This window comes from Triticum aestivum, chromosome 7A, assembly GCF_018294505.1.
Source record: "Triticum aestivum cultivar Chinese Spring chromosome 7A, IWGSC CS RefSeq v2.1, whole genome shotgun sequence".
Classification (NCBI taxonomy): Eukaryota; Viridiplantae; Streptophyta; class Magnoliopsida; order Poales; family Poaceae; genus Triticum; species Triticum aestivum.
The window spans coordinates 374640389-374928746 of NC_057812.1; positions in this window are offsets into that span (position 1 = coordinate 374640389).

The following is a 288358-nucleotide window of genomic DNA, read 5'->3' on the forward strand; positions in this document are numbered from 1 at the left end:
TTGATGTGCTATGAATGTGTACATGGAGATGAACGTAGGATGCTCCGCATCATCTCCCCTCCCTTGGGAAAGATCCGACCTCGGATCGTGATCCTCATCACCATGGAAACGGTTGTCGTGGACGGACTTGAAGTTGGACGAAGTTGAAGACATGCCGCAATCCAAGTACTCCAAGGTGTCTCCGAAGTGGTATACATGCAAAAAGAGCAAACACAAGCGACACTCGGAAATACAATGGTTAGCACACACAAGGTGTCCATCATGTAATAATGAGTCCGTGCGACAAGAGTGAGCATGACAAGGTGCATGAAGCTTATCCAAAAGATATGGAATGGTATGCAAAGCATTCATGGGAGCAAAAACATTCATTAGGCACACAAATGTGTTGTGAATATGATGAATGCAACCACGGTGCAAAATGATGTCATAGTGAGACAGTTTATCAGTAACATGAATATGGTAATGGATGCTCAATATGAATGAGTTATCATGCAAGTGATGGCAGGCAATATGATCATGATGTATGAATATGCGATCAAGAAAGATCACAACAAATTTGCTAAGGAAATGCACAAGCTCATATATCATGGATGGAATGGAAATAGGTGCAACAAGGCAATCATAATGTGAGACAATCCATGCATAAGATGCAAATTTGTCATGTGTATGATATGTCCATCGAGCATGACATGGGTGAGCACAATCAACAAGTATAGAGGTGTCGGCGTACCAATGCTCGATGTCGTTGCATGAGTGGAGGTTCGAAGGTGCCTCCAATAAGTCTGAGTGCTCCTCAATGTGAAGGTCCATAGAGTCAATCTTCAATGTCGCTCCTCCGTTCGTGAGATGTACCATGTAGACAACAAGAAGGAAACAACAATGAAAGAGTGACCCATCCAATATGCATATTTTAGGATGGCTCAAAGGGAAGGAGTTCACCCTTAGGAGATTCTCGCAAATGTTGGTGTTGCATATCGTGTACGCCTTCACATGACCAAATTGTGTCATGACGGTATCGCCTTGTGAATCCTTCAACATGAAAGTACATGACAAACACTTGGAAAAACAAATGAGGTTATCGGAGATGGAAAACCTATCATTCGTGTGGTAAAATACCCAACAAGTGGATGCATCATGCTCATCATAAGAAAGGACAAGGGAGCATTTCATAGTATGGAGGCATATGATGATGCGAGGACAACCCAATACAATAGGCTCAATCAAGCAAGCATGCATCACAAGTAAAGTTTCCAAGACTCCACGATCAATAAGCATAGATGCAACAATTGGAGGCAAGCGACAATGAACAAAATATATCATGTGAGAGGCATGAACATATACGTCATCAACCCAAGAAAGCAAGGAAAAATGGAACATGGGTGATGCGACAAAGCAAGCAATCATGTGAATCAAGGCAAGCAAGCTAGTATTGCGAAGATGCAACATACTAGAAAGAATCATGTCAAGTATGGCATGTGTGCAAATGGTGGGCATGAATAATGCATAAGACATTTCACAAGCATGAAAGGAGGATATGAGCAAAATAGCATCAAGAGCATGAGGCACATGATAAACATGGCAATAGCAACAAGGATCTCCACCAAGCATGCAAATACACATAGGAGTAACATAATTGTGAATCATGGGTAGATGCAAGCAAGGGTAACAATTGCATGGCAAAGGCATAGAAGCAAGCATAGCATGCAAAGTGAACACGGTAAAAGGAGCAAGAAGCGATGAACGGTATATAGCCCATAGCCGTGTGAGAGCCAAGTGAAAGAGATGCGCGTAGTCGTTACGCGAAGAGAGTGGTGGAAAGGATAGTTCACGGGATCCCAAGTCATCTTTGCTCTCAAGAGCTCATTTCGTCAACTCTTGGGATTGAGAGGTTGACGAGTATACGTGAGTACCGACACAAAACAAATACAAAGGGAAAAATGTGTGTGCGTGGTAGATGTACACATCATCCATCATGATGCGCACGTGCTTGTGTTGGTTAGCACAAAATAGCCAATGCTCAAATAAATGAGATGCGTGATATAGAAACATGCCATCCATCATGATAGGTTTGTTGTTATGTATAGCATAATGGATATTTAAATTGTGCAATGCATCATGATATATATGGAGAGCATTGTTATTCATGGAATGCATATGGTGCAAGCAATTATGAGAATCATGCAAAGTATGGAATGTATAAAAATCTCCTAATATGTATGAGGAAACTATGGGGGTCTCCTCATGAGCATTAATGGAAACATCACATGGAGAATATTGACAACATTCAAAACAATGCATATTTGGAGCAATGTGATCATGGCATGGCATAGTAGATGAATTGCGCAAATCATGTAAAGGAAGCATGGCAATATCATCACATGAAACACAAAAGCCAATGACCATCATCTCGTCATCTATGCCATAAGTACAAATGGGATTGATTTTAATGGGGCATGCATAGTTACTATGTTGAGATTGAAAAGATGCAATATGGGATATCTCACTCATAGCATATGACAAGGTTAATGGATTGTCAAACATGATGTGACCAAAAGAATTTTCACATGATATCCTATGAAGCATAGCATCACAACTAGGCAACTCAACATGCTCATCATCATATTTATCATAAAGAGGTAAGTCATGACATGAAGAAGTCGCACTAGCATGAAGGATGGGTATAGGTGTGTCAACATCATGCAAGCAATCATTCGTGAAATAGTCCACTAGTGGGGCAAGAGAAGCACTATCACCTATGTTACCTTTGGAGTATCGCTCATGTGTTGTAGGTGAGGTGTCGAAGACCAAGTCGTGGTCATCTTCATCTTGATGGAACCATGTGGGGGGTGCATCATCGTCCACCATGGCCATCGTCGTCTCCATTGGAGGTATGGACTCGTCGAGGGTAGGCATGTCGTCATGTAGGAGACCTAGCACCAAAGAAGAAAACACACTAGGAGTAGAGGTTAAGTCGTTAGAAATCAAAGTGGCCTCACATGCCATGTCAACAACCTCATTCACTAAGTGTTGTGGCTCACTCACTCCCTCTCGGATGCTCTCACTGATATGGTTGGTGGAGTCACTCAAATGGCGCTCAACCTCACATAGGATGTGTGGCATGCTCTCAAGTGTGGGGCTAGTGGTGGTCACACTCATCCTCTCATAGGAAATGCTCTCAATGTCATGTATGGTGGAGTTACTCATGTCACTCATGTGGTGGTGGCTCTCCTCACATGGCAATTGGGGCATCTCGTCACATGTCGTTGTCGGAGAGATGTTGGTGCAAATGTCTCCATGCTCAATCATGTCATGGTTGTAGCCGTGGATGAAGGCCGAAGTTGGCACATCATCACTCTCCTCGAAGACCAAAGATAAGGTCTTATGAGCGGTCTCGTAGCTTGACTCGGAGTATGAGTCCAATATGGGTGCCGTCTTCATGTTGTTGAAGAGGTTCATGCTTGTTGCCGTGGTCGAAGGGGATGGCCCTTGCTCGACCTTCTTGTCGTCGTCTTGTTGTTGGAGGCCCAAAAGATGTGGCACCTCATAGCTCGTCTCCATGACCGAGGGGAAATTCCCATGCTCGGCCATCTTCCTTGAGGGGCTTCCGAAGATGGAAGTGTCTTCCTTGCTCGTAGTTGGTCGCCTTGTAGTTGAAGATGTTGATGTAGGCGAACACATGGGAAGTAGGCGAAGATGCCCTACGAAGATGCCTTGATAGCACTTGGCGAAGATGCCAAAGAGGTTGTTGTAGCCGTAGCATGCTCTTGGTGGTGCTTGTCTCACGGTCTTCTCTTGTGGTCATGAAGTTTGGACTTGGCGTGAAGTAGGGTTTGTTCGGGCTTGTACGTTTACGCGTGTTGAGCATCTTCTTGTTGATGATGTCGTTGTCGTGCTTGAGCTTGTAGTAGATGTTGTTCGTCGTCGTTGTGCACATGTTGCTTGGAGGTGACATGCCCTTCATGACAATATGGATCACGAACGTGATGGTGGTCGCCATGGAGATGTGGACGTGGACGACTTGCGCTTGTGTCACTTGGGCGCTCCGAAGAGGATCGATGTGCTTGCCGATGCCTTGAAGATGACGAAGGGGAAGTAGACTTGATCAAGGCCCGAATCTCCTCCATCCTTGCGTCTTGCTCCTCCTTTTGTGTGGAAAGCTTGTTGTCGATGTAGTCCCTTTTCCTTGCTTCGGAGTGGCGAATGTCTATGGAGAGGTTCTCGATGCGCTCTCGCAAGGTAGATTGTGCGCCTTGCATTTGTCGTTGTAGATCGAAGATGGACGCTTTGGTGATGTAGTTGTTCACGCCATCGTTGTTGTCGAAGACCGGAGATGAAATGCCTTGCCTATCCATCACAAGACTCGAGCAAATATGAGTGGAAGAAGGGAAAGAACTAGACCAATGTACCTTATCCAATGTTGAAGATGGATCAATGATCACTCAATAATGTATCAAGGAAATAGCACAATTGGTACCGGATCTTGTCAATTCTCACACCTACACAAATAAGGCTTATGGTGGAGCTCGGTGAGGATAGTGGCACAAAAATTTGATGCAAATTGTTAGCAAGAGTCAATAATGTTGGAAAAGATTCACAAATTCGCAAGTGAAACAAGTAGACCAATAGCAATATGTGGCACACGGAAACACACACACGGATAGATAAATGGGGTTGTGCAACAAAGGAATGAGCACAAAATGTGGAAACCATGGAAAACGCTCGTGTTGCACAACTCAAGAGAGACGCTAGCACGATTGCTCAATAGGCAGATACGACACTTGTGCACAACCTATAAGATGCAAGATGTTGAGCTTTCTATCCCAAGTATGCTATGTGTATGTGTATGATGTTTCGGTGTTTCGCATATGATGATCCAAGATGATCAATATGGTAGTATGGTATGCAATGTGGCGATGCTATGGCTATTGCTTACAAGCTCTTTGCTTTCTTTTCTTTTGCTTAAAAGCTTATTCTCTTTCTTTTTGATGTATATGGCCACTTTGCGAAATGCACAAACCAAGATAGCGATTGTGTATATGCGGGAACAAACTTGAGGCACAAGGGATGATATGATACTGATATGATATGATATGTATGCAATGGGAGGTGTAGATCACTAATGTGCACAAGGAACGTTGCCGGCAATACTCAAATGGCTAGTCTCGATAGGCAAGTGACGCAAAATGGGCTAGGGGTTATCAATGCAATTGCAAGGGTGATTGTACAATGGTGTCGTCGAGGTTACCGTCCTTGGAGATGGTGAGTGGCGGTGTTCTTGATGTAGATACCAAGATGATAGAGACTCATCCCAAAGTAGCCGAAACACCTTAGGAAAGGTAAAAACCGCGAACTCAAAATCTCAAGGGCAAAAGTCAAATGATGGTAGCGGGATGCGGTGGTGGTGTTGCGGAAGCTCAATGGGAATTGCGAAATGCAATGATGGGTTATGCGAGTAGGCAATGCAGAAGAGGAGGGTAAGGTGGTGGACTATACACGGATTCGGAGTTGGAAGCTCGGTCCCTAAGTAGCCGAAACACCTTAGGAGACACAACTCACAACACAAACAAAATTGGGTTAAGTTGGGGTGGAAGAAGTGTATGGTGTAAGCCTATGCGGGAGTTATGGTGGTGGTGGTGGTTGGTCAAGAAACAATCGTCCCTAAGTAGCCGAAACACCTTAGGAGACTCGAATCGCTACTCAAGCAACCACAAATGCTATAAGGAACAAAATTGGTTAGGTTGCGGAAGTTTGTGGTGGTTATGCGGAGGTTGTGGTGGACGCCCTAGGCAAAGATGCCAAAGTTCCAAAAATTTGATGGAGTCAAATGGTAATGGTACCTATCTAGATGGATGGGGGATGTCAATGGCTACTCAACAAGCTAAAGAACGCGAAAATCGGACTCCGGATGTGGAAGTTATGGCCGAAACGGTGAAGCACTCGCGGCTATCCTGGGGGGTCGTGTGCATGGGGGTAGGGGCCCGTGGGCACGGGGTCCCGTGCGCACGGTACAGGTCCGTGGGCACGGGGTGTCCAGAGTGTTTTCGGGGGCCCGTGCGCACGGGGTCTGGGGTCCGTGGGCACGGGGTGGGCGGCAAATTCGCGATTTCGTGGCGGAAAATGGAGACTTGTTGGGCAAAATTGGGGAGATTTTGGGGATGGATGGTGGGGAAAAGATGGGGGAAAGCTAGATCCACTTGAAACCAAGCAAATCTATGGATCAAATCCAATAAAACATCATCAAAACCAAGAAATCACAAAAAAAATTGGGGCTATTTTTGGTGGGGAATTTTCGAATTTAGGACGAAATCAACAAACTAGGCTAGAAAACAAAGAGGGGGGCTCCAATTTCGTGAGAAACCTTGGCTCATGATACCAAAATGATATAGGGTGGAACCCTAAGTGGAGATCTTTCACGAATTGGAGGGGGAATCCCCAAGAACAAGATGAACACATGAGGGAAAACACTCAATTGACTAGATCCAATCACACATATGCTAGATCCAATCACACAAAGAGAGATACAATGATTCAAAGACAACAAAGGAAAGATACAAGGTACTAGTTCATCCCAATCCTATGAGGAATGAGGTCTTGGTGATCCTATGATGGGGATCTATCCACTAGGGATCTTCTCCCTTAGGAGGTCTTGAGGTTGGTCACTCCAAGAGGAGGTCTTGATCTCCCAGTGGAGTGGATCCATGGAGCAAAGCTCTCATATGTCTATAATATCCTTTGCTAACCCTCACAAATGGTCTAGGTACAGAATATATAGGTGGCTGGAGGTGAGGGACGAAGTGGATGAAGAGGAGGCCCAAACAGCAATCACAGCCGTCCATCCTGTAGGGCCCGTGCGCACGGGGTAAGTTAGGCCCGTGCACACGGGGGTCCCGTGGGCACGGTACAAGCCCGTCCGCACGGGGTGCTCCAGCGCCAGCTCTCTGTGTAGCCCGTGCGCACAGGGTCTGCGAGGCCCGTGGGCACGGGGTCGCCTGGGAGGTGCAGAGTTGGTCTTCGTGCACTCCTTCTTCTTCCTTGTGACCTTGGGGTCCTTCTCCTTGGCCTCCGTGAAGCTCCTTAGCTGCTTGGCGGCGGTCGCCCTCGTACCTAATGATGCACAACGTTCCGTGGTTAGGTAGCGACAAAGTCCCATAGATATTCATGTAAGTCTTGAAGAGGAGCGGGTTCACCTTATGTCCGGTAGGTCCACTTGGGGCTTGATGTGCTATGAAGGTGTACATGGAGATGAACGTAGGATGCTCCACATCAGTTTATGTGTGATAGAGCATATCGTATCACGGGGTTCGGATGCACCGGCAAAGTTTGCACCAACTCTCAAGGTGAGAAAGGGCAATGCACAGTACCGAAGGGGCTAGCAATGATGGAAGGGTGAGAGTGCATATAATCCATGGAGTCAACATTAGTCATAAAGTACTCACATACTTATTGCAAAAATCTACAAGTAATCAAAAACCAAGTATTACGCACATGCTCCTAGGGGGATAGATTGGTAGGAAAAGACCAGCGCTCGTCCCCGACCGCCACTCATAAGGAAGACAATCAAATAACACCTCATGTTTCAAATTTGTTACACAATGATTACCATACGTGCATGCTACGGGACTTGCAAACTTTAACACAAGTATTCCTCAAATTCACAACTACTCAACTAGCACAACTTTGATATCACTATCTCCATATCTCAAAACAATCATCAAGTATCAAACTTCTCTTAGTATTCAATGCACTTAGATGAAAGTTTTTATTATGCCTAAAAGCAAATTGCCATGTTGTTCTAAAGGACTCTCAAAATAATATAAGTGAAGCATGAGAGATCAATTATTTCTATAAAATAAACCACCACCGTGCTCTAAAAGATATAAGTGAAGTACTAGAGCAAAAACTATATAGCTCAAAAGATATAAGTGAAGCACATAGAGTATTCAAATAAATTCCAATTCATGTGTGTCTCTTGCAAAAGGTGTGTGCAGAAAGGATGATTGTGGTAAACTAAAAAGAAAAGACTCAAATCATACAAGACACTCCAAGCAAAACACATATCATGTGGCAAATAAAAATATAGCTCCAAGTAAAGTTACCGATAGACGAAGACGAAAGAGGGGATGCCTTCCGGGGCATCCCCAAGCTTAGGCTTTTTGGTGTCCTTGTATTTTACCTTGGGGTGCCATGGGCATCCCCAATCTTAGGCTCTTGCCACTCCTTCTTCCATAATCCATCAAATCTTTACCCAAAACTTGAAAACTTGACAACACAAAACTTCAAAAAAAAATCTTCGTGAGCTCCGTTAGTAAAAGAAAACAAACCACCACTTCAAGGTATTGTAATGAACTAATTATTTATTTATATTGGTGTTAAACCTATTGTATTCAAACTTCTCTATGGTTTATAAACTCTTTTACTAGCCATAGATTCATCAAAATAAGCAAACAACACACGAAAAACAGAATCTGTCAAAAACAGAACAGTCTGTAGTAATCTGTAACTAACGCAAACTTCTGGAACACCAAAAATTCTAAAATAAATTCCTGGACGTGAGTAATTTATCTATTAATCATCTGAAAAAATAATTAACTAAATATCCCTCTCCAATAAAACATGGCAGCAATTCTCGTGAGCGCTAAAGTTTCTGTTTTTTACAGCAAGATTAAAAAGACTTTCCCCAAGTCTTCCCAACGGTTCTACTTGGCACAAACACTAATTAAACACAAAAAGACAACCAAAACAGAGGCTAGATAAATTATTTATTTAATAACAGCAAGGAAAAAATATTGGGTTATCTCCCAACAAGCGCTTTTCATTAAAGCCTTATAGCTAGGCATAAGATTTCAACGATGCTCACATGAAAGACAAGAATTGAAGCACAAAGAGAGCATCATAAAACACGTGACAAACACATCTAAGTATAACATACTTCCTATGCATAGGCATCTTATAGGCAAACAAATTATCAAGGCAAGCAAAAACTAGCATATGCAAGGAAGCAGAAAGAAACAATAGCAATCTCAACATAACGAGGGGTAATTTAGTAACATGAAAATTTATACAATCATATTTTCCTCTCTCATAATAATTACATGTAGGATCATAATCAAATCCAACAATATAGGTATCACAAAACATATTCTTAACACGATCCACATGTATGCAAAGTTGACACTCTTCCAAAATAGTGGGATTAACATTAACTAAAGTCATGACCTCTCCAAACCCACTTTTATCAAAAACTTCATAAGATTGAACATGATCCAAATATGTGGGATCTAAAGTTGACACTCTTCCAAACACACTTTCAATAATATTGCAAACACTATTATCAATCTCATATTCATCATGGGGTTTAAATTAATTTTCAAGATCAAAAGAAGAATCACCCCAATCATGATCATTGCAAAACATAGTGGTCATAGCAAAACTAGCATCCCCAAGCTTGAGTTTTTGCATATCATTTAACACTATTCTCATTAAGAGAATTTATGATAACATCATTGCAATCATGCTTTTTATCGAAGGAGCTATCAAGTATGGGTTCAATAGCAGCGATCTCATGTTTAACATAAGGAACTATAGCAAATTCATCTTCATAAATATTGGCATCATGGCCACAAGAATAGCAAGCATCATGTTCATCAAGAGAGATTTCAATCAAATCATCGGAATCATAATTATCTATAGATTCATGCATATCATTATTTTCTTCCGAAGCAAGGGTCATTCTTTCAATAAATTCTTTAACATACACATTATGAGCATAGTTTTTATAGCAATATTTAAGTACTCCCTCCGTAAACTAATATAAGAGCGTTTAGATCACTAAAATAGTTATCTAAACGCTCTTATATTAGTTTACAGAGGGAGTATGTCCAAATTTTCAGATTCGTAGAGAGTAATATCAAACTTTTCAAATAAAGAAGCAACTTCATAAGCACCCTTAAAAGCAACAAATTCTTCAATTTGTTTGATATCATAGTAACTATAACACCCTTTGCATAAGAAGATAAGATTTCATTATCATTAAACTCACATAGGTAGGGGAGGTGCTTTTTAGGATCTTAGATCAACAAGTAAAAATCAATAATTTCACAAAGATTCTAAGCATAACATAGCAATCTGTTTATTTGATCCCATAAGAGTCTCCCTTTTTCAGATAAACGGTGACGCACAAAATGAGCATGCTCATCTAAAGATTTCCCATCAACTAGGCTAGTTGGGGTTTTAGCACGAGCGCGTAAGGATCGAAGATGATCCAAGTAGAACACTTTAAGTGGATCCATATCAATAGATTTTTAGCAAGCAAAGATGCAAGCAAATAGAAGGAACATGGAAACACAAAGAAAGATACATACAGGAAGAAGATGAACGAAAAAGGGCGAATAAAATGGCAAGAGTGAAGTGGGGGAGAGGAAAACAAGAGGCAAATGACAAATAATGTAATGCGAAGGATAAGAGTTGTGATGGGTACTTGGTATGTGATAGAGGCGAGGGGCCAGATCTTTCGATGAGATAGTGGCTATCGTTTTGGTGGAAGTCGACTTTGACGATCCGACTACGAACGTGTGAGGATGTCGCGCCTTAGCAATCGCTAAACCAACTCCGAGAGGTTATTGACCACGCCGAAGCACGATCAACCTGACCACGAGGGTCTATTTCCTGCAAGCAACGAAGAACAAGCAAGAAATTGAAATTGCAATCTTGATATTGCGAATATAAGAGGAAAGCTTTATTGATGAAGGTGGGGTTCTGTGATATCTTGGTCTGGTCGTTGGACACAAACGATGTACACGAAGTTGCAGCTATGGCGAACTTTTCATCTAAACAAAACCCAAAGTCTAAACGACGCCCAAAGGGCTGTATATATGGAGGAAGAGAGGGGAATTTCGTGGCCCTTGGAGGAGGGGTTCGAATCCAACCCTAACTCTTGTTTCCCCACACATACAGACTCTAAAAACAGCCTACACTTCAGTATTTCAAAAATACATGGGCCTGACCCAATAATAAGGTGACGCAGCACCTAGAACAGCCTCTGGACGAAATTTATGAAGTGACGTCTTGTATATTTGGTCCAAGGCTTCATGCACTCCTTATGGTGGCTTCAAAGTCCTGAAATCATCACTTGTAACTCCGTTCTTGATCCCCTTGCGCATGCCATCATCTCCATGCTTGGTCTTGCTCCAGTGTTCATCCCTCTTATCCATGCCAGGCCCTTCATTTGTAAGCAAAACAAATGTATCCAATTTAGGCAGCATCATATTCTCATGAACATTTGAATCATTACCAAGAAACAAAAGTACCTGATAATTTAATTGGCGTGCGCGAGCTCTAGTAATTGGTCCAGTATGTATAGCAGCAGGGGCTATGGGTGTAACAATGGTATTGATGTCCTTATCATCCTCCCCTTCTTGAAATGAAGCCGTCCTCGACGGATGCTCATCTTCCTCACCCAAATAAGGCTTCAAATCTGCAATGTTAAAAGCGGGACTAACCCCAAAATCTGTAGGCAACTCAAGTTTATATGTATTATCATTTATTTTCTCTAACACCTTAAAAGGACTAGTAGCACATGGCATTAGCTTTGATTTGCGCAAATTAGGAAATCTATCCTTATGCAAATGTAACCAAACAAGATCTCCAGGTGCAAACACAACATGTTTTCTACCCTTATCTCCAGCAAGTTTATATTTAGCATTCATACGCTCAATGTTTTCCTTAGTTAACTCATGCATTTTTAAAATCAATTCAGCATGTTTGTTAGCATCAAAATTAACCTTCTCCAAAGATGGAAGAGACAACAAATCAATAGGTGCACGAGGTAGGAAACCATACACAATTTCAAAAGGGCACATCTTAGTAGTAGAATGCAATGAACGATTATAAGAAAATTCAATATGAGGCAAGCATTCTTCCCAAATTTTCTTATTATTCTTCAAAACAGCCCTAAGCATAGTAGAAATGTTCGATTGACTACTTCAGTTTGTCCATCAGTTTTGGGGTGACAAGTAGTACTAAAAAGCAGTTTAGTCCCCAACTTAGCCCATAAACATCTCCAAAAGTGGCTAAGAAATTTAGTATCACGATCTGAAACAATAGTATTTGGCACACCATGCAAGCGAATAATTTCACGAAAGAACAAATCAGCAACATTAACAACATCATCACTTTTATGACATGGTATAAAGTGTGCCATTTTCGAGAATCAATCCACGACAACAAATATGCTATCCCTCCCCTTCTTTGTTCAAGGTAAACCTAAAACAAATTCCATGGATATGTCCTCCCAAGGAACACTAGGTACAGGCAAAGGCATATATAAACCATAAGGATTGAGTCGTGACTTAGCTTTTTGACATGTAGTGCAGTGAGGAACAAAACGCTCAGCATCCCGTTTCATCTTTGGCCAAAAAAATGTGTAGCAAGTATGTCCTCCGTCTTCTTCACGCCAAAGTGTCCCACTAATCCTCCTCCATGCGCCTCCTGCAACAACAAAAGACGAACGGAGCTAGCTGGGATGCATAGCTTGTTAGCACGAAACACAAATCCATCGTTAAGAACGAACTTGTTCCAAGTTCTCCCTTCCTTACAATTCTGCAATACATCTTTAAATTCAGCATCATGCACATATTGATCTTTGATGGTCTCCAAACCAAATATTTTAAAGTTAAGTTGTGAAAGCATAGTATAACGACGAGACAATGCATCAACAATAACATTTTCTTTACCCTTCTTGTGTTTAATGACATAAGGGAAAGTCTCAATGAATTCAACCCATTTAGCATGTCTATGGTTCAGTTTTGCTTGACTTTTAATGTGTTTTAAAGATTCATAATCACAATGTATAACAAATTCCTTGGGCCATAAATAATGTTGCCATGTTTCTAAGGTCCGAACAAGAGCATATAATTCTTTATCATAAGTAGAATAGTTCAGACTAAGCCCACACAATTTTTCAGAAAAGTATGCAACAGGTTTTCCATCTTGTAATAACACACCTCCTAATCCAATACCACTAGCATCACATTCAAGCTCAAAAGTCTTATTAAAATCAGGATGTTGGAGTAAAGGAGCATGTGTCAACTTATCTTTCAATATCCTTCCTGTGCGGTACCCCAAACAAAAGGCACATCCTTCTTTGTAAGCTCGTTGAGAGGTGCAGCAATGGTGCTGAAATCTCTCACAAAACGCCTATAAAAACCAGCGAGGCCAAGGAAACTCCTCACTTGTGTGACCGTTTTGGGCTGCGGCCAACTCTCAATAGCTTCAATCTTGGCTCTATCATCTTCAATTCCCTATGGAGTAACAACATAGCCAAGAAAAGAAACTCGGTCGGTGCAAAAGGTGCACTTCCCAAGGTTACTAAACAAACATACATCACGTAGAGGAATAAAAACAGCACGTAAATGTTCCAAATGTTCCTCCAAAGATTTGCTATAAATCAATATGTCATCGAAGTAAACTACCACAAATCATCCAATGAAATCATGTAAAACTTCGTTCATTAATCTCATGAAAGTACTAGGTGCATTAGTTAACCCAAAAGGCATGACTAACCACTCATATAATCCAAACTTAGTTTTAAATGCTGTTTTCCATTCATCTCCGAATTTCATACGAATTTGATGGTATCCACTATGCAAATCAAGTTTGGAGAATATTGTAGAGCCACTCAATTCATCGAGCATATCATCTAGCCTAGGAATAGGATGACGATAACGAATAGTAATATTATTAATGCCTCTACAATCAACGCACATACATGATGTACCATCCTTTTTCGGTACTAAAATAATAGGAATAACACAAGGACTAAGGGATACGCGTATAACCTTCATCGAGCAGCTCTTGTACTTGACACATAATCTCCTTCGTCTCCTCTGGATTGGTACGGTATGCTGCACGGTTGGGTAATGATGCACCAGGAATTAAGTCCATTTGATGCTCAATCCCTCGAATAGGTGGTAATCCCGGTGGCACGTCTTGTGGAAAGACGTCAGCGAACTCCTGCAAAATATTAGTGACAGCGGGAGGCAAAGAGGAAGGCACGTCCTCGAATGAAAATAATGCCTCTTTCCACACAAAAGCATAGCAAACTGATTTGCTAAAATCTAGATCATCAATATCAGATTTGGTGGCAAGTAAACATGCACTTTTCAATTTAATTTCAGAAGCAACAGCAGATGGTTTATTATTAGGCTTCATTTGTTGCTCAAATTCTTTTGCCACAATCTGATTTTCACTCTTATTTTTCTCCTGTTTTGCTTTATTAGCTCTATTAATATCATCTTTCAAAATGGAATCAGGAGTCATAGGAAGCAAAGTAATATTTTTGTCCTTATGAACAAGAGTATACTAATTGTTTCTACCATGGTGTACATAGTTTTTATCAAATTGCCATGGTCTACCAAGTAATAAGGAACATGCTTGCATAGGTACCACATCACAATCAACATAATCAGCATATGTAGAGATAGTAAAATGCACACAAACAGTACGTGTTACCTTAACATTGCCGCTGTTGTTGAACCATTGGATGTAGTAAGATGTGGATGTGGTCTTGTGGTGAGAGATAGCTTCTCCACCATATCCATGCTAGCCAAGTTGTTGCAGCTCCCTCCATCTATGATGACGCGAACAGAATGTTTCTTCACAACTCCCTTTGTATGGAACAAATTATGCCACTGATTTTGCTCAGCTTGTGTAACGTGTACACTCAAAACACGTTGAGCAACTAAACATTCATACATGTCAGCATCTTCAGGAGCCATGTATTGCGTCTCATGATCAGAATCATCTGCACCGTGTTCTTCATGTGTAATAAGAGCCAAAGTCTCCTCATCCTAGTCACTAGCGGACTCATACCCACCATCCTCAGTATTTAACAATCATCACACGCTGAGATTTGCATTCTCTTGCAAAATGTCCTCTTCCCTTACAACGACGACAAATAATATCACTTGTGTGCCCTGTTGATGCCATGGAAGAAGAGCTCTGTGCAGGCCCGACAGGTGTGCTCTTGGCAGATAGTGGTGGTTGTGTCTGCTTTCTTGTATCACGGCTTGAGGTGGCACCTGATGGAGGTGTTGGTCTGGTGGAAGTAGAGGATGCACATGGTGTCCATGATGAAGATCGACCTGCAGAAAAGTTAGTTCGCGCCAATGCCTGTCGATCCTGCACTTCACGTCCAGCTTTACAAGCAAGATGGAATAAACGAGTGATATTAGTATAGTCCTTATACTCTAGAATGGTCTGAATCTCTCTATTTAATCCACCCATAAAACGTGCAAGCATAGCCTCATTCTCCTCGACAATACCACATCTAGTCATGCCAGTTTGTAATTCCTGATAATATTCTTCTACAAAAAAATTCCTTGTCTTAAGCACTGCAATTTTTGAAGTAATTCACGTTGATAATAAGGTGGAACCCAACGAGTATGCATAGCAGCTTTCAAAGCAGCCCAAGTAGCTGGAATGGGATATAATCTACAATGTTCGGACCACCAAACACATGCAAAAGTAGTGAAAGCACAAACAGCAGCAGGAACACGTCTCTCCTCAGGATATTGTAAACATGTAAAACGTTGTTCAGTTTCTAACTCCCAAGTATGATATATATCAGGAACGTATCTATCCTCAAATGGTGGAATATTCAATTTCAGTTTAGGAAGATGGTCATGATCCCGTACCTCAAGTGGTGGTGCAGCCCTACCGTTGCGATGATATGCATGAGGACGACCTGGTGGTGGTGGTGCTGGTGGTTGCATGTAGTTTTGATTTTGATCAACCTCATCCTCGTAATGGTCCTCCACCTCTGCAGTAGCAGCAGGAGCGATAGAAGCACCAACAATAGGTACAGCAGCACCAAAAGTTTGACCAGGCTCAATGGGAACGCGTTGTGCTCGTCCCACTTGATTTGGAAGACGATGTTGTTATTGTTGTAGAGGTGCGACAGGTGCAGCGGGTGGTGGAAGACGTGTGAGCAATTCATTAAAGTTGTTATCGAGCTTTGTTTCGAACGCCTTCTCAATGCCATCTATCTTCTCCATGGCCTCTTCAAATCTATTTAGCACATCTTCCACCTGTCTACTCATCATTTGCTGAAACTTATCATGTAACTTTTTGTTTGTCATGTTCCCCCAGTCAGTCTCATCGGCTTGTGATCCTGCCATGGTTATCAGTAATAGAAACACACAAGAATATGACCCTACAGACTACTAGTAAGTGGTGGAAAATGTCAGGACCCCGACTCAATGCCACATCGATCTAGCATGTAACACCTCATATCACTTTGCGGCCTCACGCACGGTATTCCCACGGGTGTCGTCTTACCTTTGCCCGGGACTGTTTGCGCCTTTTGGCACACGTATATGACAGTGTCGCTAGCATCCATGTGATAAGGAGCCCGGGCTGACATGGCTAGTCGTAAACCCAAAGTGGCACAAACTTACAGGGACAGGCATCCATGACCCAGCATCGAACGTGTCGGTCATCAGCGAGTGAATCCAGGCTGTAGCACTGGGCTAGCAGGACTCCGGTGAACCGGGCTGTAGCGGGCTAACAGGACTCCGGTATTCATCGCGTGACATTTCCCCGAAGGGACAGACACAGGAACGAAGAAGGACACATGCCGGCCAGCCTAAGTGTCCCGGAGCAGTAGCAAGCTACCATGGCTCGGTGGAAACACTAGGAGACATTTCCCGGTAAGAGAGGCTACCAAGGATAAACAACTAGGTTGTCAGATCCCACACATACCAAGCATTTCAATAACATACACACAATATGCTCGATATGTGCAAATACAACATGGCATCACAACATGACTCTACAACTCAAGTATTTTAATCAATAGGCTCCGAGGAGCGAGATATTACAAACATGGGTCTCATGACCCAGCACTCAGAGCATACAAGTCAAAGCACAAGCGGAAGCTATCATGTCTGAGTACAGACATCTATAAATGAAAAAGGCTGAGAAGCCTGACTATCTATCAGATCCTGCCGAGGGCACAAGATCGTAGCTGAGGTAACAAGCTAAACGTCGAAGTCCACGCGGTACTACTAGCGAGACTGAAGTCTCTCTGCAAAAACATAAATAGGCAAACGTGAGTACAAATGTACCCAGCAAGACTTACATCAGATCTATCTACATATGCATCATTATCAACAAGGGGTTGGAGGGGTTTGACTACAGCAAGCCAGCTTTGACTCGGTGGCTATCCTGAACTACGACTGCAAGTAACTCTTTTGAGGTGGCGCACACGAGTCCACATATTCACCAACCAATACCCCACTATGGATCCGCTCCCGTCTCCCTACGAGAACGCCATCCATAGCACTCACGCTTATCTTGCGTGTTTTAGAGTATCCACTTTCACTTGTCTATGAACTATGCAAGGGGTCCAAGTTTCCATATCCGAGGAATCCGGCTATTCGAATAGATGATGTTAACCCTGCAGGGGTGTACTTCTTCACACACGCTCTCGCCACTTACTGCCCTGTACACGTCATGTACCTCGGCAACCTTCAAGCGGAAGCCGGGCGAGGGAGTCGGCCACGACCTGACTAACCGAACAAGTCTCTAGTCCAGGTTTATCGCCTATTCGGGTTCCATCCGCAAGGAGATCCGGCCGGGGTGTCGCTTACGGCCCCAAACGATGTGTGCAGGGTTCCCAAGCCCACCAACCGGGTGCCACTTGGTACACCGGGCCACTGTGCCTAGTCTGTCCCAAGCCCACCTGTACCGGGTGCCACTTGGTAGACTACTAACACTACCTACAAACACCAGAAACTAGTTGCAACTCCTGGACAGAGATCATGTTGATTAATAAGTCGAGAGGGGCACTTAAGCATTCCAATGTGTGGTAGTAGCTGGTCATGGATCACAAACACAGAACTCAGTTCCTGAGGACGGCTGCAATGAGACAACCCACCATGTACTCCTACATGGCCTCTCACCGCTACCTTTACCAAATCGTGTTCACACACTTAGCTCACACCCAGTAGGACATGTTCACCGCCTCTGATTCATCCCCGATGGATCAGACCTGACTCAACTCTAAGCAATAGCAGGCATGACAACAAGCATGAATGAGTAGGCACATCAGGGCTCAAACAACTCCTACTCATGCTAGTGGGTTTCATCTATTTACTGTGGCAATGACAGGTCATGCAAAGGATAAAGGGGTTCAGCTACCGCAGCAAGTATCAAATATGTCGTTGTTGTTCTAATGCAGTAAAAGAGAGCAGGAGCGAGAGAGTGGGATTTTATCGGAATGAACAAGGGGGTTTGCTTGCCTGGCACTTCTGAAGATAACATAGCTCTTCATCGGTGTCATCGATCACATTGTCGGTACACGTCTATCGAGAGGGGACAATTACCGGCAACACAGAAGAAACACAATCAATGCAATGCACAATATGATGCATGCTATGACATGGCAATATGAATGTGTTTTGGGCTAATGCACCTAAAACCAGATTAAATGAAGTTGGTTTGAATCCAAGATTCAAATTCAAACTCCATATGTGGTTATTTAAATGTCATTCACTTCATTTGTCCTAAACAGTAGTGATAAGTTGTTCTAACATGCATGAAAATGGTACAGATGGATTCCTTGAATTTTTCTGATAATTTTTCATATATAAAACATTTAATTTGGAGTTACGGTTGAATTTCTATGAATTTTAGAAGTTTATACAATTTTCTGGAATTATTAAATCATTTAAAATTTATTTAAATTCCAGAAAGGAATTATTGCGTCAGCACTAGGTCATGCTGACCTCAGCAGAGTCAACAGGGGCTGGACCGGGTCAAACCTGACCAGTGGGGCCCACTGGTCAGTGACACACCGCTGGCATGAGTCACTAACGTGTGGGGCCGGTCAAAAGCCATGTCAGCAAGTCAAACTGACATCGAGGCCCACATGTCAGTGAGATAGAGAGCTAACAGGGGGTTATTTAACTTAACCTGTGCTTTTAACAGTGGCGGTCCCACATGTCATGCACAAGGGTTGGTTTGGCTGGGTCATTAGTGGCTAATGACGTGCCACGTCACCAAGTGACGCCGGCGACCACGGCGACGGCGGGACCTCGCCGGAGTTGCTCGGGACGGTGCTACAGACGGTGGTTTGCGACGGGGTTTGGCTCTACGGGGAGCTGGAGGAGTGGCGCATCTAACGGGGCAAGCGGAAGCAGCTGGGGTGGACCGAGCTCGTCGGAAGCGAGCTCGCGGCGGCGGCCGGAGTTCGGGCGAGACGCGAGCGAGAGCTAGGGGGCACAGGAAGGCGAGCTGGGGCGTGCTACGGGCTTGTGGTGAGGCACTGAATGCCGCGGTGTGATCTACTGCGAGCTTCAGCAGCCGTAGCCACGGTGGCGACATGGCCGGTGGCGAAGGGCTCTCGGGCTCGGCGGAAACAGCGGCTAGAGAGGCCAAACGGCATGGAAGGAAGAGGGGAACAGGTCAGCGGCTCACCGCGAGTCCAACGAGCGCGAAGGTGAGGCCGGGGACGCTCTGTGGGCGGCGAATCGAACAACGGCGGCCGTCGGTGCAGAGGATGAAGATGGCGTCGAGGACGGCGTTGCAGGGCTTCCGGTAGGGCGTGGGTCGGTGGGGAGGAAGAGGGGGTCGAGGCGGAGCCTCTGGTCCGGTCAGAGAAGCGAGGGGAGGGCGGTGGCTGCAGCTACGGCGAACGGCGTCGGCGGCTGCGCTCTGCTTCGGGAGAGGGGGCGAGGGAGGCGAGGCAGGGAGAGAGGGAAGAGGTGCACGGGAGAGTGAGGGGGGGTCAGGGGGATCGGGACGGCCTGCGGAAGTCGTCCACGCGGCCAGGAGCTCGTCGGCAAGCAGGAGGTGGCCGCGCGGCCGTGCGCGTGCGAGCACGCAGCTGCTTCGGGGCGAGGGGAGGAAGACGACGGAGGGCTGCAGTGGTGGGCTGGGCCGGCTTCTGCTGGGCTGCACAGTGTTGGGCCTCACGTAAGCGTTCTGCTCTGTTTTATTTTTTTCTTTCTGTTTTGTTTTTTATTTAATCTTTTGCCACTGTTTTGAAATAAAACAAATTCAAAGACAGTGACAAAATTCCCCTGAACATTTTATTTAGCACAATGGAATTATACCAAAGCACATAAAAATGTTTCAGTTATTTGAACATATATTCAGTAATATTTGGATAGAAGTTCAAATTCAAAATAGTATTGATTTAAATTCAAAGTCTCAAAATAAATCCTTTTAAAATGTTCATTATTTTTGGTTTGGATCAAAACCCTTGCCAAAATATTAAACATCTAAGAAGAACATTTTGGAACAATGAATGAGATTTTAGGGTTTTTTTTGCCCTTCTTTTATTTAGGGTTTTGAGGCTTCCAATATTCCCTCAGTTCAAATTTCAGAATTTAAACATGATGCACACATGAAGCTAACCTAGAGCATTACCAGAAGCTAGGGATGTGACAACTCACCCGCACTAAACAAGAATCTCGTCTCGAGATTCAAGCGTAGGGTAAGGTGAAGGGTAACGCAGACTAGTATAATCTTCACGATCCAGGGTGCACTTCAAATGAACGTTGATTTGAACACCATCTTTGTCTTGTCATCTTGCTCTGAGAACTCCAGCTAATCATGACAAGAAGAGGAAAGGAAAACTCTAGAAGGATCGGTCTTCTCGAAGGTCGAACAACTCAGGATTAACTCACGGAATGAGACATAGAACCATCTCTCGGGTTGAGACACGAGATACACATCAAGAGGGGTGGAAAGAACGGATGACGAGGGTTCACTAGGTAGACAACAATTCCAGACTTAAGAATGTGGCGATCGGTTGTCAACGTAGCGAGGAGTTGAATTGCCATGACACCACAGCGAGGCACCTTAGGGATGGTGACTCGTAGAAATATCTCCTTAAGTGGCAAAAAGAATTACCTTTGATTCAGAGATCATCGAAAATCTTTTATACCAACCTACGGCAATTCTCGAGCGATCATTTGGAGGGGGTCGGTAGAATGGCATTCTCCGACTTGGATGATGTGGATTACCTTGTTAAAGACAACGTAATGGATGAATTTGCTTATCACCGGAGATGGAAGAGACCCATGGTAGAATGGCACATTGGCAGTGCAAGCTAGGAACAAAATGCAAATGCTGGGAATGATTCTGGTAACTGGGGAGGAACCCAACAACAGAGAGGGAATTCACTGTTTGAATAGGTCATAGCATTTCCAAGGAAACTGAGAGGATCCCCAGTTAGTGCCGAAGATAACACCTAGCGCTTGTGCGTGCTCTCAAGAACTTGAGCATTTCCATATTCATCAAGGTTTACCAACATCCGTGTCAAGAATCCTGGCAACACAACATACCACCATGATGAACAACGATGGACGATGCAGATGCATAGGAAGATAACATCAACTCAGATTTCACCCTAGCGAGGCCAAGGAAACAAAATCTGGATGATCGACCGAGAGACATTTAGCACTCCGCTTCTAATGTTCTCCTTGATGTGCTAGTGTAACCCATTCATAGATATGGTTTGATAACTAGAACATCAAGTAAAGGTCGGACTTCGGAAGCAATAGAATCCATAAGGAATAGTTACGGAGGTAAATCCTACGAAATCCTTATGGGGAGGTGGCCAACTTCCTCAAACAAGATACTACAATAATAGGTCTTCCGGCTGGGTGTGTTGGCCACGACATCCACCTTACCGGTTTTCGAGGGACCGATATTATAGTTCTTGGGAAATGTTCCAACCATCATATCTGCGTGAGACTCAGATCTGGTTGGTGTCAGGATATTCCAGACTCATCGAGTCTAGGAAGAAAAATGAAAGTTTGCAACACAAATCGACGAGACGACGTTGCGAGATTCTCAGGAAATGAGCTACGATAGCAAGCTCCAAAACATGAGCTGGTTCTGCTACAAACATGTGAACACGTTGTTCCAGACAAGCATGCCCACATGGTAGTCTTACAATAAAATACTACCGAGTTCTGGTTGGGAACCATAATCGAGGATATTGAAGTCTTGTGCATGACCTAGGATTAGCACATCAACTCCTTTTCCGTGAACAAATCAATCAGTGGCTTGGTGTGCTAGGTATACATATGGAATGGAGGTTGCAAGTCTCCGAACCACCGAATACTTCGCACGTATGCATGACTGATTTGGGATGATTCCAAAGGAAACAACATTGACTTTCTCGAGTCCACGGCGGCAGCTTGCATCCAATGCACATGAACTGGAGGAAGTCACTTTTTACATCCAAACATATACTTCATGAGCTAGTATGAAGAAATGCTTTCAAAAGTTTCCAACACTAACTTAATGTTCAACAACATCATGGAGGAGATAAGAATGTTGTCAATGGGCTCAACAACAACTCATCGGAATTTCCATATCACTGGACTTCCACCATCGTGTGAACACGGTGATAGCATTGGTCAGAACCAAAAGATATAATGGTGTATGCTTGAGGGATCAACCACGAGTAAGACAACATTACGAACATCGTTGGTTCTGACTTGATTTGATGATAGCCCACACTCAAATCAAAGGATTGATAAGACAGTAGGTGCAGCAACTGATCACAGGGACCAATCGATGAAGATATCATCTTTCTTCAACACACACTACACAAGAATATCCCTTTGGAACGAACTAAGTCAGGCAAGCTTTTATCTTCCAACCCTCCAAGTTGTCGTTTAGCTTAACCAACTAGCTCAGGGATATCTAACACCGATTCTTGGAGAGAAGGTGGTTCACAAGAAACCAACTTGATCACGAGCTCAACATAGCGGTCAGGTGACAACCTGGTAATACTTCCGAGAAGATCTTCGGAAATCACGAACCACCGATATGTTACTAAGCTCGAGAACAATCTTGCTTTTCAGGGCAAGACGATATGATCAAATGGGTGAGGACTTGACAAGATCCTAACTCATCAATCGAAGGGTGCACCAAAATAAGGACTGGGTAACACGATCAGTCTTAGAAGGATGATTCAAAAACCAACACGCTAAGAATAAGATTATTGTCCATTAACTACCAAGCAATGGGGTTGCTAGGAGTATTGAGTTCACACATCATGATCCACTTGTCGGCACTCCGGCTGCAACAACACGGAACCGAGGAATGAAAAAGGATGGCGAGAAGTATCACTATGTCAAGAATTCACAAAAGGTGATGCAATTCTCATGAAATTCCTGTCATAAAGAAGGTAATACTTCAGGGTAGAGCAGACCAGAAGCTGGATTGTAACTTGATCTGCGGAACACACTACTTTGACCCAATCCTAAATATGGATGAGGTACTGGAGTTTGTTTCTCCAAGTCATTCGGGACAGGATGGCTTGACGGACCACAAGAGTAATAGGCGTCGATAAACGAACGCACGCATACTCTTGACTATCAATTGACAGACGAGGGTCAGAAGACAACTAAAGAGGGACAACCCAAAGGAACATATGTTTTTCTGAGTTGTGGATGCATAGATTAGCATGTCGATCGAGTTCAACATATTTCTTCCGGACAATCCATGCGGAAAGGTAGAACTGGCAGAGTCACAATTATGAATGGAGAACCCATAGAGAGCACTCCTGTTGTGATCTTTTGATCCAACAATCTTTTGCCGTAAGTGGTTCATGGTATTTGGAAGAAGGATATACCACGGACCTCGAGGACTAATGCAAGGGTTACTAATATCCTAAGGGAACTAGCAACACTATCAACATGAAGTAAGTAGAGTGAATCTCGGGTTCAAGAACCCAGGAATGGAATACCTGCTACTAAGTAGCATCACGGGATGCTTTCGAGAATGATGGCCAGAATCATCACACTGGGAACACAAATCATGGCTAAATTACTAGATGATCCCCTAAGACACCTAGGGTCATAATACTAGCTCCAACATATATGTCAAGGCAATAAAGTACCTCAACTCACTGATTTGTGTGATTAATCTGACCAAAAGGGACATCGGAGACGGAAGGAAAGGATTTGCAAACGCATCAGACTGTTTAGAGACCTGGGATGACTCGGACAGCATAACGGCTGTAAATGCTCAGAAAAGATTTGAGACATTCACAAAAATGGTGGCATAACCACTCAGAAGCACAATATCAAGGTTTCGAGATCATCAGTTAACATACAGAAGTAGTAGGAACTGGACTCAAGCTTAAATCGAACAATCTTATAAGTCTACGGGCTAGTAATACGTGATCCTAATAGAAAGAAGAGATAGCCTAGTTCTTAATCCCCGTAGAAGAGAAGATGATGACTCAGATCAGAAGGCCATGAGGTATAAGGAGTAAAAAGAGCCTTACGTTCCATCCTACAATCAATTCCCTTACATAACTAAAGCATTTCTAGACTCAACTTCGACCAGTTTGGCTTGGTAATCCTACAGGTAGTCAAGCTCTGATACCAGCGCTGTCAGGACCCCGACTCAATGCCACATCGATCTAGCATGTAACACCTCATATCACTTTGCGGCCTCACGCACGGTATTCCCACGGGTGTCGTCTTACCTTTGCCCGGGACTGTTTGCGCCTTTTGGCACACGTATATGACAGTGTCGCTAGCATCCATGTGATAAGGAGCCCGGGCTAACATGGCTAGTCGTAAACCCAAAGTGGCACAAACTTACAGGGACAGGCATCCATGACCCAGCATCGAACGTGTCGGTCATCAGCGAGTGAATCCAGGCTGTAGCACTGGGCTAGCAGGACTCCGGTGAACCGGGCTGTAGCGGGCTAACAGGACTCCGGTATTCATCGCGTGACATTTCCCCGAAGGGACAGACACAGGAACGAAGAAGGACACATGCCGGCCAGCCTAAGTGTTCCGGAGCAGTAGCAAGCTACCATGGCTCGGTGGAAACACTAGGAGACATTTCCCGGTAAGAGAGGCTACTAAGGATAAACAACTAGATTGTCAGATCCCACACATACCAAGCATTTCAATAACATACACACAATATGCTCGATATGTGCAATACAACATGGCATCACAACATGACTCTACGACTCAAGTATTTAATCAATAGGCTCCGAGGAGCGAGATATTACAAACATGGGTCTCATGACCCAACACTCAGAGCATACAAGTCAAAGCACAAGCGGAAGCTATCATGTCTGAGTACAGACATCTATAAATGAAAAAGGCTGAGAAGCCTGACTATCTACCAGATCCTGCCGAGGGCACAAGATCGTAGCTGAGGTAACAAGCTAAACGTCGAAGTCCACGCGGAACTACTAGCGAGACTGAAGTCTCTCTGCAAAAACATAAATAGGCAAACGTGAGTACAAATGTACCCAGCAAGACTTACATCAGATCTATCTACATATGCATCATTATCAACAAGGGGTGGTGGGGTTTGACTGCAGCAAGCCAGCTTTGACTCGGTGGCTATCCTGAACTACGACTGCAAGTAACTCTTTTGAGGTGGCGCACACGAGTCCACATATTCACCATATCAATACACCACTATGGATCCGCTCCCGTCTCCCTACGAGAACGCCATCCATAGCACTCACGCTTATCTTGCGTATTTTAGAGTATCCACTTTCACTTGTCTATGAACTATGCAAGGGGTCCAAGTTTCCATATCCGAGGAATCCGGCTATTCGAATAGATGATGTTAACCCTGCAGGGGTGTACTTCTTCACACACGCTCTCGCCACTTACTGCCCTGTACACGTCATGTACCTCGGCAACCTTCAAGCGGAAGCCGGGCGAGGGAGTCGGCCACGACCTGACTAACCAAGCAAGTCTCTAGTCCAGGTTTATCGCCTATTCGGGTTCCATCCGCAAGGAGATCCGGCCGGGGTGTCGCTTACGGCCCCAAACGATGTGTGCAGGGTTCCCAAGCCCACCAACCGGGTGCCACTTGGTACACCGGGCCACTATGCCTAGTCTGTCCCAAGCCCACCTGTACCGGGTGCCACTTGGTAGACTACTAACACTACCTACAAACACCAGAAACTAGTTGCAACTCCTGGACAGAGATCATGTTGATTAATAAGTCGAGAGGGGCACTTAAGCATTCCAATGTGTGGTAGTAGCTGGTCATGGATCACAAACACAGAACTCAGTTCCTGAGGACGGCTGCAATGAGACAACCCACCATGTACTCCTACATGGCCTCTCACCGCTACCTTTACCAAATCGTGTTCACACACTTAGCTCACACACAGTAGGACATGTTCACACGCCTCTGATTCATCCCCGATGAATCAGACCTGACTCAACTCTAAGCAGTAGCAGGCATGACAAACAAGCATGAATGAGTAGGCACATCAGGGCTCAAACAACTCCTACTCATGCTAGTGGGTTTCATCTATTTACTGTGGCAATGACAGGTCATGCAAAGGATAAAGGGGTTCAGCTACCGCAGCAAGTATCAAATATGTCGTTGTTGTCCTAATGCAGTAAAAGAGAGCAGGAGCGAGAGAGTGGGATTTTATCGGAATGAACAAGGGGGTTTTGCTTGCCTGGCACTTCTGAAGATAACATAGCTCTTCATCAGTGTCATCGATCACATCGTCGGTACACGTCTATCGAGAGGGGACAAATACCGGCAACATAGAAGGAACACAATCAATGCAATGCACAATATGATGCATGATCATGACATGGCAAAATGAATGTGTTTTGAGCTAATGCAACTAGCAAACCAGATTAAATGAAGTTGGTTTGAATACAAGATTCAAATTCAAACTCCCATATGTGATTATTCAAATGTCATTCACTTCATTTGTCCTAAACAGTAGTGATAAGTTGTTCTAACATGCATGAAAATGGTACATATGGATTCCTTGAATTTTTCTGCATAATTTTTCATATATAAATTATTTAATTTGGAGTTACGGTTGAATTTCTATGATTTATTGAAGTTTTAGCTATTTTCTGGAATTTTCTGAATAAAATAAATCCAGAAAACATTACTGCGTCAGCCTGACATCATCATGACGTCAGCTGGTCAACTGGGTCGCCCAGAGTCAAACCTGACGTGTGGGGGCCAACACGTCAGTGACACAGGGCTGGTTTAGGTGTTTGACAGGTGGGGCCGGTCAAAGCCACGTCACTAAGTCAAACTGACATCGAGGCCCACATGTCAGTGAGATAGAGAGCTAAACAGGGGATATTAACTTAACCGTGCTTTAAAGGCTCGGGGCCCACATGTCATGGCACAAGGGTTGGTTTGGCTGGGTCATTAGTGGCTAATGACGTGCCACGTCACCAAGTGACGCCGGCGACCACGGCGACGGCGGGACCTCGCCGGAGTTGCTCGGGACGGTGCTACAGACGGTGGTTTGCGACGGGGTTTGGCTCTACGGGGAGCTGGAGGAGTGGCGCATCTAACGGGGCAAGCGGAAGCAGCTGGGGTGGACCGAGCTCGTCGGAAGCGAGCTCGCGGCGGCGGCCGGAGTTCGGGCGAGATGCGAGCGAGAGCTAGGGGGCACAGGAAGGCGAGCTGGGGCGTGCTATGGGCTTGTGGTGAGGCACTGAATGCCGCGGTGTGATCTACTGCGAGCTTCAGCAGCCGTAGCCACGGTGGCGACATGGCCGGTGGCGAAGGGCTCTCGGGCTCGGCGGAAACAGCGGCTAGAGAGGCCAAACGGCATGGAAGGAAGAGGGGAACAGGTCAGCGGCTCACCGCGAGTCCAACGAGCGCGAAGGTGAGGCCGGGGACGCTCTGTGGGCGGCGAATCGAACAACGGCGGCCGTCGGTGCAGAGGATGAAGATGGCGTCGAGGACGGCGTTGCAGGGCTTCCGGTAGGGCGTGGGTCGGTGGGGAGGAAGAGGGGGTCGAGGCGGAGCCTCTGGTCCGGTCAGAGAAGCGAGGGGAGGGCGGTGGCTGCAGCTACGGCGAACGGCGTCGGCGGCTGCGCTCTGCTTCGGGAGAGGGGGCGAGGGAGGCGAGGCAGGGAGAGAGGGAAGAGGTGCACGGGAGAGTGAGGGGGGGTCAGGGGGATCGGGACGGCCTGCGGAAGTCGTCCACGCGGCCAGGAGCTCGTCGACAAGCAGGAGGTGGCCGCGCGGCCGTGCGCATGCGAGCACGCAGCTGCTTCGGGGCGAGGGGAGGAAGACGACGGAGGGCTGCAGTGGTGGGCTGGGCCGGCTTCTGCTGGGCTGCACAGTGTTGGGCCTCAGGTAAGCGTTCTGCTCTGTTTTATTTTTTTCTCTCTGTTTTGTTTTTTATTTAATCTTTTGCCACTGTTTTGAAATAAAACAAATTCAAAGACAGTGACAAAATTCCCCTGAACATTTTATTTAGCACAATGGAATTATACCAAAGCACATAAAAATGTTTCAGTTATTTGAACATATATTCAGTAATATTTGGATATAAGTTCAAATTCAAAATAGTATTGATTTAAATTCAAAGTCTCAAAATAAATCCTTTTAAAATGTTCATTATTTTTGGTTTGGATCAAAACCCTTGCCAAAATATTAAACATCTAAGAAGAACATTTTGGAACAATGAATGAGATTTTAGGGTTTTTTTTTGCCCTTCTTTTATTTAGGGTTTTGAGGCTTCCAATATTCCCTCAGTTCAAATTTTAGAATTTAAACATGATGCACACATGAAGCTAACCTAGAGCATTACCAGAAGCTAGGGATGTGACAGAAAATCACAAATCCATCAAGCAAATCTCAAATTCTTACCAGTTCTTACCCAGCAGCAGGCGGTGATTGACAACCGTCGTAGTCAAAACTCTCAAAGCTTGGATATGGCGATTACCAGGGAGAGTCAAACACACGACATAGATGTATGTGGAGCTAGGAAGTCTTATAATATGGTAGCAAAAAGGGTCAGCAATAATCAATTCGAAGATGCAAAGTTGAATAAACGCTCAACGATGGTACCGTGCTGGTCCTAGGCTAGACCGTGCTAGAGACGCGAGCCTAGAACACTAACAAAATCACGACGCTGCACATAAACAAGGGAGGAGCATGCTCTGATTTTTTTTATTTTTTCACTTTTTCCCTCTATTTTTTTTGCTCCGCAACAATTTTTTCGAAAAACTCTACAAATGGTCTAAAAACTGCCTAGCCAGAATTTTCTAGACTTAGTTTTTTTTAGTTTGGAACTATTTTTCTTCTGCGGATGGCTCGAAAGTTGGGGAGTCCTACTCTATCACGACTCGGAGTATCGCGTGATCTGAAAATCGAAAATAAAGCAACAATTACTGGACTCGGACTAGAACTGGTGGCGGAGATGAATCTGGTGGAATCTCGGACTGGTGGCGGCGATAAATCTGGTGGAAATCGGGCTGGTGGCGGATATATGTTGCAGGTGGACTCGAATTGGCGTGATGGCGGCGGATATGTGGTGGCGTATATCGACTCAGATTGGTGGTGAATATGGCAGCGACAATGAAGTTGGTGTGGTGGTGGTATATGGCAACAACGATGATAATGCCGCGGTGGTGATATATGGCAGCGGCAACATGACAACCTGTGAACAGAACTCGAAACTCTAAAGGACTAGACGCTAAGACCAGCAACTTGACACGATGATGCAACCACAAATTCAACAAAGCAAATACAGAAAATATTATGCAAAAGCTCAGATTGGTTCGGATAGGATGAACTAACCCTATTTTTTTTTGGCTTTTTCGTGGACTATAGGTATGAAGAACAGACTCGATCTAAACTACGAAAAACTGTAAAATCTCACTGAGCAACCTGGAAATTGGATACCACTTAATAGAGGCGACGGGCCCGATCTTTCAATGAGATGGTGGCTATCATTTTGGTGGAAGTTGACTTTGACGATCCGACTACGAACGTGTGAGGACGTCGCGCCTTAGCAATCGCTAAACCAACTCCGAGAGGATATTGACCACGCCGGAGTACGATCAACCTGACCACGAGGGTCTATTTCCGGCAAGCAAAGAAGAACAAGAAAGAAATTGAAATTGCAATCTGGATGTTGCGAATATAAGAGGAAAGCTTTATTGATGAAGGTGGCATTCTGTGACGTCTTGGTCTGGTCGTTGGACGCAAAACAAGAACGCGAAGTTGCAGCTATGGCGAACTTCTAATCTAAAAAAACCCGAAGTCTAAACGACACCCTAAGGGATGTATATATGGAGGAAGAGGGGGGAATTTCGTGGCCCTTGGAGGAGGGGTTCGAAACCAACCCTAACTCTTGTTTCCCCACACATACGGACTCTAAAATGACATCTAGAATAGCCTCTGAACGAAATTTGTGAAATGACATCTTGTATATTTCGTCCAAGGCTTCATGCACTCCTTATGGTGGCTTCAAAGTCCTGAAATCATGACTTGTAACTCCATTCTTGATCCCCTTGCGCATGCCATCATCTCCATGCTTGGTCTTCCTCCAGTGTTCATCCCTCTTATCCATGCCAGGCCCTTCATTTGTAAGCAAAACAAATGTATCCAATTAAGGCAGCATCATATTCTCATGAACATTAGAATCATTACCAAGAAACGAAAGTACCTGATAATTTAATTGGCGTGCGCGAGCTCTAGTAATTGGTCCAGTATGTATAGCAGCAGGGGCCGTGGGTGTAACAATGGTATTGATGTCCTCATCAGTATGGCTTGACTTGGTGTAGATCTCCCCGGCAATGGCGCCAGAAATCCTTCTTGCTACCTCTTGAGCACTGCGTCGGTTTTCCCTTGAAGAGGAAAGGGTGGTGCAATAAAGCAGCGTAAGTATTTCCCTCAGTTTTTGAGAACCAAGGTATCAATCCAGTAGGAGACCACGCGCGAGTCACCTCGTACCTACACAAACAAACAAGAACCTCGCAACCAACACGATAAAGGGGTTGTTAATCCCTTCACATCCACTTGCAAGAGTGAGATCTGATAGAGATGATAATAATAAGATAAATATTTTTGGTATTTTTATGATATAGATTGAAAGTAAAGATTGCAAAATAAAATAGATTGGAAACTTGTATGATGGAAAACAGACCCAGGGCCATAGGTTTCACTACTGGCTTCTCTCAAGATAGCATAAGTATTACCGTGGGTGAACAAATTACTGTCGAGCAATTGATAGAAAAGCGAATAATTATTAGAATATCTAGGCATGATCATGTATAGAGGCATCACGTCCGTGACAAGTATGCCGAAACGATTCTGCATCTACACTATTACTCCACACATCGACCGCTATCCAGCATGCATCTAGATTATTAAGTTCATAAGAAGAGAGTAACACCTTAAGCAAGATGACATGATGTAGAGGGATAAACTCATGCAATATGATCTAAAACCCATCTTTTTATCCTCGATGGAAACAATACAATACGTGTCGTTCGGTTTCTGTCACTGGGATCGAGCACCGCAAGATTGAATGATGAGGACGTGACTACCTTGGATACGACCAAAAATATTTTATACATGCATATTTGTCAGGTGATTTCTAGTGCAAACTATTCAATAATCTATTTATGTTATCCAGAACAAAAATACTTCACAAACTTTTGTGTTTTGTCTAATTGCAGGTGTATGGGACATTTGTACAATCCACATATGAAGATAAGGGAGAAAGAGATGTTTACTTGCTTTTCAAAAAGTTCTCTCACGTCCCTTTTGGCCCAAGAGAAGATAGAGTCCAAGTCTCTCACATTCTGGATTCAGATTCGGACTGCACAGACATACTAACTCAAAACGCCAACAACTTTATTATACAGACTCCTAATTGGGTGCTTATTTTTTTGTTGGAAACTAGATTTCGTGCTCTTTCCATCCCAATTTGATTGACCTTCAAATTTGTCCGGAGCATTGAGATATGGACGAAACAATCTGACGCTGTAGCAGAATCCGAGTCAAACAATAAGTCCAAAGGTGTTGCACCACCTCCACTTGGGCTCAAGAGCCTTGTACGACCTAGGGTTAGTTTTAGGATGCCTTGGGACATCCTCCCACCTCCTTGGCCGCCACCCCTTGCTCCTATATAAGTAGATCCATCTAGTAGCTTTTTCCTTGGGATTTGTTTAGTTAAAAGTTAGCCATTGCAACTTTGTGTACTTCGTTTGTGTCCAACGACCAGACCAAGACCACTTTTGGATCCCACCTTTATCAATACTTCATCTATATTCACAATATTCAGATTGCATTATCATATTCTTGGTTGTTCTTCGATTGCTTGCAGGAATAGACCATCGTGGTCACGCTGACCGTGCTTCCGGCATCGTCAATAACCTCAGGAGATTGGTTTAGCGATTGCTAAGGCGCAACATCATGCAAGTTTGTAGTCGGATCATCAAAGTTGTCTCCACCAAATCGATAGTTATCATCTCATCGAAAGATCGGGACACCCTCGCCTCTATCAAGTGGTATCAGTTTTCAGGTTACTCGGTGAGAATTTCCAGTTTTTCCTAGATTAGATTTATTTTCTTACCTATTGTCCAAGAAAAAGCCACAAAAAAAGTTAGATCTATTCATCCTTTGTCCAAGCTAGCCTGAGCCTTCGCAATTTCCTTTTCATTGCTTGCATAGTTGAATTATTGGTTGCATCCTCGTGTCGAGTTGCTGGTCTTAGTGTCTAGTTCGTTTAGAGTTTCAAGTTCTGTTCACATTAGTCACGTTGCCGCTGCATCGTTATCCCTTCCACTGTCCACCATTCATCCCTCAATTTCCACCATGTGCTACCCATCATTCTTTGTCACAATCATAGTTGAGGTCGTTCACATCTTCGCTAGATCCAATCTGCATCTTATCTAGTTTGTATTGGAAAGAGGGAAAGAGAAAAAAGAAAGAAAAAGAAAAAAGTGTGAGGAAAAAAAGAGAAGAAAAAAAAACAAAATTCGGATCTATCTAGACTCAATCTCGTAGTTGAATTAGGATTGGAATCTATTTTGTGCACTATTTAGTAAAACAGGCATAACTTCCTTATACGAAGTCCGTTTTGTCTCCGCGAGTACTCAAATGAAAGCTAGCGACGAGCCGCATCTAAATAGTTGCAAAAGCTAGTTCAATATTTGGCACCTCAAAATAGGCTTCTAAATAGGTCTTTTTGCCCTCCGAAGTTCACAAACACAGTTTATTCCAGTTTTTCAGGCCAGTTTTAGAATTTTTTGACTCCTCATATCAACTCGGAATTGAGTGATTCCTTTTGCGTTTGAAAGCTTGAGTCAATACCATTCTTGAAAAATTATCGAAAAATTGTCACAAACTTTTCCAGAGGAAAGTTGGAGAGAAATGCCACGTGCTGATGGTCCTTTTAAGGTGTTAGAGAAAATAAATGATAATGCATATAAACTTGAGCTGCCTGCAGATTTTGGGGTTAGTCCCACTTTTAACATTGCAGATTTGAAGCCTTATTTGGGTAAGGAAGATGAGCTTCCGTCAAGGACAACTTCATTTCAAGAAGGGGAGGATGATGAGGACATCAATACCATTGTTACACCCACATCCCCTGCTGCTATACATACTGGACCAATTACTAGAGCTCGCGCACGTCAATTAAATTATCAGGTACTTTTGTTTCTTGGTAATGATTCTAATGTTCATGAGAATATGATGCTGTCTAAATTGGATACATTTTTTTGCTTACAAATGAAGGTCTTGGCATGGATAAGAGGGATGAACACTAGAGCAAGACCAAGCATGGAGATGATGGCATGCGCAAGGGGATCAAGAACGGAGTTACAAGTGATGACTTCAGGATTTTGGAGCCACTATAAGGAGTGCATAAAGCCTTGGACGAAATATACAAGATGCCACTTCATAAATTTCTCCAGAGGCTATTCTAGGTGCCGCATCACCTTATTTTTGGGCCAGGCCCATGTAATTTCGAAATACTTGATTATAGGCTGTTTTTAGAGTCTGTATGTGTGGGGAAACAAGAGTTAGGGTTGGTTTCGGACCCCTCCTCCAGGGGCCACGAAATTACCCCTCTCTCCTCTATATATACAGCCCTTAGGGCATCGTTTAGACTTTGGGTTTTGTTTAGATCAAAGTTCGCCATAGCTGCAACTTCGCGTACTTCGTTTGTGTTCAACAACCAGACAAAGGCGTCACAGAACCCCACCTTGATCAATAAAGCTTTCATCTTATATTCGCAATATCCAGATTGCAATCTCAGTTTCTTGCTTGTTCTTCGTTTGCTCGCAAGAAACAGACCCTCGTGGTCAGGTTGATCGTGCTCTGGCATGGTCAATAACCCCTCGGAAGTTGGTTTAGAGATTGCTAAGGTGCGACATCTCGCACGTTCGTAGTTGGGTCATCAAGGTCGACTCCCAAAGGAAATGATAGCCACCATCTCATCGAAACATCGGGACACCCTCGCCTCTATCACACCCCCACCGGGAACTGTTCATCCAAACCCCCAGCAACGCTCACTGCTCATCCAGAGGCAGCATCGACCGGCTTCAGTTAGTAGCAGTAGCGAAGGAATCACTTGGGTTCAGTAACGTAGCTAGTGCAATCGCTCGGGTTTAGTTAGAGCCCAACGCCTCACTCAGGTTCAGTTAGACCCCAACGTCTCACACACACGCGCGTACATGTATGAGAGAAACGTGCATTGCTCGGCCCCTGACCACCCACTGTAACCGGGAACTCCCAGAAATTTTCCTCGCCCTCGCTTCTACCACAGGTTTTTCCGTGATGGATGACCCAAAGAATGTCATGCACCTGCATCTTCGGCCCGCCTAGGACGAAAAGCCCATTTTTCTATCATGACTTTTTGTCATAGAAGTAGGAGCCCACCACATCTATGATGATACCGGGTTTTTTCACAATTATCATCATAGAAGTGTCATAAGTATGACAGAAAAAATTTCGTTCGGCCCAAAATGTCACGGATGTGTCTTTTTTTGTAGTGCCACCGCCCAAGGGGGGGCATGGCCGTCACTGCAAGCATGCTCCGACCCCTACCGCGGCCCCCGGGGGTGCGGGCGTACTCCCTTGGGAACCGGCGGCGTTGTCCCTGGCGGCCGCGGTGGTGCCTCCTCCCGTGGCAGGGGCCGTTCCAGGCGGAGCAGCCCTTGTGTCGAGGGGAGGCACGCCGTGGTCGCCCGGCCCCCTCGGCCATGCTTCCATTCGGCGGAGGTGTTCCCGGAGTTTGTGGTGTGGTCGGCGCAGTCGGCCGGCACCTGGCTCCAGCTCCCATGCTCCTTCGCTGGCGAGCTACCGGCGTAGGTCTCGACAGCTTCTGGCTGCAGGCTGACAGCTGCTGCGGCAAGGCCTCATGGGTTGCGGTGGAGGTTTCCGCCGCAGGCAATGCAGTCCTGGCCCGCGGTTGGTAGACGTTTGCTCATGCACACGGCCTGGGCAGGAGGTGCACCCTCCACTTCAAGTATGATGGCGTCGCGACCCTCTACGTGAGTGTTTTTGGCAAGGACGGCCGCCGTGCAGGGTGCTGCCCCAAGGACAATGGCAGCGACGATGAGCTGGTCTTGACAATGGCCGTGACGACGCCGAGGGCAGGCACGGCCTTGGCGACGGCAGCTCCTCCTCCAGTGAAAGCTCCAGCAACGGTGGATATGACCAACCGACACGTTGCCGGGCTCGCTACGAGGACGATGGCGGGTCGTCCTGCCGCCGCGCCCAAGTGAAGGGCGAAGAGGACTATGGCTGAGTCTAGGGGGAGGTGCTGGGGGCCAGCCCTCGTGAGCTGTTGCGGGTGTGGGCGCCCCTTTTTCTTGTCCTTCCCATTTCTTCCTGCATTCCAAGAAACAAGTATGGGGCCCTGCGAGGGCGTGTAATGAACCGTAATTCTTGTCCTACTCGTGTTATGTATATCATTTCTACATTGTGTTGCAGCATCTGTGTTTTATGTAGGCGTAGAGCGATGACTTATCTTGACATATCCGAGGTAGTTTCCACCTCGCGAGGGCGCGTGCCTCCTGGCATCTGGTGAGGCTTCCCAACTGCCAACTCAGGAGCTGTTGACCTCGGGAGACACACGAAGTTGCAAAAATTTGTTAGGAAATCCTTACCTTTCCTTGCGCGAGGCCTTAAGCATAGGCTGATCATGGCCAAGCGCACCGCGTCGTGGTACCCGTGGGGCACAATCTTAGAAGGGTGCACCGATCACGATCTCAATTGAGGGCACCTCACGAAGATTAGGGGAGCCGAAGATCTGGAGTGACAGGGATTTGGTGAGGTGTGCCCGTGACCGGGTTAGCCCAGCGCACGTGCACACCTGCATAGCCCCCGCGCAAGGTGCGCGAGGGAGAGCGTCGGGCAACTGCCTTTCTCCCTGGCGCAAAGCAAGAACTGAGCGAAGAAACAGAGAGAAGAAGGGACTTAACCAAGCGAATTGAGAAATGCCAGAACTTCAAATTCCATTAAAAAGGTTGCAAGCCAACTACAGAAAGCAAATGAACAGCCACGTCTGGCACCTAGTCTAGTCTTCTCAGCATCGCGAAGCTAAGTGCTGCCACTAGGATGTGGGAGGGAGCCCCCGAGGCCCGAGGGCGATACTCCAGAGACTCCGAGCGTGTACAGCCCCACTCATTATTACATGAGAGTGTCACGAGCGGAGACCTTCACAGGCACTGGGCCATGCTTCATGGGTAGAACTTCCGGAGGTGCTAGATGTTCCAGGCATTCTGGATGGGGATCCTGTCCTACATCTCCAGGCGCGCGGAGCCAGGCCTGGAGACGCGGGCAATCCTAAACGGGCCCTCCCACATGGGTGAGAGCTTATGCAGCCCTTCCCTGGAGAGCACACGCCTCAGGACGAGATCGCCCACCTCGAGCGTCTAGGGGCGGACGCTGCGGCAGTGATACCGCCGCAGCGCCTGCTGGTATCTTGCCGCCCAGAGCGAGGCTTGGCAGCGGCGTTCCTCCCCCAGCACGAGGTCCATCCCCCGCATGGCGTCCTGATGTGCCTCGTCGAATGCCAAGACCCGCGTGGAGCGATGACTGACCTCGTGAGGGAGAACCGCTTCGGCTCCGTAAACGAGGAAGAACGGGGTCTCGCCTATTGGCTTGGTGGCGGTGGTGTGGATGGACCACAACACGGACTGGAGCTTGTCGTGCCAGCCCCTACCACAAGCCTCAAGCTTCTTCTTGAAGGTCCTAGTCTTGAGGCCTCTCAAGACCTCCGCATTGGCGCACCCCGCTTGGCCATTGCTCCTGGGGTGTGCCACTGAAGCATAGCATATTTGTGTTCCAAGGTTAGCCCAATATGTCTTGAAAAGATTGCTAGTGAACTGCGAGCCATCGTCGGTGATGATGCGGTTAGGGACCCCAAGCCGACTCACGAGGCCCTTGATGAACTTGACTGTGGAGCCTGCTGGGATGGTGCAGACGGCTCACCTCTGCCCACTTGGTGAACTTGTCGATGGTGACGTAGAGGTAGCGATAACCCCCGGGCACTCGAGGGAAAGGGCCCAGGATATCCAGCCCCGAAAGCGCGAACGGCCACGAGAGTGGGATAGTCTGGAGGCCCTGGGCAGGCTGGTGGATTTTCTTGGCATGGAACTAGCAGGCCTTGCAGGATCTCACCAGCTCGGTTGCATCATTGAGTGTTGTAGGCCAGTAGAATCTGCTGCGAAATGCCTTGCCCACCAGGGTCCACGACGATGAGTGATGCCCACAATCTCCGTCGTGTATGTCAGCTAGTAGCTCGCACCCCTGCTTCCTAGAGATGCATCGCAAGGAAACATCATTTGGTCGCTTTATGTATAGCTCACCATCTTGGATGTATTACGCCGTAGCCTGCCGGGCCACACGCTCCGCGTCTTCCTCCTTCTTCGGCAGTGTTCCTTGCCCGAGGTATGCCTTGAACTCGCCAGTGCAATACCCCTCCTGAGGCTCGAGCACAAGGAGCAGACGCGCTCCTGAGGTCGGGCCACAGGCAGGGGCTCCTGAGGCTGGTGGCAGGGGAAGCTCCTCTCGGGGTGGTGTCGGCTCCGTGGCCGGAGGGGCCACGGAAGGCTTGAAGAGCCACTCCTCGAAGACGCCTAGTTCCTGTGGCATACGCTTTGACGCCCTTTTAGCGATGTCGTCGGCTTCCCTGTTCGTGTTGCAGGGCACATGCTGGAGTTCCAAGACCAAGAACCGCTTCTCCATCCTGCGTACCTCCAGGAGGTATGCTCCATGCTCGTCCTTCGGCTTTTACACCTTGTTAGAGAAGTTGACGATTAGCTAAGAGTTGCCCTTGATGATGAGACGCGTCACCCCCAAGGCTCCATCAGCCTTAAGGCCGGTGATTAACATCTCATATTCCGCGATGTTGTTGGAGACCTTCTTGCCCTGCTGGAAGCAGAGCTGCATGGCGTAGTACAACCTGTCTTTAGTGGGCGAGATGAGCACGGCTCCAGCCCCCGCGCCCTGACGTGAGAAAGCGTCATCGAAGTACCTGAGCCAGCCATCTGGCGCTTCACTTCTTGGCGAGAGGGATCGGTTCTCGCCTGCTTCGGGTTCCGGGGCGTCGATCCATTCTGCCACGAAGTTGGCGAGGGTAGCTCCCTTGATGACCCTGGTTGTGCTGAACTCCAACTGAAACGCCTGCAGCTTGATGTTCCACTCGGCGACTCTTCCCGCAGCGTTGTGGCTCTGGAGCACCTTCTCCAGTGGGTAGGCTGAGACAACCTTAATTGGGTGGCCTTGGAAATAATGACGCAGCTTGCGTGAGGCCACTAGGAGCGTGAGAAGGTGGTTCTGTGGCATGGGGTATCATGCCCTTGCATCCCGTAGCACCATGCTGACGAATTACACCGGATGCTCGACGAGGGCGAGAGCATCAACGGAGCCCGAGGGCTCCGGAGGTTGGGGCGCCTCCTGAGCTGGAGGGACCTAAGGAGTTTGGTCACACGCCAGGGCTTCCGCTGGTCCAGGACCGCCGTCTTGTAGGGCCTGATCATCGGCTGGCGTTTTTACGGCCCTAGTGGCATCGTACCGGTGCCACTTTGCCCCTGGTGAAGCTGCAATGCCGCGAGGTGGGCTCTTGACCTGGTGCTCCTCCCGGACAGCCACCAGTGCCGCGCTGGCGGAGTGAGGCATGGCGACCAGGTAGAGCACCAGAGGCTCGAGGGGACGGGGCTCCACCATCACCGGTGGGCTAGTGAGGTATCTCTTGAGGTCTTGAAATCCTAGGCCGGCCTCTGGGGTCCACTCGAATGGGCCCTTCTTCCTCATCAGCTTGAAGAACGGCAGGGCGCGCTCTCCCAGCTTGGAGATAAAGTGCCCCAGCATGGTCACGCACCCCGCGAGCTTTTGCATCTCCTTGAGGGTTTGCGGCGGGCTCATCTCTTCTATCGCCTTGACCTTCTCCGGATTCGCCTCAATCCTCCTGTGTGATACGAGGAAACCCAGCAGCTTGCCAGAGGGGACGCCGAATACGCACTTCTTCGGATTGAGACACAGGTCCACCTGGCGCAGGCTGGTGAAAGTCTCCTCCAGGTCTTGAATGAGGGTCCTCGCCTCCTGAGACTTTACCACGATGTCATCGACATAGGCCTCAGCGTTCCTCCCGAGCTACTGGCCTTGGGCGATGTGCATCAGTCGCTGAAAAGTCGCCCCAGCGTTGCCAGTCCGAACAGCATGTAGGTGTAGTAGTATACCCCACGCGGGGTCACGAAGGCCGTCTTCTCCACGTCCTCCACCGCCGTCTTGATCTGGTGATAACCCGAGAAAGCATCTAGAAAGCACAACAGGCCGCACTCGGCGGTGGAGTCGACGATCTCGTCGATGCGCTGAAGCGGGAACGGGTCTTGACGGCAGGCTTTGTTGAGGTTGGTAAAGTCGACGCACATGCGTTCCTTCCCGCCTTTCTTGGGCGCGATGACGGGGTTCACCAGCCACTCTGGGTACCGAACCTCACGGATGACACCCGCCGCTTGTAGCTTGTGGGTTTCCTGCATGATGAAGGACTGCTTCTTCATGGACTGTCGTCGCGCCTTCTGCTTCACAGGGCGTATATTGGGGCACACCCTCAAGTGGTGCTCGATTACCCCCCTTGGGACCCTCACCATCTACTTGGGTACCCAGGCGAATACCTCCTTGTTCACATGCAGGAACTTCACCAGTGCCTCTTCTTGGTCAGGGTCGAGGTTGGCGCCTATGGTGAAGGTGGCTCCCGAGGCCCCGTCCTCCTCGACCGACACTTACTTTGTTTCGGCCCGATCTAGAGTGAACAACTGCTTCTTTTTTGTTGGTGGAACTCCCTTAGGCTCCGGGGTGCCTCCGTCAGCCGGGCACGCTGCCGTGGCTACCCTGAAGGTGAGCTTTATAGCTGCCAGGGCTTCCTTCGTGTCCCCGTCCACGGTGAGAACGCCGCTGCTCCCTGGCATCTTCATGAGATTGTAGGTCGGGTGAGTCGCTGCCATGAACTGAGCCAGGGCAGGGTACCGGAGGATGGTGTTATACGGGAGGCCGATCCAGGCGATGTCGAAGTCGACCAGCTCGGTACGGTAGTTGTCGCGGGAACCAAAGGTGACCGGGAGGTGTATTTGCCCTAGGGGGCTGGTGGAGCCTATAGGCGTCCTGGGAACGGGGGTCCCCAGACTTGCCTGCCTGCGGCCCTGTACGGCCCATCCTCATCAGAGAACATTCAAGACCCTCGCGAGGGGCCAAGCCTCGCGAGGCAGATGGCACAGGACCTCCTCGCGGGCGGCCTCACCATGCTGGCTCGCGAGGGGCGGAGAGATCAAGGTGAGGGGCACCTCGCGAGGTCCCTCTGATGCAAGCCATGACGACCGAGGCCAGGCGGGCGCCAGTGCGCGCCGTGTACTCGTTTCCTCTTTGGTGCTAAAGTGGTAAGCGCGGGCGAGGAGTCCCGAGGCATCAGGCAAAGGTTTCCATATCGGTGTAACAAGACCAACACCAGCAGGACGGCATGACGGAGGTCACCGTGGAGCCCCGGACGGCGTCACCACCAGAGCCTTTGCCAGGTGAGGACCACTTTTTGTCAGGTTAACTTGTACTGCTCCCTCCTTTCGGAATTACTTCTCTCGGAAATGGATGTATCTAGAACTAAAATACGTCTAGATACATCCATTTCGGCGACAAGTAATTCCGAACGGAGGGAGTAGTTGTCTCCCTTCAAATTTGGGCGTTGGTGGATCACTTCCCGCCAACATTTGGGAAGAGGACCATGGCCTCTATAAATAGGACTAGCCAACACAGTAGAACGGGGGAGGGATCTTGGATCGGATCCATTTCATTCTCAACCACACAAGCTCACCGAGCTTAAGGACACCTCTTCTCAGGAGGCTGTTCTACCCTTGTACTCGTTCATCCTCAGCCCAAGAGGCAATCCACCACACCACATTGGTGGCCTGAACCAGTATAAACCCTGTCTCCTTTGTTCTGCGAGTTCGGCGTGCTGAGCTTTGAGATTGTGCTGAGAGCGTGAGCTAGGGGGGAGGAGAGATCTTCGTGCGCACCCCAGAGTTCGAACCTCAAGGGTTTTGCCGGAACCCGAAATCCAACATTTGGCGCGCCAGGTAGGGGTGCGCTGAAGCTTTTCTAACATTGATCCCCGTTCCACCGCCCCACCGCATCCATGGTAGACGCGCGTCGAGCCTGCGCCGAGCACCGGGCCACCCTCGCTGCCCGTGTGGCTCAGACGGGACCTGTCGGCGGGCCTCGCCGTCATTCTCCATCACCTGTTGCCAACGCCGCTACCGGCCCGGCAGAAAACGAGCAGTTAGAATCCTCACTACACCGCTCCGTGCAGCGGGACAGCCGCACCGCCACCCCGTCGCTAACTCCGGCTGGCTCATCGTCCCACGCCCGTCACGCGCCCGCCGATGCGCAGGCCGCGTTGCTCATGGCGCACGAGCTCCTATGCTACCGCCCGATCGATGACCTCTACGAGGACTGGCTGGACCGCATTGCTGAGCTCGTTAGCGCCGCTGGGGGCTCTTCTACACCATCCCACTTGCTGCCTCACCCGCCTCTGGCTGCGGGAGATGTAGCACACGGAGCGCCTCCGTCGCCTCTGCATCAAGACGGCGCCCTCGCGCCGAGACGCGTAGCTCACGGAGGGCCACCGCCTCCTCTGCATCAAGACGGTGTCCTCGCCCCAAGACGCGCGGTCCCACGGCGTGATCTGCCACACCGTGTGCACGCGCACGAAGAAGGAAGTTGCCAGGAGGTCCCTCAACCGTGAGAAAATGCTGCAGCGCTCCCAGCACTACCACGACAAGACCGCGTGCCGCCTACGGCGTCGGTGCGCGGACATCAAGGGCAGGCTCCGCCCCTGCACTGGGCCCTGGTGGCCAATGCAGGCTGCCGCGCCTTCACTCCCAAGCTGCGCACCGTCGTTTGGCTAGGCAAGTTCAAGACGGACCTTCCTCCGTGCTACGATGGCACCCCCGACCCCGCGGAATTCCTGCAGCTCTACGAGCTGAGCATCGAGGCGGCCAACGGTGACGAAAAAGTCATGGCGAACTAGTTTCCATGGCTCTCAAGGATGGCGCTCGCTCGTGGCTCCTGAACCTGCCTACAGGATCAATATGCTGCTGGGGTGAGATGATCGACTGCTTCATCGCCAACTTCCAGGGCACTCGCGACCACCCTCCGGCCGCGGGTGACCTGCGCCGCATCAAGCAACAGCCGGGAGAGACCCTGCAGAAGTACATCCAGCACTTCAACAGTGTTCGCCCCAAGATCCCCAAGGTGACGGACGAGGCTATCATCTCAGCATTTTCCGATGGCGTTCGTGACGTCAAGATGAAGGAGGAGCTCGCCATCCACGAGGAGCTATGCACGACTCTGGAGCTGCTCAACATGGCGATCAAGTCCTGGAGCTCCTAGCTGCCGACCCAGAAGAAAAGAAAGCCAAGGTCAAGGACGTGAAGCACAAGGGAGTAGACATGCTCGCGGCGGAGCCAGACACGAAGCGCGGTCGGGACCACCCCGAGTCATCCAAGAGCAGCCGTCCATTCTGCGCCTTCCACAATGTACACAACCACAACACCAACGACTCTCAAGAGCTCAGGGCCATCCGAGATGGGCCTTTCGATCGACGCCCCGAGCGCAACGACTAGGGCTACGACTGAGGAGGAGGACAGTGGGACGACCGTGGCCCCCGCCAGGAGTGGCGCGACCGGCCTCATGAGGTCCACTGGTAGGAGCAACCTCGTGAGGGTGCCTGGCGCGACTAGCCTCGCGAGGACCGTGCTCAGGGCAATCCTGGCCTCCCTCCGCTGCCTCCACCACCAAGAAGGAACGACGACCACCACCAGGACGAGGGGGCTAGTGGCTTCTAGGAGCCACACACCATCTCTTGCATCTTGGGAGGTGCTCAGGCCTCAGCTTCCCAGCGCATCTTCAAGCAGTTCTCACGCGAGGTGAATGCCGCCCTCCCCCGGCTCGAGGCCACGGGCCCGCTCAGGTGGTCTAGGTTCGCCATCACCTTCAGCTCAGCGGACCAGATCAAATGCGCGGCGGCCGCCGGCGTCCTCCCGATGCTCTGTTCACCCGTCATCAGCAATGTCCAAGTCACCAAGACCCTCATCGATGGCGGTGCGGGGCTCAGCGTCCTGTCCGTCGAGACGTTCGACGGCCTTCAAGTGCCCTATGTGTCGGATCACGGGTTCCGGCAAAACCCTTATGGTTCAAACTTTTGGGTGCGCGCGAAGATCTCCCCCGCCTATCGATCCGCGTCCTAACTTAGCCTAGATCTGACGAACTAACTTAACGGACTCGCAACACAAAGAACACGAGATTTATACTGGTTCGGGCCACAGTTGTGGTGTAATAACCTACTCTAGTGTGGTGGTGGTGGATTGACTCTTGGGCTGAGGATGAACAATACAAAGTGAAGAACAGCCTCCTCAGGTTGAGGTGTTCTTGTGCTTGGTGCCCTTGTGTGGCTAAGGATGATCTTGGATTCTCCCCCCGCCTATGGTGGTGGCTAGTCCTATTTATAGAGGCCCCGGTCCTCTCCCCAAATATTCAGCGGGAAGGGAGCCAACAACGGCCAATTTGAAAGGGGACAGCTAGTAAAAGCTATCCTGACAAAAGGTGGTCTTCGCCTGCCAAAGGTTCTGGCGGTGACGCCGTCCTGGGCTCCATGGTGACCTCTGCCTTGCCGTCCTTCTGGTCTTGGTCTCATTGCACCAATATGGAAACCTTTGCTTGATGCCTCAGTACTCCACGCCTGCGCTTGCCCCCTTAGCACCAAAGAGGAAACAAGGATGCTGTGTGCACTGGCGTCCGCCTCGCGCCCGCCTGGTCTCGATCGTCATGGCTTACCTCACGGGAACCTCGCGAGGTTTGCCCGACCTTGAACTCTCCGCCCCTCATGAGCCGGCCTGAGGAGGCTGCTCCTGAGGAGGTCTTGTGTCGTCCACCTCGCGAGGCCTGGCCCCTCGAGAGGGTCTTGATTCCTTGTCGACGAAGATGGGCCGTACAGGCCTGCCAGCAAAGCCACACCATGGGCCGCAAGCAGGCAAGTCTACGGACCCCCATTCCCAGAACGCCGACAGTAGCCCCCGGGCCCAAGGCGCGCTCGGGCTTGGCTTCGAGGCGAAGCCAAGGGTCAAGTGCGGAGCGCCGCGGGGCCCAATAGCCCGTGGCCTCGGTCGACGCATGGCGGTTGATTGGACGTGGGCGTCTTCGCTTCCCCATGCTGCCTCGGCAACTGCCCGACGTGACAAGTCCCTGCGACATGCGAGGAAAACCATCATTACTTGTGATCGTCGGGGGTGCCGGTTGGCCTTCTCCTGCTATAAATAGGAGGGGGGCGGAGCCCCCGTCGCCCATCTTTCCCGATCCTCTTCTGCTTCTTCTCCTTCCTTGCTCCTCTCCTGCCACCAATGGCGCCGTTAAGGAGGTTCACCGCCGCGGAGAAGGGGAAGGCCCCTCGCGAGGGGCCCGGCTCTCCGGTGCCCAAGTGTGGACGCGGCCGTCCCCGCAAGCACACCGCAACCCTCTCCGTGGCTCCACACGGCCGTGGTGGTGCCGCTTCACGGGGCAGGGGTCTCTCCGGTTCTGGTGGTCCCGTCGATGAGGGGAGGCGCGCCATGGTCGCGCGGCCTCCCCGGCTATGCTTCCACTCGGCGGAGATGCTATTGGAGTTCGTCGTCTGGTCGGAGAACCCGGTGGGCACTTGGCTTCAGCTCCCGCGCTTCCTTGCCAACGAGCTACCGGCCTCAGCTCCTGCGGGCTTTGGCTGCACGTGGACGGCTGCTGCAGCAGGGCTTCCTGGGTTGCGGTCGAGGTCTCCACCGCTGGCAACGTAGCTCTGGCCCGCGGTTGGCAGACGTTCGCCAGCGCACGCGGTCTGGACAGGCGGTGCACCCTTCACTTCAAGCATGATGGCAACGTGACCCTCTATGTGAGGGTTTTCGGGGAAGATGGTCGCCGCGTCGGGTGCTGCCCCAAGGTGAACGACGGTGAGGAGGTGCTTGGCCTTGGCGACGGCCGCAACGAGGATGGGGGCGAACTTGCCCTTTGCACCGACCGCGTCTCGTCCGGCTATGGCAGCTCTTCCCCCAGCGACAACTCTAGCAGCGGCGGCTACGACCAGCCGCCACGCCACCGTGTCCACTTCGAAGACGGTGGCATGTCGTCTCATCGCCGCGCCTCTGTGAAGCGCGAGGAGGGGTCCGCCTGAGCTCAGGTGGGCGCTGGGGCCTGCGCCCGTGGACCGCAGTAGGCGCCGCTTATTTTGTTCTTCCTTTCCTTCCCGCATTAAAATGAAACCAGAATGGGCCCCGGAGGGGCGTGTATCGAACTATGGTCCCAATCGCTATGTTATGTTTGCCGTTCATGTGTCGTGTCGTAACATTATCGTTTTATGTAGGGATAACTTAGCTCGACTTGTTTTGAGTGACCTCCTCCTCACAAGGCGCTCACTTCCTAGTGCTTGTCGAGGCCTCGTTGACCTGATATGCGCTTAGGAACTGCAACAAATTCGTAAGAGGTTTATCGCTCACCCGGAGTTTGGTTATAGGCGCCGCTGGCCTTGACTCAGCGCTTCGCGTCGCGATGCCCGTGGGGCACGGACTAGGAGAGGTGCGCCAGCTTGTGGGCTCGGACGAGGGTGCCTCGCGAAAAGACAGAAGGAGGAAGCTCACGAAGGTACTCGTCCAGCCCCCTCGCGAGGGACGCGAGGGAGAGTTTAGGTCGACCAAAGAGGCGAAGGCAGAAGCAGAGGCAGAAAGCGATAAAACAGAACCAGCGATAGACACCAGAAAGCAAACTTCGATTAAAAGAGGGGCGAGCCAACTTCGGAAAGCAAATGAAAAGCCGCGTCCGGCACCTAGTCTAGTCTTCGACGTCCTCTCACCAGCACGGAGCTAAGTGCTGCCACTCGGCGTGGGAGGGAGCCCCCGAGGCCCAAGGGCGGCTCTCCTGAGGCTCGGGGGCGTGTATAGCCCCACTCATTATTACGTGAGAATGTCACGGGCGGCGATTCTTCATAAGAACGGGGCCTTCCTTCACATGCACTGGGCCTTTCTTCACAGGCACCATGCCTTCTTCACAGGCACTGGGGCTTTCTTCGTGGGTAGAAATTCTGGAGGTGTTGGATGTTCCAGGGGTTCTGGATGGGTACCCCATCCCGTGTCTCCAGGCGCGCGACACCAAGCCTGGAGACGTGTATGACCTTGAACGGGCCCTCCCACATAGTCAAGAGCTTATGCAGCCCCTCCATGGAGAGCACCCGCCTCAGGACAAGGTCACCCACCTCGAGAGTCCTGGAGCGGACGCTGCGGCAGTGGTACCGCCGCAGCGCCTGCTCATATCTTGCCGCCCATAGTGCAGCTTCACGGCGTCGCTCCTCCCCCAGCATGAGGTCCATTCCCCGCATGGTGTCCTACTGCATCTCATCAAATGCCAGGACCTGTGCGGAGCGATACTCGACCTCGTGAGGGAGGACTGCTTCAGCTCCATAGACGAGGAAGAACGGGGTTTCGCCCATTGGCTTGGTGGCGGTGGTGCGGATCGACCACATCATAGACTGGAGCTCATCATGCCAGCCCCTGCCGCAGGCCTTGAGCTTTTTCTTGAAGGTCCTGGTCTTGAGGCCCTTCAGGACCTCCGCGGTTGGCGCGTTTGGCCTGGCTGTTGCTCTTGGGGTGTGCTACTGAGGCGTAGCAGATCTGCATTCCAAGGTTAGCACAATATGACTTGAAGAGATTACTAGTGAACTGCGAGCCGTTATGGGTGATGATGCGGTTGGGGACCCCAAAGCAGCTCACGAGGCCCTTGATGAACTTGACTGTAGAGCCAGCTGGGATGGCGCGGACGGCTTCAACCTTCGGCCACTTGGTGAACTTGTCGATGGCGACGTAGAGATATCGATAGCCCCCAGGCGCTCGAGGGAACGGGCCCAGAATATCCAGCCCCGAGACCGCGAACGGCCATGAGAGTGGGATGGTCTGGAGGCCCTGAGCTGGCTGATGGATCTGCTTGGCGTGGAATTGGCAGGCCTCGCAGGACTTCACCAGCTCGGCCGCGTCGTTGAGTGTCGTAGGACAGTAGAATCCACTTTGGAATGCCTTGCCGATGAGGGTTCTCGACGACGAGTGGTGCTCACAGTCTCCGCCGTGTATGTCAGCTATCAGCTCTTTCCCCTGTTCCCTGGAGATGCAACACAATGTAACGTCATTTGGTCGCTTTTTGTATAACGCACCGTCCTGGATGCAGTATGCCTTGGCCTGACGGGCCACGCGCTCCGCGTCCTCTTCCTTATCTAGCAGCACCCCTCGTATAAGGTATTCCTAGAATTCCTTGGTCCAACATCCCTCCTGGGGCTCGAGCGCCAGGAGTAAGCATGCTCCCGAGGTCGTGTCGCGGGCTGGAGCTCCTGAGGCTGGCGGCTGTGGGAGTTCCTCCCGAGGCTGAGTTGCTCTCGAAAGCGGCGGTGTTGCTGATTGCTTGAAGAGCCGCTCCTCGAAGACGCCAGGCTCCTGGGGCTATCGCTTGGATGCTCTTCTGGCAATGTCATCTGCTTCCTTGTTGGTGCCTCGGAGCACGTGCTGCAATTCCAGGCCCGAAAATTGCTTCTCCATCTTGCGCACCTCTGTGAGGTATGCCTCCATGTGGTCGTCCTTCGGCTCGTACACCTTGTTGGAGAAGTTGACGAGGAGCTGTGAGTCGCCCCTGATGGTGAGTCGCTTCACCCCCAGCGCCGCTGCAGCCTTCAGGCCGGCTTTGAGTCCCTCGTGTTCTGCAAAGTTGTTGGAGACCTTCTTGCCCTGCTGGAAGCAGAGCTGTACGACATAGTAGAGCTTGTCCTGAGTGGGCGAGATGAGTACAGCTCCAGCCCCCGCGCCCTGACACGCGAAGGCGCCATCGAAATATATGACCCAGCCGTCAGGCGCCTCGCTTCCCGGCGAGAGGGACCGGTCCTCGCCTTCTTCAAACGCTGGGGCATCTGTCCACTCTTCCACGAAATCAGTGAGTGCGCCCCCCTTGATGACACTGGTGGTACTGAACTCCAACTGGAATGCTTGCAACTCGATGTTCCATTCTGCGACTCTACGGGCAGAGTTGGGGCTCCTGAGGACTCTCTCCAATGGGTAAGCTGAGATGACCTTGATGGGGTGGCCCTAGAAGTAGTGCCGCAGCTTTCGCGAGGCGACTAGGAGTGCGAGTAGGAGCTTCTGAGGCATGGGGTATCGCTCTCTTGCATCCCTCAACACCGTGCTGACAAAGTATACCGGGTGCTCGACGAGGGTTGGTGTGCTGACGAGGTTTGCGTCCCCTAGGAGCTGAGGAACCTCCTAAGGGTGTAGAGCCCCAGATGCTTGGTCGCTTGCCGAAGTCTTCGCGGCTTCGGGGGTGTTGTCCTGCCAAGCCTGACCCTCTGCCGCTGCTGCTTCGGCCCTTGCGGCGCCCTTATGGTCCTTCGTCGTCTCTGCTAGAGGCGTGGCACGGTGCAATGCGCCCTTGGCTTGGTGTTCTTCCCGAACCGCCACCAGGGCCACACTGGCTGAGTATGAAGTGGCAGCCAGGTAGAGAACTAGTGGCTCGCGAGGTCGTGGCGCCATCATTACTGGTGGGCTGGTCAGGTATCTCTTGAGGTCTTGGAAAGCTTGGTCGGCCTCCGGGGTCCACTCGAACGGGCCCTTCTTTTTCATCAGCTTGAAGAAGGGCAGGGCGCGCTCTCCCAGCTTGGAGATGAAGCGCCCCAATGCAGTCACCCGACCAGCCAGCTTCTGCATTTCCTTGAGGGTCTGTGGTGGACTCATGTCTTCAATGGCCTTCACCTTTTCTGCGTTGGCCTCGATCCCCCTGTGGGACACTAGGAAACCCAGTAGCTTGCCGAAAGGGACACCAAACACGCATTTCTCTGGATTGAGCCGCAAGTCCACCTGGCTAAGGCTTTCAAAGGTCTCCTCTAGGTCTCGGATCAAGGTCTCCGCCTCCCGAGACTTCACCACGATGTCATCGACGTAGTCTTCAGCGTTTCTCTCGAGCTGCTGCCCTAAGGTGATGTGCATGAGTCGCTGGAAGGTTGCGCCCGCGTTGCGCAGTCCGAACGACATGCAGGTGTAGCAGTACACCCCACACGGGGTCAGGAAGGCCGTCTTCTTCACATCTTCTACCGCTATCTTGATCTGGTGATATCTTGAGAATGCATCCAGGAAGCATAGCAAATCGCACTCAGCGGTGGAGTTGACGATCTGGTCGATGCACGGCAGCAGGAACGGATCTTGGGGGCAGGCCTTGTTGAGGTTGGTGAAATCGACGCACATCCGCTCCTTCCCGCCTTTCTTGGGTACGACGACGGGGTTCGCCAGCCAGTCGGGGTAACTGATGAGGACATGACTACCTTGGATATGACCAAAATATTGCATACATGCCTATTTGTCAGGTGATTTCTAGTGCAAACTATTCAATAATCTATTTATGTTATCCTGAACAAAAATACTTCACACACTTTTCTGTTTTGTCTAATTCTAGGTGTATGGGACATTTGTAGAATCCACATATGAAGATAAGGGAAAAGGAGAAGTTTAGGTTGTGTTCAAAAAGTCCTCTCACGTCACTTTTGCGCCAAGAGAAGATAGAGTCCAAGTCTCTCACGTTCTGAATTCAGATTCGAAATGCACAGACATACCTGACTCAAAACGTCAATAACTTTTTCATACAGACTCCGAATCGGGTGATTCTTTTTTTGTTGGAAAGTAGATTTCGTGACCTTTCCAACCTAATTGGAATCAACTTCAAATTCGTCTGGAGCATTGACATATCGACGAAACAATCTGACGCTGCATCAGAATCCGAGTCAAACAACAAGTCCAAAGGTGTTGCACCACCTCCATTTGGGCCGATGAGCCTTCTACGACCTATGGTTAGTTTTAGGCTGCCTTGGGACGTCCTCCCACCTCCTTGGCCGCCACCCCTTGCTCCTATATAAGTAGATCCATCGAGTAGTTTTTCCTTGGGATTTGTTTAGTTAAAAGTTAGCCATTGCAACTTCGTGTACTTCGTTTGTGTCCAACGACCAGACCAAGACCGCTTACGGATCCCCACCATTATCAATACTTCATGTATATATATATTCGCAATATTCAGATTGCTTTATCATATTCTTGCTCGTTCTTCAATTGATTGCAGGAATAGACCTTCGTGGTCAGGCTGACCGTGCTTCCGGCATCGTCAGTAATCTCAGGAGATTGGTTTAGCGATTGCTAAGGTACAACATCGTGCATGTTTGTAGTCGGATCGTCAAAGTCGTCTCCACTAAATCGATAGTTATCATCTCATCGAAATATCGGGACACCCTCACCTCTACAAGTGGTATCAGTTTTCAGGTTGCTCGGTGAGAATTTCCAGTTTTTCCTAGATTAGATTTTTTTTCTTACCTATTGTCCAAGCCAGTCTGAGCCTTTGCAATTTTCTTTTTATTGCTTGCATAGTTGAATTATCGGTTGCATCATCGTGTCGAGTTTCTGGTCTTAGTGTCTAGTTCGTTTAGAGTTTCGAGTTCTGTTCACATTAGTCACGTCGTCGCTGCATCGTTATCCCTTCCGCTGTCCACCAGCCATCCATCAATTTCCACCACGTGCTACCCATCGTTCATTGTCACAATCATAGTTGAGGTCGTTCACATCTTCGCTAGATCCAATCTAGTTTGTTTTGGAAAGAGGGAGAGAGAGAGAGAAAAAAGAGAAAAAAGAGAGAAAAAAGTAAAAAAAAAGTCAAAGAAAAAAACAGAAAAAAAGTGTGAGGAAAAAAGGGAGAAAAAAGAGAGAAGAAAAAAAACAAAATTCGGATCTATCTAGACTCAATTTCGTAGTTGAATTCGGATTGGAATCTGTTTTGTGCATTGTTCAGTAAAACATGCATAACATTCTCATACAAACTCTGTTTTGGCTCCGCGAGTACTCAAATGAAAGCTAGCGACAAGACGCATCTAAGTAGTTGCATAAGCTAATTCAGTATTTGGCACCTCAAAATCGGCTTCTAAATAGGTCTTTTTGCCCTTCGAAGTTCACAAACACAACTTATTCCAGTTTTTCAGGCCAGTTTTAGAATTTTTTGACTCCTCATATCAACTCGGAATTGAATGTTTCCTTTTGTGTTTGAAAGCTTGAGTCAATACCATTCTTGAAAAAAAATTATCAAAAAATTGGCTCAAACTTTTCAAGAGGAAAGTTGGAGAGAGAGAGTTGTTGTATATCCTGCTTGGCAGTTGTTTTTCATCATTATCTTTACTGCCGTTGTGATCTTCACTTATGTCATGCTGTCCAGAGCTATTTAGTAGCATTCATTGATGCTAGTTGTGCTATGGCGTGACCTCATTACTGTTCTAGGCTCGCGTCTTTAGTTCGGTCTAACCTAGGACCAGCACAGTATCGTCATTGAGCGTTTATTCAACATTGCATCTCTGAATTGATTATTCCTAATCTTTTGCTACCATATATAGACAACCCAGCTCCACATATTTCTACACCGTGTATATGTACGTTCCCCTGGCAATCGCTTTACACAATCTTCGGAGTTATTTGACACCGCTGGTTGCTTGTCACCACCTGCCGCATGGTAAGAACTTGTAAGATATTGATATTTGCTTTACTGTGAGCAGTTTACAACCACATCCTAGTAGTTCATAGGAACATTATTTTCGAAATTTGTTTCTTGTTTCTACTAATCATGACAGGTTCCGGAGATAGAAGTTCTTGGAGGATGGACACATCTTCACCATCACGAGAGTTGGGACAACACACACAAGCACATGGTCAGGTTATCTTTTTACCGTCATTTGAGGGTAGATTTAATCCTGCTATTTATCTAGCTTGGGAGCTTGAAGTAGAACAAGTTTTTAGTCACCATGACTTTTCTGAACTTGAGCGAGTGCGAGCTACCACTAGAGCATGTACTGGTTTTGCTTCTGTTTGGTGGAGTGTGTATTGTACGAAAAACATTGATAACCAACCCATAACTTGGAAAGATTTGAAATATGTAATGAGGCAACAATTTTTCCCTCCTTACTATTGTCATGAATTGCTTCACAAATTTGAACAATTTAAACAAGGCAACAACATTGTTCATGCTTACTACCAAGAATTCAAATCTTATATGCATCATTGTGACATTGAAGAATCTGAGGATGATACAATGAATAGATTTTTTTGGTGGTTTGAACCATGATATTCAGGCAAGGTTTCAGTATATTCCTCATTACATTACTGGTATGTATGTTCGCGCTTGTACCTTTGAGAGACAGATACAGGAGGATGCATTGAGTGACTACAACAACTACTATTCCAGTTCATGCTCACCACCGCTGGTTGGTTCCTCCACCATTGCACCTACTAGAGCAGCCGCACCTCGGATTGTGAGCGCGACATTATCTCAAGAGTATGGTACATTGTCAACGTCCGTACCTACATCAGCTACGTCTTTGCAACAAGGTAACAATAATGGTATTGATGATATAACTTTACATGAGAATGATGCATGCCTAGTTAACTTGAATGCATCATGTGTTGAGTTACCTGTTGATTTGAGCACACCACCTATTTTAGAGAATCTTGTTACTGTCATGAATGCGTCATTTGATCAAATAATTGAAATACCAACAATTTTGAGTGCACCCATTGAATTAACTATTGATGCAAAAGAACCGATGTTTAATCATTTTGATATGACCTCTAATCTTGGTGATGATTATATGTCCAATGACTTATTGCATGTTTGCTTATTTAAGCATGTTGTAGCATGTAAATTTGATGCAAGTGAGGTTTATTCACCAATGTTGGGATGGTTTAATGATGAACATTGTCAATCTTTTGAAATGAATAAGAGCTTCACTTATATGTGCAAACTGAGTTGCAATATTTTCATGCCTTCTACTTCTTGTGATAATTTTTTGGCTTTAGATTTTATGAACTATGAAAGTTACTCATGTATACACGTGTCATATGTGAAAAAATCAAGGGAACTAAAAATGGATGACATATACATATACAACATCAACACCTTGTCTCTTTTGTTAGCCACATTTCAGATTAAGCAACGCCGAGGACGGCTTTGTTTTTAAGAAGGATGGGATGATGAGGACATGACTACCTTGGATACGACCAAAAATATTGCATACATGCATATTTGTCAGGTGATTTCTAGTGCAAACTATTCAATAATCTATTTATGTTATCCAGAACAAAAATACTTCACACACTTTTGTGTTTTGTCTAATTGCAGGTGTATGGGACATTTGTACAATCCACATATAAAGACAAGGGAAAAATGAGAAGTTTATGTTATGTTCAAAAAGTTCTCTCACGTCACTTTTGGGCCAAGAGAAAATCGAGTCCAAGTCTCTCACGTTCTGAATTCAGATTTGGACTGCACATACATACCTGACTCAAAACATCAACACATTTTTCATACAGACTCCGAATTGGGTGATTCTTTTTTTGTTGGAGAGTAGATTTCGTGCTCTTTCCAACCCAATTGGAATTACCTCCAAATTCGTCCGAAGCATTGAGATATCGACGAAACAATCTGATGCCGCAGTAGAATATGAGTCAAACAACAAGTTCAAAGGTGTTGCACCACCTCCACTTGGGCCCATGAGCCTTGTATGACCTAGGCTTAGTTTTAGGCTGCCTTGGGACGTCCTCCCACCTCCTTGGCCGCCACCCCTTGCTCCTATATAAGTAGATCCATCTAGTAGCTTTTTCCTTGGGATTTGTTTAGTTAAAAGTTAGCCATTGCAACTTCGTGTACTCCGTTTGTGTCCAACGGCCAGACCAAGACCGCTTACGGATCCCCACCATTATCAATACTTCATATATATATATATATATATATATATATATATATATATATATATATATATGTATATATTCGCAATATTCAGATTGCTTTATCATATTCTTGCTCGTTCTTCGATTGCTTGTAGGAATAGACCTTCATGGACAGGCTGACTATGCTTCCGGCATCGTCAGTAACCTCAGGAGATTGGTTTAGAGATTGCTAAGGCGCAACGTCGTGCATGTTTGTAGTCGGATCGTCAAAGTCGTCTCCACTAAATCGATAGTTATCATCTCATCGAAAGATCGGGACAGCCTCGCCTCTATCATTAACGAACCTCGCGAATGATACCCGCGGCCTCCAACTTTTGGGTTTCTTGGACGATGAAAGCTTGCTTCTCCGTGGACTGCCGCCTTGCCTTCTGCTTCACAGGCATACGTTGGGGCACACCTTCAGGTGGTGCTCTATTACCTCTCTTGGGACCCCTACCAGCTGGTCGGGCTCCAAGGCGAACACTTCCTTGTTTGCATGCAAAAACTTCACTAGCGCCTCCTCCTGAGCGGGCTCGAGGTTGGCGCCTATGGTAAAGGTTGCCCCTGAGGACCCGTCCTCCTCGACCAACACTTGCTTGGTTTCTGCCTTGGCCTGAGTGAAGAACTGCTTCTTCTTAGTTGGTACAGCTTCCTTGGCCTTGGAAGTATCCGCGTCGGTGGGTCGCGCTGCCGCGGCGGCCTTGAGGGTGAGCTTGAGCACCGCCAGGGCCTCCTTGGTGTCCCCCTTGATGGTGAGGATGCCCTGGATCCCCGGCGTCTTCATGAGATTGTAAGCAGGATGGGTTGCTGCCATGAACTGGGCCAAAGCTGGGTACCCGAGGATGGCGTTGTATGGAAGGCCAATGCGGGCGATGTCGAAGTCAATGAGCTCGGTGTGGTAGTTTTCGCACGTGCCAAAGGTCACAGGGAGGCGGATCTGCCACAGGGAGCGGGCGGGGGCCCCGCCAACTCCCGAGAAAGGCTTGCTGGGGCGGAGTCGCTCGAACGGTACATGAAGGAAGCTGAAGGCCTTGACAGAGAGCACATTGAGGCCGGCGCGGCCATCGACGAGCGTCTTGGTGATGGATAAGTGGCAGATGGTGGGTGCGCACAGCATCAGGAACGCACCCGAACTAATGATGGAGGCGGGATGGTCCTCCGAGTTGAAGGTGAGGTTGGCCACAGGTGCGGCTCAGCCGGTCGGAGCCCCCGGGCGCTTGGAGGCGACGCCGACCTAGCGAAGGTACGGCTTGAGGTGCCGATCTGAGGGTAGTGCTTGCGAACCGCTGAGAAGAGCTGTGACAACGGGGGCCGCTGGTTCCCCGAAGCGTGTGACGAAGAGGCCGCGCAACTCCTCCCAGGTGGCGGCAAAATACTCCAGCAAGTGGAGGAGCCAGGCGCGTGGCGCGCCCGCAAGGGTCATTGGGAACCAGTTGACCATGACCTTGTCATCGCCCCCGGCTTCTAGGACGGCCTCCTTGTATGCCAGCAGGAAAGCCGACGGGTCCGCCGTGCCGTCGTAGCATGGCGACATCTACGGTTTGAACTTGGGTGGCCACTACACCCGCCGCAAGGCGGGGGCGAGGGCTCGGAGCCCCCGAGCACCGCCGTAGGCACCGGTAGATCCAGCTGGAGGGGCGTCCGCCATGGGGTGCGCACGAAGATCTCCCCCCTATCGATCTGCGTCCTAACTTAGCCTAGATCTCATGAACTAACTCAACATACTTGCAACACAAAGAACACGAGATTTACACTGGTCCGGGCCACCGTTGTGGTGTAATACCCTACTCCAGTGTGGTGGTGGTGGATTGCCTCTTGGGCTGAGGATGAACAATACAAAGGGAAGAACAGCCTCCTCAGGTTAAGGTGTTCTTGTGCTTGGTGCCCTTGTGTGGCTGAGGATGATCTTCGATTCTCCCCCCACCTATGGTGGTGGCTAGTCCTATTTATAGAGGCCCTGGTCCTCTCCGCAAATATTGAGCGGGAAGGGAGCCAACAACGGCCAATTTGAAAGGGGACATCTAGTACAAGCTATCCCGACAAAAGGTGGTCTTCGCCTGCCAAAGGTTCTGGCGGTGACACCGTCTTGGGCTCCATGGTGACCTCCGTCTTGCCATCCTTCTGGTCTTGGTCTCGTTGCACCAATATGGAAATCTTTGCTTGATGCCTCGGTACTCCGCGCCTGCGCTTGCCCCCTTAGCACCAAAGAGGAAACAAGGATGTTGCACGCACTGGCGCCCGCCTGGTCTCAATCATCATGACTTACGTCACGAGAACCTCGCGAGGTTTGCCCGACCTTGAACTCTCCGCTCCTCACGAGCCGGCCTGAGGAGACTGCTCCTGAGGAGGTCTTGTGTTATCCGCCTCTCGAGGCCTGGCCCCTCGCGAGGGTCTTGATTCCTTGTCGACGAAGATGGGCCATACAGGCCAGCGAGCAAAGCCACGCCGTGGGCCACAGGCAGGCAAGTCTGGGGACCTTCGTTCCCAGAACGCCGACACTATGATCAGCTACAGCCTACCAAGCCCTTCTTAGGAGTAACCAACTGCTCCACCACCCTGATAGGGCAAGTTGGTCTCCCTATCACCTTCGGCCAGCGCGACAACTACCACACCGAGCTCATCGACTTCGACGTCACCCACATCCATCTGTCGTACAATGCCATCCTCGGGTACCTAGCATTAGCCAAGTTCATGGCAGTGACCCACCATGGTGTAACGCCCTCGATGCGACTATATCTCCCATGTGTCGAAGCATGACTTAGAGGCATAACCGCATTGAAAGCAATGTCGCAAGTGAGGTAATCTTTACACAACCCATGTAATACATAAGGGAAAGAGATACATAGTTGGCTTACAATCGCCACTTCACACAAATACATGAATAAGCATTACATCAACCAGATATAATCAAGGTCTGACTACGGAACCAAAATAAAAGAAGACTACCCCAAATGCTACACAGATCCCCGATCGTCCGGACTGGGCTCCACTACTGATCAAGTGGAACGAAACGGCACAAAGGACAAGATCTTCATCGAGCTCCTCCTTGAGCTCGGTTGCGTCATCTGCACGGACTCATCGGCACCTGCAAGCTGGTTTTGGAAGTATCTGTGAGTCACGGGGACTCAGCAATCTCACACCCTCGCGATCAAGACTATTTAAGCTTATGGGTAAGGTAAAAGGTATGAGGTGGAGCTGCAGCAAGCAACTAGCATATATGGTGGCTAACATAAGCAAATGAGAGCGAGAACAGAAGGCAAAGCACGATTGAGAAACTATGACCAAGAAGTGATCCTAGAACAACCTACGTCAAGCATAACTCCAACACCGTGTTCACTTCCCGGACTCCGCCGGAAAGAGACCATCACGGTAACACACGCGGTTGATGTATTTTTAATTATGTTCAACTTCAGGTTTTCTACAACCGGACGTTAACAAATTCCCATCTGCCCATAACCGCGGGCACGGCTTTCGAAAGTTCAAATCCCTGCAGGGGTGTCCCAACTTAGCCCATCACAAGCTCTCACGGTCAACGAAGGATATTCCTTCTAGCGGAAAGACCCGATCAAACTCGGAATCCTGGTTACAAGAAATTTCGACAAAGATAAAACAAATCCAGCAACACCGCCCGAATGTGCCGACAAATCCCGATAGGAGCTTCACATATCTCGTTCTCAGGGCACACTCAGATGAGCTCTCCATACAACTAAAACCAAACCTCGAGTTTCCCCGAGGGGGCGCTGCACAGGACTCTAGTTTGGACCAACACTTAGAGGAGCACTGGCCCGGGGGGTAAAATAATGATGACCCTCAGGAGCGCGACTCCCAAGGGAAAAGAAAAGGCTTGGTGGCAAATGGTAAAACCAATGTTGGGCATTGCTGGAGGAGTTTTATTCAAGGCGAACTGTCAAGGGGTTCCCATTATAGCCCAACCGCGTAAGGAACGCAAAATCCGGGAACATAACACCGATATGACGGAAACTAGGGCGGCAAGAGTGGAACAAAACATCGGGCATAAGGCCGAGCCTTCCGCCCTTTACCAAGTATATAGATGCATTAATTAAATAAGAGATATTGTGATATCCCAACAAGTAAACATGTTCCAACAAGGAACAAACTTCAATCTTCACCTGCAACTAACAACGCTATAAGAGGGGCTGAGCAAAGCGGTAACATAGCCAAACAACGGTTTGCTAGGACAAGGTGGGTTAGAGGCTTGGTTCAACAATATGGGAGGCATGATAAGCAAGTGGTAGGTATCGCAGCATAGGCATAGCAAAAGAGCGAGCAACTAAGCAAGCAAAGATAGAAGTGATTTCGAGGGTATGGTCATCTTGCCTGAGATCCCTCAAGGAAGAAGAACGAGTCCATGAAGAAGACAAACGGACGTAGTCAAACGGATCCTCACACACACGACGTTATCGGAACCAACCCGAAGTAGCAACACCAGAAATAAGCAAACAACATAGTAAACAACCAACACATCAACATGGCATGATGCACAATCAAGTATGATGCATGTCCGGTTTAATGAAGCATGGCATGGCAAAGTGCACAAGCAACCCTACAAATTAAGTGGAGCTCAATATGCTACAAGTTGCATATTGGTGAAACACCACGACAAGTTATTTAGTTCGATCTTGTTTATGTACCCAACAATATTAAATGTTGTTAGCATGGCAAGAGGGTGAAGCAAATGAAAACTACCTATCTAGTCAAGTTTAAATGAAGCCGGAAACAATGAACAACAATTCCGGAAACTCCTCATATGCATATATTAGGTTTGGTACTGTTCTGCCCTAAACATAATTTTAGAGTTGTTAATCATGCAAAACAAGTACACCATGTTAAACTAGGCATTTTTCTACCCCATTTACATATAAAGATTGTTAGGTTTGGAGCTAGGGTTATTAAGTTATGAATATAATCATTTTAACATGGCATAGGGACAAATTTAAACAAGCATCATTTTAAGCATTTTAAACATGGATGGAAATGACATATTATGAAACTAGACAAAATTCTAAGCAAGTTTCATATATAAATTGTTTTAATCCGATTCAGGGTTAATTAGTTAGGATATGCATGATGTGCAAGGGTTTTTCTGTAAAACTGCAGTTCTCTGGATAATTGGACAAATCACAGAACCAGGAAAAAACATATACGGGCCGAAATTGGCCGGCCCAACAGGAACAGGGGAGGGGCTGGACGCGTCCTCACCATGGGCCTTGGCCCAGCTGGATGGAGCAGTGGCCAGCTGGATCGCTGGGTGGCGCTGGGCCTTGTGCAAGAAGTGGCCCAGGCACGGATCTGGGCAGGCGAGGCCGGTCCCTGCGCGTGCGGTCGAGGGGCGAGTCAACGCAGGCAGGGGGTCGAGCGACTGGGCCTTGGCGCGGTCAAGGGTTGGAGCGTTGACGAGCCATGTACTCGTCATCTCCCCGACGAGCGAGGCAGCAAGGAGCGCCGGGCGGCAGACTTGGCGCGTGACTCCGGGATGGCTCGGCGGCGGATCCAGGCATGGGGAAGGAGGCCAGCAGAGGACGGGAGGTGAGGTGGATGAATCGCTCCGACCGGATCCAATCTATGTCGGCAGCGCAGGCGAAGGTCCTGGTGGTGGCATCCATGGCGTGGCTTGGTGACCTGGGACAGGAGCAGCACAGAGGGAGGTCCGGTGGGTGGCGAAACGAGTGAAATAAGTCGACCATCGCTGGATCCGGGCAACAGCGGCCGCGGACTAAGCTCAATGGCAGCGCTGCTCCAAATCCACGGCAGCAGCGGCGAGCTCCTGCGAGAGGAACGGGAGGGAGAGAGAGGTTAGAGGAGAAGAAACCTCGGGAAGGAGGAGGAAGGATAGGGAGGAGGCCGATCCTAGTGGCTGGGTTCGCCGGCTGTGACGACTCCATGGAGGGAGGAGAGGGGATCGGTGCGGCTGCGCAGGGAGGCCGCCGGTTGGCTCGGTGATGAAATTGAGGGGTGGAGCTGGTTGGTGGGATTGGATCGGGGAAATGAGGGGATCCCCAGGAAGGAAGGTAGGTGGCGGCACGATGGGACAAAGTCCCTAGATTTTAGGGTTTGTCCAAAATGACTAAGGGTGGACTATATATACCTCACAGATTAGGTTAGGGGCTACCTCGGTCCCTCTGATCGAAAACGGATGGTCACGAATAAATAGCTAGGGAGTCCAATTAACAAAACGGAGATATTTTGTAGATTGGGGATGATCCGGACACAATGGTGACGACTGCCCGGGTCGGGTCCGGGATAATTTCGGACGCGCACGTGAGGGGTTCGATGCACTGTGGAGAGGGGGTTTCGGACCGTGCGGTCGCATCGGACAACTCCGGAAGCGAAGAGGGAAAGGAGGATGGACTAGGTGTGCTGTGGCGAGACTGCGAGGGGGAGAAGAGAGAGAGAGGGCCCGGCATCTGTTTCCGGAGACCGAAAACGTCCGACGTTAGACCGACTATAATGTCGCTATAGTTATCCGTTGGGCTAACAAACGAACTCTGAATGCGATGAAACTTGGCAGGCGGCCTACCTACAACAAAACAACACCACAGGCCAACTTTCATCCCATTCCGAGAACATTTTCCGGCCACTTATAAAATACTATTTCAGACATGCCGCGGGCGCGTGCAAGTGTGGTTGGGCTCAGAACGGACAACAGAGAGAACTCGGAGAACCCAGACGAATGCAAGTTTTAAAACATGATGATGCAATGCACATGATGACATGACACGATGCAACACGCAAGCGGATGACATGGCAACGACAGCGAATAACTGCAAGACACCTGGCGCATCGGACTCGTGGCATTACACATGGCTACAACATCCTCAAGATGCCAGGAAGCGGTGGAATCATCATAGTCCCCTGCGAAGAAAGAGATGCGGTATGATCTCTCGAGCGCGCATTCCAAGCCGCGGCAATCGAAGACCCTGACAGCGAGGGCACGTAGTACCCTCCTGAGGCCATCCCCAAGAAGAAGAAGTAGCTACTCCGCACAGGGCCTCAGAGGGGCGGTGTCTCTAGCGGCACCACCTCAGGATCAGCGCCCGTGCTTGGGGCGCCTCCCTCCCTTGCATAGGAAGGCGCGCACGGCGCCCTCCTCGGGTGAGGCTCGGGGGCTCTCTTCTAGAGGGCCTCAGACCTGGCCGACATCACGAGGGAGGTGCTCAGGCACCACGTGGAGGCATGCTTTGTGGCATGTTTCCCTCAGGAGGGCATCGGGCGAGGAGTGCCCGGCGCTCAGGAGTTCATCGTCAAGGCCACCCAAGAGCTTTAAGTAGCAAGGGCGATGCGCGACAACCGCCGCCCACCTGGTGTAGCTAACCATCCAAGCGAGGATGGCGGGGTGCGCGTCTGCATCGACATCCCAGGGCTCAACAGGGCCACGTCTCAGGAGCGCTTCTGGCCTTCGCGCGTTGGGCAATGCGAGGGTCCACCTCACAGCTATGTTCACATTTTGTTTGGTCTGCCGAGCATGGCAGCCACCTTCCAGTGCAACCTATGGAGCACCCTGGCAACTCAGGAGCCCCGGCATTATGCGGTCCTAGCGGGGATGGAGACGGTCCTTAAGGAACCACCTCAGCCCCCAGAGCCTCACGAGGCTCAGGGTCTTGGCGGCTCATGAGGAGCAACCTTTTCAGCACGCGCCTTCAGCTACCCCAACACTCCTTCGACAATGAAACCAGGTGACATTTTCCAAGTTCATTCAGCTGGGAACGCCCCTCGGGCTGCATTATTCCCAGGTCACATGGGCCTGTCCCTGCGGCGTATATCCTTCCCCATTTTTAGCTTACACTGCTAGGGGCGCCCCCCAGGCTGTATCATCCCCAGGCCGCTCGGGTCCGTCCTAGTGACATGTATCATTGTCGCATCTATATAAGCTAGCTGGTTCCCATGCATGAGTTATTTATAGTCATCCCTTGCTTGACTGTCACTCGCCGCTGTCGGATCACGGGTTTTGGCAAAACCATTAAGGTTCGAACACTTGGGTGCGCGCGAAGATTTCCCCCTACCGATCCACGTCCTAACTCAACTAAGATCTTACGAACTAACTCAACAAACTCGCAACACAAAGGACACAAGATTTAAAATTGTTTGGGCCACCGTTGTGGTGTAATACCTTACTCCAGTGTGTGGTGGTGGATTGCCTCCTGGGCTGAGGATGAACAGTACAAGGGGAAGAACAGCCTCCTGAGTAGAGGTGTTCTTGTGCTCGGTGAACTTGTGGTTGTTCTGGTCTCTCTCGATCTGACCCCCTAGCTATGGTGGTGGCTAGTCCTATTTATAGAGGCCCTGCTCCTCTCCCCAAATATTGAGCGGGAAGGGAGCCAACAATGGCTAATTTGAAAGGGGATAGCTAGTACAGCTTATCCTGACAAAAGTGGTCTTCTCCTGCAAAAGGCTCTTGTGGTGACGCCGCCTTGGGCTCCATGGTGACCTCCATCTTGTAGTCCTGCTGGTCTTGGTATCGTTGCACCGATATGGAAACGTTTGCTTGATGCCTCAGTACTCCGCGCCTGTGCTTGCCCCCTTAGCACCAAAGAGGAAACAAGGATGCTACGCGCGCTGGCGCCCGCCTAGCGCCTGCCTGGTCTCGATCGTCATGGCTCATGTCACGAGAACCTCGCGAGGTTTGCCTTGCCTTGATCTCTCCGCCCCTCGCGAGCCCACCTAGCGAGGCCGCTCCTGAGGAGGTCTTGCATCGTCCGCCTCGCGAGGCTTGGCCCCTCGCGAAGGTGTTGAATGCCTTGTTGATGAAGATGGGATGTACAGGCCTGCTAGCAAAGCCATGCCATGGGCCGCAGGCAGGCAAGTCTGGGGACCCCCATTCTCAGAACGCCGACAGTAGCCCCTGGGCCCAAGGCGCGCTCGGGCTTGGTTTCGAGGCGAAGCCAAAGGCCGAGTGCGGAGCGCCGCGGGCCCCAATAGCCTGCGGCCCTGGTCGACGCATGGCGGTTGATTGGACATGGATGTCCCCGCTTCCCCATGCTGCCTCGGTAACTGCCTGACTTGACAAGTCCCGGTGACGTGCAAGGAAAACCATCATTACATGTGATCGTGGGGGGTGCTGGTTGGCCTTCTCCTGGTATAAATGGGAGTGGGGCAGAGCCCCCGTCGCCCATCTTTCCTCTGCCTCTTCCGCTTCTCCTTCCTTGCTCCACTCCTGCTTCGAATGGCGTTGTTGAGGAGGTTCTCTGCCGCGGAGAAGGGGAAAGCCCCTCGCGAGGGGCCCGGCTCTCCGGTCCCCAAGTGTGGACGCGGCCGTCCATGCAGGCACACCGCAACCCCCGTCGTGGCCCCGCGCAACCGTGGTGGTGCTGCTTCGCGAGGCAGCGGTCGCTCCGGTCGTGGCGCTCCCGTTGATGAAGGGAGACATGTTGTGGTCACGCGGCCTCCCCGGCCGTGCTTCCACTCGGCGGAGATGCTGCTGGAGTTTGTCGTCTGGTCGGAGAACCCGCCCGGCAACTGGCTTCAGCTCCCGTGCTTCTTCGCGGGCGAGCTGCCGGCCTCAGGTCCAGGAGGTCTTTGGCTACAGGCAGACGGATGCTGTAGCAGGGCTTCCTGGGTTGCGGTCGAGGTCTCCGCCGTGGGCAACATAGCTTTGGCCTGCGGTTGGCAGACGTTCGTGTCAGATTTCGGGTTCCGGCAGACCCTTGAGGTTCGAACACTGGGGTACGCGCGGAGATTTCGCCTCCTACCTACCTGCACCCCCCCCCCGCCTCACTAAGATTGAAGCTATGGAAAGAACAACACGAATGACACAGGGTTTATACTGGTTCGGGCCACCATTGTGGTGTAATACCCTACTCAAGTGTGTGGTGTGGTGGATTGCCTCTTGGGCTGATGATGATGAACAATACAAGGAAGAACAGCCTCGCGAGGGTATGCTCTTGGCTGGGGCGATGAACTGCTGGGAGGAGTTCAGTCACCCTTCTCTCTCTCTCTCTGATTCTGATTCTCTCCTCTCTCTCTCTCTACATCTCTCGTCTTTCTCTCGTCTCTCCCCCTCGTCCCATTCGATCCCGTGGGGGGCTTGTCCTATTTATAGAGGCCCTGGTCCACTTCCCAAATATCGAGCGGGAAGGGAGCCAACAATGGCGGGCTAATTTGAAGGGGGGCAGCTAGTACCAACTATCCTGACAAAAGTAGTCTTCGCCTGCACAAAGCTCTGGTGGTGACGCCATCTTGGGCTCCACGATGACCTCCGTCTTGCAGTCCTCTTGGTCTTGGTCTTGTTGCACCAAAATGGCAACCTTTGCCTGATGCCTCGATACTCCGCGGCTGCGCTTGCTCCCTTTGCACCAAAGAGGAAAGGAGGACACTGTGCGGGCTGGCACCCGCCTGGCACCTTTGGTCGTCATGGCTTGCGTCACGGGCACCTCGTGAGGTACCCCGCCTAGATCTCTCCGCCTCCTCGTGAGCCAGCCTGGTGAGGCCGTGCCTGAGGAAGCTCCGTGTCGTCCGCCCCGCGAGGGTCTTGGGTCTGTGTTGGTGAAGATGGGCCGTGCTGGGCCCCCCTTTGAGCCATGCCGCAGGCAGACAAGTCTGGGGACCCCCGTTCCCAAAACGCCGACAGTAGCTCCCGGGCCCAAGGCGCGCCAGGAGTTGGCCGTGCAGGGAGGCGGAAGGGCAAGAGCGAAGCGCCGCGGGCCCTAACAGCCTGCGGCCTTGGGCGCCACGTGGCGGTTGATTGGACATGGGCGTCTCCACTTCCCCATGGCGCCTCGGCAACTGCACGGATTGGACAAGTCCCTGCATGCAAAGCGGGTCATGATTACCTGCGATCATGGAGGTCGGCGGTTGACCTTCGCCGGCTATAAGTACGGAACGGCATGTGCCCTTCCAGTCCATCCCTCCTTGCTTCTCCTTCTTCCCGGTCCTTGCTCCGTCTTGCTGCGATGGCTCCGATCTGCCGGTTCTCGTCGGCAGAGAAGGGAAAGGCTCCCCGAGAGGAACCTGACCCGCTCCCGCCGAAGAAACGGCTCGTCCTCCGTGGCCCGGACGAGGGGGCCCATCAGGTGGTGCCGAGGCCTTGGTGGGAGCGGGCACCGCCGGGGTTCCCGCTTCCCTTGTATGCCCACATTGAGGGCCCTGAAGGAGCTGATGCTGATCGCCACGGGCGGCGCCGCTGTCGGCGCCGACGGGTCACGAAGGTGTGGGTCGTCCCCCCTGGGGTCCACACCAAGGGCTCCTCCCGACGGCTCGTGCTATACGTCACCATGCCTCCTCAGTCTTGGATTCGCCTTCCTCCCTTCTTCGCCTCCATCGTCCCACCGGGAGAGCCCCTAGAGCTTTGGCTGCAGCACGCCGGTTGCAGCACCCTTGCGACCGAGGCAGAGGTCGCGGTCATTGCCCCGGGCGAGGTCTTCATGACTCGAGGCTGGAGCGAAATCGCCCGGGTTTGCAGGACAAGAGGCGCCTTCGCGGTCCACTTGGAGTACGACGGTGCTTCGGTGATGTTCTCTACGTCCTCTAGTCTTGTCTTCTCTTTTGCACTCTTCCTCTAGTCATGTCTTCTCTTTTGCAGGAATTTCAAGATGTTTTCCCCGATGATCTACCTCCGGGTCTACCTCCTCTACGAGGCATTGAGCAGCAAATCGACCTCGTCCCCGGAGCACCTCTTCCAAACAAAGCTCCATACCGCTTCAACCCCGAAGAAACCAAAGAAATACAAAGGCAAGTAAAGCATCTCATAGACCATGGACATGTGCGTGAAAGTTTGAGCCCTTGTGTCGTCCCGGTCATTCTTGTGCCAAAACGTGACGATACCTTTCGTATGTGGTCCGATTGTAGACCTATCAACACTATCACCGTTCGCTATAGGTATCCCATTCCACGCCTAGATGATATGCTTGATGAGCTTAGTGGTGCCACTATCTTTTCCAAAATTGATCTTAAGAGTGGTTACTATCAAATCCGCATACAAGAGGGTGATGAATGGAAAACCGCCTTCAAAACCAAGTTTGGTTTGTATGAGTGGTTAGTCATGCCTATGGGTCTTTCGGAAGCACCGGGTACTTTTATGCGCCTTATGAATCATGTCTTTCGCCCTTACATTGGTATATTTGTTGTGCTTTACTTCGATGACATTCTTATGTTTAGCAAATCTTTCAAAGAGCATGTCACCTATGTCCGCACCGTTGTGCAAACTCTTAGAAAAGAGCGCCTCTATGCTAATATGGATAAATGCCTTTTTGGTGTTGATAAGCTCGTTTTCTTAGGTTTTGTTGTTTCCTCCAAGGGTGTTCATGTTGATGAGTCCAAGATCAATGCTATTAAGACTTGGCCACAACCAACCAACTTGCATCAAGTGCGTAATTTTCTTGGCCCTGTGGGTTTCTATCGTTGCTTTGTGAAGGATTTTAGCACCATTGCTTCGTCTTTACATGCTTTGAGCAAGAAGAATGCGCCTTTTGTTTGGGGACCATCCCAAGATACCGCATTCAATGAGCTTAAAAATTTGCTTACTCATGCTCCCGTGCTTGCTTTACCCAACTTTGACAAGCCTTTTGAGATTCATTGCGATGCTAGTGGTAATGGCATAGGAGGTGTGTTAACGCAAGGGAAGCGCCCCATAGCTTACTTTAGTGAGAAACTTTCTGGAGCGCAACTCAATTACCCCATCTATGACAAAGAGCTATATGCTTTAGTCCGCGTTTTGCATGAATGGGAACATTACCTTCGTCCCCATGAGTTTATCATTCATACCGACCATGAGACTCTCAAGTATCTTAAGGGTCAAACCAAGTTGAACAAGCGTCATGCTAAATGGAGTGAATTTATTGAGTCTTTTACTTATGTCATCAAGTACATCAAGGGTAAAGAAAACATTGTAGCGGATGCTCTTTCCCGCATATGCATGCTTGTTACACAACTTGAGTTAGATGTCATTGGTTTCAAACATATCAAAGCCTTGTATGAGCATGATGCAACTTTTGCTACTCCTTATGCCAAGTGTTTGTCGCATACATCTTGGGAACATTTGCATCCCCGAGGATATCTTATGCGAGTTAACAAACTTTGCATCCCCGAGTCTTCTCTTCGTTTATTGCTTTTGCAGGAATCTCATGGAGGAGGCTTAATGGGACATTTCGGACGCGACAAGACGTTCGCCACGCTCTCGAAGAACTACTTTTGGCCCAAGATGTTTTGGGACGTCAATCGTTTCACCAACCGATGCTCTACATGTCGCAAAGCTAAGTCCAAAGCTCAATATCATGGCCTCTATATGCCTCCACCAATTCCATACGAACCATGGGAAGACATTAGCATGCACTTTGTACTTGGTTTGCCTAGGACCCGAAATGGGAAAGATTCAATATTTGTCGTTGTGGACCGTTTCTCAGAAATAGCACATTTCATTCCTTGCAACAAGATAGACGATGCTTCACATATTGCTAATGTCTTTTGTAGGGAAATATTGTGTCTACATGGCGTGCCAAAGACTATCGTCTCGGATCGCGACGTCAAGTTCCTTAGCTACTTTTGGAAGACCCTACGCGCCAAGCTCGGAATCAAGCTACTCTTCTCCACGGCATACCATCCTCAAACTGACGGCCAAACGGAGGTGACCAACCGCACACTCTCCGCTCTACTTCGAGTACTCATCAAGAAGAACATAAAGGAGTGGGAGGAGTGCCTACCTATCACCGATTTCGCCTACAACCGAGCAAGACAATCAACAACCGGCAAGTCCCCCTTCGAGGTCGTCTATGGATTCAACCCATTGTCACCATTGGACATTCTTCCTCTACCACTCCAAGAGCGCATCAATTTGGACGAAAGTGCACGAGCGACCCATCTCAAGAAGGTGCATGAAGATACAGGAAACACCATCAAGCGCCAAGTACAACGCCTTGCGACCAAGCTCAACGTCAACAAGCACCCTATGATATTCAACATTGGAGACCTCGTGTGGCTACACCTTCGCAAGGACCACTTTCCCCAAGAACGCAAGTCCAAACTTCGACCACGCACGGATGGAGCATTCAAGGTGCTTGCATGCTACAACAACAACACATACAAGATCGACATCCCTCGTGACAAGTACTCCATGAGCGACATCTTCAACATCAAAGATCTCTCGCCCTACCATGGCGATGAGGATTTTGATCCGAGGACGGATCTTCCCCAAGGGAGGGGAGATGACGCGGAGCTTCCCAAGATCATCCCCATGGACGCACCTACACCTCCAACGACACCACTTGGACCAATGACATGAGCCCGAGCCAAGGCTATCGAAGATAAGGTGAACTCACTCCTCTCCAAACTTCCACTTTCTATGCATGAGACACGGCTACTACCTAAGTCCGAGGTGTTGTGCATGATTAGGCACCAAGAGGACCCTCCCGAAGATGCGCATGAAGATGTACAAGTCCCCAAGTCCACAGATGAGGAGAACCAACGGAAGGAGCCAAGAACATCTCCCAGGCCCCGGACATCCGGCCCCTAGACCGTCGTCCACTACAGCAGCACAGCTGCAAGAAGCTACACGACCCGGACAGCCGGCCGCTACAGCCCGAACATCCGGCCTCTCCCGAGCCCCAGGACATCCGGCTGCCAGCCCGGAAATCCGGCCCCTCCGAATCCGAGAGCAACAAATGCCACCACTCCAGCCCGGACATCCGGCCTCCCCAGCCCGGACATCCGGCGTCGCCTGAAAGCCCGGACATCCGGCCCGACCAGCCCGGACATCCAGCCTCCCCTGTCTACGCACAGTGAAGGGACGAGGCCCGTGTATCACTTCTTCCCCCTAGACTATATATACTCCACCTCGCCCAACTTTCTAGGGTTAGCATTGGTTTAGCTCATATTTGAGATAGAGCATTGCTCATCCACATTGGATCTACTCCATGAGAGAGACCGCGGCGCCTCTACTGAGAAGATCCACGTTGGATTCAAGACGTCCTCACGGAGAAGAACATCAAGACCTCCTAACGGATAAGACCGTTACCATTGTATCGTCCCTAGTTGATCGTGTACCGTGTATCGTTCCATGTATCCGAGGATCTAGCACATGTGTGACTTATTCATGTTGGTTTGAGTGTTCCTCTTCATTCCCCCTTGTGTTTCTCTCGTTTTCCCCTTTGTGTTCCTCGTGTTCTTCGCGGGGTTCCACTCCTTTCGTGAAAGAACGGCCGATTAGGGATCTACCCTACATCAAGGCGCAACAAGCCCTCCAAGATTCAACTCGAGCCGTAGCCAACCGAGGCCGACAAGTCCGTGAACAAGAGGAAGCACTTCGCGAAGAACTTCATGAACGACGGCATCAAGCTCGAATGCACCATCACGTTCCTCAAGTTCCTCCACAAGCTCGACAGGCTCCTCCACAAGCTCGCCAAGAACATCAAGTTCATCAAGAGCATGAAGAGAATGGAAATTATCCACGACAAGTCCAACATGAGGTTGACAATCCTCCTCACCAAGAGCGACACGAGCTTGACAATCATCTACTACACGGGCGTCATCATCCCCGATCCCAACACAATGAAGAACAACGCTATGGCAAGATCAAGTTCACCATGCCCAAGTTCAACGGAAGCAACGATCCCGAAGAGTACCTTTCATGGGCATTGAAGGTCGACAAAATCTTCCGTCTGCACAACTTTGAAGAAGAGAAGAAGATCGCGATGGCATCCCTTGAGTTCCAAGACTATGTCCTCATTTGGTGGGAACAAGTTATCGAGCGCCGAGAGGCAAGAGGTGAACCACCCATCACTACTTGGGCGCTGATGTCTACTACACAACCTTCTTCTTGTAGACGTTGTTGGGCCTCCAAGTGCAGAGGTTTGTAGGACAGTAGCAAATTTCCCTCAAGTGGATGACCTAAGGTTTATCAATCCGTAGGAGGCATAGGATGAAGATGGTCTCTGTCAAGCAACCCTGCAACCAAATAACAAAGAATCTATTGTGTCCCCAACACACCCAATACAATGGTAAATTGTATAGGTGCACTAGTTCGGCGAAGAGATGGTGATACAAGTGCAATATGGATGGTAGATAAAGGTATTTGTAATCTGAAATTATAAAAACAGCAAGGTAACTAATGATAAAAGTGAGCATAAACGGTATTGCAATGATAGGAAATAAGGTCTAGGGTTCAAACTTTCACTAGTGCAAGTCCTCTCAACAATAATAACATAATTGGATCACATAACTATCCCTCAACATGCAACAAAGAGTCACTCCAAAGTCACTAATAGGGGAGAACAAACGAAGAGATTATGATAGGGTACGAAACCACCTCAAAGTTATTCTTTCCAATCAATCCGTTGGGCTATTCCTATAGATGTCACAAACAGCCCTAGAGTTCGTACTAGAATAACACCTTAAGACACAAATCAACCAAACACCCTAATGTCACCTAGATACTCCAATGTCACCTCAAGTATCCGTGGGTATGATTATACGATATGCATCACACAATCTCAGATTCGTCTATTCAACCAACACATAGAACCTCAAAGAGTACCCCAAAGTTTCTACCGGAGAATCACGACGAAAACGTGTGCCAACCCCTATGCATAGGTTCCCAAGGTCACGGAACCCGCAAGTTGATCACCAAAACATACATCAAGTGGATCATAGAATACCCCATTGTAACACAGGTATCCCACGCAAGACATACATCAAGTGTTCTCAAATCTTTAATGACTCCATCCGATAAGATAACTCCAAAAGGGAAACTGAATTCATTACAAGAGAGTAGAGGGGGGAAGAAACATCATAGGATCCAAATATAATAGCAAAGTTTGCGATACATCAAGATCGTATCATCTCAAGTACACGAGAGAGAGAGAGAGATCAAACACATTGCTATTGGTACATACCCGCAGCCCCGAGGGAGAACTACTCCCTCCTCGTCATGGAGAGCACCGGGATGATGAAGATGGCCACCGGAGAAGGATTCCCCCTCCGGCAGGGTGCCGAAATGGGTCTAGATTGGCTTTCGGTGGCTATGGAGGCTTCTAGCGGCGGAACTCCCGATCTATTGTGCTCACGGATGTTTTTAGGGTATATGGAGATATATAGGCGGAAGAAGTACGTCAGGGGGGCCATGAGGAGCTCACGAGGGTGGAGGGCGCGCCCAGGGGGTGGGCGCGCCCCCCTGCCTCGTGACCTCCTCGCAGATCCCCCGACGTGCACTCCAAGTCTTCTGGGCTTCTTTCCTTCCAAAAGTGAGTTCCGTGAAGTTTCAGGTCAATTGGACTCCGTTTGATTTTCCTTTTCTTCGAAACCCTAAAACAGGGTAAAAATGGAAACTTGCACTAGGCTCTGGGTTAATAGGTTAGTCCCCAAAATGATATAAAAGTGTATAATAAAGCCCATAAACATTCAAAACAGTAGATAATATAGCATGGATCAATCAAAAATTATAGATACGTTGGAGACGTATCAGGCGCAAATGAAGGATGTCATGAGAGCATGCTTTGTGCCTACCTACTACAACCGCGACCTCTTCAAGAAACTCCAACTACTCAAGCAAGGAACCAAGAGCGTTGAAGAGTACTACAAGGAGATGGAGATTGCAATGATAAGAGCCAATGTCACGGTAGATGATGAGCAAACTATCGCACGTTTCTTGAATGGACTCAACCATCCTATCAAGAAGATCGCCGACTTCCAACCATACTCGAACCTCATCGAGCTAGTGCATCAAGCTACCAAAGCGAAACACAAAGTGCAAGATGATTTCAAGTATGCCAAGTTCTCTTCCAAGACATACAGTTTCTCCAACAACCAAGCTTCAATGAATCCAACACCGTCTATCAAGCCTTCTACAAGCAACGTCGACAAGTCGAGTTCCAAGAAATCTTCGTTAACTCCAAGTCATCCTCCTACTATGAGCAACTTCAAGCCGAGAGCTTCATCATACTCAACCCCCACCGATGAGACCATCAAGACGAGTTCCTTTAAATGCTTCACATGTAGAGGCCAAGGCCACAAGTCCTATGAGTGCACCAACAAGCAGACCATGATCCTCAATGACGACGACACTTACGACTCAATGAGTGAAGGAGAAATGGATGCTCTTGAGCAAGTCGCCATGCACCGGCAAGTGAACGATGAAGAGGAACAAGTCTTTTGCGATGAAGATTCAAGTCCCTCCTTGTTGTCTCCAAGGTCTTGACTCTCCAACATCACCAAGAAGAAGACCAAAGATGCCACATATTCCACACAAGGCCGGCATCAATGGACGATCCATCAAGGTCATCATCGATGGAGGGAGTTGTCGGAACCTTGCAAGTAAAGAACTTTGCTCCAAGCTCCAATTGCCCAAGACGAAGCACCCACATCCATACAAAGTGCAATGGCTTAGCGACTCCAGCACCATCCAAGTCGAGCACCGAGTAAAAGTCTCCTTTAAAATTGGTGCCTACGAAGACACCTTGGAGTGCGATGTCGTTCCAAAGACCGTTTGCCATCTTCTCCTTGTACTCCCATGGCAATTTGATAGAGGAGTCATCCACAACTCATGAGGACATCAATTCCATTGTTACACCCACAGCCCTGCTGCTATACATACTGGACCAATTAATAGAGCTCGCGCACGCCAATTGAATTATCAGGTACTTTCGTTTCTTGGTAACGATACTAATGTTCATGAGAATATGATGTTGCCTAAATTGGATACATTTGTTTTGCTTACAAATGAAGGTCCTAGCTTGCACAAGAAAGATGAACCTTGGAGCAAGTTCAAGCATGGAGATGATGGCATGCGCAAGGGGAACAAGAACAGAGTTACAAGTGATGATTCCAGGACTCTAAAGCCACCATAATGAGTGCATGAAGCCTTGGACGAAATATACAAGATGCCACTTCATAAATTTCGTCCAGAGGCTATTCTAGGTGCTGTGTCACCTTATTATTGGGCCAGGCCCATGTATATTCGAAGTACTTAAGTATAGGCTGTTTTCAGAGTCCGTATGTGTGGGGAAACAAGAGTTAGGGTTGGTTTCAGACCCCTCCACCAAGGGCCACAAAATTCCCCCTCTCTCCTCCATATATACAGCCCTTAGGGCATCGTTTAAACTTTGGGTTTTGTTTAGATTCAAAGTTCGGCATAGCTGCAACTTCGCATACTTTGTTTGTGTTCGACGACCAGACCAAGGCGTCACAGAACGCCACCTTGATCAATAAAGTTTTTCATCTTATATTCGCAATATCCAGATTTGCAATCTCAGTTTCTTGCTTGTTCTTCGTTTGCTCGCGGGAAACAGACCCTCATGGTCAGGTTGATCATGCTCCGACGTGGTCAATAACCCCTCGGAAGTTGGTTTAGCGATTGCTAAGGCGCGACGTCTCGCACATTCGTAGTCGGATCGTCCAGGTGGACTCCCACAGAAAACGATAGCCACCATCTCATTGAAACATCGGGACACCTTCGCCTCTATCAAGTGGTATCAGATTTCCAGGTTGCTCGGTCAGATTTTATAGTTTTTCGTAGTTTAGATCGAGTCTGTTCTTCATACCTATAGTCCATGAAAAAGCCAAAAAAAATTAGGGTTAGTTCATCCTATCCGAACCAATCTGAGCCTTTGCATAATCTTTTCTGTATTTGCTTTGTTGAATTTGCGATTGCATCATCATGTCAAGTTGCTGGTCTTAGTGTCTAGTCCTTTAGAGTTTCGAGTTCTGTTCACAGGTTGTCACGTCGCCGTTGCCATATATCACCACCGCATCATCATCGTCACTGCTGCCATATACCACCACCACACCAACTTCATCGTCGCTACCATATTCACCACCAATCCGAGTCCATATAAGCCACCACATGTCCGCCGCCATCATGCCAATCCAAGTCCACCTCCAACATATATCCGCCACCAGTCCAATTTCCACCAGATTCATCGCCGCCACCAGTCCGAGATTCCACCAGATTCATCTCCGCCACCAGTCCTAGTTCGAGTCCAGTAATTGTTGCTTTGTTTTCGATTTCCAGATCACGCGATACTCCAAGTCGTGACAGAGTAGGACTCCCCAACTTTCGAGCCATCCACAGAAGAAAAATGGTTCCAAACTAAAAAAAACTAAGTCTGGAAAATTCTGACTGGGTAGTTTTTAGACCATTTGTGGAATTTTTCGACAAAAATTTGTTGCGGAGCAAAAAAAGAGGAAAAAAGTGCAAAAAAGAGAAAAAAGGAAAAAAATTCAGAGCATGTACCTCCCTTGTTTACGTGCAGCGTCGTGATTTTGTTAGTGTTCTAGGCTCGCGTCTATAGCACGGTCTAGCCTAGAACCAGCACAGTACCGTCGTTGAGCGTCTATTCAACTTTGCATCTCTGAATTGATTATTGCTGACCCTTTTTGCTACCATATTATAAGCCTTCCCAGCTCCACATACATGTACGTCGTGTGTTTGACTTTCCCTGGTAATCGCTCTATCCAAGCTTTGAGAGTGTTGACTACGACAGTTGTCGATCACCGCCTGCTGCTTGGTAAGAACTGGTAAGAGTTTGAGATTCGCTTGACGGATTTGTGATTGTCCACCACACCATCACCACCACTTCCTAGTAGTTTGTAGGATCATATTCTTGTGTGTTTCTATTGGTGCTAACCATGGCAGGATCACAAGTAGACGAGACTGACTGGGAGAACATGACAAACAAAGAGTTACATGATAAGTTTCAGCAAATGATGAGTGGACAGGTGGAAGATGTGCTAAATAGATTTGACGAGGCCATGGAGAAGATCAATGGCTTTGAGAAGGCGTTCGAAACAAAGATCAATAACAAGTTTAATCAATTGCTCGCGCGTCTTCCACCACCACCACCGGCTGCACCTAACGCACCTCTGCAACAACAACAACAACAACAACAACAACAACAACAACAACAACAACAACAACAACAACAACAACAACAACAACAACAACAACAACAACAACAACAACAACAACAACAACAACAACAACGTCGCCTTCCAAATCAAGTGGGATGAGCACAACGCGTTCCCATTGACCCTGGGAAAAATTCTGGTGCCGCTGTTGATGCTTCTGTAGCTCCTACTGCTACTGCAGAGGTGGAGGACCATTACGAGGATGAGGTTGATCAAAATCAGAACTACGTGCAACCACTAGCACCACCACCACCAGGTCGTCCTCAGGTATATCATCACAACGGTAGGGCTGCACAACCATATGAGGTACGAGATCATGACCATCTTCCAAAACTGAAATTGAATATTCCACCATTTGAGGGTAGATATGTTCCTGATATATATCTTACTTGGGAGTTAGAAACTGAACAAAGTTTTACATGTTTACAATATCCCGAGGAGAGACGTGTTCCTGCTGCTGTTTGTGCTTTCACTAGTTTTGCATGTGGTTGGTGGTCTGAGCATTGTAGATTATATCCTATTCCAGCTACTTGGGCTGGTTTGAAAACTGCTATGCATACTCGTTGGATTCCACCATATTATCAATGTGAATTACTTCAAAAATTAAAGCGTTTAAGACAAGGAAAAAATTCTGTAGAAGAATATTATCAGGAATTACAAACTGGCATGATTAGATGTGGTATTGTTGAGGAGAATGAAGCTATGCTTCCATGTTTTATGGGTGGATTAAATAGAGAGATTCAGACTATTCTAGAGTATAAGGAGTATACTAATATCACTCATTTATTCCATCTTGCTTGTAAAGCTGAACATGAAGTGCATGATCGATAGGCATTGGCGCGAACTAATTTTTCTGCAGGTCGATCTTCATCATGGACACCATGTGCATCCTCTACTTCCACTGCACCAGCATCACCATTAGGTGCCACCTCCAGCCGTGATACAAGAAAGCAGGCAGAACCACCACTATCTGCCAAGAGCACACTTGCCAGGCCTACACAGAGCTCTTCTTCTTCCATGGCATCAACAGGGCACACAAGTGATATTATTTGTCGTTGTTGTAAGGGAAGAGGACATTTTGCGAGAGAATGCAAATCTCAGCGTGTAATGATTATTACTGAGGATGGTGTGTATGAGTCCACTTGTGACTATGATGAGGAGACTTTGGCTCTTATTAAACATGAAGAACACGGTGGAGATGATTCTGATCATGAGACGCGATACATGGCTGCTGAAGATGCTGACACATATGAATGTTTAGTTGCTCAACGTGTTCTGAGTGTGCAGGTTACACAAGACGAGCAAAATTAGAGGCATAATTCGTTCCATACAAAGGGAGTTGTGAAGGAACGTTCTGTTCGCGTCATCATAGATGGAGGGAGCTGCAATAACTTGGCTAGCATGGAGATGGTGGAGAAGCTATCTCTCACCACAAGACCACATCCACATCCTTACTACATCCAATGGTTCAACAATAGCGGCAAGGTTAAGGTAACACGTACTGTTTGTGTGCATTTTAGTATCTCTACATATGCTGATTAGGTTGATTGTGATGTGGTACCTATGCAAGCATGTTCCTTATTACTTGGTAGACCATGGCAATTTGATAAAAATTCTGTACACCTTGGTAGAAACAATCAGTATACTCTTGTTCATAAGGATAAAAATATTACTTTGCTACCTATGACTCCTGATTCCATTTTCAAAGATGATATTAATAGAGCTAATAAAGCAAAACAGGAGAAAAATAAGAGTGAAAATTAGATTGTGGCAAAAGAATTTGAGCAACAAATGAAGCCTAATAATAAACCATCTAATGTTGCTTCTGAAATTAAATTGAAAAGTGCATGTTTAGTTGCCACCAAATCTGATATTGATGATCTAGATTTTAGCAAATCTGTTTGCTATGCTTTTGTGTGCAAAGAGGCGTTATTTTCATTCGAGGACGTGCCTTCCTCTTTGCCTCCTGCTATCACTAATATTTTGCAGGAGTTCGCTGGCGTCTTTCCACAAGACGTGCCACCGGGATTACCACCTATTCGAGGGATTGAGCATCAAATTGACTTAATTCCCGGTGCATCATTACCCAACCGTGCACCATACCGTACCAATCCAGAGGAGACGAAGGAGATTATGCGTCAAGTACAAGAACTGCTCGACAAACGTTATATACGCGAATCCCTTAGTCCGTGTGCTGTTCCTATCATTTTAGTGCCGAAAAAGGATGGTACGTCACATATGTGCGTTGATTGTAGAGGCATTAATAATATTACTATTCGTTATCATCATCCTATTCCTAGGCTAGATGATATGCTTGATGAATTGAGTGGCTCTACAATATTCTCCAAAGTTGATTTGCGTAGTGGATACCATCAAATTCGTATGAAATTAGGAGATGAATGGAAAACATCATTTAAAACTAAGTTTGGATTATATGAGTGGTTAGTCATGCCTTTTGGGTTAACTAATGCACCTAGTACTTTCATGATATTAATGAACGAAGTTTTAAGTGCTTTCATTGGACGATTTGTGGTAGGTTACTTTGATGACATATTGATTTATAGCAAATCTTTGGAGAACATTTGGAACATTTACGTGCTGTTTTTATTGCCCTACGTGATGCACGTTTGTTTGGTAACCTTGTAAAGTGCACCTTTTGCACCGACCGAGTATCTTTTCTTGGCTATGTTGTTACTCCACAGGGAATTGAAGTTGATAAAGCCAAGATTGAAGCTATTGAGAGTTGGCCGCAGCCCAAAACGGTCACACAAGTGAGGAGTTTCCTTGGCCTGACTGGTTTCTATAGGCGTTTTGTGAGAGATTTCAGCACCATTGCTCCACCTCTCAATGAGCTTAGAAAGAAGGATGTGCCTTTTGTTTGGGGTACCGCACAGGAAGAAGCCTTGACGGTATTGAAAGATAAGTTGACACATGCTCCTTTACTCCAACTTCCTGATTTTAATAAGACTTTTGAGCTTGAATGTGATGCTAGTGGAGTTGGATTAGGAGGTGTGTTATTACAAGATGGCAAACCCGTTGCATACTTTTCTGAAAAATTGAGTGGGCCTAGTCTAAACTGTTCTACTTATGATAAAGAATTATATGCTCTTGTTCGGACCTTAGAAACATGGCAACATTATTTATGTCCCAAGGAATTTGTTATACATTTTGATCATGAATCTTTGAAACACATTAAAAGTCAAGCAAAACTGAACCGTAGACATGCTAAATGGGTTGAATTCATTGAGACTTTCTCTTATCTCATTAAACACAAGAAGGGTAAAGAAAATGTTATTGCTGATGCATTGTCTCGTCGTTATACTATGCTTTCACAACTTGACTTTAAAATATTTGGTTTGGAGACCATCAAAGATAAATATGTGCATGATGCTGAATTTAAAGATGTATTGCAGAATTGTAAGGAAGGGAGAACTTGGAACAAGTTTGTTCTTAACGATGGATTTGTGTTTTGTGCTAACAAGCTATGCATTCCAGCTAGCTCCGTTTGTCTTTTGTTGTTGCAGGAGGTGCATGGAGGAGGATTAATGGGACACTTTAGCGTCAAGAAGACGGAGGATATACTTGCTACACATTTCTTTTGGCCAAACATGAGACGGGATGTTGAGCGTTTTGTTTTAGGGACACTTTGGCGTCAAGCTAAGTCACGACTCAATCCTCATGGTTTATATATGCCTTTGCCTGTACCTAGTGTTCCTTGAGAGGATATACCTATGGACTTTGTTTTAGGTTTACCTCGAACAAACAAGCGGAGGGATAGCATATTTGTTGTCGTGGATAGGTTCTCGAAAATGGCACACTTTATATCATGTCATAAAAGCGATGACGTTGTTAATGTTGCTGATTTGTTCTTTCGTGAAATTATTCGCTTGCATGGTGTGCCAAATACTATTGTTTCAGATCGTGATACTAAATTTCTTAGCCACTTTTGGAGATGTTTATGGGCAATATTGATGGACAAACTGAAGTAGTCAATAGAACATTGTCTACTATGCTTAGGGCTGTTTTGAATAATAATAAGAAAATGTGGGAAGAATGCTTGCCTCATATTGAATTTGCTTATAATCGTTCATTGCATTCTACTACTAAGATGTGCCCTTTTGAAATTGTGTATGGTTTCCTACCTCGTGCACCTATTGATTTGTTGCCTCTTCCATCTTCGGAGAAGGTTAATTTTGATGCTAAAGAACGTGCGGAATTGATTTTAAAAATGCATGAGTTAACTAAGGAAAACATTGAGCGTATGAATGCTAAATATAAACTTGCTGGAGATAAGGGTAGAAAACATGTTGTGTTTGCACCTGGAGATCTTGTTTGGTTACATTTTCGTACGGATAGATTTCCTAATTTGCGCAAATCAAAGCTAATGCCACGTGCTGATGGTCCTTTTAAGGTGTTAGAGAAAATAAATGATAATACATATAAACTTGAGCTGCCCGCAGATTTTAGGGTTAGTCCCACTTTTAACATTGCAGATTTGAAGCCTTACTTGGGTGAGGAAGATGAGCTTTCGTCGAGGACAACTTCATTTCGAGAAGGGGAGGATGATGAGGACATCAATACCATTATTACACCCACAGCCCCTGCTGCTATACATACTGGACCAATTACTAGAGCTCGCGCACGCCAATTGAATTATCAGGTACTTTCGTTTCTTGGTAACGATTCTAATGTTCATGAGAATATGATGCTGCCTAAATTGGATACATTTGTTTTGCTTACAAATGAAGGGCCTAGCTTGGACAAGAAAGATGAACCTTGGAGCAAGTTCAAGCCTAGAGATGATGGCATGCGCAAGGGGAACAAGAAACAGAGTTACAAGTGATGATTCCAGGACTCTGAAGCCACCATAATGAGTGCATAAAGCCTTGGACAAAATATACAAGATGCCACTTCATAAATTTCGTCCAGAGGCTATTCTAGGTGTTGCATCACGTTATTATTGGGCCAGGCCCATGTATTTTCGAAGTACTTAAGTATAGGATGTTTTTAGAGTTCGTATGTGTGGGGAAACAAGAGTTAGGGTTGGTTTCGGACCCCTCCACCAAGGGCCACGAAATTCCCCCTCTCTCCTCCATATATACAACCCTTAGGGCATCGTTTAGACTTTGGTTTTTGTTTAGATTAAAAGTTCGGCATAGCTGCAACTTCGCGCACTTCGTTTGTGTTCAACGACCAGACCAAGGCTTCACAGAACCCCACCTTGATCAATAAAGTTTTCATCTTATATTCACAATATCCAGATTTGCAATCTCAGTTTCTTGCTTGTTCTTCGTTTGCTCGCAGGAAACAGACCCTCGTGGTCAGGTTGATCGTGCTCCGGCGTGGTCAATAACCCCTCGGAAGTTGGTTTAGCGATTGCTAAGGCGCGACATCTTCCATGTTCGTAGTAGGATCGTCAAGGTTGACTCCCATAGAAAACGATAGCCACCATCTCATCGAAACATCGGGACACCTTTGCCTCTATCAAAGGGCCACGAAATCCCCCCCCCCTCTTCCTCCATATATACAGCCCTTAGGGCGCCGTTTGGACTTTGGGTTTTGTTTAGATTAAAAGTTCGTCATAGCTGCAATTTCGCGTACTTCGTTTGTGTCCAGCAACCAGACCAAGACGCCATAGAACCCCACCTTGAATAATAAAGCTTTCATCTTATATTCGCAATATCCAGATTGCAATGTCAGTTTCTTGCTTGTTCTTCGTTTGCTCGCAGGAAACAGACCCTCGTGGTCAGGTTGATCGTGCTCCAGCGTGGTCAATAACCCCTCGGAGTTGGTTTAGCAATTGCTAAGGCGCGACGTCCTCGCACGTTCATAGTCTGATCGTCAAAGTCGACTTCCTCTAAAACGATAGCCACCATCTCATTGAAAGACGGGACACCTTTGCCTCTATCAACAACGGCCGAACGAACTACTACATCTTCAAGATGAAGGGCAAGGAGTACGTCCTCCGTCCAATGTCGCCAAGTCAAGTGATCGCCGACAAGCAAGCCACCCATCATGGAGATCATAGTGAGAGAGCGATCCACCAAAAAGAGAGTCATCGCCACAAGCCCAAATCGAACACCTCCACGATGAGCGAAAAGAAGAACTTAGTACTATTTGCCACCAAAAGTGAGATAAGAGGAGTGTGTGAGAACCCATCTAGTGTCCTACACTATGTCATGGTCTGCAAGGACAATGCACCAGAAACTAACACTTCTCACACTCTTCCTATAGTATTGTCTTCTCTTTTGCAGGAATTTCACGATGTTTTCCCCGACGAACTACCTCCGGGACTACCTCCACCACGAGGCATTGAGCACCGCATCGACCTCATCCCCGGAGCACCACTTCCGAACAAATCTCCCTATCACATCAACCCTGAAGAAACCAAAGAAATACAAAGGCAAGTAAAACATCTCATAGACCATGGACATGTGCATGAAAGTTTGAGCCCTTGTGCCGTCCCGGTCATTCTTGTACCAAAACGAGACAGTAGCTTTCGCATGTGCTCCGATTGTAGACCTATCAATGCTATCACTGTGCGCTATAGATATCCCATTCCATGCCTTGACGATATGCTTGATGAACTTAGTGGTGCCACTATCTTTTCTAAAATTGATCTTAAGAGTGGTTACTATCAAATCCGCATACAAGAGGGTGATGAATGGAAAACAGCTTTCAAGTTTGGCTTGGATGAGTGGTTAGTCATGCCTATGGGTCGGAAGCACCAGGTACTTTTAAGCGTCTTATGAATCATGTTTTTCGCCCTTATATTGGTATATTTGTTGTGGTCTACTTTGATGATATCCTTGTTTATAGCAAATCTCTTGAAGATCATGTCACCCATGTTCGAACCGTTTTGAAAACTCTTCGAAAAGAGCATCTCTATGCTAATATGGAGACATACCTTTTTTGGCGCTGATAAGCTCGTTTTCTTGGGTTTTATAGTTTCCTCTAAGGGTGTTCATGTTGATGAGTCCAAGATCAATGCTATTAAGACTTGGCCACAACCAACCAATTTGTAACAAGTGCGTAGCTTTCTTGGCCTTGCAGGTTTCTATCATCGCTTTGTGAAGGATTTTAGCACCATTGCTTCGCCTTTGCATGCTTTGAGCAAGAAGAATGTGCCTTTTGTTTGGGGACCCTCCCAAGATACCGCTTTCAATGAGCTTAAGAATTGGCTTACTCATGCTCCCGTGCTTGCATTACCCAAGTTTGACAAGCCTTTTGAGATTCATTGTGATGCTAGTGGCAATGGCATAGGTGGTGTGTTAACGCAAGAGAAGCAACCCATAGCTTACTTTAGTGAGAAACTCTCCGGCGCACAACTCAATTACCCCATCTATGACAAAGAGCTTTATACTTTAGTCCACATTTTGCATGAATGGGAACACTATCTTCGCCCTCATGAGTTTATCATTCATACCGATCATGAAACGCTCAAGTATCTTAAGGGCCAAACCAAGTTGAACAAGCATCATGCTAAATGAAGTGAATTTATTGAGTTCTTTCCTTATGTCATCAAGTACATTAAAGGTAAAGAAAACAATGTGGCGGATGCCCTTTCCCGCATATGCATCCTGGTTACTCAACTTGATTTGGATGTCATTGGCTTTGAGCATATAAAAGACTTGTATGAGCACGACCCTACCTTTGCTACTCCTTATGCCAAGTGTTTGACGCATACCTCTTGGGAACGCTATTACATCAAAAATGGATATCTTATGAGAGCTAACAAACTTTGCATCCCCGAGTCTTCTCTTTGTTTGATGCTTTTGCAGGAATCTCATGGAGGAGGCTTAATGGGCCATTTTGTACGTGACAAGACGTTCACTACTCTCTCAAAGAACTACTATTGGCCCAAGATGTTTCGTGACGTCAATCGCTTCACCAACCGATGCTCTACATGCCGCAAAGCTAAGTCCAAAGCTCAATCTCATGGCCTTTATATGCCTCTACCAATTCCATATCAACCATGGGAAGACATTAGCATGGACTTTATACTTGGTTTGCCTAGGACTCGAAATGGGAAGGATTCGGTATTTGTTGTTGTGGACCGTTTCAAAAATGGCACATTTCATCCCTTGCAACAAGATAGACGATGCTTCACATGTTGCTACTCTCTTTTGTAGGGACATATTGCGTCTCCACGGAGTGCCAAAGACGATCATCTCGGACCGCGACGTCAAGTTCCTTAGCTACTTTTGGAAGACCCTATGCGCCAAGATTGGAATCAAGCTACTTTTCTCCACGGCGTATCATCCATGAACCGACAGCCAAACGGAAGTTACCAACCGCACACTCTCCGCTCTACTTCGAGTACTCATCAAGAAGAACATCAAGGAGTGGGAGGAGTGCCTACCTATCGCCAAATTCGCCTACAACCGAGCATGACACTCAACAACCGGCAAGTCCCCATTCGAGGTCGTCTACGGATTCAACCCTTTGTCCCCTTTGGACATTCTCCCTCTACCACTCCAAGAGCGCATCAATTTGGACGCAAGTGCATGTGTGACACATGTCAAGAAGGAGCATGAAGATACAAGAAACACCATCGAGCGCCGAGTTCAACGCCTTGCGACCAAGCTCAACCTCAACAAGCAACCTATGGTCTTCAACATTGGTGATCTCGTCTGGCTACACCTTCGCAAGGACCACTTTCCACAAGAACTCAAGTCCAAGCTTCGACCACGAGCGGATGGACCCTTCAAGGTGCTTGCACGCTACAACGACAACGCCTACAAGATCGACATTCCACGTGACAAGTACTCCGTGAGCGACATCTTCAACGTCAAAGATCTCTCTCCCTTCCATGGTGATGAAGAGCTCTCAATGTGTCCATTTGATCCGAGCACGGATCTTTCCCAAGGAAGGGGAGATGATGCGGAGCATCCCAAGGTCACCCCCATGGACCTACCATCACCTCACCAAGTGCCTAGCGGACCCATGACACGAGCACATGCAAGAGCTCTCAAAACCGAGGTGACATCACTCCCCTCAGATTTCCACTTCGATGCACATGAGACATGGCTACTACCTCATATGGACACATTGTGTATACTCAGGTATCATCAAGGAGAAGAAGAAGAGGAAGATGCACGTGAAGACGGAGACGAAGAAGAAGAGTTGCTCAAAGTCTCAAGGCTCCGGACAACTGACGAACCCCGGACATCCGACGACCTCCAGGCTCCGGACGTCCTGATGAGGAAATGACTACCTTGGATACGACCAAAAATATTGCATACATGCATATTTGTCAGGTGATTTCTAGTGCAAACTATTCAATAATCTATTTATGTTATCCAGAACAAAAATACTTCACACACTTTTGTGTTTTGTCTAATTGCAGGTGTATGGGACATTTGTACAATCCACATATGAAGATAAGGGAAAAGGTGAAGTTTAGGTTCTGTTAAAAAAGTCCTCTCACGTCACTTTTGGGCCAAGAGAAGATAGAGTCCAAGTCTCTCACGTTCTGCATTCAGATTCACACTGCACAGACATACTTGACTCAAAACGTCAACAACCTTTTCATACGGACTCCAAATTAGGTGATTATTTTTTTGTCGGAAAGTAGATTTCGTGCTCTTTCCAACCGAATTAGAATCACCTTCAAATTCATCCAGAGCATTGAGATATCGACGAAACAATCTGATGCTGCAGCAGAATCCGAGTCAAACAACAAGTCCAAAGGTGTTGCACCACCTCCACTTGGGCCCATGAGCCTTGTACGACCTAGGGTTAGTTTTAGGTTGCCTTGGGACGTCCTTCCACTTCCTTGGCCGCCACCCCTTGCTCCTATATAAATAGGTCCATCTAGTAGCTTTTTCCTGGGGGATTTGTTTAGTTAAAAGTTAGCCATTGCAACTTTGTGTACTTCGTTTGTGTCCAATGACCAGACCAAGACCGCTTTCGGATCCCCACCTTTATCAATACTTCATCTATATTCGCAATATTCAGATTCCAATATCATCTTATTGCTTGTTCTTCAATTGCTTGCAGGAATAGACCTTCGTGGTCAGGCTGACCGTGCTTCCGGCATCGTCAGTAACCTCGGGAGATTGGTTTAGCGATTGCTAAGGCGCAACGTTGTGCATGTTTGTAGTCGGATCATCAAAGTCGTCTCCACCAAATCAATATTTATCATCTCATCAAAAGATCGGGACACCCTCGCCTCTATCAAGTGGTATCACTTTTCAGGTTGCTCGGTGAGAATTTCCAGTTTTTCCTAGATTAGATTTATTTTCTTACCTTTTGTCCAAGAAAAAGCCACAAAAAAGTTAGATCTATTCATCCTTTGTCCAAGCCAGTCTAACCCTTTGCAATTTTCTTTTCATTGCTTGCATAGTTGAATTAACGATTGTATCGTCGTGTCGAGTTGCTGGTCTTAGTGTCTAGTTCGTTTAGAGTTTAGAGTTCTGTTCACATTGGTCACGCCGCCGCTGCATCGTTATCCCTTCCGCTGTCCACCACCCATCCATCAATTTCCACCACGTGCTACCCACCATTCATTGTCATAATAATAATTGAGATCGTTCACATCTTCGCTTGATCCAAGCTGCATCTTATCTAGTTCGTTTTGGAAAGAGGGAGAGAAAAAAAGAGAAAAAAACGACAGAAAAAAGTCATAGAAAAAAAAGAGAAAGAAAAAAAAATGTGGGGAAAAAAGAGAGAAGAAAAAAAACAAAATTCGGATCTATCTAGACTCAATCTCGTAGTTGAATTCGGATTGGAATCTATATTGTGCACTATTCTGTAAAACAGACATAACTTCCTCATACGAAGTCCGTTTTGGCTCCACGAGTACTCAAAAGAAAGCTAGAGACGAGCCGCATCTCAATAGTTGCAGAAGCAAGTTCAATATTTGGCACCTCAAAATAAGCTTCTAAATAGGTCTCTTTGCCCTCCAAAGTTCACGAACACATCTTATTCCAGTTTTTCAAACCAGTTTTAGAATTTTTTGACTCCTCATATCAACTCGGAATTGAGTGATTCCTTTTGTGTTTGAAAGCTTGAGTCAGTACCATTCTTGAAAAAAATTATCAACAAAATTGGCACAAACTTTTTCACAGGAAAGTTGGAGAGGAAGTTGTTATATCCTTCTTGGCTATTGTTTCATATCATTATCTTTACTGCTATTGTGAAATTCACTTATATCTTACTATCGAGAGATACTTCATATCCTTTATTGATGCTAGTTGTGCTACGATGTGACCTCATTAGTGTTCTAGGCTCGCGTCTCTAGTCCGGTCTAGCCTAGGACCAGCACAGTACCGTCGTTGAATGTTTATTCAACATTGCATCTTTGAATTGATTATTGCTAATCTTTTGCTACCATATATAGCCAACGCAGCTCCACATATATCTACACCGTGTATACGTACTTTCCCCTAGCAATCACTTTACTCAATCTTCAGATTTATTTGACACCGCTGGTTGCCGATCACCACCTGTTGCATGGTAAGAACTTGTAAGATATTGAGATTTGCTATACTGTGAGTGTTTTACCACCACTTCCAAGTAGTTCATAGGAACATTTTTTTGGATTCTATTTCTTGTTTCTACTATCATGACAGGATCCATAGTCAATTCATGGGCTTTGTCGATCATGGGAGACGTGCCACCACCTTTGCAAATACCACAACCGTCACAAGAGGTGCACAAACATCCAAATGCACATGACCAGGTTAATGTATCTATACCACCATTTAATGGCCATTTTAGACCTGCTTTATATATTGAATGTGAGTTCAACATAAAAAATATATTTTCTTCCCACAATTTTGATGAACATAAAAAGGTTAAGGTTGCGGTTGGTTCTTTCACTGGTTATGCTTTGGTTTGGTGGAGTGAATATTGTCGGTTACACCCTGATTATATACCTACTACTTGGGATGATTTGAAACTTGTCATGCGACATACTTTTGTTCCCACTTATTATACTCGCGACATGATTAAGAAGTTGCAACATTTAAAACAAGGTAGTGACACTATAACAAAATATTATGATGGTTTACAAACTACCTTGTTGCATTCCTGTTTAGAAGAAAGTGAAGATGATTTTATGGATAGATTTTGGGGAGGATTAAACCGCGATATTCAAGAGATATTAATTCATGAAGAGTGTTATCCTATGGACCATTTGTTTCGTCTTGCTTGCAAAGCTGAACATGAAATAAAACGACGTGTTGCCCACGAGGAGAACAAGCGCACGGTGCACATTCCAAGAGTTGATATGATTGTTCCTTCAACTACTAGGCATACTATGACAACCACATCCGTTGTTGTGAGGACTACATCATCTCCACCATGTGACATATCGCCCCCGAGAGTCGCTACATCATCTGAGTTGATCATAAGAGGTAATGACAAAGGTACTAATCTTCCATCTCTACATGAGAATGATGAATGCCTTTTCAATTTGCATGCACCATCCGATGAGCTACCCACTACTTTGATCGTACCACGTATTTTAGAGGACTATGTTGATAATTTGACTTTGCCATGTGATCAAACAACTGAAATACAAACAATTTTGAGTGCACCCATTGTATTAATTGTTGATGCAAAAGAACCAATGTTTAATCATTTTGATATGACCCCTAATCTTGGTGATGATTCTGTGTCCAATGACTTATTGCATGTTTGCTTATTTAAGCATGTTGTCGCACGTAAATTTGATGGAAGGAAGATTTATTCACCAATGTTGGGATCATTTAATGATGAATATTGTCAATCTTTTGATACGATTAAGAGCTTCACTTATATCTGCAAACTGAGTTGCAATATTTTCATGCCTTCTACTTGTGATAATTTTTTGGCTTTAGATTTTATGAACTATGAAAGTTACTCATGTATACATGTGTCATATGTGCAAAAATCAAGGGAAGTAAAAATGGATGACATATACATATACAACATGTACACCTTGTCTCTTTTGTTAGCCACATTACAAATTAAGCAACGCCGAGGACGGCTTTGTTTTCAAGAAGGGGAGGATGATGAGGACATGACTACCTTGGATACGACCAAAAATATTGCATACCTGCATATTTGTCAGGTGATTTCTAGTGCAAACTATTCAATAATCTATTTATGTTATCCAGAACAAAAATACTTCACACACTTTTGTGTTTTGTCTAATTGCAGGTGTGTGCTACATCTGTATAATGCACATATGAAGATAAGGGAAAAGGAGAAGTTTAGGTTCTGTTCAAAAAGTCCTCTCACGTCACTTTTGGCCCAAGAGAAGATAGAGTCCAAGTCTCTCATGTTCTGCATTCAGATTCGGACTACACAGACATACCTGACTGAAAACGTCAAACTTTTTCATACGGACTCCGAATTGGGTGATTCTTTTTTTGTTGGAAAGTAGATGTCGTGCTATTTCAAACCAAATTGGAATCACCTTCAAATTCGTCCGGAGCATTGAGATATCGACGAAACAATTTGACACTGCAGCAGAATCCGAGTCAAACAACAAGTCCAAAGGTGTTGCGCCACCTCCACTTGGGCTCATGAGCCTTGTACGACCTAGGGTTAGTTTTAGGCTGCCTTGGGACGTCCTTCCACCTCCTTGGCCGCCACCCCTTGCTCCTATATAATTAGATCCATCTAGTAGCTTTTTCCTGGGGGATTTGTTTAGTTAAAAGTTAGCCATCGCAACTTCGTGTACTTCGTTTGTGTCCAACGATCAGACCAAGACCGCTTTCGGATCCCTACCTTTATCAATAATTCATCTATGTTCGCAATATTCAGATTGCAATATCATATTCTTGCTTGTTCTTCGATTGCTTGCAGGAATAGACCTTCGTGGTCAGGCTGACCGTGCTTTTGGCATCGTCAGTAACCTCAGGGATTTGTTTAGCGATTGGTAAGGCGCAACGTCATGCATGTTTGTTGTCGGATCGTCAAAGTCGTCTCCACCAAATCGATAGTTATCATCTCATCGAAAGATCGGGACACCCTCGCCTCTATCACGTCTGGCCTCCCCCGGACGACCGACACTTCCACACCCGAGCCAAAACAGACGGACATCCGACGCCCCCCGGACGACCGACGCTCCTCGGACGACCGACCCCGACCGGACGTCCGACCGAAGACCACCCAAGCTGAATCTACGGACGTCCGTCAGGCACCGGACGTCCGGACCCTCGCGGGCCTTCAGACGATTGGTAACTCCCGGACGTCTGACGCCTGTGCACCGTTTTGTGTTGCGCCGCATCCCATGTACCCCTTCGCTCCCTCTTTTGCACTAAGACTATATATACTCCACCTCGTCCAACTTTCTATTTAGCAAAGGATTAGCTCATATTTCGTGTGAGAGCTTTGCTCATCCACTTGGTTACCTTCTCCTCAGAGATTCGAGCCTCCTACGGATAAGATCCCCCAAGCGGATTCAACAGCTCTCTTTAGGGAAGAACATCAAGACCTCCTCACGGAGAAGACCGTTACCCTTGTATCGTCCTTAGTTGATCGTGTACCGTGTGGACTCTATGTATCTGAGGATCTAGCACATGTGTGACTTTCTTGTGTTGGTTTAGTGATTCTCTTGTGTTTCCCTTGTGTTTTCCCTCCTTTCCCCCTCGTGTTCTTCCTGTTCATCACGGGATCTGCTCCTTTCGTGAAAGATCCAGCGATTAGGGTTCTACCCTACATCATCCTCATCCGCGACACCACTGATGAACAACTGACTTTCATTGCCAGTAGAGCAGAGGAGGGACAAATGGCTAAAGTTGCCAACGGTTCGAGATCCGTAGCAACCGATGATAATGAAGAAGCTGAAGATGGGCCAGCAGAAGAGCTGCCGGAGGAGCCTGCCAGAGAATAGAGCAACAAGGCCACCAAAGAGCCAGAGCATGAGGAGTCCCCAGTTCTTCCATATCCAAGAGGTTTCATGTCCTCCAAAAGGCAGTGTTGAGAGACCTTGTTCATCCATCATTATAGGGTGATGAAGTTGTTGAGAAGGGGGTGACCGCCAAGGGTGCCTGGTGGCAAGGTGCTGGGTGGCAAGCCCCTCAACAGCAGCAAGTACGACACACCTCTTTGAGGCATCAAGCCGCGCCAGCTGCCGGATTGGCAGGGTCCTCCCGTTCTGCTGTTCCACTGACAACCAAGCGTGTCAGGACTCCTACACCACCTCTTTCCTCTGGTGCTGGCCCTGAAGCCATTTGGAACCTCTCTGTCCTTATTGACCAAGAGGAGGAAGAAGAGTAAGTATTCTCAATTATCTAATTCAACTATTGATTTCTTGTTCTTATTTCTCTAACTTGCTTGATCTGTCTCAATTCTTTAAAGAAGTGGAGACGCTGGCCCAGTGGGCGACAAAGAGGGCAAATACCACAGTGGAGGGCGAGCAAACGACAAGCATGGGGTTGGATGCAGATGTCATGGTCATGAGTCGCTAGTCTATCCCTCGGCACAAAGCCACTATCCAGTTTCACTAGCAAGTGCTGGCATTGATGTCCCCATCTCCGACATCGGCAAGGAAATGGGAAGATATCAACACTCAAAGGAACACCCAGAAGATGATCCACTGGTGATGCCTACGTCAACCACCGTCCCGGAAGGCAGCTCTCGGGCAAGGGCCTCCGCCGATGAGCACGTGTGCACCGATGATGTGCCGGCAAACAGAGTTGTGGGCAACCAGGCGATGACAATCGAAGTTGTCAGAGAAGAGAATATCTCATTTCGATTGACACACACAGGTAATCCCCTTGATTTTAAGCATTTCTCTTCCCTTCTCATTTTTTCTTGAGCTTGGTCTTGAATATGGTTTTTTTCTCCTGCCTCTTCTCAGATATGCCTCCGTTTGATGACATGGTAGTTCATATCAACATAGAAGGAGTCTCCAAGCACATTGTGGATGAGGGCAGTAGGATTGCTGCTATTGAAGCTGCCAGTGCTGCTGGTGAAGAGACCTCCAAGGCTGCAGCGACATACACCAACAAAGACATCACTAAAGAGGCCGCCAAATTGCTGAGGCCACTGGCAGCATTCCTGCTCCAAGAGTGCCAAGTGATATCATGTCCATGGAGGCAAGAGCGGCTAAGGAGACGACGGTGGCTGCCGACAACCATCCCTTGACATCGAAGCGCCTCCATGAAGCAAATACTTGAAGCTTGGCGTTCATCAATTTATCAGTATTCGGGCACGTCAAGCATCAAAGCGTACACCAGAGAAGAAGTTCTTGATGGTGAGGTTGTCACCACCAAGTGCAAAATCCTCAAAGATCACCACAATCATGGCGAAAAGCTAAGGAGCACCACATCCTCATGGCCATGAACGAGAGCTTCAAGAAGCTTCAAGAACATTACAGTAGCCGTGAAGAGTGACTGGACCGTCGAGAGGCCATCATCGCAAGGGCAGAAGAAGACTTTTCAGAAGCATGTTGACGAGGCGCAAATCTGGTATGCTAAAAGTCTTCAGGATATCAAAGACCACCAGATGAAGCTTGCTACCGACAAGGAGAACTTCATTATGGAGAAGGCTGCTGCCGACAAGGCGCATGAGGAGGCTGCCAAAAGGATAGCGGCAGCTGATGCTGAACTGAACAGGCGCGAAATTGGTCTTGACGCCCATGAGAAAGAACTTCGCGGCAAGGATGAAAAAATTCAAGCCCACGCGACGGACCCAAGAGCTAGAGCAGAAGCATAAGGAAGGTGTCGAAGCTCAAGCTTTGGACCATGTTAGCAAGATCAAGGAGTCCATCAATGCTCTCGAAGCTACAAAGGCCACCAAGAAGGAATTGGAGGCCAAGGTGCAGAAGCTTGAGGAAGATCATGTTGTTAGTAACAAGGAGATCTTGTTGCTGAAGGAAGATGCACAAAAAACACTCCACACCTTGGCGGAGCTGCAGACATCATTGTCGACCAAGACCGAGGAGCTCACTACCGTAGAGAATGTTCACACAGATCTCTGCAGAAGTTCAGAACTCTAGAGGAGAACATTGATGTCAGCAAGGCCATGGAGAAAATCCTGTTCGAGGATCTCGAAAATAGAAAACCCGGATTGCCGAGAATTAGAACACCTTCAATGAATTGAAGAAGGGTCTGAAGCTCTGGAACATGAGGTTACGAGTCACATCCCTAGTATGCTAATGACCTAGGCTAGTTTTCATGTTTGCATCATGTCTAATTTTCATTTAAACTTGAACTGTCGGATGATACAAACCCTAGGATCAATTATATTCCATTAGGTTCAACTAAAAATAAAGTTCAATGTTTCCAAAATGTCATCAAAAAAGTTCCCCATTTCTGGTTTAAGATGAAAGCATCTAACAAAAATGGTGCACATTTTTCTATGACATGTTTGGGCATTGAAATAATTCAAATTGTATTTGAATTGGATAAAATATATTCTATAAATATTTTTAATGGTCCAATAATTCTAGAAATTTATGAAGGGCTATGGAATAATCCGTGTAGTCCACAAAAAAATATTAGAAGCAAATAAATTGATTTAGTATTTATACTAAATTAAAACGGACAAAAGAAATATAAAAGAAAACTAAATAGAGAAAAACCAGAGAGGGAGAGGACATACCTGGCGCTCCCCTGGCAGCCCATCTGGACGGCCCAGGCCACCAGGGGTAGGGAGGTCTTCTTCCTCCCGCTAGTCGGATGCACAATGCGTGCCCGACATGCGCGACCACCGCACGCCACCTCCTTCTGATAGAGGAGAGGGTGTCCCGATCTTTCGATGAGATGATAATTCTCGATTTGGTGGAGACGACTTTGACGATCCGACTACAAACATGCACGACGTTGCGCCTTAGGAATCGCTAAAACAATCTCCTGAGATTACTGACGAGCCGAAAGCACGGTCAGCCTGACCACGAAGGTCTATTCCTAAAAGCAATCGAAGAACAAGCAAGAATATGATATTGCAATCTGAATATTGCAAATATAGATGAAGTATTGATAAAGGTGGGGATCCGAAAGCGGTCTTGGTCTGGTCGTTGGACACAAACGAAGTACACGAAGTTGCAATGGCTAACTTTTAACAGAACAAATCCCCAGGAAAAAGCTACTAGATGGATCTACTTATATAGGAGCAAGGGGTGGCGGCCAAGGAGGTGGAAGGACGTCCCAAGGCAGCCTAAAACTAACCCTAGGTCGTACAAGGCTCATGGGCCCAAGTGGAGGTGGTGCAACACCTTTGGACTTGTTGTTTGACTAGGATTCTGCTGCAGCGTCAGATTGTTTCGTCAATATCTCAATGCTCCAGACGAATTTGAAGGTGATTCCAATTTGGTTGGAAAGAGCACGAAATCTACTTTCCAACAAAAACGAATCACCCAATTCGGAGTCCGTATGAAAAAGTTGTTGACGTTTTGAGTCAGGTATGTCTGTGCAGTCCGAATCTGAATCCAGAACGTGAGAGACTTTGGACTCTATCTTCTCTTGGCCCAAAAGTGACGTGAGAGGACTTTTTGAACATAACCTAAACTTCTCCTTTTCCATTATCTTCATATGTGGATTGTACAAATGTCCCATACACCTACAATTAGAGAAAACACAAAAGTGTGTGAAGTATTTTTCTTCTGGATAACATAAATAGATTACTGAATAGTTTGCACTAGAAACCACCTGACAAATATGCATGTATGCAATATTTTTGGTCGTATCCAAGGTAGTCATGTCCTCATCACCTTCTTGCTGCTGACCACCTGGAGCTGGCTAAGGACACCACGCACGTCCCTAAGCCCCACCCTCTCACTCTCATCCCTGTTCCTCACTTCTCTCTCACTCCGCACCTCGTGCTCGAGCGCCACCATTGTCGTTGTTCTCTGCTCGTGTAGCCATCGACCGTCCCTCGACCACCCGACATGTCATAGAGCTCCGCCTCGTCGCCTGCATCGTCCTCGTCGTGGCAAGCTACCCGGGATGCACTGAATCGCTGCCATCGATGTCGTCTTCCACCCCGGCCATTCGAGATCGCCGGCAACGCTATGTCATCATCCGATCCCGCTAACGCTACATACGACCTTGCTGTCAGCTGCTGATCTGTTCCCCCAAACCCCATCGTCAACCCCCTCCTCTAACCCCCGCTAGGCACCGCACTCGAGAGCTCCTGCCGCCGGCCATGTCGCCGCAGCTGCCAAAGCTGTTGCCCTCGCATTGGAGCGCATCAATGTGCTCACCGCGACTCCAGGAGCCCAGAACACCCACTAGCTCCTCCCCCCATGCACGATAGTGCCGTAGGCATCGGTGCCCAAAATTCGGCCGTCGCTGGCCTTGTCGCTGTTGTTGTTGCGCTACACCCCAACACATGTCGCTGCCTCCATTCAATGTGTCGCAATGCGCTTGTCACATAGCGCTGCTCCGCTGCTCGAATGGTCGTCGGAAGAGGGTTTCCGAGCTCTCCGCCACATCTATCATCGCTGGCGGTTAGCCATCGATGAGTTTGACCCGCGTTTGACCACTATTTGACTACTAATGAGACACTAACGTGTGGGCCCATGATATGTCTCCAACTATCTATAATTATTGATTGTTCCATGCTATTATATTATCTGTTTTGGATGTTTAATGGGCTTTATTATGCACGTGTATACTATTTTTGGGACTGACCTATTAACCGAAGGCCCAGTGCAAATTGCTATTTTTTTGCCTATTTCAGTGTTTCGCAGAAAAGGAATATCAAACAGAATCCAAACGGAATGAAACCTTCGCGAGGATCGTTTTTGGAACAAACGCAATCCAGGAGACTTGGAGTGGACGTCAAGAAAGAAGCAAGGAGGCCACGAGGCAGGAGGGCGCGCCCCCCACCCTCGTGGGCCCCTCGCAGCTCCACCAGCCTACTTCTTCCTCCTATATATACCCATATACCCTGAAAACATCAAGGAGCACCACGAAACCTTATTTCCACCACCGCAACCTTCTGTACCCGTGAGATCCCATCTTGGGGCCTTTTCCGGCGCTCCGCCGAAAGGGGAATCGATCATAGAGGGCTTCTACATCAACACCATAGCCTCTCCGATGATGTGTGAGTAGTTTATCATAGACCTTTGGGTTCATAGTTATTAGCTAGATGGCTTCTTCTCTCTCTTTGGATCTCAATACAAAGTTCTCGATTCTGTTGGAGATCTATTCGATGTAATTCTTTTTGCGGTGCGTTTGTCGAGATCCGATGAATTGTGGGTTTATGATCAAGATTATCTATGGATAATATTTGGTTCTTCTCTGAATTCCTTTATGCATGATTTAAATATCTTTTCAAGTCTCTTCGAATTATCAGTTTGGTTTGGCCTACTAGATTGATCTTTCTTGCAATGGGAGAAGTGCTTAGCTTTGGGTTCAATCTTGCGGTGCTCGATCCCAGTGACAGGAAGGGAAATGACACGTATTGTATTGTTGCCATCGAGGATAAAAAGATGGGGTTTATATCATATTGCTTGAGTTTATCCCTCTACGTCATGCCATCTTGCCTAATGTGTTACTCTATTCTTATGAACTTAATACTCTAGATGCATGCTGGATAGCGGTCGATGTGTGGAGTAATAGTAGTAGATGCAGAATCGTTTCGGTCTACTTATCACGGGCGTGATGCTTATATACATGATCATGCCTAGATATTCTCATAACTATTCGCTTTTCAATCAATTGCTCGAGAGTAATTTGTTCACCCACCATAGATAATGCTATCATGAGAGAAGCCACTAGTGAAACCTATGGCCCCCGGGTCTATTCTCCATTATATTATTTTCCCATCAACTAGCTATTTCTGTTACCGTTTATTTTGCAATCTTAACATTCCAATCTATACAAAAATGCCAAAAATATTTATCTTATTATCTTTATCAGATCTCACTTTTTGTGCACGTACGAGGGACTTGCGTGTAGTCTCCTACTGGATTGATACCTTGGTTCCCAAAAACTGAGAGAAATACTTACGCTACTTTGCTGCATCACCCTTTCCTCTTCAAGGGAAAACCAACGCATGCTCAAGAGGTAGCAAGAAGGATCTCTAGCGCTATTGCCGGGGAGGCTTACACCAAGTCAAGTCAAGATTTGATCTCCCAGCAACTAGCCATTTCTGGCGCCATTGCCGGGGAGATCTACGCACAAGTCAAGACATACCAAGTACCCATCACAAACTCTTATCCCTCGCATTACATTATTTTCCATTTGCCTCTCGTTTTCCTCTCCCCCACTTCACCCTTGCCATTTTATTCGCCTCTTTTCCGTTCGTCTCTTTTTGCTTGCTTCTTGTGTGCTTGTGTGTTGGATTGTTTGTCACGATGGCTCAGGATAATACTAACTTGTGTGACTTTTCCAATACCAACAATAATGATTTTATTAGCACTCCGATTGCTCCTCTTACCAATGCTGAATCTTGTGAAATTAATACTGCTTTGCTGAATCTTGTCATGAAAGATCAATTTGCTGGCCTTCCTAGTGAAGATGCCGCTACCCATCTAAACAATCTTGTCGATTTATGTGATATGCAAAAGAAGAAAGATGTGGATAATGATATTGTTAAATTGAAGCTATTTCCTTTTTCGCTTAGAGATCGTGCTAAAATTTGGTTCTCCTCTTTGCCTAAATATAGTATTGATTCATGGAATAAGTGCAAAGATGCTTTTATCTCTAAGTATTTTCCTCCCGCTAAGATCATCTCTCTTAGAAACGATATTATGAATTTTAAGCAATTTGATCATTGATAGAGGCGAAGGTGTCCCGATGTTTCGATGAGATGGTGGCTATCATTTTCTGAGGGAGTCAACCTTGATGATCCGACTATGAACGTGCAAGACGTCGCGCCTTAGCAATCGCTAAACCCACTTCCGAGGGGTTATTGACCATGCCGGAGCACGATCAACCTGACCACGAGGGTCTGTTTCCTGCGAGCAAATGAAGAACAAGTAAGAAACTGAGATTTGCAATCTGGATATTGCGAATATAAGATGCAAACTTTATTGATCAAGGTGAGGTTCTGTGATGCCTTGGTCTGGTCGTTGAACACAAACGAAGTACGCGAAGTTGCAGCTATGCCGAACTTTTTAATCTAAACAAAACCCAAAGTCTAAACGATCACCTAAGGGTTGTATATATGGAGGAAGAGGGGAGAATTTCGTGGCCCTTGGAGGAGGGCTCTGAAACCAACCCTAACTCCTGTTTCCCCACACATACGGACTCTAAAAACAGCCTATACTTCAGTATTTCAAAAATACATGGGCCTGGCCCAATAATAAGGTGACACAACACCTAAAATAGCCTCTGGATGAAGTTTATGAAGTGGCATCTTGTATATTTCATCCAAGGCTTCATGCACTCCTTATGGTGGCTTCAAAGTCCTGAGATCATCACTTGTAACTCCGTTCTCGATCCCCTTGCACATGCCATCATCTCCATGCTTGAACTTGCTCCAAGGTTCATCTTTCTTGTCCAAGCTAGGCCCTTCATTTGTAAGCAAAACAAATGTATCCAATTTAGGCATCATCATATTCTCATGAACATTAGAATCGTTACCAAGAAACAAAAGTACCTGATAACTCAATTTGCATGCGCGAGCTCTAGTAATTGGTCCAGTATGTATAGCAGCAGGGGCTGTGGGTGTAACAATGGTATTGATGTCCTCATCATGAGCATGTTGCACAAGCTTGGGAGAGGATGAAATTAATGATACGTAATCGCCCTACACATGGTTTGAATTTATGGATTATTATACAAAAAAATTATGCTGGATTGAACTTTGCTTCTAGAAATCTTTTAGATTCGGCCACGGGAGGCACTTTTATGGAAATCACTTTAGGAGAAGCTACTAAACTCATCGATAATATTATGGTTAATTATTCTCAATGGCACACCGAAAGATCTACTAGTAAAAAGGTTCATGTGATAGAAGAGATTAATGTTTTGAGTGGAAAGATGGATGAACTTATGAAGTTATTTGCTAATAAGAGTGTTTTTTCTTATCCTAATGATATGCCTTTGTCTACTTTGATTGAGAATAATAATGAATCTATGGATGTGAATTTTGTTGGTAGGAACAATTTTGGTAACAACGCGTATAGAGGAAACTTTAATTATGGTAATTCCTACAACAACTCTTATGGAAATTTTAATAAGATGCCCTCTAATTTTGAGACTAGTGTTAAAGAATTTATGAATTCTTAAAAGAATTTCAATGCTTTGCTTGAAGAAAAATTGCTTAAGATTGATGAGTTGGCTAGGAACGTGGATAGAATTTCTCTTGATGTTGATTCTTTGAAACTTAGATCTACTCCACCTAAGCATGATATTAATGAGTCTCTCAAAGCCATGAGAATTTCCATTGATGAGTGCAAAGAAAGAACCGCTAGGATGCGTGCTAAAAAGGATTGCTTTGTAAAAGCGTGTTCTTCTAGTTTCAATGATAATAATGATGAATATCTAAAAGTGATTGATGTGTCTCCTATTAAATCTTTGTTTGCCAATCTGAATTTTGATAAAGATGGGACTGGAGATGAGTCAACTTTAGTTAGAAGGCGTCCCAATGATTCGGAGTTTTTATATCTTGATGCAGAAATTGGTAAAAGTGGGATTGAAGAGGTCAAAACTTTACACAGCAATGATCCCACTATTTTGGATTTCAAGGAATTTAATTACGATAATTGTTCTTTAATAGATTGTATTTCCTTGTTGCAATCTGTCTTAAACTCTCCTCATGCTTATAGTCAAAATAAAGCTTTTACCAAACATATCGTTGATGCTTTAATGCAATTTTATGAAGAGAAACTTAAATTAGAAGTCCCTATCCCTAGAAAAGTTTATTATGAGTGGGAACCTACTATTAAAATTAAAATTAAGGATCATGAATGCTATGCTTTATGTGATTTAGGTGCTAGTGTTTCCACGATTCTAAAGACTGTGTGATGTGCTAGGTTTCCGTGAATTTGATGATTGTTCTTTAAAGTTGCATCTTGCGGATTCCACCATTAAGAAACCTATGGGAAGAATTAATGATGTTATTATTGTTGCAAATAGGAATTATGTGCCTGTAGATTTCATTGTTCTTGATATAGATTGCAATCCTACTTGTCCTATTATTCTTGGTAGACCTTTCCTTAGAACGATTGGTGCAATTATTGACATGAAAGAAGAAAATATTAGATTCCAATTTCCATTAAGGAAGGGCATGGAACACTTAAATAGAAATAAAATTAAATTACCTTATGAATCTATTAGGAGAGCCACTTATGGATTGCATACCAAAGATAACAATACCTAGATCTATTCTTGCTTTCATGCCTAGCTAGGGGCGTTAAATGATAGAGCTTGTTGGGAGGCAACCCAATTTTATTTTTGTTTCTTGCTTTTTGTTTCTGTTTAGTAATAAATAATTCATCTAGCTTCTGTTTAGATGTGGTTTTATGTTTTTAATTCGTGTATGTGCCAAGTAGAACCTTTGGGAAGACTTGGGGGAAGTCTTTGCGATCTTGCTGTAAAAAAACAGAAACTTTAGCGCTCATGAGATTAGCTGCCATTTTTTACTGGAGAGTGATATTAGGTTGATTCTTTTTGAAGATGATTAATAGACAAATACCTCACGTCCACCAATTTATTTCAGCATTTTTGGGGTTACAGAAGTATTCGAAACCTACAGATTGCTACGAACTGTTCTCTTTTTGACAGATATGAGGTATGAGATCATGACCATCTTCCTAAACTGAAATTGAATATTCCACCAATTGAGGGTAGATATGTTCCTGATATATATCTTACTTGGGAGTTAGAAACTGAACAATGTTTTACATGTTTACAATATCCTGAGGAGAGACGTGCTCCTGCTGCGTTTGTGCTTTCAATAGCTTCGTATGTGTTTGGTGGTCTGAACATTGTAGATTATATCCTATTCCAACTACTTGGGCTGCTTTGAAAACTGCTATGCGTACTCGTTGGGTTCCACCATATTATCAACGTGAATTACTTCAAAAATTGCAGTGTTTAAGACAAGGAAAAAATTATGTAGAAGAATATTATCAGGAATTACAAACTGGCATTTTTAGATGTGGTATTGTTGAGGAGAATGAAGCTATGCTTGCACGTTTTATGAGTGGATTAAATAGAGAGATTCAGACAATTCTAGAGTATAAGGAGTATACTAATATCACTCGTTTATTCCATCTTGCTTGTAAAGCTGAACGTGAAGTGCAGGATCGACAGGCATTGGCGCGAACTAACTTTTCTTCAGGTCGATCTTCATCATGGACACCACGTGCATCCTCTACTTCCAGTACACCAGCACCTCCATTAGGTGCCACCTCCAGCCATGATACAAGAAAGCAGGCACAACCACCACTATCTGCCAAGAGTACACCTGTCGGGACTACGCAGAGCTCTTCTTCTTCCATGGCATCAACAGGGCACACAAGTGATATTATTTGTCATCGTTGTAAGGGAAGAGGACATTTTGCGAGAGAATGCAAATCTCAGCTTGTGATGATTGCTACTGAGGATGGTGGGTATGAGTACCCTAGTGACTATGATGAGGAGACTTTGGCTCTTATTACACATGAAGAACACGGTGGAGATTATTCTGTTCATGAGACGCAATATATGGCTGCTGAAGATGCTGACAAGTATGAATGTTTAGTTGCTCAACGTGTTTTGACTGTGCAGGTTACACAAGCTGAGCAAAATCAGAGGCGCAATTTGTTCCATACAAAGGGAGTTGTGAACGAACGTTCTGTTTGAGTCATCATAGATGGAGGGAGCTGCAACAACTTGGCTAGCATGGAGATGGCGGAGAAGCTATCTCTCACCACAAGACCACATCCACATCCTTACTAGATCCAATGGTTCAACAACAGCAGCAAGGTTAAGGTAACACGTACTGTTCATGTGCATTTTAGTATCTCTACATATGCTGATTATGTTGATTGTGATGTGGTACCTATGCAAGCATGTTCCTTATTACTTGGTAGACCATGGCAATTTGATAAAAATTCTATACACCATGGTAGAAACAATCAGTATACTCTTGTTCATAAGGATAAAAATATTACTTTGCTTCCTATGACTCCCGATTCCATTTTGAAAGATGATATTAATAGAGCTAATAAAGCAAAACAGGAGCAAAATAAGAGTGAAGATCAGATTCTGGCAAAAGGATTTGAGCAACACATGAAGCCTAATAATAAACCATCTAATGTTGCTTCTGAAATTAAACTGAAAAGTGCATGTTTACTTGCCACCAAATCTGATATTGATGATCTAGATTTTAGCAAATCTGTTTGCTATGCTTTTGCGTGCAAAGAGGCGTTATTTTCATTCGAGGACGTGCCTTCCTCTTTGCCTCCTGCTGTCACTAACATTTTGCAGGAATTCACTGACGTCTTTCCACAAGACGTGCCACCGGGATTACCACCTATTCGAGGGATTGAGCATCAAATTGACTTAATTCCCGGTGTATCATTACCCAACCATGCACCATACCGTACCAATCCAGAGGAGAGGAAGGAGATTATGCGTCAAGTACAAGAGCTGCTCGACAAAGGTATATACGTTAATCTCTTAGTCCTTGTGTTGTTCCTATTATACTAGTGCCTAAAAAGGATGGTACATCGCGTATGTGTGTTGACTATAGAGGCATTAATAATATTACTATTCATCATTGTCATCCTATTCCTAGGATAGATGATATGCTTGATGAATTCAGTGGCTCTACAATATTCTCCAAAGTTGATTTGTGTAGTGGATACCATCAAATTTGTATGAAATTGGGAGATGAATGGAAAACTACATTTAAAACTAAGTTTGGATTATATGAGTGGTTAGTCATGCCTTTTGGGTTAACTAACGCACCTAGTACTTTCATGAGATTAATGAACAAAGTTTTATGTGTTTTCATTGGACGATTTGTGGTAGTTTACTTTGATGACATATTGATTTATAGCAAATCTTTGGAGGAACATTACGAACATTTATGTGCTGTTTTTATTGCTCTATGTGATGCACGTTTGTTTGGTAACCTTGGAAAGTGCACCTTTTGCCCCGACCGAGTATCTTTTCTTGGCTATGCTGTTACTCCACGGGGAATTGAAGTTGATAAAGCTAAGATTGAAACTATTGAGAGTTGGACGCAGCCCAAAATGGTCACACAAGTGAGGAGTTTCCTTGGCCTCGCTGGTTTCTATAGGCGTTTTGTGAGAGATTTCAGCACCATTGTTGCACCTCTCAACGAGCTTAGAAAGAAGGATGTGCCTTTTGTTTAGGGTACCGCACAGGAAGAAGCCATCACGGTATTGAAAGATAAGTTGACACATGCTCCATTACTCCAACTTCCCGATTCTAATAAGGCCTTTGAGCTTGAATGTGATGCTAGTGGAATTGGATTAGGATGTTTGTTATTACAAGATGGCAAACCTGTTGCATACTTTTCTGAAAAATTGAGTGGGCCTAGTCTGAACTATTCTACTTATGATAAAGAATTATATGCTCTTGTTCACACCTTAGAAACATGGCAACATTATTTATGGCCCAAGGAATTTGTTATACATTCTGATCATGAATCTTTGAAACACATTAAAATACAAGCAAAACTGAACCGTAGACATGCTAAATGGGTTGAATTCATTGAGACTTTCCCTTATGTCATTAAACACAAGAAGGGTAAAGAAAATGTTATTGTTGATGCATTGTCTCGTTGTTATACAATGCTTTCACAACTTGACTTTAAAATATTTGGTTTGGAGACCATCAAAGATCAATATGTGCATGATGCTTAATTTAAAGATGTATTGCAAAATTGTAAGGAAGGGAGAACTTGGAACAAGTTTGTTCTTAATGATGGATTTGTGTTTCGTGCTAACAAGCTATGCATTCCAGCTAGCTCCGTTCATCTTTTGTTGTTGCAGGAGGCGCATGGAGAAGGATTAATGGGACACTTTGGTGTCAAGAAAACGGAGGATATATGATGAGGACATCAATACCATTCTTACACCCACAACCCCTCCTGCTATACATCTGGACCAATTACTAGAGCTCGCGCACGCCAATTGAATTATCCGGTACTTTCATTTCTTGGTAACGATTATAATGTTCATGACAATATGATGCTGCCTAAATTGGATACATTTGTTTTGCTTACAAATGAAGGGCCTGGCTTGGAGAAGAAAGATGAACCTTGGAGCAAGTTCAAGCATGGAGATGATGGCATGCACAAGGGGATCAAGAACAGAGTTACAAGTGATGATTTTAGGACTTTGAAGCCACCATAAGGAGTGCATGAAGCCTTGGATGAAATATACAATATGCCACTTCATAAATTTTTTCCAGAGGCTATTCTAGGTGCTGCGTCACCTTATTATTGGGCCAGGCACATGTAATTTCGAAATACTTAAGTATAGGCTGTTTTTAGAGTCTGTATGTGTGGGGAAACAAGAGTTAGGGTTGGTTTTGGACCCCTCCTCCAAGGGCCACGAAATCCCCCCCCCCTCTTCCTCCATATATACAGCCCTTAGGGCGTCGTTTAGACTTTGGGTTTGTTTAGATTAAAGTTCGCTGACGGTGTCCTGGACTAGGGGGTACTCACCACGTCGTCTCCCGATCTATTAGATTGGGCCGAGGACCCCCGTGGCCGTATACTCATGGGCCAGTTCGGACGGCTACCGCATACAAGGAAGATTCCACAAGACTTGGCAATCAAGACAAGGACTTCTCCCCACCGGCGTATTCGGCTAGGACTCTTGTTATCCTAGGCCTCCGGTGCATTATATAAACCGAGGCCAGGCTAGTCGATACAGATACAATATATACAACAATCATACCATAGGCTAGCTTCTAGGGTTTAGCCTCCTTGATCTCGTGGTAGATCTACTCTTGTACTACCCATATCATCAATATTAATCAAGCAGGACGTAGGGTTTTACCTCCATCAAGAGGGCCCGAACCTGGGTAAAACATCATGTTCCCTGCCTCCTATTACCATCCGGCCTAGACGCACAGTTCAGGACCCACTACCCGAGATCCGCCAGTTTTGACACCGACATTGGTGCTTTCATTGAGAGTTCCGCTTTGTGATCGACAAAAGGATCGATGGCTCGCCTGCAGATCAACTGCGACTTCGGCATCTTCGTCACCAGCTCGACTGGTCACCTTGGTTCGACCAAGAATTGCGCCCCGTGTTCGGATCACCATGTCCGGACGAGGGCCTTCATCAAACATCAACTCCGATCTCTAGCAAGATCACGGAGGAATCATCTATGGAGCTCGGGGGCTCAACGTCAACATTGCCCTCAAGCGACTGTGCTGTTTTTCTGGACAGCGAACTCGTATCTGCCACCACCACCTCCTCGAGTATCGCTTTGACGATCGCTTTGGTGGAATTGTGCGGAATTGAGTCTACAACAACCCTGGAAAATTCGTCGAGTTCCGATGGAGGAATCTCTGGCAATCCATGATATACCCGAGCCCTGTCAAATCTGGAGGAATTTGGATGAGTTTAGGGCGTGGTGTCCAGCTTCTAGCTCGGACGTCCTTTGGAACATCCAACCGTTGATCGCCTGCGGAATTCCTATATCTATCACCTCTCAAAATTTCGGCTCGATCCGACCGTTCAAACTCCGGGAACCTTCCGATTAGTGCATCACTTTTCGGATCTGTTTTCTGCGCGAAAACGAATCCAATCCGAGTTCATCTTTTTTATGAACAGGATTTCGGACATCCCTTTTGAAGGAAGTTTTGTATGGGGTATTGTGTTTTGTTCCCGAACACATCCCACTAACTGTAAGATCTTTTGAACATGATCTTGAACATCATGCTGGTGTCAAACCAGTCCGGCAATATTACTCCACGGCTGCCGACCTGCGCTAGACACGGCGTCACTTTGTTGAGCCGAGCTCAACTTCTTCGGATCATCATCTCGGCAAGCTGAACAAGAGCCCGGCATCGTGAAGGATAAATCATCACCAACATCGCCGCCCCACGGATTACACGGAGCGGGCATACCGGCATCGCCGCAGGGTCGCTTCATCAAGTCGGCATCGACCATGTCACGACCTGCATCGACAGGGCCGCACTATTGCTTCTTCAAGCTGGTGTCAATCACGCCGACCTACTTCGACTCATCGGCTAACATCGATGCTTCGACATCTCGGCTGGACCAGGGGCTTCGCCATCTCTTTATCAACCTACTCCGGACACTTCGGCGTCACTAGCCGACCAGCTCCGTCACGTTAGCTAGGCCGAGGGCTTTGCCTCGGCGAGCCAACCTTTGCCAGCATCGCCATACCGTCGCTTTATTGCCATTCAGGCAATGGGTGTGCGTATCGAGTCCCAATTTTGGGAATCACCTTTTTTCGGATTGCTACAACAAATAAACCAGGTGCTGTTAATCCTAGTATTTTTGCTTGTTTGGGTTCATTTTTCACAAGGAATTATTACTCTGGTTTGTCCGTCATATGTACACAGGTCTATCAAATGGTGGCTGCATTAACGATAGTCGCATGGTGGTTCGGTCAGTTTCCGTACATAGTCCGGCAAACGCCGCACTCGGAGCTCGGACCGACCTGCGAATTCAGGCTTTGCCACGCCTTTACCGCATCACCTCAACGCCCTGCATCGACTTGACTTCGGAGCCAGGCCATATTTCTTTTATTACTCACTTTGCATAAATTATTTATTATGCAACGATTTTTTTAATTATCATTATTACTATTATCTCCGGTTTGCACTATTTTTTGTGCACAGGAAAATGATCCGGGGACTTCGGCGTCACTCTGCCGGTCTGCATTGATCGTGCTATGTCACCACTTCGGCGTGTCAAGCTCTCCGCTCCGCCACCTCGGGACCGGCTTGAGGGATGGAACCTTGCCCCGCATCAAGCTCGGACTGCGTCATCAATACCGAACACATTAACCAGCTAAGTCGCTTTCATGCTCAAAGCTTTAATTTCTAACTTGTGTTCGGTTCGACCAAGCATTATACTTTATTGGAAAAAAGTTGCTTCTAAAAAATTTCCTTGTCCAAACTTTGTTTGTGACGCATAAATTCAAATACCCCGTTTACTTGGGGGCTTCCTTTATGAAGCTTTTCTTGTTGCATATGATTATACTTGTACGGCTTCATTCCTTGTTCATGTATTACGTCACAATACGCACCACATTGACTTAAGCGATTTGCAAGCTGGGTTGCCTCGCTCCTGTGGTTACCCCTATGTTCCCGATTGTTCGGCTAGGGAGTAAAGGGAGCACCTCTGCGATTGTCACGATCGGGTCACCCGAGCCGGACCTCAGACTGGGTGAAGCCGAAAGCTAGCGCTCTTATAGTTATTCAATGATGGTCGGCACACAACGGAACTCATGAGTACAAAAAATCTATTGCACAAGTCTCATAATAACAATGAGCACCGAAGAAAGGTATCGATGGGGGTACTATTTTCTTCTAAGATGCTTCTTACTCTTCGCAGTAATATAGCATAAGTTCCCTGAGCGCGCTTTGTCTGTTACAGCCTTATGGCCTGATTGCCTGGTTATTGGAAAAACCGTCGATATTCTCGACCGATGGAGTACATAACACTTTTCGGTCCTTAACCGAAGAGGGAGAAGCCGACGGTCGGTTAAGACGCGTTTAAAGTTCGGTTGAACATAGATATGATATAAGTACTTCGGTACATGCAATCATTCTTCTACCCAAGTCACTTGGGAGCTCTTAAGTTTATTTGAGCCATTTTATAATAAGTGGTCTTCTTCTCAGTCGTTGCAAAGTTCTATTATTATTATTTATCACTCCTTTTTTTGATGCGAGTGTGCGGTCACTAGCCGGGGAGCCTAATTTCTCTCTCAAAGCCGCTAGAGTTTAGTTTGCTAAACTGGCCTAATGAGAAGTACTCCGCCCTCGGGATAGGAGGTTGAAGCCATAGGCTGACCCGCTCGAAGTCTTGAGATAGGATGTGTCATGTTAAAGGACGACAGAAGCACTTCTTTTTTCTAAGACCAATTTTCGGATTGGCATCGAACACTTGATCTTGTTCGGACGTCATGTTTTTACTGACGTTTCTTGGTTTTCCAAGATTTTTGGCACTTTTAAACTATTTGTTCTTTTCCAGCATTAGTCTCGCAGTGCAACGCCGGACACCTTTAGGGATTCGGCAAAAACATTCTCAGATATTGCTATATATGCATCGGTTTCGAATTGTGTCTTCGGTCAATAGTTGGGTTGCCCGGCTCCTGCACTTGCTTCCTACGTTCCGTTTTGTTCGGCTAGACGTGCAAAGGGAGAACCACTGCGATTGTGCTTCCAGCTCACATGGTTAAGCACCTTAGTGGAGAAAGCCGAAAACCGACTGTCACAATAAGCGTAAACTGGTTAGCGATCCGATGACTATGACGGGCCATTCATAACATTGGCCGAAGTGTTTACGGCTTGACCTCGACTATCGCCGAACACTACCGGGGGCTATTAATTGGCCTCCCAAACTAAATCCTCGATATTTTGCTCTTACATTCGAGCTGAGGTTTCATGATCATGCTTAGCATGACAACCCAAAGAAAGGAACCGATAGCGGGACTATTTTCTTTGGAATACATTTCTTCTGTTAAACAGTAATATAACATATCTCTTTGCGTACCTTTGCTTATAAAACCGTGTGGCCAGATTGCCTTGTTTGTCGTAAATCTTTGCCCTCATAAAGGCTTTATAAAGTAGGACAAACACTCCTCGGCTACTGGCCAAGGAGGTGGAAGCCGATGGTCGGTCAACAAAGTTTTGTACAATGCGGATCCGAGCATTAATGACGTAAAGTACTTGGATACATAGAGTCATTACACATAATTTGTGATTTTACTATGGACATTGATCCTTAATTCGGCCACCCGTGCCCGCATTAAGGCTCGGGGGCTACTGGGCTTCGGGCTTATTATTTACAAATATTAAAGGGGCACATCGATCCCCTGATCTGGTGTTGCCACCCGACCAGTGTCTCGGGGGCTACTGCATTGCTTGTCCAATGCAGAAATTTTTATGTGCAATATAGTTTCCGAGGAGATTTTGATCCTTAGGTTGGTCGTCCGCACCCAACCTGAGTCTTGAGGACTGAGCATGCCGCTTTTGTGTCCCGAAGTATTCTGCCGAGCTAGGACTTGATCCTCAGGCCGATTTTGCAAATCAACCTGAGTCTCAACGGCTACTGGGATCAGCGGTCTTATGTCATCCTTCATGTGCATCTTGGGTTTTAGACCGATACACACCTTGAGGGCTACTGGCTATATATCTCAGCAGAGAATAAATTGCACCAATAAAAATATTGACAAAAAATCGGCCCATAGTCGGGGTGGTGCACCACCTCGGAAGCAGTCCGGCATAAAGCTCGGGCGCTAGTGGCTGGCTCCATAGAGGGCATTTCCAGCATCAAGCTCGGCTAAACTCCTTCAACTTTTTTGAACCAAGGTGATATGACACCTCGGATATAGTCCGGCATTGGAGCCTGGACACAGTCCGACGTTGGAGCTCGGATATATTTCGGCGTTGGAGCTCGGATATACAGTCCGGCATTGGAGCTCGGATACATAGTCCGGCGTTGGAGCTCGGATACATTCCAGCGCTAGAGCTGGGAAGCGGTCCGGCGTTGGTGCTCGGCTGCAAAAGATACCTCGAATGCAGTCCGGCGTTGGAGCTCGGACGCAAGAGGACACTGCCTCCCTGGAACAACTTCAAACCCGAGGTGTGGCATAAAAACAACAAGGGATTGATAAAGGCCGGAAACTTAAAGGGACTCCTCGGATACCCGACATGTAAACTCGCCGAATGCATTTCGGCGATCCTCAAGATCGAAGATGAGAAGATTTGTTGAACCAGTTTTCAAGACCGTCAACCGAAGATGAAGAACAGTTCGAAAGAATCGAGGAGCGTCCCTAACTTGAAGACCGGTTCAGGGGGCTACTAACGGTGTCCTGGACTAGGGGGGACTCACCATGTCGTCTCCCGATCTATTAGATTGGGCTGAGGACCCCCATGGTCGTATACTCCATGTTTTGATGAGATAGATATCGTTTTCTGTGGGAGTCGACTTTGACGATCTGACTACGAACATGCGAAGACGTTGCACCTTAGCAATCGGTAAACAAACTTCCGAGGGTTATTGACCACGCCAGAGCACGATCAACCTGACCACGACGGTCTATTTCCTACGAGCAAACGAAGAACAAGCAAGAAACTGAGATTGCAATCTGGATATTGCGAATAAAAGATGACATCTTTATTGATCAAGGTGGGGTTCTGTGACGTCTTGGTCTGGTCATTGGACACAAACGAAGTACGCGAAGTTGCAGCTATGGCGAACTTTTAATCTAAACAAAACCCAAAGTCTAAACGACGCCCCAAGGGCTGTATATATGGAGGAAGAGGGGGGAATTTCGTGGCCCTGGAGGAGGGGTCCGAAACCAACCCTAACTCTTGTTTCCCCACACATACAGACTCTAAAAACAGCCTATACTTAAGTATTTCAAAAATACATGGGCCTGGCCCAATAATAAGGTGACGCAACACCTAGAATAGCCTCTGGACGAAATTTATGAAGTGGCATCTTGTATACTTCATCCAAGGCTTCATGCATCCTTATGGTGGCTTCAAAGTCCTGAAATCATCACTTGTAACTCCGTTCTTGATCCCTTGCGCATGCCATCATCTCCATGCTTGAACTTGCTCCAAGGTTCATCTTTCTTGTCCAAACTAGGCCCTTCATTTGTAAGCAAAACAAATGTATCCAATTTAGGCAGCATCATATTCTCATGAACATTAGAATCGTTACCAAGAAACGAAAGTACCTGATAATTCAATTGGCGTGCGCGAACTCTAGTAATTGGTCCAGTATGTATAGCAGCCGGGGCTGTGGGTGTAACAATGGTATTGATGTCCTCATCACAACGAGAGGGGAGAGTATCGTCTATGTACCCTCGTAGACCATAAGCGGAAGCGTTATGACAATGCGGCTGATGTAGTTGTACGTCTTCACGATCGACCGATCTAGCACCGAATATATGGCACCTCCGCGATCTGCACACGTTCGGCTCGGTGACATCCCGCAAACTCACGATTCAGTAGAGCTTCGAGGGAGAGCTTCATCAGCACGACGGCGTGATGACGGTGATGATGTTGCTACCAGAACAAGGCTTCGCCTAAGCACCACTACGATATTACCGAGGCGGATTATGGTGGAGGGGGGCACCGCACACAACTAAAGATCAATGATCAACTTGTGGTTCTATGGGGTGCCCCCCTCCCCGTATATAAAGGAGTGGTGGAGGGGGAGGACTGGCCCTCCTATGGCGCGCCCCATGGGGAGTCCTACTCCCATCGGGAGTAGGATTCCTCCCCTTTCCATGTAGTAGGAGTAGGAGAAGGAAGGAGGAAAGAGGGAGAAGGAAAGGGGGGCGCCACCCCCCCATTCCTAGTCCAATTCAGACCAGATGGGGAGGGGGGCGCGGCCTGCCCTGGCAGCCCCTCCTATCTTTCCACTAAGGCCCATAAGGCCCATTAAACTCCCCGGGGGTTCCGGTGACCCCCCAATACTCTGGTATATGCCCGAACTTCACTCGGAACCCTTCTGATGTCCAAACATAGTCATCCAATATATCGATCTTTATGTCTCGACCATTTCGAGACTCCTCGTAATGTTCGTGATCCAATCCGGGACTCCGAACTACCTTTGGTACATCAAAACACATAAGCTCATAATACGGGCTCGAGAACTATGTAGACATGACCCAGACATTTCTCCGGTCAATAACCAATAGCGGAACCTGGATGCTCATATTGGTTCCTACATATTATATGAAGATCTTTATCGGTCAAACCATATAACGATATACGTTGTTCCCTTTGTTATCGGTATGTTACTTGCTCGAGATTCGATCGTCGGTATGTTAATACCTAGTTTAATCTCGTTACCGGGAAGTCTCTTTAGTCATTCCGTAATGCTACATCCCATAACTAACTCATTAGCTACATTGCTTGCAAGGCTTATAGTGTTGTACATTACCGAGAGGGCCCAGAGATACCTCTCCAACAATCGGAATGACAAATCCCAATCTTGTTCCATGCCAACTTAAGAAACACCATCGGAGATACGTGTAGAGCACCTTTATAATCACCCAGTTATGTTGTGACGTTTGGCAGCATACAAAGTGTTCCTCCGGTATTCGGGAGTGGAATGATCTCATAGTCATAGGAACATGTATAGTTATGGAGAAAGCAATAGCAACAAACTAAACGATCATCGTGCTAAGCTAACGGATGGGTCAAGTCAATCACATAATTCACTAATGATGTCCATACATTGTTCTCATACATGGATCACATCTAAGATTTTATGGCCTAAAGCCATTTTGCGGAATCTGGGCTCATCATCGCTTCCTCATAGTTCGTAGGTTCGTCATGGTAAAGTAACATGACTTCTAGAACAGGATTACCGTACCACTCTAGTGCGGATCTTACTCTGGTTGACCTACGAGGTTTGGTAGTAACTTGATCAGAAGTTTCATGATCATCATCATTAGCTTCCTCACTTACCGGTTTAGGAATTGCTGGAACTGATTTCAGTGATGAACTACTTTCCAATAAGGGAGAAAGTACAATTACCTCGTCAAGTTCTACTTTCCTCCCACTCACTTCTTTTGAGAGAAACTCCTTCTCTAGAAAGGATCCATTCTTAGCAACAAATATCTTGCCTTCGGATCTGTGATAGAAGGTGTACCCAATAGTATCCTTTGGGTATCCTATGAAGACACATTTCTCCGATTTGGGTTCGAGCTTATCACGTTGAAGCTTTTTCACATAAGCATCACAGCCCCAAACTTTCAGAAACGACAACTTGTCTTCCCAAACCACAGTTCATAAGGTGTCGTATCGACGGATCTAGATGGTGCCCTATTTAATGTGAATGCAGCTATCTCTAAAGCGTAACCCCAAAATGATAGCGATAAATCAGTGAGAGACATCATAGATCACACCATATCTAGTAAAGTACCGTTACGATGTTCGGACACACCATTACGCTGTGGTGTTCCAGGTGGCGTGAGTTGAGAAACTATTCCGCATTGTTTCAAATGAAGTCCAAACTCATAACTCAAATATTCACCTCCACGATCAGTAGAAACTTGATTTTCTTGTCATGATGATTTTCCACTTCACTCTGAAATTCTTTGAACTTTTCAAATGTTTTAGACTTATGTTTCATCAAGTAGATATACCCATATCTGCTCAAATCATCTGTGAAGGTGAGAAAATAATGATATCCACCACGAGCTTCAATGTTCATTGGACCACATACATTAGTATGTATGATTTCCAATACCTCTGTTGCTCGCTCCATTGTTTCGGAGAACGGAGTTTTAGTCATCTTGCCCATGAGGCATGGTTCGCATGTACCAAGTGATTCATAATCAAGTGATTCCAGAAGTCCATCAGAATGGAGTTTCTTCATGCGCTTTACACCAATATGACCTAAATGGAAGTGCCATAAATAAGTTGCACTATCATTATCAACTCTGCATCTTTTGGCTTCAATACTATGAACATGTGTATCACTACTATCAAGATTTTTTAAAAATAGACCACTCATCAAGGTTGCATGACCAGAAAAGATATTACTCATATAAATAGAACAACCATTATTCTCTGATTTAAATGAATAACCGTCTTGCATTAAACAAGATCCAGATATAATGTTCATGCTCAACACTGGCACCAAATAACAATTATTCAGGTCTAAAACTAATTCCAAAGGTAGATGTAGAGGTAGCGTGCCGACGGCGATCACATCGACTTTGGAACCATTTCCCACGCGCATCGTCACCTCGTCCTTAGCCAATCTTCGCTTAATCCATAGCCCCTGTTTCGAGTTGCAAACGTTAACAACTGAACCAGTATCAAATACCCATGCACTACTGCGAGCATTAGTAAGGTACACATCAATAACATGTATATCAAATATACCTTTCACTTTGCCATCCTTCTTCTCCGCCAAATACTTGGGGCAGTTCCGCTTCCAGTGACCAGTTCCTTTGAAGTAGAAGCACTCAGTCTCATGCTTAGGTCCAGACTTGGGTTTCTTCACTTGATCAGCAACTGTCTTGCTGTTCTTTTTGAAGTTCCCCTTCTTACCTTTACCCTTTTACTTGAAACTGGTGGTCTTGTTGACCATCAACACTTGATGCTCTTTCTTGATTTCTACCTCCGCAGCCTTTAGCATTGCGAAGAGCTCAGGAATCGTCTTGTCCATCCCTTGCATATTATAGTTCATCACGAAGCTCTTGTATCTTGGTGGCAGTGATTGAAGAACTCTGTCAATGACACTATCATCAGGAAGATTAACTCCCACTTGAGTCAAGTGGTTGTGGTACCCAGACATTCTGAGTATATGTTCACTGACAGAACTATTCTCCTCCATCTTGCAGCTATAGAACTTATGGGAGACTTCATATCTCTCAATCCGGGCATTTGCTTGAAATATTAACTTCAACTCCTGGAACATCTCATATGCTCCATGACGTTTAAAATGTTGTTGAAGTCCCGGTTCTAAGCCGCAAAGCATGGCACACTGAACTATCGAGTAGTCATGAGCTTTGCTCTGCCAGGTGTTCATAACATCTGGCGTTACTTCTGCAACGGGGTTGTCACCTAGCGGTGCTTCCAGGACATAATTCTTCTGTGCAGCAATGAGGATAATCCTCAAGTTACGGACCCAGTCCGTGTAGTTGCTACCATCATCTTTCAACTTAGCTTTCTCTAGGAACGCATTAAAATTCAACGGAACAACAGCACGAGCCATCTATCTACAACAACATAGACATGCAAAATACTATTAGGTACTAAGTTCATGATAAATTAAAGTTCAATTAATCAAATTACTTAAGAACTCCCAATTAGATAAACATCTCTCTAATCATCTAAGTGATCACATGATCCATATCAACTAAACCATGTTCCATCATCACGTGAGATGGAGTAGTTTTCAATGGTGAACATCACTATGTTGATCATATCTACTATATGATTCATGCTCGACCTTTCGGTCTCCAGTGTTCCGAGGCCATATCTGCATATGCTAGGCTCGTCATGTTTAACCCGAGTATTCCGTGTGTGCAAAACTTTCTTGCACCTGTTGTATGTGAACGTAGAGCTTATCACACCCGATCATCACGTGGTGTCTCGACACGACGAACTGTAGCAACATGCATACTCAGGGAGAGCACTTATACCTTGAAATTTAGTGAGAGATCATCTTATAATGCTACCGCTGAACTAAGCAAAATAAGATGCATAAAGGATAAACATCACATGCAATAAATATAAGTGATACGATATGGCCATCAACATCTTGTGCATTTGATCTCCATCTCCAAAGCACCGTCATGATCGCCAGCGTCACTGGCTCGACACCTTGATATCCATCAAAGCATCGTTGTCGTCTCTCCAACTATTGCTTCTACGACTATCGCTACCTCTTAGTGATAAAGTAAAGCAATTACAAGGTGATTGCTTCATACAATAAAGCGACAACCATATGGCTCCTGCAAGTTGCCGATAACTGTGTTACAAAACATGATCATCGCATACAATAAAATTTAGCATCATATCTTAACCATATCACATCACAACATGCCCTACAAAAAAAAGTTAGACGTCCTCTACTTTGTTGTTGCAAGTTTTACGTGGCTGCTATGGGCTGAGCAAGAACCGTTCTTACCTACGCATCAAAAACCACAACGCGGTATCGTGACTGCTTTTTGATCTTCGGAAAGAACCCTGTTCATTGAATCCGATTCAACTAAAGCTGAAGAAACAGACACCCACTAGCCACCTCTGTGCGAAGCACGTCGGTAGAACCAGTCTCGCCTAAGCGTATGCGTAATGTCGATCTGGGCCGCTTCATCCAACAATGCTGCTGAATGAAGAATCAACTAGTGATGGCAAGCAATATGTATATACCCACGCCCAAAACTCCTTTGTGTTCTACTCATGCATATAACATCTACGCATAAACCTGGCTCGGATGCCACTGTCGAGGAACGCAGTAATTTCAAAAAAAATCCTATGCACACGCAACATCATGGTGATGCATAGCAACGAGAGGGGAGAGTATTGTCTACGTACCCTCGTAGACCGTAAGCGGAAGCGTAACGCGGTTGATGTAGTCGTACGTCTTCACAATTGACTGATCTTGCATCGAAGATACGGCACCTCCGTGATCTGCACACGTTTGGATCGTGACGTCCCGCGAACTTACGATCCAGTAGAGCTTCAAGGGAGAGCTTCGTCAGCACGACGGCGTGATGATGATGATGATGATGTTGCTACCAGAACAGGGCTTCGCCTAAGCACCCCTACGATATTACCGAGGTGGATTATGGTGGAGGGGGGCACCGCACACGGCTAAAGATCAATGATCAACTTGTGTGTCTATGGGGTGCCCCCTCCCCCGTATATAAAGGAGTGGAGGAGGGGGAGGGCCGGCCCTCCTATGGCACGCCCCATGGGGAGTCCTACTCCACCGGGAGTAGGATTCCCCCCTTTCCATGTAGTAGGATTAGGAGAAGTAAGGAGGAAAGAGGGAGAAGGAAAGGGGGGTGCCGCCCCCCTTCCTAGTCCAATTCGGAGCAGAGGGGGAGGGGCGTGCGGCCTGCCCTGGCAGCCCCTCCTCTCTTTCCACTAAGTCCCATAAGGCCCATTAAACTCCCCGGGGGGTTCCGTTAACCCCCCGGTACTCCGGTATATGCCCGAACTTCACTCAGAACCCTTCCCATGTCCAAACATAGTCGTCCAATGTATCGACCTTTTTGTCTCAGCCATTTCGAGACTCCTCGTCATGTCCGTGATCTAATCCGGGACTCCGAACTACCTTCGGTACATCAAAACACATAAACTCATAATATCGACCATCACCGAACGTTAAGCGTGCGGACCCTATGGGTTCGAGAACTATGTAGACATGACCGAGACATTTCTCCGGTCAATAACCAATAGCAGAACCTAGATGCTCATATTGGTTCCTACATATTCTACGAAGATCTTTATCTATCAAACCGCATAATGATATACGTTGTTCCCTTTGTTATTGGTATGTTACTTGCCCGAGATTCGATAGTCGGTATCTCAATACCTAGTTCAATCTTATTACCGGCAAGTCTCTTTACTCATTTTGTAATGCTACATCCCGTAACTAACTCATTAGCTACATTGCTTGCAAGCCTTGTAGTGATGTACATTACCGAGAGGGCCTAGAGATACCTCTCTGACAATCGGAGTGACAAATCCCAATCTTGATCCATGCCAACTTAACAAACACCATCAGAGACACCTGTAGAGCACCTTTATAATCACCTAGTTATGTTGTGACATTTGGTAGCATACAAAGTGTTCTTCCAGTATTCAGGAGTTAGATGATCTCATAGTCATACGAACATGTATAGTTATGGAGAAAGCAATAGCAACAGACTGAATGATCATCGTGCTAAGCTAATGGATGGGTCAAGTCAATCACATCATTCTCTAATGATGTGATCCTGTTAATCAAATGACAACTCATGTCTATGGTTAGGAAGCATAACCATCATTGATTCAACTAGCTATTCAAGTAGAGGCAATGATGTAGGGTAGGAACCCTATGGGCCGATCTTTCACGAAAGGAGCGGATCCCGCGATGAACACGAAGAACACGAGGTTGAAACACAAAGGGGCACACAGAGGAACACTCAAGCCAACAAGATTAAGTCACACATGTGCTAGATCCATGAACACAAAGGAAGATACAAGATACAAAGTCAACAATGGACGATACAAAGGTAGTTGGTCTTCTCCGTGAGGAGGTCTTGATGTTCTTCTCCGCAAGGAGGTCTTGAATCCAAAGGGATCTTCTCCGTAGCGGTCGCAGTCTCTCTCGCGGAGTAGATCCGATGTGGATGAGCTATGCTCTATCTCCAAATATGAGCTAAACCAATGCTAACCCTAACTAGGAGGAGGGGTGGTCTATTTATAGTCTATGCCACGAAGGGGTAAGTGGGAAAGGGATACATGGGCTTCGGCCCGAGTCTTTGCATGCAGGCAGGCTGGAAGTTCCGGGCTTCGGAAGTTCCGGGCAGGTTCCGAGCTATCGAGAGAGTTTGCGCGCTCGGGGTTGGTCTGGACTCCGGGGGTTGGAGGTTCCGGGCAGTCCGGAAGGTCCGGGGGCCAGAAGTTCCGGGCAGAGGCCGGAAGTTCCGGGCTTTCCAGAAGCTTGTCTCTGCTTCTTCTTCCTTCCCCTCTTCCATGCTTGGCCTTGGTCCTTGGATCCTCCATGGTCGTCTCGGTTGTACCTGAGTATATGCAAGGTCCATGCATGAGGTAGTAGCCATGTCTCATATGTGGAAAGTGACGGTTTGAAGAGGAGTGAGTTTACCTTGTGTCAAATGGCGTATGGTCGAGGTCTCATCGTATGTCCTCTTGGGGCTTGGGGTGTAGTCGAAGTGCACATGGGGATGATCGTAGGATGCTCCGCATCATCTCCCCTCCCTTGGCAAAGATCCGACCTCGGATCATGATCCTCATCACCATAGAAATGGTTGTTGTGGATGGACTTGTACTTGGACGAAGTTGAAGACATTGCGCAATCCAAGTACTCCAAGGTGTCGCCGAAGTGGTATACATGTAAAAAGAGCAAACAAAAACAATACTCGGAAAATACAATGGTTAGCGCACACAAAGTTTCCATCATGTAAGAATAAGTCCGTGCGGCAAGATTGTTCGTGACAAAGTGCACGAAGCTTATCAAGATTATCTAGAAAGATATGAAAAGCATTCATGGGAACAATATGATTTGTAGTATGCACAAAGGTGTGGTGAATGTGATCAATGCAACCATTGTGCAAAATGATGTCATAATGGGACGGTGTATCAAAAGCATGAACATGATAATTGGTGCTCAATGTGATGTGATCATACAATTGATGGTAGGCAATAATATCATGATGTATGAATATGCCATCAATGTATATCACAACAAATTTGCTAAGGAAATGCACAAGCTCATATATCATGGATGACATGGGAATACAAGATACAACAAGGAAATCATAATGTGAGTCAATCCATGCATAAGATGCAAATTTGTCATGTGTGTGAGATGTCCTATGAGCATGACATGTCTGAGCACAATCAACAAATATGTAGGTGTTGGTGTACCAATGCTCAATGTCGTGGCATGACTGGAGGTTTGAAGGTGCTTCCAATAAGTCCGAGCGCTCCTCAATGTGAAGGTTCATAGAGCCAATCTTCAATATCGCTCCTCCGTTCGCGAGATGTACCATGTAGACAACAAGAAGGAAACAACGATGAAAGAGTGACCCATCCAATATGCATATTTGAGGATGGCCCAAAGGGAAGGAGTTCACCTTTAGGAGATTCTCGAAAATGTTGGTGTTGCACATCGTGTATGCCTTCACATGACCAAATTGTCTCATGATGGTATCGCCTTGTGAATCCTTAAAAATGAAAGAACATGACAAACACTCAGAAAAACAAATGAGGTTAGTGGAGATGCAAAACCTATCATTCATGTGGTAAAATACCCAACAAGTGGATGCATCATGCTCATCATAAGAAAGGATAAGGGAGCATTTCATAGTATGGAGGCATATGATGCGAGAACAACCAAATACAATAGGCTCAATCAAGCAAGCATGCATCACAAGTAAAGTTTCCAAGTCTCCACGATCAATAAGCATAGATGCAACAATTGGAGGCAAGCGACAATGAACAAAATATATCATGTGAGAGGCATGAACATATACGTCATCAACCCAAGAAAGCAAGTAATAATCGAACATGGGTGGTGCAACAATGCAAGGAATCATATGAATAAGGCAAGCAAGCTAGTAGTGCGAAGATGCAACGTACTAGAAGGAATAATGTCAAGTATGTTGTAACACCCCGGATATGATTTACCTAATATGTAATCCAACTCTTGCCGTTTCCGACGTTAAGTTATTTTATTTTCTCGGGTTCGGGTTTTTGTCTCCGTGTGTTGTTGTCGTTGTCATGCATCTCATGTCATGTCATCATGTGCATTGCATTTGCATACATGTTCGTCTCAGAGAGCACATCATTTCATCTCATTGCATCATTTTCATTTGAGCTCATCTTGATGCCCGAAATGCTGTTGGAAGAGTGCTATTTGAGTTAATTGTCAGATCTGCTGCACCAAATAGCTATTTGTCATTTTTGCCATGATTAATGTGTGCGTGATATGCTCATGAGCTCTACATGTGTTTTGTTATATGCTTTGCCATCTTTACAGCGGTGCTATCCTGACTAGCACAAGCTTGCAAAGTGGTGCATTCGTTAATGCTGATTTCAGGGACTTAGCAATTCCACTAAGTCCTTGATCTGTTTTATCAACATGCCATATGTTCTTGTTGTTTCCTAGTGATCCGTGCCTCTTTTGAGGATGATCAGTAAGGATGATTTGTTATTCTTGTAATGCTCTATCCATCCATGTCTTTGTTTGAAATTATGGAGCAGCCTAGCTTGAGTCAATCGAACTCTACTTTTGCTATTTCGTGAATCTGGGCAGATTGTCTACTTGTTAGTGATTTTGCCGAGGATGTTGTAGTTGATCCGTGCATGCTATGTTATTGTTCTTGCCATGTCTAGCTTGTATAATGTGTATTCTTGACGGGTATATGCTTAGATTGTCCTGCCTTGCTCTGTAGTGAGTGCATCGAGCTCGTAAACATGCCTACTTGATATCTGATTTGCATGCTCCAGTTTTCACAAAGTCTGTGATCTGATTATGTTTTTGCCATGTTCACATGCTTGCAATTGTATTTCCTGATCCCTTTTGGCTCAAGGTCACTAAGGGACTTTTGTTAAGCTCTTTGAGTAGCTCCATGCCATGCTTTACTTTGCCATGTTAAGTTCCTGTAGCATATAGTTTTCTTGCTCCAAAGTGTGCTACCTGATCTGAAATTCCAGACAAGTGTTAATTTCACTAAGTTTGAAACCTGTTTACCAATTTCACTTTTGCCATGCTTGTTTGAACCTTTTAATGGATGAATTGGCCGTAGCTCAGTGTTCATCTTTTGTTAAGAATCATGAATGGATCCCTGCCATGTATTTTGTTGCCATGTTTGGGTGCTGTAGCGTGTTTATCGTGTTGCATTTAGATGGCTACTTGCTGTATATCGCAGACCGGTGCCATATTTGAATTGCTTGCCATTTCCAAACCGTGCATCCGATTCCGGTGTTCTTTATATCGATTTCAACCAAAATCACCTCACCTTTCCAGTGACGCACTTGGATTTCCAAGTTGAGTCCAGGTTCATTCATTCCTTGTCAAATCTTGCATATGCATCACATATCGCATCCCGTATAGCATACCATGTTTGCATCATGTTGTTTGAGTTTGCATGTGGTTGATTGTGTTCCGTTTGCTTGTTTGTCTTGTTTGGGTAGAGCCGGGAGATGAGTTCGCTAACGAGGAGCCCGTTGAGTTTGCTTTCGAGGATCTAGTCAACTCTGACAACTTTGTAGGCAAGATGATCATACCCTCGAAATCATTTCTATCTTTGCTTTGCTAGATGCTCGCTCTTTTGATATGCCTATGCTACGATGCCTACCACTTGCTTATCATGCCTCCCAAATTGCCCTGTCAAACCTCTAACCCACCATGTCCTAGCAAACTGTTAATTGGCTATGTTACCGCTTTGCTCAGCCCCTCTTATAGCGTTGCTAGTTGCAGGTGAAGATTGGAGACCGTTCCTTGTTGGAATATTATTTTCTTGTTGGGATATCATTATATTTTCTTGTTGGGATATCATTATTTTATCTTGTTATCTTAATGCATCTATATACTTGGTAAAGGGTGGAAGGCTCGGCCTTTTGCCTAGTGTTTTGTTCCACTCTTGCCGCCCTAGTTTCCGTCATATCGGTGTTATGTTCCCGGATTTTGCGTTTCTTACGCGGTTGGGTAATAATGGGAACCCCTTGACAGTCCGCCTTGAATAAAACTCCTCCAGCAATGCCCAACCTTGGTTTTACCATTTGCCACCTAGCCTCTTTTTCCCTTGGGTTTCCGGAGCCCAAGGGTCATCTTATTTAAACCCCCCCCCCCGGGCCAGTGCTCCTCTGAGTGTTCGTCCGACCGAGTAGACTACGGGGCCACCTCGGGGCAACTTGAGGTTTGGTTCTACTCGTAGGATGTCTTGTTTGAGTGTGCACTGAGAACGAGATATGTGCAGCTCCTATCGGGATTTTTCGGCACATTCGGGCGGTGTTGCTGGATTTGTTTTAACTTGTCGAAGTGTCTTGTAGAACCGGAATACCGAGTCTGATCGGAATGTCTCGGGAGAAGGTTTATCCTTCGTTGACCATGGGAGCTTGTCATGGGCTAAGTTGGGACTCCCCTGCAGGGATTTGAACTTTCGAAAGCCGTGCCCGCGGTTATGGGTAGATGGGAATTTGTTAATGTCCAGTTGTGGATAACTTGAACCTTAACTTAATTAGAATGAATCAACGGTGTGAGTTACCGTGATGGTCTCTTCTCGGCGGAGTCCGGGAAGTGAACATGGTGTTGGAGTAATGCTTGCCGCAGGTTGTTCTCTAGTTATCCGTTCGTGCTTTGTCTTCTCTTCTCGCTCTCTTTGGCGAACAGGTTTAGCCACCATATATGCTAGTCGCTTGCTGCAGCTCCACATATTACCTTGCCTTACCTATAAGCTTAAATAGTCTTGATCGCGAGGGTGCGAGATTGCTGAGTCCATGTGGCTCACAGATTACTTCCAAACCAGACACAGGGCCTGATGACTCCGTTCTAGATGACGCGCTTGAGCTCAAGTGGGAGTTCGACGAGGACTCACGCCGTTACTATGTGTCTTTCCCTGATGATCAGTACTGGTGCCTAGTTGGGGCGATCGGGACCGTGTCGCATGTTCGGTTGATCTTTTATTTTGGCACCGTAGCCGGGCCATGAGTGATTGGATGATGTAATGCTATTTATGTACTTGTTTGACGTGGCGAGTGTAAGCCAACTATGTACCTTCCCCTTTTTATTATCTATTTACATGGGATGTTGTGAAGATTGCCTTACTTGCGACATTGCTTTCAATGCGGTTATGCCTCTAAGTCGTGCTTCGACATGTAGGAGATATAGCCGCATCGAGGGCGTTACAAGTTTGTAATCAGAGCCTTCCCCCGACCTTAGGAGCCCCCACTGCTTGATCGTTTTTTAGCAGCCGTTGTTGAGTCTAGAAAAATGTTTTGAGTCATTTAGGAATTATATATCGGAGAGTTTAGGAATTCTTTTTACTCCCCAGTCCCTTCATCGCTCTGGTAAGGCTTCCTGACGTAGAGTTTTGACTCTTCTCTTCTCAAATTTCACTAAAAAAAATTTAGAATCATGCGGGTATCTTGGAATCCTTCTGATGGATTTGTGACGAGAACATTGTTCTTGGTGCCTCCTGTCATTTAGGGGTTGTGGCAGTGTCCCGGGGAGTTGAGCTCCGAGGTGTTGTCGTCACAATTTTATCGTTGCAGTTCTGGAATACCTGAGTTTAGTACGCCGACATCGAAAATCTCTTTTATGCAGTTGTTGGTGAGATAACCTCGACGCCACCCAGTACTGGGGCGGTAGTTCGGGAGTATTGCCATAACTTGTATAACAGATGCTTTTCGAAGGTTGAGGTAGATGGTTTCCGAAGTTTTTCTCGGTTATGTGTTGAAGGATGGATACAGCTGGATGTAGGATTTGCTAGATTTGGGTGAGATATTATGCTTCCCCTGTATCCCCAACACCTGATTGCATAACCGGAAAGGTTCGGGAGTTTCATAGGTGGGAATTCTTGTAGCTCTAGCTCTTCTTCCACGGATATTTGGTTTGAGATTGGGATTTCTTACCGAGTATTCGTTCTTGTTCCGTACCTTGTTGATTTATTCCTCTACCTAAATTCTAAGTGGCATCTCAATTTATGGATATGTAACCATTTCAAGTGGAATGCATTCGTTCTTATGTTCGGATGTGAAGACTATATGTTGCAATTTCAACCCGCTTGATTCAGCTTCATTTTATCTGTCAATGTGCTAACGGATGTCACCCTCTTCAGGATGGCTCCCGCTAAGAGCAGCAATCAAAATCAGAATCAGAATCAGGATCCGCCACCACCTCCCCCTCCTTCGGAGGCATGGCAAGTTGTGATGGCCGCTACCAATGCAAACACGCAGTTGATCATGCAAATTCTTCAAGAGCGCAATCAAGCGAACCAAGGCAACCAAGGCAACAATCAGAATCACTTTGCTACACTCAACTAGTTCCTTGCTAACCATCCAAAGACCTTCAGCAATTATGTTGAGGCAACTGATGCTGACGATTGGCTCGTGGACTTGTGCAAGCATTAGTGCAGTAATGTTAGGCCTGAGGACTTTGTCAAGTTTGCTTCCTTCCAACTCAAAGACCAAGCTGCAGAATGGTTCCAGCAGTACAAGGATTCCAGAGGAGGCCGTGTGATTACCTGGGATGAATTCCGTCAAGACTTCAAAGCTCATCATATTCCTTAGAGTGTGGTTGAAAGCAAGCGTGAGGAATTCCGCAACCTGAAGCAAGGCTCTTTGTCTATCTATCACTACAACAAGTTGTTTTAGAAGCTCGCCCGCTTTGCTAAGAAGGACGTCCCTGATGAGAAGAGCATGATATACCAGTTCAGGGGTGGTCTCAGAGAAGAAATCCAGCTAGCTCTTGTTCTCTTTGAGCCCTTGAGGTATGATGAGTTCTACAACATGGCATTGAAGCAAGAGGCTGCTCAACTGAAGTGTGATGCTTCCAAGAAGCGAGTCAGAGATGCTACTCCTTCTTCCTCTACTCAAGTGGCCAAGCAGCAGAAGTATTGGCTTCCTCATCCTCCGTTCTGGCAGCCGTATCAGAAGAGCAAAGGTGGTAGTGGATCTTCCCACCCACCCAACCCTGGCTTTCAGAACAAGACTTCGTCTCAAGCTCCAAGATCGAGTGCTCCGTATCACCGTCCGCTTTCAAAGGTCACGTGCGACAAGTGCCAACAGAAGGGTCACTATGCCAACAAATGCTTCAACCAGAGGCGTCTCCCTCCTCCTCCTCCTGTGAGATCGGCAAGTACAGCTGTGGTCAAGCATAACCCCAAGCACGTCAAGGTCAACTTGATGAATGCAGTTCAGGCAGAGGACTCGTCAGATGTCATCATGGTAACCTTCCTGTTAACGATGTTCCTGCAAAAGTACTTTTTGATACTAGTGCAACGCATTCTTTCTTGTCATGCCCATTTGCATCGAAGCACAATGTCGATACTGAGGTCATGTCCAAAGTCATGCAAGTTGTTTCTCCCGGCAAGCTTTTGACTTCTAGTTTAGTTGCTCCCGATATCTCTATCACGTTGGGCGACTACAAGTTTCTTTCTTCTCCGGTGGTTCTTGGTAATTCATATATTGATCTTATTCTCGGAATGGATTGGCTTTCTAAACACAAGGCACATCTTGATTATGCTGCCAGGCAGATTCAATTGACTCATTCGTCTGAGGATGTAATTGTCTTTGCCGCTCGTGATGATACCATCCGTCTGTTTTCTCTCAATGAGAAGGGTGAACTAGATGCCATCTCGCAAATTCCAGTCGTTTGCGAATATCAAGACGTCTTTCCAGAAGAGCTTCCAGGAATGCCTCCGCACCGGCCAGTTGAATTTGTCATCGATCTTGAGCCTGGCATGGAACCTGTTTGCAAACGTCCTTAGAAGCTCGGACCTGAAGAGTTGAAGGAGCTGAAGAAGCAACTCGATATTCAAGAGTGAATGGGTCTCATTCGACCTAGTTCCTCTCCGTGGGGTTGTGGAGTTCTTGTTGTGAAGAAGAAGGATGGAACGGACCGACTTTGTGTTAACTACCATCCATTGAACAAGAAGACTATCAAGAACAAGTACCCACTTCCCAACATCAACGAGCTGTTCGAACAACTCAAAGGCGCCCAAGTATTCTCCAAGCTTGATCTCCGTATGGGTTATCACCAAATTCGAATCCGTGAGCAAGATATTCCCAAGACGGCTTTCAGGACAAGCTATGGTTCATATGAATACACTGTCATGTCTTTTGGCCTCGTCAACGCTCCTCCGACTTTCTCTCGCATGATGAACTTCATCTTCAACGCCTACACCAATGACTTTCTTTTGGTCTATCTCGACGACGTTCTGGTCTTTTCGAAGAACAAGGAAGATCATGCCAAGCACTTGCGTTTGGTGCTCGATAAGCTCAGGGAACACTAGTTCTAGGCCAAGTTCTCAAAGTGCGAATTTTGGCTCGATGAGGTTCTTTATCTTGGGCATATCATCTCTGCCAAGGGCATTGCGGTGAATCCTGAGAAGGTGTCTGCAATTGTGAATTGGGAACCACCTCTGAACGTGAAGCAACTCCGTAGCTTCCTCGGTCTCGCAAGCTACTGTCGAAGGTTCATTGAGAACTTTTCAAAGATCGCGAAGACTCTTTCAAACCTTCTCTAGAAGCACGTCAAGTACGTTTGGTCTCCGGAATGTGACATCGCTTTCAACACTTTGAAAGAGAAATTGGTCATTGCTCCAGTTCTGACTCCTCCTGATGAATCCAAACCATTCGAAGTCTTCTGCGATGCCTCTCTCCAAGGTCTTGGTGAAGTGTTGATGCAAGAGAAGAAAGTTGTGGTTATACCTCTCGCCAGTTGAAGCCCAACGAGAAGAACTACCCCACTCATGACCTCGAGTTGGCGGCAGTTGTGCATGCTCTTTTGACTTGGAGACAACTTTTATTGGGAAGAAAAGTGGACATCTTCACTGACCACAAGAGTCTCAAGTACATCTTCACTCAGCCTAATCTCAACCTCAGACAGACTCGCTGGGTCGAAATGATTCAAGAGTATAATCCAAGTATCGAGTGTACTCCAGGCAAGGCCAATGTGATTGCTGACGCATTGAGCAGGAAGGCTTACTGCAACAGTCTGATTCTCAAGCCTTATCAACCCGAGCTTTGTGAAGCTTTCCGCAAACTTAATCTGCAAATTGTTCCTCAAGGTTTCCTCGCCAACCTTCAAGTCTCTCCTACCTTGGAAGACCAGATTCGCCAGGCTCAACTTGTTGATGCTATGGTGAAGAAGGTGAAGATTGGGATTGCCAAGAGCCAACCCAAGTACAAATGCTACCGCCTTGATGACAAGGACACTCTCTTCTTCGAGGATCGTATTGTTGTGCCCAAGGGTGATCTTCGTAAGGTTATCTTGAATGAGGCTCACAATTCACTCCTCTCCATCCACCCTGGGAGCACGAAGATGTATCAGGACCTCAAGCAGGCTTATTGGTGGACTTGAATGAAGCGCGAGATTGCTCAGTTTGTGAATGAGTGTGATGTCTGCAGAAGAGTGAAGGTAGAACACCAAAGGCCAGCTGGTCTCCTCCAACCTCTTGCCATTCCAGAATGGAAGTTTGACCACATTGAGATGGACTTCGTGACTGGGTTTCCAAAGTCCAAGCGTGGCAATGATGCTATATTCGTTGTCATCGACAAACTCACTAAAGTGGCTCACTTTCTGCCTATCAAAGAGTCAATCACTGCAGCTCAATTGGCGGAGCTCTATACCTCTCGAATTGTCTCGCTGCACGGCATTCCACAGGTGATCTCTTCAGACTGTGGCAGCATCTTTACCTCCAAGTTTTGGGATTCTTTTCAGAAGGCCATGGGCACCAACATCCGCTTCAGCACTGCTTTCCATCCTCAAACTAGCGGTCAAGTCGAGCGTGTCAACCAGATTCTTGAAGATATGCTCAGGGCTTGTGTGATCTCATTCGGCATGAAGTGGGAGGATTGTCTTCCATATGCTGAATTCTCCTACAACAACAGTTTTCAAGCAAGTTTGGGCAAGGCCCCATTCGAAATTCTGTATGGCAGGAAGTGTCGTACCCCTCTCAACTGGTCTGAAACCGGTGAACGTCAACTTCTGGGAAATGACTTAATGACAGAGGCAGAGGAAATGTGCAAAGTCATTCGAGATAACCTTCAAGATTGTCAGCAAGAGAGGCGATCTCGCCTATCAACTCGAGCTTCCTTCAAACTTTGCAAATGTGCATGACGTGTTCCATGTCTCTCAGCTCCGCAAGTGCTTCAAGAGTCCTGAACGCACCGTCAACTTCGAAGACATTGATCTCCAAGAAGATCTCTCTTATCATGAGCACCCCGTTGCAATTCTTGAAGAGACTGAACGCAAGACTCGCAATAAGTCAATCAAATTCCTCAAAGTCAAGTGGTCACACCATTTCGACCGTGAAGCTACCTGGGAACGCGAGGATCATCTCCGTCCTGAGTACCCAGCGTTCTTCCAGTCCTAGATCTCGGGACGAGATCCTTTTGTAGTGGTGGAGTGTTGTAACACCCCGGATATGATTTACCTAATATGTAATCCAACTCTTGCCGTTTCCGACGTTAAGTTATTTTATTTTCTTGGGTTCGGGTTTTTGTCTCCGTGTGTTGTTGTCGTTGTCATGCATCTCATATCATGTCATCATGTGCATTGCATTTGCATACATGTTCGTCTCAGAGAGCACATCATTTCATCTCATTGCATCATTTTCATTTGAGCTCATCTTGATGCCCGAAATGTTGTTGGAAGAGTGCTATTTGAGTTAATTGTCAGATCTGCTGCACCAAATAGCTATTTGTCATTTTTGCCATGATTAATGTGTGCGTGATATGCTCATGAGCTCTACATGTGTTTTGTTATAAGCTTTGCCATCTTTACAGAGGTGCTATCCATGTATTTTTGTGATGTGTGTGGTGACTAGCACAAGCTTGCAAAGTGGTGCATTCGTTAATGCTGATTTCAGGGACTTAGCAATTCCACTAAGTCCTTGATCTGTTTTATCAACATGCCATATGTTCTTGTTGTTTCCTAGTGATCCGTGCCTCTTTTGAGGATGATTAGTAAGGATGATTTGTTATTCTTGTAATGCTCTATCCATCCATGTCTTTGTTTGAAATTATGGAGCACCCTAGCTTGAGTCAATCGAGCTCTACTTTTGCTATTTCGTGAATCTGGGCAGATTGTCTACTTGTTAGCAATTTTGCCGAGGATGTTGTAGTTGATCCGTGCATGCTATGTTATTGTTCTTGCCATGTCTAGCTTGTATAATGTGTATTCTTGATGGGTGTATGCTTAGATTGTCATGCCTTGCTCTGTAGTGAGTTCATCGAGCTCGTAAACATGCCTACTTGATATCTGATTTGCATGCTCCAGTTTTCACAAAGTCTGTGATCTGATTATGTTTTTGCCATGTTCACATGCTTGCAATTGTATTTCCTGATCCATTTTGGCTCAAGGTCACTAAGGGACTTTTGTTAAGCTCTTTGAGTAGCTCCATGCCATGCTTTACTTTGCCATGTTAAGTTCCTGTAGCATATAGTTTTCTTGCTCCAAAGTGTGCTACCTGATCTGAAATTCCAGGCAAGTGTTAATTTCACTAAGTTTGAAACATGTTTACCAATTTCACTTTTGCTATGCTTGTTTGAACCTGTTAATGGATGAATTGGCCGTAGCTCAGTGTTCATCTTTTGTTAAGCATCATGAATGGATCCCTGCCATGTATTTTGTTGCCATGTTTGGGTGTTGTAGCGTGTTTGTCGTGTTGCATTTAGATGGCTACTTGCTGTATATCGCAGACCGGTGCCATATTTGAATTGCTTTCCATTTCCAAACCGTGCATCCGATTCCGGTGTTCTTTATATCGATTTCAACCGAAATCACCTCACCTTTCCAGTGGAACACTTGGATTTCCATGTTGAGTCCAGGTTCATTCATTCCTTGTCAAATCTTGCATATGCATCACATATCGCATCCCGCATAGCATACCATGTTTGCATCATGTTGTTTGAGTTTGCATGTGGTTGATTGTGTTCCGTTTGCTTGTTTGTCTTGTTTGGGTAGAGCTGGGAGACGAGTTCGCTAACGAGGAGCCCGTTGAGTTTGCTTTCGAGGATCCAGTCAACTCTGACAACTTTGCAGGCAAGATGATCATACCCTCGAAATCACTTCTATCTTTGCTTTGCTAGATGCTCGCTCTTTTACTATGCCTATGCTATGATGCCTACCACTTGCTTATCATGCCTCCCAAATTGCCCTGTCAAACCTCTAACCCACCATGTCCTAGCAAACCGTTGATTGGCTATGTTACCGCTTTGCTCAGCCCCTCTTATAGCGTTGCTAGTTGCAGGTGAAGATTGGAGACTGTTCCTTGTTGGAACATTATTTTCTTGTTGGGATATCATTATATTATCTTGTTATGTTAATGCATCTATATACTTGGTAAAGGGTGGAAGGCTCGACCTTTTGCCTAGTGTTTTGTTCCACTCTTGCCGCCCTAGTTTCCGTCATATCGGTGTTATGTTCCCGGATTTTGCGTTCCTTACGCGGTCGGGTAATAATGGGAACCCTTGACAGTCCGCCTTGAATAAAACTCCTCCAGCAGTGACCAACCTTGGTTTTACCATTTGCCACCTAGCCTCTTTTTCCCTTGGGTTTCCGAAGCCCAAGGGTCATCTTATTTAAACCCCCCCGGGCCAGTGCTCCTCTGAGTGTTGGTCTGACCGAGCAGACTGCGGGGCCACCTCGGGGCAACTTGAGGTTTGGTTTTACTCGTAGGATGTCTCATCTGAGTGTGCGCTGAGAACGAGATATGTGCAGCTCCTATCGGGATTTGTCGGCACATTCGGGCGGTGTTGCTAGATTTGTTTTAACTTGTCGAAGTGTCTTGTAGAACCGGGATACCGAGTCTGATCGGAATGTCTCGGGAGAAGGTTTATCCTTCGTTGACCGTGAGAGCTTGTCATGGGCTAAGTTGGGACTCCCCTGCAGGGATTTGAACTTTCAAAAGCCGTGCCCGCGGTTATGAGCAGATGGGAATTTGTTAATGTCCGGTTGTAGATAACTTGAACCTTAACTTAATTAAAATGAATCAACAGTGTGAGTTACCATGATGGTCTCTTCTCGGCGGAGTCCGGGAAGTGAACACGGTGTTGGAGTAATGCTTGCCGCAGGTTGTTCTCTAGTTATCCGTTCATGCTTTGCCTTCTCTTCTCGCTCTCTTTTGCGAACAGGTTTAGCAACCATATATGCTAGTCGCTTGCTGCAGCTCCACATATTACCTTGCCTTACCTATAAGCTTAAATAGTCTTGATCGCGAGGGTGCGAGATTGCTGAGTCCCTGTGGCTCACAGATAACTTCCAAACCAGATGCAGGGCCTGATGACTCCGTTCTAGATGACGCGCTTGAGCTCAAGTGGGATTTGGACGAGGACTCACGTCGTTACTATGTGTCTTTCCCTGATGATCAGTAGTGGTGCCCAGTTGGGGCGATCGGGACCGTGTCGCTTGTTGGGTTGATCTTTTATTTTGGCACCATAGTCGGGCCATGAGTGATTGGATGATGTAATGCTATTTATGTACTTGTTTGACGTGGCGAGTGTAAGCCAACTATGTACCTTCCCCTTTTTATTATCTATTTACATGGGATGTTGTGAAGATTGCCTTACTTGCGACATTGCTTTCAATGTGGTTATGCCTCTAAGTCGTGCTTCGACACGTAGGAGATATAGCCGCATCGAGGACGTTACATATGTCATGTGTGCAAATGGTAGTCATGAATAATGCACAAGACATATCACAAGCATGAAGGCAAGATATGAGCAAATTATCATCAATGTATTGGCGAGAGGCCATATGTAAATAGCAATGGGACATTATGACTCTCCCAACACAAGAATCAACAATAGCATGAGGCACATGATAAACATGCCAATAGCAACATGGATCGCCACCAAGCATGCAAATACACATAGGAGTAGCATAATAGTGAATCATGGGTAGATGCAAGCAAGGGTCACAATTGCATGGCAAAGGCATAGAAGCAAGCATAGCATGCAAAGTGAACACGGTAAAATGAGCATGAAGAGACAAGCGGTATATAGCCCATAGCCGTGTGAGATCCAAGTGAAAGAGATGCGCGTAGTCGTTGCGCGAAGAGAGCAGTGGGAAGGATAGTTCACGGGTTCCCAAGTCATCTTTGCTCTCAAGAGCTCGTTTCGTCAACTCTTAGGATTGAGAGGTTGACGAGTATATGTGAGTACCTACACAAAACAAAGACAAAGGGAAACTTGTGTGTGCGTGGTAGATGTACACATCATCCATCATGATGCGCACGTGCTTTTGTTGGTTAGCACAAAATATCCAATGCTCAAATAAATGAGATGCGTGATATAGAAATATGTCATCCATCATGATAGGTTTGTTGTTATGTATGGCATAATGGAGACTCAAAGGATGTAATGCATCACTCGCAATATCTAGAGCATTGTGAGGAAAGGTATGCATATGGTGCACACAAGGGATGTAATCATGCGATACACAATAATTTTCGTGGCATGGAATATGAGATGAATTGTGCAAAATTTGCAAAGGAAGCATAGCAATATCATCACATGAAAAACAAAATCCAATGATCATCATCTGATCATCTATACCATAAGTGCAAATGGGATTTATGTTAATGGGGCATGCATAGCTACTATGTTGAGATTGAAATGATGCAATATGGGATATCTCACTCATAGCATATGACAAGATTAATGGATTGTCAAACATGATGTGACCAATAGAATTTTCACAAGATATCCTACGCAGCATAGCATCACAACTAGGCAAATCAACATGCTCATCATCATATTCATCATAAATTGGTAATTCATGACATGAAGAATTCACACCAGTATGAAGCATGGGAATAGGTGGGTCAACATTATGCAAGAAATCATTGGTGAGATAGTCCACTAGTGGGACAAGAGAAACACCATCACCTATGTTACCTTTGGAGCATCGCACATGTGTTGTAGGTGAGGTGTTGAAGACCGAATCATGGTCATCTTCATCTTGATGGAACCATGTGGGGGGTGCATCATCGTCCACCATGGCCATCGTCGTCTCCATTGGAGGTATGGACTCGTCGAGGATAGGCATGTCGTCATGTAGGAGACCTAGAACCAAAGAAAACACACTCGGAGTGGAGGTTAAGTTGTTAGAAATCATAGTGGCATCACATGTCGTCTCAACTACCTCACTCACTAAGTGTTGAGGCTCACTCACTCCCTATTGGATGCTCTCACTCATATGGTTGGTGTAGTCACTCAAATGGCTCTCAACCTCACATAGGATGTGTGGCATGCTCTCAAGTGTGGGGCTAGTGGTGGTCACACTCATCCTCTCATAGGAAATGCTCTCAATGTCATGTAGGGTGGAGTCACTCATGTCACTCATGTGGTGGTGGCTCTCCTCACATGGCAATTGGGGCATCTCGTCATATGTGGGTGTCGGAGAGATGTAGGTGCAAATGTCTCCATGCTCAATCATGTCGTAGTCGTAGCCATGGATGAAGGCCGAAGATGGCACATCATCACTCTCCTCTAAGACCAAAGATAAGGTCTCATGTGCGGTCTCGTAACTTGACTCGGACTATGAGTCCAATATGGGTGTCGTCTTCATGTTGTTGAAGAGGTTCGTGCTCATTGCCGTGGTCGAAGGGGATGACCCTTGCTCGACCTTCTTATCGCCGTCTTGTTGTAGGAGGCCCATATGATGTGGCACCTCGTAGCTCGTCTCCATGACCGAAGGGGGGCTTTCGAAGATGGAAGTGTCGCCCTCACTTGTAGGTGGTCGCCTTGAACTTGATGAAGTCGTTGTAGGCGTACTTGTGGGAAGTAGGCGAAGATGTCGTATGTCCAAAGGCGAAGATGCCTTGATAGCACATGGCGAAGATGCCAAAGTGGCGGTGGTAGTAGCCGTAGTGCCATCTTGGTTGTGGTCGTCTCGCGGTCTTCTCTTTTGCTCATGAAGCATGGACTTGGCGTGAAGTAGGGCTTGTTGGGACTTGTGCATTTGCGCTTGGCGAGCATCTTCATGATGATGGTGTTGTTGTTGCACTTGAGCTCGTAGTAGATGTTGTTCATCGTCGTCGTGCACATGTTGCTTGGAGGTGATTTGCCCTTCATGATGAGGTGGATCATGAATGTGATGGTGGTCTCCATGGAGATGTGGACGTGGATGACTTGCGCTTGCATCATTTTTGCGCTTCGAAGACTTGTGAATTGAACGTCGCTACCTTGAGGATGATGAAGGTGAAGAACGGTTGATCAACAAGGTCCGAATCTCCTCCATCCTTGCATCTTGCTCCTCCTTTTGGGCGGAAAGCTTGTTGTCGATGTAGTCCCTTTTCCTTGCTTCGGAGTGACGAATGTCGATGGAGAGGTTATCGATGCGCTCTCGCAATCTTGATTGTGCGCCTTGCATTTGTCGTTGTAGATCGAAGATGTACGCTTTGGTGATGTAGTTGTTCATGCTGTCGTTGTTGTCGAAGACCGGAGATGCAATGCCTTGCCTATCCATCACTCCAAGAGAAAAATGTGAGTGGTAGAGAGAGAAGAACGAATACCAAATGTACCTTGACCGAAGTTGAAAGTGGATCAATGATCACTCCAATGTGGACAAGGAAATAGCACAATTGGTACCAATTCTTGTCGATTTCTCACACCTACACAAATAAGGCTTATGGTGGAGCTCGGTGAGGATAGTGGCACAAAACATTTGATGCAAAATGTTAGCAAGAGTCAATAATGTTGAAAGAGATTCACAAATTCGCAAGTGAAACAAGTAGAATAGCAATATGTGGCACACGGAAACACACACACGGATAGATAAATGGGGTCGTGCAACCAAGGAATGAGCTCAAAATGTGGAATCCATGGAAAATGCTCTTGTTGCACAACTCTAGAGAGATGCTAGCACAATTTCTCAATAGGCAGATGCGACACTTGTGCACAACCTATAGAAGACAAAAATGCAATGACTTCTATCCCAACTATGCTATGTATATGATGTTCCGGTGCTATGATCCAAGATGATCGGATATAACACTGTGGTATGATGCTATGGCTATTGCTTACAAGCTTCTTTGCTCTTTCGCTTTTGCTTAAAAGCTTTATTCTTTTTTTGTGGCCACTTTTGCACAATGCACAAACCAAGATAGCAATTGTATATATGCGGGAACAAACTTGTGGCACAAAGGATGATATGATACCAAGATGATACCGATATGGTATGGTATGTATGCAATGTATGGTGTAGATCACTAATGTGCACGAGTAACGTTGCCGGCAATACTCAAATTGCTAGTCTCGATAGGCAAGTGACGCAAAATGGGCTAGGGGTTATCAATGCAATGGCAAGGGAATATACAATGGAGGGATACCACAATACCGAGATGATATGGAGGTTACCGTCCGTGGCGATGATGAGTGGCGGTGATCTTGTTAGAGATACCAAGATGATGGAGACTCTTCCCTAAGTAGCCGAAACACCTTAGGAAACGGAAAAACCGCGAACTCAAAATCTCAAATGTCAAATGTCAAATGGTGGTAGCGGGATTGCGGTGGTGGTGGCAGAAGCTCAATGCGATTGCGGAATGGCAATGATGGTTTGTGGAGTACGCAATGCGGAAATGGAGGGTAAGGTGGTGGACTATACACGGTGTCGGAGTTGGAAGTGCGGTCCCTAAGTAGCCAAAACACCTTAGGAGACACAACTCACAACACAAACAAAAATGGGTTAGGTTGGGGTGGCGGAAGTGTATGGTGGTCAAGCCTATGAGGAAGTGGTGGCGGTTGATGAGGAAGCAACCTTCCCTAAGTATCCGAAACACCTTAGGGGACTCGAATCACTACTCAAGCAACCACATATGCGATGGGGAACAAAATTGGTTAGGTTGCGGAAGTCGGTGGTGGTGTAGTGGATGATATGGTGGAAGGCCTAGGCAAAGATGCCAAAATTCCAAAAAAAATTATGGTGTCAAAAGGTGGTGAAACCAATGTGAGGTCCTCGGGCACGTCGATAGCTTCAAAACGAGCCAAAGAACACTCAAATCGAAGTTCAGAGCGACAAGTTGTGATGAAAACGATGAAGGAGGGTGATGCTGAAATTATGTGTAATGTTTCGGGTTAGGCCGGAAGTTCCGGGCCTAGGGCCGGAAGTTCTGGGCTCCAGAAGTTCCGAGGAGGTGGCCTTAAGTTCCGGGGGTTGCGGAAAAACTGTGTGGAGTCTGGGGATTTTTGGGTAAACTTTCTGTTTAGCCTGGAAGTTCTGGTGCTAGGACGGAAGTTCCGGGGGACGGAAGTTCCGGGGTCATGGAATTTCTTCCGGGACGAACCCTAAATTCTGGATCTGAGAACGGGGACCAGAAAACTCGATTTACAAGGTCAAAATCAATGATATTTCGTGGATGAAAGATGGAGAAACTTCGGGAGATGCTAGATCCACTTGAAACCAAGCAAATCTATGGATCAAATCCAACAAAGCTTCATCAAACCAACAAATCATAAAAAAATGGGCCTATTTTTGGTGGGGATTTTCGAAATTGGGGAAGAACACAACAAAATTAGGCTAGAAAACAACGAGGGGAGGCTCCTAAATCGTGATCAACGTGGCTCATGATACCAAGATGATGTAGGGTAGGAACCATATGGGACGATCTTTCACGAAAGGAGCGGATCCCGCGATGAACACGAAGAACACGAGGGGAAAACACGAGGGGGAAACACAAAGGGGCACAAAGAGGAACACTCAAACCAACAAGATTAAGTCACACATGCGCTAGATCCATGAACACAAAGGAAGATACAAGATCCAAAGTCAACAACGGACAATACAAAGGTAGTGGGTGATGAGGACATCAATACCATTGTTACACGCACAACCCCTGCTACTATACATACAGGACCAATTACTAGAGCTCGCGCACGCCAATTGACTTATCAGGTACTTTCGTTTATTGGTAATGATTATAATGCTCATGAGAATATGATGTTGCCTAAATTGGATACATTTGTTTTTCTTACAAATGAAGGGCCTAGCTTGGACAAGAAAGATGAACCTTCGAGCAAATTCAAGCATGGAGATGATGGCATGTGCAAGGGGATCAAGAACTGAGTTACAAGTGATGATTTCAGGACTTTGAAGCCACCATAAGGAGTGCATGAAGCCTTGGATGAAATATACAAGATGCCACTTCATAAATTTCGTCCAGAGGCTATTCTAGGTGCCGCGTCACCTTATTATTGGGCCAGGCCCATGTATTTTCGAAATACTTAAGTATAGGTTGTTTTTAGAGTCTGTATGTGTGGGGAAACAAGAGTTCGGGTTGGTTTCGGATCCCTCCTCCAAGGGCCACGAAATTCCCCCTCTCTCCTTCATATATACAGCCCTTAGGGCATCGTTTAGACTTTGGGTTTTGTTTAGACTAAAAGTTCGCCATAGCTACAACTTCGTGTACTTCGTTTGTGTCCAACGACCAGACCAAGACGTCACAGAACCCCACCTTCATTAATAAAGCTTTCCTCTTTTATTCGCAATATCCAGATTACAATCTCAGTTTCTTGCTTGTTCTTCGTTTGCTCGCAAGAAATAGACCCTCATGGCTAGGTTGGTCGTGCTCTGGCGTGGTCAATATCCCTCGGAAGTTGGTTTAGCGATTGCTAAGGCGCCACGTCTTCGCACGTTTGTAGTCGGATCGTCAAAGTCGACTCCCACAGAAAACGATATCTATCTTATCGAAACATCGGGACACCTTCGCCTCTATTTTCCACCAGATTCATCTCCGCCACCATTCCTAGTCCGAGTCCAGTATTTTGTTACTCTGTTTTGGATTTCTAGATCATGCGATACTCCAAGTCGTGATAGCGTAGGACTCCCGAACTTTCGTGCTACCCGCAGAAGAAAAATAGTTCCAAACTAAAAAAACTAAGTATGGAAAATTCTGGCTAGGCAGTTTTTGGACCATTTGTAGACTTTTTCGGAAAAAAATTGTTGCAGAGCAAAAAAAGCAGAAAAAGTGCAAAAAAATGAAAAAAAAGAAAAAAATTCAGAGCGTGCTCCTCCCTTGTTTATGTGCAGCGTCGTGATTTTGTTAGTGTTCTAGGCTCGCGTCTCTAGCATGGTCTAGCCTAGGACCAGCATAGTACCGTCGTTGAGCGTTTATTCAACTTTGCATCTCTGAATTGATTATTGCTAACCCTTTTTGCTACCATATTATAAGCCTTCCCAGCTCCACATACATCTACTTCGTGCGTTTGACTCTCCCTGGTAATCGCTCTATCCAAGCTTTGAGAGTTTTGACTACGACGGTTGCCGATCACTGCCTGCTACTGGGTAAGAACTGGTAAGAATTTGAGATTTGCTTGATGGATTTGTTACACCACCACCACCTCTTGTTAGTAGTCTGTAGGACCATATTCTTGTGTGTTTCTATTGTTGCTAACCATGGCAGGATCACAAGCCAACGAGGCTGACTGGGAGAACATGACGAATAAGGAGTTGCATGATAAATTTCAGTAGATGATGAGTGGATAGGTGCAAGATGTGCTAAACAGATTTGAAGAGTCCATGGAGAAGATAGATGGCATGTAGAAGACGTTCAAAACAAAGCTTGATAACATGTTTAATGAATTGCTCGCGCATCTTCCACCACCACCACCAGCTGCACCTAACGCACCTCTACAACAACAACAACGACTACCTCCATGTCATGAAACAGCCCTCTGCCAAGTGAGCTGTATCCCTCTTGCACCTGGCCAAACTGTTGGTTCTGTTGTTGATACTTCTGTGGCTCCTGCTGCTAATGCGGAGGAGGAGGATTTTGCGGGAGATTACCAGGATGAGGTTGATCAAAATCAGAACTACGTGCAACCACCAGCACCACAACCACCAGGTCGTCCACATGCAAATAATGGCAATGGTAGGGCTCACCCTCAGGTACGAGATCATGACCATCTCCCTAAACTAAAATTGAATATTCCACCATTTGAGGGTAGATATGTTCCTGATATATATCTTACTTGGGAGTTAGAAACTGAACTATGATTTACTTGTTTACAATATCCCGAGGAGAGATGTCTTCCTGCTGCTGTTTGTGGATTCACTAGTTTTGCATGTGTTTGGTGGTCTGAGCTTTGTAGATTATATCATATTCCAGCTACTTGGGCTGCTTTGTAAACTGCTATGTGTACTCGTTGGGTTCCACCATATTATCAACGTGAATTACTTCAAAAATTGCAGTGTTTAAGACAAGGAAAAAATTCTGTAGAAGAATATTATCAGGAATTACAAACTGGCATGATTAGATGTGGTATTCTTGAGGAGAATGAAGCTATGCTTGCATGTTTTATGGGTGGATTAAATAGAGAGATTCAGACCATTCTAGAGTATAAGGATTATACTAATATCACTCGTTTATTCCATCTTGCTTGTGAAGCTTAACGTGAAGTGCAGGATCGACATGCATTGGCGCGAACTAACTTTTCTTCAGGTCGATCTTCATCATGGACACCACGTGCATCCTCTACTTCCAGTACACCAGCACCTCCATTAGGTGCCACCTCCAGCTGTGATACAAGAAAGCAGGCACAACCATCACTATCTGCCAAGAGTACACCTGTCGGGACTGCGCAGAGCTCTTCTTCTTCCATGGCATCAACAGGGCACACAAGTGATATTATTTGTCATCGTTGTAAGGGAAGAGGACATTTTGCGAGAGAATGCAAATCTCAGCGTGTGATGATTGCTACCGAGGATGGTGGGTATGAGTCCGCTAGTGACTATGATGAGGAGACTTTGGCTCTTATTACACGTGAAGAACACGGTGGAGATGATTCTGATCATGAGACGCAATACATGGCTCCTGAAGATGCTGACAGGTATGAATGTTTAGTTTCTCAACGTGTTTTGAGTGTGCAGGTCACACAAGCTGAGCAAAATCAGAGGCATAATTTTTTCCATACAAAGGGAGTTGTGAGGGAACGTTCTGTTCGCGTCATCATAGATGGAGGGAGCTGCAATAACTTGGCTAGCATGGAGATGGTGGAGAAGCTCTCTCTCACCACAAGACCACATCCACATCCTTACTACATCCAATGGTTCAACAACAGCGGCAAGGTTAAGGTAACACGTACTGTTCGTGTGCATTTTAGTATCTCTACATATGTTGATTATGTTGATTGTGATGTGGTACCTATGCAAGCATGTTCCTTATTACTTGGTAGACCATGGCAATTTGATAAAAATTCTATACACCATGGTAGAAACAATCAGTATACTCTTGTTCATAAGGATAAAAATATTACTTTGCATCCTATGACTCCTGATTCCATTTTGAAAGATGATATTAATAGAGCTAATAAAGCAAAACAGGAGAAAAATAAGAGTGAAAATCAGATTGTGGCAAAAGAATTTGAGCAACAAATGAAGCCTAATAATAAACCATCTAGTGTTGCTTCTGAAATTAAATTGAAAAGTGCATGTTTACTTGCCACCAAATCTGATATTGATGATCTCGACTTTACCAAATCTGTTTGCTATGCTTTTGTGTGCAAAGTGGCATTATTTTCATTCGAGGACGTGCCTTCCTCTTTGCCTCCTGCTGTCACTAACATTTTGCAGGAGTTCGCTGACGTCTTTCCACAAGACGTGCCACCGGGATTACCACCTATTCAAGGGATTGAGCATCAAATTGACTTAATTCCCGGTGCATCATTACCCAACCGTGCGCCATACCATACCAATCCAGAGGAGACGAAGGAGATTATGTGTCAAGTACAGGAGCTGCTCGACAAAGGTTATATACGTGAATCCCTTAGTCCTTGTGTTGTTCCTATCATTTTAGTGCCGAAAAAGGATGGTACGTCGCGTATGTGTGTTGATTGTAGAGGCATTAATAATATTACTATTCGTTATCGTCATCCTATTCCTAGGCTAGACGACATGATTGATGAATTGACTGGCTCTACAATATTCTCCAAAGTTGATTTGCGTAGTGGATACCATCAAATTCGTATGAAATTGGGAGATGAATGGAAAACGGCATTTAAAACTAAGTTTGGATTATATGAGTGGTTAGTCATGCCTTTTGGGTTAACTAATGCACCTAGTACTTTCATGAGGTTAATGAACGAAGTTTTACGTGGTTTCATTGGACGATTTGTGGTAGTCTATTTTGATGATATACTGATTTATAGTAAATCTTTGGAGGAACATTTGGAACATTTACGTGCTGTTTTTATTGCTCTACGTGATGCATGTTTGTTTGTTAACCTTGGAAAGTGCACCTTTTGGACCGACCGAGTATCTTTTCTTGGCTATGTTGTTACTCCACAGGGAATTGAAGTTGATAAAGCCAAGATTGAAGCTATTGAGAGTTGGCCGCAGCCCAAAACGGTCACACAAGTGAGGAGTTTCCTTGGCCTTGCTGGTTTCTATAGGCGTTTTGTGAGAGATTTCAGCACCATTGCTGCACCTCTCAACGAGCTTACACATGCTCCTTTACTCCAACTTCCTGATTTTAATAAGACTTTTGTGCTTGAATGTGATGCTAGTGGAATTGGATTAGGAGGTGTGTTATTACAAGATCGCAAACCTATTGCATACTTTTCTGAAAAATTGTGTGGGCCTAGTCTGAACTATTCTACTTATGATAAAGAATTATATGCTCTTGTTCGGACCTTAGAAACATGGCAACATTATTTTTGGCCCAAGGAATTTGTTATACATTCTGATCATGAATCTTTGAAACACATTAAAAGTCAAGCAAAACTGAACCGTACACATGCTAAATGGGTTGAATTCATTGAGACTTTCCCTTGTGTCATTAAACACAAGAAGGGTAAAGAAAATGTTATCATTGATGCTTTGTCTCGTCATTATACTATGTTTTCACAACTTGACTTTAAAATATTTGGTTTGGAGACCATCAAAGATCAATATATGCATGATACTGAATTTAAAGATGTATTGCAGAATTGTGAGGAAGGGAGAACTTGGAACAGGTTCGTTCTTCATGATGGATTTGTGTTTCGTGCTAACAAGCTATGCATTCCAGCTAGCTCCGTTCATCTTTTTTTGTTGCAGGAGGCGCACGGAGGAGGATTAATGGGACACTTTGGCGTCAAGAAGACGGAGGATATACTTGCTACACATTTCTTTTGGCCAAAGATGAGAGGGGATGTTGAGCGTTTTGTTGCTCGCTGCACTACATGTCAAAAAGCTAAGTCATGACTCAATCCTCATGGTTTATATATGCCTTTGCCTGTACCTAGTGTTCCTTTGGAGGATATATCTATGGACTTTGTTTTAGGTTTACCTCGAACAAAGAAGGGGAGGGATAGCATATTTGTTGTCGTGGATAGGATCTCGAAAATGGCACACTTTATACCATGTCATAAAAGTGAGGATGTTGTTAATGTTGCTGATTTGTTCTTTCGTGAAATTATTCGCTTGCATGGTGTGCCAAATACTATTGTTTCAGATCATGATACGAAATTTCCTAGCCACTTTTGGAGATGTTTATGGGCTAGGTTGGGGACAGTAATTTGTTCACCCACCGTAGATTATGCTATCTTGAGAGAAGCCACTAGTGAAACCTATGGCCCCCGGGTGATGAGGACATCAATACCATTGCTACACCCATAGCCCTTGCTGCTATACATACTGGACCAATTACTAGAGCTCGTCCATGCCAATTAAATTATCAGGTACTTTTGTTTCTTCGTAATGATTCTAATGTTCATGAGAATATGATGTTGCCAAAATTGGATACATTTGTTTTGCTTACAAATGAAGGGCCTGGCATGGATAAGAGGGATGAACACTGGAGCAAGACCAAACACGGAGATGATGGCATGCGCAAGGGAATCAAGAACGGAGTTACAAGTGATGATTTCAGGACTTTGAAGCCACCATAAGGAGTGCATGAAGCCTTGGACGAAATATACAAGATGGCACTTCATAAATTTCGTCTAGAGGCTATTCTAGGTGCTGCGTCACCTTATTATTGGGTCAGGCCCATGTATTTTCGAAATACTTAAGTATAGGCTGTTTTTAGAGTCCGTATTTGTGGGGAAATAAGAGTTAGGGTTGGTTTCGGACCCCTCCTCCAAGGGCCACGAAATCCCCCCCCTCTTCCTCCATATATACAGCCCTTAGGGCGTCGTTTAGACTTTGGGTTTTGTTTAGATTAAAGTTTGCCATAGCTGCAACTTCGCGTACTTCGTTTGTGTTCAACGACCAGACAAAGGCGTCACAGAACCCCACCTTGATCAATAAAGCTTTCATCATATATTCGCAATATCCAGATTGCAATCTTAGTTTCTTGCTTGTTCTTCGTTTGCCTGCGGGAAACAGACCTTCGTGGTCAGGTTGATCGTGCTCCGGCGTGGTCAATAACCTCTCGGAGTTGGTTTAGCGATTGCTAAGGCGCGACGTCCTCGCATGTTCGTAGTCGGATCGTCAAAGTCGACTTCCTCCAAAACGATAGCCACCATCTCATCGAAAGACGGGACACCTTAGCCTCTATCACCGGGTCTATTCTCCATTATATTATTTTCCCGTCGACTAGCTATTTTTGTTACCGTTTATTTTGCAATATTTACTTTGCAATCTATACAAAAATACCAAAAATATTTATCTTATTATCTTTATCAGATCTCACTTTCGTAAGTGACCGTGAAGGGATTGTCAACCCCTTTATCACTTTGGTTACGAGATTCTTGTTTGTTTGTGCAGGTACGAGGGACTTGCGTGTAGTCTCCTACTGGATTGATACCTTGGTTCTCAAAAACTGAGGGAAATACTTACGCTACTTTGCTGCATCACCCTTTCCTCTTCAAGGGAAAACCAACGCATGCTCAAGAGGTAGCAGCCCGCCCCTGACTAATTTTGGTTTAGTAGAGAATTAACACTAATTAACACTGTCAGTAAAATGGGTCACTAAACACTAGGCCCCAATGGTCAGGTTTGACCTGGCTGATTGTGATGACATGTTGATGTAGTGCAGATGTCATGCCGATGTCATAATATCTTCTCTGGATTATTTCTATCTTGGAAATATTTGGAAATTCCAGAAAAAGTTATAGACTTCAAAAAAACTATAGAAAATAAACTGTAGCACAAAATGAAATAATTTATATATGAAAAATTATCAGAAAAATCCAATCTATCCATTTATGCTACTTTGATACATGTTTAACCAACTTATACCCAATGTATAAGTGAGAACATGATAATGGAATTTAAAATGCTTAATATGGAGTTTGCATGTTGGATCATATGGACTTCATTTACATTGTTGCTAGATGCATCAGTGCAAATTATAGCATTCTTGACATGCCATGATCATACATCATTTTGTTGCATATGTTGTTGTCGGTGCAACAAACATTCATGTTTGCTGACTAGACTCATGCACAGGCGTGCTCACGATCATACATCCAGCACCAATGCATGACACAAGGTCAAGCCAGGAAAGCCGCTCTTCGTGAGATCAAGGAGAGCATTAAGAAGGACAAGATAGCAGAGGACCACCTTGGGAAGGCCTCCCTTGTCGGGTAGGAGAGCCTAGCCGGGTCAAGGCTGCACCCGAGGACAAGTCCAGATTCACCCCGGCAGGGTTGCCGGGGCCACCAAGATCAAACCCTACCAAGCTCCTTCAACAAGGAACCATCACCAAGACACCACCGCTCCACCTCACCGCACCCAAGTCATTAATCACTTCGGTGTCAAGGTTCTAAACAACCAGGTTGATCTTATCAAGAACGTGGCGACATCAAGGAGAAGAGATTAGCTTTATTGACACCCGTCTAGGAGGCGTGTCAAGCTGATAAGAAGAGGCAGATAAGCGGCCTCCTCATGGTACGTGCTGCGACCAGTTTACTTTGTTATCTATCTCTTGCAGTTAGCGAGATCAAGGTACTCCGGTGTCCAAAAATTAATCTTCGGCCTGCACATGGCCTCGAGGAAGTTGTGCCATTACTTTCAAGCCCACGAGATCACCGTTGTGACTCGCCTCCCACTGCAGCGGATCTTGAGGAACCCCGAAGCCACCAACGGGATAGTTGAATGGGCTCTGGAGTTATCAAGTTTTTCCCTAAAATTTGAGATCACAACAACCATCCAAAGCAGAGCACTGGAAGAATTCATAGCAGAGTGGACACCGACGCCTGATGAAGAGACCCTAGAAACTGCCCTTTCCGGCAAGGAGGCCCCAAAGGAGTGGATCATATACTTTGACAGTTCTTTCTCACATCAAGGTGTTGGCGCAGGAGTATTACTCATTGCACCCACTGTAGAACACCTCAGGTACGTTGTCCAAATGCATTTCCCCAGGGAAGACGCCACCAACAACACGCCAGAATATGAAGGGCTCCTTGCCGGGCTCCGGATTGCTGTCGAGTTAGGAATCAAGAAATTAATCATACGCGGTGGCTCCCAGCATGTTTTAAAGTAGGTGAACAAATATTACCAGAGCTCGCTGATGGAAGCATACGTGGAAGAGGTGAGGAAGATGGAGGAGCACTTCGACGGGCTGCAAATAGAGCATGTACCCTGTGCGGAAAATAGTATCATTGATCACCTGTCGAAGTGCACCGTGCAGAAGCTTCCTGTGGAACCAGGCACTTTTGCGCTCCACCTCACCCAACCAACAGTTTCTCCGTCAGCCCTAACCAAAAAAAGAAGAAAACTCAACACCGGCGAACATTTTCCGGTAGAGCTCCCTGAAGCTACTGGAGAAAGGGTTGTCGAGGGAAACCCCACGCTGACTGGTGAGCCACGTCCTCAGGAAAAATCCCAAGTTCCTGCCGCTGAAGGAAGATGTTGTAGGGTGGAACCCTATGGAGAGATCTTTCACGAATTGGAGGGGGGATCCCCAAGAACAAGATGAACACAAGGAGGGAAAACAAGAGGAACACTCAAGAACAAGTCCAATCACGCATCCACTAGACCAACAAACACACAAGATCCACAAGGTACATGAACAATCAAAGGGAAACAAGATACATGGTACAGTTCATCCCAAATCCTATGAAGGAGAAGAGGGCTTGATGATCTAGGTAGATCCTTCCCCAAAGGGGGGGGCTTGCATCCCTAGGGATCTTCTCCAATGGAGGTCTTGTACTCCAATGGAGTCTTCTCTCTGAAGAGGAATCCCACAAGGGGAGGTACATGAGCTAAGCTCTATGATTTGTGTCTATTCTTAGCTTCGTCTAAATGGAGGAGGAAGAGGAGTATATATAGGTCCAAGGGATGAAGGGGTAAGCAGGGGCGAAATGGGGATTACATGGGCAAAGCCCGCAGCAACACTCAGGGGCCCTGTGTGCACGAGGTAAGTGGAGCCCGTGCGCACGGGGTATCTAGAGACGTGACGCATGAGCCCGTGCACACGGGGTCTGTTGGGCCCATGGACAAGGGGGTCCCGTGGGCACGGTACATGCCCGTGCACACGGGGGCTTCAGGACCGCCAGCCTGGGAGGCCTGTGGGCACCGGGTCGGAGGGGCCCGTGCGCACGGGGTTGCCTCGGAGCTGCTGCCTTCTTCTTGGCGCTTCCTTCTCCGCTTACAGGCTTCCCTCTTGGATGGTGTAGATGTTCTCTTCTTCTTGAACTCCTCTTCGATGAATGTGTAGCTCCACTCACACCTATGTATGCACACAAGAGAGGGGTCAAGTAGTATACCATCCTCGAAAGGTACAAGTGGACACGTGTAAAGGAGATGATTCACCTTTGTATGTATGAAGTAGATGTGGCACGTGTCACTTTCCAAATGGACTCTTGACATGGTGATGTCCATAGGATGCTCCGCATCATCCCCTCCCCCTTGGGAAAGATCTGACCTCGGATCGAAATCCAAATCACCATGGGAAATAGATGATGTTGCCGTGTAGAAGTTGATGATCACCAAGCATTCATCATCTTGTAGTTTCAAATGGGCACTCTCCAATGTCGCACCATCTTGTAATTCCTTCAAAAGGAGCAAACATAACAAGCACTTGGAAAAACAAATGTGGTTGGCGTAAGAGCAAAACCAATCATTCAAGAGGTGATTCACCCAACAAGTGTTGTCATCAAGCATAGCATATGGTTTGACAAAGAAGTGTGGCATGGCATTTAAGCATGTAACATGAGCACAATCAAGGACATCATGGAAACAAGCATGCAAATGGGAGGTGAAGATGCTAATATGCGTGACAAGTGAATAAGCATCTACCTCAAGGTCATAGCAAGCATGCATAAAGCACTCAACAAACGGTGTATGGTATGCATAGGAATCATTCACAACACCAAATATAATGAGATGTCGAAACACATGGGGCAAGTGCAAGAGAATCCAAGCATAATGTGCATATGGTGTAGTGAAGATATCATGGCACTCAACAGAAAAGAAGGAGAAATTGTTCAATATGTGTGAGGCAATCAAGTCAATCATGTGCAAAGCATGGAAATGGATGCCATCAACTACAAGAAACGAGCAAGTATGAGTCATCGGTGATGCAACGTAAGCAAGCATATCAATCATGTCGTGCAAACTAGTGGAGCGAAGATGCAACACACTCAAGGATATCATGGCAATCATGTCATGTGATAAAACAATAGGCACAGGCAATGCACATGACATATCGCAAGCATGAACACAAAGCAAGATCATAGTATCATCATAGGCATGGGGCACAAAGCAAACATGGTAATAACAAGTGATATCTCCACCAAGCTTGCAAATACACATACATGTACTAGAATCAATCATCATGTGTAATGCAAAGCATGGGTCACAAATGCATGGCAAAGGCATAGGAATGAGCATATCATGCAAAGTGAGCATGGCAATATGGGCATAAAGTGAGAAATGGTAAATAACCCATAACCATGTGAGTGCCATGTAGAATAGATGTGCGAAGTCTTTGCGCGAAGGTAGTGGTGGTAAGGACAATCCACGGGATCCCAAGTCATCATTGCTCTCTAGAGCTCGTTTCGTCAACTCATGGGATTGTGAGGTTGACGAGTGTTCATGGCCACCTACACAAAAGAGACACAAATGAAAGAAATTGTGTGTGTGGTAATTGTACACATCATCCATCATGATGTGTATGTGCACGTGAGAGTTAGCACAAGATAAGCATTGCTCGAAGAAATGTGATGCATGGTATATAAACATGTCATCCATCATGAAAGAATAGTTGTTATGTATAACACGATGGGGACACAAATTGAGCAAACAAGTATATGGCACATCAATAGCATGGTTATTCATGGGGATCATATGGTGCACACAATCATGGGAATCATGCCAAGTATAGGATGTAGAAAAATCTCCTAATGGGTATGTGGAAACTATGGGGGTCTCCTCATGAGAAATATTGAGAAAAATCATATGGAGAAAATGGACGACATCCAAAACAATGCATATCCGAAGCTAGGTGGTCATGGCATGGCATATGAGATAAATGATGCAAAGGAAGCATATCAATATCATCACAAGAAAAACATATACCAATAACCATGGGCTTGTCATCTATGCCATATGTGCAAATCGGGTTTATTTTAATGGCATATGCATAGTCACTACGATGAGATAGAAAATAAGACATATGATGGATCTCATGCATAGCATATGACAAGTCAAGCGGATTGGCAAACATGATGTGACCAAGAGAATTATCACAAGTGATCCTATGCAACATGGCATCACAACTAATAGACTCCGCATGTCAATCATCAAACTCATCATAAATGGGTAAATCATCGCATGGGGAAATCATACTATCATGAATCATGGCAATAGGGGGATCAACATCATGCAAGCAATCAATGTCAAGAACGTCCACTAGTGGGACAAGAGCATCACCTTCACCTATGTTACCTTTCTCATTCCACTCATGTGATGTAGGTGAGGTGAGAAAGACCAAATGGTGGTCATCATCTTCACCTTGATTGAACCATGTGGGGGGTGCATCATAGTCCACCATGGCCATCGTCATGTCCAAAGGAAGGACATAGTTGTGGAGGATCGGCGCGTCATCATATATGGGACCTAGCACCAAACGAGAAGACACAATAGAGGGAGACGTTAAGTTGTTAGAAAGAAAAATGGCCTCATATGCCTCATCAACTACCTCACACTCTCTATGTGGTGGTTCACTCCCTCCCTCAAGGTAGGTGCACTCAATGTCACATATGGTGGAGTCACTCATCTCACTCAAGTGGTGGGGGTGGTGGCTCTCCTCACATGGGAATTGGGGAAACTCATCATATATGGGGCTAGTGGTGCACGCTCCCTCTCAATATGGTGGCAAAAGTCACTCAAGTCATCATGCATCGCCGTGGTCGAAGGGAAAATCCCATGCTCAACTGTCTCGTAGTCGTCGCTGTGGTTCAAGGCCGAAGATGGCACATCACCACTCTCATCGTGGATGAAGGCCGAAGATGGCACATCATCGCTCTCGTCGTGGATGAAGGCCGAAGATGGCACATCATCACTCTTGCCGTCATGTAGCATGGTCATTGCAAAGTGAGCTCGAGGTCGAGTAGACTTGGCCTTCATGAGTTCTTGCTCCGCCTTGAGAGCACCAATGTAGTTGTCGTCGAGGGACTTGTAGTTCTCGAGGAAGATAGTCTTGGAGATGTCGTGGTTCAATCCCATCATGAAGTAGAACTTCATCCAAATGGGGTTGTCCATGCCGGCACGTCGCAAGGCATGCTTCATCTCCTTGAAGTACTCGTCGATGGACTTGGATCCTTGGATGATGTTCTCCAATTGGCGTAGAAGTTGTTCCGTGTAGGTTGTAGGCACGAACTCTCGCCGCATAGCTTTCTTCGTCTTGGGCCAACTCATGTCATAGCTCTCCGAAGGTGTGTGAAGACACCATGTGGACGCGTAGTCGTGGAAGTTTCTTGAGGCGCACTTCACTTGATCTTCGGGAGGGACTTGATGTAGCTTGAGGTAGTCGTCCATCAAACGCTCCCACTCGAGATACTCCTCGGGTTCTAGAGTTCCATAGAAAGGAATCTCGTGGTTGGTGTCAAGGTCGTAGTAGCTTGAGGGAGTAGTGGACTTGATCTCGTGGAGTAGGCGAAGATGTCGTACATCCGAAGGCGAAGATGCCTTGAAGTCACTTGGCGAAGATGCCAAAGGTGTTGAAGGAGTCGTAGCCTTGTAGTCGATGTTGTTGTACTGTATGGCCCGTGCGCACGGGGGTGCTGGAGGCCATGTGCATGTGGTCCCGTGTGCACGGGGGTCGAAGGCCCGTGTGCACGGGGGTGGCAGAGAAGCCAACTGATGTAGGGTAGAACCCTAATCGGCCGATCTTTCACGAAAGGAGCGGATCCCGCAAAGAAAATGAGGAACACGAGGGTAAAATGAGGGAAATCACAAGGGGAAACACGAGAGAATCACTCAACAAACAAGAAATAGTAACACATGTGCTAGATCCTCGAGTACATAAAGTAAGATACACGATCCACAATCAACTAGGGACGATACACGGTAACAGGTCTTCTCCGTGAGGAGGTCTTGAAGTTCTTCTCCAAAAGGAGGTCTTGTATCCAAAGGGATCTTCTCCGAAGAGGTCACGGTCTCTCTCGTGGAGTAGATCCGATGTGGATGAGCAATGCTCTATCTCTAAAATGAGCTAAACCAATGCTAACCCTAAAAAGTTGTACGTAGTGGAGTATAATAGTCTAGGGGGGAGAAGGGATACATGGGCCTCGGCCCTTCACTGTGCGCAGACCGGGGAGGCCAGACGTCCGGGCTGGTCGGGTCGGATGTCCGGGCTGGGGGGCCGGATGTCCAAGCTGGAGTGGTGGCATTTGTTGCTCTCGGGTTCGGAGGGGGCAGATTTCCGGGCCGGTGGCCGGATGTCCGGGGGCTTGGGAGAGGCCGGATGTCCGGGGCCTGTAGCTTCTGGCGGCTGTGCTGCTGAAGTGGATGACGCTCCAGGGGCCGGATGTCTGGGGCCTTGGCCGGATGTCCGGGGCTTGGGAGATGCCCTTGGCTCCTTCCATTGGTTCTCCTCATCCGTGGACTTGGGGACTTGTATATCTTCATGCGCATCTTTGGGAGGGCCCTCTTGGTGCCTAATCATGCACAACACCTCGGACTTAGGTAGTAGCTATGTCTCATGCATAGAAAGTGGGAGTTCGGAGAGGAGTGAGTTCACCTTATCTTTGATAGCCTTGGCTCGGGCTCGTGTCATTGGTCCAAGTGGTGTCGTTGGAGGTGTAGGTGCGTCCATGGGGATGATCTTGGGAAGCTCCGCGTCATCTCCCCTCCCTTGGGGAAGATCCGTCCTCGGATCAAAATCCTCATCACCATGGTAGGGCGAGAGATCTTTGATGTTGAAGATGTGGCTCATGGAGTACTTGTCACGAGGGATGTCGATCTTGTATGCGTTGTTGTTGTAGCATGCAAGCACCTTGAATGCTCCATCCGTGCGTGGTCGAAGTTTGGACTTGCGTTCTTGGGGAAAGCGGTCCTTGCGAAGGTGTAGCCACATGAGGTCTCCAATGTTGAATATCATAGGGTGCTTGTTGACGTTGAGCTTGGTCGCAAGGCATTGTACTTGACACTTGATGGTGTTTCTTGTATCCTCATGCACCTTCTTGAGATGGGTCGCTCGTGCGCTTGCGTCCAAATTGATGTGCTCTTGGAGTGGTAGAGGAAGAATGTCCAATGGTGACACTTGGTTGAATCCGTAGACGACCTCTAAGGGGGACTTGCCGGTTGTTGAGTGTCTTGCTCGGTTGTAGGTGAACTCGGCGATAGGTAGGCACCCCTCCCACTCCTTGATGTTCTTCTTGATGAGTACTCGAAGTAGAGCGAAGAGTGTGCGGTTGGTCACCTCCGTTTGGCCGTAGGTTTGAGGATGGTAAGCCATGGAGAAAAGTAGCTTGATTCCGAGCTTGGCGCATAGGGTCTTCCAAAAGTAGCTAAGGAACTTGACATCGCGGTCCGAGACGATAGTCATTGGCACACCATGGAGACGCAATGTTTCCCTACAAAAGAGATTAGCAACATGTGAAGCGTTGTCTATCTTGTTGCAAGGAATAAAATGTGCCATTTTTGAGAAACGGTCCACAACGACAAATATGGAATCTTTCCCATTTCGAGTCCTAGGCAAACCAAGTACAAAGTCCATGCTAATGTCTTCCCATGGTTGGTATGGAATTGGTAAAGGCATATAGAGGCCATGAGATTGAGCTTTGGACTTAGCTTTGCGACATGTAGAGCATCGGTTGGTGAAACGATTGATGTCCCGAAACATCTTTGGCCAAAAGTAGTTCTTCGAGAGCGTGGAAAACGTCTTGTCGCGTCCGAAATGTCCCATTAAGCCCGCTCCATGAGATTCCTGCAAAAGCAATAAACAAAGAGAGGACTCGGGGATGCAAATTTTATTAGCTCTCATAAGATATCCATCTTTGATGTAATAGCGTTCCCAAGATGTATTCGACAAACACTTGGCATAAGGAGTAGAAAAAGTTGCATCATGCTCATACAAGTGTTTGATATGCTCGAAGCCAATGACATCTAACTCAAGTTGTGTAACAAGCATGCATATGCGGGAAAGAGCATCCGCTACAATGTTTTCTTTACCCTTTATGTACTTGATGACATAAGGAAAAGACTCAATAAATTCACTCCATTTAGCATGACGCTTGTTCAACTTGGTTTGTCCCTTAAGATACTTGAGAGTATCATGATCGGTATGAATGATAAACTCATAGGGACGAAGGTAATGTTCCCATTCATGCGAAATGTAGACTAAAGCATATACATCTTTGTCATAGATGGAATAATTGAGTTTACTCCGGAAAGTTTCTCACTAAAGTATGCTATGGGGCGCTTCTCTTGTGTTAACACACCTCCTATGCCATTACCACTAGCCTCGCAATGAATCTCAAAAGGCTTGTCGAAGTTGGGTAAAGCAAGCATGGGAGCATGAGTAAGAAAATTCTTAAGCTCATTGAATGCGGTATCTTGGGATGGTCCCCAAACAAAAGGCGCATTTTCTTGCTGAAAGCATGCAAAGGTGAAGTAATGGTGCTAAAATCCTTCACAAAGCGATGATAGAAACCGCAAGGCCAAGAAAACTACGCACTTGATGCAAGTTGGTTGGTTGCGGCCAAGTCTTAATAGCATTGATCTTGGACTCATCAACATGAACACCCTTAGAAGAAACAATAAAACCCAAGAAAACGAGCTTATCAACACCAAAAAGGCATTTCTCCATATTAGCATAGGGGTGCTCTTTTCTAAGAGTTTGCAAAATGGTGCGGACATGGGTGACATGCTCTTTGACAGATTTGCTAAACACAAGAATGTCATCGAAGTAAACCACAACAAATATACCAATGTAAGGGCGAAAGACATGATTCATAAGGCGCATAAAAGTGCCCGGTGCTTCCGAAAGACCCATAGGCATGACTAACCACTCATACAAACCAAACTTGTTTTTGAAGGCGGTTTTCCATTCATCACCCTCTTGTATGCAGATTTGATAGTAACCACTCTTAGGCCCTGTTTGGTTCAGCTTTTATCGACGGATTCCGCTGCCGCGCAGTAGAATCTGAACCAAAGGGCGAACCCAACAGAATCTGATTCTAGAAATCCGCTGCCAAAATCTGAACCAAAAGCTGAAGCAACCTAGGACGTGCTTTCCAAAATCTGATTCCGCCACGGGCCAAAATTTGAAAAAGTTGTATCAGCTGATTTGCCAAATGACCTACATCTTATTTTCCACAGTTGTTTTTCCACAATAGATTTTTCAGAGCTGCTTTTAGAAATCCATACCCGAACCAAACAGGGCCTTAAGATCAATTTTGGAAAATATAGTGGCACCGCTAAGCTCATCAAGCATATCATCTAGGCGTGGAATGGGATACCTATAGCGAACGGTGATAGCATTGACAGGTCTACAATCGGAGCACATGCGAAAGCTACCGTCACGTTTTGGCACGAGAATGACCGGGACGGCACAAGGGCTCAAACTTTCACGCACATGTCCATGGTCGATGAGATGTTTTACTTGCCTTTGTGTTTCTTTGGTTTCTTCGGGGTTGACATGGTATGGAGCTTTGTTCGGAAGAGGTGCTCTGGGGATGAGGTCGATTCGGTGCTCAATGCCTCATAGAGGAGGTAGACACGGAGGTAGCTCATCGGGGAAACCATCTTGAAATTCCTGCAAAAGAGAAGACAACACTAGAGGAAGAGTGTGAGAAGTGTTAGTTTGTGGTGCATTGTCCTTGCACATGAGGATGTAGTGTAGGACACTAGATGAGTTCTCACACACTTCTCTTATCTCACGTTTGGTGGCAAATAGAACTAGGTTATTGTTTTCACTCATCGTGGAGGCACTCGATTTGGGCTTGTGGCGCTCACTCTCTTTTTGGTGGCTCGCTCTCTCACTATGATCTCCATGATGGGTGGCTTGCTTGTGGCGATCACTTGACTTGGCGACATTGGACGGAGGACGTACTCCTTGCCCTTCATCTTGAAGATGTAGTGGTTCGTACGGCCGTAGTGGACGATTCCTTTATCGAATTGCCATGGCTGTCCAAGGAGAAGATGACAAACGGTCATTGGAACGACGTCGCACTCCAAGCTGTCTTATAGGCGCTGATTTTGAAGGAGACTTGTACTCGGTGCTCGACTTGGATGGTGCCGGAGTCACTAAGCCATTGCACTTTGTATGGATGTGGATGCTTCGTCTTGGGCAATTGGAGCTTGGAGCAAATTTCTTCACTTGCAAGATTATGACAACTTCCGCCATCGATGATGACCTTGACGGATCGTCCATTGATGTCGGCCTTGGTGTGGAATATGTGGCATCTTTGGTCTTCTTCTTGGTGATGTTGGAGAGTCAAGACTTTGGAGACAACAAGTGCGGGACTTGAGTCTTCATCACAAAAGACTTGTTCTTCTTCATTGTTTACTTGGCGGTGCATGGCGACTTGCTCAAGGGCTTCCATTTCGCCTTCACTCATGGAGTCATAAGTGCCATCGTCGTTCAAGACCATAGTTCGCTTGTTGGTAGACTCATAGGACTTGTGTCCTCGGCCTCCGCAAGTGAAACACTTGAAGGAACTTGTCTTGACGGTCCCATCGGTTGGGGTTGATGATGATGAAGCTCTCGGCTTGAAGTTGCTCGTAGGAGGATGGCTTGTAGTTGACGAAGCTTTCTTGGAAGTCGACTTGTAGATGTTGGTAGTAGAAGGCTTTGTAGTTGGCGTTGGAGTCGTTGAAGCTTGGTTGTTGGAGAAGCCGTAGGACTTGGATGAGAACTTGGCATACTTGAAATCATCTTGCACTTGGTGTTCCTCTTTGGTAGCTTGGTGCACTCGCTCCATGAGATTTCATTATGGTTGGAAGTTGGCGATCTTCTTGATGGGATGATTGAGTCCATTCAAGAAGTGTGCCATTGCTTGCACATCATCTTCCGTGACATGGGCTCTTATCATTGCAATCTCCATCTCCTCGTAGTATTCTTCAATGCTCTTTGTTCCTTGCTTGAGTTGTTGGAGTTTCTTGAAGAGGTCGCGGTTGTAGTAGGTAGGTACGAAGCGTGCTCTCATGACATCCTTCATTTGTGCCCAAGTAGTGATGGGTGGTTCACCTCTTGCCTCTCGGCGCTCTATGATTTGTTCCCACCAAATGAGCACATAGTCTTCAAACTCAAGGGATGCCATCGCGATCTTCTTCTCTTCTTCATAATTGTGCAAACGGAAGATCTTGTCAACCTTCAATGCCCATGAAAGGTACTCTTCCGGATCGTTGCTTCCGTTGAACTTGGGCATGGTGAACTTGAGCTTGCATAACGTTGCTCTTCATTGCGTTGGGGTCGGGGATGATGATGTCCATGTTGTTGATGATTCTTCAACTCGTGGTGCTCTTGGCGCGGAGGGTTGTCATCGTCATTTTGTTCTTGTCGTGGATGATCTTGTCGATCTCGAGGAGGAACTTGATGATGCACGCGAGCTTGAAATCTTCGTTCTTGAATTTCTTCGCGGAGTGCTTCCTCTTGTTCACGGGCTTGTTGGCTTCGGTCAGCTACGGCTCAACTCGAATCGCGTAGAGCTTGTTGCGCCGCAAGTGCTTGAGCATCACGGAGTTGTTGTTCTTGACGTTGTGCCTCGGCGTCTTGAGCATTTTGGTGTAGATGCGCTCGCTCTTCCTCTTCATGTTGGCGTTGTCGTTGCCATTCTCGTGCTAGCGCAAAGGCCTCTTGAGTTTGACATTGTCGGCACTCTTTAGAGTCGGTGTCGCATAGGGGATTGAGGGTTGCTTGATGATAGGTGCGCGCGGCTCGGCAAAGAGTGTTTGATGTCGGTGTACTCGAGCCGGAGAGGGTGAAGTCGGAGACGGCTCCTTCTTGAACTGGAAGAAGAGCGGTTGAGCAACAAAGCACGAATTTCGTCCATCCTTGCATCATTCTCTTGCTTGTGATTGTCGAGCTTGTGGTCGAAGTAGTCCCTTATACGTTGCTCGGAAAGTCGCAAGTCGGTGGCAAGGTTGTCGATGCGTTCACGCATAGCTTGTTTCTCTTGATGCAAAGCACGTTGTGCACCAAAGAGGTGACTCTTGGTGACGAAGGAGTTCATGTCATCGTCTTTCTCCACGAAGAGTGGGTTGGTAGAAGTACTCGGCCTATCCATCATTCCAAGACAAATGTGAGTGGTAGAAAGAGAAGAACGAGTACCAAATGTACCTTGACCAAAGTTGAAAGCGGATCGAGGATCACTCCAATGTAGGACAAGGAAATAGCACAATTGGTACTAGCTCTTGTCGGTTTCACACACCTACACAAGTAAAAGCTTTTGGTGGAGCTTGGTTAAGATGGTGGCACAAAGTTTGATGCAATTGTAAGTGAGCTTCAATAATGTTGGAAAAGATTCGCAAGATGCAATGTAACAAGTAGACCAAGCATATAAGGTACATGGAAACACACATGCAAAAAGATAAATGGGGTTGGGCAACCAAGGATGAGCCAAAATGTGGAATCTACAAAAATGCTCTTGTTGCACAACACTAGAGAGACGCTAGCACGATTGCACAATAGGCGGATACAAGAACTTGTGCACAACCTACTTAGCAAAAATGCAACGACTACTATCCCAAATATGCTCTATGCAAGGTGTTGCTATGATATGATCCAAGATGATCGAGTATGACAATCTTAATGTTGTAAGATGCTATGGTTCTTGCTTAAAAGCTCTTTGCTTATATTTTCTCTTTGCTTAAAAGCTTGTTTGGCTCTTTGATGTTTGATCTCTTTTCTCATGCAATGCTTGATGAACCGATATAGCAAGTGAGGATGCGATGACAACTTTGTGACACAAGAGACGATACCAATATATGCAACAATGATATATGGATGATATGAGAAGTATGATCACTAATGTGCACAACTCTCATTGCCGGCAATACTCAATGGCTAGTCTCGATGGGTAAGCAACGCAAAGGAGTAAGGCTATAATGGATATCAATGTAATGGCAAGAGTGATATGTCCAATAAAAAGATGAGGTTACCGGTCTTGCTTCTAGTATGGTGTCAAAATGGTGGCACGAATACCAAGGTGTAGTCAAGGTGGTCTTTGTTGATGACGATGTAGGACGGCGGTGATGATGTAGGACGCATCCGTGGAGAAGATGAGCGGCGGTGATGTCGAAGTCGAACCGTACCTAGATAGCCGAAGCACAAAAGGATACGGTACCGCACTCAAATTCTCAAACCTCGAAGTAGCAAATGTGACAGAGAGCGAAATGGTCCAAAAATGGTTGGGTTATGCGGAAGTGGTGGAGGTATGCGGAAGTATATACGATATATGGCAGGCACCAGAAACAAAATTTGGTGAAAAATGGACGGAAAACGGGGCGGTGGATGGAGATGTTGCTGCCAGGGGTCGGATGTCCGGGTGGAAGGCCGGATGTCCGGGCTTGACGGGCCGGATGTCCGGGCTCTGGATCCAGGGACGAACAGGATGAACACCGCGTGGAGAGGTCAAATCCGGGCGAAATTTGGAGGAATTGGTGGATGGAAATTGGGGGAAAAAGGATGGGAAGCTAGATCCATTGAAAACAAAGCAAATCCACAGATCCAAACCAACAAAATCTCAACACACCAACAAATCAGAAAAAAAATTGGGGTTATTCTTGGTGGGGAATTTTCGAATTAGGACGAAAAACAACAAAACAAGTCTAGAAACACAATGGGGAAGCTCCGAAATCGTGATCAACGTGGCTCATGATACCAAGATGATATCATGAGACAAGCTGGCTCTGATCCAAGATGATGTAGGGTAGAACCCTAATCGGCCGATCTTTCACGAAAGGAGCGGATCCCGCGAAGAAAACGAGGAACAGGAAGGGAAAACGTGGGAAATCACAAGGGGAAACATGAGAGAATCACTCAACAAACAAGAAATAGTGACACATGTGCTAGATCCTCGAGTACATAAAGTAATATACACGATCCACAATCAACTAGGGACGATACACGGTAACCGGTTTTCTCCGTGAGGAGGTCTTGAAGTTCTTCTCCAAAAGGAGGGCTTGTATCCAAAGGGATCTTCTCCGAAGAGGCCGCGGTCTCTCTCGTGGAGTAGATCCGATCTGGATGAGAAATGCTCTATCTCTAAAATGAGCTAAACCAATGCTAACCCTAGAAAGTTACACGGGGTGGAGTATAAATAGTCTAGGGGGAGAAGGGATACATGGGCCTCGACCCTTCACTGTGCGCAGACAGGGGAGGCCGGACGTCCGGGCTGGTCGGGCCGGATGTCCGGGCTTTTAGGCGACGCCGGATGTCCGGGCTCGAGTGGTGGCATTTGTTGCTCTCGGGTTCGGAGGGGCCAGATTTCCGGGCCGGTGGCCGGATGTCCGGGGGCTCGGGAGAGGCCGGATGTCCGGGCTATCGGGCCGGATGTCCGGGCATGTAGCTTCTGGCGGCTGTGTTGCTGAAGTGGATGACGCTCCAGGGGCCAGATGTACGGGGCCTTGGCTGGATGTCCGGGGCCTGGGAGATGCCCTTGGCTCCTTCCGTTGGTTCTCCTCATCCGTGGACTTGGGGACTTGTACATCTTCATGCGCATCTTCGGGAGGGCCCTCTTGGTGCCTAATCATGCACAACACCTCGGACTTAGGTAATAGCCATTTCTCATGCATAGAAAGTGGGAGTTCGGAGAGGAGTGAGTTCACCTTATCTTCGATAGCCTTGGCTCGAGCTTGTGTCATTGGTCCAAGTGGTGTCGTTGGAGGTGTAGGTGCGTCCATGGGGATGACCTTGGGATGCTCCGCATCACCAACTCTCGTCTAATAGGCCGCTCTTCATGGTCTTGTCGATGTCGATGCTTGTGTGTACTTGTCGTAGATGGTAGGTCGGGAGTCTTTGCACTTGAGCATCTTCTCGAAGATGAGGAAGACCGCTTGCAGTTCTTGATGAGGGCCTTGAGCTCTTCCATTTGCTTGTCCATCTTAGCGTTGATGACGTTCTGTTGGGGAACGTTGCAGAAAATTAAAATTTTTCCTACGGTTTCACCAAGATCCATCTATGAGTTCATCTAAGCAACGAGTCAAGGGAGAGAGTTAGCATCTACATACCACTTGTAGATCGCGTGCGGAAGCTTGCAAGGTGATGATGGAGTCGTACTCGACGTGATTCGAATCACCGATGACCAAGTGCTGAACGGACAGCACCTCCGCGTTCAACACACGTACGGGACGGGAGACGTCTCCTCCTTCTTGATCCAGCAAGGGGGAAGGAGAGGTTGAGGAAGACAGCTCCACCGGCAGCACGACGGCGTGGTGATGGTGGAGAGGCAGTACTCCGACAGGGCTTCGCCAAGCACACAACGGAGGAGGAGAGGTGTTGGGGAGGGGAGGGCTTCGCCTTGGAGGGTGGTCCGGCTGCCCTCCCCTCACCCCTCTATTTATAGGGGGAAGGGAGAAGGGGGCCGGCCCCCTAGAACCCATCTAGGGGGGGTGCGGCGGCCAAGGGGAGAGGGGGAGAGGGTGGCTTGCCCCCCAAGCCAAGGGGGGCGCCCCCTCTAGGGTTCCCCCCTCAACCCTAGGCGCATGGGCCCAAGGGAGGGGGTGCGGCCAGCCCACCAGGGGCTGGCTCCCTGCCCCACGAAGCCCATGTGGCCCCCCGGGAGGGGTGGCCCCTCCCGGTGGACCCCCGGAACTCTTCCGGTGGCCCCGGTATAATACCGGTATGACCCCGAAACTTCCCGGTGTCCGTTTGACAACTTCCCATATGTAAATCTTTACCTCCGGACCCTTCCGGAGCTCCTCGTGACGTCCAGGATCCCATCCGGGACTCCGAACAACATTCGGTAGTCACATACTAGTCTTCCTAATAACCCTAGCGTCACCGAACCTTAAGTGTGTAGACCCTACGGGTTCGGGAGACATGCAGACATGACCTTGACGCTCTCAGGTCAATAACCAACAGCGGGATCTGGATACCCATGATGGCTCCCACATGCTCCTCGATGTTGTCATCGGATGAACCACGATGTCGAGGATTCGATCAAACCCTGTATGCAATTCCCTTTGTCAATCGGTATGTTACTTGCCCGAGACTCGATCGTCAGTATCCCAATACCTTGTTCAGTCTCGTTACCGGCAAGTCACTTTACTCGTACCGTAATGCATGATCCCGTGTCCAACACCTTGGTCACATTGAGCTCATTATGATGATGCATTACCGAGTGGGCCCAGAGATACCTCTCCGTCATACGGAGTGACAAATCCCAGTCTCGATCTGTGTCAACCCAACAGATACTTTCGGAGATACCTGTAATGCACCTTTATAGTCACCCAGTTATGTTGTGACGTTTGATACACCCAAGGCACTCTTACGGTATCCGGGAGTTACACGATCTCATGGTCGAAGGAAGAGATACTTGACATTGGCAAAGCTCTAGCAAAACGAACTACACGATCTTTTATGCTATGCTTAGGATTGGGTCTTGTCCATCACATCATTCTCCTAATGATGTGATCCCGTTATCAACGACATCCAATGTCCATAGTCAGGAAACCATGACTATCTGTTGATCACAACGAGCTAGTCAACTAGAGGCTCACCAGGGACATATTGTGGTCTAAGTATTCACACGTGTATTACGATTTCCGGATAATACAGTTATAGCATGAATAAAAGACATTTATCATGAACATTGAAATATAATAATACTTTTATTATTGCCTCTAGGGCATATTTCCAACAGTCTCCCACTTGCACTAGAGTCACCAATCTAGTTACATTGTGATGAATCGAACACCCATAGAGTTCTGGTGTTGATCATGTTTTGCACGCGAGAGAGGTTTAGTCAGCGGATCTGCGACATTCAGATCCGTGTGCACTTTGCAAATCTCTATGTCTCCATCTTGAACATTTTCACGGATGGAGTTGAAACGACGCTTGATGTGCCTCGTCTTCTTGTGAAACCTGGGCTCCTTGGCGAGGGCAATAGCTCCAGTGTTGTCACAGAAGAGTTTGATCGGCCCCGACGCATTGGGTATGACTCCTAGGTCGGTGATGAACTCCTTCACCCAAATCGCTTCATGCGCTGCCTCCGAGGCTGCCATGTACTCCGCTTCACACGTAGATCCTGCCACGACGCTCTGCTTGCAGCTGCACCAGCTTACTGCTCCACCATTCAACATATACACGTATCTGGTTTGTGACTTAGAGTCATCCAGATCTGAGTCGAAGCTAGCGTCGACGTAACCCTTTACGACGAGCTCTTCGTCTCCTCCATAAACGAGAAACATGTCCTTCGTCCTTTTCAGGTACTTCAGGAAATTCTTGACCGCTGTCCAGTGTTCCTTGTCGGGATTACTTTGGTATCTTGCTACCAAACTTACGGCAAGGTTTACATCGGGTCTGGTACACAGCATGGCATACATAATAGATCCTATGGCTGAAGCATAGGGGATGACACTCATCTCTTCTTTATCTTTTGCCGTGGTCGGTGACTGAGCCGAGCTCAGTCTCACACCTTGTAACACAGGCAAGAACCCCTTCTTGGACTGATCCATTTTGAACCTCTTCAAAATCTTATCAAGGTATGTGCTTTGTGAAAGACCTATGAGGCGTCTCGATCTATCTCTATAGATCTTGATGCCTAATATATAAGCAGCTTCTCCAAGGTCCTTCATTGAAAAACACTTATTCAAGTAGGCCTTAATGCTGTCCAGAAATTCTATATTATTTCCCATCAAGAGTATGTCATCTACATATAATATGAGAAATGCTACAGAGCTCCCACTCACTTTCTTGTAAACGCAGGCTTCTCCATAAGTCTGCATAAACCCAAACGCTTTGATCATCTCATCAAAGCGAATGTTCCAACTCCGAGATGCTTGCACCAGTCCATAAATGGATCGCTGGAGCTTGCATACTTTGTTAGCGTTCCGAGGATCGACAAAACCTTCCGGCTGCATCATATACAGTTCTTCCTTAAGATGCCCGTTAAGGAATGCCGTTTTGACGTCCATTTGCCATATCTCATAATCATAGTATGCGGCAATTGCTAACATGATTCGGACGGACTTCAGCTTCGCTACGGGAGAGAAAGTCTCGTCGTAGTCAATCCCTTGAACTTGTCGATAACCCTTAGCGACAAGTCGAGCCTTATAGATTGTAACATTACCATCCGCGTTCGTCTTCTTCTTAAAAATCCATTTGTTTTCTATCGCTCGCCGATCATCGGGCAAGTCTGTCAAAGTCCATACTTTGTTTTCATACATGGATTCTATCTCGGATTTCATGGCTTCAAGCCATTTGTTGGAATCCGGGCCCGCCATCGCTTCTTCATAGTTCGAAGGTTCATTGTTGTCTAACAACATGATTTCCAGGACAGGGTTGCCGTACCACTCTGGTGCGGAACATGTCCTTGTGGACCTACGAAGTTCAGCAGTAACTTGATCCGAAGTACCTTGATCATCATCATTGTTTTCCTCTTTAGTTGGTGTGGGCATCACAGGAACGGTTTCCTGCGCTGCGCCACTTTCCCGCTCAAGAGGTAGTACTTCATCGAGTTCTACTTTCCTCCCACTTACTTCTTTCGAGAGAAACTCTTTTTCCAGAAAGCATCCGTTCTTGGCAACAAAGATCTTGCCTTCGGATCTTAAGTAGAAGGTATACCCGACAGTTTCCTTAGGGTATCCTATGAATACGCATTTTTCCGACTTGGGTTCGAGCTTTTCAGGTTGAAGTTTCTTGACATAAGCATCGCATCCCCAAACTTTTAGAAACGACAGCTTAGGTTTCTTTCCAAACCATAATTCGTACAGTGTCGTCTCAACGGATTTAGACGGTGCCCTTTTAAAGTGAATGTAGCTGTCTCTAGAGCGTATCCCCAAAATGAAAGCGGTAAATCGGTAAGAGACATCATAGACCGCACCATATCCAATAGGGTGCGATTACGACGTTCGGACACACCGTTTCGCTGAGGTGTTCCAGGCGGCGTGAGCTGTGAAACGATTCCACATTTCTTTAAGTGTGTACCAAATTCGTGACTTAAGTATTCTCCTCCACGATCTGATCGTAAGAATTTTATCTTTCGGTCACGTTGATTCTCTACCTCATTCTGAAATTCCTTGAACTTTTCAAAGGTCTCAGACTTGTGTTTCATTAAGTAGACATACCCATATCTACTCAAGTCATCTGTGAGAGTGAGAACATAACGATATCCTCCGCGAGCCTCAACGCTCATTGGACCGCACACATCGGTATGTATGATTTCCAACAAGTTGGTTGCTCGCTCCATTGTTCCGGAGAACGGAGTCTTGGTCATTTTGCCCAAGAGGCATGGTTCGCACGTGTCAAACGATTCATAATCAAGAGACTCTAAAAGTCCATCGGCATGGAGCTTCTTCATGCGCTTGACACCAATGTGACCAAGGCGGCAGTGCCACAAGTATGTGGGACTATCGTTATCAACTTTAAATCTTTTGGCATCTACACTATGAACATGTGTAATATTACGCTCGAGATTCATTAAGAATAAACCATTGACCATCGGAGCATGACCATAAAACATATCTCTCATATAAATCGAACAACCATTATTCTCAGACTTAAATGAGTAGCCATCTCGTATTAAACGAGATCCAGATACAATGTTCATGCTCAAACTTGGCACTAAATAACAATTATTAAGGTTCGAAACTAATCCCGTAGGTAAATGTAGAGGCAGCGTGCCGACGGCGATCACATCGACTCTGGAACCATTCCCGACGCGCATCGTCACCTCGTCCTTCGCCAGTCTCCGTTTATTCCGCAGCTCCTGCTGTGAGTTACAAATATGAGCAACGGCACCGGTATCAAATACCCAGGAGTTACTACGAGTACTGGTAAGGTACACATCAATCACATGTATATCAAATATACCTTTGGTGTTGCCGGCCTTCTTATCCGCTAAGTATTTGGGGCAGTTCCGCTTCCAGTGACCCTTCCCCTTGCAATAAAAGCACTCAGTCTCAGGCTTGGGTCCATTCTTTGACTTCTTCCCGGTAACTGGCTTACCAGGCGCGGCAACATCTTTGCCGTCCTTCTTGAAGTTCTTCTTACCCTTGCCCTTCTTGAACTTAGTGGTCTTATTGACCATCAACACTTGATGTTCTTTCTTGATTTCAGCCTCTGCTGACTTCAGCATCGAGAACACTTCAGGAATGGTCTTTTCCATCCCCTGCATGTTGTAGTTCATTACAAAGCTCTTGTAGCTTGGTGGGAGCGACTGGAGGATTCTGTCAATGACCGCCTCATCTGGGAGGTTAATGTTCAGCTGGGTCATACGGTTGTGCAACCCAGACATCTTCAGGATGTGCTCACTGACAGAACTGTTTTCCTCCATCTTACAACTGTAGAACTTGTCGGAGACATCATATCTCTCGACCCGGGCATGAGCTTGAAAAACTAGTTTCAGCTCTTCGAACATCTCATATGCTCCGTGGTGCTCAAAACGCTTTTGGAGCCCCGGTTCTAAGCTGTAAAGCATGCCGCACTGAACGAGGGAGTAATCATCAGCACGAGACTGCCAGCATTCATAATGTCTTGGTTCTCTGGGACGGGAGCGTCACCTAGCGGTCCTTCTAGGACATATTGTTTGCTGGCAGCTATGAGGATGATCCTCAGGTTCCGGACCCAGTCCGTATAGTTGCTGCCATCATCTTTCAGCTTGGTTTTCTCTCGGAACGCGTTGAAGTTCATGTTGACATTAGCGTTGGCCATTGATCTACAAGACATATTTGCAAAGGTTTTAGACTAAGTTCATGATAATAAAGTTCTAATCAAATTATGAACTCCCACTCAGATTAGACATCCCTTTAGTCATCTAAGTGTTTACATGATCCGAGTCGACTAGGCCGTGTCCGATCATCACGTGAGACGGACTAGTCATCGTCGGTGAACATTCTCATGTTGATCGTATCTTCCATACGACTCGTGTTCGACCTTTCGGTCTCCGTGTTCCGAGGCCATGTCTGCACATGCTAGGCTCGTCAAGTTAACCCTAAGTGTTTTCGCTGTGTAAAACTGTCTTACACCCGTTGTATGTGAACGTAAGAATCCATCACACCCGATCATCACGTGGTGTTTAGAAGTGACGAACTGTAGCAACGGTGCACAGTTAGGGGAGAACACTTCTTGAAATTTTATAAGGGATCATCTTATTTACTACCGTCGTCCTAAGTAAACAAGATGCATAAACATAATAAACATCACATGCAATTATATAGTTGTGACATGATATGGCCAATATCATATAGCTCCATTGATCTTCATCTTCGGGGCTCCATGATCATCTTGTCACCGGCTTGACACCATGATCCCCATCATCATGATCTCCATCATCGTGTCTTCATGAAGTTGTCACGCCAACGACTACTTCTACTTCTATGACTAACGTTTAGCAATAAAGTAAAGTAGTTTACATGGCGTTATTCAATGACACGCAGGTCATACAAAAAATAAAGACAACTCCTATGGCTCCTGCCGGTTGTCATACTCATCGACATGCAAGTCGTGAATCCTATTACAAATAACATGATCTCATACATCACAATTCATCATTCATCACAACTTCTGGCCATATCATATCACATGATCAATTGCTGCAAAAACAAGTTAGACGTCCTCTAATTGTTGTTGCATCTTTTACGTGGCTGCAATTGGGTTCTAGCAAGAACGTTTTCTTACCTACAAATCACCACAACGTGATTTTGTCAACTTCTATTTACCCTTCATAAGGGCCCTGTTCATCGATTCCGCTCCAACTAAAAGTGGGAGAGACAGACACCCGCCAGCCACCTTATGCAACTAGTGCATGTCAGTCGGTGGAACCGGTCTCACGTAAGCGTACGTGTAAGGTTGGTCCGGGCCGCTTCATCCCACAATACCGTTGAGCAAGAAAAGACTAGTAGAGGCAAGTAAGATGACAAAATCCACGCCCACAACAAAATTGTGTTCTACTCGTGCAAAGAGAACTACGCATAGACCTAGCTCATGATGCCACTGTTGGGGAACGTTGCAGAAAATTAAAATTTTTCCTACGGTTTCACCAAGATCCATCTATGAGTTCATCTAAGCAACGAGTCAAGGGAGAGAGTTAGCATCTACATACCACTTGTAGATCGCGTGCGGAAGCTTGCAAGGTGATGATGGAGTCGTACTCGACGTGATTCGAATCACCGATGACCAAGTGCTGAACGGACAGCACCTCCGCGTTCAACACACGTACGGGACGGGAGACGTCTCCTCCTTCTTGATCCAGCAAGGGGGAAGGAGAGGTTGAGGAAGACAGCTCCACCGGCAGCACGACGGCGTGGTGATGGTGGAGAGGCAGTACTCCGACAGGGCTTCGCCAAGCACACAACGGAGGAGGAGAGGTGTTGGGGAGGGGAGGGCTGCGCCTTGGAGGGTGGTCCGGCTGCCCTCCCCTCACCCCTCTATTTATAGGGGGAAGGGAGAAGGGGGCCGGCCCCCTAGAACCCATCTAGGGGGGTGCGGCGGCCAAGGGGAGAGGGGGAGAGGGTGGCTTGCCCCCCAAGCCAAGGGGGGCGCCCCCTCTAGGGTTCCCCCCTCAACCCTAGGCGCATGGGCCCAAGGGAGGGGGTGCGGCCAGCCCACCAGGGGCTGGCTCCCTGCCCCACGCAGCCCATGTGGCCCCCCGGGAGGGGTGGCCCCTCCCGATGGACCCCCGGAACTCTTCCGGTGGCCCCGGTATAATACCGGTATGACCCCGAAACTTCCCGGTGTCCGTTTGACAACTTCCCATATATAAATCTTTACCTCCGGACCCTTCCGGAGCTCCTCGTGACGTCCAGGATCCCATCCGGGACTCCGAACAACATTCGGTAGTCACATACTAGTCTTCCTAATAACCCTAGCGTCACCGAACCTTAAGTGTGTAGACCCTACGGGTTCGGGAGACATGCAGACATGACCTTGACGCTCTCAGGTCAATAACCAACAGCGGGATCTGGATACCCATGATGGCTCCCACATGCTCCTCGATGTTGTCATCGGATGAACCACGATGTCGAGGATTCGATCAAACCCTGTATGCAATTCCCTTTGTCAATCGGTACGTTACTTGCCCGAGACTCGATCGTCGGTATCCCAATACCTTGTTCAGTCTCGTTACCGGCAAGTCACTTTACTCGTACCGTAATGCATGATCCCGTGTCCAACACCTTGGTCACATTGAGCTCATTATGATGATGCATTACCGAGTGGGCCCAGAGATACCTCTCCGTCATACGGAGTGACAAATCCCAGTCTCGATCCGTGTCAACCCAACAGATACTTTCGGAGATACCTGTAATGCACCTTTATAGTCACCCAGTTACGTTGTGACATTTGATACACCCAAGGCACTCTTACGGTATCCGGGAGTTACACGATCTCATGGTCGAAGGAAGAGATACTTGACATTGGCAAAGCTCTAGCAAAACGAACTACACGATCTTTTATGCTATGCTTAGGATTGGGTCTTGTCCATCACATCATTCTCCTAATGATGTGATCCCGTTATCAACGACATCCAATGTCCATAGTCAGGAAACCATGACTATCTGTTGATCACAACGAGCTAGTCAACTAGAGGCTCACCAGGGACATATTGTGGTCTAAGTATTCACACGTGTATTACGATTTCCGGATAATACAGTTATAGCATGAATAAAAGACATTTATCATGAACATTGAAATATAATAATACTTTTATTATTGCCTCTAGGGCATATTTCCAACACGTTCTTCATAGCATCGAACTCGTTGTCGTGGTTGTAGACTGGAGATGATGTGCTTTGCCTGTCCATCACAAGACTCAAGCAAAGGTGAGTAGGAAATGAGATAAACAATACCAAGCTACCTTTTACCAAAGTTGAGGATGTATCTCGTATCACTCAATGTGAGATGAAATAATAGTGGAATTGGTACCGGACTTGTTCACTCACACCTACAAGTAAAAGCTTATCGAGTGGCTTGGTTAGGACAAGTGGCACAAATTTCATGCAAATTGAAGTCCAAGATATTTCAAATGTTGAAATAAATCCAAAGGACTCAAAATGCAAAGCAAGTGATCACAAATATAGAGGAGGGCAATTAAGAAACACACACAGTGGTATAATGGGGCTTGTGCAACTATAGGGATGAGCAATACAAAATTGCCTAATGAAGACGAAGCTCGTGTTGCACAAACACTAGGAGAGCACTAGGTTGATTACACACTTCGGCACGATTCACCACTTGGTACCAACCTATATGTATGCAAGCCAAATGTTCCCTATTCCATGTATCCTCATGCACAAGTATCTCTTTTCATGCTCAACTCTTTGCGTATAAGCTTATGATCATTCTATTTCTTGCTTAAAAGCCTTTTTTTGCTCTTTTCTTCCTTTCCACTATGCTTATTGAGCCTCAACCACAAATATGGGACAAGTATCACAAGAGATGCACGGGAGTAAACAATGGCACTATATGATATAACCAATGATGCAACAATATGATATTGTATCACTATGGTGCACAAGTTTTCGCGAAGCCCGGCAATACTCGGATAGCTAGTCTCCATAGGTTGGAAGGTATGCGCAAAGATGGTGGGGCTATCAATATGTAATGGCAAGGAAGGAAACATTTATGACGGAATGGATACCTTCGTCACACTTAACCTTTTACGAAGTCGGTGGGTAACCGGCCTTGCTTCCGATTGAAGATGGTCTCAAAGGATGGATGGTCGTCGTCGATGTGGAAGCTCGTAGTGGATGTACTCGACGGACCGATACAAGTCACCGGTGGTGGATGAAGATGTAACCGTCCCTAAGTAGCCGAAACACCTTAGGAGACTCAAATCACAACTCCAGCAACCACAAATACCAAAGGAACCAAAATGGGTTAGTTTGCGGAAGTTGTGTGTGGTGGTGCGGAAGCTATGGCGTAGGGGCTATGCAAAAGATGCAAATATGGAGGAAATTTTATGGAGTCAAATGGTGGTAAAACCAAGATGATCAGATCGGGCACATCGCTAGCTTTTCAACGATCCTAAGAACACCCAAATCAGAGTTCGGGAGTGGAAGTTATGGGAAAAACGTGAAATGCTCGCGGTTGCTGTAGGGGGGGCGTGCGCACGGGGTCCAGGGCCCGTGGACACGGGGTCCCGTGTGCACGGTACATGTACCAAGGACACGGGGTCACCAGAGACTGCACGGGGGCCCGTGGGCACGGGGTAGGCGGAAAACTCGTGATTTTCTTGTCAAATTCGATGGGAGAAAGAAAAATTGGGGTATGGGGACGCAATAGGAGTTAGATCTACTTGCTAGACACCAGATCCACGGATGAAAATCAACAAAAACTCACAAGAAACTTCAAATCACAAAAAAATTGTTATGGCTCTTTTTGTGGGGAATTTTTGAAACTGGGCAAGAACAAGCAAAATTAGGCTAGAAAAACAAAGATGGGGCTCCAATTTCGTGATAAACGTGGCTCTAGATACCAAGATGTTGTAGGGTGGAACCCTATGGAGAGATCTTTCATGAATTGGAGGCAGAATCCCCAAGAACAAGATGAACACAAGGAGGGAAAACAAGAGGAACACTCAAGAACAAGTCCAATCACACATCCACTAGACCAACAAACACACAAGATCCACAAGGTATATGAACAATCAAAGGGAAACAAGATACATCGTAGAGTTCATCCCAAATCCTATGAAGGAGATGAGGGCTTGATGATCTAGGTAGATCCTTCCCCAAAGGGGGGGCTTGCATCCCTAGGGATCTTCTCCAATGGAGGTCTTGTACTCCAATGGAGTCTTCTCTCTGAAGAGGAATTCCACAAGGGGAGGTACATGAGCTAAGCTCTATGATTTGTGTCTATTCTTAGCTTCGTCTAAATGGAGGAGGAAGAGGAGTATATATAGGTCCAAGGGATGAATGGGTAAGCAGGGGCGAAATGGGGATTACATGGGCAAAGCCTGCAGCAACACTCAGGGGCCCCGTGTGCACGGGGTATGTGGAGCCCGAGCGCACAGGGTACCCAGAGACGTGACGCATGAGCCCGTTTGCACGGGGTCCATTGGGCCCGTGGACACGGGGGTCCCGTGGGCATGGTACACGCCTGTGCGCACGGGGGCTTCAGGACCGCCAGCCTGGGAGGCCCATGGGCACCGGGTCGGAGGGGCCCGTGCGCACGGGTTGCCTGGGAGTTGTTGCCTTCTTCTTGGCGCTTCCATCTCCGCTTCCAGGCTTCCCTCGTGGATGGTGTAGATGTTCTCTTCTTCTTGAACTCCTCCTCGATGAATGTGTAGCTCCTCTCACACCTATGTATGCACACGAGAGAGGGGTCAAGTAGTATACCATCCTCGAAAGGTACAAATGGACACGTGTAAAGGAGATGATTCACCTTTGTATGTATGAAGTAGATGTGGCACGTGTCACTTTCCAAATGGACTCGTGACATGGTGATGTCCATAGGATGCTCCTCATCAGAAGTGCTTTCACAGCTGAAGAAATGCATTTAGTCCTTGTCATCAAACCTCGGGCTGTGACATGGGTACAACACTTAGCCCCATTCTTGGAAACGAGAGAACTTCCTGACAATCCATAGGAATCTGAGAAAGTAGCCCGACAGTTGAGTATGTACCAGTTTGTGGACAACATTCTGTACAGAAAGAGGTCGAACGGTGAAGTGCATTAGTCAAGAGGATAGACTTGTCAGGAAAGCTTTCCAGTAAGGATTCTACTAGCCCACCACCCTCCGTGATGCAACTGAGCTCGTTAGCAAGTGTGAAGCATGCAAATTCCATTCCAAGAATATCCATCAACCAGCTCAAGCCTTTCAAACCATCCCTTTATCCTGGCCCTTTGCGGTCTGGGGGCTCGATATCTTGGGCCCATTCCCCCATGCCATCGGGGGCTTTGAATACTTGTACGTGGCAATCGACAAGTTTACGAAGTGGCCTGAAGTGGAAGCAGTGAGAAAGGTGACGGCGCAATCAGCTATCAAGTTCTTCAAGGGACTGGTGTGTCATTTTGGAGTACCCAACAGAGTAATCACCGACAACAGCACCCAGTTCACAAGCCACACCTTCATGCAGTACATCCAAAGCCTTGGAAGCAAGGTCTCTTTTGCCTCAGTTTCCCATCCAAAGATAAACGTACAGGCAGAAATGATGAACGCGGAAGTATTGCGAGGGATGAAAACAAGAACTTTTGATAGATTGCAGAAATGCAGCAAGCACTGGGTCGATGAGTTGTCGGTGGTTCTTTGGCAACTAAGGCAACACCAAATTGAGCTACTCGCCGGACTCCCTTCTCCCTAGTATATGGGCCAGAAGTAGTGCTCCCACGAAAATCATATATCGTTCGCCTTGGGTACTTTCCTATGATGAAGTAGCACAAGAGCAACTACGACATGACGATGCCATGATCCTCTAGGAGGACCGTCTCTGGGAAGCTGTATGTGTTGCACGATACTAGCAAGCCCTGCGCTGCTGTCATAGCCGCATGATTCACGCCCGGAGCCTTGAGGAAGGTGATTGTCAGGACCCCGATCCTAAGTCACACCGATCTAGCATGTAACACATCATATCACTTTGCGCCCTCACGCACGGTATTCCCACGGGTGCCACCTTACCTGGCCCGGGACCGTTTGCGTCTTTTGGCTCACGTATATGATAGTGTAGCTAGCATCCATATGACAAAGAACCCGGGCCGACATGACTAGTCGTGAATCCAAAGTGGCCCTAACTTACAGGGACAGGCATACATGACCCAACAAGGAACGTGTCGATCATCAGCGTATGATCCCAAGTCGAGCAAGCTACAAGGACTTAAAGGAACAACGCGTGACATTTCCCCGAAGGGACGGACACAGGAACGAAGAAGGACACATGCCGGCTAGCCTAAGTGTTCTAGAGCAGTAGCAAGGTACCATGGCTCAGCGGAAGCACTAGGAGTCATTTCCCGGTAAGAGAGGCTACCAAGAATAAACAGCTAGGTTGTAGGATCCCACACATACCAAGCATTTCAATAACATACATACAATATGCTCGATATGTGCAAATACAACATGGCATCACAACAAAACTCTACGACTCAAAGTATTTATTCATTAGGCTCCGAGGAGCCAGATATTACAAACATGGGTCTGATGACCCAACATTCAAGTCATACAAGCAATAAGCACATGCGGAAGCTTAACTTGTCTGAGTACAGACAACTACAAATGAAAAAGGCTGAGAAGCCTGACTATCTACAAGACCCTGTCGAGGGCACAAGATCGTAGTTGAGGTAACAAGCTAAACGTCGAAGTCCACGCGGAACTACTAGCTAGACTGAAGTCTCTCTGCAAAAACATATGTTAAGCAAACGTGAGTACAAATGTACCCAGCAAGACTTACATCAGATCAAGCTACATATGCATCAGTATCAACAAAGGGGGTGGTGGAGTTTAACTGCAGCAAGCCGGCTTTGACTCGGTGGCTATCCTGAACTACGACTGCAAGTAACTCTTTTGAGGTGGCGCACATGAGTCCACATATTCACCATATCAATACACCAGTATGGATCTGCTCCCGTCTCCCTACGAGAAGGCCATCCATAGTACTCACGCTTATCTTGCGCATTTTAGAGTATCCACTTTGACTTGTCTATGAACTGTACATGCAACCCAGAAGTCCTTTACCGCGGACGCGGCTATTCTAATAGATCATTTATAACCCTGCAGGGGTGTACTTCTTCACACATGTTTCCACCACTTAGCGTCTACACACGACATGTGCTCGACAGACTTCAAGCGAAAGCCGATGTGGGTGTAGACCACGACCTGACTAACCACAGAAGTCCATAGTCCAGGTTTATCGCCTATTCAGGTTCCATCCGAAGGGAGTCCGGCCATGGTTTCCACTTACGACCTCGAACGATGTGTGTGGGGTTCCCGAGGCACCAAACGGGTGACTCGGTACACCGAGCCACGTGCCTACCGCATCATAGCCCACCCCTCGGGTCAGTGCTGCGCACGGCCTCCAGCATACTACAAACACCAGAAACTACTTGCAACTCCTGGACAGAGGACAGGGGCGGTTAATAAGTCGAGCGTAGTCATATTTCAGAGCCCAACATGTGGTAGTAGCTATTCATGGATCACAAACACAGAACTCAGTTCCTGAGGACGGCTTCAATGAGACAACCCACCATGTACTCCTACATGGCCTCTCACCACTACTTTTACCAAATCGTGTTCACACACTTAGGTCTCAATAGTAGGACATGTGCACCACATTCCAATTCATCTCGGATGAATCGGACCTGACTCAACTCTAAGCAGTAGCAGGCATGACAAACAAGCATGAATGAGTAGGCACATCAGGGCTCAAACAACTCCTACTCATACTAGTGGGTTTCATCTATTTACTGTGGCAATGACAGGTCATGCAGAGGAAAGGGGTTCAACTATCGCAGCATGTAACAGTTGAATCGTTGTTGTCCTAATGCAGTAAAAGAGAGTAGGAGCAAGAGAGTGGGATTGTAACGGAATGAACAAGGGGGCTTGCTTGCCTGGCACTTCTGAAGATAGTATAGCTCTTCATCGGTGTCATCGAACTCATCGTCGGAACCACGTCTACTGAGAGGGGACAAATACCGGCAAACAAGAAAGAACACAATCAATGCAATGCAACAATATGCAGGGGCGGAGCCACTGGGGGGCAAGAGGGGGCCAGACCCCCCTATCGGTCGGCCACCCCCATCGATTTTCAAATGGGGCTGGCTGCAGAACTTTTGTTAACTTGCGATCTAGTACTGGATCATCAAAGTAATAAGCATATTGATACAAGTAATCAAGCCTCAAGTTGGGAAAAGGCCCAAGCCTACGAAGCAACCCACGCTGGCCCGTTAGTTAGATGGAAACGTACGTACTTTTGGACCGGATGCATCTGCACCTAGGGACCTGCACCTACAGATCTACTGGATGATCAATTAGTCCTTGCTTAATTGCAAGCCGTCGCCCCCATGCGCTAGGGCATTGCCAGTGTCCGGCGGCGTAGCGCGTGTTCGTCGACTGTTGCCCCTGTGTGATAGGGCATCACCAGTGTCCAGCGGTGAAGCCGTGAAGGGTGTGTTCGTCGATCGTCGCCCCTCGCCAGCCGTCACCTGCAGCCTAGCTATCAGTCTATGCGCCAATATTATGATATCCCCGTGCGAGGAGATTCAGATTTCACAATCAGGACAGCAGGATCTAAGGTAATCATATTCATATTACGTTTCTTCTGTGGGATATCACATGTTATTACTTATTACTACTATTACAAGATCTGCATAAAATTCCTAGATGCTAGATGCTCTTCGTCTGGACGGGTATAAATTATGTATTGGCTATATATATACATAATAACAATAACATCATATTTTGTTTATATACAAACTGCCGAAAAATATTCTGGCACACATAGAAATTACAGAACAGGTTTGAATCCAAAGTACAATATGAGATTCTGAATTTGTTCCATGTGTTTTTTAGTGTTAGTGCTCATCCAAACTAATAAAAATCTACATGTTTTCTTAGTGGAAAATATATACTATCTCGTGTTTCTTTTGTGTGGTCACTAAATTAAATATATATATATATGATCAATGTCTTCTTCGCCCCCCCCCCTATGTTCAAATCCTGGCTCCGCCCCTGACAATATGATGCCTATTCATGGCATGTCAATATGCTGTGATTTGAGTTGATGCAACTAACAACAGAAGGGTTTGGGTTGATTTGAACTAAAGGTTCAAATTCAAATTCAAACTATGAATTTCCAAAGTGCATTAACATGTTTTGAGCTATACAGCAAGGTTAAGTTGCTTTAACACGCATGAAAGCAGTACCAATGGATAGATTGGATTTTTTAATAATTTTTCATATATGAATCTTTTAATTCAGAGCTATAGATTATTTTCTATGTTTTTTTTGAAGTTTAAGCCTTTTTCTAGATTTTCTGTTTAAATAGAATTAAACTAATTCCAGAAAAGGATTTACGGCGTTAACACTACGTCAGGGTGACATCAGCAGGTCAACTGGGTCGGCCAGGTCAAACCCGACGACTGGGACACACATGTCAGTGTCTTAGGGCTGGTTTGGCTGGATGACAGGTGGGACCGGTCGATGCTGACTTGGTCAAAGTCAAAGCTGACACGTGGGGTCCGCATGATTAGCACTAATCTAAACAGGAATTAAACTAACCTAAACATGCACAGGGGCCAACATGGCCGTGGTTCTGGGGGTATTTAGTGGGATCATTAGTGCTAACTAAACCGGAATTAGGCCAGCGGCTCGTCGCCGGCGAGGTCAGTGGCGGCGGAGTGCATCGGGTTTCGCCCTCCGTCGACCAAATGGACGGTGGAGGGGCCCGGCATGGAGCTGATGCTCGTCCGCGTCCAAAGGAGCAGGCAGCAGCGGCTGGGGTGGTCCACAGCGTCGGCTGCAACAACGATGGGCGGCGGCCGGAGTACGGGTTAGCACGACAAGGTACTACGCTTGGCTAGCGAGTGAGCTAGGCATCTGGGCGGACTCCTGGGAGCACAGACAGCACGAGGACACGCTCAAAAGTGAGCGGTGGCAGCTGTGGCCACGGCGGCGAGATGGCCGGCGGCGGTGAGCTTTCGGCTCCAGTGAAACGGCGGCTGCACGACGCAATCGAGATCGGGGAGAGGGGGTTCCGATGCGGGAGCTCACGGTGGTTGCAGAGGCATCGACATGGGCTTGGGGGAGGCTGAGAGCAGAAGGCACTTTGGTGGTGATCTTGGCATCCCGAGGTTGAAGACGACGACAGTGAGGGTGTTGCAGTGCGTCCGGTGAAGCCTGGCTCATCGAGGATGAAGTTGGAGATCATACGGAGCACGGGCAGGCGGGATGGAGCGAGGGAGTGGCTGGCCGCGATGGTACTTGGCGGTGGCCATGGCGGCTTTGGCCATGAGGGGGAGAGTGAGGGAGCGAGGGGGAGAGAGAGCGAGGGGGTCAGCCGGTTCCAGACGGCCATGGGGTGGCGATCCCTAGCGTCGCACTGGCCAGGAAGGCCAGGCACGCAGCTGCGTGTCGGCTCGCGCGGGCGCCGTGCTCGGCTTCGCCTCTGCCAGTAGGCAGAGGTTGAAGACATGTATGCCCCTGGTGGGCTGGGCCGGTTGGCTGGGCCACCAGGAAAGGAGGCCCAAGTGGGTGAGTTCATGTGAGTTTCTTCTCTCTCTCTCTCTCTCTCTCTCTCTCTCTCTCTCTCTCTCTCTCTCTCTCTTTCCTATTTTCTTTATGTTTTCTATTTATTTGCTTTGTTTTATTTTAGTATAAAATACTAAACCACCTTTAAAACTCCTGAAAATATTTGTGGGCACTTTTGAAATTTTTTCCAACAACCCTCAAATGTTTTCAAGATTATTTGGACATTTAAAATATTTTATAGAATTTAAATGTCCAAATTCAAATACTTATTATTTAACTCAAAAAATCCAGAGTGTCCTAGAGAGGTGTGCACCATTTTTGTCAAAGGTTCTAGACCAATTCAAAAATGTTGAACATTTATGAAGGGCATTTTGGGTTCATTGAAAATATTTAATTTTGACTCTAGTTGAATTTCATTTGCTACTAGGGTTTATCAGTCACCATTTCAAGTTTAAATGAAATTTAATCATGATGCAACACATGACTAACTAGCCCAGAGCATACCAGAACTAGGAATGTGACAGTGACGTTGTCCTTAGGCGTGTTCAGCCCGCCAAAGGTTCAAACAAGTTGACACCAAAGTGGCAAGGTCCTTACAGGGTAGTACGTGTCACTTGACCTGGCGCAGTCCATCTGGAGAGCAAAGATGGCATCCCGATGCAAACTATCTGATTTCGGGTTCCGGCAAAACCCTTGAGGTTCAAACACTTGGGTGTGCACGAAGATCTCTCCCCCCTCTCTAGCTCGCGCACATCATGATCTCATGGCCTAGCTTGACGGACCCAAAGAACAAGAGGACACAAGATTTATACTGGTTCGGACTACCGATGTGGTGTAATACCCTACTCCAATGTGGTGTGGTGGATTGCCTCTTGGGCTGAGGATGAACAGTTACAAGGGAAGAACTGCCGCCTGAGAAAAAGGTGTTCTTGTGCTTGGTGACCTTGTGTGGTTGACGATGATCTGAATGGTCTGTATGATCTGGATCCTTTGTATCACTCCCCACCCTATGATAGTGGCTAGTCCTATTAATAGAGGCCCTGGTCATCTCCTCAAATATTGAGCGGGAAGGGATCCAACAATGGCCAAATTCGAAGGGAGACAACTAGTATAAGTTATCCTGACTAAAGATGGTCTTCGCCTACCAAAGGCTCTGGTGGTGACGCCGTCTTGGGATCCACGGTGACCTCTTTCCTCCCGTCCTGCTGGTCTTGGTCTTGTTGCACCGATATGGAAACCTTTGCCTGATGCCTCGGGACTCCTCGCCTGTGCTTGCCCCTTTAGCACCAAAGAGGAAATGAGGACACTACGCGCGCTGGCGCCTGCCTGGCTCCAGTTGTCACGGCTTGCATCACAGGGACCTCGCGAGGTGTCCCTTGCCTTGATCTCTCCGCCCCTCGCGAGCCTGCCTGGTGAAGTTGCCCCCGAGGAGGTCTTGTGTCGACCGCCTCATGAGGCTTGGCCCCTCGCGAGGGTCTTGAGTGTTTGCTGGTGAAGATGGGCCATACAGGGCCACTGGTGGAGCCACGCCGCGGGCCGCAGATAGGCAAATCTGGGGACCCCTGTTCCCAGAATGCCGACATTAGCCCCCGGGCCCAAGGCGCGCTCGTACTTTGCTTCAAGGCGTAGCCAAAGGGCAAGTGCGGAGCGCCACGGGCACCAACAGCCTGCGGCCCCTCTTGACACACGGCGATTGATTGGTCGTGGGTTTCTCCGCTTCCCCACGCTGCCTCGGCAACTTCCCGTCTGACAAAAAGGCTGGCGCGGGGCAATGGTTGCCTTGATTGCTTTCCTTTGTCTTGCTCCAGATCCCCTCTCTCGCTCCTTGCTTCCGAAATCTCCAGATTTGCTTCAATCCTCTTCCGAGCTTCCGACTAATGGCGCCCCGAAAGGCCAAGGCCGTCTCGCTGCCTGCCTGGTATGAGCCGGCTCTGGATGCGCCCAATGTCTTAGAGAAGAACCTCGCTGCCACGCTCCTGCTGATGGCGGGGGAGAGCAACGAGAAGGGGGAGACCGAGCTCCGGGCTGGCTTGGCCGAGCCGGAGGCTTCGAAGAGCTCCTTCTGCCCCTTCTTTATGAGCAGCGTCGTCGCGGGCCTGGTTCCCCCCTTCTCTGACTTCTTCTATGCCGTCGTCCGTCATTATAGGTTGCAGGCCCTCCATGTCCATCCCAACTTTGTCCTTCTTTTGTCGATCTTTGCCTTCTACTGTGAGGCATATGTTGGGGTGATGCCGTCCGTGGCACTGCTGCGCCACTTCTTCTTCCTCTGAATCAACGATGGCCACACCTTTGGGTGCGCCAACTTCGTCACAGCCGGCAAGGCCAATGCGATATCGAAGGCTGGAAAGAAGGTCGATGGCTTCAGGAGCAAGTGGGTCATGATGGACGCCAAGTGTGTCCACCCGCGGTTGAAGCTGCCGACGGAGATGCCCCGGTCTGACGAGGGGTGGTCCCGCGCGAAGCTTACTAACGACCGGGCGAAGTCGGTGCTGGAGAAGATGACCACCGACGTGAGGCCGGGCAATGCGAAGGCGGCAAAGCTGACGGGGGCCATGCTCCTAAGAGAATTCCTGATGCTGCAGGTAGCTCCTCTCCAGGCGCGCTCACGCCCCTTGTGGACGCTTGGGGGCGAAGAAGACAAGCTTCGCTTGAGTCCAGAGGCCTTGTCTGAAGAGGAGCTGGCTGTGGCTCTCCGCCTCTTGGTCGGGGACGACCAAGAGTATCCGCCAAGTGCCCTCGTTCCCTTGTTCCTTCGTGAGGACGAGGCGCAGGTCGCGGCTGTCGGTGTCCAAACCGGCGGATCTCGGGTAGGGGGTCCCGAACTATGTGTCTAAGGTAGATGGTAATAGGAGACAGGGGACACGATGTTTACGCAGGTTCGGGCCCTCTCTATGGAGGTAATACCCTACGTCCTGCTTGGTTGATCTTGATGAATATGAGTGTTACAAGAGTTGATCTACCACGAGATCGTAATGGTTAAACCCTAGAGGCCTAGCTTGTATGGCTATGCTAATGAATATATCCCTCTGGACTAAGTCCTCCAGTTTATATAGACTCCGGGAGGATCTAGGATTACATAAGGTCGGTTACAAAGAAAGGAATCTACATATTTGGTCGCCAAGCTTGCCTTCCACGCCAAGGAGAGTCCCATTTGGACACGGGTGTAGTCTTCGATCTTCGTATCTTCACAGCCCATCAGTCCGGCCCATGGCTAATAGGCCGGACGCCCGAGGACCCCTTAGTCCAGGACTCCCTCAGTAGCCCCTGAACCTGGCTTCAATGACAAGGTATCCGGTGCGTAGATCTGTCTCCGACATTGCAAGGTGGGCTCCAATCCCATAGCCGTAGAGAGTATAATATTTCATGAATCCAATCTACTGACAACTTTAGTAACGTGACGTCACGCTTGCCCGGTCATTATTTCGAATTGTTTCCCGTCCCTCCGTTCCACGTTTCGAGGCGTGGTTTTTGTTGGCACATCCTGTCGAAGCAGAGAACGTGTCCCCTTATCGCGGGATTCTCATCAATACGAACGTGGGTACCCCAACCGTCCTGTGGGAAAGATTCCTTAGGAATAGGCAGGTTCTCGGGCTTAGGAGGAGGCGTTCAATACCCGCTGCCTTTATAAAGGAACCAAGGGCCGTCTTTTTAATGCCAAACCTCTCCTTAGCCTTCCCAACCTCGAGTTCTAGCACCCAAGGTTCGACTTCATTGCTTCAAGCCTCCTCATCATGTCCGGACCCAGCCCTCAAGGCCGATGGGTGGCTTCCTCCATTACAGAGGAGGATATTGCAAAGCTTCAGGCGGCCAGATACTTGACCGCAGAGATCCACCATAGGCTTCCTGCTCAAGGACAGGTTATTCCGACCCCCAGATCAGGCGAGAGGATCGTATTCATCTCCCACTCCCTCCGAGGGCTAGGGTTCGCTCTTCACCCCTTCGTCCGGGGGCTAATGTTTTATTATGGACTAGATTTTCATGATCTAGCTCCGGACTCTTTCCTCCACGTCTCAGCATTTATCACTACATGTGAGGCCTTCCTCCGAATCCCCTCACACTTCTTCTTATGGCTCAAGACTTTTAGTGTGAAGCCGAAGGTAGTCGAGGGGGAACAGGCGGAGTGCGGTGGTGTTGTAGTGAGCAAGCTTACCAACACTCTCTGGCCAAAAGGCTCTTTCACCAAAACCTCCAACCAGTGCCGGCGAGAGTGGTTTTATGTCACGGAACCACGTAGCACCAAGTGGGCAGCTATACCTGTGTTCCGTTTCGGCCCTCCGCCACAGCTTGCATCATGGATTAACAAGGGGATGGACTGGGGATCAGTTAACGAAGTACAAACTCTACAGAGCCGCATCCGAACCCTTCTTGAGAGAGACATCGATCTTGTCAATGTGATCCAAGTGATGCTTGTTCGCCGAATCCTGCCATGCTAACGCAGGTCTCGCCGCATGTGGGAGCTTCATCCAGAAGGACCATGAACCCTCCAACACTTCTTTGGCACTATGCACAAAGGGATGTGGAAGCTGGTTTTCGGGAAGCGAAAACATTGGCCAGACACTGGCCTTGACTGCAACCATCCGGATACACCGGTAAGCACTTGTCTTCCGAACACTTTGTAGTTACGCATACCGTAATATGGTACTGAGCAAACTATCTTCTTCCAGGGCTGGATAAAGAAAGCGGAACTAATTATGTGTTTGGCCCCCCTGCCCGAAGGCCCAGCGAATCCTATTTTAACAAGGATGCTGGCCCTGGCACCATACCAGATGCCTGTGAAGGGGGGCAAGGCAGAGAGGACCAAAGATGGCCTCCATCCTGAAGGTGTCTCAGACATTGTGTCCGGAGGAATCAAGATCCCATCATCCGAAGAAAAAATGAGGGGGAGGTCAACGCCTCTCTCCCCATGGAAAGAAAAGGGCCGCCTCCAAAGATTGGGAGGAAAAGGCTCCTAAGGGAGGCAAGATGCCTCTGTCGGGTGGCTCAGGCTTGGAGGGCGTCGACGCGCAGTCTCATGATGAGGACAAGCCTCAGGCCAAATCGTAAGTAAACCAGGATGTTTTAGACATGTCCCGTTCTTTTTCTTGTAATGCCTAGAATATATATTTTTTGCAGTTCGGCACGCAGTCTTCTTCAACAATCCTATTCCTCGGGGGACCTTCTCCCAGAGATGATGGAAAGCGAGGCACCTCCACCGGCCTCTCCACCCAATAGGGAGGACGACTTCGAGGTGTCATCGCGGAGGCTCTCCCTCGACCAACAGGCGGTGCGAGGGATGATGCAGATATTACCCGAAGGTGACACTTCAGTGGCCCAGGGTCTGGGGAGCAGCAATGAAGGCCCCGAACAATCCGATATACAGCCGGATACGAATAAACGGATCCCTTCAAAGGGTGGCCGTACAACTACAGCAGCCTTCGGAGATCCAGAGGCGCCGGATATACTGACGAACATGCTGCAGCAGGCGTCCGTCTGAGAGGAACATCGTACCTTGTTCGGCACGGTGGTTAAAAAGGTCCTGTCCGCGAAGCGCAGATTGAATGAGGCCTTTATGGGCCTACTAAGAGGTTTCAAGGTTTGTACTGTAATATTTTCAATTGTGTTTTATTCACAAGATACACCTGTGTATAGATAGTAGCCCCTGAGACTTTGATTGGCTTCCCGAGGGAGGCAATCAGAGGATCAAAAGAAATGCCTAGGGACTGGCCTGATTAATTAGAACACAGGATGTTTCTCCCCTGACGGCTGCCCAGACTACGGATATTGTCGAGCTGCAGCGGAAGCTTGATGTGGCAGGGGATGACATTGCGTTAACCAATAGGCGTCTTGACGAGTCGCACGGTATGTATTCGGAGCAGTCCTTACACGTACGTGTTTATAATATAAGTGTGACGCTGAAAATTGCATACTGGGATATATATGGCTGCAGATGGTGCCGCCGCCATTGAGATTCTTCGGGCGGAGCTGGCCCAGGCCAATGAGCAGGCCCAGTGTAGTAATGCGGCTGCCAAAAAGGCATCGTCCGAGTTAAAGGCCGAACAAGCTACTCGGCACCAAGACGCGGGGAAAATATCCGCGATGGTGCTCGAACTAAAGAATGCTACTAGCCACTGTGAATTCCTTGAGAAGGCGAATAAAGCCAAAACGGCTGATCTTGACAAGGACTTTGATAGAGGCGAGGGGCCCGATCTTTCGATGAAATGGTGGCTATCGTTTTGGTGGAAGTCGACTTTGACGATTCGACTACGAACGTGGGAGGACGTCGCGCCTTAGCAATCGCTAAACCAACTCCGAGAGGTTATTGACCATGCCGGAGCATGATCAACCTGACCACGAGGGTCTATTTCCTGCAAGAAACGAAGAACAAGCAAGAAATTGAAATTGCAATCTGGATATCGCGAATAAAAGAGGAAATATTTATTAATGAAGGTGGGGTTCTGTGACGTCTTGGTCTGGTCGTTGGACACAAACGAAGTACGCGAAGTTGCAGCTATGGCGAATAGTCTAAACAAAACCCAAAGTCTAAACGACGCCCTAAGGGCTATATATATGGAGGAAGAGGGGGGAATTTCGTGGCCCTGGGAGAAGGGGTCCGAAACCAACCCTAACTCTTGTTTCCCCACACATACGGACTCTAAAAACAGCATATACTTAAGTATTTCGAAAATACATGGGCCTGACCCAATAATAAGGTGACGCAAGACCTAGAATAGCCTCTGGACGAAATTTATGAAGTGGCATCTTGTATATTTCATCCAAGGCTTCATGCACTCCTTATGGTGGCTTCAAAGTCCTGAAACCATCACTTGTAACTCCGTTCTGGATCCCCTTGCACATGCCATCATCTCCATGCTTGGTCTTGCTCTAGTGTTCATCCCTCTTATCCATGTCAGGCCCTTCATTTGTAAGCAAAACAAATGTATCCAATTTAGGCAGCATCATATTCTCATGAACATTAGAATCATTACCAAGAAACGAAAGTACATAATAATTTAATTGGCATGCGCGAGGTCTAGTAATTGGTCCAGTATGTATAGCAGCAGGGGTTGTGGGTGTAACAATGGTATTGATGTCCTCATCAGCCTTGCGAGAGGCGAAAGAAGCGCGGTCCGAATCTAGAGCACCCCGTGAGGAGATCCGGCAAGCTGGGGAGATTGCGGCTGGTAAACCCTTTTTATTATAGACTAAGTTCGGCGATCCGACTTATGCTCAGCTTAACCAAGTGTGGAGCTCTCCTGACGCGTTTTTGGACCTGCCGAAGAGTTCTTCTGGGTTCAATGGGACGTAGGGGAAGTAGACGTTCACAGGGTGTCGTCGAAGCAGTCGTACACGTCCGGGATGGAACTTGACGTTTCCATGTTCTTCGGAGTCATCGTGTAGTCGTTTGTGTCATAGTCGGACTTGATGAAATACACACCGGCTGTAGTAGTACACGGATCATAGATGTTCGGGTCATCGGTAGGGGTACTTGGCGAAATGCACGTTGACGGTAGTTGTTCTTTGTATTGTCGTGGAAGTAGTCGTTCGCTTGACGGTCATATCGGAACCTCGTCAATGGTAGAGATCCTCCTTGGCGATACGAATGGGTACTTGGCGTCGTGGTACTTGGCGATTTCGGTTACGGCGGAAGGCGAACATGGCGATCCTCATTGACCTTGTACTTGGCGTTATTCCCTATTCGGTGACAGTTGAACTTGGCGTCAAAAGCAACAGGGCCGTGATGCAGGGGCGACGGCCGCGGGACTTGGCCATGGTACAGTGGCTCCATGAACACAACAGGGCCAGATGGATGCAAGGCCATGGCAGCGGCAAGGTTTGACCGGGAAGGCCGAAGCATGTACCAGGAGCACATACTCATACGTAGACGACACCGGTAACAGGGGGCTCGGGGTCGTCTGCACCCATGGTGAAGTGCAGGAGGCTAGCCGACGGAGGAATGACGACAGGGTGGCGCTCGAGGAAGGAAGACGAAGGATGAGGCAGAGGAGACGTGGCGGCGAAGGGAGACTCATGTGGTGGTGGTGCTCTGCAATAGAAGAAGCAGAGGGAGGTGCGGTGGATCAGAGGAGGCGAGATGACCATGGCACGCGGAGGAGAAGCTGCGGGCCAGCACGGAGGCCTCCATGGCCGGCGGCCATGACGAGCAGAGGCGTCGGGCGCCTGTGGCACAGGGGCGCGTGCAGGGGCACCTGGAGACGCGAACAAAGCAGAGGAAGGGAGGTCGGCGTTGATGCGGGGCCTCGCTGGTGGCCGGCCGGCGGTGAGGAAAGCAACAAAGTAGCGGGAGGCGCGTCCATGGGGAACGACGTGAGGAGGAGGTCGGGGAAGGAAGGCCATGGCACCATGGGGGAAGGAGGTGCAGAGACAGGGCTTGCCGGCGGTGGCGCCATGGAGGTGGAGCAGAGGAGGGGCAAAGTGCAAGAGGAGGCTTGGGCGTCTCCGGCGGCCAGATCGAAGAAGCCATGCGCAGGGCCCCGCTCCTTTGCATGTGGGGCTACGCAGAGGCGCGAGGGGTGAGGGGATCGGGTGCGGGCGTGTGCGGTTCTCGTGGGTGGCGGCGTGAGGTGGGAGGACGAGCGGGAGAGGGTTCGATCGGGAGAGGGTTAGGGTTATAGGTGTAGATGGGCCTTGGGCCAAATTGGAATGGGCTTCTCTCCAAGTCTCTCTTTCCCTCTGCTTCTTATATCTTCCAAAACAGAAAATATCAAAGAAGAAAAGGAGAAGAAAGGAAGTATTAGGGATAGAATTTGCGTGTGGGGTTAATTTTCCCTGGCTCATAAAAATGCGCTGGATCCAGGAAAAAATAAAAGTGGCATGGTCCAATAATTATAGGAAAAGAATGAACATTTTTATGTGACAGGAAAATGTCACTTGCATTGAATGGGCAAATTGAAAGAAGGAAGCTAGTGATTGGGTTTCAACTAGATGAGGGATTTGGTGGCAAGAGAAATATGCAAGTGTGTTTTGGTTGAATCCATAAGAATGGAATATTTATTATAGCTCCCTAATAATATTGGGAGTATATGTTTTAAAGAGAAACCAATATGTGAGTTCCCTCAACTTAAATGGACCGAAGATCCATACGATTTATTTATTTGAGTTGCAAAGATTAATGACATGATGGCATGAAGACACGATGCGATGCAAAAATAAATAGAGCAAGCACAAATGAAACACAGAGGTCACGAAAATATGGAAGTCTTCTGGAGCGTTGGTCTTGGGGCGTCACAAAAAGCAAACTAGCTCAGGTAAATGCAAGAACGATACATACCACTGGGTCGGACCCGAGCGTCCTGGGGATGATGCAGCCCGAGGGGCGCCCCCAGCAGAGTAAGCTAAAGACGTAAAAGGATACATGCCGCAGGGACAGACCACGCGGCCTGGGAATGATGCAGCCTAGGGAGCGCTCCCAGCTAAATAAACTTGGAAAATGTCACCTCGTTTGGTTGTCGAAGGAGTGTTGGGGTAGCTGAAGGGGCGCGCTGAAGAAGTCGCTCCTCACGAGTCGTCGTGACAAAGAGCCTCGGGAGGCTCTGGAGGCTCAGGTGGCCTCCTGAGGACCGTCTCCATCTCCGCTAGGACTGCGTGATGCCTGGCCTCCTAACCTGCCAGGATGCTTCGCAGGTTGCGCTGGAAGGCGGCTGCTACGCTCGGCAGGCCGAATGCCATGCGCACGTAGCTGTGAGGTGGACCCTACCACCGACCAGCACGCAAAGGCCAGAAGCGCTCCTGAGATGCGACCCTGTTGAGTCCTGGGATGTCGATGCAGACGCGCGGATCACCATCCGTGCCTGGATGGGGAGCAGCGCCAGGTGGGCGGCGGTCGCCGCGTACTGCCCTTGCTTCCTGAGGCTCCTGAATGGTCTTGACGATGAACTCCTAAGCGTCAGGCGCTCCTCGCCCGGTGCCCTCTTGAGGGAAACGTGCCGTGAAGCACGCCTCCACGTGGTGCCCGAGCACCTCCCTCGTGGTGCTGGCTAGGTCTGAGGCCCTCCAGAACAGAGTTCCCGAGCCCTGCCCGGGGAGGGCGCCGGGTGCGCCTCCCTATGTGAGGGAGGGAGGCGCCCCAGGCGCAGGCGCCGATCCTGAGGTGGCGCCGCTCCCCTGAGGCCCAGTGCGAATAGCTGCTTCTTCTTCTTGTGGCTGGCCTCAGGAAGGTACTGCACATGCGCGCTGCTAGGGTCCCCAACTACTGCAGCTTGGAAGGTGCGCTCGAGGGAGCACACCGCGTCTCTTTCTTCACAGGGACTATGATGATTCCGCTGCTTCCCGGCATCTTGAGGACATTGTAGCCATGGTGGGTGACTGCCATGAATTTGGCTCGCGATGGGTACCTGAGGATGGCATTGTACAGCAGGCTAATGTAGGTGACGTTGAAGTCGACAAGCTCGGTGTGGTAGTTGTTGCGCTGGCCGAAGGTGACAGGGAGACGAACCTACCCTATCGGGGTGGTGGAGCCGTCAGTCACTCCTGAGAAAGTCTTGGTGGGCTGGAGCTGATCGTATGGCACTTGAGGGCTGTCGAACGTCTCGACGGACAGGACACTGAGCCCTGCGCCGCCTCGATGAGGGTCTTGGAGACTTGGACATTGCTGATGACGGGTGAACAGAGCATCTGGAGAACGCCGGCAGTTGCCACGCATTTGAGATGGTCCGCCGAGCTAAAGGTGATGGCGTACTTGGACCATATGAGCGGGCCTGTGGTCTCGAGCTTGGGGAGGGCTGCATTCACCTCGCCACAAAACTGCTTGAAGATGCGCTGGGAAGCTGGGGCCTGAGCGCCACCCAAGATGCAAGCGATGGCACGCGGCTCTTGGAATCCCCCAGCCCCTTCGTCCTGTTGGTAGTCGTCGTTCCTCCTTCGTGGTGGCGGCAGTGGAGGGAGACCAGGATTACCCTGAGGACGATCCTCGTGAGGCTGGTCCCTCCAGGCGCCCTCACGAGGCTGGTCCTGCCAGCGGTCCTCGCGAGGCTGGTCGTGCCACTCCTGGCGGGGCCCGCGGTCGTCCCAACGTCCTCCACCTCGTCCACCTCCTCGGCCCTAGCCCCAGCCGTTGCGTTCAGGGCATCAACCGAAGTGTCCATCTCGAATGGCCCTGAGCTCTTGACAGTCGTTGGTGTTGTGGTTGTGCATGTTGTGGAAGGCGCAGAACATATGTCTGCCCTTGGACGACTCGGGAAGGTCTTGTCCGTGCTTTGTGTCCGGCTTTGCCGCGAGTACAGCCACCCCTTTGCCCTTCATGTCCTTGACCTTGGCCTTCTTCACCTCTGGATCAGCAGTAGGGAGCTCGAGGAGGGAGAGACGCCCCTCCTCAGCTCTTGCACACTTGGTTGCTATGTTGAACAGCTCCAAAGTCATGCACAACTCCTCATGGATGGCGAGCTCCTCCTTCATCTTGATGTCGCGGACGCCATCGGAAAACGCTGAGATGATGGCCTCGTCTGTCACCTTGGGGATCTTGAGGCACACGTTGTTGAAGCACTGGATGTACTTCTACGGGGTCTCTCCCGGCTGTTGCTTGATGCGGCGCAGGTCATCCGCTGCCAGGGGCGGTCGCAAGTGCCCTAGAAATTGGCGACAAAGTGGTCCCGCATCTCATCCTAGGAGGAGATCGAGCCTGGGGGCAGGTTCAGGAGCCATGAGAGGGCGCCGTCCTTGAGAGCCATGGGGAAACAGTTCGCCATGAACTTTTCATCGCCGTTGGCCGCCTCGATGCTCAGCTCATAGAGCTGCAAGAACTCCACAGGGTCGGGGGTGCCGTTGTAGCGAGGAGGCAGATCCGGTTTGAACTTGCCTGGCCAGAAGACGCTACGGAGCTCAGGAGTGAAGGCGGGGCAGTCTACCGTGGCCACCGGGGCCCGTCGTGGAGGTGGAGCTTGATCTTGGTGTCCCCGTGCTGCCACAGCAAGTGGCGCATGGCCCTGGTGCAGCAAGGGATCCTAACGTGGCGGTGCTAGGAGCGGTGGAGCGTTTTCTTGTGGATGGGGGACCTCTTGGTAGTTTCTTTCTTCGTGCGCGGGCACACAACATGGTGGATCACGCCACGGGACCGCACATCTTGGAGCAAGGACACCGTCTTGATGCGGAGGGGGCAGAGGCACTCCATGAGCTGCGCGTCTCAGCGTGAGGGTGCCGTCTTGATGCGGAGGGGGCGGAGGCGCTCCGTGAGCCACATCGCCCACAGCCGGGGGCGGCGCGAGGAAGCGAGAGGGATGGTGCAAGGGAGGCCCCCGCGACGCTGACAAGCTCGGCGATGCAGTCCTACCAGTCCTCGTAGAGGTCGTCGACCGGGCGGTAACGTAGGAGCTCGCGTGCCATGAGCAGCGCGGCCTGCGTGTCCATGGGTGCGCGGCGAGCGTGAGACGATGAGCCGGCCGGAGTCAGTGGTGGTGTGGCTGCCTCGTAGCACCGAGGGGTGCAGTGAGGAGGCTTGCTGCTCGTTTGCCGTCGGGACGGTACCGACGTTGTCGGCAGGTGACGGAGAATGATGGGGAGGCCCGCCGGGAGGGGTTGTCTGAGCGACACGGGTGGCGAGAGCGGTCGGCGCTCAGCGCGGGCCCGACGAGCATCAGCCATGAACTTGGTGGAGTGGTGAAGCGCGGATTGACGAGAGGAAAGCTTCGACGCAGCCCTACCTGGCACGCCAAATGTCGGATTTCGGGTTCCGGCAAAACCCTTGAGCTTCGAACACTGGGGTGCGCATGAAGATCTCTCCCCCCTATCTAGCTCACACACATCATGATCTCACGGCCTAACTCGACAGACCCAAAGAATAAGAGGACACAAGATTTATACTGGTTCGGGCCACCGATGTGGTGTAATGCCCTACTCCAGTGTGGTGTGGTGGATTGCCTCTTGGGCTGAGGATGAACAGTTACAAGGGAAGAACAACCTCCCGCGAAGAGGTGTTCTTGTGCTTGGTGAGCTTGTGTGGTTGAGGATGATCTGAATGGTCTGTATGATCTGGATCCTCTATATCATCCCCCCTATGGTGGTGGCTAGTCCTATTTATAGAATCCCTGGTCCTCTCCCCAAATATTGAGCGGGAAGGGATCCAACAACATCCAAATTCGAAGGGACACAACAAGTACAAGTTATCCTGACTAAAGGTGGTCTTCGCCTGCCAAAGGCTCTGGTGGTGACGTCGTCTTGGGCTCCACGGTGACCTCCGTCCTTCCATCCTGCCGGTCTTGGTCTTGTTGCACCAATATGGAAACCTTTGCCTGGTACCTCGGGACTCCTCGCATGCGCTTGCCCCTTTAGCACCAAAGAGGAAACGAGGACACTTCGCGTTGGCGCCCGCCTGGCTCTAGTCGTCACGACTTGCGTCACAGGGACCTCGCGAGGTGTCCCTTGCCTTGAGCTCTCCGCCCCTCGCGAGCCTGCCTGGTGAAGCTGCCCCCGAGGAAGTCTTGTGCCATCGGCCTTGCGAGGGTCTTGAGTGTTTGCTGGTGAAGATGGGCCGTACAGGGCCGCTGGTGTTGCCATGCCGTGGGCCGCAGGCAGGCAAGTCTGGGGACCTCCGTTCCCAGAATGCCGACACAAACCTCATGGAATATTGAGCATCTTCGCGAGTTCTACCAGTAAGGACGAAGGAAATATGCCCTAGAGGCAATAATAAAGTTGTTCTTTATATTTCCTTATATCATGATAAATGTTTATTACTCATTCTAGAATTGTATTAACTAGAAACTTGATACATGTGTGAATACATAGACAAAACAAAGTGTCCCTAGTATGCCTCTACTTGACTAGCTCGTTTGATGCGGAGCATCCTAAGATCATCCCATGGACGCACCTACACCTCTAACGACACCACTTGGACTAATGACACGAGCCCGAGCCAAGGCTATCGAAGATAAGGTGAACTCACTCCTCTCCGAACTTCCACTTTCTATGCATGAGACATGGCTACTACCTAAGTTCGAGGTGTTGTGCATAATTAGGCACCAAGAGGACCCTCCCGAAGATGAGCATGAAGATGTACAAGTCCCCAAGCCCACGGATGAGGAGAACCAATAGAAGAAGCCAAGAACATCTCCCAGGCCCCGGACATCCGGCCAAGACCCCAGACATCCGGCCCCTGGAGCGTCATCCACTACAGCAGCACAGCCGCCAGAAGCTACAGGCCCCGGACATCCGGCCTCGACAGCCCGGACATTTGGCCTCTCCCGAGCCCCCGGACATCTGGCCACCAGCCCGGAAATCCGACCCCTCTAAACCCGAGAGCAACAAATGCCACCACTCCAGCCCAGACATCCAGCCTCCCCAGCCCGGACATCCGGCGTCGCTTGGAAGCCCGGACATCCGGCGTCCCCTGTCTGCGCACAGTGAAGGGCCGAGGCCCGTGTATCCCTTCTCCCCCCTAGACTATATATACTCCACCTCGCCCAACTTTCTAGGGTTAGCAAAGGATTATCTCATATATTGTGTGAGAGCTCTGCTCATCCACTTGGATACCTTCTCCTCGGAGATTCGGGCCTCCACCGGAGAAGATCCCCTGTAACATCCCAAATTTTCAATTTGGAATGGTATACATTAGATCATCATTGCATATCATATTTTATTTTTCATTTTGGTTGATCCTAGAAATCCTAAGCAACTCAAGGACCCACGGAGAGAGTTGGGGGTTTCGTTATTTTCATATTTGAGTTTTCTCAAATTTTGAGAATAGGATCGTTTGATTTTATGTATTTTATCATCAATTATTTCTATTACAAAAATATGAGAGAGGGAATAAAATGACTTTCCCAAAATAAAGAAATATTGAGGATTTAATAATAATATCAAATAAAATTTTATTTCGGAGTTTTTCGGTGTTTTATTTGAATTTAGGAAAAATGGGCGTTTTTCAAAATTGCATTTAGGTACCAAATAAATGTTCACATTGTGCGGCTTGATTTTAGAAGCCCGTGGAAATTTATTTCGGAATTTTTGGAGTCCGTTTAGTATTTATTTTTATTTTTTTCTTCCGAGCGAAATTAATAAAAAAAAGTGAACCGACCTAACCGGGCCGTGTCCGTCCGGGACTCTGGCCCGGCAGGCTTCAGCCGCGGCAGCCCACCCGGGCAAACCCTAGCCCCGAGCCGCCCGAGCCACCCCGCCCCGCCTGCGCCGCCGCACGCGCCGCCGCCGCCGCCCCGCCTGCGCCGCCGCCGCCGCCCTTTCAACAGGGGACAGGTGAACCATGTTAGCGTGGAGGAGGTTGAAGCTCAGCCTGATGCAGTAATAGGTAAGTTTCTGGTTAAGTCATTTACTGCACTCGTTCTTTTTGATACTGGTGCATCGCATTCATACATCTCCAGGGGATTTGTGGATAAGTATAACCTACCAACCCAAGCCCTTAGGTCACCCATGTTAGTAACCTCGCCTGGAGCAGAGTATGTGGCTAGTCTATGGTGTGATTGGTTACCATTAAGGATTGGTAACTATGTTTTTCCCTCAGACCTAATAGTATTGGAATCTCAAGGATTGGATGTGATATTAGGCATGGATTGGTTATCAAAGTACGAAGGGAATATTGAATGTGCTAGTAAGTCAATTTTTCTTCCCACACCAGAAGGGAGAAGGATCAAGTATGTATCCCGACATGTGCCAAAGAGGACCCAAGTAAATTGCTTAACATGAGTTGTGCAGGAGGAAGTACCAATGGTAAGGGATTTCCCTGAAGTATTTCCAGAGGAGTTGCCAGGCATGCCACCGAATAGAGATATTGAGTTTTTGATTGAGCTATTGCCAGGCACAGGGCCAATATCAAAGAGACCATATAGGATGCCAGCAAAGGATTTGGAGGAAATTAAGAAGCAGATTAAGGAGTTACTGGATAAGGGATATATTCGCCCAAGTTCTTCACCTTGGGGATCGCCAGTACTACTAGTGGAGAATAAAGATGGATCGTTAAGGATGGTTGTTGATTATCGAGGATTGAATGAAGTAACGATCAAGAACAAGTACCCACTACCAATGATCAACAACCTGTTTGATCGATTGCAAGGAGCTAATGTATTTTCCAAGATCGATCTGCGATCAGGGTACCACTAGTTGAAGATTCGAGAACAGGATATACCTAAGACAGCTTTTACTACCAGGTACGGGCTGTATGAGTATACCGTTATGTCATTTGGTCTGACTAACGCACCTGCCTATTTTATGAACATGATGAACAAAGTGTTTGTGGAGTTCTTGGATAAGTTCGTCGTAGTGTTCATTGATGATATCCTGGTTTACTCGAAGAATGAAGAGGAGCATAAGGAACATTTGCGACTAGTACTTGGAAAGCTCAGAGAACATCAATTATATGCCAAGTTCAGCAAATGTGAGTTTTGGTTGAAGGAAGTAGGATTCCTCGGACACGTTATATCTGGAGAAGGTATAGCAGTTGATCCCACTAAAGTTGATACCGTGACCAAGTGGGAAGCCCCAACAACAGTTGGAGAGATCCGGAGTTTTCTTGGACTCGCAGGATACTACTAGAGATTTATTGAGAATTTCTCAAAGATTGCAAAGCCTATGACGGAGTTGTTGAAGAAAGATACCAAGTTCATATGGACAGAGGAATGTGAGGCTAGTTTCCAGGAGTTGAAGAAACGCTTGGTTACCTCACCAGTGTTGATATTGCCAGACCAGACCAAAGATTATGAGGTGTATTGCGACGCTTCACGTCGAGGACTTGGAGCAGTGCTTATGCAGGAAGGGAGAGTTGTTTCATATGCCTCAAGACAACTGAAGCCTCATGAGTTGGATTATGCTACGCATGATTTGGAGTTAGCAGCCGTAGTGCATGCTTTGAAAACATGGAGACATTTCCTCATTGGAAACCATTGTGAGGTGTACACAGATCATAAGAGTTTGAAGTACATTTTCACCCAGAAGGAGTTGAATCTCAGACAAAGGAGATGGTTGGAGCTCATCAAGGATTATGATATGAGATTGCATTATCATCCCGGAAAGGCTAATGTAGTAGCTGACGCATTATGCCGTAAGAGCCACGTCAATACATTAATGACGGGAGAAATACCAAGGGAGTTAGCAGAAAATCTTCATGAACTATGTTTGGAAATAGTTCCGAGAGGCTATGTAGCAGCATTGGAGATTCAGTCGACTTTGATGGATAGAACTAGGGAAGCTCAGAAAACTGACAAAGAGATTGCCGCTATAAAGGAGAAACTGAGCAAAGGAAAAGCTAAGGGATTTCGTGAGGATGAGAACGATACCCTATGGTTTGAAGACCGCGTTTACGTGCCCAATGACCCGGAGATTAGGAAGTTGATACTGCAAGAGGCACACGATTCACCATATTCGATTCACCCAGGAAACACCAAGATGTATTTGGATTTGAAGGATATTTTCTGGTGGACCAGAATGAAGAAGGATATTGCGGACTATGTAGCAGTTTGTGATGTATGTCAGAGATTAAAGGCAGAGCATCAGAAGCCAGCAGGATTGTTACAACCATTGCCGATACCCGAATGGAAGTGGGATAAGCTAGGCATGGATTTCATCACGGGATTGCCCAAGACTCGTTCAGGCTATGACTCGATTTGGGTTGTAGTCGATCGATTGAAGAAAGTAGCTCATTTCATCCCAGTAAAGACCACTTACACCAGTGCTAAGTTGGCAAAGATATACATGACCAGGATCGTATGTCTACATGGAGTTCCAAGGAGTATCGTATCAGATAGAGGAACCCAGTTTACCTCAAAGTTCTAGAAGCAGTTGCACGAAACTTTGGGTACCAGGCCAGAATTCAGTATAGCTTTTCATCCACAGACAGATGGACAGACCGAGAGAGTAAATCAGATTTTGGAGGATATGCTGAGAGCTTGTGCGCTAGATTATGGATCTAGTTGGGACGATAATTTGCCATATGCAGAGTTCTCTTACAACAACAGTTACCAAACCAGTTTGAAGATGACCCCTTTCGAAGCTTTGTACGGAAGGAGGTGCAGGACACCGTTGTCATGGGACGAAGTTGGAGACCGCCAGTTGTTTGGTCCTGACTTGATTAAAGAGTCTGAATAGAAGGTGAAGATGATTCGCGATAGGCTCAAGGTAGCCCAGTCCAGACAGAAAAGTTATGCAGATTCTAAACACAAGGAGACAGTTTATGAAGTCGGAGATAGAGCTTATCTTCGAGTATCTCCACTTCGGCGAACAAAGCGTTTTGGAGTTAAAGGGAAGTTAGCGCCACGATTTGTAGGACCATATCGAGTTTTGGAGCGTATGGGAGAAGTAGCCTACAAGTTGGAATTGCCCAAAGGATTGTCAGGATTTCATGATGTGTTCCACGTTTCTCAGTTAAAGAAATGTCACGCGGAGATGGCTGACATACCGTTGAGAGACACAGTGCCATTGGAAACTATTCAGTTGGATAACGATTTGACCTACGAGGAGAAACCAGTTAAGATTCTCGAGTTTGCCAGCCGAGTTACTCGCAGCAAGGTTATAAAGTTTTGCAAAGTTCAGTGGAGCCACCACACGGAGGATGAAGCCACCTGGGAACGAGAGGAAGATTTGCTCAAAGACCACCCTCACCTATTTTCTAGCCAACCCGAATCTCGAGGGCGAGATTCGTCTTAAGGGGGGGTAGGTTTGTAACATCCCAAATCTTCAATTTGGAATGTTATACATTAGATCATCATTTCATATCATATTTTATTTAGCATTTTGGTTGATCCTAGAAATCCTAAGCAACTCGAGGACCCACGGAGAGAGTTGGGGGTTTCGTTATTTTCATATTTGAGTTTTCTCAAATTTTGAGAATAGGATCATTTGATTTTATTTATTTTATCATCAATTATTTCTATTACAAAAATATGAGAGAGGGAATAAAATGACTTTCCCAAAATAAATAAATATTGAGGATTTAATAATAAAATCAAATAAGATTTTATTTCGGAGTTTTTCAGTGTTTTATTTGAATTTAGGAAAATGTGTGTTTTTCAAAATTGCATTTAGGTCCCAAATAAATGTTCACCTTGTGCGGCTTGATTTTAGAAGCCCGTGAAAATTTATTTCGGAATTTTTGGATTCCGTTTAGTATTTCTTTTTATTTTTTCTCTTCCGAGCGAAATTAAAAAAAAAGTGAACCGACCTAACTGGGCCGTGTCCTTCCAGGACTCTGGCCCGGCAGGCTTTATAAGCCGGGGAAGCCCACCCGGGCAAACCCTAGCCCCGAGCCGCCCCACCCCACCTGCGACGCCGCCGCCGCCCGCCTGCGCCGCCGCCGCCGCCCCGCCGCCGCACGCTCGCCGAGGTTCGCCGCTGCCTCGAAGTCCGTGCCTGTTTTTTTCTTCAGAAAAACCAATCGGTTTTCCGTCGGTTTTTCCGTCGGTTTTTCTTCTAGATTCGGTTTTTTTAAATAGATCGGTTTTTCCGGTTTATTTAAATAGTGAGCGTTCGTCCGTTCATTCGTTCTAGCGAACGTTCGTCGTTTTTCTTTTTCTCGGATTAAATCCGCGATTTTTCTGATCGCGACTCCTTATCCGATTTTCGTTTTAGTGTAACTTTTCGCTTGTTTATCGGAATCAGGCGATTCAAGCGCATAGAGTTTCGTCTCGAAACCCTCTATCCGTTTAACCAACTTAAACAAGATTTTGCTACTGTAAATTTTGCCCTAGATTCAGATTAGTAGAATGAAGTTGTTTTCTTTCGTCGTTTGACTTTTGTTACTTCGTTCGATTTGATTCTTTTTGCCAACCTGAGTTCTTAAGTTGAACCTTCTGGTTAGATCTCTTATTTGAGTTTTACCCGTGCATTAGATGAGTACTTATTGTATGCTTGTTTGTTTGTCTGCGATAGAATACCCGGAGTGCACCGCTTGTTACTTCAGATCGCTAGGTTTCCCGGATCATCAGCAAGGCAAGTAACACTTTGATCATACCTTTTCTACTAACCAATTTTATTGCATTAGATCAATCCTCACACATTGCATGGTTAGGATCTAATTAAATTGTGGGTTGGGAAGTAGATGAGGTAGTACCTATTACCTTTTATCAAACCTCTTGGAGTTACTTCTACGTTTGCTTATTATGCCATGCTATGCTAGTAGACGTGGATTGGGTGAGTGATATCCATGACAGATGTGAGTTTTATTAATTAATGGTTTATCTAAGGTGGCAACTTAAACACACATCTGGGTGGATTGAGGCACGTGGGTATTCCAGGACTTGCCTGTTTTCTTTTGGACCGCCACCCAGGCTCAAAGGGATCATGAGACTATTAATACTAGAAACTTCCGTGTGCAGCCACAAGCTATTATGGGCTCTAGCATAGTTGACTAAGTCGTGCGAACTCTTACAGTGGTAGACAACAGATGTAGGGGATGTAGGGTGGTACGGTCTACCCGGTCATAAGGTGCTAGCACTTCTGAAAGACTATGTCTCGGTCATCCATCTTCTCAAACACCATGTAGTGCGAGAAACCAAACGGAGGCGATCGAGTCTTGTGGGGAAAAGTGCGCAAACCTCTGCAGAGTGTAATAAACTAATCATGGTTAGCCGTGTCCCCGGTTATGGACATCTTGAGTATCTAGTACCTGGATTATCATGTGAATCTCAACATGTTACTCTAAATTAATTTTGTTGGGTTATGTTTAATGATGATGCTTAATTGGGATTGAGAATGCTGTCAACCATTCTCAATGTTCAACAACTACCATGATAGTTAAATAAATTTTATTCCTTTGAAGTAGGGAAGATTGGCTTTACGGAAAACTGTAACGATAGAGCTTTCCACCAGCCAAATATGCATATAGTATAGCTGTTTCATTCCATTACTGTCTATGTGTTACCTTGCCAGCATATTCCATGTGTTGACCCGTTTTCGGGCTGCAACGTTAATGTTGTAGACTTTTCAGACGACGATTAAGGAGTTTTTAGGTCGTGGTTCTATACTCAGTGATGCCGTTGGAGTTGATGGACTCACTTATCTTCCAAGCCTTCCGCTGTTATCATTATTAGATAGCCTTAAGCCATATTTATTGTATTAAGTTCTCTTTTGAGACACCGATGTAATAAGTGCGTGATTGCTACTCTGCTATAAATCCTCCGAGTACTGTGTGGTGTCAGCATTACTGATCCAGGGATGACACCGGAGCACAGAGATCAGACTGTTTGAGGTCTGGTCGCTACATCCCCCAAGCGGATTCAAGACCCCTTTTAGGGAAGAACTCAAGACCTCCTCACGGAAAAGACCGGCTACCCTTGTATCGTCCTCAGTTGTCCGTGGATCTTGTATCTTCTCTTATGTATTCGAGAATCTAGCACATATGTGACTTTCTTGTGTTGGTTTAGTGTTTCTCTCGTGTTTCCCCTTGTGATTCCCCTCGTGTTCTTCATGTTCTTCGCGGGATCCACTCCTTTCGTGAAAGATCGGCCGATTAGTGATGAGGACATGACTACCTTGGTTACGACCAAAAATATTGCATACATGCATATTTGTCAGGTGATTTCTAGTGCAAACTATTCAATAATCTATTTATGTTATCCAGAACAAAAATACTTCACACACTTTTGTGTTTTGTCTAATTGCAGGTGTATGGGACATTTGTACAATCCACATATGAAGCCAAGGGAAAAGGAGAAGTTTAGGTTCTGTTCAAAAAGTCCTCTCACATCACTTTTGGGCCAAGAGAAGATAGACTCCAAGTCTCTCACGTTCTGCATTCAGATTCGGACTGCACAGACATACCTGACTCAAAACGTCAACAACTTTTTCATACGGACTCCTAATTGGGCGATTCTTTTTTTGTTGGAAAGTAGATTTCGTGCTCTTTCCAACCCGATTAGAATCACCTTCAAATTCGTCCGGAGCATTAAGATATCGATGAAACAATATGACGCTGCAGCAGAATCCGAGTCAAACAACAAGTCCAAAGGTGTTGCACCACCTCCACTTGGGCCCATGAGCCTTGTACGACCTATGGTTAGTTTTAGGCTGCCTTGGGACGTCCTTCCACCTCCTTAGCCGCCACCCCTTTCTCCTATATAAGTAGATCCATCTAGTAGCGTTTTCCATGGGGATTTGTTTAGTTAAAAGTTAGCCATTGCAACTTCGTGTACTTTATTTGTGTCCAACGACCAGACCAAGACCGCTTTCGGATCCCCACCTTTATCAATAATTTATCTATATTTGTAATATTCAGATTGCATTATCATATTGTTGCTTGTTCTTCGATTGCTTGCGGGAATAGACCTTCGTGGTCAGGCTGATCGTGCTTCCGATATCGTCGGTAACCTCAGGAGATTGGTTTAGCGGTTGCTAAGGCGCAACGTCGTGCATGTTTGTAGTTGGATCGTCAAAGTCGTCTCCACCAAATCGATAGTTATCATCTCATCGAAAGATCAGGAGACCCTCGCCTCTATCAAGTGGTATCAGTTTTCAGGTTGCTCGGTGAGAATTTCCAGTGTTTCCTAAATTAGATTTATTTTCTTACCTATTGTCCAAGAAAAAGCCATAAAAAAGTTAGATCTATTCATCCTTTGTCCAAGCCAGTCTTAGACTTTGCAATTTTCTTTTTATTGCTTGCATAGTTCAATTATTGGTTGCATCGTCGTGTTGAGTTGCTGGTCTTAGTGTCTAGTTCATTTAGAGTTTCGAGTTATGTTCACATTAATCACGTCGCCGCTGCATCATTATCACTTCCGCTGTCCACCACCCATCCATCAATTTCCTTCACGTGCTACCCACCGTTCATTGTCATAATCATAGTTGAGATCGTTCCCATCTTCGCTTGATCCAATCTACATCTTATCTAGTTTATTTTGGAAAGAGGGAGGGAGAGAGAAAAAAGACAGAGAAAAAAACGAGAGAAAAAAAGTAAAAAAAGTCATAGAAAAAAAGAAAGAAAAAGAAAAAAAAGGTGTGAGAAAAAAAAGAGGAGAAAAAAAATTCGGATCTATCTAGACTCAATCTCGTAGTTGAATTCGAATTGGAATCTGTTTTGTGCACTGTTCAGTAAAACATGCATAACTTCCTCATACGAAGTCCGTTTTGGCTCCACGAGTACTTAAATGAAAGCTAGAGATGAGCCGCATCTAAATAGTTGCAGAAGCTAATTCAATATTTGGCACCTCAAAATCGTCTTCTAAATAGGTCTTTTTGCCCTCCGAAGTTCACAAACATAGCTTATTCCAGTTTTCAGGCCAGTTTTACAATTTTTTGACTCGTCATACCAACTCGGAATTGAGTGATTCCTTTTGCGTTTGAAAGTTTGAGTCAATACCATTCTTGAACAAAAAATATCAAAAAACTGGCACAAATTTTTCCAGAGGAAAGTTGGAGAGAAAGTTGTTGATATATCCTGCTTGGCTGTTGTTTCACATCATTATCTTTACGGCTATTGTGATCTTCACTTATATTTTGCTCTCCAGAGCTACTTCATTGTTGGGGAACATAGTAATTTCAAAAAAATTCCTACGCACACACAAGATCATGGTGATGCATAGCAACGAGGGAAGAGTGTGATCTACGTACCCTTGTAGACCGATAGCGGAAGCGTTAGCACAACGCGGTTGATGTTGTCGTACGTCTTCACGGCCCGACCGATCAAGCACCGAAACTACGACACCTCCGAGTTCTAGCACACATTCAGCTCGATGACGATCCTCGGACTCCGATCCAGCAAAGTGTCGGGGAAGAGTTCCATCAGCACGACAGCGTGGTGACGATCTTGATGTACTACCGTCGCAGGGCTTCGCCTAAGCACCGCTACAATATTATCGAGGATTATGGTGGAAGGGGGCACCACACACGGCTAAGAATATGATCACGTGGATCAACTTGTGTCTAGGGGTGCCCCCTGCCCACGTATATAAAGGATCAAGGGGAGGAGGCCGGCCGGCCCCTATGGCGCGCCAAGGAGGAGTCCTCCTCCTAGTAGGAGTAGGACTCCTACTAGGAGGGGGAAAGAAGTGGGAAGGGAGAAGGAAAGGGGGGTGCCGCCCCCCCTCTCCTAGTCCAATTCGGACCAGGGGGGAGGAGGCGTGCGGCCCACCTTTGGCTGCCCTTCTCTCTCTCCACTAAGGCCCATATGGCCCATTACTTCTCCCGGGGGGGTTCCGGTAACCCTCCGGCTCTTCGGTTTTCTCCGAAATCACCCGGAACACTTCCGGTGTCTGAATATAGCCGTAAAATATATCAATATTTATGTCTCGACCATTTCGAGACTCCTCGTCATGTCCCCGATCTCATCCGGGACTCCGAACTCCTTCGGTACATCAAAACTCATAAACTCATAATATAACTGTCATCGAAACCTTAAGCGTGCGGACCCTACGGGTTCGAGAACAATGTAGACATGACCGAGACACGTCTCCGGTTAATAACCAACAGTGGAACCTGGATGCTCATATTGGCTCCTACATATTCTACGAAGATCTTTATCGGTCAGACCGCATAACAACATACGTTGTTCCCGTTTTCATCGGTATGTTACTTGCCCGAGATTCGATCGTCGGTATCTTAATACCTAGTTCAATCTCGTTACCGGCAAGTCTCTTTACTCGTTCCGTAATACATCATCTCACAACTAACTCATTAGTTGCAATGCTTGCAAGGCTTATGTGATGTGCATTACCGAGAGGGCCTAGAGATACCTCTCCGACAATCGGAGTGACAAATCCTAATCTCGAAATACGCCAACCCAACATGTACCTTTGGAGACACCTGTAGAGCTCCTTTATAATCACCCAGTTACGTTGTGATGTTTGGTAGCACACAAAGTGTTCCTCCGGCAAACGGGAGTTGCATAATCTCATAGTCATAGGAACATGTAGAAGTCATGAAGAAAGCAATAGCAACATACTAAACGATCAAGTGCTAAGATAATGGAATGGGTCATGTAAATCACATCATTCTTCTAATGATGTGATCCCGTTAATCAAATAACAACTCTTTTGTTCATGGTTAGGAAACATAACCATCTTCAATTAACGAGCTAGTCAAGTAGAGGCATACTAGTGACACTCTGTTTGTTTATGTATTCACACATGTATTATGTTTCCAGTTAATACAATTCTAGCATGAATAATAAACATTTATCATGATATAAGGAAATAAATAATAACTTTATTATTGCCTCTAGGGCATATTTCCTTCAGTCTCCCACTTGCACTAGAGTCAATAATCTAGTTCACATCGCCATGTGATTCAACACTAATAGTTCACATCACCATGTGATTAACACCCATAGATCACATCGTCATGTGACCTATACCCAAAGGGTTTACTAGAGTCAATAATCTAGTTCACATCGTTTATGTGATTAACACCCAAAGAGTACTAAGGTGTGATCATCTTTTGCTTGTGAGATAATATTTGTCAACGGGTCTTTCACATACAGATCCGTAAGTATTTTGCAAATTCTATGTCTACAATTCTCTGCACGGAGCTACTCTAGTTAATTGCTCCCACTTTCAATATGTATCTAGATCGAGACTTAGAGTCATCCAGATCTGTGTCAAAACTTGCATCGACGTAACTTTTTACGACGAACCTTTTGTCACCTCCATAATTGAGAAATATTTCCTTATTCCACTAAGGATAATTTTGACCGCTGTCCAGTAATCTACTCTTAGATCACTATTGTACTCCCTTGCTTAACATAGTGTAGGGTATACAATAGATCTTGTACACAGCATGGCATACTTTATAGAACCTATGGCTGAGGCATAGGGAATGACTTTCATTCTCTTTCTATCTTCTGCCGTGGTCGGGCTTTGAGTCTTACTCAATTTCACACCTTGTAACACAGCCAAGAACTCTTTCTTTGACTGTTCCATTTTTGAACTACTTCAAAATATTGTCAAGGTATGTACTCATTGAAAAAACTTATCAAGCGCTTGATCTATCTCTATAGATCTTGATGCTTAATATGTAAGCAGCTTCACCGAGGTCTTTCTTTGAAAAACTTCTTTCAAATATCGTTTTATGCTATCCAGACATTCTATATCATTTCCGATTAGTAATTGTCATCTACATATAATATCAGAAATGCTACAGAGCTCCCACTCACTTTCTTGTAAATACAGGCTTCTCCAAAAGTCTGTATAAAACCAAATGCTTTGATCACACTATCAAAGTGTTTATTCCAACTCCGAGAGGCTTGCACCAGTCCATAAATGGATCGCTGGAGCTTGCACACTTTGTTAGCTCCCTTTGGATCGACAAAACCTTCCGGCTGCATCATATACAACTCTTCTTGCAGAAATCCATTCAGGAATGCAGTTTTGACATCCATTTGCCAAATTTCATAATCATAAAATGCGGCAATTGCTAACATGATTCGGACAGACTTAAGCATCGCTACGGGTGAGAAGGTCTCATCGTAGTCAATCCCTTGAACTTGCCGAAAACCTTTTGCGACAAGTCGAGCTTTGTAGACAGTAATATTACCGTCAGCGTCAGTCTTCTTCTTGAAGATCCATTTATTCTCAATTACTTGCCGATCATTGGGCAAGTCAACCAAAGTCCATACTTTGTTCTTTGGATCCCATCTCAGATTTCATGGCTTCAAGCCATTTTGCGGAATCTGGGCTCACCATCGCTTCTTCATAGTTCGTAGGTTCATCATGATCTAGTAGCATGACTTCCAGAACAGGATTACCGTACCACTCTGGCGCGGATCTTACTCTGGTTGATCTATGAGGTTCAGTAGTATCTTGTTCTGAAGTTTCATGATCATTATCATTAGCTTCCTCACTAATTGGTGTGGGTGTCACAGAAACAGATTTCTGTGATGAACTACTTTCCAATAAGGGAGCAGGTACAGTTACCTCATCAAGTTCTACTTTCCTCCCACTCACTTCTTTCGAGAGAAACTCCTTCTCTAGAAAGGATCCATTCTCAGCAAAGAATATCTTGCCTTCGGATCTGTGATAGAAGGTGTACCCAACAATTTCTTTTTGGTATCCTATGAAGACGCACTTCTCCGATTTGGGTTTGAGCTTATCAGGTTGAAACATTTTCACATAAGCATTGCAACCTCAAACTTTAAGAAATGACAACTTTGGTTTCTTGCCAAACCACAGTTCAGATTGTGTCATCTCAACGGACTTAGATGGTGACTTAGATGGTGCCCTTTTAAACGTGAATGCAGCTGTCTTTAATGCATAACCCCAAAACGATATTGGTAGATCGGTAAGAGACGTCATAGATTGCACCATATCTAATAAAGTACGGTTATGACGTTCGGACACACCATTATGCTGTGGTGTTCCAGGTGGCGTGAGTAGTGAAACTATTTCACATTGTTTTTAACTAAAGGCCAAACTCGTAACTCAAATATTTTACTTCTGCGATCATATCGTAGAAACTTTCATTTTTGTTACGATGATTCTCCACTTCACTCTGAAATTCTTTGAACTTTTCAAATGTTTCAGACTTGTGTTTCATCAAGTAGATATACTCATATCTGCTCAAATCATTTGTGAAGATCAGAAAATAATGATACCTACCACGAGCCTCAATATTCATCGGACCACATACATCAGTATGTATGATTTCCAACAAATCTGTTGCTCGCTCCATTGTACTAGAGGATGGAGTCTTAGTCATCTTGCCCATGAGGCATGGTTCGCAAGCATCAACTGATTCATAATCAAGTGATTCCAAAAGCCCATCAGTATGGATTTTCTTCATGCACTTTACACCAATATGACCTAAACGGCAGTGCCACAAATAAATTGCACCATCATTATTAACTTTGCATCTTTTGGTTTCAATATTATGAATATGTGTATCACTATGATCGATATCCAACGAACCATTTTCATTGGGTGTGTAACCATATAAGGTTTTATTCATGTAAACACAACACCAATTTATTCTCTTACTTAAATGAATAACTATATTGCAATAAACATGATCAAATCATATTCATGCTCAACGCAAACACCAAATAATACTTATTTAGGTTCAACACTAATCCCAAAAGTATAGGGAGTGTGCGATGATGATCATATCAATCTTGGAACCACTTCCAACACACATCGTCACTTCACCCTTAACTAGTCTCTGTTTATTTTGCAACTCCCGTTTTGAGTTACTAATCTTAGCAACTGAACTAGTATCAAATACTGAGGGGTTGCTATAAACACTAGTAAAGTACACATCAATAACATGTATATCAAATATACTTATGTTCACTTTGCCATCCTTCTTATCCGCCAATCACTTGGGATAGTTCCGCTTCCAGTGACCAGTCCCTTTGCAGTAGAAGCACTCAGTTTCAGGCTTAGGTCCAGACTTGGGTTTTTCACTTGAGCAGCAAAACTTGCTTGCCATTCTTCTTGAAGTTCCCCTTTCTTCCCTTTGCCCTTTTCTTGAAACTAGTGATCTTGTCAACCATCAACACTTGATGTTTTTCTCGATTTCTACCTTCGTCAATTTCAGCATTATGAAGAGCTTGGGAATCGTTTCCGTTATCCCTTGCATATCATAGTTCATCACGAAGTTCTACTAACTTGGTGATGGTGACTAGAGAATTCTGTCAATCACTATTTTATCTGGAATATTAACTCCCACTTGATTCAAGCAATTGTAGTACCCAGATAATCTGAGCACATGCTCACTAGTTGAGCGATTCTCCTCCATCTTTTAGCTATAGAACTTGTTGGAGACTTCATATCTCTCAACTCAGGTATTTGCTTGAAATATTAACTTCAACTCTTGGAACATCTCATATGGTCCATGACGTTCAAAACGTCTTTGAAGTCCCGATTCTAAGCCGTTAAGCATGGTGCACTAAACTATCAAGTAGTCATCATATTGAGCTAGCCAAACATTCATAACGTTTACATCTGCTCCTGCAATAGGTCTGTCACCTAGCGGTGCATCAAGGACATAATTCTTCTGTGCAGCAATGAGGATAAACCTCAGATCACGGATCCAATCCGCATCATTGCCACTAACATCTTTCAACACAATTTTCTCTAGGAACATATCAAAATAAACATATGAAAGCAACAACGCGAGCTATTGATCTACAACATAGATATGCTAATACTACCAGGACTAAGTTCATGATAAATTAAAGATCAATTAATCATATTACTTAAGAACTCCCACTTAGATAGACATCCCTCTAATCCTCTAAGTGATTACGTGATCCAAATCAACTAAACCATGTCCAATCATCACGTGAGATGGAGCAGTTTCATTGGTGAACATCGCTATGTTGATCATATCTACTATATGATTCACACTCGACCTTTCAGTCTCTGTGTTCTGAGGCCATATCTGTATATGCTTGGCTCGTCAAGTATAACCTGAGTATTCTGCGTATGCAACTGTTTTGCACCCGTTGTATTTGAACGTAGAGTCTATCACACCCGATCATCACGTGGTGTCTCAGCACGAAGAACTTCCGCAATGGTGCATACTCAGGGAGAACACTTCTTGATAATTAGTGAGAGATCATCTTAAAATGCTACCGTTAATCAAAGAAAGATAAGATGCATAAAAGATAAACATCACATGCAATCAATATAAGTGATATGATATGGCCATCATCATCTTGTGCTTGTGATCTCCATCTTCGAAGCACCGTCGTGATCACCATCGTCACCAGCACGACACCTTGATCACCATCGTAGCATCGTTGTCGTCTCGCCAATTTTATGCTTCCACGACTATCGCTACCGTTTAGTGATAAAGTAAAGCATTACAGCGCAATTGCATTGCATACAATAAAGCGACAACCATATGGCTCCTGCCAGTTGCCGATAACTTGGTTACAAAACATGATCATCTCATACAATAAAATTCAGCATCATGTCTTGACCATATCACATCACAACATGCCCTGCAAAAACAAGTTAGACGTCCTCTACTTTGTTGTTGCAAGTTTTACGTGGCTGCTACGGGCTTAAGCAAGAACCAATCTTACCTATGCATCAAAACCACAACGATAGTTTGTCAAGTTGGTGTTGTTTTAACCTTCGCAAAGACCGGGCGTAGTCACACTCGGTTCAACTAAAGTTGGAGAAACTGTCACCCGCTAGCCACCTTTGTGCAAAGCACGTCGGGAGAACCGGTCTCGCGTAAGCGTACGCGTAATGTCGGTCCGGGCCGCTTCGTCCAACAATACCGCCGAACCAAAGTATGACATGCTGGTAAGCAGTATGACTTATATCGCCCACAACTCACTTGTGTTCTACTCGTGCATATAACATCAACACATAAAACCTAGGCTCGGATACCACTGTTGGGGAACGTAGTAATTTCAAAAAAATTCCTACGCACACACAAGATCATGGTGATGCATAGCAATGAGGAAAGAGTGTGATCTACGTACCCTTGTAGACCGACAGCGGAAGCGTTAGCACAACGCGGTTGATGTAGTCGTACGTCTTCACGACCCGACCGATCAAGCACCGAAACTACGGCACCTCCGAGTTCTAGCACACGTTCAGCTCGATGACGATCCCCGGACTCCGATCCAGCAAAGTGTCGGGGAAGAGTTCCGTCAGCACGACGGCGTGGTGACGATCTTGATGTACTACCGTCGCAGGGCTTCGCCTAAGCACCGCTACAATATTATCGAGGATTATGGTGGAAGGGGGCACCGCACACGGCTAAGAATATGATCACGTGGATCAACTTGTGTCTAGGGGTGCCCCCTGCCCCCGTATATAAAGGATCAAGGGGAGGAGGCCGGCCGGCCCCTATGGCGCGCCAAGGAGGAGTCCTCCTAGTAGGAGTCCTCCTAGTAGGAGGGGGAAAGAAGTGGGGAGGGAGAAGGAAAGGGGGGCGCCGCCCCCCTCTCCTAGTCCAATTCAGACCAGGGGGAGGAGGCGTGCGGCCCACCTTTGGCTGCCCTTCTCTCTCTCCACTAAGGCCCATATGGCCCATTACTTCTCCCGGGGGGGGGGGTTCCGGTAACCCTCCGGCTCTCCGGTTTTCTCCGAAATCACCCGGAACACTTACGGTGTCTGAATATAGCCGTCCAATATATCAATCTTTATGTATCGACCATTTCGAGACTCCTCGTCATGTCCCCGATCTCATCCGAGACTACGAACTCCTTCGGTACATCAAAACTCATAAACTCATAATATAACTGTCATCGAAACCTTAAGCGTGCGGACCCTACGGGTTCGAGAACAATGTAGACATGACCGAGACACATCTCCGGTCAATAACCAATAGCGGAACCTGGATGCTCATATTGGCTCCTACATATTCTACGAAGATCTTTATCAGTCAGACCGCATAACAACATACGTTGTTCGCTTTGTCATCGGTATGTTACTTGCCCGAGATTCGATCGTCGGTATCTTAATACCTAGTTCAATCTCGTTACCGGCAAGTCTCTTTACTCGTTCCGTAATACATCATCTCACAACTAACTCATTAGTTGCAATGCTTGCAAGACTTATGTGATGTGCATTACCGAGAGGGCCTAGAGATACCTCTCCGACGATCGGAGTGACAAATCCTAATCTCGAAATACGCCAACCCAACATGTACCTTTGGAGACACCTGTAGAGCTCCTTTATAATCACCCAGTTACGTTGTGACATTTGGTAGCACACAAAGTGTTCCTCCGGCAAACGGGAGTTGCATAATCTCATAGTCATAGGAACATGTATAAGTCATGAAGAAAGCAATAGCAACATACTAAAAGATCGAGTGCTAAGCTAATGGAATGGGTCATGTCAATCACATCATTCTTCTAATGATGTGATCCCGTTAATCAAATAATAACTCTTTTGTTCATGGTTAGGAAACATAACCATCTTCGATTAATGAGCTAGTCAAGTAGAGGCATACTAGTGACACTCTGTTTGTCTATGTATTCACACATGTATTATGTTTCCGGTTAATACAATTCTAGCATGAATAATAAACATTTATCATGATATAAGGAAATAAATAATAACTTTATTATTGCCTCTAGGGCATATTTCCTTCATTCATATCCTTTATTGATGCTAGTTGTGCTACGGCGTGACCTCATTAGTGTTCTAGGCTCGCGTCTCTAGTCCGGTCTAGCCTAGGACCAGCACAGTACCATCGTTGAACGTTTATTCTACACTGCATCTTTGAATTGATTATTGCTAATCTTTTGCTACCATATATAGCCAACCCACCTCCACATTTTTCTACACCGTGTATACATACGTTCCCTTGGCAATCGCTTTACTCAATCTTCAGAGTTATTTTACACCGCTGGTTGCCGATCACCACCTGCTACATGGTAAGAACTTGTAAGATATTGAGATTTGCTATACTGTGAGCGTTTTACCACTTCCACGTAGTTTATAGGAAATTTTTTTGGATTCTATTTCTTGTTTCTACTAATCATGACAGGATCCAGAGTCAATTCATGGGCTTTGTCGATCGTGGGAGACGTGCCACCACATTTGCAAATACCACAACCGTCACAAGAGGTGCACAAACATCCAAATGCACATGACCAGGTTAATGCATCTATACCACCATATAATGGCCGTTTTAGACCCGCTTTATATATTGAATGGGAGTTCAACATAAAAAATATATTTGCTTCCCATAATTTTGATGAACATAAAAATATTAAGATTGTGGTTGGTTCTTTCAATGGTTATGCTTTGGTTTGGTGGAGTGAATATTGTCGGTTACACCCTGATTATATACCTACTACTTGGGATGATTTGAAACTTGCCATGCGACATACTTTCGTTCCCGCTTATTATACTTGCGACATGATTAAGAAGTTGCAACATTTAAAACAAGGTAGTGACACTGTAACAAAATATTATGATGACTTACAAACTACCTTGTTGCATTCCTCTTTAGAAGAAAGCGAAGATGATTTTATGGATAGATTTTGGGGGGATTAAATAGTGATATTCAAAAGATATTAATTCATGAAGAGTGTTATCCTATGGACCATTTGTTTCGTCTTGCTTACAAAGCTGAACAGGAAATAAAACGACGTGTTGCCCACGAGGAGAACAAGCGCACGGTGCACATACCAAGAGTTTATATGATTGTTCCTTAAACTACTAGGACAATGACAACCACATCCGTTGTTGTGAGGACTACATCACCTCCACCATGTGACACATCGCCCCCGAGAGTCGCTACATCATCGGAGTTGATAATAAGAGGTAATGACAAAGGTACTGATCTTCCATCTCTACATGAGAATGATGAATGCCTTGTCAATTTGAATGCACCATCTGATGAGCTACCCACTACTTTGATCATACCACCTATTTTAGAGGACTATGTTGATAATTTGACTTTGCCGATCAAACAACTGAAATACCAACAATTTTGAGTGCACCCATTGAATTAACTATTGATGCAAAAGAACCAATGTTTAATTATTTTGATATGACCTCTAATCTTGGTGAAGATTCTGTGTCCAATGACTTATTGCATGTTTGCTTATTTAAGCATGTTGTCGCATGTAAATTTGATGCAAGTAAGATTTATTCACCAATGTTGGGATGGTTTAATGATGAATATTGTCAATCTTTTGATATGAATAAGAGCTTCACTTATATGTGCAAACTGATTTGCAATATTTTCATGCCTTCTACTTGTGATAATTTTTTGGCTTTAGATTTTATGAACTATGAAAGTTACTCATGTATACACGTGTCATATGTGCAAAAATCAAGGGAAGTAAAAATGGATGACATATACATATACAACATGTACACCTTGTCTCTTTCGTTAGCCACATTTCAGATTAAGCAACACCGAGTACAACATTGTTTTCAAAAGGGGGAGGATGATGAGGACATGACTACTTTGGATACGACCAAAAATATTGCATACATGCATATTTGTCAGGTGATTTCTAGTGCAAACTATTCAATAATCTATTTATGTTATCCAGAACAGAAATACTTCACACACTTTTGTGTTTTGCCTAACTGCAGGTGTATGGGACATTTGTACAATCCACATATGAAGATAAGGGAAAAGGAGAAGTTTAGGTTTTGTTCAAAAAGTCCTCTCACGTCACTTTTGGGCCAAGAGAAGATAGAGTCCAAGTCTCTCACGTTCTGCATTCAGATTCGGACTGCACAGACATACCTAACTCAAAATGTCAACAACTTTTCCATACGGACTCCGTATTGGGTGATTCTTTTTTCTTGGAAATTAGATTTTGTGCCCTTTCCAACCCAATTGGGATCACGTTCAAATTCGTCCGGCACATTGAGATATTATCCGAGTCAAACAACAAGTCCAAAGGTGTTGTACCACCTCCACTTGGGCCCATGAGCCTTGTACGACCTAGGGTTAGTTTTAGGCTGCCTTGGGACGTCCTTCCACCTCCTTGGCCGCCACCTCTTGCTCCTATATAAGTAGATCCATCTAGTAGCTTTTTCCTTGGGGATTTGTTTAGTTAAAATTTAGCCATTGCAACTTCGTGTACTTCGTTTGTGTCCAACGACCAGACCAAGACCTCGTTCTGATCCCCACCTTTATCAATACTTCATCTATATTCGCAATATTTAGATTGCATTATCATATTGTTGCTTGTTCTTCGATTGCTTGCAGGAATAGACCTTCGTGGTCAGGCTGATCGTGCTTCCGGCATCGTCGGTAACCTCAGGAGATTGGTTTAGCGGATGCTAAGGCGCAACGTCGTGCACGTTTGTAGTCGGACCGTCAAAGTCGTATCCACCAAATCGATAGTTATCATCTCATTGAAAGATCGGGACACCCTCGCCTCTATCAATTATGGTTCTACCCTACATCATCTTGGTATCATGAGCCACGTTGATCACGATTTTGGGGCATCCCCGTTATGCTTCTAGCCTTGTTTTGTTGTTTTTTGTCCTAATTCGAAATTTCCCCTCCAAAATAGCCCCAATTTTTTTTGTGATTTCTTGGTGTGTTGAGATTTTGTTGGTTTGGATCCGTGGATTTGTTTTGTTTTGAGTGGATCTAGCTTCCCATACTTTCCTCCCCAATTTCCATCCCAGAGCCCGGACATCCGGCCCATCAAGCTCGGAGATCTGGCCTTCCACCCGGACATCCGACCCCTGGCAGCAACATCTCCATCCACCGCCCCGTTTTCCGTACATTTTCACCAAATTTTGTCCCGGTGCCCACCATATACCACATATACTTCCGCATACCTCCACCACTTCCACATAGCCCAACCATTTTAGACCGTTTCGCTCTTCGTGCTACTTCGAGGTTTGAGAATTTGAGTTGTGGTACCGTATCCTTTTGTGTTTCGGCTATCTAGATATGGTTCGACATCAACATCACCACCGCTCATCTTCACCACGGCCGCGGTCTACATCATCACCGCCGTCCTACATCATCATCAACAACGACCACCTCGACTACACCTTGGTATTCGTGCCACCATTTTGACACCATACCGGCCATCTAGGGTTCCATCCTACATCATCTTGCTCTGATACCAAGATGAAGTAGGGTGGAACCCTAGATGGCCAATCTTTCACGAAAGGAGCGGATCCCGCGATGAACACGAAGAACATGAGGGGAAAACAATAGGGGAAATCACAAGGGGGTACAAAGAGGAACACTCAAACCAACAAGTATGATCACACATGTGCTAGATCCTCGAAACACAAAGAGATACAAGATCCGAATCCAACAAAGGATGATACATAGGGTAACCGGTTCTTCTCAGTGAGGAGGTCTTGATGTCTTCTCCGTGAGAAGGTCTTGAATCCAAGGTGGATCTTCTCCGTAGAGGGGCCGCGGTCTCTCTCGTGGAGTAGATCCGATATGGATGAGCGTAGCTCTATCTCTCAAATGAGCTATCACAACGCTAACTCTAAAACGTAGGTGGAGGGTGAGTATATATAGTCTAAGGGGCGAAGGGGTACATGGGCCTCGGCCCAGATGCACTGCACGCAGGCAGGGAAGGCCGGACGTCCGGGCGTCGGGCCGGATGTCCGGGCTGGCGGGGTTGGTCTTGTTGCTCTCGGGTTCGGCGGTGTCCGGATTTCCGAGGCCGAGACCGGATGTCCGGGACTTGGTGAGGTGCCGGATGTCCGGCCACTGATGTTGTTGGTCGTCTGTTAGGGCAGCCCCTGCGCGTCTGCCCAGGCGCCGCATGTCCGGACTCTGGCCCGGAGGTCCGGCCGCTGTAGCTTCAGCAGATCCGTCTTCTTCCGTCGTTGCTTCCAGGCTTCCCTCGTGGATGGTGTAGTTGTTCCTTGGCACTTGCACTCCTCCTCGTCATCCGTGAAGCTCCGACAATACCTATGCATGCACACGGGAGAAGTGTCAAGTAGTATACCATCCTCAAAGGGGTCAAGTGAGCACGTGTAAGGGAGATGATTCACCTTTGAGTATGTGAAGTAGATGTTGCACGTTTCACTCGCCAAATGGACTCTTGACATGGTGATGTCCATAGGATGCTCCGCATCATCTCCCCTCCCTTGGGAAAGATCCGACCTCGGGTCAAAAACCAAATCACCATGGGAAATAGATGGCTTCGCCGAGTAGAAGTGGACGTTCACCAATTACTTGTCATCTTGAAGCTCGGAATGGGCACTCTCCAATGCCGCACCATCTTGTGATTCCTTCAAAAGGAGTAAGGACAACAAACACTTGGAAAAACAAATGTGGTTAGCGTTAGTGCAAAACCAAGCATTCGATAGGTGAGTCACGAAACAAGTGTCGTCATCATGCAAAGCATATGGTGTGACAAAGGATTGTGACATGGCATGTAAGCATATCAATCGAGCACAAGTAAAGATATCAAAACCAATTAGAATGAGGTGTCTAAACACATGGGTCAAGTGCAAGACAATCCAAGCATAATGTGCATGGGGTGTAGTGAATATCGTGTGGCACTCAACACGATGGAAAGAGCAATTGTTCATCATGTGTGAGGCAATCAAGGCAAGCATGTAGCAATCAATGGGACATGGCATATGTGAAGTGATGACATTGTTGCAACCAAACATATGAGAGGAGCAAGTAATCCAAGAATTAGATGCAACACACAAGGCATATATATCATGATGCATGGAACGGGGAAAATGACAAGTCGAAGCAAGATATCAAATATGTCTGCAATCAAGTGGTCCAAGATGAACAATAAGTCTCATGGTGCAAGCAACACAAGTAATATGATCCGCAATATCCATGCTCAAGAAAGATGTCACCTTGAAAGTGTGTCCTCGTGCATCCTTCAGAATGCCGAAGTACAAGCAAGTGCGATGTAGAATTGTCGTGGTAGGAGGTGGTTCGCTCTCAAGAGGTCGGATTGTCAACTCACATGACGTGGAAGTTGACACGAAGTCCAAGTATCCTACACATGCACACAAGGAAAGAAAGAATGTATGCGCATGGGAGATAAACACATCATCCATCATGATGGTTCTCTTCTCTTGCACATAACCATTAGAAGCACAAGTGCGTGAATAATATGATGCAACAATGGCAATATTCATGACACTAGGTATATCGTGCAAAGAGGTAAGACAAGCATGCTTCGTAAGGAATATGTCAAAATCTCCGAATATATGTGAGAATGCTATGGGGTCAACCTCATTATCAAGACTAAAGGCATTGTTGCATTCAATACATGTCAAATCATCTAGCATGAGGGAGGCAACATATGGAGAGATATGACAAGAAGCAATAACAATCATGTGCAAAGCATGTAGATGGTTGTCATCAATCGCATGAAGTGAGCAAGTATGAATCATTGGTGATGCAACATAAGCAAGAATAGTAATCAAGTCATGCAAGCTAGTAGTGCGAAGATGAAACATACTAGAGGAAATCATGGCAATCATGTCAGGTGAGCAAATAATAGGCATATGCACTGCACATGACATATCGCAAGAACGAACACAAAGCAAGATCATAGACGCAAAGAACAAGAGTCCCCCTTCCATTGTCTTCATGATCTTGGATGGAGGACGTACTCCTTTCCCTTTATCTTGAAGATGTAGTGGTTCATTCGGCCGTTGTGGACGACTCCTCTATCGAATTGCCATGGGGTCCAAGGAGAAGATGGCAAACGGTCATTGGAACGACGTCGCACTCCAAGGTGTCTTCGTAGGCGCCGATTTTGAAGGAGACTTGTACTCGGTGCTCGAATTGGATGGTGCCGGAGTCACTAAGCCATTGCACTTTGTATGGATGTGGATGCTTCGTCTTGGGCAATTGGAGCTTGGAGCAACGTTGTTCGCTTGCGAGATTATGACAACTCCCTCCATCGATGATGACCTTGACGGATCGTCCATTGATGCCGGCCTTGGTGTGGAATATGTGGCATCGTTGGTCTTCTTCTTGGTGATGTTGGAGAGTCAAAACCTTGGAGACAACAAGGGCTGGACTTGAATCTTCATTGCAAAAGACTTGTTTCTCATCATCATTCACTTGCCGGTGCATGGCGACTTGCTCGATGGCATCCATTTCTTCTTCGCTCATGGAATCATAGGTGTCGTCGTTGTTGAGGATCATGGTGCGCTTGTTGGTGCACTCATAGGACTTGTGGCCTCGGCCTCCACAAGTGAAACACTTGAAGGAACTCGTCTTGACAGTCTCATCGGTTGGAGTTGATGATGATGAAGCTCTCGGCTTGAAGTTGTTCATGGTAGGAGGATGACTTGGAGTTGACGAAGCTTTCTTGGAACTCGTCTTGTCGATGCTGGTAGTAGAATGCTTTGTAGTCGGTGTTAGAGTCCTTGAAGCTTGGTTGTTGGAGAAGTCATTGGACTTGGATGAGAACTTGGCATACTTGAAATCATCTTGCACTTGCCGTTCCGCTTTGGTAGCTTGGTGCACTAGCTCGATGAGATTTGAGTATGGTTGGAAGTCGGCGATCTTCTTGATGGGATGATTGAGTCCATTCAAGAAACGTGCCATTGTTTTCTCATCATCATCCATGACATTGGCTCGTATCATTGCAATCTCAATCTCCTTGTATTACTCTTCAACGCTCTTGATTCCTTGCTTGAGTTGTTGGAGTTTCTTGAAGAGGTCGCGGTTGTAGTAGGTAGGTACGAAGCGTGCTCTCATGACATCCTTCATTTGCGCCCAAGTAGTGATGGGTGGTTCACCTCTTGCCTCTCGGCGCTCTATGATTTGTTCCAACCAGATGAGCACATAGTCTTGGACCTCAAGGGATGCCATCGCAATCTTCTTCTCTTCTTCATAATTGTGCAAACAGAAGATCTTGTCAACTTTCAATGCCCATGAAAGGTACTCTTCGGGATCGTTGCTTCCGTTGAACTTGGGCATGGTGAACTTGAGCTTGCCATAGCGTTGCTCTTAATTGTGTTGGGGTCGGGGATGATGACGCCCATGTTGTTGATGATTGTTCAACTCGTGGTGCTCTTGGCGTGGAGGGTTGTCAACCTCTTGTTGCTCTTGTCATGGAGGATCTTCATGATCTTGAGGAACTTGTTGTTCTTGATGTGCTTGTGGTGGAGCTTGACGAGCTCGGTCGGCTACGACTCGACTTGAATCGGGTAGAGCTTGTTGTGCCTCAAGTGCTTGAGTGTCACGGAGTTGTTGTTCTTGACGTTGTGCCTCGGCATCTTGAGCATTTTGGGGTAGACGCACTCGCTCTTCCTCTTCATGTTATCGTTGTCGTTGCCGTTCTCGTGCTAGCGCAAAGGCCTCTTGAGTTTGACGTTGATGGCGCTCTTGAGAGTCGGTGTCGCGTAGGGGATTGAGGCTTGCTGGACGATCGTTGCGCGCGGCTCGGCGAAGAGTGTTCGATGTCGGTGTACTTGAGCTAGAGAGGGTGAAGTCAGAGTGGCGGCTTGAACGGCTCCTTCTTGAAGTGGAAGAAGAGCGGTTGAGCAACAAAGCGAGAATCTCGTCCATCCTTGCATCATTCTCTTGCTTGTGATCGTCGAGCTTGTGGTCGAACTAGTCCCTTGTACGTTGCTCGAAAAGTCGCAACTCGGCGGCAAGGTTGTCGATGCGTTCACTCATGGCTTGTTGCTCTTGATGCAAAGCACGTTGTGCACCAAAGAGGTGACTCTTGGTGACGAAGGAGTTCATGTCGTCATCTTGCCCCATGAAGAGTGGGTTGGTAGAAGTACTTGGCCTATCCATCATTCCAAGACAAATGTGAGTGGTAGAACGAGAAGAATGAGTACCAAATGTACCTTGACCGAAGTTGAAAGTGGATCGAGGATCACTGCAATGTAGGACAAGGAAATATCACAATTGGTACTATCTCTTGTCGGTTTCTCACACCTACACAAGTAAAAGCTTTTGTTGGAGCTTGGTTAGGATGGTGGCACAAGTAAAAGAACGGTAACCTCGTCTTGCTATTTGACATATCACTCTTGCCACTACATTGATAGCCATCATAGCCTTACTCCTTTGCGTTGCTTACCCATTTAGACTAGCCATTGAGTATTGCCGGCAACGAGACTTGTGCACATTAGTGAGCAAGCTCCACCAAAAGCTTTTACTTGTGTAGGTGTGAGAAACCGACAAGAGCTAGTACCAATTGTGCTACTTCCTTGTCCTACATTGGAGTGATCATCGATCCACACTCAACTTCGGTCAAGGTACACTTGGTATTCGTTCTTCTCTTTCTACCACTCACATTTGTCTTGGAATGATGGATAGGCCAAGTACTTCTACCAACCCACTCTTCATGGAGCATGACGACATGAACTCCTTCGTCACCAAGAGTCACCTCTTTGGTGCACAACGTGCTTTGCATCAAGAGCAACAAGCCATGAGTGAACGCATCGACAACCTCGCCGCCGACTTGCGACTCTACGAGCAACATGCAAGGGACTACTTCGACCACAAGCTCGATGATCACAAGCACTGAATGACACAAGAATGGACGAGATTCGCACTTTGTTGCTCAACCGCTCTTCTTCCACTTCAAGAAGGAGCTGTTCAAGCCGACACTCCGACTTCACCCTCTCCGGCTCAAGTACACCGACATCCAACACTCTTCACCGTGTCACGCACTGCGAGCATCAAGCGAGCCTTAATCCTCTACGCGACACCGACTCTCAAGAGCGCCGACAACGCCAAACTCAAGAGGCCTTACACTAGCATGCGAACGGCACAGACAATGCCAACATGAAGAGGAAGAGCGAGCGCGTCTACACCAAGCTGCACAAGATATCGAGGCACAACGACAAGACGAACAACTCCGTGACGCTCAAACACTTGTGGCATGATGCAGAGCATCCTATGGACATCACCATGTCAAGAGTCTGTTTGGCAAGTGACACGTGCGACATCTACTTCACATACATAAAGGTATTGTCGGAGCTTCACGGATGTTGAGTAGGAGTGCAAGCGCCAAGGAACAACTACACCATCCGCGAGGGAAGCCTGGATGCGACGACGGAAGAAGACGGAGCTGCTGAAGCTACAACGGCCGGACATCCGGGCCAGAGGCCGGACATCCGACACTTGTGCAGCCTCCAAGGAGCTGCACCAACAGACGACCAAAGCATTAGCGGCTGGACATCTGGCCCGTGTGCCCGGACATCCAGCGCCTCAGCAACGCCCGGACATCCGGCATCCTTCCCGGAAATCTGGCATCCCCTATCTAGAGAAGGATTCGAACTGCCACTTCAGCCCAGACATCCGGCCCATGCCTCGGACATCCGACCTCCCACGAACGGCCAGACATCCGGCCCCCATCCCAGACATCCAACGCCTGCTTGCACGCAGAGTCGGGCCAGAGGCCGATGTATCCCTTTCCCACTTACCCCTTCGTGGCTTAGACTATATATACTCCTTCTCCTCCTCCTAGTTAGGGTTAGCAAAGGTTTAGCTCATTTTGTGTGAGAGCTTTGCTCATCCACTTGGTTACCTTCTCCACAGAGATTCGAGCCTCCACCGAAGAAGATCCCCCAAGCAGATTCAAGACTCCTTTTAGGGAAGAACTCAAGACCTCCTCACGGAGAAGACTGGCTACCCTTGTATCATCCTTAGTTGTCCGTGGATCGTGTATCTTCTCTTATGTATTCAAGGATCTAGCACTTGTGCGACTTGTTCTTGTTAGTTTGAGTGTTCCTCTTGTGTTTCCCCTTGTGATTTCCCTCGTTTCCTTCCTTGTGTTCCTCGTGTTCTTTGCGGGATCTACTCCTTTCATGAAAGATCGGCCGATTAGGGTTCTACTTGTGTTTAGAGCCACGTTGATCACGATTTCGGAGTCTCCCCGTTGTGTTTTCTAGCCTAATTTTGTTGATTTCGTCCTAAATTCGAAAATCCCCACCAAAAAATAGCCCCCAATTTTTTTGTGATTTGTTGGTTTTGATGATGTTTTGTTGATTTTGATCTATGAATTTGCTTGGTTTCGAGTGGATCTAGCATATCCCCAAGTTTGCCCACTTTCCATCCATGAAATCCATCAAATTTTGCCCCTTGGAATCATCAATTTCCTCCCCAAATGAGATCTGGATTCGTCGGCCGGACATTCGGGCCAAAGGCAGGACATCCGGGTCCCCGTCCGGACATCCGGCTCCTAGAGCGCCAAATATGCACGGTTCTGGACATCAGGTCCCGGATTTCCGGCCCCGAGCCCGGATGTCCGGCCCCTGGGATTTCAGCCTTCCCCGATTCACCGTTTTGTCCATAACTAATTCATCCGGAGTCCATTTTTGACGTTCTTTAGCTCGTTGAAAAGCTCTTGACATCCCCCTTCCCACTAAAATACTACCATCACCATTTGACTCCATCAAATTTTTGGAAGTTTGGCATCTTTGCCTAGGGCTTCCACCACAACCTCCGCATAACCATCACCGACTTCCGCAACCTAACCAATTTGGTTCCCCATCGCATTAGTGGTTGCTTGAGGAGTGATTTGAGTCTCCTAAGGTGTTTAGGCTACTTAGGGACGGTTGCTTCTTCATCAACCACCACCACCACCATAACTTCCGCATAGGCTTGGCCACCATACACTTCCACCATCCCAACTTAACCCAATTTTGTTAGTGTTGTGAGTTGTGTCTCCTAAGGTGTTTCGGATACTAAGGGACCATGCTTTCAACTCCGACACCATGTATGGTACACCACCTTAACCTCCACTTCCGCTTTGCCTACTCGCAAAACCCATCATTGCATTTCCGCAATCCCATTGAGCTTCCGCAACCACTATCGCATCCCGCTACCACCATTTGACATTTGCCATTTGAGATTTTGAGTTTGCGGTTTATCCATTTCCTAAGGTGTTTCGGCTACTTAGGGACGAGTCTCCATCATCTTGGTATCTCCATCAAGATCACCGCCACTCATCATCGCCAAGGACGGTAACCTCCATATCATCTTGGTATCGTGGTATCCCTCCATTGTATATTCCCATGCAATTGCATCGATAACCCCTAGCCCATTTTGCGTCACTTGCCTATCGAGACTAGACTTTCAGTATTGCTGGCAACATTACTTGTGCACATTAGTGATCTACACCATACATTGCATGCATACCATATATATTGGTATCATATCATCTCGTGTGCCTCAAGTTTGTTCCCGCATATACACAATTACTATCTTGGTTTGTGCATTTCGCATAGTGGCCATACAAAAAAAAAGAAAGAAGAATAAGCTTTTAAGCAAAATAGAAAGAGCAACGAAGCTTGTAAGCAAGTACCATAGCATCATACCACATTGTCATATCCGATCATCTTGGATCACCTTGAGAGGAACATCGGGAACCATACATATATAGCATACTTGGGATAGAAAACTCATACATTTTGCATCTTATAGGTTGTGCACAAGTGTCGTATCCGCATATAGAGCAATCGTGCTAGTGTCTCTCTTGAGTTATGCAACACGAGCGTTTTCTGTGGATTCCACATTTTGTGCTCATCCTTGGTTGCACGACCCCATTTATCTATCCGTGTGTGTGTTCCTGTGTGCCACATATTTCTATTGCTCTACTTGTTACATTTACGAATTTGTGAATCTCTTTCAACATTATTGACTCTTGCTAACATTTTGCATCAAATTTTTGTGCAACTATCCTCACCGAGCTCCACCATAAGCCTTATTTGTGTAGGTGTGAGTAACCGACAAGAATTGGTACCAGTTGTGCTATTTCCTTGTCCACATTGGAGTGATCATTGATCCACTTTCAACTTAGGTCAAGGTACATTTGGTATTCGTTCTTCTCTTTCTCCCACTCATATTTGCTCGAGTCTTATGATGGATAGGCAAGGCATTTCATCTTCGGTCTACAACAACAACGATGAGGTCGATGCCATGCAAAACTCCACCGACGCCAAGATGCAAGCTCAAATGGAGGAGATCAAAGCCATCATCAAGTCCTACAAGCGGTCTTCCTCATCTTCGAGAAGACGCTCAAGAGCACATGCCTCTGAGCTACCATCTCCCGCAAGGTCACATCAGCGTCGACACCATCACCACTATGAACGTGAAGGTCAAGAGCTCAACACCAACAACCTCTCATTGACTTCACCATCGCCCTTGGCATCTTCGCCAAGCGACTTCAAGGCATCTTCGCCTATGGAGATCCAACATCTTCGCCAACAAGAACCTCAAGACTACGCTCAATAGAAGCTCCCCAAGCTCAAGTCCACGACTTCCACGCGCTACTACGACCTCGACACCGACCACAAGATTCCTTTCTATGGGACTCAAGAACCCGAGGAGTATCTCGAGTGGGAGCGTTTGATGGACGACTACCTCAAGCTACATCAAGTTCCTCCCAAAGATCAAGTGAAGTGCGCCACAAGGAACTTCCACGACTACGCGTCCACATGGTGGCTTCACAACACCTTCGGAGACCTACGACATGAGTTGGCCCAAGACGAAGAGAGCTTTGCGACATGAGTTCGTGCCCCCAACCCACACGGAACAACTTCAACGCCAATTGGAGAACACCATCCAAGGATCCAAGTCCATTGATGAGTACTTCAAGGAGATGAAGAAAGCCTTGCGACGAGCTGGCGTGGACGACCCCATTTCGATGAAGTTCCACTTCATGATGGGATTACACAACGAAATCTCCAAGACAATATTCCTCGAGAACTACAAGTCCCTCGACGACAACTACATTAGTGCTCTCAAGGTGGAACAAGAACTCATGAAGGCCAAAGCTTCTCCACCCCAAGCTCACTTCGCGACGACCAAGCTCCATGAGGATGAGCCTGAGGCTAGTACCACCAAGATGTCTAAGCCTAACGAGCTCCAAGACGATGCTCCCAGGTTCGACTTCACTGCCATCCCTCTTTGTGGAATTGATGATGCCGAGTCTACTTCGACTCTTTTTCAAGATGGTGCGGCGACAAGTATGACTACGGAGAACCTCAAGGACCAAGCTTTGGAGGCGAGCGACAAGGTGGCGAGCAAGGATGATGCTTCCATCTTAGGAGGCGAGAGTGATGATGTGCCATCTTCGTCCTTCATCCACGACGACAACAACGAGATGGTTGAGCATGGGATTTTCCCTTCGACCACGGCGACGTATGATGACTTGAGTGACTTGTGCCACCATATTGAGAGTGAGAGTGACTTTACCACTAGCCCCATATATGTGTTGCCACAATTCACATGTGAGGAAAGTCACAACCCCCACCACTTGAGTGAGATGAGTGACTCTACCATATGTGAGTTTGACTTCACCTATTTTAAGGGAGTGAGCGAACCACCACATAGAGAGAGTGAGATAGTTGATAGGTCATGTGAGGCCACTTTCAACACTAACGCCTTGACCTCTACCTCTATTGTGTCTTCTCATTTGGTGCTAGGTCCCATATATGATGACGCGCCGATTCACGGCGACCACGACCTACCTTTGGACAAGACGATGGCCAAGGTGGAATATCATGCACCCCCACATGGTTCCATCACGATGATGATCTTGACCACCATTTGGTCTTGCCCACCTCACCTACACCACTAGAGTGGAATGAACAAGGTAACATAGGTGAAGGTGATGCTCTCGTCCCACTAGTGGACATTCTTGACATTGATTGCTTGCATGATGCTGGTCCACCTATTTCCATGATTCATGCTAGTGCAACTTCCTCATGTGATGATTTCTTGCCCATTTATGATGAGTGTGATGATTCTCATGTGGAGTCTATTAGTTGTGATGCCATGTTGCATAGGATTTCTTGTGACAATACCTTAGGTCACATCATGTTTGCCAATCCGGTTGACTTGTCATATGCTATGCATGAGATCAATCATATGCCATGCCATGACCACCTAGCTTCGGATATGCATTGTTTTGGGTGTTGCCCATTTTCTCCATATGATGTTTCAAATATTGCACATGAGGATACCACCATAGTTTGCTCATACATTTTAGGAGATTGTGACCACTCCCATCCATTGCATGATCCTTATACTTGTATTCTCAATTTGCATCCCCATCGTGTTATACACAATAACTATTCTTTCATGATGGATGACATGTTCTTATACCATGCATCTAATTTCTTTGAGCGATGCTTATCTTGTGCTAACTCTCACATGCACATACACATCATGATGGATGATGTGTACATTTACCACACACAAAATTTCTTTCATTTGTGTTTCTTTTGTGTAGGTACCCATGAATACTTGTCAACCTCGCAATCCCACGAGTTGACAAAATGAGCTCTAGAGAGCAACGATGACTTGGAATCCCATGGATTGTCTTTCCCACCGCTCTCTTCACGCAAAGACTTTGCACATTTCTTCTACATGACCCTCACTTGGCTATGGGTTATTGTCCATTACATATTATATGCCCATCTTGACATGTTCCCTTTGAATGATATGTTCATTCCTATGCCTTTGCCATGCATTTGTGACCCATGCTTTGCATTACACATGATGATTGATTCTCATACTTGTATGTGTATTTGCAAGCTTGGTGGGGATATTACTTGTTATTGCCATATTTGCTTTGTGCCCCATGCCTATGATGATACTATGATCTTGCTTTGTGTTCATGCTTGCGATACGTTATGTGCATTGTCTATGCCTATTATTTTCTCACATGACATGATTGCAATGATTTCCTCTAGTATATTGCATCTTCACACTACTAGCTTACACAACTTGATTACTATGATTGCTTATGTTGCATCACCGATGATTCCTACTTGCTCATTTAATGCGGTTGATGACAACCATCTACATGCTTATCACATGATTGTTATTGCTTGCCGTCATATATCTCCATATGTTGCCTCTCTCATGCTATATGATTTGCCATGTATTGAGTGCAATTATGCCTTTAGTCTTGATAATGAGTTTGCCCCCATAGCATTCTCACATATATTTGGAGATTTTGACATATTTCTTGTCAAGCATGCTTGCCTTCCTTCTTTGCACCATATACCTCATGCCATGAATATTGCCATTGTTGCACCATATTATTCATGCACTTGTGCTTCTAATGGTTATGTGCAAAAGAAGAGAACCATCATGATGGATGATGTGTTTATCTACCATGCGCATACATTCTTTGCTTTCTTGTGTGCATGTGTAGGATACTTGGACTTTCTGTCGACTTCCACTTCACATGAGTTGACCATTCGAGCTCTTGAGAGCGAGCCGCATACATTCGACAATGACTCGCTTCTACACCACCTTTCATACCACTTCGGCATTGTGAAGGAAGCACAAGGACACACCTTCAAGGTGACATCTTTCTTGAGCATGGATATGACGGATCATACTACTTGTGTTGCTTGCACCATGAGACTTATTGTTCATCTTGGACCACTTGATTGCACACATGTTAGAGATCTTGCTTCGACTTGTCATTTTCACCGTTCCATGCATCATGATATATATGCCTTGCGTGTTGCATCCAATTCTTGGATTACTTGCTCCTCTCATATGTTTGGGTGCAACAATGTCATCACTTCACATATGCCATGTCCCATTGATTGCTACAAGCTTGCCTTGATTGCCTCACACATGATGAACAATTGCTCTTTCCATTGTGTTGAGTGCCATACGATATTCACTACACCCCATGCACATTATGCTTGGATTGTCTTGCACTTGAACCATGTGTTTCGACACTTCATTTTATTTGGTGTTGTGAATGATTCCTATGCCTACCATAGACCTTTCATTGAGCGCTTTGCCCATGTTTGCTATGATCTTGAGGTAGATGCTTATTCACTTAACCCACATATTTGCATCACTACCTCACATTTACATGCTTGTCTCCATGATATCTTTGCTTGTGCTCAATTTATGTGCTTATATGCCATGTCACAATCCTTTGTCACACCATATGCTTTGCATGATGACGACACTTGTCTGGTGAATAACCTCTTGAATGCTTGGTTTTTCACTAACGCTAACCACATTTGTTTTTCCAAGTGTTTGTTATCCTTACTCCTATTGAAGGAATCACAAGACGATGCGACATTGGAGAGTGCCCATTTCGAGCTTCCAGATGACAAGTACTTGGTGAATGTCCACTTCTTCATGGCGAAGCCATTTCTTTCCCATGGTGATTTGGTTTTCGATCCGAGGTCGGATCTTTACCAAGGGAGGGGAGATGATGTGGAGCATCCTATGGACATCACCAAGTCAAGAGTCTGTTTGGCAAGTGACACGTGCGACACCTACTTCACATACATAAAGGTATTGTCGGAGCTTCACGGATGTTGAGGAGGAGTGAAAGTGCCAAGGAAAAACTACACCATCCGCGAGGGAAGCCTGGAAGCGACGACGGAAGAAGACGGAGGTGCTGAAGCTACAACGGCTGAACATCCGGGCCAGAGGCCGGACATCCGTCGCCTGTGCAGCCTCCAAGGAGCTGCACCAACAGACGACCAAAGCATCAGCGGCCGAACATCTGGCCCGTGTGCCCGGACATCCGGCGCCTCTGCAACACTCGGACATCCGGCATCCCTCCCGGAAATCCGGCATCCCCTATCCAGAGAAGGACTCGAACTGCCACTTCAGCCCGGACATCCAGCCCGTGCCCTGGACATCCAGCCTCCCGCGAACGGCCGGACATCCGGCGCCTGCCTGCGCGCAGAGTCGGGCTAGAGGCCCATGTATCCCTTTCCCACTTACCCCTTCGTGGCTTATACTATATATACTCCTTCCCCTCCTCCTAGTTAGGGTTAGCAAAGGTTTAGCTCATGTTTGTGTGAGAGCTTTGCTCATCCACTTGGTTACCTTCTCCACGGAGATTCGAGCCACCACCGGAGAAGATCCCCCAAGCGGATTCAAGACCCCTTTTAGGGAAGAACTCAAGACCTCCTCACGGAGAAGACCAGCTACCCTTGTATCGTCCTTAGTTGTCCGTGGATCGTGTATCTTCTCTTATGTATTCGAGGATCTAGCACTTGTGTGACTTGTTCTTGTTAGTTTGAGTGTTCCTCTTGTGTTTCCCCTTGTGATTTCCCTCGTTTCCCTCCTTGTGTTCCTCGTGTTCTTTGCGGGATCCGCTCCTTTCGTGAAAGATCGGCCGATTAGGGTTCTAGCCTACATCATGGCGCAACAGGCTCTACGCGATTCGGGTCGAGCCGTAGCCAACCGAGGCCGACAAGCCCATGAATAAGAGGAAGCATTTCGCGAAGAAATTCAAGAACAAAGATTTCAAGCTCGCGTGCATCGTCAAGTCCCTCAAGTTACTCCTCGAGCTCGACAAGCTCCTCCACAAGCACGTCAAGAACAACAAGTTCCTCAAGATCACGAAGACAATGGAGATCCTCCACGACAAGAGCAACATGAGGTTGACAATCCTCCTCATCACGAGCGACACGATCTTAACAACCATCAACAACATGGACGTCATCATCCACGACCCCAACACAATGAAGAACAACGCTACGGAAAGCTCAAGTTCACCATGCCCAAGTTCAATGGAAGCAACGATCCCGAAGAATATCTTTCATGGGCATTGAAGGTTGACAAAATCTTCCATTTGCACAACTATGAAGAAGAGAAGAAGATCGCAATGGCATCCCTTTAGTTGCAAGACTATGTTCTCATTTGGTGGGAACAAGTCATAGAGCGCCGAGAGGCAATAGGTGAACCACCCATCACTACTTGGGCGCAAATGAAGGATGTCATGAGAGCATGCTTTGTGCCTACCTACTACAACCGCGACCTCTTCAAGAAACTCCAACTACTCAAGCAAGGAACCAAGAGCGTTGAAGAGTACTACAAGGAGATGAAGATTGCCATGATACAAGCCAATGTCACGGAAGATGAAGAGCAAACAATGGCACGTTTCTTGAATGGATCAACCATCCTATCAAGAAGATCGCTGACTTCCAACCATACACGAATCTCATTGAGCTAGTGCATCAAGATACCAAAGCGGAACGCCAAGTGCATGATGATTTCAAGTATGCCAAGTACTCATCCAAGTCCTACGACTTCTCCAACAACAAATCTTCAACAACTCCAACACCGACTACCAAGCCTTCTACTAGCACCATCGACAAGTCGAGTTCCAAGAAAGCTTCGTCAACTCCAAGTCATCCTCCTACTACGAACAACTTCAAGCCGAGAGCTTCATCATCATCAACTCCAACCGATGAGACCTTCAAGACTAGTTCCTTCAAGTGTTTCACTTGTGGAGGCCGAGGCCACATGTCCTATGAGTGCACCAACAAGCGCACCATGATCCTCAACAACAACGGCACCTACGATTCCATGAGCGAAGAAGAAATGGGCGCCATCGAGCAAGTCGCCATGCACCAGCAAGTCAACGATGACGAGGAACAAGTCTTTTGGGATGAAGATTCAAGTACCGCCCTTGTTGTCTCCAAGGTCTTGACTCTCCAACATCACCAAGATGAAGACCAAAGATGCCATATCTTTCATACCAAGGCCGACATCAATGGACGATCCGTCAAGATCATCATCGATGGAGGAAGTTGTCATAATCTCGCAAGTGAAGAACTTTTCTCCAAGCTCCAATTTCCCAAGATGAAGCATCCACATCCATATAAAGTGCAATGGCTTAGGGACTCCACCACTATCAAAGTCGAGCACCGAGTACAAGTCTCCTTCACAATTGGCACCTATGAAGACACCTTGGAGTGCGACGTCGTTCCAATGACTGTTTGCCATCTTCTCCTTGGACGCCCATGGCAATTCGATAGAGGAGTAATCCACAATGGCCGAACGAACCAATACATCTTCAAGATGAAGGGCAAGGAGTACGTCCCCCATCCAATGTCGCCAAGTCAAGTGATCACCGACAAGCAAGCCACCCATCATGGAGATCATAGTGAGAGAGCGATCCACCAAAAAGAGAGTGAGCACCACAAGCCCAAATCAAGTGCCTCCATGTTGAGTGAAAAGAAGAACCTCGTTCTATTTGCCACCAAACGTGAGATAAGATAAGTGTGTGAGAACCCATCTTGTGTGATACACTATGTCCTCTTAGGCAAGGACAACGCACCAAAGGCTAACAACTCTCACACTCTACCTTTAGTCTTGTCTTCTCTTTTGCAGGAATTTCAAGATGTTTTCCATGATGAGCTACCTCCGGGTCTACCTCCTCTATGAGGCATTGAGCACCGAATCGACCTTATCCCCGGAGCACCTCTTCCGAACAAATCTCCCTACCGCGTCAACCCCGAAGAAACCTGAGAAATACAAAGGCAAGCAAAGCATCTCATAGACCATGGACATGTGTGTGAAAGTTTGAGCCCTTGTGCCGTCCTAATCATTCTTGTGCCAAAACGTGACGGTAGTTTTCGCATGTGCTCCAATTGTAGACCTATGAATGCTATCACCGTTCGCTATAGGTATCCCATTCCACGCCGAGATGATATGCTTGATGAGCTTAGTGGTGCCACTATCTTTTCGAAAATTGATCTCAAGAGTGGTTACTATCAAATCCGCATACAAGAGGGTGATGAATGGAAAACCGCTTTCAAAACCAAGTTTGGTTTGTATGAGTGGTTAGTCATGCCTATGGGTCTATCGGAAGCACTGGGTACTTTTATGCGTCTTATGAATCATGTCTTTCGCCCTTATATTGGTATATTTGTTGTGGTCTACTTTGATGATATCCTTGTTTATAGCAAATCTCTTAGAGATCATGTCACCCATGTTCGAACCGTTTTGGAATCTCTTCGAAAAGAGCAACTCTATGCTAATATGGAGAAATGCCTTTTTGGCATTGACAAGCTCGTTTTCTTGGGTTTTGTTGTTTCCTCTAAGGGTGTTCATGATGACGAGTCCAAGATCAATCATATTAATACTTGGCCACAACCAACCAATTTGCAACAAGTGCGTAGCTTTCTTGGCCTTGCGGGTTTCTATCGTTGCTTTGTGAAGTATTTTAGCACCATTGCTTTGCCTTTGCATGCTTTGAGAAAGAAGAATGCGCCTTTTGTTTGGGGACCATCCCAAGATACTGCATTCAACGAGCTTAAGAATTTGCTTACTCATGCTCCCATGCTTGCTTTACCCAACTTCGACAAGCCTTTTGAGATTCATTGCGATGCTAGTGGTAATGGCATAGGAGGTGTGTTAACACAACAGAAGCGCCCCATAGTCTACTTTAGTGAGAAACTTTCCGGAGTGCAACTCAATTACCCCATCTATGACAAAGAGCTATATGCTTTAGTGCATGTTTTACATGAATGGGAACACTATCTTCGCCCACATGAGTTTATCATTCATACCGATCATGAGACTCTCAAGTATCTTAAGGGTCAAACCAAGTTGAAAAAACATCATGCTAAATGGAGTGAATTTATTTAGTCTTTTCCTTATGTCATTAAGTACATCAACGGAAAGGAAAATATTGTAGTGGATGCACTTTCTCGCATATGCATGCTCATTACTCAACTTGAATTGGATGTCATTGGTTTTGAGCATATCAAAGACTTGTATGAGCATGATGCAACTTTTGCTACTCCTTATGCCAAGTGTTTGTCGCACACCTCTTGGGAACGCTATTACATCAAAGATGGATATCTTACGAGAGCTAACAAACTTTGCATCCCCGAGTCTTCTCTTCGTTTGTTACTTTTGCAGGAATCTCATGGAGGAGGCTTAATGGGACATTTCGGACGCGACAAGACGTTCACTACGCTCTCGAAGAACTACTTTTGGCCCAAGATGTTTTGGGACATCAATCGCTTCACCAACCGATGCTCTACATGTCGCAAAGCTAAGTCCAAAGCTCAATCTCATGGCCTTTATATGCCTCTACCAATTACATACCAACCATGGGAAGACATTAGCATGGACTTTGTACTTGGTTTGCCTAGGACTCGAAATGGGAAAGATTCAATATTTGTCATTGTGGACCGTTTCTCAAAAATGGCACATTTTATTCCTTGCAACAAGATAGACGATGCTTCACATGTAGCTAATCTCTTTTGTAGGGAAATATTGTGTCTACATGGAGTGCCAAAGACGATCGTCTCGGACCGCGACGTCAAGTTCCTAAGCTTCTTTTGGAAGACCCTATGCGCCAAGCTCGGAATCAAGCTACTCTTCTCCATGGCTTACCACCCTCAAACCGACGGCCAAACGGAGGTGACCAACCGCACACTCTCCGCTCTACTTCGAGTACTCATCAAGAAGAATATCAAGGAGTGGGAGGAGTGCCTACCTATCGCCGAGTTCGCCTACAACCAAGCAAGACACTCAACTACCGGCAAGTCCCCCTTCGAGGCCGTCTACGGATTCAACCCATTGTCGCCATTGGACATTGTTCCTCTACCACTCCAAGATCACATCAATGTGGACGCAAGTGCACGCACGACACATCTCAAGAAGGTGCATGAATATACAAGAAACACCATCGAGCGCCAAGTACAACACCTTGCGACCAAGATCAACGTCAACAAGCACCCTATGGTATTCAACATTGGAGATCTCGTGTGGCTACACCTTCGCAAGGACCGCTTTCCCCAGGAATGCAAGTCCAAACTTCGACCACGCGTGGATGGACCCTTCAAGGTGCTTGCACGTTACAACAACAACACATACAGGATAGACATTCCTCGCGACAAGTACTCCGTGAGCGAAACCTTCAACGTCGAAGATCTTTCTCCCTACCATGGCGATGAAGCATTTGATCCGAGGATGGATCTTCCCCAAGGGAGGGGAGATGATACGGAGCATCCCAATACCATCCCCATGGACCCAACTACACCTCTTGGACCCATGACGCGAGCACGTGCAAGAGCTCTCGAAACCGAGGTGACATCACTCCTCTCACATTTCCACTTTGATACACATGAGACATGGCTACTACCTCATACAGATACTTTGTGCATGCTCAGGTACCATGGAGAAGTTGAGGAGCAAGGAGAACAGGAAGAGGAAGATGGTCGGGAAGACGGAGACGAAGAAGAAGAGGAGACCAAAGTCTCCAGGCTCTGGACGACCGATGAACCCCGGACGTCTGATGACCTCCAGGCTCCAGACGTCGGGCCTCCTCCGGACGACCGACACTGCCACACCCGAGCCAAAACAGACGGACGTCCGACACCACCCGGACGACCGACGACCCTCGGACGACCGACCCCAACCGGACGTTCGATTGAAGACCACCCGAGAAGAATCTACGGACGTCCGACAGGCACCGGACGTCCGGACCCTCGCAAGCCTCCAGACGACCAGTGACCCCCGGACGTCCGACGCCTGAGCATCGTTTCGAGTTGGGCCGCAGCCCATGTACCCCTTCGCCCCCTCTTTTGCACTAAGACTATAAATAATCCGCCCCGTACAACTTTCTACGGTTAGCATTGTGTTAGCTCATTTGTGTGATAGAGCTTCGCTCATCCATATCGGATCTACTCCTTGAGAGAGACCGCGGCCCCTCTTTGGAGAAGATCCACCTTGGATTCAAGACCGCTTTCTAAGGGAAGACCCCCCCGTGGATTCAAGACCTTCTCACGGAGAAGACCGGTTCCCGTGTATCATCCCTAGTTGATCGTGTACCATGAATCATTCCATGTATCCGAGGATCTAGCACTATTGTGACTTGTTCTTGTTAGGTTGAGTGTTCCTCTTGTGTTTCCCCTTTGTGTTCTTCGCGTTCTTCTCGGGATTCCGGTCCTTTCGTGAAAGATCGGGCGATAGGGTTCCTACACTACATCAAGCAATGTGACTAATCAGTTAGTTACGGGATGATGCATTACGGAATGAGTAACGAGACTTTCCAGTAATGAGATTGAACTAGGTATGATGATACCGACGATCAAATCTCGGGCAAGTAACATACCGATGACAAAGGGAATGACGTATGTTGTCATTGCAGTTTGACTGATAAAGATCTTTGTAGAATATGTAGGAACCAATATGAGCATCAGGTTCCACTATTGGTCATTGACCGGAGATGTGTCTTGGTCATGTCTAGATAGTTCTCGAACCCGTAGGCTTCGCACGCTTAACGTTTGATGACGATTTATATTATGAGTTATGTGTTTTGATGATCGAATGTTGTTCAGAGTCTCGGATGACATCATGGACATGACGAGGAGTCTCAAAATGGTCGAGAGGTAAAGATTGATATATTGGAAGGTAGTATTCATACACCGGAAGGGTTCCGAAGTGTATCGGGTACATACCGGAGTACCGGAGGGGTTACTGGAACCTCCCGGGGAAAGATATGGGCCATATAGGCCATAGGAGGGAGGCTAACCAGCCCACAAGGTGTTGGTGTGTCCCCCACAAGGGAGGAGGCCGAATTGGACTAGGGAAAGGGGGTGGCACCCCCTTTTCTTCTCCTACTCCCTCTCCTTCCCCCTTTCCACCTCCATGAGAAGGAAAAGAAAGGGGGGCCGAATCCTACTAGGACTAGGAGTCCTAGTAGGACTCCCCCCTTATGGCATGCTCCCTAGGGCTAGCCTCCTCCCTCTCCCTCCTTTCTATACATGGGCAGGGCACCCCTTGGAGACACATCAATTGTTTTCTTAGTCGTGTGTGGTGCCCCCTCCACAGTTTACTCCTCCGGTCAAAGCATCGTAGTGCTCAGGTGAAGCCCTGCGCGGATCACGTCACCATCACCATCACCATGCCATCATGCTGACAGAACTCTCCCTCGACCCTCTGCTGGATCAAGAGTTCGAGGGACGTCATCGAGCTGAACATGTGCTGAACTCGAAGGTGCCGTACGTGCGGTACTAAGATCGGTTGGATCGTGAAGCCGTTCGACTACATCATCCACGTTAAACTAACGCTTCCGCTTTCGTTCTACGAGGTTACATTGGCACATTCTCCCCCTCTCGTTGCTATGCATCTCCTAGATAGATCTTGCGTGATCGTAGGAATTTTTTAAATTGCATGCTACGTTCCCCAAGAAAGGCGCGGTTGCCCGGCCTTGCCCCAACAACCTGTTTTGTACAAGCATAGTCCCCCAAACTTGTAACCCTTTGTACAAAGCAAGACGAAGACCATGTGCAATGATAATAAAACAAAGCGCTGGCACAAAACTTGCATGCATGTTTAATTAAGTATGGCTTTATTGTGGTGACAATAACCCTGGCATAAGATAATTAATCCTTCACAAAAGATCATATGCATTTGTTTTCTCCCCTGCATTTCTTTTTGATCAAAAGCAGGCCCCCTGCCGTGGATGCACTTCCCAGAAGGAAGAGTGAGAACGAGCCAACATATTGGTGCCGATAGTTCCCCCTTATTAGGAACGATAAGAAGGACAAAAAAAGCAGATAAGTTCACCTCGCCAACCATAATGTGTTGCTGTATGAAAAGCTTGTGCGTAAGAAAACCTTGTCGCTCCCATACTATGATTCGAAATTTCTTCAAGTCAGGTTGGCCGTAATAGCATTTGGAGGGGGGGGGGACTGGCGAGGGGCCGGTTTCCATCCACGCTCGTAACCCATCAAATAGGGTTTAGTAGCAGTTGTGGAAGGGACCGACAATATGTCTTACCAGGGACCTTTGTTTACCTGAAAGTATTGAGGGATCATTCCTCAACATGTATACGATACATGCACTGGTGCCCGACATGCATTCTTTTTTCACTAATATACAGATAAACTAGTAGAAATCATACATGATACAAACATGGATAGAGGGTTACATGATTTGAACTAAAACTTGGCTACAACTTACATCTTTTAAATTAAAGAATGATAAGTGCCCCATCATGCCTTTCTTTTCCCTCTCCTCCCAGGAGTTGCGTCAAGAAGGAAAGAGGGCAAAAGGAGCGCCTGGGCAGAAGCCCAGCCTGACCCCGTCAGGGCCCGCGGGACGCAACCTGACAAGATCGGGAGGGCGCCTCCCCGGCAAGGAAGTATAGGCCAGGGACGGGGGGAGCGGTTACGTGATGCCCTGGTGACCCCCACCAGGACCAAAGGAATGCGGCAAGAGGAACACCGGCAGGGAAGATGAAGCCGGAGTCTGTGAAGAAGCCTGTCGGGGTCCAGCTAGTGGAAACGGAGTCGACCAGGCCAAGCACCCCCGGCAAATCACTCTGTCGAGGGTCCAACTATAGATGGTGGTGCTGCCGGCACCTAGCTGACGGCGACGGTGCGTCCGGCGCTCAGCCGGAGTCCGAGTCATCGTCTTCATGCTTGACGACCATAGGCTCGGCATCGCCGTCTTCACCGTTAGTGTCCTCTTCGCCGTTGTCGCTCGAGGAGGAGCTATCATCATTGGTCAAGCTTTCCGCGCAGCACCCTAAGAAGCACTCGAATGCTCGAAGACCTTGATGGAGAGTAGATCAGCCTCCATTAAATTAAAATGGAGGACGTGCCCCTCCGCCAGGCTATGGGCATGTGCAAAAGTTTTCCAGCCACACCGGCGAAGCATGACAAGAGGTGTGGGAAACTCAATGTCCACCCGCATGTTGCCATTACAGCAACCCCTCATCCACAACTTCAACCTGTGTGGCTGTTCAACCTCCATCACCCTTGCAAAAGGGCGGACACCGAAGACGGCTGCGTGGGGGCTCATGTAGCCTAACGATAAACTCCAGCGGTGCATCCCTGACATGGCTCTCCATTGGAGTCGGAGCGGCTGGGGAAGGAGCACCAGGAGCACCACTGCATCCCCCTAGGCTCTAAGCACCGCGCGATCCGCGACCACGTCCTACGGCACAACCTTGCACACTGGATCCTGCCCCAGCATCCCCAGCCGGGGTGGGGATGCGTTGCTGAGAGGAGGCCCTTGTCACCACCACCGGAGCTTGAGCGCGCCCTCTTCCTCTCACCAAGATGGGAGAAGGACACGAGAAGAAGGTGGAGAAGATGCATGGGTGAGCCCTCCGTTCACCTTCGCGCTCCCTCTTTATAGCGGGGTGTGGCAGGGGTCTGACTCCCCACCATCCTGTGGCAACCGCCCTGCACTAGTAGAAAACAGGGCTTTGGTTCGGCCAGAAAAGAGCATTAGTACCGGTTTCATTACGAACCAGGACTAATGTGAGCATTAGTCCCGATTCGTGCGACTAGGGCACCGTACAGGCATTACTCCCGGTTCAAATGGGACCTTTAGTCCCAGTTGGTGCCACGAATCGGCACTAATGCCTCAACCCCATTAGTACCGGTTCGTGGCACGAACCGGTACTAAAGGTTAGACCTTTAGTACCGGTTCGTGCCACAAACTGGTACTGATGGTGCAATTTTCAAATCCTACCCCCCGGTGTATCTCCTTCTCAGTTTTGTAAAAAGCAAAAGAAAATGATAAAAACTTCAAAAGTTAAAATCCTTCGAGATGTAGTTATGTTACTACATCTACTAGTTAGGAAAATTTAAAAACTTAAATTTGGACATGTTTTGTAAAAAGTGTAGGGAAAATGTAAAACTATGGTCAAATTTGTAGAATCCTCAAATTCCAAAAGGAAAAAAAGTTATGCTCAAATTTCAGTTTTTTTTAAAAAAATCGTTAAATCTGGTCAAACTACTTATTCAAGAAGTATTAGTGTTACTATATAATTATTCAAGAATATTAGTGTTACTAAATAATTATTTCAGTTTTTTTGAATTTTGGTCAAATCTGGTCAAACTGTGGTCAAACTACTTATTCAAGAAATATCAGTGTTACTAAATAATTATTGTTTTTAGAACAATAGTTTCAAACTCAAACAGTGAAATGTGTGACTTCATGCTCAAGCTAAACTCCTGAGGGTTAATATGATCGACATCTTACTATTGTTAGGAAAACAACAAGTGCAGACTTGGAAACGAGGCAGAATAGAACTTGGAAGTTAAGAGCACGAAATCTAGTTTCCAACAAAAAAAGAATCACCCAATTCGGAGTCCGTATGAAAAAGTTGTTGGCGTTTTGAGTTAGGTATGTCTGTGCAGTCCGAATCTGAATCCAGAACGTGAGAGGCTTGGACTCTATCTTCTCTTGGGCCAAAAGTGACGTGAGAGAAATTTTTGAACAGCAAGTAAACATCTCCTTCTCCCTTATATTCATATGTGGATTGTACAAATGTCCCATACACCTGCAATTAGACAAAACACAAAAGTGTGTGAAGTATTTTTGTTCTAGATAACATAAATAGAGTATTGAATAGTTTGCACTGGAAATCACCTGACAAATATGCATGTATGCAATATTTTTGGTTATGTCCAAGATAGCCATGTCCTCATCATCATCCCCTTCTTGAAAACAAATCTGTCCTCGGCGTTGCTTAATCTAAAATGTGGCTAACAAAAGAGACAAGGTGTACGTGTTGTATATGTATATGTCATCCATTTTAACTTCCCTTAATTTTTGCACATATAACACATGTACACATGAGTAACTTTCATAGTTCATAAAATGTAAAGCCAAAATATTATCACAATTATTATAAGGCATGAAAATGTTGCAACTCAATTTGCACATATAAGTGAAGCTCTTATTCGTATCAAAAGATTGACAATATTCATCATTAAACCATCCCAACATTGGGGAATAAACCTTATTTGCATCAAATTTAAATGCTACCACATGCTTAAATAAGCAAACATGCAAAGTCATTTGACACAGAATCATCACCAAGATTAGAGGTCATATCAAAACGATTAAACATGGGTTTTTTGCATCAACAATTAATTCACTGGGTGCACTCGACATTACTGATATTGCATTTGTTTGATCACATGCCAAAGTCAAATCATCAACATAGTCCTCTAAAATAGGTGGTGTGATCAAAGTAGTGGGTAGGTCATCACATGGTGAACTGAAATTGACAAGGTATTCATCATACTCATGTGGAGGTGGAAGATCAGTACATTTGTCATTACCTTTTATGGTCAACTTAGATGATGTAGGAACTCTCGGTGGTGATGTGTCACATGGTGGAGGAGATGTAGTCCGCACAACAACGGATGTGGTTGTCATAGTATGCCTAGTAGTTGAAGGAACAATCATATCAACTCTTGGAATGTTCACCGTGCGCTTGTTCTCCTCGTGCGCAACACGTCGTTTTATTTTCTGTTCAGCTTTGCAAGCAAGACGAAACAAATGGTCCATAGGATAACACTCTTCATGAATTAGTATCTCTTGAATATCACAGTTTAATCCTCCCCAAAATCTATCCATAAAATCATCTTCACTTTCTTCTAAAGATAAATGCCACAAGGTAGTTTGTAAATCATCATAATATTTCGTTACAGTGTCACTACCTTGTTTTAAATGTTGCAACTTTTTAATCATGTCACGAGTATAATAAGCGGGGACGAATGTATGTCGCATGACAAGTTTCAAATCATCCCAAGTAGTAGGTATATAATCAGGGTGTAACCGACAATATTCACTCAACCAAACCAAAGAATAACCAGTGAAAGAACCAACTACAACCTTAACTTTTTTATGCTCATCAAAATTATGGGAAGCAAATATATTTTTTATGTCGAACTCCCATTCAATATATAAATAAGGTCTAAAACAGCCATCAAATGGTGGTATAGATACATTAACCTGATCATGTGCATTTGGATGTTTGTGCACCTCTCGTGACAGTTGTGGTATTTGCAAAGGTGGTGGCACGTCTCCCACGATCGACAAAGCCCAAGAATTAACTCTGGATCCTGTCATGATTAGTAGAAACAAGAAAAAGAATAAAAAAATGTTCCTATGAACTACTTAGAAGTGGTGGTAAAACGCTCACAGTATAGCAAATCTCAATATCTTACAAGTTCTTACCATGCAACAGGTGGTGATCGGCAACCAGCGGTGTCAAATAACTCTGAAGATTGAGTAAAGCGATTGCCAGGGGAAAGTGCGTAAACATGGTGTAGAAATATGTGGAGCTTGGAAGGCTTAAGTATATGGTAACAAAAGATTAGCAATAATCAATTCAGAGATGCAATGTTGAAGAAACGCTCAACAACGGTACTGTGCTGGTCCTAGGCTAGACTGGACTAGAGACGCGAGCCTAGAACACTAATGAGGTCACGACGTAGCACAACTAGCATCAATAAAGGATATGAAGTAGCTCTGGACAGCAAGATATAAGTGTAGATCACAATAGCAGTAAAGATAATGATGTGAAACAACAGCCAAGCTGGATATATCAACAACTATCTCTCCAACTTTTATATGGAAAAATTTGTGCCAATTTTTCTCAAGAATGGCACTGATTCAAGCTTTCAAACGCAAAAAGAAACACTCAATTCCGAGTTGATATGAGCTGTGTTCATAAACTTCGGGGGACAAAAAGACCTATTTGGAAGCCGATTTTGAGGTGCCAAATATTTGTAACGTCCCGGATACAACTTTCCATATTTGTAACTGCGACTCTTGCCTTTTCTGGAGATGTGATATGAGTTTCCCTTCGTGGTTGGGTTTTGTCTTCATTTTGCATTTTGTTCATGTCATGCATTTCATATCATGTCATCACGTGCATCGCATTTGCATACGTGTTCATCTCATGCATCCGAGCATTTTCCCCGTTGTCCGTTTTGCAGTCCGACACTCCTACGTGCACCGGCGTCCCCCTCTTGTCTCTTTTCGTGAGTGGGTGTTGAATGTTCTCGGAATGGACCGAGATTTGCCAAGTGGCCTTGGTACACCACCGGTAGACCGCCTGTCAAATTTCGTGCCATTTGGAGTCCGTTTGATACTCCAACGTTTAACCGGGGAACCGCAAATGCCTCTTATGTGTTGCAGCCCAACACCCCTCCAAAACGGCCCAATAACTCTTCCAAACCACTCCCATGTCCTCCGCCATCGGATCACGATCGCGTGGTCGAAAACTACACCTCATTTGCACACTCCTACCTCCTCCTAGCTATATATATGTGCACCCCGTTAAATTTTGCGAACGAAACCCTAGCTTCTTCATCCTCGCGCCGCCGGACACATCCACCGCGTGCCGGACATGTCCGCCACCGCCCCCTTGTCCAATCGGACGCAGCCACATCACCACCGCCGGCCCTGTATCTCCTCCGCGCCGCCAGGCCCGCCCCCAGGCCGGACCGGGCCGCGCTGGTGCCCGATCCGCCCGAGCGCCGGCGCCCTTCCTCCGCCACCTTGCTCGCCGGAGCTTCCCCCGCCGGCGACCAACCTCGCCGCCAACCGCTCCTTCACCGCTCCCCGCCGCCAACTCCGGCTGCCGCCTCCACCATGGCGCCACGCCACCGCCGCCCTCGCGCGTCCTTCGCTGCCGCCGCGTAAGCTCGCCGCCGCCCCCGCACGCCACCTTGCCCCGCAGCCCGCGTGGCGTTCACGGCCCACGCCGGCAACGACCTCCCCGCGTAGCCCCTGTCAAGATCCGACCGGATCCGGCGAGATCCGGCCCGGATCCGCCAACTCCGGCCAACTCCGACCTCGCCGGACTTCCTCGAGCTCCCCGGAGCCGGATCCACCGCGGGATGGATCAGATCCTGATAGAGGCAAAGGTCCCGATCTTTCGATGAGATGGTGGATATCGTTTTCTGTGGGAGTCGACCTTGACGATCTGACTACGAACGTTGGAGACGTCGCACCTTAGCAATCGCTAAACCAACTTCTGAGGGTTATTAACCACGCCGAAGCACGATCAACCTCACCACGAGGGTCTGTTTCATGCGAGCAAACGAAGAACAAGCAAGAAACTGAGATTACAATCTGAATATTGTGAATATAAGATGAAAGCTTTATTGATCAAGGTGGGGTTCTCTGACGCCTTTGTCTGGTCGTTGAACACAAACGAAGTACGCGAAGTTGCAGCTATGGTGAACTTTAATCTCAACAAAACCCCCAGTCTAAACGATGCCCTAAAAGCTGTATATATGGAGGAAGAGGGGGGGGGGGGGATTTCGTGGCCCATGGAGGAGGGGTCTGAAACCAACCCTAACTCTTGTTTCCCCACACATACGGACTCTAAAAACAGCCTATACTTAAGTATTTCGAAAATACATAGGCCTAGCCCAATACTAAGGTGACACAACACCTAAAATAGCCTCTGGACAAAACTTATGAAGTGGCATCTTGTATATTTCGTCCAAGGCTTCATGCAGTCCTTATGGTGGCTTCAAAGTCCTGAAATCATCACTTGTAACTCCGCTCTTGACCCCCTTGCGCATGCCATCATCTCCATGCTTGAACTTGATCCAAGGTTCATCTTTCTTGTCCAAGCTAGGCCCTTCATTTGTAAACAAAACAAATGTATCCAATTTAGGCAGCATCATATTCTCATGAACATTAGAATCGTTACCAAGAAACGAAAGTACCTGATAATTCAATTGGCGTGTGCGAGCTCTAGTAATCGGTCCAGTATGTATAGCAACAGGGCCTGTGGGTGTAACAATGGTATTGATGTCCTCATCATCCTCCCCTTCTTGAAACGAAGTTGTCCTCGACGACAGTTCATCGTCCTCACCCAAATAAGGCTTCAAATCTGCAATGTTAAAAGTGGGACTAACCCCAAAATCTGCAGGCAGCTCAAGTTTATATGCATTATCATTTATTTTCTCTAACACCTTAAAAGGACCATCAGCAGGTGGCATTAGCTTTGATTTGCGCAAATTCGGAAATCTATCCTTACAAAAATGTAACCAAACAGGATCTCCAGGTGCAAGCACAACATGTTTTCTACCCTTATCTCCAGCAAGTTTATATTTAGCATTCATACGCTCAATGTTTTCCTTAGTTAACTCATGCATTTTTAAAATCAATTCAGCATGTTATTTAGCACCAAAATTAACCTTCTCCGAAGATGGAAGAGGCAACAAATCAATAGGTGCACGAGGTAGGAAACCATACACAATTTCAAAAGGGCACATCTTAGTAGTAGAATGCAATGAACGATTATAAGAAAAATTAATATGAGGCAAGTATTCTTCCCACATTTTCTTGTTATTCTTCAAAACAGCCCTAAGCATAGTAGACAATGTTCTATTGACTACTTCAGTTTGTCCATCAGTTTGGGGGTGACAAGTAGTACTAAAAAGCATTTTAGTCCCCAACTTAGCCCATAAACATCTCCAAAGGTGGCTAAGAAATTTAGTATCACAATCTCAAACAATAGTATTCGGCACACCATGCAAGCGAATAATTTCACGAAAGAACAAATCAGCAACATTAACAACATCATCGCTTTTATGACATGGTATGAAGTGTGCCATTTTTGAGAACCTATCCACGACAACAAATATGCTATCCCTCCTCTTCTTTGTTCGAGGTAAACCTAAAACAAAGTCCATAGATATATCCTCCCAAGGAACACTAGGTACAGGCAAAGGCATATATAAACCATGAGGATTGAGTCGTGACTTAGCTTTTTGACATGTAGTGCAGTGAGCAACAAAACGCTCAACATCCTGTCTCATCTTTGGCCAAAAGAAATGTGTAGCAAGTATATCCTCCGTCTTCTTGACACCAAAGTGTCCCGTTAATCCTCCTCCATGCGCCTCCTGCAACAACAAACTACGAACGGAGCTAGCTGGAATGCATAGCTTGTTAGCACGAAACACAAATCCATCGTTAAGAACGAACTTGTTCCAAGTTCTCCCTTCCTTACAATTCTGCAATACATCTTTGAATTCAACATCATGCATATATTGATCTTTGATGGTCTCCAAACCAAATATTTTAAAGTCAAGTTGTGAAAGCATAGTATAACGACGAGACAATGCATCAGCAATAACATTTTCTTTACCCTCCTTGTGTTTAATGACATAAGGGAAAGTCTCAATCAATTCAACCCATTTGGCATGTCTACGATTCAGTTTTTCTTGACTTTTAATGTGTTTCAAAGGTTCATGATCAGAATGTATAACAAATCCTTTGGGCCATAAATAATGTTGCCATGTTTCTAAGGTCCAAACAAGAGCATATAATTCTTTATCATAAGTAGAATAGTTTAGACTAGGCCCACTCATTTTTTTTAGAAAAGTATGCAACAGGTTTGCCATCTTGTAATAACACACCTCCTAATCCAATTCCACTAGCATCACATTCAAGCTCAAAAGTTTTATTAAAATCAGGAAGTTGGAGTAAAGGAGCATGTGTCAACTTATCTTTCAATACCGTGAAGGCTTCTTCCTATGCGGTACCCCAAACAAAAGGAACATCCTTGTTTTTAAGCTCGTTGAGAGGTGCAGCAATGGTGCTGAAATCTATCACAAACGCCTATAGAAACCAGCGAGGCCAAGGAAACTCATCACTTGTGTGACCGTTTTGGGCTGCGGCCAACTCTCAATAGCTTCAATCTTGGCTTTACCAACTTCAATTCCCTGTGGAGTAAGAACATAGCCAAGAAAAGATACTCGGTCGGTGCAAAAGGCGCACTTTCCAAGGTTACCAAACAAACATGCATCACGTAGAGCAATAAAAACAACACGTAAATGTTCCAAATGTTCCTCCAAAGATTTGCTATAAATCAATATGTCATCAAAGTAAACTACCACAAATCGTCCAATGAAAGCACGTAAAACTTCGTTCACTAATCTCATGAAAGTACTAGGTGCATTAGTTAACCCAAAAGGCATAACTAACCACTCATATAATCCAAACTTAGTTTTAAATGCTGTTTTCCATTCGTCTCCCAATTTCTTACGAATTTGATGGTATCCACTACGCAAATCAACTTTGGAGAATATTGTAGAGCCACTCAATTCATCAAGCATATCATCTAGCCTAGGAATAGGATGACAATAAGGTATAGTAATATTATTAATGCCTCTACAATCAACGCACATATGCGACGTACCATCCTTTTTCGGCACTAAAATTATAGGAACAACACAAGGACTAAGGGATTCGCATATATAACCTTTGTCGAGCAGTTCTTGTACTTGATGCATAATCTCCTTCGTCTCCTCTGGATTGGTACGGTATGGTACACGGTTGGGTAATGATGCACCGGGAATTAAGTCAATTTGATGCTCAATCCCTCGAATAGGTGGTAATCCCGGTGGCACATCTTGTGGAAAGACGTCAGCGAACTCCTGCAAAATGTTAGTGACAGCAGGAGGCAAAGAGGAAGGCACGTTCTCAAATGAAAATAATGCCTCTTTGCACACAAAAGCATAGCAAACAGATTTGCTAAAATCTAGATCTTCAATATCAGATTTGGTGGCAAGTAAACATGCACTTTTCAATTTAATTTCAGAAACAACATTAGATGGTTTATTATTAGGCTTCATGTGTTGCTCAAATTCTTTTGCCACAATCTGATTTTCACTCTTATTTTGCTCCTGTTTTGCTTTACTAGCTCTATTAATATCATCTTTCAAAATGGAATCAGGAGTCATAGGAAGCAAAGTAATATTTTTGTCCTTATGAACAAGAGTATACTGATTGTTTCTACCATGGTGTACAGAATTTTTATCAAATTTCCATGGTCTACCAAGTAATAAGGAACATACTTGCGTGGGTACCACATCACACTCAACATAATCAGCATATGTCGACATACTAAAATGCACACGAACAGTACGTGTTACCTTAACCTTACCGCTGTTGTTGAACCATTGGATGTAGTAAGGATGTGGATGTGGTCGTGTGGTGAGAGAGAGCTTCTCCACCATCTCCACGCTAGCCAAGTTGTTGCAGCTCCCTCCATCTATGATGACGCGAACAAAACGTTCCTTCACAACTCCCTTCGTATGGAACAAATTATGCCTCTGATTTTGCTCAGCTTGCATAACCTGCACACTCAAAACACGTTTAGCAACTAAACATTCACACCTGTCAGCATCTTCAGGAGCCATGTATTGCGTCTCATGATTAGAATCATCTCCACAGTGTTCTTCATGTGTAATAAGAGCCAAAGTATCCTCATCATAGTCACTAGCGGACTCATACCCACCATCCTCAGTAGCAATCATCACACGCTGAGATTTGTATTCTCTCGCAAAATGTCCTCTTACCTTACAACGACGACAAATAATATCACTTGTGTGCCCTGTTGATGCCATGGAAGAAGAACTCTGTGCACGCCCAGCAGGTGTGCTCTTGGCAGATAGTGGTGGTTGTGCTTGCTTTCTGGTATCACGGCTAGAGGTGGCACCTGATGGAGGTGTTGGTGTAGTGGAAACAGAGGATGCACGTGGTGTCCATGATGAAGATCGACCTGCTGAAAAGTTAGTTCACGCCAATGCCTGTCGATCCTGCACTTCACGTTCAGCTTTACAAGCAAGATGGAATAAACGAGTGATATTAGTATACTCCTTATACTCTAGAATGGTCTGAATCTCTCTATTTAATCCACCCATAAAACATGCAAGCATAGCTTCATTCTCCTCAACAATACCACATCTAATCATGCAAGTTTGTAATTCCTGATAATATTCTTCTACAAAAAAAATTCCTTGTCTTAAATGCTGCAATTTTTGATGTAATTCACGTTGATAATATGGTGGAACCCAACGAGTACGCATAATAGTTTTCAAAGTATCCCAAGTAGCTGGAATAGGATATAATCTACAATGTTCAGACCACCAAACACATGCAAAGCTAGTGAAAGCACAAACAGCAGCAGGAACACGTCTCTCCTCAGGATATTGTAAACATGCAAATCGTTGTTCAGTTTCTAACTCCCAAGTAAGATATATATCAGGAACATATCTACCCTCAAATGGTGGAATGTTCAATTTCAGTTTAGGGAGATGGTCATGATCACGCACCTGAGGTGGTTGTGTAGCCCTACCATTGCGATGATATGCATGAGGACTACCTGGTGGCGGTGGTGCTGGTGGTTGCACATGGTTCTGATTTTGATCAACCTCATCCTCGTAATGGTCCTCCACCTTTGCAGTAGCAGCAGGAGCTACAAAACCATCAACAGCGGCACCAGAATTTTGACCAGGCTCAAGGGGAATGCGAAGTACCCGTCCCACTTGATTTGGAAGGCGATGTTGTTGTTGTTGTTGTTGTTGTTGTTGTTGTTGTTGTTGTAGAGGTGCGTTAGGTGCAGATGGTGGTGGTGGTGGAAGACATGCGAGAAATTCATTAAACTTGTTATCGATCTTTATTTCGAACATCTTCTCCATGCCATCTATCTTCTCCATGGCCTCTTCAAATCTGTTTAGCACATCTTGCACCTGTCCACTCATCATTTGCTGAAGTTTATCATGTAGCTCCTTGTTCGTCATGTTCTCCCAATCTGTCTTATCGGTTTGTGATCCTGCCATGGTTAGCAGCAATAGAAACACACAAGAATATGATCCTACAGACTACTAGGAAGTGGTGGTGGTGGTGTATCACAAATCCGGCAAGCAAATCTCAAATTCTTACCAGTTCTTACCCAGCAGCAGGTGGTGATTGGCAACGGTGGTAGTCAAAACTCTCAAAGATTGGATAGAGCGATTGCCAGGTGGTGTCAAACGCACGATGTAGATGTATGTTGATCAGGGAAGGCTTATTATATGGTAGCAAAAATGTCAGCAATAATCAATTCAGAGACGCAAGCCTAGAACACGAACAAAATCACGGCGTGACACGTAAACAAGGGAGGAGCACCCTCTGATTTTTTTCACTTTTTTTTCCTCTTTTTTTTGCTCCGCAACAATTTTTTTCTGAAAAAGTCTACAAATGGTCTAAAAACTGCCTAGCCATTTTTTTTGAAACTGGAGCTATTTTTCTACTGCGGGTAGCACGGAATCTCGTGAGTCCTACTCTGTCACGACTCAGAGTATGGCGTGATCTGGAACTCGAAAACAAAGCAACAAATACTGTACTCGGACTAGGACTGGTGGCGGAGATGACTCTGGTGGAACTCGGACTGGTGGTATATCTGGACTCGGATTGGTGGTGGTATATGGCGATGGTATATCTGGACTCGGATTGGTGGTGGTATATGGCAGCGGCGATGTATATCATGGGGTGGTGGTATATGGTAATGATGACGACGATGGTGCCGCGGCGGCGTGACAACCTGTGAACAGAACTCGAAACTCTAAGGGACTAGACGCTAAGACCAGCAACTCGACACGACGATGCAACCGCAAATTCAACAAAGCAAAACTCTAAAAAGACTATGCAAAGGCTCAGATTGGTTCGGATATGATGACCTAACCCTAATTTTTTTTGGCTTTTTTGTGGACTGTAGGTATGAAGAACAGACTCGACCTAAACTACGCAAACTATAAAATCTCACCAAGCAACCTGGAAATCTGATACCACTTGATAGAGGCAAGGGTCCCGATCTTTCGATGAGATGGTGGCTATCGTTTTCTATGGGAGTCGACCTTGACGATCCGACTACGAACGTGCGAGACGTCATGCCTTAGCAATCGCTAAACCAAATTCCGAGGGTTATTGACCACACCGGAGCACGATCAACCTGACCACGAGGGTCTGTTTCCTGCGAGCAAACGAAGAACAAGCAAGAAACTGAGATTGCAATCTGGATATTGTGAATATAAGATAAAAGCTTTATTCATCAAGGTGGCGTTCTGTGACGCCTTTGTCTGGTCGTTGAACACAAACGAAGTACGCGAAGTTGCAGCTATGGCGAACTTTAATCTCAACAAAACCCCCAGTCTAAACGACGCCCTAAGGGCTGTATATATGGAGGAAGAGGGGGGGATTTCGTGGCCCTTGTAGGAGGGGTCTAAAACCAACCCTAACTGTTGTTTCCCCACACATACGGACTCTAAAAACAGCCTATACTTAAGTATTTCGAAAATACATGGGCCTGACCCAATACTAAGGTGACGCATCACCTAAAATAGCCTCTGGACGAAAATTATGAAGTGGCATCTTGTATATTTCGTCCAAGGCTTCATGGACTCCTTATGGTGGCTTCAAAGTCCTGAAATCATCACTTGTAACTCCGTTCTTGACCCCCTTGCACATGCTATTATCTCCATTCTTGAACTTGATCCCAGGTTCATCTTTCTTGTCCAAGCTAGGCCCTTCATTGGTAAGCAAAACAAATGTATCCAATTTAGGCAGCATCATATTCTCATGAACATTAGAATCGTTACCAAGAAACGAAAGTACCTGATAATTCAATTGGCGTGCGCGAGCTCTAGTAATCGGTCCAGTATGTATAGCAGCAGGGGTTGTGGGTGTCACAATGGTATTGATGTCCTCATCAGATCCACCCATTCACCGAACCAAACGCCGCACCGTCCTCGGTTCCCTCCATCCCGTACATCCCCGTCCAGTTTCGGAGGGTATATTTTTCTTCTAAGTCCCAGTCTGTAACATTCTGGTGCCCTGTTCATCATGCCATAACTTGTTGCATAGTGCTCCATTTCATGCGCATGATATATCGAAATGTTCATCATGATGTGCTCTTCACTTTGTTCCATTGTGCCATGCTTGTTTGAGTCCATATTGATGCCCAAATCGTTGATGCAAGAGTGCTATAAATTGTTAGGTGCTGATTCTTAGCAGAGTTTGAGGATTTGTCATTTTTGCCATATTTGTTGTGTGCATCATATGGGCATGAGCTCTACATGTATTTTGATCTATGCCATGCCATCTTTACAGGGGTGTATGCCATGTATTTTTCGTGATCTTTGTGATGACTAGCACAAGCATGTAAAGTAGCCTTCATGATATTGTTGATTTCACGATCTCAGGATTTTGGCTAAGTCTTTGTCTGCTGTTATTTTGATGCCATGTAACCATGTTACTACAGTGAGATACATCCTTTATTTGAGTTGCTTCAGTAAGGATGGTTTTGACATATGGTTATGCTCTGTCCATCCATGCCCCTGTTTGAAATTATGGAGTGCCCTAGCATGACTCGACCTTGCTCTACTTTTGCTATAAAATGTTCCTGGCAGATTGTTTACATGTTAATCAATTTTTCCATGGTTGTTGTAGTCGATCCATGCATGATATGAACTTGTTCTTGCCATGGTTAGTGTCATGAACATGCCATCTTGCTATATGTATGCTTAGCTTGTCATGCAATGCCTGGTGTTGAGTGAATCGAGCTCGCAAAGATGCCTTCATAATTCTGTTTATGCCATGCTCAATTTTCTGCTAAGTCTGGATCTGTTAATGAAACTAGCTATGTTTACATGAGTGCCATCATATCTTCTGTGCCTTTTTGGCTCATGGTCAGTAAGGGACTTTTGTTCTATGCTTTGAATAGATTCATGCCATGCCTTTGTTTGCTATGTTATGCTCCTGTAGCATGTTGTTAGCTTGCTCTAAACATGTCTTCCTGATGTTAATTCCTGGCATGTTGTTATTTTCACTAAGTCTGTGATGCTGATATCTTTTGCACTTTTGCCATGCTTGTTTGAACTTGTTCTAATATGATTTAGCCGTAGCTCAGTGTTCATCTTTTGTCAAGCATCTTGAGTAGATCACTGCCATGTGCTTTGTTGCTATGTTAGAGTGAAGAAGCTTTGTTTCTTGTTGCATCCTAGATGTCATCGTGCTGTTTATTGCAGAATTGTGCCTTTCTTGTTTCGCATGCCATTTGCAAACCGTGCATCCGATTCCGGTGATCTTTATACCGATTTCGACAGAAATCAACTCATCTTTCCAGCGGAGCACTTGGTTTGCCAAGTTGATGCCTTGTTCATCCTTTTCCTTCCGGAGCACGCATAGGCATCGCATATCACATCTCGCATATCATGTTGCTTGCGCATTGCACCATGGTTGATTGTTGTTTCCTTTGCTTGTGTTCTTGCTTTGGGTAGAGTCGGGAGACGAGTACGTGGTTGAAGAACCTATTGAGTATGCTAACGAGGATCAAGCTTTCGTCAACTCTGAGAAATTTGTAGGCAAGATGACCATACCCTCGAAATCACTTCTATCTTTGCTTGCTAGTTGTTCGCTCTATTGCTATGTTGCGATACCTACCACTTGTTATATCATGCCTCCCATATTGCCATGTCAAGCCTCTAAACTACCTTTCCTAGCAAACCGTTGTTTGGCTATGTTACCGCTTTTGCTCAGCCCCTCTTATAGCGTTGCTAGTTACAGGTGAAGACGAAGTTTGTTCCTTGTTGGAACATGGATATTGTTGGGATATCATTATTATATCGTATTTACTTTAATGCATCTATATTCTTAGTAAAGGGTGGACGGCTCGGCCTTATGCCTGGTATTTCTTTCCACTCTTGCCGCCCTAGTTTCCGTCATACCGGTGTTATGCTCCTTGATTTTGCGTCCCTTATGCGGTTGGGTGTTATGGGAATCCCTTAACTGTTCGCTTTGAATAAAACTCCTCCAGCAAGGCCCAACCTTGGTTTTACATTTGCCTCACAACCTATCACCTTCCCTTGGGTTCTGCAGACTCAAGGGTCATCTTTATTTTAACCCCCCGGGCCAGTGCTTGTCTAAGTGTTGTTCCGAACTAGAGCCCCTTGCAGCGCCACCTCGGGGAAACTTGAGTGCTAGTTTTAGTTGTACGGATTGCTCATCCAGTGTTGCCCTGAGAACAAGATATGTGCAGCTCCTATCGGGATGTCGGCGCATCGGGCGGCTTTGCTGGTCTTGTTTTACCATTGTCGAAATGTCTTGTAACCGGGATTCCGAGTCTGATGGGGTCTTCCTGGGAGAAGGTATATATCCTTCATTGTCTGTGAGACCTTGTGATGGGCTAAGTTGGGACACCTCTTCAGGGTTTTGAACTTTCGAAAGCCATGCCCATGGTTATGGGCAGATGGGAATTTGTTAATGTCCGGTTGTAGAGAACTTGACACTTCACTTAATTAAAATGAATCAACCGCGTGTGTAGGCGTGATGGTCTCTTCTCGGCGGAGTCCGGGAAGTGAACATGGTTCTTGTGTTATGCTTGAACGTAAGTAGCTTTAGGATCACTTCTTGATCACTTTTGGCCTCTCGACCGTGCTTTGCTTCTCTTCTCGCTCTCATTTGTGTAAGTTAGCCACCATATATGCTTAGTGCTGGCTCCACCTCACTACCTTTTCCTACCCATAAGCTTAAATAGTCTTGATCTCGCGGGTGTGAGATTGCTGAGTCCTCGTGGCTCACAGATACTTCCAAACAGTTGCAAGTGCCAATGATACCAGTGCAGGTGACGCAACCAAGCTCAAGTGGGAGCTCGATGAAGAACTTGATCATTGTTTTGTGTCTTTCCCGTTTGATCAGTAGAGGAGCCCAGTTGGGGCGATCGGGAATCTAGCATTTGGGGTTGTCTTTCTTTATTTGGTTCCGTAGTCGGACCTTGATTGTATTTTGGATGATGTATGCTATATTTATGTATTATGTGAAGTGGCGATTGTAAGCCAACTCTGTATCCCTTTCTTATTCAGTACATGGGATGTGTAAAGATTACCCCTCTTGCGACATGCCTACCATGCGGTTATGCCTCTAAGTCGTGCCTCGACACGTGGGAGATATAGCCGCATCATGGGTGTTACAAGTTGGTAATCAGAGCCTTCCCCGACTTAGGAGACCTCTGCTTGATCGAATCGCCGACGTTGTTGAGTCTAGAAGAAAATGTTTTGAGTCTTAGGATTATATATATCAGAGAGTAGGATTCTTTTTATTTCTTAGTCCCTTCGTCGCTCTAGTGAGGCCTCTTGACGTAGAGTTTTGACTCTTCTCTCCTCAAATTTCATTAAAAAGATTTTAGGATCACGCGGGTATCTTGGAATCATTCCGATGGTTTTGTGACGAGAACATTGTTCCTGGTGCCTCCTGACATTTAGGGGTTGTGGCAGTGTCCCGGGGAGTTGAGCTCTGAGGTGGTGTCGTCACAATTTATCGTTGCAGTTCTAGAATACCTGAGTTTGCCGACATCGAAAATCTCTTTTATGCAGTTGTTGGTGAGATAACCTCGACGCCACCCAGTACTGGGGCGGGAGTTCGGGAGTATTGCCATAACTTGTATAATAGATGCTTTTCGAAGGTTGAGGTACATGATTTCCGAAGGTTTCTTGGTTATGTGTCGAAGGATGGATACAACTGGATGTAGGATTTGCTAGTTTTGGGTGAGATATTATGCTTCCCCTGTGTCCCCAACACCTGATTGCATAACCACAAAGTTTCGGGAGTTTATAAGTGGGAATTCAAGTATCACGTAGGATATCTTTCCAATAGACACATGATACGATATGGGATCTATCATATGTTTGTTTCCGACTTATTTTGCAAGCCAATCCTTTGTTTTATTTTGTTTTGTGGTATTCGAGTTGCTTCGAAGTCAAGTGTTGATTCTATACCTTTCCTAAGCGGTGTTCTCATACTCCTATGTGAATACCAATCCTTCATGATAATCTAGATTGTCATGTCAATCCTTTTCAGCCGGCGTGTTTTGTCTCCAAGTGGATCCGATCATTTTCAGCATTCGCAAGATCACCTCTCAGTTTTCCCAACATTGTTTGTTTCATCCGTCCCAAGTTGCCTTTGTTTTCCCACCCTCCCACCCTTGTTTCTTCAAGGACTCAGATTTCTTAATCAGGTATCCAACTTATGGATGTGAAGTTTCTTCATTCTTTTTTGTCAATATCCTTATCTGGTGATTTTTAGGAAGATTCTAACGGAGCTTCAAGTTCATCATTCTTCGTTCTTTTTCTTCTCCGGTGGATCCAACTCAAGCTTTAGTGTTGATCATATTCTTTTCCTCATTTCAAATGTTTTCTCATGCCGACGCACCTCTTAATCATGCACCTCTTGCTATTTTGTATCCGGAGTGCTGAAGATATCTCAGAAGATTTGTGTCTCCATTATCAATCCGTTCAAGATATCTCGAGGTTGTTATCTCATTCTAGCCATTTAATTCAACTGATGCAACCTCTCTTTTAGATCGTTCAACGGTGTTTCTTTTGAGTGGGCCCTAACCCACAGGTCTTTTCCCAGGATCTTACCTGACTCTTCTAATTTCCCAGAGTTACTCTCAAATTCTTCTCCAAGTTTGAAGTAAGAATGAATTATCATCAGTCATATATTTCTCCAAGATCTGTCAAATTCTTTTCACCGTTGGCTCAACCTTTCTATTCGTCATCCCGGAGTATATCAACAATTCATGGTGGTGTTTCTCGTCGACAATCTCGGATTTGAAGACCGAAGAAGAGTTTCTCTTAAATCTTGCTTCCTTCTCTTCAAGATTCATGGTTCAAGCTTGTTGCCATCCTCTCATAATTGTTTTTGATTGTGAGAATTCTTTTCACCCATCCGAAGCAGTTCAGGAGTCTTTTTAGTTTGATTCTCTAGAGCCCATCATCTCAGAAGTATTCATTCAAGCTTTCAGCTCTCGTTCTCCAAATGTTACCGGTGCATCATTCAAGTTTTCTCTAATCAGCTCGTGATCTCTTCGTTCTCTTGTATCAAATTCCCTCAAGTATCTTCATTCGTTTTCTAATTCTTACAAGTGATTCATCCCTTTGCTTCGTTCATTTCCAATTCTTACGGTGGTTCATTCAAGATTTCTCTTCCTTCTTTATCATATTAAATTATCTGTTGTTTCAATCCTACCGGTGGTTCGTTGAAGACCTTCCAAAGTGACACTATATCTATCTTAATCCTTCTTAATGAGAATAAGTAGTATGCCAAATCCGTTGCTTGTCATCAATTTAAATTGGTGAAGGATGCACATAATGTAATTCTTATTATTGTTTCATCCAAGTGATCGAATTTCTTCTTTTTGGAGTTGTTCATCATATCACATTCTCGGTCCGAGATGCTTCATCTTTTCTTTTTCCGAAGTGCCAAGGTTTCCGCATTATCTCGTCACAAAGCTCCATCTAATCATTGCAAGGCTTCTCCCGGAGTTCTTTTTAACTTTTCTTTCGCTTGATCATTCTTTTGTTACCGAAGTTCTTCATGGAGGTTCTACATGATGGTTCAGTAAGGATTTAATTCCTTCTCGAAGTGTTCATCAAGATTCTTTTCAGAGGAGCTCAAGTATTCTTCATCTTGCATTCCAAAGTGCAGTTCTCCCTATCTTATCTTTTGAGGTGGTGTTATGTCATTCTTCGTGTTTCATGATTCACAAGTTCAGGAATGAGATATTTAAACCCATCATTTTCTTCCTTGGAGTTATCTTGGTATAGATTTCACCTAAAGCCTTCCGTTGGGAATGTTGCTCTTTGTGGTGATTATCTACGATCCAAGTTTATCCTTATCACCTCGGTGGAAGAAGCTTTCTACCTTTTCTAGCTCACAATCAAATCTTGTTCCCGTTTGTGGCAGAATCCCACCTCAAGTTTGAGATGTTTTTATAAGCCCACAAGCAGCTTATTGTTTTCGTGGTTGATTTTTCTCTCAACAACTCTGTTCAAGCCTTCTTCGTGAGGATGTTCCTATCAAATTCAATTGTGGCAGAAGTTGCCTTTTTCTTCTCCATTCTACGATTCTAATGATCTAACTTCTATTCTTTTCTTTCGGAGGCATTGTGATGTTGCTCTCTTCGACCCATTATCTTGTTTTGTCAAGATCATGTTTTTTCCGTTGCTTATCCATTCAACCGGAGTGTTGTGTCATCTCTTCAAGTTCTTTTCATCTTATCACATTTCAACCGGAGCGCTGTCCGAATTGGTTCTTCCTTGTTCCTCTTTTCTAACAGAGTGTTTTCAACTTTGATTATCTTTGTTGTATTCTTTTCTCGAAATGGTTTAACCTTTGAAGGTTCTTTGGTCTCACTCGTTTGACAAAGAAGCAGCTTAGTTTTACCTCTTCTCTTCCTCTTCCGTTTCCTCTGGTGCCATCCTAGATCTCGGGATGAGATCCTCTCGTAGTGGTGGAGTGTTCTAACGCCCCGGATACAACTTTCCATATTTGTAACTCCGACTCTTGCCTTTTCCGGAGATGCGATATGAGTTTCCCTTCGTGGTTGGTTTTGTCTTCGTTTTGCATTTTGTTCGTGTCATGTATTTCATATCATGTCATCACGTGCATCGCATTTGCATACGTGTTCGTCTCATGCATCAGAGCATTTTCCCCGTTGTCCGTTTTGTAATCCGACACTCCTACATGCACCGGCGTCCCCCTCTTGTCTCTTTTCATGAGCAGGTGTTGAAAGTTCTCGGAATGGACCGAGATTTGCCAAGTGGCCTTGGTACACCACCGGTAGACCGCCTGTCAAATTTCGTGCCATTTGGAGTCCGTTTGATACTCCAACGGTTAACCGGGGAACCGCAAATGCCTCTTGTGTGTTGCAGCCCAACACCACTCCTAAACAGCCCAATAACCCTTCCAAACCACTCCCATGTCATCCGCCATCGGATCACGATCGCGTGGTCGAATACTATACCTCATTTGGACACTCCTACCTCCTCCTATCTATATATATGTGCACCCCGTCAAATTTCGCGGACGAAACCCTAGCTTCTTCATCCTCGCGCCGCCGGACACGTCCACCGCATGCCGGACATGTCCGCCACCACCCCCTCGCCCAATCGGCCGTTGCCACATCACCACTGCCGGCCCTATCTCTCCTTCGCGCCGCCGGGCCCATCGCCGGCCCGCCCCCGGGCCAAACCGGGCCGCGCTGGTGCCTGATCCGCCCGAGCGCCGGCGCCCTTGCTCCGCCGCCTTGCTCGCCGGAGCTTCCTCCGCCGGCGACCGACCTCGCCGCCAACCGCTTCTTTGCCGCTCCCCGCCGCCAACTCCGGCCGCCGCCTCCACCACGGCGCCGCGCCACCGCCGCCCTCGCGCTCCTCCATGGCGCCGTGCCACCGCCGCCCTCGCGCGTCCTCCGCTGCCGCCGCGTAAGCTCGCCGCCGCCCCCGCGCACCACCTTGCCCCGTAGCCTGCGCCGCATTCGCCGGCCACGCCGGCAACAGCCTCCCCGCGTCGCCCCTGTCAAGATCCTGCCTGATCCGGCCAAATCTGGCCCGGATCCACCAACTTCAGCCAACTCCGACCTCGCCGGACTTCCTCGAGCTCGCCGGAGCCGGATCCACCGCGGGATGGATCAGACCCACCCATTCACTGAACCAAACGCCACGTCATCCTTGGTTCCCTCTATCCCGTACATCCCCGTCCAGTTTCGGAGGGTATATTTTTCTTCTAAGTCCCCAGTCTGTAACATTCGGGTGCCCTGTTCATCATGCCATAACTTGTTTCATACTGCTTCGTTTCATGCGCATGATATATCGAAATGTTCATGATGATGTGCTCTTCATTTTGTTACATTGTGCCATGCTTGTTTGAGTCATCTTGATGCCCAAATCGTTGATGCAAAAGTGCTATAAATTGTTAGGCGCTGATTCTTAGCAGAGTTTGAGGATTTGTCATTTTTGCCATATTTGTTGTGTGCATCATATGGGCATGAGCTCTACATGTATTTTGATCTATGCCATGCCATCTTTACAGGGGTGTACGCCATGTATTTTTTGTGATCTTTGTGGTGACTAGCACAACCATGCAAAGTAACCTTCATGATATTGTTGATTTCAGGATCTTTGTCTGCTGTTATTTTGATGCCATGTAAGCAAGTTGCTACAGTGAGATACATGCTTTATTTGAGTTGCTTCAGTAAGGATGATTTTGACATATGGTTATGCTCTATCCATCCATGCCCCTGTTTGCAATTATGGAGTGCCCTAGCATGACTCGATCTTGCTCTACTTTTTCTATAAAATGTTCCTGGCAGATTGTTTAAATGTTAATCAACTTTGCCATGGTTGTTGTAGTTGATCCATACATCAATACCATTGTTACACCCACAGCTCCTGCTGCTATACATACTGTACCAATTACTACAGCTTGCGCACGCCAATTAAATTATCAGGTACTTTCGTTTCTTGGTAATGATTCTGATGTTCACGAGAATATGAAGCTACCTAAATTGGATACATTTGTTTTACTTACAAATGAAGGGCCTGACATGGATAACGGGGATGAACACTGGAGCAAGACCAAGCCTGGAGATGATGGCATGTGCAAGGGGATCCAGAACGGAGTTACAAGTGATGATTTCAGGACTTTGAAGCCACCATAAGGAGTGCATGAAGCCTTGGACGAAATATACAAGATGCCACATCATAAATTTCGTCCAGAGGCTATTCTAGGTGTTGCGTCACCTTATTATTGGGCCAGGCCCATGTATTTTTGAAATACTTAAGTATAGGCTGTTTTTAGAGTCCGTATGTGTGGGGAAAGAAGAGTTAGGGTTGGTTTCGGACCCCTCCTCCAAGGGCCATGAAATTCCCCCCTCTTCCTCCATATATACAGCCCTTAGGGCGTCGTTTAGACTTTGGGTTTTGTTTAGATTAAAGTTCGCCATAGCTGCAACTTCGCGTACTTCGTTTGTGTTCAATGACCAGACAAAGGCGTCACAGAACCCCACGTTGATCAATAAAGCTTTCCTCTTTTATTCACAATATTCAGATTGCAATCTTAGTTTTTGTTCTTCGTTTGTTCACAGGAAATAGACCCTCGTGGTCAGGTTGATCGTGCTCTTGCGTGGTCAATAACCCTCGGAAGTTGGTTTGTCGATTGTTAAGGCGCGACGTCTTCGCACATTCGTAGTTGGATCGTCAAAGTCGACTCCCACAGAAAACAATATCTATCTCATCGAAACATCGGGACACCTTCGCCTCTATCAAGTGGTATCAGATTTCCAGGTTGCTCGGCGAGATTTTACAGTTTTTCGTAGTTTAGATCGAGTCTGTTCTTCATACCTACAGTCCACGAAAAAGCCAAAAAAATTAGGGTTAGTTCATCAAATCCGAACCAGTCTGAGCCTTTGCATAGTCTTTTCAGTATTTTGCTTTGTTGAATTTGCAGTTGCATCGTCGTGTCTAGTTGTTGGTCTTAGAGTCTAGTCTTTTAGAGTTTCGAGTTCTGGTCATAAGTTGTCACGCCGCCGCCGCACCATCGTCATCGTTCTTACCATATACCACCACCACCAACATATTCCTTACCGCTGCCATATACATCCGCCTGTCCACCACCAATCCGAGTCTACATATACATCTGTCTGTCCACCACTAATCTGAGTCCACATATACATCCGCCTGTGCACCACCAATCTGAGTCCACATATACATCTGCCTGTCCACCACCAATCTGTAGCGACCCGACTCGGTAAGAGTCGAAGTCTCTGTGCTTACCGTGCTAGTCCCTGGATCGACTTGCTAGCACACACAGTACTCGATGAAATAACAGAAATAACACACATCTCTTTATTACATCGATAGTCCAGGAGCAATACATTTATTACCAAATAGGGCATAGAGCCAATAAACAAATACTGCGGAAGCAAAGTAGTAAATGAGTCCAACTCCACGAGCAAGGTTGAGTGTAGAACATCGACCTATAGCACCTTAATCCGCGTCGGATATATCTGCAACGTGATAAGTTGCAGCCATATAGGTCAGTACATTGAATGTACTGGCAAGTCACATCATAAGTGTAATGAACCTACTTGTACATGCAATTTGGCTGGTGGAAAGCTCTAAGTTTAATTTTTTTGCATAAAGCTAGTTTTTCCCTATTAGAAAAGATGTTATTCTACTACTACACATTTGCATAGGATGAGTTGGCAAACCCAACTCCATCCGTTCCCAAGTTTCATTTAAATCCCAACTATTTAATTAAAGGTGAGGAGATCTCCCAGCATTTTCACTACTAGAAGCTCAAGATGTCCGTAACCGGGGACACGGCTAATCGATTAGGTTGACACTCTGCAGAGGTTGCGCACTTTTCCCCACAAGACTCGACCACCTCCATGATCGGAAGATCGAGACATAGTCTTTCGAAAATGCTCCCCCTTAACCCACGGATAGGCCGGTACACCTACATCCTTCTACATCTGCTAGCCCATCCCGGAAGGGGTCACACTAACTACTCAACTAAGCCAGAGCCCATATTGGCTTGTGGCTGCACACGTAAGCTTCTAGACATGAGAATATGATTGATCTCTTTGAGCCTGAGCGGACGGTCCACTAGTGGTGCACCACCATGGATTTCCCATGCGTGCCCCACTGTACTTCGCCACCATTCCATCAAGTTTCCGCCCAGGTAGTTCATTAATTATCTTAGGTCCTACTTACTACATTGTTACTCATACTTTACAATGTTCACTCCCCAATCCACGTCTACTTAGCGAAGCAACATAATGTAAAACGATGGCGACAATGTCATATGGTTCAGACCTACCTCAATGAACTACTGGGTGAAAAGCATAGTCATGCGGCATCAATTCCTACCATGCAGTCCTACCGCAAAGAACTAAGTGCATAAAAAAACATAGGTAAGGAAACATGATCAAGATGCAACTTGCCTTGGTACTGCTGGTTGAACTCTAAAGACTGAAAATATTCTGCTTCGCACTCCGGGCAATCTATCGCAAAGGAGATAAACAAACATAAACAAACATTCAAGAGAACCAAGAAGAACATGCAAAGCAAAAGTCTCGGAAAAACCAAATGAACAAACATCACACTTAACTAGCATGAAAAATATTCTAGATGCAAAACAACATAGGCCTATGGTTCAAAGAGTGATGTGAACTATAGTGCGTACAACGCATACTAGTAAAAATATTAATGGGCAGATTCTAGTGTGTGAAAATTATTGTGACAAAGGTCCAGGTGATAGGGTTTGGCTACGGTGAAAAAGTGCAAAAAGAATCAACTTAATCGGAGTTACGGTTTGGGAGATATGGCCATTTGAAGTTCGAATTCAAATCTGAATAAATTCAAATTTGGATCTGTCAAAAGTTTGCAAAACGGATACCACTGGATAGATCTAAACAATACGAAGAATTTGCCGCTGGTTTCATCGAGTTTGGATCTACGGTTAAAAAGTTGTGGCTACAAGAAGTTTAGGGACTAATCTGCTAATTACAGGGACTAAACAGAGAAGAAAACCATCGCAAACAAGTCCCTGGCCACGTGGTGGCTCGTGGCTGGCCGAGCAGCGTCCGCTGCGGAGGTTATACGGCGAACGGCCGCTAAATAAGGAAAACAGTGGCGGCGGCTAACTAAAGAAAAACCGACGCTCGGTTTAAATAAAACCGGCCGGTCTAAGGGAACCGCGGTTAACCGCGTACCTCTTCGCAAAATAAAAAAAACCGAACCTAATCTAATCTGGACCGTTGGGGTCCGATCTAACGGGCGAGGGTGGGGCAGCGGCTTACAGTGGGCTGGAGGTGGTGGCCGGCGACGACGAAGACGGCGGCGCGGCGTCGGTGGCGGAGGGGACGGCGGCTACGGCGGTCCTCGGCATCGGGGAAGAAGACGGGGAGGTGCGGCGCGTCGAGGGCGTCGCGAAGGTGGTGGCGGCGTGCGTCGGCGACGTCCGGACGGGGCGGGGCGAGGACGGCGGGGCTCGGAGCTCCGGCGAGATGCGAACGGCGACGACGAGCGGTAGGGGCGGCATGGGAAGATGCGGGACGGCGAGGATGGAAGAGGGGGTCTTGGCCTTTATATAGGCGAGGGGAGGGCGTCGGGGAGCAGCGGGCTAAGCTCTATCCCGAGAGCTTCGGCCGGCGGGTTCGGGAGTGCGTGCGCGTGCTCATCCTGCGGGAGAAGCGGGAGGTTGGGGAAGATGAGGTGGAGCGGGGCCCACCAGTCAGTGGCGGCGGCGGTAGCGAGCGAGGGCGGGCGCGGGCGGTCGACCGGGCGGAAAGCGTCGGGCGCTGGGGCTGGCCTGGGGCCGAATGGCCAGTGGGCTGGCGGGCCTGGCGCGCTGGCTAGGCGCGCGCGTCCCTGGGCCGAACTGGTTTCGGTCCAGGCGGGTGAGTGCGTGCGTGTGTTTTTTTTAAACAGAACACTAAAGTGGTCATAATTAATTCAAAAGAATTAATAAAAACACCACAATAATTTATAAAATAACTATGCAATATTTAAAGCCTAATGAACATTAACTTAAGCACAGAACATTTTGAAAATATTTCCTAATGCAATTAATGCACTTTTTGCAGATAAAAAAAATACCAAATAAACTCCAAAACTTCAAATAATATTCAAAATAAAATTTCCCACTCTTTTATATTTTGAGGGAGTCATCTTATCCCCTCTCATTTGTTTTTCTCGAGTGGAAAATATTATTTGAATATTTTTTTTAAAAACTCCAAAAATGCAAAGAAATATGATATGCATTGAATGATTCTATTAACATCCGAATTTAATAAAAATTGGGATGTTACACAATCCGAGTTCTTTCCATATTAGGTTTGTTTTTGAGATCCATCTAGTTTTCGTTTTGTGTTTCCTTGCTTGAGTAGGTCTAGGAAAAAAATTCGTAGGCATTTTTTTCAAAATTTACTTAATTTGTTCAAAACTTACTTAATTTGTTCAAAATTTTGGAGGGTACCAGTTTTTGGCAAACTGTTGTCAAGGAATTAGATCCACCTCTATGGGCCTTGTACTTAGAGTTGAGGCGATTATCACGATTTTTCTTAGATGTCGCAATCCATTTATCATCACACCATTCATCAACTAAGGCCTCCCAGGAAACAACAGTGCACCACCATGGTCTGACAACCATGTACTCATGTTTTTCAAGATAATGTCGTCCAGCGAATTTTTCTTTCAGTCTGCGATTCTCAAGTTTGTAATAATGGTCCCTTACGGCCTGTATGCGAGCATAGTACAGAACACTAGCCAAGAGTTGGTTGCAACACCTGCCAATATGGAGCTTTGCACTTGCTTCATACTCAGCCTCATGCCTAAACCTCAGCTGCAACATAGGTCACAGAAAATAAATTGTTACTTATACTTACTAGTTACTACAGTAGTACACTTGTAAAAGAAATCAACTGTTACTTATATTTACTACAACAATACACTTCAAAAAGGAACCAGATCTGTTACCCAAAATGCTTTGGAGTTGGTGGTTGAGGACGCCTCCACTGCTCATCTTCAAACTTCCTATAATTTTTTTAATGCATAAGCGCACACAATGATCTAAGCTGTGATATTTAACTAAAGCAAAGCACACTTACTGTACATATTCATCCATTTCTGGTAGGTTTGTCAACACATAAATCATGGCTTGCTTGTACTCCTCTGTTGTTAAAAGTCTGGGCACACCCCTTCCACTTTTCCATCCCCGGAGTTGAAACATGCCAAGGGTGCTTATAGAAGGCTGAACCTCTTGAGCATAACGGGTTGGCCGGTTTTGTGAGTTTGCAATGAGATTAGGTAGATACAGCAAGGTGAAGTGGGAGATTTCTTCCAGAAGATAGGCCTCCACAATTGATCCTTCGACACGTGCCTTATTAGTGACTTTCCTCCTAAGTTTCTTGATGAACCTGCATTAACATGATTATTAGATCAACATAATAAAAACATATTGATAGAAACAACTGTATCTTAAAGCATGCACCTCTCATATCTATACATCCACCGGTACTGTACAGGGCCTCCAACTCTTGCTTCATATGGGAGGTGCACCATTAGATGCTCCATTGAATTAAAAAATCCAGGTGGGAAAATCTTCTCAAGCTTGCATAATAAAACTGCAATGTTCTCTTCCCATTGAAGCATCTTCTCAGGATCAACTTCTTTCCCACAAAGTGATCTGTAGAAGAAGCTTAATTCAGCCAACACATTCCACACATCCTCAGCAATGAAGCCCCGGAGCATTGCTGGTAACAAACGTTCCATTAGAATGTGGAAGTCATGGCTTTTTAGTCCATTTATCTTCAACTGGTCTAAACTAACCCCTCGCCTCAAGTTGGCTGCATATCCATCTGGGAATTTCAGATCCAGGAACCACTTCATGATCTCCCTTACTTGAGCTCTTGTCAAACAATATGGTGCCCTCGGCTTCTCCCACTTGTCATTTGGCTTTGGGACAAGGTTTAGCCTTTTTCTTTTACACAACAATGCTTGGTCGAGACGAGCTTTGGTGTTGTCCTTTGTCTTCTCGTTGTCAAGAACTGTGTTCCAAATTGCTTCAGCAACATTTTTTTCATTGTGCATGACATCATGTTATGCCTTATCAGAAGTTTCTTGAAGTATGGCAGTTCCCACAAGACAGGAATATGTGTCCAGTTGTGTGTTGTTCCATATCCTTCAAATGACTGCGACTTCAAGTGGTTAATTCTTGCATCTACCTCCTCTCCGGTTAACCGACGAGGTGGTGGCTCAAGCACCTTAGTTCGCTTTATAAATGCATTTTCTTGCATTCGGAAAGGGTGATCAGGAGGCAGAAAACGACGATGGCAGTCAAACCAACTATACTTATGTCCATTAGGTAACCATGTTGTATCGACATCATCCATGCATACTGCACAAGCCATCTCGCCATGTGTACACCATCCAGCAAACATGCCATAAGCAGGATAGTCATGGACTGAGTAAAGGTAAGCAGCCTTCATACAGAATGGTTCCTTTGTTACACTATCATAAGTATCTACACCAGCCCATAACTGCAACAGTTCATCAACAAGAGGACGCATGAATACATTGATATTCTTACCCGGATGCTGTGGACCAGGGATTACCATAGTAAGGAAAATATTCTCCTCACTCATACACAGTGCGGGTGGGAGGTTCAATGGACTTACAAACACCGGCCAGCATGAATATTGTGATCCTCCAAACTTAAAAGGGTTGAAACCATCAATAGCTATTACAAGCCTCACATTTCTTGCATCTTTTGCAAACTTTGGAAACTCCCTATCAAAGTCCTTCCAAGCTTCAGCTTCAGATGGGTGACCAATTATTCCTGCTGGGTATGAGTGTTCTCCTTCTTTGTGCCACCGCATGTGCTTCGCAAGCTCAGCCGACATATACATCCTCTGCAACCTCGCTGTGATAGGAAGGTAGCGCATCACTTTGTGAGGTATGCGGCTATGTTTTATTTCTGAGCTTTCCCCCTCAACAACCTCATACCGACTTTCTCCGCAAATATCACACTTCTCTTTCTTCTCATCTTGCTTGTAGTATAACATGCAATTATTGGTGCACACGTCAATCTTCACATATGGCATCTTAAGGACACCCAACATATTCTTGCACTCATAAAAGCTTGAAGGCATTTTATGCCCCTTTGGCAACACGTCCCCAAGTAGGCCTAGGATGCTGTTCACACAATCTGCTGGTAAATTATGTTGTGACTTTATTCCCATTAGACGTGTGACAGCAGCTAGGCGGGAGACTTGAGTGTGATCATGAATAACCTCCTCTGCAGTAGACAACATCTTGTAGAACTCCTTGGCATATGCTGTTGGCTCGCTCTCCACATCATCAAAATGTGTTTCAGCCCCAATAATGTCAGCCAACATATCAACTAGCGGTTCATTACTAGTGTGAATATCCTCTTCCATTCTGGTTGTACCAACTATTGGACGCTCGCCGTGCGATGTCCATCTGGTGTAATTTGGCATGAAACCATACTGACAAAGGTGCACTCTGACTAGTTGTTTCTTCCGCCTGACTCCATTACGACACTTTGTGCATGGGCACTTCACACCAAACCGGTGAGCATTAGGCATAATCTGAAAAGCATGGTCAAGAAAAGCTGTTGTGTTGCGCACCCACTCTTCAGAATGGTGCCCCTGTTCATTCCACCCACTGTACATCCAACTACGTTGTTCTTCTAGAGACATGGTTGAATAACTGGAAAAACTGGCAGCATGGTGCAGGCATCAAAGGACCAAAAGCCTTCATTTTATTACATTAGAGAAGGTTAAAGCAATTATTTTCGACATAAATATGTTAAGAACATATCAGATCTGAGTACTCTGCACATGCTATCAAATTAGCCTATATTTATATCTACCAATAGGTTCACTTTCCCTTATTTAACTATATGCAAAGGTGCAAATCTTCATTTTTCTTAATCACAACACAGATAGACAATTTATTATCCACAAAATTGCAATCTGAGCCCTAAACTGTATATATGGACGCATATAGAAAGTGAGGGAACATGGGCATGTGAGCTCACCTAACTGAACCTTGGTTCTGATTTCTGAACTTGAAGCACGCGTCTACAGCTGAGGCGGGTTGGTCTTGGTCGAGGAGGCAGGGTAGAATCCGTCCAGGGTGGCAAGGTCGGGCGAGGGTCGCGGCGACGGAGCCCTCCGCCTCCTCCGCCTGAAGCTGTCGAGGGAGGCAGGTCCGTCAAAGCCCCCGCCCCCGCCGGCGGCCGCGGCGGCGGTAGCCGCGGGAGGTCAAGTCTGCAACGGCGGCAGCGGCGCCCTACTGCAGTGGCGATGGCTTGAGCAGGGCACCGGCAGCAGGACGATGGACGAGCTGCACCGCCGCTAGTTTGGGTCAATGTGGCGGCGCTCTCGACACAGCGGTGGGATTTGGGGGAAGTGTACAGTGGTGGGGGGAATTGGGGGAAACCCTTCGCGCGTGTATAGGGGAAATTTTGGCGCGTGTACAGGGGAGGATTGGCGCGTACAACAAATTATGCGCGCGCTCGCTAAAAAAACAATCTGACAGGCTGAATACGCGTGTAATACTACCAAATCTGCGCGCGTGTACACTAATTTTGGCCGTACTGAATTAGCATCTGCATTTTGGCCCTACTTAACTACTTTAAGCTATTTTTAATATCTAATCTTAAAAGAAATTATGCACTTATTTTCACTATTATATGTATATATTTCCATCAAGTGTGTGCACAAAATAGATTGAAGAACTTATATTTTTCCGAAAAAGTGATCGGTCAACATATATTTCGTGTTATTTCCGCATGTATTTCTTTCATGTAGATTTTTTCTGTGTATATTTAAAATATAATTCTTAGGTGTAAAACATATTTTGAAAATCAAATGTGTGCAGATTTCCCTAGAGTTAAGACCAGAACCCTAGGGGTAGTTTACGGTGTTAGTAAGGGAACGGTGGGAGCCGTTAGTGCTGTGTGCTCTTTCCCTACAGTTTCATTTGTTGACCCTAGGCATAGACCTTTCCTAAGGGTTCAGGAAGTAACCCCTAAGGAACGTTGCCGACGTGGCTTCAGTATGGTCCCACAGGGTGAATATCCCTTGGGTCTCGCACCTAACCCTAAGGAAACAATACAATCCCTTGGGTTCTTAGTTCGTACCCTAGCGAAACTTTGTGTCCTTAGGGTGCCCTTTCTAAATCTAAGGAATCATTTCAGCCCTAGGGCTATCTGCAGATTCTAGTAGTGGTTTATTCAACTTTGCATCTCTGAATTGATTATTGCTGACCCTTTTTGCTACCATCTTATAAGCCTTCCCAGCTCCACATACATCTACGTCGTGCGTTTGACTCTCCTTGGTAATCGCTCCATCCAAGCTTTGAGAGTTTTGACTACGACGATTGCCGATCACCGCCTGCTGCTGGGTAAGAACTGTTAAGAATTTGAGATTTGCTTGGCGCATTTGTGACACCCACCACCACCTCTTGTTAGTAGTCTGTAGGATCATATTCTTGTGTGTTTCTATTGCTGTTAACAATGGCAGGATCACAAGCCGACTAGACTGATTGGGAGAACATGACGAATAAGGAGTTGCATGATAAGTTTCAGCAAATGATGAGTGGACAGGTGCAAGATGTGCTAAACAGATTTGAAGAGGCCATGGAGAAGATAGATGGCGTGGAGAAGACGTTCGAAACAAAGCTCGATAACATGTTTAATGAATTGCTCGCGCGTCTTCCACCACCACCACCAGCTGCACCTAATGCACCTCTACAACAACAACAACAACAACAACAACAACAACAACGACGACGACGATGACGATGACGACGACGACAACGACGACGACGACTACCTCCACGTCACGAAACAGCCCTCCGCCGAGCGAGCCGTCTCCCTCTAGCACCTGGCCAAACTGTTGGTGCTACTATTGATACTTCTGTGGCTCCTGCTGCTGATGTGGAGGAGGATGATTTTGCGGGAGATTACGATGATGAGGTTGATCAAAATCAGAACTACTTGCAACCACGAGCACCGCAACCACCAGGTCGTCCACATGAAAATAATGGCAATAGTAGCGCTCCCCCTCAGGTACGAGATCATGACCGTCTCCCTAAACTGAAATTGAATATTCCACCATTTGAGGGTAGATATGTTCCTGATATATATCTTACTTGGGAGTTAGAAACTGAACAACGATTTACATGTTTACAATATCCAGAGGAGAGACGTGTTCCTGCTGCTGTTTGTGCTTTCACTAGTTTTGCATGTGTTTGGTGGTCTGAGCATTATAGATTATATCCTATTCCAGCTACTTGGGCTGCTTTGAAAACTGCTATGTGTACTCGTTGGGTTCCACCATATTATCAACGTGAATTACTTCAAAAATTGCAGCGTTTAAGACAAGGAAAAAAATTATGTAGAAGAATATTATCAGGAATTACAAACGACATGATTAGATGTGGTATTGTTGAGGAGAATGAAGCTATGCTTGCAAGTTTTATGGGTGGATTAAATAGAGAGATTCGGACCATTCTAGAGTATAAGGAGTATACTAATATCACTCGTTTATTCCATCTTGCTTGTAAAGCTGAACGTGAAGTGCAGGATCGACAGGCATTGGTGTGATCTAAGTTTTCTGCAGGTCTATCATCATCATGGACACCACGTGCATCCTCTGCTTCCATTGCACAAGCATCTCCATCAGGTGCCACCTCCAACCGTGATACAACAAAGCAGGCACAACCACCACTATCTGCTAGGATCACACCTGTCGGGCCTGCGCAGAGCTCTTCTTCTTCCATGGCATCAACAGGGCACACAAGTGATATTATTTGTCGTCGTTGTAAGGGAAGAGGACATTTTGCGAGAGAGAGTGCAAATCTCAGCGTGTGATGATTGCTACTTAGGATGGTGGGTATGAGTCTGCTAGTGACTATGATGAGGAGACTTTGGCTCTTATTACACGTGAAGAACACGGTGGAGATGATTCTGAGTGTGCAGGTCACACAAGCTGAGAAAAATCAGAGGCATAATTTGTTCCATACAAAGGGAGTTGTGAAGGAACGTTCTATTCGCGTCATCATAGATGGAGGGAGCTGCAACAACTTGGCTAGCATGGAGATGGTGGAGAAGCTATCTCTCACCACAAGACCACATCCACATCCTTATTACATCCAATGGTTGAACAACAGCGGCAAGGTTAAGGTAACACGTACTATTCGTGTGCATTTTAGTATCTCTACATATGTTGATTATGTTGATTGTGATGTGGTACCTATGCAAGCATGTTCCTTATTACTTGGTAGACCATGGCAATTTGATGAAAATTCTGTACACCATGGTAGAAACAATCAGTATACTCTTGTTCATAAGGATAAAAAATATTACTTTGCTTCCTATGACTCCTGATTCTATTTTGAAAGATGATATTAATAGAGCTAATAAAGCAAAACATGAGAAAAATAAGAGTGAAAATTAGATTGTGGCAAAAGAATTTGAGCAACAAATGATGCCTAATGATAAACCATCTAGTGTTGCTTCTGAAATTAAATTGAAAAGTGCATGTTTACTTGCCACCAAATCTGATATTGATGATCTAGGTTTTAGCAAATCTGTTTTCTATGCTTTTGTGTGCAAAGAGGCATTATTTTCATTCGAGGGCGTGCCTTCCTCTTTGCCTCCTGCTGTCACTAACATTTTGCAGGAGTTCGCTGATGTCTTTCCACAAGATGTGCCACCGGGATTACCACCTATTCGAGGGATTGAGCATCAAATTGACTTAATTCCCAGTGCATAATTACCCAACCGTGCACCATACCGTAGCAATCTAGAGGACACGAAGGAGATTATGCGTCAAGTACAGGAGCTGCTCGACAAAGGTTATATACGCGAATCCCTTAGTCCTTGTGTTGTTCCTATCATTTTAGTGCCGAAAAAGGATGGTACATCGCGTATGTGTGTTGATTGTAGAGGCATTAATAATATTACTATTCATTATCGTCATCCTATTCCTAGGCTAGATGACATGCTTGATGAATTGAGTAGCTCTATAGTATTTTCCAAAGTTGATTTGCGTAGTGGATACCATCAAATTCGTATGAAATTGGGAGATGAATGGAAAACAACATTTAAACCTAAGTTTGGATTATATGAGTGGTTAGTCATGCCTTTTGGGTTAACTAATGCACCTAGTACTTTCATGAGGTTAGTGAACGAAGTTTTATGTGCTTTCATTGGACGATTTGTGGTAGTCTATTTTGATGATATACTGATTTATAGTAAACATTTGGAGGAACATTTGGAACATTTACGTGCTGCACTTTTGTTTGGTAACATTGGGAAGTGCACCTTTTGCACCGACCGAGTATTTTTTTTCTTGGCTATGTTACTACTCCACAGTGAATTGAAGTTGATAAAGCAGAGATTGAAGCTATTTAGAGTTGGCCGCAGCCCAAACCGTCACACAAGTGAGGAGTTTCCTTGGCCTCGCTGGTTTCTATAGGTGTTTTGTGAGAGATTTCAACACCATTGTTGCACCTCTCAACGAGCTTACAAAGAAGGATGTGCCTTTTGTTTGGGGTACCGCACAGGATGAAGCCTTCACGGTATTGAAAGATAAGTTGACACATGCTCCTTTACTCCAACTTCCTGATTTTAATAAGACTTTTGAGCTTGAATGTGATGCTAGTGGAATTGGATTAGGAGGTGTGTTATTACAAGATGGCAAACCTGTTACATACTTTTATGAAAAATTGAGTGGGCCTAGTCTGAACTATTCTACTTATGATAAAGAATTATATGCTCTTTTTTGGACCTTAGAAACATGGCAACATTATTTATGGCCCAAGGAATTTGTTATCCATTCTGATCATGAATCTTTGAAACACATTAAAAGTCAAGCAAAACTGAACCGTAGACATGCTAAACGGGTTGAATTCATTGAGACTTTCCCTTATGTCATTAAACACAAGAAGGGTAAAGAAAATGTTATTGCTGATGCTTTGTCTCATCGTTATACTATGCTTTCACAACTTGAATTTAAAATATTTGGTTTGGAGACCATCAAAGATCAATATATGCATGATGCTGAATTTAAAGATGTATTGCAGAATTGTAAGGAAGGGAGAACTTGGAATAAGTTCGTTCTTAATGATGGATATGTGTTTCGTGCTAACAAGCTATGCATTCCAGCTAGCTCCGTTCGTCTTTTGTTGTTGTAGGAGGCGCATGGAGGAGGATTAATGGGACACTTTGGCGTCAAGAAGACAAAGGATATACTTGGTACACATTTCTTTTGGCCAAAGATGAGACGAGATGTTGAGCGTTTTGTTACTCGTTGTACTACATGTCAAAAAGCTAAGTCACGACTCAATCCTCATGGTTTATATATGCCTTTGCCTGTACCTAGTGTTCCTTGGGAGGATATATCTATGGACTTTGTTTTTGGTTTAGCTCGAACAAAGAAGGGGGGGTATCATTTTTGTTGTCGTGGATAGACTATCGAAAATGGCACACTTTATACCATGTCACAAAAGCGACGATGTTGTTAATGTTGTTGATTTGTTCTTTCGTGAAATTATTCGCTTGGATGGTGTGCCAAATACTATTGTTTCAGATCGTGATACTAAATTTCTATGCCACTTTTGGAGATGTTTATGGGCTAAATTGGGGACTAAACTGCCTTTTAGTACTACTTGTCACCCCCATACTGATGGACAAACTAAAGTAGTCAATAGAACATTGTCTACTATGCTTAGGGCTGTTTTGAAGAATAATAAGAAAATGTGGGAAGAATGCTTGTCTCATATTGAATTTGCTTATAATTGTTCATTGCATTCTACTACTATGATGTGTCCTTTTGAAATTGTGTATGGTTTCCTACCTCGTGCACCTATTGATTTGTTGCCTCTTCCATCTTCGGAGAAGGTTAATTTTGATGCTAAAGAATGTGCTGAATTGATTTTAAAAATGCATGAGTTATATAAGGAAAACACTGAGCGTATGAATGCTAAATATTAACTTGCTGGAGATAAGGGTAGAAAACATGTTGTGTTTGCACCTGGAGATCTTGTTTGGTTTCATTTCCGTGAGGATAGATTTCCTAACTTGTGCAAATAAAGCTAATGCCACGTGCTGAAGGTCCTTCTAAGGTATTAGAGAAAATAACTGATAATGCATGTAAACTTGAGCTGCCTGCAGATTTTGGGGTTAGTCCCACTTTTAACATTGCGGATTTGAAGCCTTATTTTGGTGAGGAAGATGAGCTTTCATCGAGGACGACTTCATTTCAAGAAGGGGAGGATGATGAGGACATCAATACCATTGTTACACCCACAGCCACTGCTGCTATACATACTGGACCAATTACTAGAGCTCGCGCATGCCAATTAAATAATCAGGTAGTTTCATTTCTTGGTAATGATTCTGATGTTCATGAGAATATGATGCTGCCTAAATTGAATACATTTGTTTTGCTTAGAAATGAAGGGCCTGGCATGGATGAGAGGGATGAACACTGGAGAAAGACCAAGCATGGAGATGATGGCATGCGCAAGGGGATCCAGAACGGGGTTACAAGTGATGATTTCAGGACTTTGAAGCCACCATAAGGAGTGCATGAAGCCTTGGACGAAATATACAAGATGCCACTTCATAAATTTCGTCCAGAGGCTATTCTAGGTCCTGCGTCACCTTATTATTGGGCCAGGCCCATGTATTTTCGAAATACTTAAGTATAGGCTGTTTTTAGAGTCTGTATGTGTGGGGAAACAAGAGTTAGGGTTTGTTTCGGACCCCTCCTCCAAGGGCCACGAAATCCCCCCCCCCTCTTCCTCCATATATAGAGCCCTTAGGGCGTCGTTTAGACTTTAGGTTTTGTTTAGATTAAAGTTCGCCATAGCTGCAACTTCGCGTACTTCGTTTGTGTTCAACGACCAGACAAAGGCGTCATAGAACCCCACCTTGATCAATAAAGCTTTCCTCTTTTATTCACAATATTCAGATTGCAATCTTAGTTTCTTGCTTGTTCTTCATTTGCTCGCAGGAAATAGACCCTCGTGGTCAGGTTGATCATGCTCCGGCGTGGTCAATAACCCTCGGAAGTTGGTTTAGCGATTGCTTAGGCGCGACGTCTTCGCACGTTCTTAGTCGGATCGTCAAAGTCGACTCCCATAGAAAACGATATCTATCTCATCGAAACATCGGTACACCTTCGCCTCTATCATGCAGACTCAAGGGTCAACTTTATTTTAACCCCCCGAGCCAGTGCTTGTCTAAGTGTTGGTCCGAACTAGAGCCCCTTGCAGCGCCACCTCGGGGAAACTTGAGGGCTGGTTTTTGTTGTACGGATTGCACATCCGGTGTTGCTCTGAGAACGAGATATGTGCAGCTCCTATATGGATGTCGGCGCATCGGGCGGCTTTGCTGGTCTTGTTTTACCATTGTTGAAATGTCTTGTAACCGGGATTCCAAGTCTGATCGGGTCTTCCTGGGAGAAGGAATATCCTTCGTTGACTATGAGAGCTTGTGATGGGCTAAGTTGGGACACCCCTACAGGGTTTTGAATTTTCGAAAGCCGTGCCCGCAGTTATGGGCATATGGGAATTTGTTAATGTCCGGTTGTAGAGAACTTGACACTTAACTTAAATAAAATGAATCAACCGCGTGTGTAGCCGTGATGGTCTCTTCTCGGCGGAGTCCGGGAAGTGAACACGGTTCTTGTGTAACGCTTGAACGTAAGTAGGTTTAGGATCACTTCTTGATCACTTTTAGACCGTCGACCGTGCTTTGCTTCCCTTCTCGCTCTCATTTGCATCAGTTAGCCACCATATATGCTTAGTGCTGCAGCTCCACCTCACTACCTTTTCCTACCCATAAGCTTAAATAGTCTTGATCTCGCGGGTGTGAGATTGCTGAGTCCTCATGGCTCATAGATACTTCCAAATAGTTGCAGGTGCCGATGATACCAGTGCAGGTGAAGCAACCAAGCTCAAGTGGGAGCTCGATGAAGATCTTGCTCATTGTTTTGTGTCTTTCCCGTTTGATTAGTAGAGGAGCCCAGTTGGGGAGATCGGGGATCTAGCATTTGGGGTTGTCTTTCTTTATTTGGTTCCGTAGTCGGACCTTGATTGTATTCTGGATGATGTATGCTATATTTATGTATTGTGTGATGTGGCGATTGTAAGCCAACTCTGTATCCCTTACTTATTCAGTACATGGGATGTGTAAAGATTACCCCTCTTGCGACATGCCTACCATGCGGTTATGCCTCTAAGTCGTGCCCCGACATGTGGGAGATATAGCCGCATCGTGGGTGTTACAATATTGAACCATCTTCTGCAACTATTTAGATGCGGCTCGTCTCTAACTTTAATTTGAGTACTCGCGGAGCCAAAATGGACTTCGTATGAGGAAGTTATGCCTATTTTACTGAACAGTGTACAAAACAGATTCCAACCGAATTCAGCTACGAGATTGAGTCTAGATAGATCCGAATTTTGTTTTTTTCTTCTCTCTTTTTTTTCCTCACACTTTTTTTTCTTTTTCTTTCTTTTTTTCTCTGACTTTTTTTACTTCTTTTTCTCTGTCTTTTTTTTTTCTCTCTCCCTCTTTCGAAAACAAACTAGATAAGATGTAGATTGGATCAAGCGAAGATGGGAACGATCTCAACTATGATTATGACAATGAATGGTGGGTAGCACATGGAGGAAATTGATAGATGGGTGGTGGACAACGGAAGGGATAACGATGCAGCGGCGGTGTGACTGATGTGAATAGAACTCGAAACTCTAAACGAACTAGACACTAAGACCAGCAACTCGACATGACGATGCAACCGATAATTCAACTATGCAAGCAATGAAAAGAAAATTGCAAAGGCTCAGACTGGCTTGGACAAAGGATGAATAGATCTAACTTTTTTTGTGGCTTTTTCTTGGACAATAGGTAAGAAAATAAATCTAATCTAGGAACAACTGGAAATTCTCATCGACCAACCTAAAAACTGATACCACTTGATAGAGGCGAAGGTGTCCCGATGTTTTGATGAGATAGATATCGTTTTATGTGGGAGTCGACTTTGACGATCCGACTACGAACGTGCGAGGACGTCGCGCCTTAGCAATCGCTAAACCAACTTCCGAGGGTTATTGACCACGCCGAAGCATGATCAACCAGACCACGAGGGTCTATTTCCTGCGAGCAAATGAAGAACAAGCAAGAAACTGAGATTGCAATCTGGATATGGCGAATTAAAGAGGAAAGCTTTATTAATGAAGGTGGGGTTATGTGACATCTTGGTCTGGTCGTCGGACACAAACGAAGTACACGAAGTTCCAGCTACGGCGAACTTTTAATCTAAACAAAACCCAAGGAAAAAACTACTAGATGGATCTACTTATATAGGAGAAAGGGTGGCGGCCAAGGAGGTGGAAGGACGTCCCAAGAAAGCCTAAAACTAACCCTAGGTCGTACAAGGCTCATGGTCCCAAGTGGAGGTGATGCAACACCTTCGGACTTGTTGTTTGACTCGGATTCTGCTGCAACGTCAGATTATTTCATCGATATCTCAATTCTCCATATGAATTTGAAGGTGAATCCAATTGGGTTGGAAAGATCACGAAATCTAGTTTCCAACAAAAAAAGAATCACCCAATTCGGAGTTCGTATGAAAAAGTTGTTGGCGTTTTGAGTCAGGTATGCCTGTGCAATCCGAATCTGAATCCAGAACGTGAGAGACTTGGACTCTATCTTCTCTTGGGCCAAAAGTGACGTGAGAGAACTTTTTGAACAGCAAGTAAACATCTCCTTCTCCCTTATCTTCATATGTTGATTGTACAAATGTCCCATACACCTGCAATTAGACAAAACACAAAAGTGTGTGAAATATTTTTGTTCTAGATAACATAACTAGATTATTGAATAGTTTGCACTAGAAATCACCTGACAAATATGCATGTATGCAATATTTTTGGTCGTATCCAAGGTAGTCATGTCCTCATAATTACCCCTTGAATCATGTAGAAGCTTTAATGAATGTCCCGTGAACGTGGGCATCCTCTAACCCGCTACGTGGGCAGACCCACATCGTTCGACATAGCATGACTCGTGGGGAACCCGGGAGTTGATTCAATTTTAGGTTAATGAAGAAGCAAAGAAGATCTCAAAAATATAGATCCCACCATGGAATGGTCAGGGTGCCCGCATGTGCATTGTTAGGTCCTATCCCAATGATGCCTGGGAGCACGTGTGTGCCAGGCCCAAGGGCTTCTATCGGTGTAACAAACATTCACATTTGCTGACCGGACTCATGCACAGGCATGCCGACAATCATACATCCAGCACCAATGCATGACACAAGGTTAAGACAGAAAAGCCGCTCTTTGTGAGATCAAGGAGAGCGTTAAGAAGGACAAGATAGCAGAGGACCACATTGGGAAGGCCTCCCTTTCCGGGCAGGAGAGCCTAGCCAGGTCGAGGCCGCACTCGAGGGCAAGTCCAGATTCACCCCGATAGGGTTGTCGGGACCGCCAAGATCAAACCCTGTGAAGCTCCTTCAACAAGGAACCATCACCAAGACGCCACCACTCCACTTCACCGCACCCAAGTCACCAATCAGTGTGGTGTCAAGGTTCTAAGCAACCAGGTTAATCTTATCAAGCACGTGGCGGCATCAAGGAGAAGAGATTAGCTTTATTGACACCCGTCTAGGTAGCATGTCAAGCTGATAGGAAGAGGCAGATAAGCGGCTCGACTGGCTTGCCGGGGTTCACCCCCGGCACGACACCTAGCTAGCAGTGCATTTAATGCACTTTATCCTAACTGCCAGAGTTAGGTATGATAACACTGTTAGCTATCTAATCACAACCAAATGAATGTTTTGCCACCATGGTCACCCCTTAACCTATAAAAGGAGGCCTGAAGAAGAAGAGCGGTGCAGTGGCGCACCCATCCACTTCGAGGGCCCCTCCACTCGCGAGTGCAGGCGCCATAGGCAGCGCCATCAGCACAGGTGATGCAAACATCGCCCCCGCTATAGTTGGAACTGGGACCGGGGCCATAGGAGTGGCCCAGCTCCCTCAACCTTCTGGTGAACATGCTAACACCGGTGCAGATCAAGGTGATGCCCAGCTTCCGCCTCCCCGCCACACCAGTGAGCGCAATCAGCACAGTGTGGACGCCCTCTCTGGTGCAAGCCAAGATCCTCTGGCCGCGCCCACCAGAGGGTCGACGTCATGACACGCACTGTGTCCAATGCAGGGCAAGCGTGATAAGACCCCGAGCGGTGCCATCGATCCACAACGACCGCGTATGCTTGGGAAGGGCCACCAAGCATAGCCCCAGCCTTGCTAGACAGCCCTCATGATTGGCCCAAGGTGACAAGAGCACCACGACGCTCCTTTTGGCTCGTCCAGGAGTCGAGCGAAGTCACGCTCCGCCTCCCACGCCATGCTAGAGAGGGTGGTTGAAGAAATGGCCAGGGCTCAGCTACTGCTAAACTTTCCTCCAACGGCGGACAAGATGGACGAGTGGAGAGAAACCATCCAAAGCCTCATCAGGTTTCCTAAGGCCAACAAGTCGCGGTGTGAGGAACCTTCACGACGCCCGAATACGACACTGGCAGCCCCCGATGGTGGCCACATTGAGAGGACTACACCCATGATGCAGTCCCCTCCGCGGGAACCCACCCAAGGGAAACCACGACGGGCTCAGCAAAGCCAAGATGTTGAAGAGTTTGACGATGTATCCAGGGACTCATCCGAACCATGGGCTCAACAGGATCAGTGCCAAGTATTGATGTAGTGACCGGACCCATATGGTTCGAAGTCTTTGTGCTTGACTATCATCCCTGGATCGGTATGCTGACACACACACAGTACTGTAGGATTTATAACAGAGGTAAATCACATGTATAAAAGAACGTAAATACTATTACCTCAAATAATATAGCGGAAGTAACAACAAGGTTGTGGAGTCCCAACAACACCAACGGCAAAGTTGAGTGTAGTCATCACAACCCTAATGTATCACTTACTCGTCGAATAATTCCTACAACACGAGACATTGCAGCCGTGTAGGTCAGTACGTTGAATGTACTGGCAAATTCGCACCACAGAATAATGATGAACTATATCTCTCATTACATGCATATTGGGCTGGTGGAGGCTCTAAGTTTAATTTTGCATAAAGCTATCTTTCCATACAACAAAGGAATAAATGTTTTATTCACTACCAAGTTTACGCCATTATTGAGAAGGTTCCTCCAACTCAATCCCAAAAGTTCCCAAATTATTAATAACCCTATACATAAATTAAATAGAGTGACGTGATCAACCAATAATCCACTTCTAGATACTCAAATTTTTCCATAGCCGGGGACACGGCTAATCATGATTAGTTTGTACACTCTGCAGAGGTTTGCGCACTTTCCCCCACAAGACTCGGCCTCCTCCGTTGAATTCCTCGCACTGCTTGATGTTTAAGAATCGGATGATCGAGACATAGTCTTTCCGAAGAGGTCCCCTTAACCGATAGATAGGCCGGCACACCTACAATTCCCCTACATCGGCTAGCCTATCATGGAAAGGTTTCCCACAACTTACTCAGCTACGCCAGAGCCCATATTAGCTTGTGGCTGCACACGGAAGTTTCTAGGCATGAAATATCATATGATCCCTTTGAGCCTGGGTGGCATTCCATAGGGTGATCTCACGGGTCCTCCAGGATCCCCTTGGGAAAGCACTGGTTTCTCCAGGTGCCCGGGCAAGCCATTGGTTTCTCTAGGGTGCCCCAACCATTCCACCCAGATGTGTGTTAATGTTGCCACCTCAAACTTTCCCTTAATTATTATTTCTCTCATAACTTGCATGAATCTCACATACCAATCCCCGTCTACAAGCATGGCTAAGCAATATATAAGCATAAAAAATATACACGGGTTGTTTTCAAGGATCATAGGTTCCTATCTCATGAACTACATAGCAATACCCCAATTCCCAATTCTACTCATGCAAATTTGTAAGGGTGAACTAATACATAGTAAAAACTGGGTATAGAAAAGTATGATCAAGGTGTGAACTTGCCTTGTACTATTGATGAAGATTCTTTGCAATCATAATTCCAGATAGTTCTACTCGTCACTCTCCGATCAATCTATCGAAAGAAAGCAACTTTATCTACACATAAGCAATGACTCAAAGACCCCAAAAATGTAGAGGAAGATTGCAAAAACTCCAAAAGAACCAAATCAAATTATTTTGCAAGATCAGATCCTAATTTCGGTGAAAATGTGTGGTGATGGCTCAAGATGTTAGATTATGCGTATGGATTCAATTTGAAAGAGGAATAAATTGAAAAGGCGCTACAATTGACAAGATATGATCAAGTGAAGCTTCGAGTTCTAATTTGAAAAGATCAAAGTTGAAACTAATGATGCTACTGGATGTAGGAAGTCAATATGAATATGTAGGGAAAATAATTAGTAGATTGAAAATAATTGATCAAGTAATTCAACATAACATTGAATTTGCTTAGAATGTTGTGTAACAAATCTTTGGTGGACTAGTAAAGTAACTGGCTAAGATCAAAATTATATGTTGGAAAGATAACAGTAATTGTGCGAACGGAAAAATACTTCAATACGAATACGATGCAGTTGGGTTCATCGGAAACGGAGCTACAGATAAAGAGATATGATCAAAAGAAGTTTGAATATGAATCTGAACCAATTTTAAAATTTGAAAGTTGCAAAAAGTTTATTTGATAGATTCACTAGATAGGTGGAATCAAGACGAAAATGTTGGCGTTGGTTTTATCTAATTTGGATGAACGAGTAAAAAGTTATGGCTATTTGAAAAAATAAGGGTCAAGCTGTTTTACGGAAGAAAATTAGTTACGACTAAAAGAATTCTAGGTCTAATGTATAAATACATGGACTAATTTATAAATCTAATTATTCTACCGTACACTAGTCTAAAAATAATAAGCTATGGAAGTCAAAAGAATATGAAGAAAGATACCTTTATAAGATAGAGAAAAGATGACTTCAGAGAGAGGAGACAACTTCCAGAAGTCCCACCGGAGAGAAGAAATATTTTTATCTTTTGTGAAGCTAGTCAAACCAAAATATTGATTTAACCCGCAGTGGATGATTTTAGGTGTTTTATGGTTCTATATTTATAGATGGAAGAGAGGCTCAGGGGTCAAAGGCTAGGCAACGTGGGACTAAATGTAGATGAAGAGAAAAGAAATAGAGGCGAAAAGAGAGGCGCTCGCATGGGCCTAAAAGTGTTCGGCCGGCCACGCACGCTGTAGTTTTTTTAAAACAAAATCCGGCCAAAGTGAAAAAAAAAGAAAAAGAAAAAAATGGCTGGCTGGGCCTGGCCCATGTAGGAGAGAAGAAAAAAATGATGGGACTCCCGTTGCCACTATGCTGCGCACGTGGGCGACAGATAGTTCCATGCGCACACGTAGTTTTTTTAAATAGAAACAAAAAAGGAAAAATGAATAAAAAAATAAAAATAAAATTGTACATGGGCATATTATATATCAAAATGTTCAGAAAAATATTTCCTAAACGATGGACATATTTTCAGTGGCAAATAAATTCCACAAAAATTTAAATAAAGCAAACAATACTAGTGGTTCATTTAAAAAACCAAATAAAAATATTTTAAAATACCAAAACAATTTCAAACTCATTTTTCTCTACTTTTCTACTGTAGGGAACCATTTTACTCAATTTTCCATATATTTTATTTTTGGAGAAAAGTAATTTGACTAAAAACCAAATAACTCCAAATTGAAAGTGGGTTTTCAAAATAACTTCAAAGGGACTTTCAATTTGATTCTTTGAAACTTCCATGTAACATCCCAAAATTCTAAATTTTGGAATGTTATAATAATTAGATAGATTTGGTTGATTGTTTGATTGATTGTCTGAAAGTGAGTGAATTCGAAACTTTTTGAAAGATAAAAGAGAGGGAATAAAAGGACTTGCCCAAACTTTCATATTTGCTTTTTGATCTCCATGAATTCAAATTCTTTTCATCACAAAACCCTGGAGAGAAGATGACATGACTTCTTCCATTTATTTAAATGAAATGGGGTGTTTGAAAATATTTGAATTTCATTTGGAAAATACTTCCAATTCTGCAACTTTATGCAACTCAATGATTTTCACGAGCGAAGATAAAATGACTTCTTCAAATTATATGAAATATGAGTTGGGAGTTCAAAGAATTAAATTCAAAGTTCATTTGAATTTATTTTCAATTTGGAGATATTTGAGTTTTATTCAAATTATTTTTCTCGAAAAATAAAATATATGGAAATTAGGGTAACATGATTCCCTACAATAAAAAAATTGGAGAAGAATTAATTTGAAATCATTTTGGTATTTTTAAAATGTGAGTTTTTATTAGACCAGTAGCACTCTTTGATTTATCTGAATTTGTGTGGATTTTATTTGAAGTTATAAAAATGTTCATGTCGTAGAAAATCTTTTTCTGAAAATTTTGATATATTATATGGCTATATAATATTTTAGTTATTTTGTTTTTATTATTTTAAGTTCTCTAAAAAAAGGTTTATTAAAAAAACAAAAAAAAGAGCTCCCCTCTGCCGAATTGGGCCGGCCCAACAGGCCAAGCCCAGCCCAGAGCGCCGCTCCTCTCCTTCCCGAGCGGGAGTCCCGCTCGGGCACGCCGTCGCACCGCCATGGCCGCCGTACGCTGTCCGGCCTCCTCCTCTGCCCCTTCTCCAAGCCTCACGCAGCCCCCCTCCTTTAAAGCTGCGCCCGCCGCCCGTCTCTCCCTCTTTTCCCTCGCACCGCCGCCCTTGCGCCGCATCCCGCCGCCGCCGCCCCGCTCCGTCCTGCCCCGCGGACCACCGCCGACGCCGCCATCCGCCTCGCCTCGCCTTGCCGCCCTTCCCCAAGCCCTTCGCCGCCCTCCTGGACGACCGGAGCCGCCGCCCCGGCCGGACCCGAGCCGCCGCCGCCGTCCGGTCTCGCCGGAGAACGCCACCCCCATTAGTTTTCTTGCCACGGTTGACTCCGCGAGAACCGGTACAAAACTCCTCGGTTTCCTACGGTTTGTTTTTGGTTTTTAGGTTAGAGCGGTTTATTATTTTGTTAGTTTATTTAATGAACGCTTTCTGTTTAGGTAGTTCTAGTGAACAGATTCATTAGTTGGCGTTCAGCAGCGAACGTTCGTTCGGCAGCGTTTCTCTTTTTCTTTTTATTTTTAAATTTCGGCCAGGGACCCATCCATGAAGATTTTATTTACAGATTAGTCCCTGATTTTCAAATGACTATAACTTTTTACTCGTTAGTCCAAATCCAACGAAACAAACGCCCACTTCTTCGTTATGAACCCCTCTATCCATTAATCCAACTCAAACATGTTTTGAAAGTTTTAAAATTTGAATTAGACCAGATTTGAATTCAAACTTCATTTGATCATAACTTGAGTTTCATAACTCTGTTTGAGTTAATTCTTTTGCAAATCGAAGCTCTTGACCTAAACTTTCTGATAAGGCCAAATTCACATAATTTTGGTACTGTTAGAAATTGTTTTACGTTGCAAGAGTTATTTGCTTGGTTTTGATGTTTTCCGAATCGTCTTCTTTGTTCTTTCTGATCTTTTGAGTGATTGCTCATGTGTGGTTACTATTGCTTGCTTACGATAGATTGACCGGAGTGTGACGAGTAGAACTATCAAGAGTTATGAGTGCGAATCATCTTCATCAACATTGCAGGCAAGTTCACACCTTGATCATACCTCTTTCATACCCAGTTTTTGTTGCATTAGATCAAACCTCAAACATTGCATGATTAGGATCTAATTAAATTGGGGGTATTGGGAAGTAGTTGATGAGGTAGGAACCTATTGCCCTGCATTCAAACCTTGGGAGTTACTTTTACGTTATGCTTACATGGCCATGCTATGCTCGTAGACGTGGATTGGGTTTTGAGAGTATCCATGACAGATGTGAGATTGTTAATTAATGGTTTACTTAAGGTGGCAACTTAAACACACATCTGGGTGGATTGAGGCACCTGGTTATTCTAGGATTGCCTGTCTAGGCACCTGGGTAATCCAGGACTTGCCTGTTTTCTTTTGGACCGCCACCCAGGCTCAAAGGGATCATGAGATTTTTCAAACTAGAAACTTCCGTGTGCAGCCACAAGCCATTATGGGCTCTGGCATAGTTGATTAAGTCGTGCGAACTCTTACAGGGTAGACTAGCAGATGTAGGGGAAAGTAGGTGTACCGGTCTATCCATCGTAAGGTGCTAGCGCTTCTGAAAGACTGTGTCTCGGTCATCCGTTTCTCAAACACCATGTAGTGCGAGAAATCCAACGGAGGCGATCGAGTCTTGTGGGGAAAAGTGCGCAAACCTCTGCAGAGTGTATAAACTAATCATGATTAGCCGTGTCCCCGGTTATGGACATCTTGAGTATCTAGTTCTTGGATTATCCTGTGATCTCATCACGTTACTTTAAATGAATATTGTTGGGTTTTAATGATGATGCTTAATTGGGATTGAGAATGCTGTCAACCATTCTCAATGTTCAACAACCACCATGATAGTTAATTAAAATGTATTCCTTTGCAGTAGGGAAAAATTGGCTTTTCGCAAAAACCTTATAACCATAGAGCTTTTCCACCAGCCAAATATGCATGTAGTGATAGCCTTTATTCATCATTCTCTATGGTGTGAATTTGCCAGTACATTCAATGTACTGACCCTCTGTGGCTGCAACGTCTCATGTTGCAGGATTATCTTACGACGAGTAAGTGATACGTTAGGGTTACGATTTCTACACTCAACTTTGCCGTTGGTGTTGATGGGAATCCACAACCTTGTTACTTCCGCTATTTTGGATTTGAGGTAATAGTATTTACGTTACTTTTACATGTGATTTACCTCTGTTATAAATCCTCGAGTACTGTGTGTGTCAGCATACCGATCCAGGGATGACACTTAAGCACAGAGACTTGACCCATTCGGGTCGGGTCGCTACAAGATGGTATCAGAGCACATGTTGACTGTAGGACGTGACCCTAGAAACTGGCAAGCCCATAGCAAAGATTTTTCTCTACAACTTTCCCTTTCAAAAAGATCTTTTACCTCTCTTCTCTTCTGAGCTTATTCAAAAATTCTCTTTAGTGAGACCATACCCCTTTCCCCTTTTGACCACTCGAAGATTCCACTGATGAGACCACTCCAAGAAGTACAAGATATCGGACAACTAAGACCACTTCGGAATGAAGAGTATTTTCCGTGCATCTGAATAATGGAAACTACAACGGTTGAAGGCCGAAGACAAGTAGAATTTGAAGGCTCTGAAGAATTCCCAGATTTATATGACCTAGGAAGGCTACCCTTATGGAACTTGGCAGACTATGGAAGTTGTCAATACCCGAGATCAAGGTGTATTGGAGAAAGACCAAAACATGGAGAGTTGAGAACTCAAAGTTTTGTCAAGAAAACCCTAAGGCAGGAGATATCAACTGGCAAGATAGCTCATGGCAATGACAAGGGCAGAAACACGGTTATCCGTGATGTCATCACCATTGATACTGTGGTCACCGAGCTGAGCTAAGCATGCATTCCTTCGGAAGGATTGGATGGTAGAAGGCTGATGGAGCATCTATCAGCAAAGGATGCAGTTTTAAACTTAGCTGGTGTATCACCAAGATCTGGAGTAGTACATCAAGAAGTTTAAGGTGGAGCTCCATGAAGCCGTATTAGACAAGGAAGCATTTCATGAAGAACTCAGGAACCAAAAGCTGAAAGTAGCCAAGCTGGAGGAGCTACAACCTCGAGATACCGGAGATTTGTCAGGAACTGAAGGACAGTAGGACCATGGTTCATGCGAAGGATGTTGAAACCAGAAGTTTGGAACGCAACTCCAGAATATTAAAGGACGTCACGAGAGACTTCGCGTCATAAGAGTTGATCTGGCAAAAGAACTTGAGAAGGACAAGCATGATCGGAAGAAGCCATTGGAGGCTTGAACAAGGCTTGAAGAGTTTGGAGACGTTGAAGATTTATTGACCTTTAGAAGACCAAACCCCTATTATATACCTACGTTAGATGCGACATTTGTGAGCTCTCATTTGTTTGATGCTTTTCCCGACAGCCACAAATAAAATCTGTCTTTTCAAAACTTTTGTTTGTATTGTGTGTATCCCTCTCTATATCTCTTATCTCACCCCAAACCCATGGACCCAATAGAGGACGAATGGAGATGAACTCATGTTTTCCTGGACCGATAAGTCAATTGGAGACGGACCGATGGATTCAGAACATGGAGGATCACATGGAGAATAACCCTATAGTTGGAAATGATATGACCCAGCATGCTCTTCAGTGCTTTGAAGGAGGTGCTGCTACTTGGTGGAGAATGTACCAAACCATGAATGGATGGCAAGGAGTAACCACTTGGAGAGAATTAAAGTTGACTTTGCCAAAGTCTCGGCTTGTGTCCCAGAAGTTGAAGCCTTATGGAAAGGATATGAGGAAACCTTGTGCATGCAAGATTTGTGGAGAAATAGGACACACCCATAAAGAACACAAGGATGAATGCCCTAATTGTGAAGGAAGTCACCCAGTTGAAGAATGCCCAACTAGGAAGATTACTTGTTTCTTGTGTGAAGGGACTACCCACTATCCTGCTCAGTGCCACATCTACCCCATGGTACAACGAACCATCCAGCAGAAGAAAGAAGAAATGAAAGGAGCCCTCATGGAAATTTTAGAAGAAGCTGTGATGGAGGACACACCTAAAGAAGACCCGAGTAAACCCTGCACTAAGTCTTGCTATTCATGTGGAGAAGAAGGACACATCTCCCAAAATTGTTTGAATGGGGATCTAGTAGAATTCCCAACAGAGGAAGTAGAATATGACCCAGAGAAATAGAAGCCATGATTGGCATGGTAAGGTCCAGGAAGAGAAGCAGATTGGATTCCAGGAAGAATCTGAGTCATATCACCTGTTACAGGTGCAAGGAGTCAGGACACTACCTCAACAATTGCCCAAAAAGGAAACCTCGATACTTGTCAGAAGTAATATGTTTTAGTTGTAATGGAGCAGGGCACTTTGCCAGAGAATGCCCCAAGGAGAAGGAGACTTGTGCTAGATAGTTGAGTTTGCAACAAAAGAAATGGAGTAGTAGAAGTGAGAACATTTTCTTTTATATTGAGGTGTTGAGTTGAGACATGTAATGGAAAAGCAAAAGATTGTAATCATTGAGAATGAATAAAGTTAGCATCGTTGGTAATGATATGGATTTTATGAGTTGTTACTCTATGAAGAAGAATTTTGGCCATTCTGAGGATATGAGAAATATGGTCTATGGAAGATTTGTGCATTTTAAGGGTGGTAGTACCCTGTAAGAACCGTTGACCCCTGGAAAAGATAAGGATACTCCACTGAGTGGATTTCGGACAAAATGAATACGAGTTTTGTCTCGATATGTGTGATACCCCAAGAGTATGTGGGATGAAGTTGGAGACCGTCAGTTGTTTGGACCAAATGTGATCAAGGAGTCGGAAGAGAATGTTAAGTTGATTCGAGATAGACTGAAAGTAGCTCAGTCCAGGCAGAAGAGTTATGCAGACTTAAAAACGCAAGGAGGTAGTCTATGAAATTGGAGACAGAGCATGTCTTCGTGTGACCCCTCTGCGAGGAGTTAACATTGGAGTTAAGGGACAGTTAGCCCCGAGATTTGTAGGACCATACCGAGTTTTGGAGCGTATGAGAGAAGTGGCCTACAAGTTTGAGTTACCCGAAGGACTGTCAGGAGTTCAAGATGTGTTTCACGTTTCCCAGTTGAAGAAGTGCCATGCAGAGATGGCCAATATTCCCCTGTAAGGACGCTTGACCGCGGAAAGGATAATGATGTTCCACGAAGTGGAATATGGACTTCATAAGTATAAGTTTTTATCTCGGTATGAGGGATATCCCACGAGGATGAAGAGATGAATTACTATTGGATATAAAGGAGGTATGATGTCGGAAATATGGATCAATGGAAACTCCATGATGAGTCCGAGTAATCATGTCCTAGTTTGGTGCCAATAGAAGGAAGGAAGATAGTACAATTGGATGGATTTAAGAATACTAGGAAGTTGGAAGTTGGAATAATGATCAGTTGCCCAATGATAAGTTCAAGGACTACAAGTGATGAGGTGTGCCATAACCCACAGGCCCCAGGACCTGCCAAGAAGCAAGCACATTCTTGCTGAAGGAAAAACCCTAGAAGTGGATATACCTTTGTCGATAGACGATTTTATAGGAGTTTACGCAAAACCTGAGAGTTGTGAAGGAACGATAGATGTTTGTCTGGCTTGCAGAATCAATGTATTATTCCGAACTTGGTTCGTCGACGAGAGTAATTCTACAATTCTTGTGAGGATGACCGAGTGTTACAATGCGAGATTCACTAAATCGTATACAAGGTAATGATTTGAGTGCAGGATGGATTGATCACCATACCGACTTACTCTTATTATTCGCCTTGCTATATGGGATGGTAAATCTGAGTGACTTACCTATAGTGGAGAGACGACGATCAAAACCTTGTTTAAGCCTTAGAATGGTAGAGGTATTTTTCCCTTGTACAAGGCAGCTTTGCCAACCGTAGGTTATACGGTGAGGATCACCCAGACCCATTTCCTGCAGGAGAAACCACAAATTGTTGACCACCATGAGATATCGATAGTTGTTTAGTTTTGGCGCCAGACCCGTCAGCTAAGAAGACCCAGTCTCGGAATAACCTTACCTAGATGAAAGACAGAAGAATTGAGGAAAAGGTTATGCCACTACCGGAAGAGCTCAGAGAAGGAATTTTCTCGAGGATCTGAGAAGACCGACACTGTCAAGAATAAGGATGGATTATATGACTTTTGATGGAACAGTAACCATGCTTCTAAGGGTGGTAGCACCCCAGACCCCTGGGATGATCGATGGATTTTGAGAAGACCCCAAACCCTAACATATTTCTTTCTAGCCTCTCCGAATCTCGAGGACGAGATTCCTTTTAAGGGTGGTAGGTTTGTAACATCCCAAAATTCTAAATTTTGGAATGTTATAATAATTAGATAGATTTGGTTGATTGTTTGATTGATTGTCTGAAAGTGAGTGAATTCGAAACTTTTTGAAAGTTAAAAGAGAGGGAATAAAAGGACTTTCCCAAACTTTCATATTTGCTTTTTGATCTTCGTGAATTCAAATTCTTTTCATCACAAAACCCTGGAGAGAAGATGACATGACTTCTTCCATTTATTTAAATGAAATGGGGTGTTTGAAAATATTTGAATTTCATTTGGAAAATATTTCCAATTCTGCAACTTTATGCAACTCAATGATTTTCACGAGCGAAGATAAAATGACTTCTTCAAATTATATGAAATATGAGTTGGGAGTTCAAAGAATTAAATTCAAAGTTCATTTGAATTTATTTTCAATTTGGAGATATTTGAGTTTTATTCAAATTATTTTTCTCCAAAAATAAAATATATGGAAATTAGGGTAACATGATTCCCTACAATAAAAAAATTGGAGAAGAATTAATTTGAAATCATTTTGGTATTTTTAAAATGATTTTTATTGAGTTTTTATTAGACCAGTAGCACTCTTTGATTTATCTGAATTTGTGTGGATTTTATTTGAAGTTATAAAAATGTTCATGTCGTAGAAAATCTTTTTCTGAAAATTTTGATATATTATATGCCTATATAATATTTTTAGTTATTTTGTTTTTATTATTTTAAGTTCTCTGAAAAAAAGGTTTACTAAAAAAATAAAAAAAAGAGCTCCCCTCCGCCGAACTGGGCCGGCCCAACAGGCCAAGCCCAGCCCAGCGCGCCGCTCCTCTCCTTCTCGAGCGGGAGTCCCGCTCGGGCACGCCGCCGCACCGCCATGGCCGCCGTGCGCTGTCCGGCCTCCTCCTCTGCCCCTTCTCCAAGCCTCACGCAGCCCCCCTCCTTTAAAGCCGCGCCCGCCGCCCGTCTTTCCCTCTTTTCCCCCGCACCGCTGCCCTTGCGCCGCATCCCGCCGCCGCCGGCGAGATCCACCGCCGCCGCCCCGCTCCGTCCTGCCCCGCGGACCACCGCCGACGCCGCCATCCGCCTCGCCTCGCCGCGCCGCCCTTCCCCAACCCCTTCGCCGCCCTCCTGGACGATCGGAGCCGCCGCCCCGGCCGGACCCGAGCCGCCGCCGCCGTCCGGTCTCGCCGGAGAACGCCACCGCCGTTGGTTTTCTTGCCACGGTTGACTCCGCGAGAACCGGTACAAAACCCCTCGGTTTCCTACGGTTTTTTTTGGTTTTTAGGTTAGAGCGGTTTATTATTTTGTTAGTTTATTTAACGAACGCTTTCTGTTTAGGTAGTTCTAGTGAACAGATTCATTAGTTGGCGTTCGGCAGCGAACGTTCGTTCGGTAGCGTTTCTCTTTTTCTTTTTATTTTTAAATTTCGGCCAGGGACCCATCCGTGAAGATTTTATTTACAGATTAGTCCCTGATTTTCAAATGACTATAACTTTTTACTCGTTAGTCCAAATCCAACGAAACAAACGCCCACTTCTTCGTTATGAACCCCTCTATCCATTAATCCAACTCAAACATGTTTTGAAAGTTTTAAAATTTGAATTAGACCAGATTTGAATTCAAACTTCGTTTGATCATAACTTGAGTTTCGTAACTCCGTTTGAGTTGATTCTTTTTGCAAATCGAAGCTCTTGACCTAAACTTTCTGATAAGGCCAAATTCACATAATTTTGGTACTGTTAGAAATTGTTTTACGTTGCAAGAGTTATTTGCTTGGTTTTGATGTTTTCCGAATCGTCTTCTTTGTTCTTTCTGATCTTTTGAGTGATTGCTCATGTGTGGTTACTATTGCTTGCTTACGATAGATTGACCGGAGTGTGACGAGTAGAACTATCAAGAGTTATGAGTGCGAATCATCTTCATCAACATTGCAGGCAAGTTCACACCTTGATCATACCTCTTTCATACCCAGTTTTTGTTGCATTAGATCAAACCTCAAACATTGCATGATTAGGATCTAATTAAATTGGGGGTATTGGGAAGTAGTTGATGAGGTAGGAACCTATTGCCCTGCATTCAAACCTTGGGAGTTACTTTTACGTTATGCTTACATGGCCATGCTATGCTCGTAGACGTGGATTGGGTTTTGAGAGTATCCATGACAGATGTGAGATTGTTAATTAATGGTTTACTTAAGGTGGCAACTTAAACACACATCTGGGTGGATTGAGGCACCTGGTTATTCTAGGATTGCCTGTCTAGGCACCTGGGTAATCCAGGACTTGCCTGTTTTCTTTTGGACCGCCACCCAGGCTCAAAGGGATCATGAGATTTTTCAAACTAGAAACTTCCGTGTGCAGCCACAAGCCATTATGGGCTCTGGCATAGTTGATTAAGTCGTGCGAACTCTTACAGGGTAGACTAGCAGATGTAGGGGAAAGTAGGTGTACCGGTCTATCCATCGTAAGGTGCTAGCGCTTCTGAAAGACTGTGTCTCGGTCATCCGTTTCTCAAACACCATGTAGTGCGAGAAATCCAACGGAGGCGATCGAGTCTTGTGGGGAAAAGTGCGCAAACCTCTGCAGAGTGTATAAACTAATCATGATTAGCCGTGTCCCCGGTTATGGACATCTTGAGTATCTAGTTCTTGGATTATCCCGTGATCTCATCACGTTACTTTAAATGAATATTGTTGGGTTTTAATGATGATGCTTAATTGGGATTGAGAATGCTGTCAACCATTCTCAATGTTCAACAACCACCATGATAGTTAATTAAAATGTATTCCTTTGCAGTAGGGAAAAATTGGCTTTTCGCAAAAACCTTATAACCATAGAGCTTTTCCACCAGCCAAATATGCATGTAGTGATAGCCTTTATTCATCATTCTCTATGGTGTGAATTTGCCAGTACATTCAATGTACTGACCCTCTATGGCTGCAACATCTCATGTTGCAGGATTATCTTACGACGAGTAAGTGATACGTTAGGGTTACGATTTCTACACTCAACTTTGCCGTTGGTGTTGATGGGAATCCACAACCTTGTTACTTCCGCTATTTTGGATTTGAGGTAATAGTATTTACGTTACTTTTACATGTGATTTACCTCTGTTATAAATCCTTGAGTACTGTGTGTGTCAGCATATCGATCCAGGGATGACACTTAAGCACAGAGACTTGACTCATTCGGGTCGGGTCGCTACATTCCAACTCTCTTTCTTAGCATTTGAATAAGTCATTTTATCTTCTCTCATGAAACTCATTGAGTTGCATAAAGTTTCCAAATTTCGAATATTTGCAAATGGAATTCAAATCTTTTCAAAACCCTTTTTGATGCGGAGCATCCCATGATCATCCCCATGGACGCACCGACACCTCCAATGACACCACAGGGACCAATGACACGATCCCGAGCCAAAGCTATCGAAGATAAGGTGAACTCACTCCTCTCCGAACTTCCACTTTCTATACATGAGACATGGCTACTACCTAAGTCCGAGGTGTTGTGCATGATTAGGCACCAAGAGGGCCCTCCCGAAGATGCGCATGAAGATGTACAAGTCCCCAAGTCCACGAATGAGGAGAACCAAAGGAAGGAGCCAAGAGCATCTCCCAGGCCCCAGACATCCGGCCAAGACCCTGGACATCCAGCCCTGGAGCGTCTTCCTCTACAGTAGCCCAGGCGCAGAAGGCTACAGGCCCTGGACATCCGGCCCCTTTCGAGCCCCCGGACATCCGGCCACCGGCCCGGAAATCCGGCCCCTCTGAACCCGAGAGCAACAAATGCCACCGCTCCAG